Raw genomic sequence first — 288,358 nt, 5'->3', positions numbered from 1 at the left:
GTGTTTTTTTTTCCTCATCGTTTACAGAAAGTGATTTTAATTACACGTGGCGAATGCGGTAGCGTCCTTCTGATGTAGACGCCAAATAAGCTGGGGACTTTACGAGACTCGTCTTTAAAACGTATCCAGTGTGAACATCCTTGGTCAGTAATTAAATACTCATGCAGCAACACGATCATCATGTCCCATGTGTGGCTGATGATCCCATGGCTCTTCTCTTCTCGAGAATAAGTCCATCTTATTCTCGCTCATCCTCACCCCCTGATGTACGTATGTTGAACTTATTTCGCACCCTACGAAGCCAACCGTACTAATCGGAGGCGTTGCCTTCCACTGGAGTTGCCGTAGCTTTTGTTTGATCGCGGTGTGGTGGTACGGCATTCTGTTTTACATGACCACATCATAGATGTATTTATTTCATTGTTCATGCAATCTTCAATCGTTGCATGGCGACACATTTGGCACATTTCACACATATAGCATTGGCGTACTGCCAACAGAACTAGCCAGGAAGAATAATTTTGAAGGACTCCGCACTCGTTTGTTCTTTCGGTAAAGTCACGTAGAAAAAGATTATGGATTCCTGCAGTCACGAAAGCTTCAAATCAAGATTGGAAGGAATACATAGGCACAGCCTTTGACCAAGTTACCCACAATGCGCCCGGCAGATCTCGGAAGCTAAGCAGGGCGGTGCTTGTTAAGCGCTTCAATGTGCGGCCATAAGATACGCTATTAGCTGCGAAGCTATGGTGTGCAGTGCGGAAACTTCTCTACTATCCATCTATACTGCATCTGTACTATCCATCTATACTGCATTTCTACTATACACCTATACTGCATCTGTACTATACACCTATACTGCATCTGTACTATCCATCTATACTGCATCTGTACTATCCATCTATACTGCATTTGTACTATACACCTATACTGCATCTGTACTATACACCTATACTGCATCTGTACTATACACCTATACTGCATCTGTACTATACACCTATACTGCATATGTACTATACACCTATACTGCATCTGTACTATACATCTATACTGCATCTGTACTATTCACCTATACTGCATCTGTACTATACACCTGTACTATACATCTATACTGCATATGTACTATACATCTATACTGTATCTGTACTATCCATCTATACTGCATCTGTACTATACACCTATACTGCATCTGCACTATCCACCTATACTGCATCTGTACTATACACCTATACTGCATCTGTACTATACACCTGTACTGCATCTGGACTATACACCTATACTGCATCTGGACTATACACCTATACTGCATCTGTACTATACACCTATACTGCATCTGTACTATACACCTATACTGCATCTGTACTATCCATCTATACTGCATCTGTACTATACACCTATACTGCATCTGTACTATGCACCTATACTGCATCTGCACTATACATCTATACTGCATCTGTACTATACACCTATACTGCATATGTACTATACACCAATACTGCATCTGTACTATCCATCTATACTGCATTTGTACTATACACCTATACTGCATCTGTACTATACACCTATACTGCATCTGTACTATACACCTATACTGCATCTGTACTATCCATCTATACTGCATCTGTACTATCCATCTATACTGCATCTGTACTATCCATCTATACTGCATCTGTACTATCCATCTATACTGCATCTGTACTATACACCCATACTGCATCTGTACTATACATCTATACTGCATCTGTACTATCCATCTATACTGCATCTGTACTATACATCTATACTGCATCTGTACTATACATATATACTGCATCTGTACTATACACCTATACTGCATCTGTACTATACACCTATACTGCATCTGTACTATCCATCTATACTGCATCTGTACTATCCATCTATACTGTATCTGTACTATACATCTATACTGCATCTGTACTATACACCTATACTGCATCTGTACTATACACCTATACTGCATCTGTACTATCCATCTATGCTGCATCTGTACTATCCATCTATACTGCATCTGTGCTATACACCTATACTGCATCTGTACTATACACCTATACTGCATCTGTACTATACACCTATACTGCATCTGTACTATACACCTATACTGCATCTGTACTATACATCTATACTGCATCTGTACTATCCATCTATACTGCATCTGTACTATATACCTATACTGCATCTGTACTATCCATCTATACTGCATCTGTACTATACATCTATACTGCATCTGTACTATACATCTATACTGCATCTGTACGATACATCTATACTGCATCTGTACTATCCATCTATACTGCATCTGTACTATCCATCTATACTGCATCTGTACTATCCATCTATACTGCATCTGTACTATACATCTATGCTGCATCTGTACTATACACCTATACTGCATCTGTACTATACATCTATACTGCATCTGTACTATCCATCTATACTGCATCTGTACTATACATCTATACTGCATCTGTACTATACATATATACTGCATCTGTATTATCCATCTATACTGCATCTGTACTATACACATATACTGCATCTGTACTATACACCTATACTGCATCTGTACTATCCATCTATACTGCATCTGTACTATACATCTATACTGCATCTGTACTATACATCTATACTGCATCTGTACTATCCATCTATACTGCATCTGTACTATACATCTATACTGCATCTGTACTTTCCATCTATACTGCATCTGTACTATACAGCTATACTGCATCTGTACTATCCATCTATACTGCATCTGTACTATACATATATACTGCATCTGTATTATCCATCTATACTGCATCTGTACTATACACATATACTGCATCTGTACTATACACCTATACTGCATCTGTACTATCCATCTATACTGCATCTGTACTATACATCTATACTGCATCTGTACTATACATCTATACTGCATCTGTACTATCCATCTATACTGCATCTGTACTATACATCTATACTGCATCTGTACTTTCCATCTATACTGCATCTGTACTATACAGCTATACTGCATCTGTACTATCCATCTATACTGCATCTGTACTATACACCTATACTGCATCTGTACTATACACCTATACTGCATCTGTACTATACACCTATACTGCATCTGTACTATACACCTATACTGCATCTGTACTATCCATCTATGCTGCATCTGTACTATCCATCTATACTGCATCTGTGCTATACACCTATACTGCATCTGTACTATACACCTATACTGCATCTGTACTATACACCTATACTGCATCTGTACTATACACCTATACTGCATCTGTACTATACATCTATACTGCATCTGTACTATCCATCTATACTGCATCTGTACTATATACCTATACTGCATCTGTACTATCCATCTATACTGCATCTGTACTATACATCTATACTGCATCTGTACTATACATCTATACTGCTTCTGTACGATACATCTATACTGCATCTGTACTATCCATCTATACTGCATCTGTACTATCCATCTATACTGCATCTGTACTATCCATCTATACTGCATCTGTACTATACATCTATGCTGCATCTGTACTATACACCTATACTGCATCTGTACTATACATCTATACTGCATCTGTACTATCCATCTATACTGCATCTGTACTATACATCTATACTGCATCTGTACTATACATATATACTGCATCTGTATTATCCATCTATACTGCATCTGTACTATACACATATACTGCATCTGTACTATACACCTATACTGCATCTGTACTATCCATCTATACTGCATCTGTACTATACATCTATACTGCATCTGTACTATACATCTATACTGCATCTGTACTATCCATCTATACTGCATCTGTACTATACATCTATACTGCATCTGTACTTTCCATCTATACTGCATCTGTACTATACAGCTATACTGCATCTGTACTATCCATCTATACTGCATCTGTACTATACACCTATACTGCATCTGTACTATACACCTATACTGCATCTGTACTATACACCTATACTGCATCTGTACTATCCATCTATACTGCATTTGTACTATACACCTATACTGCATCTGTACTATACACCTATACTGCATCTGTACTATACACCTATACTGCATCTGTACTATCCATCTATACTGCATCTGTACTATACATCTATACTGCATCTGTACTATACACCTATACTGCATCTGTACTATACATCTATACTGCATCTGTACTATCCATCTATACTGCATCTGTACTATACATCTATACTGCATCTGTACTATACATATATACTGCATCTGTACTATACACCTATACTGCATCTGTACTATACACCTATACTGCATCTGTACTATCCATCTATACTGCATCTGTACTATCCATCTATACTGTATCTGTACTATACATCTATACTGCATCTGTACTATACACCTATACTGTATCTGTACTATACACCTATACTGCATCTGTACTATCCATCTATGCTGCATCTGTACTATCCATCTATACTGCATCTGTGCTATACACCTATACTGCATCTGTACTATACACCTATACTGCATCTGTACTATACACCTATACTGCATCTGTACTATACACCTATACTGCATCTGTACTATACATCTATACTGCATCTGTACTATCCATCTATACTGCATCTGTACTATATACCTATACTGCATCTGTACTATCCATCTATACTGCATCTGTACTATACATCTATACTGCATCTGTACTATACATCTATACTGCATCTGTACGATACATCTATACTGCATCTGTACTATCCATCTATACTGCATCTGTACTATCCATCTATACTGCATCTGTACTATCCATCTATACTGCATCTGTACTATACATCTATGCTGCATCTGTACTATACACCTATACTGCATCTGTACTATACATCTATACTGCATCTGTACTATCCATCTATACTGCATCTGTACTATACATCTATACTGCATCTGTACTATACATATATACTGCATCTGTATTATCCATCTATACTGCATCTGTACTATACACATATACTGCATCTGTACTATACACCTATACTGCATCTGTACTATCCATCTATACTGCATCTGTACTATACATCTATACTGCATCTGTACTATACATCTATACTGCATCTGTACTATCCATCTATACTGCATCTGTACTATACATCTATACTGCATCTGTACTTTCCATCTATACTGCATCTGTACTATACAGCTATACTGCATCTGTACTATCCATCTATACTGCATCTGTACTATACACCTATACTGCATCTGTACTATACACCTATACTGCATCTGTACTATACACCTATACTGCATCTGTACTATCCATCTATACTGCATTTGTACTATACACCTATACTGCATCTGTACTATACACCTATACTGCATCTGTACTATACACCTATACTGCATCTGTACTATCCATCTATACTGCATCTGTACTATACATCTATACTGCATCTGTACTATACACCTATACTGCATCTGTACTATACATCTATACTGCATCTGTACTATACACCTATACTGCATCTGGACTATCCATCTATACTGCATCTGTACTATACACATATACTGCATCTGTACTATACACCTATACTGCATCTGTACTATCCATCTATACTGCATCTGTACTATACATCTATACTGCATCTGTACTTTCCATCTATACTGCATCTGTACTATACAGCTATACTGCATCTGTACTATACACCTATACTGCATCTGTACTATACACCTATACTGCATCTGTACTATACACCTATACTGCATCTGTACTATACACCTATACTGCATCTGTACTATACAGCTATACTGCATCTGTACTATACACCTATACTGCATCTGTACTATACACCTATACTGCATCTGTACTATACACCTATACTGCATCTGTACAATACACCTATACTGCATCTGTACTATAAACCTATACTGCATCTGTACTATACACCTATACTGCATCTGTACTATACATCTATACTGCATCTGTACTATACACCTATACTGCATCTGTACTATACATCTATACTGCATCTGTACTATATACCTATACTGCATCTGTACTATACACCTATACTGCATCTGTACTATACACCTATACTGCATCTGTACTATACACCTATACTGCATCTGTACTATACAGCTATACTGCATCTGTACTATACACCTATACTGCATCTGTACTATACACCTATACTGCATCTGTACTATACACCTATACTGCATCTGTACAATACACCTATACTGCATCTGTACTATAAACCTATACTGCATCTGTACTATACACCTATACTGCATCTGTACTATACATCTATACTGCATCTGTACTATACACCTATACTGCATCTGTACTATACATCTATACTGCATCTGTACTATACACCTATACTGCATCTGTACTATACACCTATACTGCATCTGTACTATACACCTATACTGCATCTGTACTATACACCTATACTGCATCTGTACTATACACCTATACTGCATCTGTACTATACATCTATACTGCATCTGTACTTTCCATCTATACTGCATCTGTACTATACAGCTATACTGCATCTGTACTATACAGCTATACTGCATCTGTACTATACACCTATACTGCATCTGTACTATACACCTATACTGCATCTGTACTATACACCTATACTGCATCTGTACTATACACCTATACTGCATCTGTACTATACACCTATACTGCATCTGTACTATACATCTATACTGCATCTGTACTATACACCTATACTGCATCTGTACTATACATCTATACTGCATCTGTACTATACACCTATACTGCATCTGTACTATACACCTATACTGCATCTGTACTATACACCTATACTGCATCTGTACTATACACCTATACTGCATCTGTACTATACACCTATACTGCATCTGTACTATACATCTATACTGCATCTGTACTTTCCATCTATACTGCATCTGTACTATACAGCTATACTGCATCTGTACTATACAGCTATACTGCATCTGTACTATACACCTATACTGCATCTGTACTATACACCTATACTGCATCTGTACTATACACCTATACTGCATCTGTACTATACACCTATACTGCATCTGTACTATACACCTATACTGCATCTGTACTTTCCATCTATACTGCATCTGTACTATACACCTATACTGCATCTGTACTTTCCATCTATACTGCATCTGTACTATACACCTATACTGCATCTGTACTATACACCTATACTGCATCTGTACTATACACCTATACTGCATCTGTACTATACATCTATACTGCATCTGTACTTTCCATCTATACTGCATCTGTACTATACAGCTATACTGCATCTGTACTATACAGCTATACTGCATCTGTACTATACACCTATACTGCATCTGTACTATACACCTATACTGCATCTGTACTATACACCTATACTGCATCTGTACTATACACCTATACTGCATCTGTACTATACACCTATACTGCATCTGTACTTTCCATCTATACTGCATCTGTACTATACACCTATACTGCATCTGTACTTTCCATCTATACTGCATCTGTACTATACACCTATACTGCATCTGTACTATACACCTATACTGCATCTGTACTATACACCTATACTTGATTGCCCCAATGCCTGTGCCTCCTCCCCAAACCTTTACCAGCCTGTGTTGACTACCACGGTAAGCGCTCACTATCTGCACCCATGACTTGTGATTGACTTTCGAAGTCCTCCTCGTCACGCTTGTTGCAAAATATAACACGGACACACGAAGTGGCTTGCCGATGTCAAAATCAGAATAATGTATTCGGCAGGAGGAATCCGATCGGCTAGGAAGCTCTTTTTTTTTCAAAGATGTCCAGTCGGGAGCGGGTAAGAACGTTGCATCAACAAACACTACAAACAACATTATAATGGTGCAAAGCACAAGAAAGGCAAAAAAAATCACCCAAACATAAAACGACACAATCCCCATCATGTCGGGCATTAGGGGGAAGCAGCTGTGAATATCCCCCCCCCACCCCATCGAGCTTGCTATGCACGGCGTGCACATGCGGCCTTGGCGTGTGCCGACTTTTAAATGTGTCCGTTATGTAACTCTTTTAAGAGGGCTTGTTGGAGGTGGTGGTGGGGGGTCAATAATGGAAGGTCTGAGCAGCATCGGTGGCTAGAATGAAGACAATTCCAGACAGTGGGAGAAGGAGGAGGAGCAGCAGCAGAGCTCTTAACAACCCCCCCCCCCCCAAAACCCTCAGTCAACTGTTCAACTCAGCCTCTCCAGGTCGGGGGGGGGGGGGTGCCGCGGGGTAACAGCTAGCAGGCTGGATCTGAGATCTAAGAGGTTCGCAGTGCACGTTTTTTTTTAAATCTGTCCCACCCAGCATTGTTAATGGGCACAGCCAGAGTTGTTAGTCTGTGATCGGCAGTGCGCGTGCGGTGACGTATAGAGTTTGGGTCCTTCCCGTCTTTTTGGTTATTTAGGTTAAGTCACGTAGGTAAAAATAATCAATACAAAAAATATATATTATTTATTTTATTTCCCTAAAGAAGCAAAGAGTATGGATCATTGCAGTCACGAAAACTTCAAATCTAGAATACTCCCCGTCTCTTTCAGGACGTCTCGAACGGCGAGCGTGGAGAGAGGAGGCCAAACACCCGTCTGGAGCTGCTCTCTCATGGACTCTAGTTGGAGATCCTTCTGCCAGCAGTGGCGTGAACAAGCAATTGCAGGGCTGCGCTTTTGCCACTTCCCTATTATTATTTTTATAGAGGACATTTCACCGTGGCAATGAAACATCGTGAATGTCACGTGGAGTCAGGAGTCACGTGCCTGGCGAACACGTGCTTGCGTACTCGCCACTGCCCGACTGGCACCGACTTTCAATCGGGGTTCAAAAACGGTGGTGGATTACGTAACGGGGACCAATTACGAGTTGGCTCACGCCGGGCCAAAGCGGTTCGAAGAGTGGGAATGATAGCCATGGCGTGTCTCCATTGCTTGTCTTGATCCGCGTACGAGCCGGGAGGTGCTGGCAACGCACGCCAGTGATTCGGCACTGTGGAGGCAGCGAGGGTTGGAGGATCGCACGCTGATGGAGTGGGAAACTCCGTTCGCGTGGGTGTCGAGGAGGCACCTTACCCTGGGCTTGCCAAGGAGTATAGCAGATATGCGGCATCTACCTCTACCGTGTGGTTTATGTCGTAAAAATAGAATACATTCGTCAATAACGCCTCCGATTAGCACGGTTGGCTACTACACACGGTGCGAAATAAGTTCAACATACAACATACACACATACATAAAGCATATATAAAACAAGAGTATATAATGGGTGACGTTGCTGGGTAATGGCTCCTTCTTCACAGCGCATAGAGAGGCTAGATAGATAGAGCATACCCTGGGAAGTAGGGCCACGACCCGAAACGTCACCGAATAATACACGTTTCACTTTTTTAAAGACCACAGTATTTTTTTGACGCACGTGATGAGTTTTTGTTTGTTACCACTGCCTAACGCAGTTTGGCCGAATAATCGCGTTTATTTCATAATTCCACTTGAGTACACCTGCTATTTGGTAGGGCCCAGGATGACTTTGAAACCCATGAAAACCGTGGATGCAGACGCAAAGGCATTGGCCGCTATAGGCAAACCTGTCAACCAATGTGGAGTTGTAGGTGTGATTGACAACGTGGCACGTGGTGTTATTGTTGCAAGCCAGTACCAGCTCACGGGAGTGTTCTTTCCGAGTCAGCTTGGGCATCACAGAAGCCCCAGTAGTGGGCTCCACGCGGAGGAGACCGGACTGTGAAAGAGCGACATTACCACGAGGCTCGCTTCATATCGCAAATATGGTGGAGATATTTAAATTAAATAAAAACCCCCAGACATCCCAGAATGTCATACATTATGCACGGTGATGCTGAATGTTTTATGACAATTTTTTATACGGCATTTCATTTTTTTTATATGCTTTACGTAACTTGCTGAGCCAATAACGATGTCCTCGTCTAAATTGAAGCCACTGACTTGTCCGAGTTCGTTCTATCAATTATCTGACATTTTGCTCCAAAATGTAACTCCTGGTAACTTCTTCCGTATTTATACATGGACATACGCTATATATTCCTATTGGGCAGCTATTGAAGGTGGACCGGACTCAAAACGATTATATAAAGAGGTTATATAAAGAGGTGAACAAGATTAGGTAGGTTTGTTTGAGTAGTGTTTGGAAAGCCGGACCTGAGAATGAAAATAACATTCGTGTGTGCCGAAAGAATAAAGTTTACAGTCAGTGCGTAACTACCCGCTACGAACACGTGGTACGGTAACACAGATCATTCACGATACAATATATGGGAATAAAACTGCAAATGTGTGCAAAGACGCGTGGAGAGTCGCGTGCTTAGAATTGGACTGAGACAGGCAGAGTGAAGTGACGTGCGGTGAGGTCAATGGCTGGGGAGGCACTGGCTCGTGTCAGAGCCAGAATCACACACTGAGGGGGCGTGGCCTCACGGAGGGGGCGTGGCCTCACTGAGGGGGCGTGTCCTCAGTGAAGGGGGCGTGTTAGACACGTCCCCCTCAGTGAGGCAGACGTGATAGCTGCCTCCCCTGGTGCTTTTTCATTGCAGTTTCATGACGAGACCAGCGAGCCTAAATATCTTTATACACATACGTGAAATAAGTTACCTGGAGTATGGAAGGCGAGGACATGAAATGAAGGGGTCTACAAACATGACATTGGTGACATACTGAGATAGTAACAGGCACGCGCTTATTGCCCGCGCTCCATCCAGTTACTGAGGGGTTGCGCAATCAGAGGGGAGGCTGAGTGCGTCGCTGCCTCACCTCTCGTCTCTTCCTGTATTTGCAGCGGAGCTCCGCAAATTTGGCGATTTTGACGATAAAAATGATTGAGATCGTACAGAAATGGCATTTATAACACAGATCAGTGGAAAAAATCTTCATATTTATGTTATTCCTTTTTTTTACTTTTCGTAACAGCTATTTTCATTGGAGTATGACAGGTGAGGCTCTGCCTCCCCGGCCTCCCCTGCCCGCACGTCCCTGGCAGAGAGGAACAAATAACTGAGTAGCCATTTTCTTTCTACCAAGTAATGTCTGATGAGCTATGTTGCTCTTTTTCAGAAGCGACCTGGCCACAAATGATAACTCAACGAAGTGACGTACCACGTGGACATGTATTGACAGCCAAAAAAAATCTAAACGCCGTGACGTTCATTCCAAAATGTGGAGGGAAAACTGGAGGACACGGAAAATTCCACGCGAACACGGAGAGAGAGAGAGGGAGGGAGAGACGCGCAAACTCCAAATATACAACAGACATCGCCAGGGTCCGGGATCGAACCCACGAACTCTTGCACCACCAAAACAAAAGCAGTGGAGCGGTGGAGCTTGCAGTGGTTCACAGACTGCGCTAATACACCTGGAAACTTGAGCTCGAGTCCAGGCTACGGCTAACCATCAGTGGCGAGTCATATCGGAATATCGGCCCCTGGGTACAATACTGCAACAACAACAACAAAAACCTCCCACAATTAAAAGTTGAACTTTGCAACAACACTCAGGAAACGGTGAAACACCAACAACAACAGCAAAAGCTGTCGAGCACCTGGTGACGGTGGAGACGAGAACCCCGTACCAAGTGTGCTCAGCAGCTCGGGCGAGTTTGCAAAACACGCCCGTGATGTTGTTGGTGTTGAGTTGTTGTTGGTGTTGTGTGGTGTTGTCTTGTTGGCGGTGTTGTGTTGTAGGAGGTGTTGGTGTTGTTGGTTGTGTTGTTGTGGGGAGCGATAGTGTAGCGGCTAGCGCTATGCTGCGCTATGAACTTGGCGACCCGGGTTCGATTCCCGCTCACGAACAACACCAAGTGACGATTATCTGAACCGGTCCTGGGCCTCCCCTAGCTCGACTCAGCCTCAAATGAGTACCTGGTGCGATGTGTAAACATCACCACCGGGGAGACAAATGCGGCCGGGCGTGGTGTTGGCCACCCACCCCCCACATCGTGTGCCGTGCCGGCTTTCATAGATTGCTCGCTCACAGCACTTGCCCCCCCCCCCCCCACAACAACAACAGTCTGTCGCAGACTATCCCTGGGGGATCTTCGTCTGCTTGTTCGAGGGGCGGGACGCGGCGACAACGCCGAGTGGACAGTTGTGCGGAGGTGCCGTCACATCCCGATGACAAAAGGGGAGGTGCCGCTCCCTTCTCAGCACGTGCCGAGCCGCTCGCGCGGCACGTGCATCGCACGTGGGGGCGGCCGGGGGCATCGCGCGTGTGGGTCGACTCAGCCTCGTGCAGTGTGAGACAAAGGCGGCCGGGCGGGGTTCTGGCCACCCACCTCTTCACGGGGCGGTTTTGGCCACCCACCTCTTCACGTGGCGGTTTTGGCCACCCACCTCTTCACGTGGCGGTTTTGGCCACCCACCTCTTCACGTGGCGGTTTTGGCCACCCACCTCTTCACGTGGCGGTTTTGGCCATCCACCTCTTCACGTGGCGGTTTTGGCCATCCACCTCTTCACGTGGCGGTTTTGGCCATCCACCTCTTCACGTGGCGGTTTTGGCCACCCACCTCTTCACGTGGCGGTTTTGGCCACACACCTCTTCACGTGGCGGTTCTGGCCACCCACCTCTTCACGTGGTGGTTCTGGCCACCCACCTCTTCATGTGGTGGTTCTGACCACCCACCTCTTAATGTGGTGGTTCTGGCCACCCACCTCTTCATGTGGTGGTTCTGGCCACCCACCTCTTCATTTGGTGGTTCTGGCCACCCACCTCTTCGTGTGGCGGTTCTGGCCACCCACCTCTTCACGTGGCGGTTCTGGCCACCCACCTCTTCACGTGGCGGTTCTGGCCACCCACCTCTTCATGTGGTGGTTCTGGCTACCCACCTCTTCACGTGGTGGTTCTGGCTACCCACCTCTTCATGTGGTGGTTCTGGCTACCCACCTCTTCATGTGGTGGTTCTGGCTACCCACCTCTTCATGTGGTGGTTCTGGCCACCCACCTCTTCACGTGGCGGTTCTGGCTACCCACCTCTTCACGTGGCGGTCCTGCCCACCCACCCCTCTTCATGTGGCGTTCTGGCCTTAGTAGGCGCGCGCTAACAGCACTTGCCCTCGACCGTTTGTTCAGGCTACACGGGAGAATATCCACTTACCTGTCAACCCACACGGTTTACCCCGTTTTCTTGCACAGGGAAATTGAGTTGTCAGGTCCATACGGCGTACATCCGTTTCAATGCGGGCACATTTTTGTTTGGTCTTATTTGTTTGTGTTTCTCCCTTGTGATGGGACTTTGTAGGATGAACGTTGAGATTTATAAGGGCACGGGGTGACCAATAAGGTCTGAATTGGTCTGCAATAAGGTAGCGCACCGATAAGGAGTTAACAGGTATGAAGATCGCTCCGGAGACAGCATAACGCGCTGGGAGGCACGGCTTTTATTCAACAACAATAATTATGATGATGGCATTTGAGTAGTACTCTTGTTTTGTTTGAAAGTTGTTATTCTTTTAATTGCGATGCGTTAACACAAGCATGCGTAATGGGTGATACATCGCGAATGCATTTAACACGTTCACAATCGCGTCTGTTATTTCGCAGGCATTGTAAGGAAATTGTACAATCATTTCAAACGCACAGACTAGGCTAACGAAAACTGACGCCACAATTATCGTGGATTTCTATCAAGGCCGTAATTATAATATATATTGGGTGGGATGAACATTGGGGGTGATAAATCCCCCCCAATATTCAAATCTGCTTAAAATGTCCCCCCCCCATATATTGCTATAAAATAGATTTCTGTTTATATGATTGTGGTTATGGTTGTACTTTATTAATCCCTAATCTCTGCCATTACATACAATGAAACAAGAAAAGGTCATAAATAAATAAAAACAGAGCCATGTAATACAATACACTATTAGACATTGTAAAATAAAAATAAAAAGTCCATCCCATGTGTTAGGGATTTTTTTTTTATATTTTAGGCAGGAAATTCGTTTTCATATTTAGATTTTCTTCTGGGGGGGGGGGGACCCCATACCCTCTGGAAGATTTGGTCCCCCCCAATGTTGACACCATGGCTACGGCCTTGATTTCTATATTGTGCGATATATCTCGCATCGCCCTATCGCGGCAAACACAATCCCCCACCCCCCCACTACTCCTGGTGAGAAAGGGCAAAACATGAACGCGGCCGACGGAGTCCCCGCTCCACGAAGCACGTGGCGGAGGGCCACCGAGCCCCTCCGAGAGAGCCGTGACCGCGGACTGCCGTGCGGATGCAAGTGTGCATATTTAACGGGTTTAATCCCGCGAATTAACATATTTAAAGGGTCGCGGGATGAGTCACTAAGTGTCGGCTTTTTGTGTTCTTGGTGGGAATGTGCAACGCACAGGACGTCCAGCGAGGGTAGCGTATCCATCATTAAAGAATTATCACTGGACAGCGGTTTAATCCTAAACTTTAAAACTACACACAGAGACCAAGGCTGTAGGGTCAAAGACCAAGGCGGTAGGGTCAAGTGCGCTTAGCGAGCACCTGTCAAGGCCGGCACAGCACACGAGGAGGTGGGTGGCCCACACCACGCCTGGCCGTCTTTGTCTCCCGAGTGGCGATTTTCACAAACCGCATTAGGTACTCATCTGAGGCTGAGTCGACCTCGAGGAGACCTTAGACCGGTTCAAATGATCGACATTGGTATTGGCAGTGAGAGGGAATGGAACTCGGGTGGCCGGATTCGTAGCGCAGCATGCAAATCACGACGTTACCGCTCCTCACACAAACCAAAAATACAAATAAAGACAAATATGAGAATAGGGTTTCCCCTTTTTTCTGGCAACAAAACAGGTGTTAAGATGTTAAAACACCAAACTGAAACCTTTTACAAGGAATCATGTCTGCATTAACCACAATGCTTGTGGTCAGAATGCAAACAAAAAAACATACTTTGATAATATATGTCGCATTGTCTTTGAAACTGATTGGTCCACACCAGAGACAGCTTTCTTTAGTCTCAAAACGGTGTGAGACCAGAGGGCGTGCAGCGTACAGCTGTCTCTGGTGTGGATATGAGTTTGATGATGTATTTTGTGACATATGTTGAACTTTTTTCGCATCGTACGTAGCCAACCGCGCTCATCGGAGGTGCGGGGGAAGGACAACAAACTTAAAACACACAAAAAAATCTGATTTAAAGAAATTGGTTTTCCAAAACTGCAGTAAACTTCACAGTGATGATAGACAGACCTCGTGCTGACTGAGAAATACGTGCGGGTCTGGCCTCCAGAGCATACAAAAAGTGACGATCCCTGAGCCGCGTGTTTGTTAACATCTGGGCTGTGATTGTGTCTCACGCCTCCGTCGTCGCCTGCTAGAGCTGCAGATCACCCAAGCGTCACGGTTAGGCTGAGCGGGCGGGGAGACCAAAACACATTCTCCTGCGGAGGGAGCTGGTAGGAACGTTGGGTTGCTCGGTCAATGGCCAGGGTCAAGGGCGGCACCACGTGGTGTATTCCGCAAATATGCCCGACTGTGAGGGCGGGCACAAGCCGGCGTGAGTAGGTTAAACGTTGAGTTTTATAAGGGCACCACGGGGTGACCAGCTCCTCCCCACCCAGGCCCACCCCTCCCATTTTTAGATGCACGACGGACGGACGGACACAATAATCCCCTGTGGGTTGGTGTAACCAGGAGGTTCCTACCTGTATAACACCTCTCACGTGTATCACGAACAACGTTGACCAACATTTTTCAAACAGGCAGTTCAAAACCGCCGGTTCATTGTAACTCTTTGATAACTATAACCTTTTGCCCGTCCTAGAACGGAAGCTGTAATATTTACGTAAAGAAACGTCCGCGTAGAGTTATTTTTTTGAGTCACTTTCAATAAAGAAAAGTCAAATTTAAAGCGAATTTGCGTAAACATTTTTCTTGCTTAAGATAGTAATGAGGGGGGGGGGGCTCTTTTGCGGTGACGTCACGTATGGATGTAAAACTGCTGCGTATATTTATTTTTTACCGTCACTTTCTGTAAAGAAACGTCATATTTGAAGCGACAGTGCGAGAAAAAAAATCTTTTTCCACTCGACCTTCCTCCGCGTGAGTGTAAAAATCCACCCGCTCGTGGTCATTTAATTATTAATGACGTGGGGTTGGGGGGGGGAGATGCGGCACGTGGAGTGATGTCATGCGCGTTACACACATTTCTGGGCTATTACAGTAGTAGTATTACAGTAGTAATACCCCGAGTCATTCATTTCATGTTCCGTCACACCACCTGAGTCCGATCATCGACGCCGCCGCCCCCCCCCCCCCATTCGTGGGCACAGGCCCGCGCGGGCATGGTCCCGCAAATTCTTCCAGCTGCGCACGGCTCCTCGGATGATTCGAAGCGCCGTTAATTCCTCTTCATCGACTCCCCTCGTACGTTGATTCATTTTAAATCCTTAATCGGCATCTGTTGGGGGAAAAATCTTGGGTTCCGTGTTACCCGCGCGAGACCCGTGTCAACGAAAGGTGGGCGCCGAAGGAAAAAACGACGACTTATTATTTGTGTAGTGGTTGATTTCACTCGGACAACTTTTGTCCTTCTTCCAACACCACTTTATTTACAGTTCTCCACGTGTCCTCAATGCTCCACAGTTCCCTTGTTGCCACGGCTCGCTCGCCGTGCTTCACTCGACTCGCTCGCCGCCTTTGTCTCTCCAATCTCCGCTTCTCCGTCAGCTCCGATGTCTCTGTGCTTCCCCCACTGCTAACTGCTTCGTCTCTGCTCCCCGCTCTTCACTATCACCATGCTCTCTCTACTGCTAACTGCTTCGTCTCTGTTCTCTGCTCTCCGCTATCACTGTGCTCTCTCTACTGCTAACCGCTTCGTCTCTGCTCCCCGCTATCACTGTGCTCTCTCTACTGCTAACTGCTTCGTCTCTGTTCTCTGCTCTCCGCTATCACTGTGCTCTCTCTACTGCTAACCGCTTCGTCTCTGCTCCCCGCTATCACTGTGCTCTCTCCACTGCTAACTGCTTCGTCTCTGCTCTCCGCTATCACTGTGCTCTCTCCACTGCTAACTGCTTCGTCTCTGCTCTCCACTATCACCGTGCTCTCTCCACTGCTAACTGCTTCGTCTCTGCTCTCCGCTATCACTATGCTCTCTCTACTGCTAACTGCTTCGTCTCTGTCTTCCACTCTCCGCTATCACTGTGCTCTCTCCACTGCTGGCTGCTTCGTCTCTGCTCTCCACTATCACCGTGCTCTCTCTACTGCTAACTGCTTCGTCTCTGCTCTCCGCTATCACTGTGCTCTCTCCACTGCTAACTGCTTCGTCTCTGCTCTCCACTATCACCGTGCTCTCTCCACTGCTAACTGCTTCGTCTCTGCTCTCCGCTATCACTATGCTCTCTCTACTGCTAACTGCTTCGTCTCTGTCTTCCACTCTCCGCTATCACTATGCTCTCTCCACTGCTAACTGCTTCGTCTCTGCTCTCCGCCATCACTGTGCTCTCTCCACTGCTAACTGCTTCGTCTCTGCTCTCCGCTATCACTGTGCTCTCTCTACTGCTAACTGCTTCGTCTCTGCTCTCCACTATCACTGTGCTCTCTCCACTGCTAACTGCTTCGTCTCTGCTCCCCGCTCTCCACTATCACTGTGCTCTCTCCACTGCTGGCTGCTTCGTCTCTGCTCTCCACTATCACCGTGCTCTCTCCACTGCTAACTGCTTCGTCTCTGCTCTCCGCTATCACCGTGCTCTCTCCACTGCTAACTGCTTCGTCTCTGTCTCCCGCTCTTCACTATCACTGTGCTCTCTCCACTGCTAACTGCTTCGTCTCTGTTCTCCGCTCTTCGCCATCACTGTGCTCTCTCCACTGCTAACTGCTTCGTCTCTGCTCTCCACTATCACCATGCTCTCTCCACTGCTAACTGCTTCGTCTCTGCTCTCCGCTATCACTGTGCTCTCTCCACTGCTAACTGCTTCGTCTCTGCTCTCCGCTATCACTGTGCTCTCTCCACTGCTAACTGCTTCGTCTCTGCTCCCCGCTCTCCGCTATCACTGTGCTCTCTCCACTGCTAACTGCTTCGTCTCTGTTCTCCGCTCTTCGCCATCACTGTGCTCTCTCCACTGCTAGCTGCTTCGTCTCTGCTCTCCGCTCTCCGCTATCACCGTGCTCTCTCCACTGCTAACTGCTTCGTCTCTGCTCTTCGCTATCACTATGCTCTCTCCACTGCTAACTGCTTCGTCTCTGCTCTCCGCTCTCCGCGATCACTATGCTCTCTCCACTGCTAGCTGCTTCTCTCTTCAGCTGCTCCACGTCTTGCCTCGTCCAGCCCCCGACTCCAATTCCCCGTTTCTCCTCGCGTCTCCCCAATTTATCCCCGCTCTCATTACACCCCAATTAATTAACCCGCGTCCCAAGGACGCTCCGCGTGCCCGTGCGCCTGTCACCTCGCCAGACTTCAAGACGCCACCTCAGCCCTGATAACAACACCAGCCAATCACACTCCAGCCCTGATAACAACACCAGCCAATCACAGCCGTCCTCGGCTCCCCCAGCTTAATTGGCCCAATCGTTACCCCATCGTCCCAATATGACCCCCGACTGTCCTGCTCCCGCGCAAACTCACCAATTACCCCCATGCACCTATTTATTCCACTACATCTGCACCCATTACACCAAAGTCGTCTCCGAGCGCAGAGATACGACGGAGGGAACGGGAGGGAATGCCTACCACTGTGTGCTAGCAACGCTTAGGATGGGGATGGTTTAGTTTTATTTGTAGCTTGATTTGAAGCTTTCGTGACTGCAGGAACCCATACTTTTTGGTTCTTTCGGTAAAGTCACGTGGGTGTAAAATAAAATAAATCACGACGTTTCGGGCGCAACACAAGCATCCGTCATCAGGTGGGAAAGCCGTGGTCCTGTTGCTGAGGCAGACTGTTTTAAAAAGTTTTGAAATGGGTGTAGCTCAAGGATTATAAAGAAATTAGCATGTGACTGTAAGATAGGAGAGCGGCCTCCTAAACGAGGCTACGGAAGTGGCTATGTTAAAGTTTTATTTGTATGTTCTACATTGGGGGAGTTTGTTTGGCTTTCCTGTACTTTGCACGATCATGTTGTTGTTTCGTTTGTTGTTGTAACGTTCTAACCCCGTGCCCCTTACTGGACTTGTGAAGAAGAGCTTCATAGCTCATTGGATTCCACCAGAACAAATAAATGTCCACATTTTCTAATTATTGGCTCGGCTTACGGTGACTACACAGGTGACCTGTAACCCGACCATGTCCCGTCCAGTGCCCGCTGAGATGAATTGGCTTCCGGCTGCCGAACGAAGACGTTATGAGGTCGCGCTCACTACACACAAAGCGCTTGCCACGAATGAACCACAATACCTCGCTGACCTCGCCAAGGTGCACGAACCATCATCACTCGAACTCGGGTCATCATCGCAGGAGCAGCGGCTTTTGGCTGGCCATCGAACAAATGCAGTCACCGCATCGCGCGCTTTCAGATGCGCTTCTGCGGACGTCTGGAAAGCTCTTGCTTCCGATATTAGGAAGCCACTGGCGCTATGCACTTTTGAATCTAGATAAATACTAATTTATTTACAAGTGCTTCTTGTGTCTAGTTTGTTGTCCTTTCCCCGCACCTCCGATTATCGCGGTTGGCTACATACATCCAGTACTGTGGAGGCAGCGAGGATTGGTGAATCACTGCTCCAATGCTGCAAAACTCCCTCCCCGTGGGCGTCGAGGTGCCATAGCCTGGCTAGCCAGGAGAACGCGGTACAGCAAATGTGGACTTCGGCTATTCCACGTGCTTAGGATAGTGTTCTCTGGTCTCCACACACGTGTAAGCACTCAATAATTGGCTGATGACACCTTCATATATAGAGGACAGCAGAGCTTGGCCCAGAGGCAGGGTGGAATCTAACGCCGGCATATCACGTGGGGCTGCCTTCCCGCCTGTCTGCGCTTCCTCGCGCCTCTCAGTTGAATAACGCTATAAGGTACAATTATAATTATGAGCGTTTCACATTAGGGGCCGTCCATAAATGACGTCACGCACCTAGGGGGGGGGGGGGGGGTCAGGCATTTGTAACGATGTGTGACGAGGGGAGAGGGGGTTTGAGAAATGTGACGTCACATCAAAATGCGCAACTTTAAATATAGACACACGTTCTATTTAATGAAATTGACTTTTTAATAAATGTTTTCTCCTACAACATAAGAGTGCAGCGTCACATTAAATACGCACTACAATGATAATAGTTTAAAGCGATTTGAAGCTTGTTTTTTTTTTTGGGGGGGGGGCAGAGGTTTGCGACGTCATATTTGAGAGGGGTCTGACTTTTTGTGACGCCGTGTGACGATGGGGGGGGGGGGTCAAATATCGTCCAAAATCACGTGACGTCATTTATGAACGGCCCCTTACCAATGTCCCCAACATTTAATTGTGATTAAATGCTCCCCACTAGAATGAGATGTTGGAGCTCACTCACTAAACCAGAGTTCTTTAGTTAGATGTTGGTCCGTAGCCTTCTTGTCTATTGTGTACCGTATCTGCTCATCTCACTGATCTGCATCTCCTTGTGTCTCAGTGAGCCGTAGCTCGGCAGGTCGCTCCAAGAGGCTTCGTGGACACATCTGGGCTGTGGTGGGCCACAATGTCGTTTTGGTACTCTACGATGTTTTTTTGTAAACCTATCTTGCGCCCTGGAAAGTTAAAGTGCTTTTTGTTTAACCAGGTGACACAACTCAATGGTCGAGGGGAATCTGATTTGCAAGTGTGACCTTCGCCATGGTAGCTAAATGTTAACTATCTCGCCTAATATACAGGAGGTCGTGGGTTCGATCACGACCCTGACGCATGCTGTATATTTGGAGTTTGCATGTTCTATCTCCCCGTGGTCACGTGGATTTTCCTTGCACATTTAGAAACATACGTTTAGAGTATTTGGTCGCCGATATACATTTCCACACGATGATAATCCACTCCGTTGAGTTCTAATTTGTGGCCAAGTCGCTTCTGAAAAAATAGCTACACCGCTCAGTGGGCCTTACCTGGTAATGTAAAAAAAAACTCTTTGGTTCTTTCGGTAAAGTCACGTAGAAAGAAAACAAATTAAATAGAATACGGGTAGAATAAAGGTAGAAGTTCTACCTGTTGGCGGTTGCTTGTGTTGCAATCAAAACGTCGTAAATCTATTATTTAATTTATTTTCTTTCTACGTGACTTTACCGACAGAACCAAAGAGTAATTCCTGCAGTCACGAAAGCTTCAAATCAAGTTTTAATATAAAACAAGTTTAGTTCAGTTCATGAGTCTACTAGTAGGGGGCAAGTGACTGCTGATTGTAAGCTATCAACACACTGCAGTAATAACCAGGGTGGTTGCTGGATTCGATCCGCGTCAAGCTCTGAAAGCTCTATTGCTAGGCCATGCGTGGTCACTATTCCAGCGACGGGGAGGGCTCACGTGTTGACATATGGAGGGGAGTGTTTTACAATTGTAATGACATAGTGACACCTGCTGCCCGGGAAAGGGAAGCACGGGTACGGGCAATGGTTAAAGTAACAACCAATCAGAGAGGGAGAGGTATCTGGGGCAAAGGTAACAGGTGGGGCTAGCCGAGATACTCCAGAAACCTGATCGAAGGTTCCACGAGAAGGCGTGGCCGGAGGTGGGGCCTAGCCACGCCTAGGGGGATATAAGGGGGTCCGTGTGTGGATTCCTGGGTCCTGGCTGCGTTGCTTCTCGCTGAAATCTCTCTCCGTTGTCCGGCCACGTGGAAGATCCCCTGCGGGGTTTCCATCGCCGTCATCATCACGCCACCAGCCAGCGGTGCAGCCGAGTGAGGGCGGTGGGACCACGCCGAGTGATCGGCTGTGTGTAGCCAGTAGAGACGGTCTTCGCTCATTTACCAGCTTCACATTCCCTATTGCCGTACAAAAACTGGAGGAAGGGCCTTTGCTATTGATGCCCCCAGAGTTTGGAATGCTATTGACAATAAACTGCAACTTGAATCGCTACCAATGAGATCTTCTCTCAAAACTGCTCTAGAGGATATTCATAGCTCTTTCGGTAAAGTCACGTTGAAGGGAAACAATAAAATTATAAAATATATGCTCTAGAGGAGTTGTACACCCCTAGCTGCCACTGCTATTCATTGGCGTAAAATAAAATGTTTCGCTCCGGATGACGCTGCAAAGTATTATCTGTATTTTAATGTATCGTGCTGATCTTAAAGGTGCATTGAAAAATTTAATACTCTGACCGATGCTTCTGTTGTTGTGGAGTAACTCATGCAGCCAGCTATGGCTCTAGGGTTTGGTGTTACATGTTATTCATGTAGTTTATTGTAAAAATTCGGTCACAGTCCTTGTGATCACTGTTATGTTGCAATTATGGCTTTATTTTTTGATTTGGAAAACGTTTTTTGGTTTGGACATGTTTGTTTTGTTGTAGTACGGAGTTAGACTGATGGCCTTAATCTAAGTTTTTGTGGTTGTTGTTGACTTGCATCCCACTGGGATTTTTTGCACACAGCGTTGGTCAGTTTAACACGTAGGCTTTCGCGACCAATATTATTCATAATAAAGGTTTTTGGGTTAGATGTACGGTGCTTTTTTAAGGAATATTTTTGCTGTTATTTTTACAATGGATTTTCTGTTTGCACAGTCACGTAGTCACTTTAAGATGTTTTTCTTGTTCGTGTTGTTTTTTTGTTTGTTGTGGTTGCACCCGATTCAAGAGCCGGATGGCTCACAGGGCTATACCAAAATAAACTGAACTGAACTGATAAACTGAACTGATATCTAAGTGTTGAGTGAGAAGAATAAGGTTGGCCTGCGTTGTGCCCAGTGTGACAAATAAAAGTACCCTCTACATGACGTGTCGTGGAAGTCGCTCATTACACAATGATGCAGCAGGCTCCCTTCTTCCACTCGCTGTGATATTGCATATTTGAGCCACGTGTGTTGGTGCCAGTCCTTCCATCTGTGGCAGCTGTGTTCCACTGTGGGGGTGGGCAACGTTCCGTTACAACTCTGAAGCACGCGCAGTGCTTATACATGGCAGATTGACTAACAATTTATACCAGCGCCACTTGCAGCTGCTGGCAAGCTTACACAAAGGGAATTTTCCCCTCTCTGTCTCTAAACATTCAGCTTGAGTTAACACCGCAGTCTCCCAATGCAGTCATGGTGAGTTTCCGAAAAAAAATTTGGGGGGGGGGGTGAGATTGCGTAAATGTGTCGTGAAACCCGCCACCACCCGACACAGGTACGGTTTGTCCTGTAAACAAAACGTGCCAATTAGTTACTGCTTCAGCACATCGGTGTGTTGGACAGTAAACCCACGTTTACATTTCGAGTACGACGTTTCGTTGGTGATTGCAACCAGCCTCATCAGGCGATTTGCCAGAATTGTGAAGGGGTCTTCCTGTTTCCGGTCTTAAATAGAAGGGTGTTGTCATCACCTGTGAGCCTATCAGGTGGGAAGATCAGAAGTGGGTTCATGTGATCATACAATGCAGTGTTCTGCTTCAACGCAAGGTCAGCAAGAGTCACTGTGGAGACCCTGGTGGCCTTTCGCGTGCCCCCTGGCGTGCAGCTCCCGACAATTATAATACACAAATAGTGCACAAATAGTGAAGACTATTATCGTGTTGCTGTCAGAATGGTGTGGCGGCCCTCAGATAACAGGTCCCTGCAGGGTGGGCTGGTAGGAACATTGGCAAAGTAACGTCACGGTGCCTTCGAACTTCGCCTCGCAAATGGTATTTCGGCTGTGGGCTGTGTGTGAATTTGCCACATCCCCAAAAGCGAAGTTCGCAAATGAGATAATGTGACTTCCAAATGTTGGGTGCAATAAGACATATCAAGTCTCTGCGCTGTCTATTGCTGATTTTACACCCAACAGCACGAGATTTCACTTCGTTAAAGTATTGAAAGGGGACGGACGGACGGACACATTAATCTATTGCAGGCTGGTACACTCAGTTTACAACTTCGTTCCTACCAGTATAACGTTAACTTGAACGGAGTTGGAGCTGCGATGCTGGTTTATGGTGCCCTCTAGTGGCAACATTAACACGGGACTGAGGGGCCTTTCTGGCTATCAGGAGTGTTCGGCATACTGCAGATCTCTTCTATAACAACACGCTTGTTTGTCTGTAACGCACACCGGGACATACAGGAAAAGAAAATAGTGTGGCCGGGTGATGAAGGGGGTTATGACGTCACACCACGCTGGCGAGGTGGCGGGGCTGATGACCTCAGAGACACTGGGATGTTGGGGAGCAGAATACCGACGTCACGAAAGATTGCGATGCAGATGTGAGAAGGGGCATGAGACGAAGGGGAGTGATGACGTCACACTACTGGTCAGATGACTGGGTGATGACGTCACGCTGGACTGGGGGCGCATTGGTGAAAGGGGGTGACATCACCAGACACCGGGGTGGTGGTGAGGGGTTGTCACGCGACATCGGGTAAAGTGGACAGGGAGTGACGTCTAGAGACGCAGGAGCGGTGAGCGCGGGCGGTTTATGACGTCACGCGACATTGGTGGTGTCGGAGTGATGATAAAACGTACATTTTCGCCATTCTTTTACTACAAAAGTTCCTAGTATAGTGATCACATGAGACTCCGTTATTCTATATACAGTATTTGTAATTACAACCTAATACATTTCATGAACACTTAATGGGCAAGCTAATGGTTCATTCCGTGTTGGGTGCAACATCTCGAGATGACTTACATTGACAGTCATGTCGGCACACTGGTACGCACATCACTCGACAAACCACTTGGGACGTTGAATCATTGCATGTCGACTTATGACTATTAACACAGCTGGCTGTCAAGTTACACATTTGCCAGTTCACCGTTAAAATGTTGGCCATTGTTTGAAAAACAGCCTCGTTGCCATTCAGTACAATGTCGAGGCTGCTATCCCAGATTTAATTCCACTCACTTGTTGCACGAAACAAGTTATCTTCAACATAAAAATGGCTTTGAAAAATAACTTTCTATCCACAAACATCAAATTGCAAAACAATGGTCAAGAAGAGTATAAAAAGCATGACACACACGTGTGGTAACATGCCCTCGTGTGAATATGCATCATGAAAAAGACCAACATTATTCTATTTCTTTGGATGAAATTACATAAGTTTTAAATGTGCATCGGGTGCCGCAGTGGCAGGATGTTATCTGCCACGCCTGGTAAACTGGAGGCCGTAGTTTAAATCCCGACCCTAATGCCTCTTTATTTGGAGTTTGCATGCTCTCCCCGTGCATTTTTCTTCACGTCCTCCATTTTTTACCTCCGCATTTAAAAAAACATAATTAGAATATCTGGCTGCTATACATTTCCACATAAGCCACACTTCTCGTTGGGGTATCATTTGTGGCCAGGCCACTTCAGAACGAGTTTTACGGCTCAGTGGGCCTTTCCTGGTAAAAAAACAAAACAAAATGTGGGTCCTGGAAAATTAAGATGACGACACCTGAGCTGTAACCAAACAGTGCAGAGCTTCTACAAGAACTACAGGGCAAGACCTATGATGGGACAACACCATGACACGTGGAGGTACTGGGTTGCCCGAGTACTAAGTGTGTGTTACAGAACCATTCGCACAATGACCACCAAGTCAGCAGTAAACTGTGTCCATGGGTTTATTGATGAAACTGCACAAACGCGCATGCGCACACATGGCAGTGTGACGCTTTATGATCGGGGCCGCTCCTTTTTCTCCTTGTAGAGTGCGAGCAGCGACACGTTGGCCACCTTCACCACCTTGAAGCGAACGCCGGGGATGTCTCCCACGGCGTGGCCCTTTCGGCCGAACCCGGCCACCAGGACCTCGTCGTTTTCCTGCGCGAGGGCGAACGGTTCCGGGGATGGAGGGGGGAAAAGAGTTTAGCTTTTTGGTTGTATCTTCCGAAATAAAATGCTCTACATCTAGGATAAAGACCTGAAAAGAGGGACCCTTAATCAGAATACAAATCTGTTGCAGCAGTTTTGGCCATAAGCATAAGTTACAAAAAGCTCCCTTCACGGAGTTATCTATGCATTTAATATATTTCAAAATTAATAATTTTTACCTCGCATTTGAGCGAATTTAATTCATATCAGTGTTATTATTATTTTTCAAGTAAAGAATGCATGATTGTTAACATGCAGTAAACTGTTTCATCGACCGAGCCTGGTCACCTCAATGAAGTTGAGGCAGCCATCGTTGGGGACAAAAGCGGTGATCTTCTTCCCGTTCTTGATGAGCTGTACACGCACACACTTGCGGATGGCGGAATTCGGCTGCTTGGCCTCAACGCCGCTGTCAAAGGAAAGATATAAGAAAGCAGAAAATCATTTTCAAAGTACAATTCAAGTCAAAGAAAGCCAATCATTATTAAGGTAACAAGTGCAAGTATATGACCATTGTATTCACAATGACATGACACAAGTTTAACATCTCCCTCTCAAAATTAAAACAGGACATAAAAATTCCCATTAACCTAACCGCACCCTCAAAGAATAGCATGGTTGGCTCCGTATGGTGTGAAAGAAGTCCAACATACATAACAGCAGGCTACAAATATATTTTTTGGCAGAAAGGCTTCACCAAATCCCAAGACGTTCACGAGGAACCTGCATTGGAATGTTGGCCAATTCCATTCGGAAGGTTCGCAAGTGGCAGAAAACCAGTGCCGCGTGAGAATTAATTCGTCTCCTACCATCTCCTGGCCACTATTCCCGTTATTGCCCGTGCTCCCCCCCCTCCCCACACCCGCCACTACAACCCAACACCGTGCTAATCGAAGGGGGGGATTTGGCTACGTTACGGTTGCGAAAGAAGTTCAACATCCACACTGACATAAGCACAACACACGAAACGCACGCTTGACATCCACTCAACCTCGCTCGCTCCTCGACTCCCCCCCCCCACTCCCCCCCAATCACGTACATCTTTTCGAGGACGATCCCCTTGGCGTGAGAGGCTCCGCCAAACGGGTTGGCCTTGAGCGCCGTGCCCAGGTGAGCCTTCTTGTAGCTCTTGTCGGACCAGCGCTGCTCACGGCGCAGGTTCCTCAGCTTCCTGGCTGTACGCAGGCCTCGGCACTTACCTGGCCACAACGAACAAAACGCACACATGGTCACATTAAGCTCGAGGCATTGGGTGGAAGTGGCAAGTGCTATTTACGATTCACCTACAGTGTGTCCTCAAAACACCATGACAATTTAAGGGGGTGGGGCTTCCCCGGCATATCCATTTTCTAGAAACAAAACCCCTCTTATTTCAAGTCCAAATATGGTCCATTTACAATTTAATTTATATTGCTTGTATATTATACGAATATTATAAAACAATATACAAATATAAACAAGCAATTAAAGTACCGAAAATCACAAGCCAATTCTCGCTTTCTTCACATAGCCACCTTCTATTACCAGTAGCACTACCGACTTGCCAACTGGTGGCACGAATTCCACGTTGATATGGCAAGACCCAACCTCCATAGCTGTTTTACCACCACCGTTAGTTGTCTTTCCTCCGCACCTCCGATTAGCACGGTTGGCTACGTACGGTGTGAAAGAAGTTCAACATACACACGAGTAAATTATGGTGGTGGTGATGCGATCGTCTGGAACGTTCTTCCCCTTCCGATATTGGAGAAGCCAGTGGGAGCTATGCCCTTTTAAGTCTAGATTGACAAACTAATATCTTTCGAACTGCTTTGCTTAAATTTTGATTTAAAGCTTCCGTGACTGCAGTAATTCATATTCTTAGCTCTTTCGGTAAAGTCACATCAGGTTTTCACACCTCATGACGACCGTTTGTGTTATGGTGGAAACGTCGTGAGAATTTTTATTGTTTTATATATATTTTATTATTTTATTGTTTCCCTTCAACGTGACTTTACCGAAAGAGCTAAGAATATGCTTTGTGTTTAGTTTGTCGTCCTTCCTCCGCACCTCCGATTAGCACGGTTGGCTACGCACGGTGCGAAAAAAGCTCAACATGCAGTACATATAAACGTTAGGCCTCTCCCCAAGCCGCTATCTCGCACGATTCTGCGATGTATCAACCTGGCATCTGCACACGAGCTGATTTTATTTGCTCCACCTCGCCAAGACGTTCTCAGAAGCGTTCCATTATTTTTTCATTGCAATCGATAGAATGTGTTAATATAATAAAAGGCTGCTCCATACCTAACAATGGCCGTTTTCATTTTGGATGTCCTCCAGAACGTGTTCCATTTCTTGGCTGCCATATCCTCACATTACCTCCAAATAGTCCCGTGTTAAAAATGCTAAATTCACAGCACGCGTGTACTATACTTAAGCACCGGCCCTACCACGTGCATGAGCGCATCGCCACATGGTTAGCAAAGGAAACGAATACCCCTTAAACATATATACCCACAGTATCAATATATTGGGTCACGACATTGTCGGTAATATGATCAAAGTGCACAGCTCTTTGTCAACCAAGTGCTGGATGAAAGCCCCCCCCCCCCATTGAGGTGGGTTGCTATAAGACCATACCTCACCACTGGTTTAACACGTCGGCTTTCGCGACCAATATCCATAATATAGGTTTTTTTTGTGTTAGATCGCGTTAATGTGTCCCTAAACCCGCCACCACCCGACAGCCAATTCGTGTCTACAATCTGAGTACTCGGATTGTAAATGTTGTAGATTCATATTCTCGATTCTTTCGGTAAAGTCTCGTAAATATAAAACAAAAAAAACCCACGTTTCGATCGCAACACAAGCGATGAAGACCGCTTGTGTTGCGATCGAAACGTCATGGGTTTTTTAATGCTTTTTTTCTATTTACGTGACTAAGAAAATGAATTCCTGCAGTCACGAATGTTGTAGATTTGCTCTCCAACACACCGGTGTGCGGTTGTAGTAACGACTTGGCATGGTCTGTTTACGTGACGACCCTTACTAATTGGCTATGTCGGGTGGTGGCGGGTTTAACGACACATTTATATATTTACACGATCTAACCCCCCCCCAAAAAACACAAGACTCATGGATTCTTCACCACTCTGGTCAGAACGGGCCTAGTGAAGGCGGCGCCGAAAAGACGTTTGGGAGCATAGCACAGTACACACAACACACGTTGTGGTGGTGGTACTACCCCTCTGCAGACGACATAACTACTACGACGACGACGCGAACTAGAATCGCGATAGCTCGCGGTACGGCGAGGCGGCCTCTCTAGCGCGCCTGCTGAGAGGGTGGAAGCCATGTTGAGCGAGAACCACCCCCCACACCACGCGGCCTGGCTAACACACGCAACGCCAACGCGGGATCCCTTTCACCGCCTACTTCGCTAAACAAAAAAAAACATCTCGCGCGGTCGCCAAGACTCTCTCGGGCGTCTCGGCGAAGCGTTCTGAGCGCGGCGATCCCGCGCGAAGGTCGCGTTCGAGGCGCTTTCCCAGCGCCGCCTCTACTCACCCATGGCGGCTCCACGTTCTTCACGGGGCGGAAGAGAGAGATCCCAGCAGCCCTTGCGCTAACCTCAACCCCGAGGACCCCCCCCACAACCACCCTGACTACCCCCCCCCCCACAACATTAGGTGACTAAAGAAACTCCTGAGCGTGCACACAATTAAACTCAGTTTAACACGTAGGCTTTCGCGACCAATATTATTCATAATAAAGGTTTTTGGGTTAGATCGCGTTTATTTATAAATGTGTCGTAACCCTCCACCACCCGACACGGCCAATCAGCAAAAAAAGTGTCACGTTGACAAAAGACAAATAATTCACTACTTCAGCCCACCGGTGTGTTGAAGAGTGAATCGACAACATTTACAGTTTGAGTACGACGTTTCGCTGGTAAATACATCCAGCATCATCGGGCAATTCGCCAGAATGGTAAAGCCCTCGCTTGCTCCCGGTTTTTTTTATATATTTATAATATATATATTTATATACATTTATATAAACCGGGAGCAAGCGAGGGCTTTACCATTCTGGCGAATTGCCCGATGATGCTGGATGTATTTACCAGCGAAACGTCGTACTCAAACTGTAAATGTGGATTCACTCTTCAACACACCGGTGGGCTAAAGTAGTGAATTATTTGTCTTTTGTCAACGTGACACTTTTTTTGCTGATTGGCCGTGTCGGGTGGTGGAGGGTTACGACACATTTATAAATAAACGCGATCTAACCCAAAAACCTTTATTATGAACAATTAAACTACTACGTTTTATTTTAGCAGGTAAGGCCCACTGAGCTATACGTAGTTTTTTTAATTTCAGAAGCGACCTGGCCATCACGAATGGAAATTTATAGCGGTTAAATAATCGAGTGAAAAAATAAACAACCCGTACGATATCTTGACGTAAAAATTAACAGTTATTAAGTTCCTATTTTTGTTTCATGTATTCAGGAGGAATTGATTGAATTAGATTTTGATTAGTTAAATTAACTTAATTGAAAACTCACCTGGGTCCTTAGGTTAAATTGACCAGGCACTTTATAGGAGCGCGGTGGATGCCTATAACCTCGTGAGCGGCACGTGACCGACGGCAGGGAAGTAGCCATCGGAGCAGATTCGATTCACTGTCATTCCTACTTGCGCGGTTCGATTCACGACCTTAATCTTTATTGTCGTATGCACTTTCAAATCCATTCCATCCCATTCGTTGTGAATACGTATCCTAAACGCTTATATATGAATGAGCCCCCCCCTCCCCCCCAAAGTAATCGATTGTTTTGCGCGGTTAACTTTACACGAATCGCGTGCGTAATAATCTAATAACGCACGATTCCGCATAATCGATTCTGGCCTCACTGAACCATGGCGTCGTCTGCGACTGCAGCATCGGCGTCCGTGCGGAGACGGAACGTCGCCCTGAGTCTCTGCCTCCTCGCGCTGTGCCAGCAGCGCTGCCTGTGTGTAGACCAAGTGCCCGTGCTGCTGTGGTCGACGGAGAGGCGAGTGATGTTTGTTTGTTTAAGTGTGTTGTTGCTGCTGTTGCTGCTCTGTGCGAGGTATTATCGGGTGTCGTCAGCGCACTGAGCGCTACGGACCCGGCCGTGCCTCGGTTCCGATACCGCTGGGGGCCAGCCGACATCGCCGAGGGAAACTCTTGACCCGAACCGGTGCTGGGGGGCCCTCACGCGAGCACCTGATGGGGCGTGTATATTAAACATCGCCGCTGGGGAGACAAAGGCGGTCGGACGCGGTGGTGGCCAGCTACACATCCCCGTGGGCCATCGTGCCGTGCCTCCATTCCGGCGCTCGCCAACAGAACTTGCCTCATCAAGGTTCTGTTTCGGCTTACAGGGTGGGGAGAGGGGGAGTGATCTTTGTGTACAGTGCTAATCAATATAGTTGCTAATGTTAAAAGTTCCACCGTCAGTCCACTGCTTGATTATCGTCTCCCTCACGGCACCCTAGGTGGTTAACCACTGATTGAGTGTTTTTTTTTAATGTCATTGTCGTTTATGTCATTAACCACTCACTGGGAGTGTGTTAGGTTGTTATCATTGAAGTTAAACTGTTTTCTTTACAATACTTCATTTAGTGTGACTGCCGCCCGTTGCTATAGCTGCCCCATGAGCCATTCGCCCGGTTTGTACTTAAGAACTTAAGCAAGATAAGGTAATTAAAGCTTTCGTGACTGCATAAAATTAATCATTGTTTTTTTTTCGGTAAAGTCACTTATGTAGAAATACAATTAAATTATATTAATGTAATTTTATACAATAAATATGCAATACAATTATATTAATATTATTATATTATATTCATATAATTTTATTGTATTTCTACATACGTGACTTAAGCATGTGGTGGGCACCAGAGGGCAATGTAAAACACAAATATATATTGTATTGTACGTCTATGCTCCCCGCATTTAACCCAGACTGGCTAGTGTGGCTCAGTACGGTCGATCATTTTCTTCCGCACGTCAATACGTTAAGGGACCGTCCATAAATGACGTCACGCACCTAGGTGGGAGTGGGGGGTCAGACATCTGTGACGAGGGGTGGGTTGAGAAATGACGTCACATCAAAATGCGCAACTTTAAATCAATATAGACAACACGTTCTACTTAATTAAATAGACTTTTTAATAAATGTTTTCTCCCACAACATCAGAGTGCAGCGCCACATTAAATACGCACTACAATGGCAATAGTTTAAAGCGATTTGAAGCATGTTTTATATATATATTTTGGGGGGGTGGAGGGCAGAGCTTTGTGACGTCATATTTGAGAGGGGTCTGACGTTTTGTGACGAGGGGGGAGGGGGTGTGGTCAAAAATCGTCCAAAATCGCGTGACGTCATTTATGGACGTCCCCAAAGGAGCTGCAGTACATTCCGTTGTGGAGGTCTGATTTTGACGAGAGGGCTTCGGGAGAGAGTTCGTGTAGTTGTGCTATTACTCCTTTGAGTGAGGGCCTCAGGCGACCGTGGTTGACTATACGGTTCTTAGCTTGTGTTGCTTGGCCCGGTCGCACCACTTGTGCGCTTGCGTCTTTTTGAGATGGGCGCACCAGCGGCCTGTTGATGCTCTAACGCGGGCCGATGGTCAACTTGCATCCCACTGGGATTGTTGCACATCAGCGTTGGTGTGCGGTGCTATTTCAGGAATATTTTGATTTTTTTTTTCCCTGGATTTTCTGTTTGCACAGTCAACACAAAGTCACTTTAAGATGTTTTTCTTGTTCGTGTTTTTGTTTTTTTTATTTGTTTGTTGCGGTTGCACCCGATTCAAGAGCCGAATGGCTCACAGGGCTATACCAAAATAAATGAAACAATGGAACTGTGAACACCACCGGTGTCTACGCGGTAGGGATGTCAAAGCCAGGAAGGGTAGCAACGTGCGACGCTTGGGGTCTTCAATGAGGAGCATGGCCAGTTAATCGCCACGATTCAAGTGACGTCGGGAGGCCTTCATCCAGCAGTGGATTGGCAGAGGGGCTGTCCAAGTACAACGTGCACAGATTGTGGATCAACTCGGCCTGCTTGGGTCGATCCATGGCCGAGTCTACTCGCCCTTGACAGAACTCAGCGGGTATTTAACACGGGAAATAACACTGTTGCACTTCCTTGTATGGAATTAGAAATTATTAACGCAAAATCTTGACTTTTAAGCTTTCGTGACTGCAGGAATTCATGTTCTTTGGGTCTTTCGGTAAAGTCACGTACAGTGAAACCTTGGATTGCGAGCATAATTCGTTCCGGAAACGTGCTCGTAATCCAAAGCACTCGTATATCAAATGAATAATGGAAACTCAGATGATTCGTTCCACAACCCAAAAATACTGTATTCATATAAAAATGATTAATACAAAATACCTTTTTATATTTGTATTATTTAAATTTAATATAAAGTCATCTAATTTATTAATTGCATTTAATCGTGGCTGGTGTTAGGGAAACGAGGGAGAGGAGAGGAGGAGGGTTATTGTGTAGGACGACTTTCACTTGCAGTACAGTCACTAAAGAAGTCACTACACTTGGACACAAAATAAAAAAAATGCTTTACGCACACACACGTGGTCACAACACTATACTGTAGTAAACAGTATACGCTCGCACGGATGTTGACTATGCGAGTGAGACCGAGCATGGGAGATGATTACCCACAATCCCGCAGCGAGAGAGAGAAGAACCATTGGCTCAGTTGTGATCACGTGACGCTCGGCAGACAAAGCGTATACTGTACGTACTGCTCGTATTGCAAGACATCGCTCGTTTATCAAATTATTATTTTAAAATTTTTGCTCGTCTTGCAAAACACTCGCAGACCAAGTTACTCGCAATCCAAGGTTTCACTGTAGATAGGTTCAAAGAAAATAACTAAAAACCACGACCTTTCGATCGCAACACAAGCGGTCGTCATCAGGAAAAGGGGGTTAGCCTCTAAAGGCAAACTGCTTATAAAGGTACATCATGGGACCTCCTTTGCCAGTACCAAAATGTGAGAATAGGTTTTCCCTTTTTTCTGGCAACAAAACAGGTGTTAAGATGTTCAAACACCAAACTTAAACCTTTTACAAGGAATCATGTGTGCTCACCCCGAGCTTTCATTACTCTGAGAGTGGCATTGTCTTTGTGCTGTACGCCTTTTGGCGTCCTCTGGTCTAACACCGTTTGAGACGAGGCTCAAAAGAAAGCTGTCTCTGGTGTGGACCAATCAGTTTCAAAGACAATGCATATATTATCAGTGTGTTTTTTTGCATTCTGACCACAAGTATTGTGGTTAATGCAGACATGATTCCTTGTAAAAGGTTTCAGTTTGGTGTTTTAACATCTTAACACCTGTTTTGTTATTCTTGGTTCTTTCGGTAAAGTCACGTAGAAGGGAAACAATAAAATAATAAAAATATAAAACAATAAAATTCTCACGACGTTTCGACTGCAACACAAGCAATCATCATCAGGTGTGAAAACCACATCAAGAAAATTTGAAAAAAGTGGCGGTTATTTTTAACGTTAGTACCACGGAGAGCGATTTGACAGTTTGTTCAGATGGACGAGTCCATCTATGTTCGGAAAATAGGAGGGGGGAGGCGAAAATAATGGTCTGAAAGCCACCTTAAGCGTGAACAATCAATTAAGACCCGAAATGGTTTATAAAATCCTTCCAATGATTGCTAAGCCAGAATCCATCGGTTGACATTGTCTCTGTGTTTGTATATGTGGATAGCCTCATGAACGAATCTCTCATGGTAGCCAGGTGGCTTGCAAAGAACCTCTGTCTTGGAGAAGTCAATGTCATGTGAGCCTACTGAATTATAACAGTGATCTGCCACGGCCGAGGTGTTGGTCCTAGCGTGTTTCAGGTCTGCTTTGTGTTCACGGATGCGGTCCGAGACATGTCGTTTGGTTTCTCCAATGTAGCTACTACCACAGAGGCAACTTAGTTTGTAGACGCCGGGGTACTGTTTTGTTGCCAGAAAAAAAGGGGAAAACCTATTCTCATGTTTATAAAGGTTTTAAAATGGGCGTAGCCCAAGTGTCATCAACATGGGCGGGGCAGCTAATGTTAATGTAAGTGATGATACTCGTAGAGGGCAGCGACGGCGCTGGTGGTGGGTTTCCACCAATTAAAAGGCTGCCAAGTAATCATTGCACCTCGCTTTATACACTCGCACTGTAAACGGGGGAGGTTGCTGCTCGAGGTAATGGTGCTCGTAGAGGGCCACTACGGCACTGGTAGTGGGCTTCGATGGCTAGCCAAAAGCCGCTGCCGCCGCTGCTGCTGCATGGGTGACCGGAGTTCGCGTGTCGGTTTAAGCTCCATGACGAGGACATCAAGGTATTGTAGTTCATTTGTGGAAAGCACTTTGTGTAGTGAGCACGACCTCATTACTTATTCGTTTGGCAGCTGGAAGCCAATTCATCTCAGCGGGCACTGGACGGAACATGGTCAGATTACAGGCCACCTGTGTAGCTACCGCCGCCGGGCCAATAATCAGAATCAGCATATGTATTTATTCTGGAGGAATCCGATGAGATATTAAGCTCTTTTTCACAGATGTCCAGGAAGGGGCAGGTAAGAACGTTACAACAACAACAAACAAAAACATGATTGTGCAAAGTACAGGAAAGCAAACAAACCCCCCAAAAAACATACAAATAAAACTAAACCATCCCCATCCTAAGCATTGATAGCATACAGTGGCATGCATTCTTCCCGTTTCGTCCATCATATTTCTGCGCTTGGAGACGACTGCAAAGTAATGGGTGCGTAGTGACTGGGAATGTCACTGTGGTGCCGGGCCTGCGAGGCCATGGCAGGATGTATACTGTTGTGTGAACACCCCGGATATGGGGTGGAGTAGCAGCCCTCGTGGGGGCTTGGGTGAGCGCTGGTTAAGCACGGTGGCACCACGCTCAGCGTGCGGTGCTGGCTCCCGTTGAGAGAGCGAGACAGTTTCAGCCAGCTCGGGTTACGTTGGGGGCATGATACTCTGGCTGACCTGGGGACATGTGACCGGATGATACTGGAGGGCGGCCACCGGTGGAGGGGGCCAATGGGTGGTCACATGGTCCGAGAAGAGCTCTCGAAAGCCTTCGGGCAAGGGTGAGATAGATCGAGAAGGTGGGCGGAGCGAGAGGCAGAGCCAGCCTCAGCCCGGCCCAATATAAGGGGGGCCCTGTGAGGGGCTCGGGGTTCTTACTGTTGGAGAGGAAGGAGATCCACGTCAAGCTTGAAGAAGCCTCCAGCCACGCGGTCCAGGACCCAGCTTGTGGTCAGCACCGGGATAGTGGAACTGTGTCCAGCTCCGCCGTAGCGTGGTTAGTTGGATGGTCACCACCCAAGAGTATGTTGTGTTAATAGCCCTGGAGTATGTTGTGCTAAGAGTTTAATAAAACGTGTTGCTCCCAAGACAACGTCTGCGACCGACTCGGTTGGACTCACTATAGGTGCATCATAAATTATAAGTCGTCGTTTTTCCTACGGGCCCACCTTTTGTTGACACAGTCTCGCATGGGTAACACGAAACCCAAATGTATTTTAAATTCATCGGGGGTGCGGTATCGTGGACACCTTGTTGCTTTGTTATTTTAATGAACTCTTCCTGTCTGTTTGCGGCCTGCTCCTGTTTCAGTTCGCTGTGGAGCTCTGAGCCACCACCACACGTGGGTCACATCGTGTCAGAGTCACAGCTGGAGCAGCAGTTCCTCAAACCAGTGCCTCGGAGTCAGCTCCTGCTGCTCTTCATTCAGGACAAGGTGATCCGTGGGTCATGAGTTGGAGTGGCCATAACCAGAGGCCTCAAACTCCTCCGCCCCCCCCCCCCCCCCCCGAGCTCTCTGGCATTTGCAGAGGAGTTTACAGATACTTAAAACTAACGATAATTTTTTTCTTTTTACCAGTTATGGCCCACTGAGCTATATACACAATTGATAGTTCAACGAAGTGGCTTATCACGTGGGAATTTATAGCAGATAAATATTCAAAACGCACGTTAATTCTAATTGGGGGAGGGAAAAACCGGAGGTCCCGGAGAAAAATCCATGCGACCATGGGGATGAAGACACGAAAACTCCAAATATACAGGCATCGGGGTCGGGATCGAACCCACAACCTGGATACACCAGGCGAGGTAGTTAACGTCTTGCCACTGTGTCGCCTGGATCATTGCACGTATACTGCCTGCGACCTACCGTGTCCATCACTTTACCTGTAAAGCTTGACCACAAACTAAATTATGTTTCATGTTGGTTTTTCTTCAGCTGAGCGTTGACGACTTCACAAGATTTGGTGCGTTTGCTAAAAGGAATGAAAATGCCTTCTCAAGTGTACAGGTACAAAAATAGGCTACTTTTACTTTTAAGCTAAATTGGAAACGGAGCTTTAGGTATGAGCATAGCATTTCCATACTACCAAAGAGTACATTTATTGCACGTCTCCTTGATGATGGTGTTGTTGAAATAAAATATGAACAAATACCATGATTGTGTGACTTTTATGCGACCAATATTTACACATCCCGTTAACAAATTTAATACACTGCTTATATTTCTATTCGGATTTCATTAATTACAGTAATTGTAATCGGACCTATGATGAAATAACCAGCAGTACTCCCGATCTCATCACGTTTTAGAATCTACGTGCGGTTGAGTCTGTTTAGTGTGTGTCCACCCCGTACAACACCGGTTGTTTTAGGCTGTAGGACCATGTTATGAGCAATAGCGGGCAGTGAAACTAAATCTATAATGTTACCGTGCGTTTAGTGCTTCCATGTTCATGCTCCCCACCTTCATCAAACCCCTCTTTGACCAATGTGGTGACGCATGGTCAGAATAAGAACACATTCCTGCGGAGGGAGCTGGTCGGAACGTTGGGTTGCTCGGTCAATGGCCAGGGTCAACGGCGGCACCACGTGGTGTATTCCGCAAATATGCCCGACTGTGAGGGCGGGCACAAGCCGGCGTGAGTAGGTTAAACGTTGAGTTTTATAAGGGCACCACGGGGTGACCAGCCCCACCCAGCCCCACCCCTCCCACCCCCCACCCAGCCCCACCCTCCCCACCCAGCCCCTCCCCACCCTCCCCACCCAGCCCCTCCCCACCCTCCCCACCTTGCCTTTCCCCACGCTCCCCTCCCCACCCAGCCCCTCCCACCCCATCCAGCCCCTCCCCACCCTCCCCTCTCCACCCAGCCCCACCCCTCCCATTTTTGGATGCACGACGGACGGACGGACACAATAATCCCCTGTGGGCTGGTGGTGTAACCAGGAGGTTCCTACCAGTAATATTTATTCATACTGGAGGAATCCAATGAGCTAAAAAAAAAACTCCTTTTCACAAGATGTCCAGTGGTCAAACAGCCCTTGCAACCCACACGATGTGGGGCAGGCCCTCGCCAAACAGCGGACTAACGTGAGGGATTGTTAGTTCCCTGGCAAATGTAATGAGCAGCATGCACACTTGTTACCCTCGCCTCATGCGAGACGCCGCGCTCTTCTCCCCGGGCAGACGGCACTCAAATCGTCGCCATCCTCGCTCGTGCTGCCCGCCGTCGACTGGCGGGCCGCCAGCGAGCTGGCCTCGAAGCTGAGCCAGCGCACGGACGGTGCCGTCACGGAGGTCAAGGACTTCCCTGTGCCGCCGGCGTCCCTGACTCGAGACAGTCCGGGGCTCACCGTCGTGCGTCTCCCAGCTACAGCAAGGTGATCGCCCCGGACGATTCTACGTGTGTGTGTGTGTGTGCGTGTGGTGTCTGTGTGTGTGCGTTCGTGCGGGGAGCACATAGCCTGGCACAAGAGTTGTGGTGATGTCACCGCCACTTTAGTGGTGAATGGCAGTTGTTGCTGTTGTGTTGGAGAGCAGGGGTTGGCTACATGTGGTGTGAAAAAAGTTCAACATTTCTACTGCGCTACGGACCTGGCGACCTGAGTTCAATTCCTGCTCATGCTTAAGACCACTCACAAATACCCAAACTAGTGTTGGGGCTTCCTGATGTCGACTCAGACTTAAATGAGTACCGGGACCAGTGTGTAAACATCAGCATTGGGTAGACAAAGGTGGCTGGGCATGGTGCTCGCCATCTACCCCTTCATGTACTATGCTGGCCTTGATAAGTGCTCGTAAACAGCACTTGTCCCAACAGTCTGTTTAAGGCTATACGGGGGATCTTAAGTTTTTTTTGCGCCAAGAATACTGGAAGCAGTCATGATTTTTGTCTTGTTGAAGTGTAAATATTAGATTGCAATGCAATACAATTGCAATTTTCATATTGTCCAAATGCAATCACACCTTGGATGCGTCATAAAATAAAGGTAATAAGGGTTAAATTGATCTTGAACAATATTGATGTAAAACATCAGCTGGAAAAAGTTTGTTATAATCGCGATGGTTGTAGAAATACAGAAAACCTAAACTTTATAACTACTCAAATTAAAACCACCCAACGATCTGTCAAGACTCAACCCACCAGGTCAATAGAAGTTAAATAAATTAATATACAACATCAGGATTTTTTTAAAATAGAGTTAATAAAGTGTAAATGTAATTATAATGTTGTAATGTTTCAATAGTATACTTAAACATAAAACGGATATATGTTTGTAGGGGTACACGACAAACTAAACGCTTGGGACCCCCTGGGATAGGAGATTGTAATCGAGAATCACGCTCGCAGAAACAGATAACACAACAGATTGTCTGCAACTGAAAATTACACTTCCAGAAGACGATAGACAAGATTATTTAAATTGAGAATCACTCTCCCAGAAACAGATAGCATAGAACATTGTTTGGAGCTGGCAATCACATTTGTAGAAGGGAATGGGCGTAAGCTGAGAAAAACACAATTGGAGGTTGGCCATCTGCCAGCCCATGTCGGTGTATAGTATAACCAAGCCATTGCTAAGTCCAATTAATATTCTTGGTTCTTTCAGTAAAGTCACGTAGAAGGGAAACAATAAAATAATAAAAATATAAAACAATAAAATTCTCACGATGTTTCGACTCCAACACAAGCAATCATCATCAGGTGTGAAAACCACAGCAAGAAAATTTCAAAAAAGTGGCGTTTTTTTTAGGTTATTTTCATCTCCCCCCTCCTCTTTTCCGAACATAGATGGACTCGTCCATCTGAACAAACTGTCAAATCGTTCTCCGTGGTGCTAACATTAAAAAAACGCCACTTTTTTCAAAATTTCTTGCTGTGGTTTTCACACCTGATGATGATTGCTTGTGGTGCAGTCGAAACGTCGTGAGAATTGTATTGTTTTATATATTTTTTATTTTATTGTTTCCCTTCTACGTGACATTACCGAAAGAACCAAGAATATGAATCCCTGCAGTCACGAAAGCTTTAAATTAAAAAAAAGTCCAATTAAGTGAATGAGTCTCGTGAGCTTGTGCAACACGTCGCATGTATTTTTGTGTTCACAGCGCAAGTGAGGAGGCACGTGGAAGGGCATTGGCGAAAAATGGCAAGTGCTGCGTCCAACTTCCTCTCATTATAAAACACAGTCGCGTAATTAGAGGTGTAAAGATGTATGAATAGACGCGTGAATGAGTCTTAATGTTGACATCAATATTTGTGAAGTTCATCATTATTGAAAAAAATAATACGTACTTATAAATCACTTGCCTCTAACCAAATCACCCAAAATGCGCCCAGTCTTATTGGAATCTCAGAAGCTAAGTGGGTTTTGAGCCTGGATAGTGCTTCGATGGGCAACCACCAGGCACACACCGGTTGTTACAGACTGCTGCGGGGCTACGTTGTGGGCAACAGACGGCAGTGCAGCAACATTCATTGTATTGTATTGTCATGCTCCCACATCTTTGCTCGCCACCTTCAACCTGCAATTACCAGCATGGTGAAGTGTGGTCAAACAACTCCCAAGATCTTCGCAGCATCGGAGGAGGCCCTTGCTTATCCATCACTTGACAATGGGCTGTACATGCACAATGTACGTCTCTAAATGAAAGACTCATCACAGATGTTAATTACTTGCAATACAGTACTCCTCTGCTTGACAGCGGTAAGCGTTTGTCAAGATAAGTCAATTTCAGTTAATTTTATTTAACCCGTTTAAATTGATGAGTCTTCTTCGTGAGCCTTTTGAGCGGACTTTTCACCCACATGCTTTGTTTGCCGTAAGCGTAGATTCAAGTTAATCACCTTCTAGTATTGAAAACCCATCAAGTTAAATATGTCACTGTGCAGCCCTATATCATCCCACTGCTGGATGACGGCTTTTCCATGCTGTGCAGGTCTTGGGGGGTAATTTTACCATGCCTTACCACGCTGCTTAGTATGGGTTGGTGACAGTATGGATCATTAAAACGTGAGTACAGAAGTACAGTACAACGGATAATGTTGCTACGCTGCCTTCTGTTTCCCAATGTGCAGCTCTGCAGCTTCTGTAAGACCTGTTAAGTATGGTGGTTGCCTATCCAACCACTATCCAAGCTAAAGCCTGCTTATTTTTTTGTGGCCTGGCAAGATCTGGCACATTCCGGGTTATTTAGTGATGTATTAAACACATGGCTTGAAGATACCTGTGGGTCTAAACTACCGTCACGCAGTATGCGTGTTGCGATTGTGATGTAATACAGAGAGCTCATGGGTTAATTGGAATGAAGGCAGATAGAAATTAATGTTGCCTATTACACAACATACCCATTACCACGGTGCAATTTTTGTATGCGGTAAGCAACGGTGATTGCGGATGAAGATTTAAATGCATTAATGCACCAGGGCCCTTTATAGCCACTGTAAATGTTTAGACAAATTTACAGCTGCGTTACAAAAGTCTTTTCAGAGATTCTTGGCTTTGCCATGCAGCAATGATAGATCATTCATCAGCGGGGCAGAAATGACAGATTTGTGCACCAGTCAGCATTTTTAGAGCAATATTGTCTGCCTCGCCCCTTCCTCTTGTGTACGTGTCGCTTGGACACTCATTAAATAAGGAATAGTGTGGCAGTGTTGTGGCAAAATCGACCGCAACGTCGATAGTCCTCATGAGAGGCAAGTCTACATCTTGTAAATGAGCTTAAAGCAGGTTGATGGAGCCACAGTGTGAAACGGATTCAGAGTACACGTGGAACTCTATCACTTCCCACATCCGCAATACCAAATGCACTCTGACTTTCAAGAAACATCTAAAGGCCTCTATCTGTCTGGGTCAGGCCTTCGAGCATCCCTGATCTTGGCTCTGAGTTTATTGACTTGTCTGCAAAATCTGGCACGTTATAAATTTAATTCTATTAAGACAATTTACGGCGCTTTATATACTGCTGGACGAAGGTCTCCCCTCCCGCATCGTTCATGGGAGTTGCTTCACCGCGCTGGTTAATCTGGATCCGGTGATGGGCATATCTAGGATCGGTTCAGATGTCAATCGCCACGGATGTTAGCCTTGGATAGGAATCAAGCTCAGGTCACCGGGTTCATAGCGCAGTGCCCAAACCGCTCCGCCACCCCCCCCCCCCCCCCCAACATCTAAGCACGAATATGGTTATTTTGTGTTATGTATTTAAAAAAAGTTTGCGTAAAGGTGTGCTTGAACACAAAAATTGGACATTTTAATAGATATTTTATCTGTGGTTAAGATGCTCATTAACGTAAAACGTGTTTGCGAAAACTTTAAATGTGTTCTATTACACAGCGTCATTTGGTATTTATAAGGCTTCATGTTAATAAACACGGAATGTTACGCACATTCTAAGCCTTAATGTGATGTTCGCAAGTGGGCGTAATAGCCATGATATTATAGCTTGACCGTGTGTGTGTGCGCAGCGCGCACGGTCAAAGTCCCAGGCCGTTTATAAACAGCTGACCAAGTCATTGAGTGCCGAATGACGGGTGTGGGTTGTCATTTGCACAGATGACATCATTGGCCAGGTGATGAAACTGCTTGAGAAAGGGGGCCAGTCCTTCACAGCCATGTACACGGCAAGCCGGCCGTCCAAGGTTTGTTCCCGCATCACATCTTCGTGTTAGAGACAAACGGCCCACGGAAGCGGCTGTCATGGAGCTACTTCTGAAATACCTTCAAGTGACCTCTATTCATCCTCAGCCGTGGTCGATCCACTGCTGGATGTAGGCTTCCCCGTGGCGTCACCACTCCTCTAATAGCGTTGACATACTGATTGGGCAAGTGCTGTTTGCGAGCACCTATTAAGGCATGCACGGCACACGAGGGGGTGGGTGGCCAACGCCACACCCCTTGTCTCCCCAGTACTGATGTTTTTATGCACCGCACCAGGTACTCATTTAAGGCCGACTCTACCTAGAGGAGGCCCAGAACCAGTTCAGATAGTTGCCACTGGTGATGGCCATGAGTGGGAATCGAACTCGGGTCACCGGGTTCGTAGTGCAGTGTGCTAACCGCTAGCGAATTTGTTGTCGTCCCCCCCCCCCCGCACCTCCGATTAGCACAGTTGGCTACGTATGGTGTGAAAGAAATTTAACATACATATGAGGGGGGGGGGCGGGGGAAAAATGGAAAGGGAATGTAATAAAACACCACAAAGGAAATAAAATACACGCGACATGCGAGCTTGTTGAACTTACGTCCCTCTGAACAATTATCCACTCCCTCCAGTTCCCAGAAGAGGGGGGCACAACCCCCCGACGACACCCGTCCCCTCCACCCGACCTCCCGACTCCCGACGCACCTCGCATTCGGCTCCGTAAAAACTGTCTTCGAACGCCCGCGTAGTGTAGAGTGTAGTGTGGTAGCGTATAGTGTGCTGTGTTTAATTATTTAATGTTATTCATTTATCTCGATCAGGTGCCAACGGGCAACGACTGGGGACGGGATGAGCTCGCGGCCGACTGGCATGTCAACCGCCAGCTCCTGCAGGCGGCGACCAAGGCCCCGCCGGCGCCCGCCGGCTCCCATGCGCCGCTCGTGGTGCAAAACGGCTCGCAGCCGTGCATCTTATTCTGGGCCCGCCGCCTCCTCGTCGGCTTTGGCGGCTCTGCCGCCGCCACGTACGACCTCACGAATGCCACCTTCGTCTCGGGGCTGGTGAACAGCAACGCGTCGGCGTGCCACGCGGACAACTCGACGTAAGAGCGCACGCTCCCAAGGCTCCGAGCTAAAACATTACCTCGGTGGTTTATGTTACCAGGAGAGGGCCCACTGCGAGACGCGCAGTTCTTTTTCAGAAGCGACCTGCCCGCAAGCGGTAGCTCAACGAGGTGGCTTATTGTTTGCGCGGAGATGTATTGTAGCAGCCGAATACTCTGATCGTGCGGTGTTGATTTATAAATGCGGAGAGGAAAAACCTGAAGGACCCGAAAGAAAACTCCACGTGACCACGGGGGGGGGGGGGGTCGAGAGGTATGCAAACTCCAAATATACAGGCGTCAGGGTCTGGATCAAGCCCATGACCTCACTGAGCTACATAAACCCACTGAGCCTATTTAGCTTTTTTTCATACGCAACCTGCCCACAAACGATAGCTCATCGAAGTGGCTTGTTGTTTGAAAATGTATAATAGCAGCCTAATACTTTTTAACGCGTGGTGTTAATTCTAAATGTGGAGGGAAAAACCGGAGGTCCTGGAGACACGCAAACTCCAAATATACAGGCGTCAGGGTCGGGATCGAACCCACAACCTCCCGGATACCAGGCGAGGTAGTTAACATCTCGCCACCGTGGCGCCTGAGGGAAAGTGTATCCCAGTTCAAGCAGCCCGGGGATAATCGCCTGAGTGGTTTCCTGGTAAAACGAGTGTGGGTCAATGCCCGTCGTAGCTTAAAATGTTAAGGCCCAGAAAATCGTACTTCAGATGCAGAACTAGGGGGCACAACACTCACTGGGTTCAAGTATCTTGGTGGGTAAGAATATCTTAAATAAACATGCTATTCATTATATGCTCAAGACAAAGTAATGCTAAACATTAACATGGAAAATGCAAGCGTTGTTGAATTTGCTCAATTAACTAAAACTGAGTTTTTGCTCTTTTATTGTGTTATGTTTACAATTTGTAAGTACTTTGGAAATTTCAACAGATTTACAATAACCATGCAGTCATAACACTACATTGCAATTAAAAGGGGCTTTTTTAGGTATTGCATGATGCCTGCCACGAAATAATGCTGAGCCACTATTAAAGTCCTATCGATGCCTCTTACGAATTTTTATTGTCAGTTTCTGTGTCCCATGCATTTACATCGTTTGTGGAAACAGTGTCTGATCATTAATGATCACTGTTATTAGAAATGGCGCTGAGCTGTGTCGTGTCTGTTTTGTCTCAGGCTGGTCCTATCTTACTCAAACTTGAGAATCTCCAATCTGCCGGTCACCAACTTGAACATTGAGTATGTATCATTGCCACCTTGCGAGCACCAGAGTGAAAACAACTCAACTCTTTTTTGAACATGTTCAAAAAGTCACGCGCGTGCATACATTTTTATCGCTTTGCAACATTTATATGCGTTCTGAAATATTTAGTTGGTGATATTAGATAATAGCGTTACATTCTGCGCAGGTTTATACTATAGTTGCGTTCATATTGGATCATCTTTCAGAGCATTATTGTGATCCCGTAGTACAGACGGTATCACAGAGCTAATGCATGAACACTTTCAAGCTGAGTTGGAAAGCATTGAAAAGTACAAGTTAATGTAACCACAAAGTTAGGAAAAAGTATTTGGTTTATATGGCATTTTTTGTGACTCAATTATAAAGTCAAAGTTTTCGAAGCCAGCCTAAAGGGAGAGCCGTTACGGTTTTGGCAAATGTCTGCCATACTGAAGGTAATAAAGCAATTTAAAACACGACAGTTAAGTTTTTATTACATTTATACTGCAGTTTAATTATATTTATGCAGCAGTTCTCACACAGCACTATCAACTCCAGCTGCCCAAGTTCGGTTTCTGGCCACAGCTAACATCAGTGGCATGCGGTATAAGAACTGGTCATGCCCCACCCCTATTACTCATAAACCCACACTTACCAGTGCGTGAAGTATGGTCGAAAAACCCAAATCACAGACACAGCATTTAGAGGCCATGGTGGATAGACAGCGGCTGTAATTTCATATCTTACACATGTTTGTTATGCTGTTATATTCCATTTGTACATTACCACGTAAGACGTTTAACGCTTAATAGCTTACAATTGAATATTTACAAATGAAGACCCCAAAAATTACAGAGCACATCAGCAAAGCATACGTTGTCAAAGGAAACATTTGATTAAATTCAATACAACAGAGAAGTACAGTGACTGTATAAATTAAAAAAATTGCTAGTGCCTATCAGTACACGCCTCCCACCAAGGGCAGCTTAATTAGCACGTAAACAGCGTCCTGTTTGGAGGTTTTAACCGCGTTTCAACCGTCTCCCTGTTGCAGAATAACGCTTTCCCAGCGCCATTACCCGGTGTCCAACCGGAACTGGATGACGGTGGAGCAGCTGATCGTGGAGGCTGTGAACGAGACGGCGGGCGGCACCATGTCGTGGAACGCGACGGAGCAATACGCTGTGCGTTGGGCGTCCAACCCCTCCGAGTTCTCCTACAGCTGTGGCGCCGTTGACTCGGAGCCCCGGCACAGTGGCATGGTGCTCATGGGCAGCTTCGGCCCGGATGCCTCGCCCGCGGAACGCCAGAGGCAGATCCACTTCTCCATCGAGGGATTCCAGGTACCCAGGCCCGGGGGGGTCGGGGGCGGGGGTGAACGCATCCCAAAAATCGGTTTGTTTGTTTGTACGTGTGTCGAACTTCTCTCGCACCTTACGTAGCCAACCGTGCTAAATTGGAGGTGCGGGGGAAGGACAACCAAACTAAACACAAAAAGCAGTTCGAAAGAAATGAGTTTGTCAATCTAGATGATTTAAAAGTGCATAGCTCCAAGTCGCTCCTAATATCGGAAGGAAGAGCATTTCATACGGCCGCATCATCATCATCACCACCATCGTACACGTATGTATGTTGAACTTCCCACCGTACGTAGCCAACCGTCCTAATCGGAGGTGTGTTGGAAGGACAACAAACTAATGACAAAAAGCAGTTCTAAAGAAATGAACTGCTTATTGATATCTGGTGAGAGACGCTTCAGGTTAACCCCTTTGCAAAGTAATTGAATCGGAGGAGAGAACTCATGCGTACGCATGGATTATGAAATGCATTCCAACTTTGGGGGTATTTAATTAGCGGTATGAAAGCCAGTGTGTCGCTGTCAAAGGAAAAGGCGCCAGGTTTTAGATAAACCTTTGATGAATTTGGCCACTTGCTATATGTTATCACAATTCGAGTAATTGTTGAGCATTGGGGGTGCTATGCGTTCCTGCCAATGTTATCGATCAAATTCTGACCAATAAATCTGGAGGCTTAAGATGTGAGATTATGCATGGATGAAGTTAACATTGGAATTCGATGTTTTGCTCAAAATTATTTTTCGCTCCGTAAGGCTGTGAACTCGGGAACATGTACGCTATCAGTGTCTGGAACGTTTTGATGTTTACGCTGGAAAAAGTTTTTGTTTTTACCAAGGTCCTCCACGGGTCATTCTTGTAAAACAGCTTTAGGCTGAATATTTCTTACCCACGTCGCCAAATACGACCGAATCGCGAAACGCTACAGAAACCCCGACCTCACAATGCAGCTGCGTGCATGCCGAGCATTATAATACTATAAAACTATTTTTAATTTTACAAGGTAAGACTCACTGAGCCTATAGAGCTCTTTTTTGGAAGCAACTTGGCCACAAATGATAGCTCAGCGAAGTGGCTTATTATCACGTGGACATTCATTTGTAGCAGCAGCCAAAATACTCTTAAGCGCATGATGATTCTAAATGTGGAGGGGAAAAATCGGAGGACCCCGGAGAAAAATCCACGCAACCACGGGGAGAGAGAGAGAGAGAGACGCGCAAACTCCACGTGTACAGCAGGCGTTGCCAGGGTCGGGATCGAACCCACGACCTCTTGTATGACAGGGGAGGCAGATAAATTCTCGCCAGCGCAGCGTTCACCGCGCGACATTCTGAGGTTGGTATCCTCATGGTGCGCGTGTACCCCACACCCCACACCCACCCCCACGCCTACCCCTCCACCCCTCACAGATCCAGGGCTCCGCGGCGATGCGTAACGGCACAGCGTTCGCCTACGCCAGCGACTGCACCTCCTTCTTCACGCCCGCCATCTGGATGGGCCTCGTGTCGGGCTTCGTGCTGCTGCTCGTCCTCACCTATGCCCTGCACATGCTCTCCTCCATCAAGACCATGGACCGCTTCGACGACCCCAAGGCGCCCGGCCTCTCCATCCCGCAGACGGATTAACCGCTCGCTTGCGCGTGAGAGAGCGTCAACCCCCAGACCGCTTGCCGTTATTACGACCCACCCACCCCCCTCCCCCACTCCCTCCCCCCTGTAAAATGCGGCTGCTAATTACACTCCCAAAGTTGCCGAAATTTGATTCGTGTTCAGTTGATTGTTGTATGGATTCAATTTGTAACAGGGATGTATATATGTGTATACAGGGCGATCCGTTTATAGATACTCGGCTGATTAGTGAAATGATCCTCGTAATTATTTTCAGCACGTGATGGGATATCGTGAAAGCGATGTCTGCGTACCTTACAGGGAGGGGAGTTAAGATTCAATGCGTGTATTGGTGAAAGATGCGCAGACGCCTTGAATTAAATCGAACGTTTTCCCTTGTCTCATTATTTTGGTGGGGTATCTATACATGGATCACATTGTATAATAAAGTGTTGATTGTAGGGGGGGGGAAGTCAAGTCTTTGAAAGAGTCTGTTTTGTTTGTCAGTCGGAAAAGACTGACCTTTGCGCAAAGGTTTCTGCATTTATTAACTCGGTCATGCTCAATTAACATGGTGCCATCAATTTTGCTGTGAGCATAATCAGTGTAATCCAGGTTGCGAGTAACACACGGGTGAATATTGCCTGGGTGTCGTCGTACTCTTGGGTGACCTGGCTCGAGTGTACGAGTCAAGCGTCTACTTTTGTCCGCTGTAGCAGCAGCAGCGTGGAATCTGTCTCTTTGTGGGCCTGGTGTCGTTTGGAATGGAAAACCGGACCAGATTCTGAGGCCAGTGACCTGGATGCTGATTGGGACTCGCTGCTGTTGCCGCCACCGCCGCCCGCCCGCATGCTTGCGAGGACAACCGGAGGTGGTCAATTTGTAGTCCTTTTGACCTCAATGCACTTCAGGTTTCATTGTCAGCCCATCAACGTGTGTGTGTGTGTGCGCAATGATGAATTGACTGACTACATTTTATGAATGGGAAATACTGGTAGGTAGATTTGAGCTGAGCAGTGAGGAGAGGATGTATGTAAACTATTTAGAAGATGAGTTAACGCGGCATGCACGTTATGTCGCGTAGGTGGTCCGCGTTAATTGAGAAGGGCACAGCACGTGGCTCGGCACAGCACGTGGCTCGGCACAGCACGTCGCTCGGCACAGCACGTCGCTCGGCACACCCGTCCAAACATTTGTGGTTGGAGGCAGCTGTGTCCCTCGTCCCCCACAATGTCTCACCTAAAGAAACCTCGGCCACGGGTTTGCTGCTAGTACTTAAAAGTTAAAGTAGCAGTTTGGCTATAAGAAAAGTTGTCCACAAAATAACCAACATTTCATGTTTTAAACTTATCGGAAAGCTGCATGAAGAACATTTAAAGCATATTACAATTGCCTTGATGATGGGTGATGCTTTTGTGAGAACCAGCGCGCAGCATTGACATGGTACATTGTGTTATAGGGCAAAGTGTTGAATTGTCACTCGTTTTAATTTAAATGAACTCATTATTTGCTGTGTTGGCACACGCAAATGCAGGAAAAACACCCCATGACGTTTGGTGGTACGAGCAGAGTGCAAGACAGAGTCGACACTTTAATTGGTCGTGCGAATGGCTGGTGAACCGAATTGGAGAGATGTACAATATTGTGTTGATTAAATTAATTTTTGCGTGCTTATGGACCAATCACTGTCTGCAATTTACCTGGCAAATTTCCTCCCCAAAATGGCCAACCCGTCACTTCAAAAGTTGGAGTAAAAAAAAAACGTGACCCACTCACGTCATCGTAAAGATACATTTACAGCAACATCAGTGTACAACGCGTTGAAGGAATAATGCGGATGTTGAATATGCCATCTTAAATTACGGGCCAAGTCCACTGCACTCAAACATCAGTTGTAAACAACATTCTGAAACATCGCCCTCTGTTGGAATGGTTTTTAACTGCAGTTCTATTGAACTGTAGTATTCAACTTGGCCAGCTATAATTACAAAATCAATTGCATTGCCCAGGTGACACCACTGGCACTTACACATACTAAACTACATTGCTTACAAGGCGTATGTGCCAGCAGCTTAGGAAATATTTTGTTTACAATTGAATGCCTCTTCCGCTGTTGTATTGGGTAAAATGTGTGCCTTTTGAACTGTCAGAATGTGCCTGCAAAGACGCAACTTGCACGTATGTTCCTTAGCGAGATTTATTAAAATTTGCCACATGCCGTTGTTTACTCCTTGGCAATGAATTGCCTTTTTTTCCTAATCAAGAGTTTAAATAAATCCAACTGTAAAGGCAAATATGCCGATAAATTTCAGTTTTTTTTTACGCTGGCAAGTAAATATGTTTAAGCCATTGTTGGCCCACTTATATAGATGGGTGTGAAACGCATAGTTATTTTTGGAAAGGTGCCTTGATATATTAATCGAAAACCCTAACAAGCAATAGAGAAAACACCTCATTTGTGATTGGTGGTGTGCCAAATTCATCGTAGGTCCCATTTGAAAGCTGCAAAGACAATTTAAAAAATCATACCCTGATATTTAATAATTATAATAAAACAGAGAATCGGCCTTGCCTTGTGAATTTATTTTCTCATCTTGTGCTTATGTCGCACGATAATAATGCGATATTGTTAATTTTGTTGTGTTTAATTGTCAGTTTTTTGCTACGGGTTCCTGATCTATGCAGATGCTGTGCTTTTACGGTCACTGTAGAATGTGCTGTAGTTTATAGGCAAACAATTCTTCCCCAGTGGCTTTGGGGGAAATACGTTTGTGCATTTGTGTGACATTGCAATACTGCACTGTGTGTACACGGTTTAAACTGATTAACACCAAAGGTGCGCTTTCACTGGGCAGAGCACTCTGTCTTGGCGCTTCCAGGCGGAAGTCAGCTCTTGTGTACCTATGTTGAACTTCTTTCGCACCGTATGTAGCCAACCACGCTGATGGACGGTCCCTGGGCGTTTGGCGGGCATTTCAGTTTGCTTGTTTCAAGAGTACGGTGATTATCTACAAATCAGATCTTGAAACAATCTTGACACCGTCCACCTCATGCTGTGCGTGGCAGCTCCGTGAGCGCCCTGTGGCGAGTTGTGGGCTAAAGGGTCGCTCAATAGAAAAAGCGCTCCGAAGCATTCCAGCCCATTAAGCGCAACACCCCTTTCCCAGTATTTGCATAGCGTAGTGGCACATAACGCATTACCTAATTGAATACAACGTCGCCAACAGCCAGTGCACTATTTGTGCGTGGCAGAACGGTCAGTTTCTATACTTGTTCTCATACCTGACGTTAAAATATCCGCCTATACGTCAAGCCCCATCGAGTCCAAGATGTGACATACCGTTCGCTATATGTAATGAAATCCTGAGTATCCTCCACATACACATTGCTATGAGTGATATTGCTGTATTCGACTATGTGAAATTCAACTTTAATTTCTAACATTTCACTGTTCAATCCAAACCCCAACAGCAGATTTAAACATACATATTTATTGGCTTGCAAATATAACGTTTAGGCAGTTATCATTTGCGGATTTTAAAACAAAATAATATTTTTTTATGCCTAAGAATAACGTTTGCAGATATGATTTCTTAATTTCGCATCACTGTACTACTGATTATGTCACTGTAACATGTTGATAAATGTCCAAGAATATGTCTTCCTGTTTTACGTGTTTCCTGGTAATTATGTTGTCAATGCCATTTCTGTATTGCTGAATTGCCTCTTGTTTAATCCAGGATGAGTCGGATATAATAAAAATACAGGTTACATGTGACTTAAGACCATTTATTCCTTCCTGATCGTTGTTGCCTTCAAATGCATTTAGAATGGTGTAACCTCATTACAACAACAGTGCCCTGTTGTAAAAATGGCACGTGTTTTCATGGATTAATATTGACACAAAAGGTGATTTGTATACAATCTGATCCTGTCAAATGGCAGAAGCTAAGCGGCATTGAGCCATTGAGCCAGGTTAGCATATGTTAGGCTTCGAGGTGGCCAGGAGATGAGTGGCGACTTGCCTCCCTTACTTATAGGTGGAGGGTTTTCTCCGGGTTCCAAAAAATATATACAGGAGGAATCGGATGAGCTAAAAAGCACTTATTCACGATGTCCAGTAAGATTGCACTGTTATCCCACGCATCATGGCGGAACCTAATGAATACTTGGCCAAACATCCCAATGTAGCTAGGCAGACTCGCATCAGTGAAGCGATGAAATACTTGTTCGGGATGGAATGATTTGGAGGCGGGCTTAACACCACCGCATTCGACTGTTACAACTGCCGCACCGGAGTTGAGATTTGAGCCGGAGACATGATAGTCGATAGTGAAAACTAGTAACACCGTCGGCACCATATTGTAGTAGGCCCCCCGCCTTTGCTGTGAGATTGGCGGGTCAGATGCCTGCTGATCGCAAGGCCATGTAAGCCACACGCCGGAAGTGCGGTTCTTCACTTTATTAGGTCACAAAGCTCTCGAGAGAGCTTGAAAAAATTGCCGACACTGACTATATTGCAAGTCAGCGTGGCGGGGTATTGGGAAAAGTTTTCAATTAGCAATAATCGCGCCTCGGATAAACCTCATTGGCTACGATACTGCCACTGCGCAAAGCTGGTTTGTTACATCCCCGACCGCTCCCTCTTAAGCGACGCGGCTGTGCCTTAACGCCATGGGTCCAGTCGAATGCGAAACGAAACATCTGTAAAATAAACTATTATACATGCTGAAATACTACACGTACGATTTAATTGTGTATATTTCAATGTTTGTATGTGAACCATAATCCATTTACTCTGCGAATTTGATGAGAAACTGTGCTTACAATTTGTGTACATCCATCCCGCATGTGGTTGCTGGACAGGATGTGACGGTCTGCCTTGGTGACGTAATTGGAATGCCCCACGTGACTCCAAAGGCGTGTCTGCTTGAAAAAAGAGATGGTTCCCTACAACATTATTGGCGAAAACGTTGAGTTTGTTTTGTATAACACCGCAGCGTGTAGTTAAGGAGTTGTAACGTATCCGTCTGTGGCTCGTCGAACCTCGATATTGAAGTTTACACCTTAGCACACGTAATACGCCAGAAGAAGTACTAAAGCTACAACGCTGCTTGTCATTTGCTAACGCCGCTTGCCGTCTCAAATCTGCTTTGTGCTTTGGACTACGCGACGCTGGCCAGATGTTAAATACGTTAGGTCAGAGGCGGGGAACCTGTTTTTTCTGCGGGCCATACAAAATGATCAACTTGAAAAAATTAGCCTGTTAAATTTGGTCAAACATTTAATGAACTCACCCCTAATGTGATGGGCTGGAACTGCTTCTCTTTGGCGAGGCGTCTCTGATGTTAGCTGGTTATTGATGATGTTACAACTGCCGCACCGGAGTTGACATTTGAGCCGGAGAGATTATGATAGCAAGTCGATGGTGAAAACTAGTAACACCGTCGGCACCATATTGTAGTAGCCACCCGCCTTTGCTGTGAGATCGGCGGATCAGATTGCCTGTTGATCGCAAGGCCATGTAGGCCACACGCTGGAAGTGCGGTTCTTCCCTTTGTTATGTTACAAAGCTCTCGAGAGAGCTTGAAAAAATTGCCGACACTGACTATATTGCAAGTCAGCGTGGCGGGGTATTGGGAAAAGTTTTCAATTAGCAATAATCGCGCCTCGGATAAACCTCATTGGCTACGATACTGCCACTGCGCAAAGCTGGTTTGTTACAGCCCCGACCGCTCCCTCTTAAGTGACGCGGAACTCCATCAACGCCATGGGCTCAGTCGAATGCCAAATTAAACACGTTAAAAACACACACGATTTCAATTACGACTTTAACACAGGAACTATTTCGGTGCATATACGTCCGTTCGGAAATTAAAACGATAGCTGTATAATGATATTTGCAAGTAACTTGCAATTATATATCGGAGGAACATTGGTCGCAATGGCATCTGGGAAGCATGTATTCGCTCCGCCACCTACCGCATTGCATTGGGTACAGCAACATTTGTGACACTTGCACAGCAACGATGTTACCCTACAGCCGAGACTTCACTGCTGGCGCGTGTGCTATAGGTTACGTGTGAGAATAAAAAAAAAGTTATATATCTTTGGGTCATGAGCAACATACAGCTGCGGTGAAACTTATTGGTTTTAAGTGGTGTTGGGACGATAACGGTCTACTTAATTTTTTTTGCTGTTAACAAACGACATTCTTCAACACTGTGACGGCTTTATTACCCGCAGACCTTTCTAAACAAACAGAAAAGCGAACACCCCTTGCAAGTCTCGTTGTAAACGTGCCGATCGAGTCACCAAAGCAGGCCCCAACCATTAACCTACCGCCTGGCCAGCGGAAACTCTTGGGAAAGAGGTACGAGACATAAGCGCATTAAATTAGTCGGGTAATTGACGACGGTTTTTCATTCAATGTCAAAATATATTAACTCAAATTCTTTAGTGTATTATGTAAGCAAGTAAAATGTAGTTTTTATAGATGTTTATTTTTGCATTCGCGACTGAACCCATAGCGTTGAGGCAACGGCGCGTCGCTTAAGAGGGAGCGGTCGGGGCTGTAACAAACCAGCTTTGCGCAGTGGCAGTATCGTAGCCAATGAGGTTTATCCGAGGCGCGATTATTGCTAATTGAAAACTTTTCCCAATACCCCGCCACGCTGACTTGCAATATAGTCAGTGTCGGCAATTTTTTCAAGCTCTCTCGAGAGCTTTGTAACATAACAAAGTGAAGGCTTTTAAAGTTGTGGACTCACAGCGCAGTGGTTTAACGTGGTGACCAATGGGTAAACTTTTTACGATCGTATTCTCGGTGGGGCTAATCATTGAATTGCTTGACTTAAAGCTTTCATGAGTGTAAAAATTCATATTATTTGGGTCTTTCGGTAAAGTCACGTAGATAGGTTAAAAGTAAATTTAAAAAAAAACTGCGACGTTTCGATCGCAACGCAATGAGCGGTCGTAGTTTTTTGTGACTTCACCGAAAGACCCAAAGAACTTTGAATTGCTTTGAGAGTTTGGTGGACTGTAACCTAAGTAGTTTGTTTATTGAAACGTTGCTGGATTTAAAAAAAAAATATGTAAGAAAATACTTTTTCATCATTTTAAGACTGGCAAAATGGTCCCATTAATTAATGTGCTCAACCCGAGTAATTAACTACAGTATTTTGAAACTTGCATTGTCTTTGTTACTGCCTTTGGCGTTGTCTGGTCAAACACTGGTGGTGAGACAATGCCACGAAGCTGTCTCTGATGTCGGCCAATCAGTTCGAGCACAGTGCGTAACATCACGCCGTGTTTGCGTGTTTCGCCACAAGTGCGTGTGGTGACCTATTTGGTGTTAGAACATATCAAGACGTGTGTTATTGCCAGAAAGGGTTAAAGTCTACTGTTATACGTTTCTTCATTATTTTGACACTGGCGAACAAGAACGTCCCACGGATAGAAATCGAGGGGACGACCCGAAATGGACGCGCCCCGTAATTGGTCGAGCAAAGGTCACGTGGGAGTTGTCACTTTTTCGAGTTGCCATGACGAGGGGGAACCTGGCCCACGTGACCTTCACCGGGCCTCCTCATTGGGCTGAGCCAGTGGGGTTGCCACGGTAACGCGCAAGGCGATGGTGGATGCGTTTAATGGCTAAAGTCCGTCCTAATTACGGGTAAATCGCACGCTTAAACCACGTTCGCTTTCTGCACGCATTTGTCTACGTCTCACCTTTGGGGTATTTAGCCTGCAACTCTCAACGTGGCGCGGTATAATTGCTTTAAATCCCCGCAGGCCTTGCCTAGGATGTTAGGCCTGCGTCGATGCTGGTCGCCGCGGTGTGTAAATCGATCAATTGTCGCGAATGGAGCGTCACGTTTCAGTGCAATAATCCGTCGCAGTACCGCATTCATCTTCTATACGCCGCGGCGAATGTAGCGACCGCTCGTGGCTCCGGTTGGGGTGAGGGTAGAGGAGGGGGAGTTGAACCTTTAACAAGCAACGTGCGAATGGCGAAGCGTGGGGTTCTTACACGCGCGCGCGTCGATTCACTTGTCGTTTCAGCGTAGGAATCAACATTTAAGAGACGCGTCCTATTGTCTCATCCACCGCGCTACGGTATCACGCAGGCTCTCCGGGCAATGGTTGATCGCCGAGAGTTGTTGCTTTGAGCTTCGCCTCGCCATGACTGCCATCGCCAGGAGCGACCCACTCAGAGTGCCTCACACCTACGACGCTCATTGTCAAGGTGACTCCTCGGTCGTTCGCAATTCAACGTTTCACCCCCCCCCCCCTCCTCCCGAAACCCATCGCTGAGTGCGGCCCATTGTGGTGCACGTGAGTGGGGGGGGCGTTTGTTCCACTTTGTATTTGATGCCATCTCTGTTTGCTGCTGATTGAACCGCACTTGGCAAATGCACCTCGTTTGTTTGATTGTCGGACGGTACTTTTAATAACCATCATAATAATGCCATTTTGCTCAGAGCAGGCTCACCGAGTCTGATTTTGTGCGGGGGGGGGGGGGGGTTCAGGAGGGTCCTGTATTTGGATATTTGCCCAGTTCCATGAGTGAAGTGTGTGGCATTGTGGGAAGAAACTGGAGTAACCCCAGGAGATTTACCCTCCCATACACGTTTTAGAGTAACGGAGCTTAGCCGCTTTCTTTCTGAGATGTGATGAGGTCACTGTGATTTTGTCACGATTAGCAAGGTGCCCAAGGCAGTGCGTGCGTAAAGTTGCGTGCTTAAGCGTCCGCGTTTGGTTGTTTGCGAAGCTGAATTGAGTAGAAGACGGTTAGATCAGTCCATGAACGTGGTGGGTGACAGGCCGATCTAATGTTGTTGCTGCTGCACCCCTCCATCAATGAGTAAATGAATGATGGCTATCGACTACTTCTAACTCCCCGTGTTCTGCACTTATTTAGTGGAGGTGTGCATTCAGGAGCCGTGCTCTGTCAAGTATCTGGACGAAAATGAAGTGTCCCAACGTATTCTTGCACTTTGCTTCAACCTTGACCTCCTCATCCGCACCGAGGTCTGCTATGTTTATTCACCCTGTACACTTGGTAAACATTTGTCAGTAATTGAATGCGACCCTTTGGGGGGTACGTGTGCCCAAGAATAACAAGTGTGCCATTGGTTGATGTCCGTTCATAGCTGCAACAACAGCAGTCGTCATTGGAAACCAGCCCTATAGAGTCAGATGCTTTTCAAGCGGAGGGTGAGTCCCCATCTTTTTTTTATGCAATAACATTCTGGCAATTCGATGAATTGTTATGGTTTTGAATAATTATTTCTTGAAAATAAACTTGGTTCCTTTTCTTCTTGAACATTTTGCTGTCTAATGTTATTTCTCGTATTTGTGGTCCCTTTGGCAGTCTCATATATTATTCTTAGTTTTTTCGGTAAAGTCACGTTGAAGAGAAACAACAAAATGAGTTATGGTCGAAACGTCGTGAGAATTTTTTATTGTTTTATATATATTTTGTTATTTTGTTGTTTCTCTTCAACGTGACTTTACCGAAAAAACTAAGAATATGAATTACTGCAGTCACGAAAGCTTTAAATCAAAATTTAGTCTCATATATTGTTAGCCAAAATGTAGCATTAGCGAATACTTTTCATACATTCTTCCACGTGATTTGATACATGTACCATAACGTGAGGTTTCATAATCAACCATTCTTAATTCGAAGACGTCACATAATTGTATAGTGTTAACAAATTGTGCCATTCCGTTAGGTCATTAGGTATGTTACATTGAAACACTTATTTTACGTGTTGTCTAGCTGCGGATGTTTTAGAAAAAATTACAAGGACACTACAGCATCTGCCTCCACCGGTTCCTGAGCTTGAGGTAATCTTTTCATGGCTGTTAAATCAGTATAAGTATAATTCCAGGAGATGGAGCTGTTTACATTGCCATTTCTTGGGTTTACAATGTACCCCTTTCGTAAAATAAGTGGCATTTATTTAAATCGAAATTGTTCAATCAATAGTATGAATAATAATTTGTGTTTGTGGTTGAGATCAAGGGAGATTTAACTTGGAGATTCAGATTCACATTACCTTCTTCCACCTGTCCAATTTATCTTAAATTTTCCAAACTTTTTTTTACCACATAGGATACGCATACAATCAAAACTGTATTATTCTCATGACTGTCTAAAGTTTAGCGCGACTAAGCTGTGTGCGTGTCTGGTGGCATCTGTGTGTTAGCATAACACAACACAGGATGGGGGAGCAATTAATGCCCACCGAGTGTCTTCCGTTCAGTTTGTTATTCATAACTACAGGTCATATTTTTTTTTTTTTAAAAAGTCGTTATCAATTTCCCTTTTCTTTACATTGCAGCGTTATTGCCCTTGCCTTTTCCATTTTTATGCCTTGTGTTTGAGAAGAGTGACATTTTGGCACTTGCTACTTCAGGACTATCTGGACAGCCGTGGCCTCTCGCTCTTCTTCCCTCGAGTGGAGGTTTACATCATCCACGGCCGGCCTGTAGATATGCTGGAGCAGCCTCCACTTGACGGTGCGAACTGCAACATTTCGAACGTTGGCTTGAATCGGTCATGCCCGCTCTGAAGTTTAGTTACAGTCAATTCTCAGATTTATCTGGGATAATTTTAACTATTTTTTTTTTTTACGATTTTTATTTTACCAGGCAAGGTCCACTGAGCTATTAATATAGCTGTTTTTCAGAAGCGACCTGCCCAAAAAGGATAGCTCAACGAATTGGCTTTATGTGCAAATGTATGGCAGCCAGATATTCTAAACGCATATTGATTCTAAATGCGGAGGGAAAAACCGGAGGACCTGGAGAAAAATCCATGCGATCACAGGCAGAGAGACATACAAATTCCAGATATACAGACATCAGGGTCAGGATCGAACCCACGGCCTCCTGTATACCAGGTGAGGTAGATAACATTATAATGGGTGGGTTGACCCAGAAACATAAGTAATTTAAGCTATACACATATCTTAATTGTTTACGTACATAGAAGGGAGGGAAAAGACATTGTGGTGTCTGATTTTATTGTGATGGGTTTACTTGAAGCGTTTGTGCTCACGTGGAAACTGAGTCACAGGCCCTCGAAGAGTGAGAAGCATTGAATTAATAAGCGCAAGGATGAAGTTATATACTTTTCTGCAAGCACAGTTAATTCGCAACTTGTGTAATGTGCCCATGGATAACCTCGACTTAACCGCACTTGGTGAACCATTTAGTAGGGAACACAGCATTTTTGGTCAGCTGTCAGTTTTGCGGCATATCTCTTGGCATCATGTGCAATGCTTGCAAAAAAAATTTCCAGTGTGTAGTCTTCCATATTCTTTGATGTGCTGCTCGAGAAGCTTGATGATTGATCCTACTTGTTAAACTGTGCTTAAGGTTGAAAATTAATGATCTTGCACTGTACTGCATTTTGAGCAATTTATATGTGAGGATTTTGTAGTCTTTTTTTGACAAATATTGACTTAAAGTTTTCGTGACTGCAGGAATTCATGTTTTTTGGGTCTTTCGGTAAAGTCACGTAGATAGAAAAAATAGCAACAAAATAATAAAAATGGAAAAATAAAGTGAATGAAACACAAAAAAAAAATCTTTTTCTTAGCTCTTTCGGTAAAGTCACGCTGAAGGGAAACAATAAAATAATAAAATATATATTAAACAATAAAAATTCTCGCGACGTTTCGACCATAACACAAACGGTCGTCATCAGGTGTTTGTGTTATGGTCGAAACGTCGTGAGAATTTTTATTGTTATATATATATTTTATTATTTTATTGTTTCCCTTCAACGTGACTTTACCGAAAGAGCTAAGGATATGAATTACTGCAGTCACGGAAGCTTTAAATCAAAATGTTTTCTTGTTTTCCATTCACTTTATTTTTATTTTCTATTGTTTTGTTGTTGCTATTTTTTCTACCTACGTGACTTTACCAAAAGACCCAAATAACTTTATTTACAAATGTTATAGAAAATGTTATATAGGCATTGCGTTATGATGTGTCTTGTTGCGTGCAATCATTGGTGAGATCGGGTTAAGACCTTTTGATTTGCTGCACTTGAGAATCCAGTGTCATTATGAGTGGTTGCCTGGATTCGAACCCAGATTCGAATTTCAGTGGTGCTGCCTCAATGCTCTGACCACTGAGCCACCCAACAGACTCAATGCACTTTGTGTTATAGTCTACATTATAGTACCTCTTCAGTTTCATGAAGCTTCAAAATCTCCACGAATAACTGATGGTGTTATGTTAAAAATATTTTTCAGATTACTTCGAAAACGTGTGCAGACTAAATCAGATTCTGGTTCTTAGTCAGCAGTTGCAAGGCGATGTATATCAACTCAATAGGCATAAATATATCGCACATCGCATCGCTGTTCTCTATGTAAGTATGAAAAGCAACTTCCTACATTTTACAGGGTTGTGGTTTAATGAGGTTGAAATGGTCTCGTTTTTAAAAGAAATATAAATATATTCGTCTGTGTACACAAAAAAGACATGAAATAATTGAATAAAACCAATTGACAATACATGTATAAGATTGTGTGCGTAATAATTGATTATTTATATTTGTAAATGTTGTATGCGATTGGTTCACGAGAGATTTTTCATGCACCAGAATAGCAAACAAAAATGAGTTTTGAATCAATCATTTTAAAGTGGGACAATTCATCAAATCTCTGGGGGGAGAAGGGGGTGCATGCATACATGCCTTCTGCTCAGCAAAATACATTCCTTAATTTATCTTGGAGTAGCTATTCGGATCAGTAGGGAAATACGTTGTAAGGTAGCACTCATTACACACAAAGTGCTTGCCACAAATGAACCACAATACATTGCTGATCTCGTAAAGGAGCATACACCATCACTTGAACTCCGGTCATCCTCGCAGCAGCGGGTTTTGGCGAACCATTGACCAAAGACGGTTACCGCATCGCGCGCTTTCAGATCCCCTTCTGCGGCCGTCTGGAACGCTCTTCCGATATTAGGAAGCCAATGGAGCTGTGCGCTTTTAAATTTGGATTGAAAATTTATTTCTTTAGAACTGCATTTTGTGTTTAGTTTGTTCTTCACACCTCCGATGAGCATGGTTGGCTACGTATGGTGCGACAGAATTGAAACATACATGCATGCTGTTTCAAATACCAGCATTCAGGTCAGGCATTTTACATCAACTCCACACACGTGCATGTGCTACCGATACGCATGGCTGCATTTTAATGCTCACATAAATAATTTTATTTAAAAACAAAGTACGGAATGATCAATAAATGTGGCCGTGCTTTTCAGCGAGCTATGCACCAGATGGGAGATGTCGCCCTACTGGCTGCCTACAGAAGAGACGTGGAAGCTCGCTTCCCCAGAATTAAAGCCTGCCTCAGTGTGGAGGAGCCAGGGAAAGGTCCACCACCGACGCTCCCAGACCACCATGCCAAATGGTACGTCGCGCTGTTAAGGTGAAACGGTTGAACTTTTCTGCGCACGAGTGAGTGTTGGATCGGGGATCAGAATCTTGATTTAGACTCTGGGAGGAATGCGAAGAGCTATGAAGCTACTTTTCACATGTCCAGTATGGGCGAGTCATCAGGTTACAACAACAAACGATACAAAAAGCTTTCGGAGTGCACAGTAGAGAAAATGATAAGCAATTCACTAAATCTAAATGAATAATAGACACATTAATTACATAAACAAAGTAGCACATTTACATAAAAGATAATAAACAAATAAATTATTCACACAAGTCCGATTTATCAAGACTGGGCAAGGCAGCAAAAACAACAATAAAACGGTCCCAGGCCACACCAAGATAACGCCACGCAGCAGGATTCCCTCAATTAAATGGCACACGAATGACCGTGCACACCAGGTGCTCTGTGCTCGAGAACCTCCATGTGTGGCGGAGGCCGAGGGCCCGGGTCAAGCTCAGGGCCACACAGCTGCGTCAGATTCCACCGATGCTGTCGAGACTCGGGGATAGCAAGCGGGGGCTCGCTTGGGAGCCTTGCCAGAGAGATCCCTAGGGGTTGGCACCAGAGGGCAGGCGTTACTGCACGCTTGTCTCGGCATATGCTTCCACACTTGACTTTCCTGAATGTAACTTTGTTGCGCTCTCAAAATGTTTAACATTCCATCGATCATAAACTCTGCTGTTTGTTGCTGCTGTTTTGTAACCCAGTTGCTCATGAATGGCCCATTCAGTACATGCTAGGAGGCCCTGCTCTCTCATTGTGCCTGTGTGGCCCAGCCCAAAGGATTTTCACCGAGCTTGGGAGGGATCTAGGAAAGGAAGTGCACGTGTTTAACGCCTTCATCTACCTGCTGATAGTGGATAAGACATTTCTAGTGAGAAATCACAACCGGCCAATCACCCCATTCGACAATTTTGCCGACTCTTAAGGTATGCTTATACTGTATAAAAAAAAGTGTACGGTACTTCTATTTTGGTGAGGGGATTTTTTTTATTGTCTTATCCTTGCACTACTCGTTTCCTGAGTTGTTGCGCTGGAGACCCGGGGGGGGGAGATCAATGCTTGATGTTCGGTCGCTGTGTTGGTGGCATTCGTCCTGATTTATCACTCAGCCGAGTGGGCTACGTGAAGGTTGCCATCTTCCACAGCGTTGCTTCTTAAGTTATAATAGGGAATGGCTTATTTTAAGACATCATTGTTGTATTTTTTTATTCACAATTTTTCAAAGTACAAAGAGGCATTGTCCTTTTGATTTCAAGCTTTCGTGACTGCAGTGATTCATATTCCTGGTTCTTTCGGGAAAGTCACGTTGAAGGGAAACAATAAAATAATAAGAATATATATAAAACAATAAAATTCTCACGACGTTTCGTCTGCTTGTGTTGCAGTGTTGCAGTCGAAACGTCGTGAGAATTTTATTGTTTTATATATATATTTTGAGATTACTTTATTGTTTCCCTCCAACGTGACTTTACCGAAAGAACCAAGAATATAGGCATTGTCCTGTTTGTATTGCAGGCTGTTGCAGCTGACAAGTGGGCTGGTCAAGAGTCTCCTGTCCCTGCCCTATGAGCTCTCTGAGGGGCTCTCTCCAGCAATGGCTATGCTCTCGCACGCCTCCTGATGGGTCAACACTGGTACTGTGGCCGCTGCAGTTGTGGCCGCCCGTTGTGTGACGCGAGACACCAGGTCTTACGCTTGTGAGAGATATAAGCAACACACATGATAATGCCACTGCCCTCCGATGAAACATTCACACTGCAAGTAGACAAATATGCGTGAGATGAACTCAACAAGCCGCAACATGTATTTGGGAAATGGCTGTGAATTGATTAATTTGCTTGTCTCTTCACATGGGGAAAAAGCCTCTCCACTCATACTTGCAAACATAATGTCTGATGAAACATTCACACTGCAACTAGACAAATATGCATGAGATGAACTCAACAAGCCGCAACATGTATTTGGGAAATGGCTGTGAATTGATTAATTGCTTGTCTCTTCACATGGGGAAAAAGCCTCTCCACTCATACTTGCAAACATAATGTCTGATGAAACATTCACACTGCAACTAGACAAATATGCATGAGATGAACTCAACAAGCCGCAACTTGTATTTGGGAAATGGCTGTGAATTGATAAATTGCTTGTCTCTTCACATGGGGAAAAAGCCTCTCCACTCATACTTGCAAACATAATGTCTGATGAAACATTCACACTGCAACTAGACAAATATGCATGAGATGAACTCAACAAGCCACAACTTGTATTTGGGAAATGGCTGTGAATTGATTAATTGCTTGTCTCTTCACATGGGGAAAAAGCATCTCCACTCATACTTGCAAACATAATGTTTGCATTGACATTCATAATTTGTCATTGTGGTCCTTTCGCCACTTAGGGGGATTTATTAAAAACCAATGTGCGTGAAAGTGCTACCTCTAGGCCATTAATACAGATTAGTGAGAGGAGGTATGTATGGGCGTAGCCAGCAACTCCATGCAGTAGTGCAGTCACTGCACGTCGATATGTTATTGTATCCCAAGTATAACATTTCCGAATTATAATACAGTACAATTAAAGCAAGTTTTAGATTGTGAGTTTAACTAGTTTTGCTCACGTGCCTTGACCGGTGTGTTGTGTGTGAAGCACTGGGTCTTTCTGCTCGAGTTTAGTTTTTTGTACAGCGAGTAGAGTGCAGATCTGACAGATTGAGAGAGTGGGGATTTGCCACTTAAAGAGGGTGCAGGTTACACCTCTTAAATGGGAACTGCACTGCATTAGTGTTGACAAAACCTCGACTAAAAAAAACGAGGGGCAATTCTGCATCACTTTACGATAGTTAAAGATATGCTTTGAATGAATAAAAAAGCATATTTTACAAATTCTGTCAACGTGGTAATAATGGTTTGTCATTTAATATAGTTTAGTATACACGAATACACGATTTTGTCGTCAAAATTGGTGTATTTTTGTTCTTATAAAGGCCTAGACGCACTGTATTTTAAACGAAATCTAAGGAATGCAATCCTGTCAACCAGTGCTCATTTGCACCAGAATTTCAGGTAGATGGGATCCACCATCAGACCCCAGTACGTGCGTGTGCACAGTATCCGCAGTGTAAAATTGTTTCACTAGAGGGCAGTGTGGTGTTACATTGTTGTTGCTCTCACACTTGTATGTGGCCATTGGTTTTCAAGCGGTGAATGCATGCGCTCTGGGTGCTGGAAATTTCGCCCCACATTTGAGGAAATATAAATTTTAGATAATGCAGTGTTGAGGTGCAAGCTCCATGCACTGTCAGGCTTAAAGAGACCCCCCCCCCCTTTTGTCCTTTGAGGGATGTGTGTAAGACAAAACTCTGTTCATGGAAAATAATGTTCCGTGCAATTTTGTGAATATAACATTCTCCGACACTGATTTGTTAGCACTGATTGGGCTTTATGTCTTACATTGATTTCATGGTATGACGCTTGTCATTTCCTTACAGGAGTGTTGGGCGATATTTTTTTGTGGGCCACTTGATGAAATTAGCGTGTGCTGGCGATGTCTCGTACAGGCATGACATCGTACAGTGTCGTGATTGACGGACATCCGTAATGCGTGACTTCTAATCTGTGTCTTATCTCCAGGACTCGGCTCACTCTCATTTATCTCGCTTTCGTCTCATCTTCATTTCTTGTCTACAACTCTATTGTCTCTTATCTCTCGTTTATCTCCTTCACCTAACTAATCTGTATTTCATCTCACTCGCTAATCTACATGACATTGCCACGTGGTGGCATGTTTCTCGCCCCGCTTCTTGCAGAGGTTCACGGCTCGGTTCCAGTGGCCGCCCTGAAAATAACTGTGGGTGTAATTACCGTAATACATCGCTTTAATCCGTCAGCTTCGCAGTGGACGTTAGAGAGATCTCCCGACGTCATGCGCAAGAGGAGGTCATTATGTGCCACATTCGGGGTTCTGATTTGGCAATTACCTGCAGATCGTTCAATTGGGATTGTACGTAACAATCGTTGCACTCTTCTGGAACACTGTCCCAGGTTACTCTTGTAAATGAGACTATCCTGGTTACTCTCTTCGAGTCCTCACCTGGTGAACAAAATTATCTTGAAATGTCACTTTGTCTTGGTGAGCGAAATCTCTCGCTGGGCCAGCCCACAGGCCATCATTTCGAGAATCCTACCTTATACAACATTCACAAGTATTTTATCATCATATCAAAATGTCTTAAACTGCACTTGTAAATATGCAAACTGTATACTCTAATGTACGTATATTCCTAAACGTTGATAATCTTAATGTAAACATTGTTGTAAACATTCATGTGCATATTTAATAAAATGTTTTTTTTGTATTATTGCCCGTCTGTTAGTGGCGCACAATCACGCTCATAAAGTTAAATTTTAAACTAAAATTACCCTAAAGTTGTGTTGCTGTTAGGGACTTACCCAATAGTAGACTGGCCATTTGATGATCAGTTTGCCCAAAACGTGCAGACAGCCCAGAGTACCAAGGATAACATGTATTTGCAAATGTGAAAATGCATTTTGCCCTGACAGCAGGCCCGTTGGCTTCAATCCTGTTAATTAAACATTTCTGTGAACCAACCCACTTTGGAAAGTGTTTCAGAATCCATGCATATGCATGATATTTCTTCCTTGTATTAGTTGAAAGGTAATATTGATTGAGCAGCCTTCAAACAACGTTCGAAAAATGCGTGGCAGCTCCTGCGTAATTTCTAATTTTATGCTATCAATGTTGTGGCGCAAGTGCAGGTCTCATCCCAAGGCAATGCATTGACTGTGAAAAAATTATACAATCACTTAAAACCACTTAATTATTACACCTCGAGCAGTCAGAATCTGCCTATAGGTTTACAGTGTCTCCCCCAATGTTCTTCAAAGCGATTATATGAATGCTCCAGATCATTACAACATTTTTTTCTTAATTAATGCTCCTTTGACCTGACCAACGTAATCATTGAGTTAAAATAAAAGTATTCACGCCATCAAATGTCTGAAAAACAACATGCAACATGCACCAAAATATGAAAATGTGTAAAAAATGTTATTGAAAATATAAATGTGACCTTTGCATGTGGAGCTACTGGGAATATATTAGATTTTTAATAACGTTTGACGACTCACAAATCGCAGTCCTCATGCCCCCTTATCACCAACCACGCACGAGCCAACAATCTTTTCGTTTGCTCCCTCCCACCACTGCCAATCTCACTGCTCGCACTCACCAATCTCATCACTTAATCTCGCCACTCGCTCGCCTATCTTAATTACCCTCTCAGCACTCACAAATCTCACCCCATGCATCTTCTCACCACTCGCAAATCTTGTCAATACCCTGTCATCACTCGATAATTTCGTCACACCCTCTCCCCGCTCACTAATCTCATCACTTACTCTCACCCTCTCACCACTCATTCGCCAACCTAATAACTCACCACTTACAAATATCACCATGCACCAATCTTGTTCATACCCTGCCACAGTTCACGACTTTAATCGCACCTTCTCTGCACTCATCAATCTGGTCGCACACTCTCAACTCGCCCATCTGCACCACTCATCTCTGCGCACTTGCCAAGCTCACAACTTGCGTGGAGGCAGGAAATAGTGGAGTGGCTCCTTCACAACCTCAGCTCCGGTTCGGGGCTCGGGAGTGTACCGAGTGACACCAGCTGAGCGAGAGTGACCCCAACTCCGCTCCAGTTGTCAAAACTCCACTTGCACCTCCAGGGCATCGAAGTCAGAGCTGGAATCTGTCTGCCCATCCCAAATGTGAACCAATTCTATACAAACAACGTATACGAATAGAAAAAAAAACGTCGATTCTGACACGCAAAATGTGATGTATTTATCGTGAACGAGAAGAATCTGTGTTGTTGATGAAGAATCGACGCGTATACATGTAGTATTAATGTAATGCGGTACGGTAAAAAACTGAAGAGACTGGATTATCCATCAAGAAATAAAATAGAGAACATCATGTCTTCTTTAAATGTGGAGTGGTGTTTTGACAACACTGAGCAACTATACTTTTCAAAGTCATATTACACGTATCAAATTCACATCGCAACGGAAAAGAATATTGTTCCAGACAAACGTGGAGTTAAATCGAATGTGACAACCCGTAACCTCGTTTAGCAGTCCATTACATTTTTATTATTGTCATTGTATTACACATTTATATATTACACATACTTTTAATATCGTTGAATGATCGGTGTGAAATCTTTCCACTAACAGCCAAAAGCTGGGTATTGGATCTCAGCGCCTGGAAGCGTTAACGATAATATTTGCAGTGGCACTGAACACTCGTCCTGTGCAAGCACAGAAGGCACCCCTTGGTCATTTGCCGACTTGAGTTTTTGGCCAGACGGTGAATGAGCCTTCGTTTACATTTAACGCTCCCGAGTAATATGTGCTGCACATACACCAAAAAGTAATAATGCGATGCTTTACCACGAGGCTTTCTTACGTTTTAAAAAAAAAAATTCTGCTCCTACTTTAACCGCTCACTTTCTTGCCCTAAACACGAGCGAGCCTATTTTCATCATCGTGTTATAGCTTTGCCTCTGAGCAAGTCACTTTGTAAGCGCCCCATCTTGTCAGACCTCGGAAGCGAATCAGGATTTTTGAGCTTGTGCTTGGATGGGCGACCACCACGCGTGACAGGCGCGATGGGCTGTCACGCGGTGGGTCGAAGAGGACTGTGGAGCAAAATACGTTGTTGCAATGCACATCTATGTTCCCACATATGCACCGGCCCCCCTTTACCAACCTGCACTGACCAGCATGGTGAAGTATGGTCAAACAGCCCTCCAGACCAGCAAGGTGTGGGGGGGCGGGGTCAAAGGGCTGAATTGTTCACTGTTTAAACCTTTAAGCAAGTGTGTCCTCCATGCACTTTGAAGAGTGCCTCGTGCGCAATATTTTACGATTTTAACGACACCTTTATATTTACGCGATCTAACCCAACAAAAACCTATTATGGATAACACTTCCCTGCTTCACATACAGTCTCTGTTCTTTATATTTCTCCATAAAATCCCCGCGAAAGACGTGGTTAAAAAAAATGGAGCTTTGAAGAATTCTGTCATCAGTGTCAGGATGATTTTATTGTCGAAGTCAAATTGCGTAGTGAATGGGAGTAATGGCCCAGCTACTCGTAGTACAATATTTATTTTCCTGAATTTGCCACAACGGCGTATGGCAGTTAATACCCGATGAACAATTGTGACAACTTTACGAATCTAAGTAACGTTCACAAATGGGTGGAAATTGCCCTGGCGTGTTATACGCAGCCGGTGCTAAGTGGTAGCGTTTTGCGAAGGCTCTCGGTCTGAGCCCAGAGGCCGCCCCGATTAATCCTGCCACCGTATTTACCGTGAATATACTCCGCGCCGTCTGCTCCACGGTGGATGTTAACAATCATGTGGCGTTATTTGAAAAGGAGTAGGCAGTCTGTTTGCTGAGTCATCGTCTAAATCAGTGGTTCTTAACCTTTACAGCAGCCTTGCGCCCGTTTGGTTCGCAATCTTAAAAAAAAAACATGTATAATGTTAATAAAGACATAGGTTTGCTGAAACAAAGTAGTTGTACTAACGTGCCCGTGCTTAATTTGTCTGTCGATGATTTACCTTCGAAATAAATCTGCCATTTCTCGCACCCCCAGAAAGGGCATCACGCACCCCCAGGGTTGTGTGATGCACTACAGGTTAAGAAGAACCACTGATCTAAATTTACCAAATTAAACAGCAATATATATATGCAATTATTTGGGTAAAAACACGAAGCAATTTCGTCCCCGAGTCAACATTGTACTCATCTGTGAAACATATCATCTTCGTGATAGCCCCGTGCGTTAAGAATGGCACGAATACCAAATGTTAATCACAATAAACGTCTCTTCTTGTACCTGGCCACCTTGCAAATTCCAGAGGCTTGAAATACAATTGCATTCGAAACTTTATAATTGCAGATTTGATTGCATTTGACTTTTTTTGCAAACAGTCTGCGCTATCCGCTATAGAAACCTTCTCACAACAGAGCCATTCATTGACTACATTTAGAAGCATCAAAGAGGCAAATTGTATTTCACGCAGAACATCGACCATTGACATCCCTGCACAAAGGGAACCAATTTTTTCCCCGGTAGCGATAATCATCGGTGGCTTCTCTTAGTCGAGACTGTCAGTCCGTGTTCTCATCACCCCGTGCAGGATATATGATGGACTTTGACGGGATAATTGCATCTTCGTAGAGGAGCCGTGACTGTTATTCACTCGGCCGTGAGTGGCACTGACTGAGAGCAATAAAACACATTTTTTTTACGGTAACTTAATAGAAATGTAGTTACTCGTAGCCAGAATCTGTTGTGGCAACATTGAGTTTACTTTGCCCAGGTGTTTTTTTTTTCCCCGGTTGTGCGGCGCAGCTTCTCCGATGTGTTGACACGGGTGTCGTACTGCGCTTCGTTCGGCACGGTGTGTGTGTGTGTGTCACGTGTGGCAGCAGCAGCAGCGCGTGTTGAGAGCTTCTTCAGGAACTGAAATTAAAAATCGACACTCGAGAAACTCCCTCCCAGAACGTGTAGCAGCAAAAACGTCGGAAATTGTGCCAACCGAACCCGGTCCAACCGGAAAACACACCGGAAGGCGATTGAGATTCATTCAGCAGTGGACGGAACATGACCCGTGATAATTAAAATACAAGTGACCTCGGATAGTGTCTGTAGCACGAAACTACACGTGTACCAATATGTGGAAAGATATGTCTCCCGGCCATATGAATGTGGAATTTCCACCAACGGTTTCAGGGCTGCCAAGAGAGATCAGCGCTGCCCCGTTGCTCACCTCGGCAAGGCAGGCTCTTCGACTTATTCAAATTGGCTGTTTGGAACAAAAACAAACGCGAATCGAAAGAATACATTGAACGACACTTGGAGGAAGTGACAATGCCTGCAGATGTTTGGTTAATGCACGGCAATGCAAGGGCCCTTGCGACTGAGTGCTGGTCACCTGATCCAGAAACAACTCTGCTGAGAATCCAGTGTCGACAAACTCACCACAGATTGCGGGAGGCGGGGGGGTAGCGGTTAGCGCTACGCTGCGCTACAAACCCGGAGACCCCCTCGTGTGCCGCTCCGGCCTTCATAGCTGCTCACAAACAGCACTTGACCCAACAGTCTGTGAAAGCTATACAGGGGATCTTTGTCTTTTGGGTGCACTTACATGGGACACTACACAAAGCCATCTTCACCAACATCTAATTATTATTGTTTAACGCATTCCATTATTAGTTGTAGCAATGAAAATCGGCCCATGCGGAGATCGATGCTCGAGGTGAATTGTTTCATCGCAGCCTTCATTCAGCAGTGGATTGACCAGAGCTGCTGCTGCTGATGACGATGATTATTACTCATTGGAATTGTTACAAAGTCATACATATAGTGCGTAAATAACTAAAGCATCTCGAGGCAATCTTATTAAGCAAATAGCACGTTCAGGGCAATATTAAACAATACAAAATATCAATAAACAAAAGGGGTTTGGGCAGATTTAGCAGCGGCGCGATTCTGGGACACAAATCAAAATCGGCCACGGGCAAACCCCACAGAGACGATGATGACATTAAATATATTGGCTGGATGAAGAGCCACGTATAAGTCTCTATCCGGATTAGTTTAGCAGGAAAAATGGCTTCGGTTGTGCGGTGGATTGCTTCAATGCCTCCGTTGATTTTTGTTCGAGTTCAGAGCAGTTCACTGCCATGCGTGCGGTGGTCCGCACGAATGCACTGTGGTATTATGTATGTATGCTGAACCTCTCTCGCGCCGTACGAACCGTGCTAAGAAATTAACTTTCAACGTAGATGATGCAAAAGTGCACGTAGCTCCAGTGGCTTCCTAATAGCGGAAGGGGAGAGCGTTCCAGACGGCCGCAGAAGCGCATCTGCAAGCGGTGACCGCGTCTTTGTTCGATGGGCAGCCACAAGCCGCTGCTGCGAGGATGACCGGAGGTCGCGTGATGGTCGATGCTCCTTGACGTGATCATCGCGGTGTGCAACAACGGAGGCAACAACGCGTCTAAGCGATGCAGCCAGGGGGAGAGTAACGGTGGGGAGGGGAGTGATGCGTTGGACGGAGACGAAAGGGCAAAGGCTTGGGGTGAAGCTCGGGAGCTATTGATAGCTAACTACTCAACAAAGGCGGAAGAGGAGACAATGGAAGAAGGCCTTGGGTCTGGTTGTGGACAGGAGAAAAGATTCAGCGTTGGGGATAACCAGGAAGTGAGGCGGGGGGGGGACCATTCCATGCATCATGGGCAGCAGAGGAGGTAGTTCAGACTCGGTAAATACACATTTATACTTACCCGATCTAACCCAAAAACCTTCATAATGAACTAGCGGTAAGTACCCGGCGTTCCACATCGACTTACACACAGACATCGACCCACACACATAGAAACACATCGACTGACACGCACACACACACATATGGACCCACACAGACAGACAGAATAATGAATAGGTAAATACATAACGCCTTTCTTAGTTTTTCATGATATTCTACGCACATCCCAACACGGACAGTTAACTTTGAACTGATGCGGCTGTCCCTGTGCATGCCTTTAACTTCACTCGCCCAGAACATGCCCCCCGATCTCATCAGATCGCGGAAGCTAAGCAGAGTTGAGCCTGGATAGAGCTTGGATGGGAGACTGCCGTGCATGGAACAGAAATACGAGGCTGCGGTGTAACTACATCGTGGGGAGCAGCGGAAAGTTCGGTGACATGTGTTGTTGTGCTGTACTTATATGCTCCGGCGTCTTGATATGCTATTTATCTTTAGCGTGGAGAAGTATGGTCCAATACATTCATGTAGCCGACATGGAGTGGGGAGGCTCTCATCCAGCAGTGGATTGACATCCCTGCATATATATATACATATTGTTCTTGGTCCTGAATTGTAATCGAGAAAACCCCATCGTGACATAAGATAAGTGCCGCTGCTGCCGCTGGAAATTCATGGACTCGGTTGCCTCGGTTAAAGAGGCTGGATGAGGGTCCCGGTGATGATGAACATCAGGTGCAGATCCAAGCGACTGAGAAAAAACGAAGAGGCATGGCTAGTTCCGGAGGCGCGTGCGGCTCTTTAAGGGACTGCTTCGTGACGTTCATTAAGGACCGTAGTCATCGCATGCATTGAGGCTTTTGAAATATTGAGGGGTTGTTTTTGTTGTTGTTGTTGTTGTTTTACCGAATTCGGAAGTCAATTGGCTCTGCTTGTTATTTTTGTTGCCGACCCCTGCGCTAGACAGACACGGAGCAATACAGACACGGCAGACAGCAGATGTATATAAAACATATATAAAGTAATTTAAGACCCTGTGGTTTCTTTGAGGGCCTCGGTTCTGGCCACCACGTGTGTGTGTGTTACCGAGAAGCTTTTGGCCGCAACCGTAGATTAAAGTGGGAAATCGATGACCCCAGGATGGAAGGGGATCCGTCCCCGCATCGCGCGCACGCGGATGAAGGATTTTCACGGTGTGTGTGCGTTAAGGATTAAAAACTCATTACGCGCATAACCACGGCTTAGGCACGTGGAGTCTGCGGTAGGGGGAGAGTCGGGGGGGTGGGAGACGGAGGCACGGGTGAACATTTAAGGAAAGCAGAGAAGAAATTTGATGGTCCGATTAAGGTCAGACATTTTTAGAAATTTAAAACGGCGCGTGGAGGCTTCCGAGAGATATGTTACTCGTTAGGGAGCGCTGTGTGTGTATGTGTGTGTGTATGAGTGTGTATGTGTATATGCGTGCGTGTGTGTGTGTATGCGCGCGTGCGCTTAGATGAGTGGACGAGGGCCTCTCGGTCCGTGTGTCATAGATTTTTTTTTCCATTTGTGCTCGAAAAGTCGCACTCAGTAGCATCACGTAATGTCGAGTGGAGGAAAACGAGACGTGACTGCTATCGGGATATAAAAAATGAATGGTATTTCGCCTATAAAATGTAAACTGTTAGCAGCGTTGGCGTCCTGTGATTGTTGCCACACTCGGCTTGCAATCCAGAGCTTGCTGGTTCGAATTTCTGTATGCATGTTGAACTTCTTGTGCGCCGTACGCAGACGACCGCGCTAAATCCTCCGCCCACCCAGCAGTGTTAAATGGGTGGGTGCACCGCAGTCGATGGGCAGATCGCATGAGTGGGTACTCCCACCTCTTACAAGACGTCTGGCCTGGCTGGAAACGTGGGCCAATTGTTCGTACGTATGTATGTTGAACTTCTTTTGCACCGTACGTTGCCAACCGTGCCAATGGGTTTGTCCAAAATACCGTCTAGATAGAGGGGGTCTCTTCGAGCTCCCCCTAATGGGGGACCATCCCATCAGCAGTGGCATTGAGCAGGGAATTGCAGGGGCTGCGCCTTTACCTTGTAGGTGACAAGATCATTACAGGCCTCCCGCCCCCCTTCCAACCTAACACACCCTCCCCCACCCACCCACCCGCGCCCCTCCGGCGGCGTGCTTTGTAAACACCTCGCAGCATTCATTAACAGAAGGCAGTGGCAATCCGATCCCTCAAACCCCCCTTTGTAATCTACGACCTCGGCGATAAAACGGCGTGACCCTTCAGGGCCCCAGACAACCACCCCCCTTCTGTCGTCGTTTCAGGTGACGGAGACGACGATGGGGGTGGAGAGGGGGGGGCTTCGAATCCCGCAAGACGATGGCATGAGCCCATCTCTTTTCTAACACAATACCCAGATGGCAACGTTCGATCTTAAGCCTCCGCTTTAAAAAAAAAACCTAAAAATCTACAACACACAGGAATCTCGTTTCGTCCGCTTGACCTCGAATGTAGCAAGGCAGCGTCAGCTCGGACGTGAGTCGAACGGCGGCCGCAATTTGCTCCAAATTTTTGTGTCGTCAGTCAGGGGGTGGATCCCGGGCCCGCCGAAGCGACGGGCATCAAATGTCACGTGACATTGGGCCCGCGGTGGAGAGAGCGTCCAGTTTACCGGCCCCGTCGAAATGCGGCTCACGGAGTCGCCCCCATTCTGCTAGTGATGTCGGAACAAAAGCGAAAGGGCGGACACGCGTGAAGCAGTAGGTCACGTGGGTTCGTAACAAAGGTCCGTAATTATAATATATATTGGGGGAGGGGGGGGGACACACGCAATATATCGCTATAAAATAAATTTATGTTCATATGATTGTGGTTATGGTTGTACTTTATTAATGCCTAATCTCTGCCATTACATACAATGAAACGAGAAAAGGTAGAAACAGAGCAATGTAATACAATACACTATTAGACATTATAGTGAAAAATAAAAAATAAAGTCCATCCCATGTGTTGGTGAATTTTTTTGTTATATTTTAGGCAGGAAATGGCAAGAAATTCGTTTTCAAATTTAGATTATTTTCTGGGGGGGGGACCCCCACACCCCCTGGAACAATTGCCCCCCCTCCCCCCAATGTTGACTCCATGTCTACGGCCTTGGTTCGTAGCGTGTCTGTTTGGTGGACCTTCTGAAGCGTGTGTGTATGTACGTATGTATGCTGAACTTCTTTTGCACCGTACGTCGCCAACCGTGCTAATTGGAGCCTGACATCAGCTCTGCGCGCACGGGATTTGTTTGCACCGCGTATGCCCGAGCGACGGAGCTTGCATGCGATGCGACGACTTCTGTACAACACACCCTTCATCGAACGCCAGCAGCAGCAGCGGCGGCAGCAGCATGCGGGCAACCTCGCACAGTCGAGGGAGAACGTGAGCTGCTCCTTTCTCAGATCCTGAAGTGGCTCCTAGCGTGTGGGGAGCGAAACGTCGGACCTCGTGCCGAACGGCACGCGGTCATCATCATCATCAGCATGATCACGACCCATGGGCAGATAGCCCGTAGGTGTGTCCAATGTACACTTCGTCGTTTGTTTTACACATTCCTCTCCGTCTTGTGCCAAAAGGCTTCAAGTAGTGGCCACATCTTTCTGGCACCAATCTCTCAACGTCGTCCTCAAGCCGTCCTCCGTCAGGCCTTCCTCTCTTCCCGGTCCCTTCCATGTTTGTGTTTTCCAAACAACACTTTGAACATTTTGCTGCCGTGGTCCGCCCTGAAGCACGTGGCCAAACGGCGACGACACGCGGCACAACCCGAAAACGCATCACGAGGGCCCGCTTTTGTTTTTGCCTTGAATTCATCCGCCACACATCTTGCGAGGTTCCTGTGAAGTCAGCGACAGCAGCACCCGCTGGGGGCCACGCGGGCCCCCCACGTGCCCCCCACGGGACCCAGCGGGCTGCATTTCTCTCGTGCCCGCTGCTGGATTGATGGGTCCCACGTTACTGAGACGAGGCCAACATCTCGACCGGGCTAATAGACCAAACTCAACTAGAAAACGATGTTTTATTTGAGCAGGTAATGTCGGCTGAGCTGTATGGCTCTCTTTCAGAAGCGACCTGGCTATCACAAATGATTGCCCAGCGAGGTGGCTTATCACGTGGAAATTTAGAGCAGCCAAAATACTCGAGACGCGTGTTTCATGAGGTCAAACGCGCATTCAATCAGTTGGTCAAACATCCCGATGCATGGCAAATCAGAAACAAGGTTCTTGAGATTCATTCGGCGAGTCTTTCCTGGGTAAACGAAATACAAATAAGGATAACCCACCATCCTACGCAGTTAGAGGTTTGTTCTCCACACTCCTATAACGCTGGTAGCGAGGAGTTGAAAGAGATCCTAAATGACAAGGGTCTTACATTGAATTACAGCAGCTATAAAGGGAGCTTGGGGAAGGAGAGAGCCACGCACACACACACACGTGCGCCCATGCTGTATGTGAATACAACTAAGACAAAGATCCCCCGTATAGCCTTAGCATACTGTTGGGGCAAGTGCTGTTAGCGAGCACCTATGAAGGCCGGCACGGGACACGAGGGGGTGGGTGGTCAAGACCACGCCCGGCCGCTTTTGTCTCCCCAGTGGCGATGTTTACACACCGCACCAGGTACTCATTTGAGTCTGAGGCGACCTAGAGAACGCCCAGGACCGGTTCAGAAAATTCGTCACTGGTGTTGACCGTGAGCTGGAATCGAACTCGGGGGATCGGGTTCGTAGCTCAGCGCGCTAACCGCTACACTACGGCTCCCCACACACAACACACGTGTACCCATGTTGTATGTGAACACACACAACACAACACACGTGCACCCATGTTGCATGTGAACACACACACACATCACACGTGTACCCATGTTGTATGTGAACACACACACAACACACGTGTACCCATGTTGTATGTGAACACACACACACAACACACGTGCACCTATGTTGTATGTGAACACACACACACATCACACGTGCACCCATGTTGTATGTGAACACACACACATCACACGTGCACTCATGTTGTATGTGAACACACACACACAACACACGTGTACCCATGTTGTATGTGAACACACACACATCACACGTGCGCCCATGTTGTATGTGAACACACACACATCACACGTGCACTCATGTTGTATGTGAACACACACACAACACACGTGTACCCATGTTGTATGTGAACACACACACATCACACGTGCACCCATGTTGTATGTGAACACACACACACATCACACGTGTACCCATGTTGTATGTGAACACACACACACAACACACGTGCACCCATGTTGTATGTGAACACACACACAACACACGTGCACCCATGCTGTATGTGAACACACACAACACACGTGTACCCATGTTGTATGTGAACACACACACACAACACACGTGTACCCATGTTGTATGTGAACACACACACACAACACACACGTGTACCCATGCTGTATGTGAACACACACAACACAACACACGTGTACCCATGTTGTATGTGAACACACACAACACAACACACATGCACCCATGTTGTATGTGAACACACACATCACACGTGTACCCATGTTGTATGTGAACACACACACACACAACACACGTGCACCCATGCTGTATGTGAACACATACACAATACACACACGTGCACCCATGTTGTATGTGAACACACACAACACACGTGTACCCATGTTGTATGTGAACACACACACAACACACGTGCACCCATGCTGTATGTGAACACACACACAACACACGTGTACCCATGCTGTATGTGAACACACACAACACAACACACGTGTACCCATGTTGTATGTGAACACACACAACACAACACACATGCACCCATGTTGTATGTGAACACACACATCACACGTGTACCCATGTTGTATGTGAACACACACACACAACACACGTGCACCCATGCTGTATGTGAACACATACACAATACACACACGTGCACCCATGTTGTATGTGAACACACACAACACACGTGTACCCATGTTGTATGTGAACACACACACAACACACGTGCACCCATGCTGTATGTGAACACACACACAACACACGTGTACCCATGCTGTATGTGAACACACACACACAACACACGTGTACCCATGTTGTATGTGAACACACACACAACACACGTGCACTCATGTTGCATGTGAACACACACACAACACACGTGCACCCATGTTGTATATGAACACACACACAACACACGTGCACCCATGTTGTATATGAACACACACACACAACACACGTGCACCCATGTTGTATGTGAACACACACACACAACACACGTGCACCCATGTTGTATGTGAACACACACACACAACACACGTGCACCCATGTTGTATGTGAACACACACACACAACACACGTGTACCCATGTTGTATGTGAACACACACACACATCACACGTGTACCCATGTTGTATGTGAACACACACACACACAACACACGTGTACCCATGTTGTATGTGAACACACACACAACACACGTGTATCCATGTTGTATGTGAACACACACACACAACACACGTGCACCCATGTTGTATGTGAACACACACACACAACACACGTGTATCCATGTTGTATGTGAACACACACACACAACACACGTGTACCCATGTTGTATGTGAACACACACACACATCACACGTGTACCCATGTTGTATGTGAACACACACACACAACACACGTGTACCCATGTTGTATGTGAACACACACACACAACACACGTGCACCCATGTTGTATGTGAACACAGACACATCACACGTGTACCCATGTTGTATGTGAACACACACACACAACACACGTGTACCCATGTTGTATGTGAACACACACACACACATCACACGTGTACCCATGTTGTATGTGAACACACACACACCACACGTGCACCCATGTTGTATGTGAACACACACAACACACGTGTACCCATGTTGTATGTGAACACACACACGTGCACCCATGTTGTATGTGAACACACACACACACAACACACGTGCACCCATGTTGTATGTGAACACACACACACAACACACGTGTACCCATGTTGTATGTGAACACACACACACAACACACGTGTACCCATGTTGTATGTGAACACACACACATCACACGTGCACCCATGTTGTATGTGAACACACACACACAACACACGTGCACCCATGTTGCATGTGAACACACAACACACAACACACGTGCACTCATGTTGTATGTGAACACACACACAACACACACACGTGCACCCATGTTGTATGTGAACACACACACAACACACACACGTGCACCCATGTTGTATGTGAACACACACACACAACACACGTGCACCCATGTTGTATGTGAACACAGACACATCACACGTGTACCCATGTTGTATGTGAACACACACACACACAACACACGTGTACCCATGTTGTATGTGAACACACACACACAACACACGTGTACCCATGTTGTATGTGAACACACACACACACATCACACGTGTACCCATGTTGTATGTGAACACACACACACAACACACGTGTACCCATGTTGTATGTGAACACACACAACACACGTGTACCCATGTTGTATGTGAACACACACACGTGCACCCATGTTGTATGTGAACACACACACACAACACACGTGCACCCATGTTGTATGTGAACACACACACAACACACGTGTACCCATGTTGTATGTGAACACACACACACAACACACGTGTACCCATGTTGTATGTGAACACACACACATCACACGTGCACCCATGTTGTATGTGAACACACACACACAACACACGTGCACCCATGTTGCATGTGAACACACAACACACAACACACGTGCACTCATGTTGTATGTGAACACACACACAACACACACACGTGCACCCATGTTGTATGTGAACACACACAACACAACACACGTGCACTCATGTTGCATGTGAACACACACACACAACACACGTGTACCCATGTTGTATGTGAACACACACACACAACACACGTGTACCCATGTTGTATGTGAACACACACACAACACACGTGTACCCATGTTGTATGTGAACACACACACAACACACGTGTCTCTCGACTACGGCTGCGGTTCGCTCACGTGTGTGTGTGGGGGGGGGGGGGGTGACTCGTGCACTGTGAATGCGAGCCAGTGTTTAACCAGTGCGAGCAGGCGGTGGTGGCGACTGGTTTCCAACAGGTTTAATTGAGGTGGATGCAGCCTGCACAGAGCGCTGTACGTCTGCACGATGGCTCGATCCCACGTGTATAATTACCCCGAGCCGTGTCGCTCGAGTTATTAACGATCGCTGGAGAGTGGCAATGCAACGGGGGGGGGGGAGGGGGTTGAAAATAAAACCCAAACGAAACCTCCGTCCCAGCGATTTCCCAGCCTGATTGTACGAACGATTAAAATATTTCACTTTTTCACGATGAAACGTTTGCAACATTATTCCCCAAAAAATATGTTAATAACACAAAATAGGTTGATTGATTTGGGAGCAACTGCAAACCTCTTTTTTTACATTTGAAATTGACATTTCACGCACATTTGGCTGCACAATAAAGACATTTTTCGTAAAGAAAATGCAATTTTTTTTGTAACTGTGAGTTTCAAAACTCAGCACTGGATAATGCTTCATTCAACACAATGGGTCTCACGGAGCGCCAAGGGAGTTTCTCTCCATCAGGAGTGGCAATGAAAAAAATAGCTAATTTGCTCAATGCCACGGTTAAAGGGTACCAGGTAATAATATATCCAGAAAAGCCTCAACCAATCCTCAAGGCTTTTTTTGCCAGGAGGCTTCTGCTTGCGGCATTTGGTCAATACCTTACTCATGAGGCATCTTTGCACGTGGACATCGATACCACAGCGCCGAATTTACAAAGGCAACGCGCCCCCCTTATAGCCTTAACAACCCTTTGGGGCAAGTGCTTTTCGCGAGACTCAAAGACTCACATTCTAGTCCGGGCTACAGGAGTTCAAGTGCTGCTAAGTTATTGGTCAAGAACCCTCCATCTAAACGACGGGGTTCTGTCCAACGCACGCAGAAATATTGTATGGAAACAAATAATCTGTTTTTTTTTTTGTGGAGAGATATGGGTAAAAGCCGATAGAGTGTGAGCAGATACCCACCCTTTACCCCGCACTGCAAGGTAATGGTGACATTTGTCCCGTATTACCGCCACCACGAGTGCATGGGCGACAGCAGGAATTGCTACCTCCAATATCAGCACAACGTTCATAGTACACTTGTACTAACTGTATAGGACGAGGAAGAGTTAACTCTTTGACAACCTCACTCATTCCAAACGATCAATACACAATTCACAATTATTGGCCACGTAAGGCAATTGAAACCGCTAAAGTTAGATCATCTCAGGTGGTACCGGGACGAGTCGAATACCCCGGCTCTGGGCTCATGGACTACACATGGTGAGATGTTGAACCCGGTGGCTCAGTGCGGTGTTTGTACCGCGGCCACAATGACCTCGGCGTTTGGTGCAGCGAGGCGGCTATCGTTCTTAGCAAACGCGTCCGCAGACGCCTGGCATAATGGTGCCACTGCAAATGGACAATGAGGTGGATTGGGGTCCCGTGAGGACACGGGGCAGGCAGGGTTAAAGGTCGAAGGGCAGAGAGCAGGGAGCAGTGGGCAGAGGTGAAGGAATGGAGCAGAGCCAGGCGTAGTCTGTATCGTCTGGAATTTTTGGAAAAGATGTTGAACTTTACTTTTATTATTGTTGTGACTAAAAAAGACTGCCACGGACTATAAATGAGTGTCTAGCGCAAACCAGACTCGTACATTTCACAAATCACTGAAACAATCAAACATTGTATCTATAACAACAATAACAAATTAATAAAGAAAACTCACTTATTTAAGACACACCTACACAAAGATTCCCCGTGTAGCCTTCACAGAATGTTGGGGCAAGTGTAGCGCAGTGCGCTAACCGCTACACTGCCGCTCCCCACACGCACACCTACACACGCACACCCACCGGATAAATCAAATCTGTAAATGATGAGAAATCCCGTCACAACGGAAAAATCTAAGCAGGCGGGAAAACCACAAGTCAATCGGTGTCATCATTTGCCCATATTTAATGTGATGCTGTTCTTCAGAAACGACTGATTGTCTATTGCATAAAGTCGTTAAGGCTGAGTGATTTTTGTACATGTTTCTGTGAGTTGTTTGAAACCTACCGGATTCAGAGACGCGCCACCTTGTCCAACATTTTGCATTCATATGCAGTGGGAGGCGTGGGGGGGGGGGAATGCGTCTTATAACGGCAGAGAATAAGATAATCAGTTTGATTCAAATTCTTCCACCTGAACAGAAACACATGCAACGAAAGAACTTCAGCCGTTTGTGAAACAAAAGCGAAGGGCCGCCCCCCATGGGCCACGCGAAAATGTTAAATCCCTCCGGGGACCATAAAGGATTTCTTTGATACACATATAGGATTTAATTTAATTTCATCAGCGGTGTTTTTTTAAGTGGAATGTCCCGGAGGAGTGAGTCTCCTCCCATCGTAAAAGAAACAGACGACTTCACAAGAAAATAAAACACTGCGGGGAAAAAGGCTACACCGTTGTTTCCACCGAACATTGTCGAGGTTTTGGAATTGCAAATATGCTTCCGTTCAACAAAACAAAAAAACCTACAAAAGAAAAATATCATTCGTAGGTCAGTAATCAATCATCATTATCAACCATCAATCATTATCCAGTTCAAATGCCGTTCAGGGAATCCCACTTTTCGGTTTAGGCGCGACCGGCAGGGCACGTGTTTGTGTAGCTGATTTTGTTCTGAGCGGAGCCCAAATATCAAATTACATTTGCCCTGCGAGTTAACCGCATGTCAAACCACAGGCTAGAGATAACTTATCACGCGTACTGACATCTCTGCGTGCCTGACCAGGGCGCAGGGCTCCCGTCTTGCTCTGCCCCGGTGGTAACCGTACGTGGCACGAGGTGGTCTGCCACAGCACCACCAACACCACGGCACATCGCACGGCATGCGATCGGCCAGTTCAAAAATGTTCATGAAATAACAACAATTAAAGTTGACAATCGTTATTGCCGGGCTCGCGGCTATTGCTGTTGCCAATCAGAATTGGTTGTTGGGATTTTTTTTTTCAGAGCAAAAAAATGTCGTGACCTTTACTGCCAGGGTGCGCAGATTTTTATTTATTTATTTTGATCACGGAAAGGTCACGAAATAAGGTGGGAGCATTGCCACGCCTACAAATCAGCTTAATTTCTTTAAAGAAAAAAAACCACATATTTAGAAAAACTGTTTCATAACCGTTTTGTACGTAAATATATTCAAATTAGTACAAACATAAAGAACAAGCAGATAGGTTCTGATACTTTTTTTGCCTTCCTCCCCGCCCACCCCACAGCCTCACACCACACGTGGAAAATACTACAAGCCTGTATTTGAAGCACATTGTTGAACGAAACGAACTAAAGTAAATGCCTCGTCGAATGTGTTTCGCCAGCCGTTCCCAAGATTTCACGGACCCCGTTCGAACTCTCTCTTTGTGTGACCATTGTGGCCTCGCTGCCAAAATCGCAGCCTTGCCTTCCTCTGTCACCGTGAAGAGAAGCTAAGGCCACCCCCTTCCCCGTGTTTCCACTCAATCGTCCATGGGCACCAGACCAGGTACTTCTCTTTGGCGGTTCCAATGTCTTGATGTGGTGGCCAATAACGTGCGTACTGTAAGCATGTACGTTACGTAGCCAAGGGGTGTAAGATGGCAGTGAATTACGTGATGAGTGAGTTCTCAAGTAATTCACTCTGATTGGCCGTATAAATATATGGGCGCTACTAAAGTGTTCGACCAATTTCTGCTCTGGCCCATGGATTATAGGCAGGTCTGGCTTTGTGCCCTCTAAAATGCCAGGCCTTCCGTCGAGAAACGTTGTACCGTGTGCGGTTGTCTCAAATCACTCAGCGCGTACGGGGGTTCTGTTCGAGTGCTGCGTTATGGTGGCAAATTAAGACGATTGGACATTGCTACTGCACACTGCTACTCGTCGAGCGGTGGGGGCAGGGGGGGTAGCTGTGGGGTAGAAGGTGGAGGCCCTGGGAATTGAAACTCAGCACCGTATGAGCCCGCTGTGACTCTCCCTCTACACAAGAAAGCATCTGTGGCCTTGTTCAGCGGTTCGGGACTTTAAAGTCGTTGCTAGGCGGCAGCAATGGCATCCAAAAAAACAAAGCGTTCGTTTAGGAGCAGAAAAAAATGTCCCGCTCGTGTTTAATCAGCTGCTGCTGCTGCAGCAAGCCGAGAAAATTTATCAGCCTTCGGGGGCCCTAAACACCCGTTTTGGGCCCTGCGCTTCACTCTTTTACGGGATGCGAGTGAGATGGCAGAAGATTTATATACAAGAGACAGAGGTCTGATTAGATGAGTGAAGGGACATTCATGCGAGATAGAGGCAAGGGAGACTATAACCTTGATTTGAAGCTTTCGTGACTGCAGGAATCCAAAACTCTTTGGTGCTTTCGGTAAAGTCACGTAGGTAGAAAAAAATAATAAAAGATCACGACGCTGTGTTGCGATCGAAACGTCGTGATCTTTCATTATTGTTTTCTACCTACGTGACTTTACCGAAAGAACCAACGAGCAAGGGAGAATGTTTATTTTATTTTAATTGTCCTGTTATGTTTATTGTAATCTTCGGTCGCGTGCACGTTTTTCAATTCGAGCCGAAATTCGGTGCATCTTCATTACGATTCATGAATCTGGGGGGGGGGGGGGTGCTCTTGAGCCCTCTTTCGGTCCTAATCTCATCTTGGCTCGTGTTCTGCTGCCACCACTGCCGCCACATCCGCCGCGAGATGTAAAGGAACCAGGCGACCCGCAGTTGAAACGATTTCGCGCGGACGCAGAGGACGGCAGAGAGGGTTTGGGGCGACGTTAATCCCAGCTCTCTCTCAGCGGCTCCCCTTTCCCAGCAGCCGCTGTTGCATTCACACACGTGTCGGGTAGTCCCCCCCCCACAACCCCCCACGAGCAACCCGATAGGCGGCTGGGGATTTTTTTTTCTCTCTCAAGCAGATGTCTTCCCGTTGCCGCCGCGAACAGACGGATCGAGGCTTCCACAACCCGCTCTGGGGCGTGTAGGATCGACCGCGAACCACGGCCTAACGCGGCTCAGCTCGGGGCATGTGTTACCAGAGTTGTTTTGATTGTTTTTACTACAAGCCATCTTACACGCCTTCCCATAACTCCCGCGGGCAAAGGTGGGACACCTTTACGTGACGGTTCGGGGGAGGGTCCCAGGGTCTTTCCCCGGAGAGGCCACGCTAACGCCACCCCGCTGCGGCTTCACGTCTTCGGGGGTCAAGCGAAGCAGCGGCCGCCCCCGGCTGATGTTCGCCATCGGCGGCTACCGGGGATGAACCAAGTTGAGGTGGCCGCGGTGGCTCAGAGGTCAGAGCGCTCACCCCGGTTTCAAATCTGGGCTTGAAGCTGCCCAACCGTAGTTAAACCGGGTTTTCAAGACCAGTTAGTTGATGGTTCCTAATGACTGCACAAACAAGGCATCACAGTATATGTGTGTGTGTATATATACGTGGTTTTTTCTCTCTCTCTGAATGTGGCTAAATTGCAGCGCTGAGAATTAAAAGAATAATGGGTTGACTGTCGCGCAACAAACAATCTCATAGCAGAGTGCGTTTGTGTGGGTGTGTACACGTGTGTGTGGGTGTGTACACGTGTGTGTGGGTGTGTACACGTGTGTACACGTGTGTGTGGGTGTGTACACGTGTGTGTGGGTGTGTACACGTGTGTGTGGGTGTTTACACGTGTGTACACGTGTGTGTGGGTGTGTACACGTGTGTGTGGGTGTGTACACGTGTGTGTGGGTGTGTGGGTGTGTACACGTGTGTGTGGGTGTGTACACGTGTGTGTGGGTGTGTACACGTGTGTGTGGGTGTGTACACGTGTGTACACGTGTGTGGGTGTGTACACGTGTGTGTGGGTGTGTACACGTGTGTGTGGGTGTGTACACGTGTGTCCTACTTGTGGGGAGCGGTAGTGTAGCGGTTAGCACGCGACGCTACGAACCTGGCGACCCGGGTTCGATTCCCGCTCACGGCCAACACCAGTGACGATTATCTGAACCGGTCCTGGGCCTCCCCTAGGTCGACTCAGCCTCAAATTAGTACCTGGTGCGGTGTGTAAACATCGCCACTAGGGAGACAAAGGCGGCCGGGGCGTGGTGTTGGCCACCCACCCCCTCGTGTGCCGTGCCGTGCTCGCGAACAGCACTTGCCCCTACAGTCTGCTGAAGGCTTTAGGGGGTCTCACTCATGAATCCATGCATCATTGCTCGCCTACTCACGCACACTCTCCTATGTAAGGAGCAATGTTAATTAAAGGACACCGATACATCAATTAATCCCTTAACAGCGCGAGAGGGCACGGAGCCGTGAAAGCTTTCGGGTTGTTAACAGCCGGGGTGTCAAGCCAACGTTCAGCCTGCTGTCTGAACAGTCGTTAAGATCCCATCCCACGTCTGTCTTCGGTAACAGGAGAGAACGGTAATTGTTGAGTTCCAGATGAAATTCCACTTCAGCTCAGTGAGATCTCAGCTCCCCGTACTTGGCCAATTCATGAATATGTTGTCTTCTCTGTCGGGGCTGGATGTGCCTGTAAATGATATGCATGCGCCTCCGTGGGTATTTCCAGTGCCGTTTATGTTTTGATTCCATTAATGAGCTCCAGGCGGCGTTACACCCATTGCCCCCAACCCCCGCTTTGTTACAATTCGATTCCTCCTCGTGGGTTTAGCTACTGGAAAATCCTGCAGTGTTAGCCCCTGCCCCATCGCTTCTCGGAAACGTGGCAAGATTGAGCCCTGTCAGGACTTGGATGGGTGACCTCCAGAACGTGGCCTGTAGATGGCAGCACAACAATGGATCATTGAATTGCATCTGTGCGACGTTTTTTTTAGTGTTATCCTCTCTTTAGCATGCGATGCGATTGGACGCTCGCGCGGCGCAACGGTCAGCACACCGGACTTGCAATCCAGAGGTCACCGGTTCAACCTCTCTGGCGCGGTAGTTGAATTAACGGTGCAAGTCTTTTTTTTTTAAACCTCCCGGACTCTTTATCCCACCAGCAGCCTACGTGGGTAACAGCACAGCCAGTCGATTGCGAGGCCGCACGTGGTGGGGAAAAGTGTGGGTCCTTCGGCCTCTTCCATCTGGGCCAGAGTGGAAAAGTAGGCCAAAATTACCCTTTAGAGGGATATATTTAGCTGCCTCTAGAGCAGTGGTTCTCAAACTCGTTTGTCTACTTACCCCGTTGTTGAATTTTGTTTCAACCGAGTGAACCCCCCTCCCCCCCCCGGCTGACCCAACATGGTTCTGAGAAATAAATGTATGAATAAATGTTTTTCAATATTTGAACCAATTGTCCATTTTTGTGGTGTAGCATCCGAACTAGCCAAGTAACGTCAAGCGACTAACACTAAAATCAACGGACGCTCTGCAGCGTCACGTGATGTGTTCGCGCTCGCTGGTTACCTTTGTAAACCAACATTGTTTACGATCAATGAGTTTAGAAAGATCTTTTACAACGTTATCGGTTACCACACGGGTTTAAATATTATCATCGTTATTGCATATTGGCATATTCGCACGCGATTATTCACAAACGACTCTCTCTCGCGTACGAAATCATTTCAAACATTTTATAAATCACCTCGCATAACCTCCCCCCACCCCCCTCCCCCCCCCCCCCGGGACATTGCCCCCCACGTGTATCCCCCCGGGGGTCCGCGTACCCCCGGTTGAGAACCACTGCCCTAGAGACTGTGTGGGTATACTTTATATTTACTTTATAACACTGGCATTGTGTGCGTATTGCGGTCGGCGCGGCGGTAAAAAAGGTCTTTCACATCGTCCTACAGGCCACTGTACGGATTCACATCTTATCGTAGTTATTTTATATTGGCAGATTCATGCAGGACGTGATTATTCACCAACGTCTCTCTCGTGCACGATGTAATTCCACACGTTTATAAATCACCTAGCGTAACCCTCCCTGGGACATTGCCCACCACGTGTACCCGCGCCTACCCACGGCTGAGAACCACGGCGGGACACCGCTCCTCGTCGGGTGAGCGAACAAACGCGTCTTTGCAGATTTCACCTTCAAAAGTATTCTATAAATCATTTTCTACAGAACGTGTATAAATATTTAAATAAATGTTCTTGCAAGAGGCTGCAAGAGTTCAACGAACAAGAGAGAGAGAGAGCGAGAAAAAGACACAAGCAGTGATAATAATTTCAAGATGAGCGCGGGAGATTTACAATTCTCGGTGCGAACTTTATTTTCCACGAGCCCCATATATTTACACACGGTTGAAGAGTGAAGGGGAGAGAGATAATAAATAATTGGGCACATCTGCTGCAAAGCGTATCCTGCAGTGGGACATCATTCAACCCGCCGCAAGCCACAGCATTCGTTGTACAGCAGCAGTACCCCCCCCCCCCCCCGCCGCCTTTGCCTTACGCAAAGCGACAGAGATGATCCCGTACGAGCGCTAATCCAGCAGGAGATGTCGTGTCTTTATTTTTTTAAGCCGTATGATGAGACACGCGGTGAAGTGTTTGGTGATACACCGTTGGCAGTGGTGCACAAGTTGTAAAAAGTAAACTCAACACATTCGTCAATAACGCTGCCTTAGACGATGATGGCAATGACCATTCGGCTAGAACGGCCGTAACACCAAAGACAATGACCCCCCCCATTTCCCCGTGTAGCCTTCACAGACTGTTGGGGCAAGTGCTGTCAGCGAGCGGCACCTATGAAGGCCGGCACGGTGGCGCACGAGGGGGTCGGTGGGCAGCACCACGCCCGGTCGCCTTTGTCTCCCCGCAGTGGTGATGTTTACACACCGCACCAGGTATTCATTTGAGGCCGAGTCGACCTAGGGGAAGCCCAGGACCAATTCAGGCGTTCGTCACTGGTGCTGGCCGTGAGCGGGAGTCGAACTCGGGTGGCCGGGTTCGTAGCGCTGCACGCTAACCGCGACCCTACCGGTCCATTACACCGTGGTAGCATCCACTTGCATCAACATGCTTGAGAAAGCCAATGGCCTTATGAGAATGTAACACCGTTATATATGTATTCATCTTTTAAGGCCACAGTGTTATTGACGAATGCGTTGCGTTTTTTTTAGATGCTGTATACACTGCAAGTCAGCAATGTTGTAACGCACGGCCACAAACATCGGGAGCCCGAGTTTGACACCCAGCTACGCCGAGTGACGAGTCACTTGGCGATGATGATACAAGGTGCCCCCTCGTACCAACTCACATTCAGCAGCCTGGTGAAGTGTGGTCAAACAACCTTCCATGACCGACAGCCGCGCGGGGCAGGCCTTCAGCCAGCAGTGGATTGACAAAGCGCTGTCAATTATTCGGTCTTGTACAGCTGCGGTGGGGGGGATTTGATGGACCTTGCCTGTTAACTGGGTAACTTCTACGTCCTGTGGAAATCTTTTGCACAAGGACGGGCCTCTGTGAAGCGTTACAAGCGGGGACGCCTGACATGAGATAATCTAATAATAATAAAGCGCGCGGATGGATTTCTTCAAATTTCGAATTAGAGTCAAAATCTTGCAGGGGAACCAAGAATTCATTCACGAACGTTGAACAGACACCCGGCGATTCAATAAAGACGTTACACAACGAGGGCTATTCATTCATTCACACTTTCCAGACCGGCCCCGGGTTTAATCCAGGTCTCCTCCTCATGCATGGCTGCCTTTAGAATCAACACCACATCTTGTTCTCCCGAGTCGGACCCCCCCCCCCCCCCAAACTGGGCAAGGTTTTGTTCTCAAGCCAAGCTCAAGGAGAAGTATCGGCGGAACCCCTCTGCCAAAGTCTACAGTGGCGTTAAGCGGCTGTGTGTGTGTGTGTGAGAGGGAGATGAAAAGTAAAAACCTGGGGGTCGAGTGGTGGTGCAGCAGAATCGTGCTTTTCGTTATGAACCTAATGACCTGAGTTGGGTTCCTCCTGGCCATGAGTAACGTTAAGTTGACCAGCGTGGTGAAGTATGGTCAAACAACCCATGACAGAAACGTGTCCAGAGGCCTAAGCCATGCATTGATAAATGCCCGCAAAATTGTATTAATGAGGAAAATGGTCAGTACACTGGACTTGAAATCCAGACCGCGCCAGTTCAGCATCCTGGCACGGAGAGTTTATTAAATTCTCCCCCCCCCCCACTTCTATCCAGTCCACCCAGCAGTATACATTGGATGCACCGCAGTATGTTGATTGGCAAGTCGTGTGCGGCAGGGTAAAGTGTGGGTAATTCCAACTCCAAGACGTCTGGCCAGCGTGCAAGAGTCCGTCAAGTTCCCTCTCTTAGAGGGGGCTGTCTAGAGCTCCCTTTAACGAAGGCCACCAGCAGGAGCGTGAGCGAGCAGTTTGCAGGGCTGCGCCTTGACCTTTTTATATAAGTTAAGGGGTATCTTGTGATCATCTTAAGCCACAGTGTGTTCAATGCAGACAATAAGTCGCCATATTTCGTACCATTTGTGACATTTTCCAGCGTGACGCTTCGATGTCTTGCGTTTGAATGAGAACCGAACGATTAATCAGTCAAGAAATAATAATGTAATACGGGTTTAAAATAGATCCGCAACAGTACCAATTTTAAATAATAATAATAATAAGAAAATTAATAGCAACAACTCCCATTTAAGAAATGTCTAATCTACTGGTAGCATTTAAATAAAGTTTTAAGCATATACAAATGAGAATTAAATGCATAATGCGTACAATTTGTATTTTTTTCAGTTTCAAAGTTCGCAGAAATTTGTAAATATGTATGTACGTGCAATTATCTGTAATTATTTCACAATAAACTAGACGAACCTTAACAACTACGCCAGACATTCTTCTACAAAACACGAATGCTTATCTTTCAAAGTGATTTTTGTTTAGTTTTTATGACTTTCATATTCTAATAATATTATAATTGCTCTTAATTACATCCGGCTGTTTCTATTATTTTAACCGGAAAGCAATGTCTCTAGACTCTATAGCTATCGTTACTTTTCAATTACTAGCAGACTAATGCTCGCTCTGCAGGCCTGGAGTGCTTAGCCACTTGGTGCCACCATAGGGACAGCTGCCACTGGGGATGCCCGTTTGGATGTTTTGAGATGCGACGTGAGTCGCTTGTTGCCAGTAAAGCACTCTCTCTCTCTCTCTGAGACTTCTCAGCTCTATCAAAACGAATCGTTCTTATCCATGCGAGTTTCAAATAACATAGTAAAACAATAATATTATACCGTATGTTTTCCCCCGGAATTCTGTTTTGATAAAGTAAAAAAAAAACTCCCCCATTAGAGTACGGGTAAAATATGAAACATAAATTCAATACTCTTTGGTTCTTTCGGTAAAGTCACGTAGGTAAAAAAAAGGTAATCAAATCACGACGTTTCGGAAGCAACACAAGCCTCCATCATCAGGTAGGATAGTCACAGCAAGAAGTAATTTGCTGTTGTGACTATCCCACCTGATGACGCAGGCTTGTGTTGCTTCCGAAACGTCGTGATTTGATTAAATTTATTTTATTTTTTACCTACGTGACTTTACCGAAAGAACCAAAAAGAAATTGATCATTGCAGTCACGAAAACTTCAAATCTAGAATAAATTCAATAATCCAAGAGGTTTGGTGGATCGCACAAATATTGCAAAAATCCCTTCCTGACAGCATCGAGGTGCCATACCCTGGCTCTCCAGGGGCAGGAGGTACAGCAAAGTGCAGACGAAAATCATCTGTGTGGAATAGTGTTCTCAATTCACTCTTAGCAGTGGGGTTTTCTTCAGGTGCCTCCCGGCTTCTTTCCCACATGCATTCATTGGCCGAACACACATCTTAATATATATAAGACTGCAGACCTTGGGCAATTGTTGGCACTGGCTCACGATCTGACTACTGCCTTGGAGCCTGTCGATGCTTCCTCGGCGATTGCGAGATGCGATGTGCACAAATGACGGTGCTATATGTATAAAACGAAACATTGTTGTGATTGTGAACCAAATCCAAAACACTGATGGGGGTGAAACGTTTCTTTCGGAGAAGGTTTTGGTGGTTGGGCATCACTGCTCATGGGCACTGAGTAAATCGCGAACAGGCAGAGAAGCGTCGGAGAAAACGAGGGGGCGCATGGAGCCTCACGCTCGATTAATATTGCCATGGCTTTTGCAGTTTAATCACGCGGCGCCTTATCTGCACCGCAAATGACCCATAACACCGCTTACAAGACACCCCTTCACCGCCCGACAACCCCTGTACACCGACTCTCAACGGGTTGTGTGTGAGCCGCTACGGCAATGCACCTCAGGGCCTCGCGAGTGAACCTTTGCGAGTTCACGCAACTTATCGCGTCGCCCGTCGCGCGCGTAACGCGAGGCCACTCACGAGGGAGGACTAAATCGCTTATCCACTTACAATTGGGTGGAGGATTTCAATCCTCAGACGTTGGCTGAACGTGACTCATTAGTTTCTCTCTGGGATTTGCTTTTGACCAACACCCTCCTCACCACCTCCCCCACCCTTGCGCAACTTTGTGGTGGGTCAACAGCAGTCGCCCCCGTGGAGAAAATTTGCCCCAGCCATGGGAACGTGGAATTTCCACTGCGAGCTCGAGGCTGCCGTGGGAGCTAAGCGCGAGCCCACGGCTCTTTCTCGTGCTGGCTCTGTAAGGGGCGGCTGTCGCCAAAACTCACGCTGCCGTCGTTAACACTCGACCCAAGGCCTCCTTCCACTGTCTCCTCTTCCGCCGTTGTTGAGTAGTTAGCTATCAATAGCTCCCGAGTTTCACCCCAAGCCTTTGCCCTTCCGTCTCCGTCCAACGCATCACTCCCCCCCCCCGCCCCCCCCCCCCCACCGTTACTCTTCCCCTGGCTGCATAACTTATTAAAGCAGCTACTTAATACAAAAAAAATGTAGCAGTTCACAATAAAAACTGTTTTCACTCTTCCGCCCGCGTCCCTCCCTCCACCAGTGCCCGATGCCACGCCGCTTACGACGCCGCTTACTGCACTGCTCAAGGTGATGCGATTGGCACAGCTTACCTCACCGACTTATCCCGTCACCAAATCGCCTCTAAGTGCCCGATCTCATCCGATCGGGCAGGCCAAACAGGATTTTAGCTTGGAGAGTGATTATTCATCATCACAAAAGCATGCAAAGATAGCCCGTGGGTGTCCACTGCACGTTTTCTCATTAGTTTCCACTTTCTTCTCTGCCTTGTGCCAATATGTCCCAGTAGTGGCCACGTCCTTCTGGCACCAATCGCTCATGTCGTCATCGTGAAGCCATTCTCTGTGTGAGGTCTTCCTCTCTTTCCGGTTCCTTACATTTTTCTGAACAACAACACTTTAAATGTCCCTACTGTTGTCCATCCTACATGTGTCATTATTTATGATTAATGGATTCCTGTGAACCCAATATTACAATGCTCATATATTCTATGGTGATGTAGGGAACCAATATATCCGATTATCCACATCATTACCCACGATTTTTTCTCCCGTTATCCGTGGGGGGGGGGGGGGATTTTTTCTTACAAATTGCGGATAACAGGAAGAATGGGATTGCCGATATTTAGGTTTCTCGGACTTCATAGCTTCGGCGGATAATCGGGAGTCACGGGTAATAGGGTCGTGGATTGTAGGAGCTCTTAAGAATATCTACTCAGGAGTGCAGATTTATTACAGCACAACCGTACGCATCGTTTTCTGACAAGTTAAAGGTGAAGCGATAACTTTTTGAATGCTACCAATACGTTACAATGCAATGAAAATGAGTTAATGGAAGGTAAATGTCGAACTCGTGAGGCTGTGTATACATATAAGACTATACTCTTTGGTTCTATTCGGTCGCGACCTGGGCTTGGCTGTCTTCACTCCAACGCTGTCCTCTGGAGAGTACGGTCCCTTCACCTGATGAAGGCCACTTGTGTTGTGGCCGAAACGTCGTCGATTTTTGTTGTTTTATTTTTTACCTACGTGACTTTACCGAATAGAACCAAAGAGTATGGATCCTTGCAGTCACGAAAGCTTCACATCTAGAACATATAATACGATTTTTTCTATAAATGTATTAGCCTATAGCGTGCGTGCAGTGTAACACACTAAGCTGTAGTACAGGCACATGGACAGCAAGCATGACATCTGTATCATCAGAAGTCGACGTTTTACCATTCACCTTTTGCAAAGGCGTCCAATTATAAGCAAAGTAGATTACAAACAAACATAACTGCTCACTTATCGTACTACCTTCATATTCCAGTTGATAGAACATTAACGCAAGGTTGAGGCACATGAAATGTCTTTGGCCAAATCTGATTCTTACGCAAAAAATGCTTGTGCGTATTTGGCATTTTTTAACATTACCATTATTCGGTTATTAACTTAAAACGAATAATGAATCATTAGGAGTGTATCACTGTTGCTCACTTTTGTGAGTCTCCTTTAAAAAGATAGCGTATAGAGTATATATATATCACGGAATTACACTTTAACTTTTGTGCATATAACGCACGTAAAAAAATATGTTGTCATGCTTAGAAATATTTTTTTGTTTGGACACAAAAATAAAATGTGCGATTCGCGAGCGTTATAAATTGTGAAGGGCCATTTCCGACCTTGTCTGAATTATCTATCAGCTTTGGTAACAAGCATCCTGTTGCTTACATTTAGTTTCGAAAGCACATATTGAGAGCTTCTTCTTTGGTTCTTTCGGTAAAGTCACGTAGAATGAGAATAAAATAATAAAATAAGACAATCAAATTCTCACGACGTTTCGGCCACAACACAAGTAGCCCTCTTCAGGTGAAAGAACAGAACTGTCGGGACGACAGAGCTTGAATGAACGCTGTTAAGATTCGTAGCGTCTTTTAAGCTCGGTGAGAGGCGTGGAGAGCCTTGACATAGGAGTTTACCTATCAAAGCAGGAGAATTTAGCATTGAAATAGCTGAGGGATTAGCTTGTGACAGAAATAGCTGTGTTAAAGTCAAAGTTTACATATCCACAGAGGCATTTAGTATATGGACGCTAAAGGCCTCCAACTGCCAACTACCATAAAGTAAACCGATGTGAAAAAACTAAATCTATATTCCATCAATATAATAAATGTACTTAATATATTCTTCAATAAGCTGAGCTATTAATCAAAGCAACTGGGTATTCACTACACTATATAGTAAATACCATATAGTAAACCATTAAAAAAACAAACTAATAAATCAATAAATTCTATATACTCTCCAATCATCTGAGCCACCAACAATAAGTCGTTATATATCAATGCCATATGGTGAAAAATGGTGGGTTTTTCCCTTCCCCTGAACACCAGCACCACGGACAGCGACGTTCAGGTGGACGAGTCAATCCATGATCGGAACGGGGGAGGGGGGAAATAGGGAACAACTACAATGCACTGTTATACTCCATGTTATAAACCATAACATTAACCGTGGTGTGAGAGGTATTCAGAGACAATGCCAGCGAAAGAGCTGCGGTCTGACAGTCACCGTAAAATACAATGAATTAAGAACTGAAATGGTTTAAAACATCTTTCCAATGGTTACTAAGCCAGAATCCATCTTCTCGGTTGAAATTGTCTCTGCGCTTGTATATGTGGATGGCCTCATGAACGAATCTCTCATGGTAGCCAGTTGGCTTGCAAATAACCTCCGTCTTGGAGAAGTCAATGTCATGTGAATCCACTGAATTATAACAGTGATCTCCCACGGCAGAAGAATTCGTCCTACCGTGTTTCAAGTCTGCTTTATGTTCGCGAATGCGATCCGAGATATGTCGTTTGGTTTCCCCAATGTAGTTGCTACCACAGAGGCACTTTAGTTTGTAAATGCCCGGGTACTGTATGTCTGGAACAGCATCTTTTACAGATGGAACCAGATCACGGATTTTATGTACTGTGTTGAATCGGACCTGGATCTTGTGTTTATTCAGGATTTTGGAGATCTTTTTAGTGACCCCTGCAATGTAGGGTAAGGTGATGGTTTTGAGTGGTTCCTCAAGAGGATCCTTCTTCATGACTGGACGAATTCTTCTGCCATGGCAGATCACTGTTATAATTCAGTGGGTTCACATGACATTGACTTCTCCAAGACGTAGGATCTTTGCAAGCCAACTGGCTACCATGAGAGATTCGTTCATGAGGCCATCCACATATACAAGCACAGTTTCAACCGAGAAGATGGATTCTGGCTTAGTAACCATTGGATAGATGTTTTAAACCATTTCAGTTCTTAATTCATTGTATTTTACGGTGACCGTCAGACCGCATCTCTTTCGCTGGCATTGTCTCTGAATACCTCTCACACCACGGTTAATGTTATGGTTTATAACATGGAGTATAACAGCGCATTGTAGTTGTTCCCCTCTCCCCCCTCCCCCGTTCCGATCATGGATTGACTCGTCCACCTGAACGTCGCTGTCCGTGGTGCTGGCGTTCAGGGGAAGGGAAAAAAACACCATTTTTCACCATATGGCATTGATATATAACGGCTTCTTGTTGGTGGCTCAGATGATTGGAGAGTATATAGAGTTTATTGATAACATTGAGGGAGCTTATAGTTTGGTTTTTTATTGGTTTACTATATGGTATTCATTATATAGTGTGGTGTATACCTAGTTGCCTTGATTAATAGCTCAGCTTATTGAAGAATATATTAAGTACATTTATTATATTGATGGAATATAGATTTATTTTTTTTCACATCGGTTTACTTTATGGTAGTTGGCAGTTGGAGGCCTTTAGCGTCCATATACTAAATGCCTCTGTGGATATGTAAACTTTGACTTTAACACCGCTATTTCTGTCACAAGCTAATCCCTCAGCTATTTCAATGCTAAATTCTCCTGCTTTGATAGGTAAACTCCTTTGTCAAGGCTCTCCACGCCTCTCACCGAGCTTAAAAGACGCTACGAATCTTAACAGCGTTCATTCAAGCTCTGTCGTCCCGACAGTTCTGTTCTTTCACCTGAAGAGGGCTACTTGTGTTGTGGCCGAAACGTCGTGAGAACGTTATCGTCTTATTTTATTATGTTATTCTCATTCTACGTGACTTTACCGAAAGAACCAAAGAAGATGAATCCTTGCAGTCACGAAAGCTTTAAATCGAAATATTGAGAGCTGACACGTGAAAGCTGGGTTTAATAAAAAAACACATTCCTTTTCAAATATATTGCCCAAAAGTGGTCACTTTAATTGCTCTCTTATGTTATTTATTCTCCATTTAAATTCACAAAAGCATGCTGTATAGAGGTCTACGAGGGAGAAAACACTACTACGTAAAAACAGACTAATTACTAATACCATCACATTATATGTTATACAATAGAGTCAGTAAAAGCCTCTAATCCCCCGCAAGAACATCTGCAAATTTAAAATTACGTCCCCCCCCCCAACCCCCTTATTTTCAGCATCAAAGGAATTCAGCCGCATTCATCAGTGACGTATTTTCTCTTCAAATAATTTATTCTGGAGTGCTAACCGACCCAGGCCTCCATCACCACCACCACCGCCGCCGCCGCCGCCACACCTAACGCTGTCCGGTAGCCCCGCTTACCGCGGCAGACCTGTGCCTGTCACGGCGATTCCTGCTCTTTATCTCTCTCTGCTTCGTCTTGCCGGCGATGTCTCCATCGAAGGCGGCGCCGGTCAACCCGGTCGGCTCTCCTCCTCCTCCTCCTCCTCCGCCTCCGCCGCCCACCGCCACCCCGAGGGGCCTCCCCTTGGCCGACCGCTTGCGCCACAGCTGTTCGCAGTAGCCGTCGGGGCCCAGCGGGGACGGCGCCCCCAGGAGCCTCATCACGTCCTTGTACCGCGCGCGCAACGGCGGCTTGCGCGGCGGCGGTCCGTCGCGCTGACCTTTGACCCGACCGCCGAGCTCGTCGGGGGACTCGGCGAGGTCGCCGGGGAGGACGCGCAGGGCGACGCGCGTCACCGTCTGCGAGAAGGACTTCTCGCGAGCGCGGCAGTAGTACTTGCCGGCGTCACGGCGCTGCAGGCGGCGGATGAGCAGGCCGTGCTCCGTCCTGGCGACTCGGTCGTCGGCCTTGACCTGCACGGCGGCGCCGTGACGACGAGAGGAGAGGGAGGAGGGAGGCCGATCGCTGGGTGACCGTGAACGGCCCCGTCGTGGACGATACACGCGACGATAATCATTCCGCGGACAAATAAGCCTCCTATGAGCATAGGTTGTACCCCTTTCTGGCAATGAAACAGGTGCTAAGATGTTAAAACGACAAACTGAAACCTTTTTGCAAGGAACCGCGTCTGCATTAAGCCTCAAATAAGCCTCCTTTCATTACCTGTTCCGCCCCCCCCCCCCACCCTCCCATATGAAATATAAATATATTTTAATATAGATCACATCGGCCATGCGACCTGCTGATGAGACAGTGAAATGTCGAAACTGGTCCAGCATTTACCTACATTTTCTACTTGGCATGACAGATATGAGAAGAAAGGAGTATTGTCTGCTGGTTTATTTTGTTAATGATACTCCCCACGATGACACCAATGGTTATTTTCGTACACAGGTGCGCTTATAATTTTACACTTGCCAACATGCGTTTGTCCGCCGACGTGTTTGGTTACCGATGGTAAACTGCATAAATGATGTCACGCGATTTTGGACAATTTTTTACCCCACCCCCCATCGTCACACGGCGTCACAAAAAGTCAGACCCCCCCCCCCTCAAATATGACGTCACAAAGCTCTGCCCCCCCCCCCCCAAAAAAAAAATAAAACCTGCTTCAAATCGCTTTAAACTATTGTCATTGCAGTGCGTATTTAATGTGGCGCTGCACTCTGATGTTGTGGGAGAAAACATTGATTAAAGAGTGAATTTAATGAAATATAACGGGTTGTCTATATTTATTTAAAGTTGCGCATTTTGATCTGACGTCACATTTCTCAAACCCCCTCCCCCCTCGTCATACATCGTCACAAACGTCTGACCCCCCCCCCCCACCCCCCTAGGTGCGTGACGTCATTTATGGACGGCCCCTTAGGCCGCCACGAGATAACGGGGATCCTGGGTAGCGGCTCCACTGAGTGAGGCACGGCTGGTCAACCGTCTGATCCACGTCACCAGAGGTTCCGTAGGCTTAGTCCCTCATAGCTGAGATGATGTTTCCCGTCGTGTCGGATCTTCTTTACGGGAGTTATTGTGCCCCTTTGATACAGACGGATGGACCGAGATGCTGAAACACTTTAAACTTTAAACTGTGCAAGTGTGTGTCCCGCCGCTGCTCGATCTGCCCAACTCACCCTTTGTTGTTCTTTGGTTTGATTATTTATGTTGCCTGCGTGTGTATATATATACACACAGTGTACTGTGTGTACGAACTCTTTGAGTTCATACAGCGAATTTGTACAGCCTCGAATACTATAACAGGATGCTGGCGCGACGGTTAGCACACTGGAACTGAAATCCAGAGGTCACCGGTTCGATCTTCCAGCGCGGCAATCATTTTGATGTTTCTTAAATGCCCCCCATCCAGCAGCACAAGCGAATGCCTCACAGTTAGTCGGTAGGTCCCGGGGCCAGTAAGGAAGAGTAGGCCAAAATTACCCTCTATAGGAGCTGTCAAGAGGTCCCTCTAGTTTCGGTCTATTCTGCCAGCAGTGGCGTGAACAATCATTGCAGGGCTGCACCTTTAAAACAAAGAACATTCTATTTTTATATTCTTAGTTTTTTCGGTAAAGTCACGTTGAAGGGAAACAACAAAATAATAAAATATATATAAAACAATAAAAAATTCTCACGACGTTTCGACCATAACTCAAACGGTCAAAATTATATTTTTATTTAAAGCTTTCGTGACTGCAGGGATTCATATTCTTGGTTCTTTCGGTAAAGTCACGTAGAAGGGAAACAATAAAATAAAAATATTAAAAAACAATAAAATTCTCACGACGTTTCGAATGCAGCACAAGCAATCATCATTAGGTGTGAAAACCACAGCAAGAAATTTTGAAAAAAGTGGCGTTTTTTTTAAACGTTAGCACCACGGAGAGAGCGAACGTTAAAAAAACGCCACTTTTTTCAAATTTTCTTGCTGTGGTTTTCACACCTGATGATGATTGCTTGTGTTGCAGTCGAAACGTCGTGATAATTTTATTGTTTTATATTTTCATTATTTTATTGTTTCCCTTCTACGTGACTTTACCGAAAGAACCAATAATATAAAGAACATTCTAATCATTATTATTATTTCTGGCCATGCAGGATGTGTTCGTAAGGAACATCTGCCAAACTGTGCTGTAAGCATTACGTGTTCCCCAGGGGCACAGGTCCCTCGGGAGTGCGGTTTTCTTGGAACGTAGCGTTTGGAAGACACTTTTCAAGCAAGACGCTGATCTTGCCACTTTTATTACTATTAGAGTTATTGCTGCGTGCGCATTTAACCATTGTTAGAGATAGTCCAAGTGTGTGAATTGTCAGGTCGGGTTACAGGTTCAGCACTTCTTCTCTCAAGAGCTCAACTCGTGGAAGGTGCACAGGCCCAGTCGGTAGCGCGTGGCGAAAGCCGGAGATTCTCAAGACTACGCAGCCCAACTCGGAAATCCACACATGGATTACAAGCGGCTACAGAAAAGTTAAAGATGGTTACGTGAACATTGGATTGCAATTATGTCACGTCCAACTAAACAATGTTTATGTCACCAGGTAAGGCCCACTCAGCTATATAGCTCTTTTTCAGAAGCGACCTGGGCACAAATTATAGCGCAACGAAGTAGCTTATCATTGTGTGGAAAAGTGTAGCAGCCAAATATTGTAAACGCACGTCAATTGTAAACGTGGAGGGGAAAACTGAAGGACCTGGAGAAAATCCATGGGGAGAGAGAGCATGCAAACTCTAAATATACAACAGGCGTCAGAGTCAGGATCCAACCCACGACCTCCTGCATGCCAGGCGAGGTAGTTAACATCTAACCCACCGTGGCACCCCCATATTCTTTAAAAGGAATAATATATTATTAAAATAAATTATTCCTTTTGAAGCCACAGGGTTATTGATGAGCGTGCTGGGTCCTTGCTGTTGTGGTTCGTGCTTTGTCGATGACCTCACCTCTTCCCACACCTCTTCACGCGGGTGCTGGACGAGCCACGTGGTGGACGCTTGCCGGGATTTTGGCCGGCACTCCAGGAACGTGGCGTTGCTCTCTACCCCAAACACCACTTTTTCCTCCACGTGTTCTCCCTCTGTGGATGAAGCGGAGGATTAAAAAAAAGTTTATTTAAAGTCTCCCTTTGTCTCTGTATCATCTGGCTGGCGATGTGGTTTGAGCTGTGATTAGAGGGCTTAACTCACTATTGGATAACATAAAATAAACTTCACACACACAGAGAGACTGCTGTGTGTTATTGTGCACAAAATAATACATGGTGACGGTATTAATTATAATCATCATAATGCCATTTACTTTGAATGTAAATGAAAGGTCTGGAGTTCACGTAACGATCAAGAATCAACCCAGCCCATCAGCCTACATATCCACACCGCCAACGTCAACACACACACACACGAGTGCCCCACTTTGTGCGACACCAACAACAACTGCACCCCCCCCCCCCCCCTGTGGAGCACCTGCCCGCTGCCATAGGAACGTGGAATTACCACCGCTCCTGCCTCTGATCGCGCCAATGGAGATTCGCGCGTCACTAGCCCAGCGCTCGCTCTGAGCCAGGGCACGCATTCGGTTGTTTAACACGAATGCCCTCAGCTCAGGCATAGCAGCTGGGATAGATTTGTTCCATCGCGAGATCCTGTGAGACAGCAATGGCTTGGAGAAGCCTTCATCCAGCAGTGGATTGATCTTAGCTGCTGCTGATGATGAGGAAGTCCCAGTCGGTAGTCACTCGATCGACTCTGGATGGATATCGTACTGGGTCGACCCCAGAATGGGACTTGAAACACCTACGCTGTTGATCATGAATCAACCCCACTCGAATCGCGGTGCTTTTTGCCCAGATTTCTCCCAGTCAATTGGTATTTACACCTGAGACCCATTATTATTTTGGGGGGGGGGGGCACTAAACCAAATACATAAATAAATAGGCCCCCAACTATAAAATGTTATAGGCTGCAGTTTTGTTAAAATTCCAGTCTGATTGTGCAGGAATTCGCACAGATTTTTTGGTTTTACGCCACGCTTTTAACATTCGGTGGGATTCGTTTGGAATTTAGGAGGAGGATCGTCCCCCGCGATTGTGCTGCGCTCCTGTCCAAGCGGTTGCTAACTGTGAATCCTGGCAATGTGATTGCTCCGTAACTGCTTAACAAAAGCGTTCCACGGCTTCCCCCGAGGAATAGGCGCGAGTCCCGCGCACGCGCATACCATCGGCGTTTTTTCACCATTACTCATTTTCATACAAAAGCTGCAAGACCGTGCGTGGAAAACACTCCACTGTAAAGGAAACATTTCCAGTATAAAAAATTTCGGGGAAAAAAAGAGGTATTTAAAGTATGCGCAGACCCACCAACGTACTTCCCTATTTATCGTAATAGTAATTTCAAACAAAAACCCAACGCATTCATCAATATCAATGTGACCTTAAAGTAAATAGAGCATATATAATAGGTGACGCTTTGGGCTATGGCCTTTCTTCATAGCACATTGATGTTGCTATTCTTTAAGAGTTTTTGGCTGCTGCACATTCCACATGAAGACACTTCGTTGAGCTATCATTTGTGATGGCTAGGTCGCTTCTGAAAAAGAGCCACATAGCAGCTCAGTGGAGCCTTACCTGGCAAATAAATGTAAACAAAAGTTGATGAATGTGTTGCGTTGTTAATTGTGATCGTGCACCACTGCCAACGCAGCACGCCCAATGAATGTGTTTAATATTTAAATAATAGTGCCGTAACAATGCACTTGCTGTGGGGGAGTGGTGACGCAGTGATTAGCGCACTTTAAGGAGCTTCATTTGGTGCCAGTGCAAGGTGACCTCATGTCCTCGTCACTCCAAATGAGCTGGGAATTCTGTTTACAGCCCTGGGCCAGTGGTGAAAATTCTACATTCCTATAATGGGCGGCGCGGCGAATAATATACCCACAGGGCAACCACTGTTAACTTCCTCACAAAGTGGTACTCGTTTTATCCATCCTGGAGAGATGATGGGTTAAGTCAACCCCACAACCCGGATTTGAACTCACAGCCTTCTAGTTGCGAGCGACTCGCTCTACCCGGTCCGTTCATGAATTCTATTCATGTGGGGGTAGAGTGGTGGTGCAGTGGTTATCAAACCCAGCGACTTGAGTTTGAATTCCTAGCCATGGTGCTGTCTAAACTATTTTTTCTATTTAAACTATGTTTTATTTTACCAGGTAAGGCCGACTGAGCTTTTTCAGAAACGACCTGGCCACAAATGATAGCCCATCGAAGAGGGTGGAAATTTATAGCAGCTAAATACTGTTAACGGCCTGATGTTGATTCTAAATGTGGAGGGAAAACCCGGAGGACCCGGAGAAAAATCCACGCGACCACGGGGAGAGAGATGCGCAAAACTTGAAATATACAGCAGGCGTCAGGGTCACGATCAAACCCACAACCTCCTGTATACCAGGCGAGGTAGTTAACATCTCCTAGCCACCGACCCCTGCCCTCACCAACCGCAACCCACACCGATCAGGGCGGTGAAGCATGGTTAAAACAATCCCATTGATCCCAGCATGGGGAGGCCTTCATCCAGCAATGGGAATGACAAAAGGCTGACAGAATATTATTTGCATTACTCTCTGTCAACAATTCAGACCAAAAACTCTTTGAATTTGTCCGAGTTATAAATATACTGCAATTGTAATGTTTAAATAATAAATGAAAGTAAATTCCGACAAAATCTAAGTTTGCAAAAATATCCTGTAGGATCTATGTAATGTAATTTACGATTATCTACAGCGTAGTAGTTGTTTTAACAAGAAAGAGTAAAATGTGTGTTTTTTTTATTTCGCTGGAAATGGAAGCTTTATGTACACTTCACAAGTTGTGTATTTCTTTCTGCGAGAAGAATAGTTCTCTCTAAAGTCAACATCGTCGATTGGGGGGGGGAGGTCGATGTAGGCGGGTAACACCCCCACTTCACTCGCAGCATTTGATATAAACAGCGCCGCAAGTATAAACGTAAGTATAAACAGTGCCTCAAGTATAAAATAGCTATTATTGAAGGCTGCGGTGGCCACACAACGAGTCGCAGTGTTTGCCCTTTCCGGGGGGGGGGGGGGGGCATTTCGTTCATATTTCGTTGCCTTTCGGTGTATTAACGGGCGACACCACGTGGTCAGCCTGCAGAGAGTGAGACGGAGGGAGAGAGTCTTGGCAGCCGTTCAGCAAGAAATCAACGCGCGCCTCGCTCCGACGCCGCCGCATTCACGGGGACACATTTACTGGGGGCCAAAGACGAAAAACGAAAGAAACAAAAAAAAGGCACCTCCACCCGGTGATAAATAATTCACGGGAAAAAATGAAGGCGCAGCCCCTGCAATAGCTGGCTCGCGCGACCCACTGGCGGAACGGGCCTCCGTTCGAGTGAGCTCCAGAGAGCCTCGTCTCAGAGGACACTCGGCTAATTGTGGTGAACCAATTGATGCTGCTGGGTGCATAGAGGCAGCGGGATTGGTGGAAGGGGGTGGTGATTTATAAAAGCTGCTCCAATAGTTCAACCAGGGAGCCGCTCCAAGAGATTGTCGAGTGGGTGCCACAGTGGCTATGAGATGTTAACTACCTCGCCTGGTATACAGGAGGTCGTGGGATCGATCGCGATCCTGACGCCTGCATACTTGGAGTTTGCGTGTCTCTCTCCCCCGTGGTTGTGTGGATTTTTCCCCGGCTCCTCTCGGTTTTCCCCTCCACATTTAGAAAGATGCGTTTAGAGTATTTTGGCTGTTGTTAATTTCCACGTGACAAGCCACTTCGTTGAGCCATCATTTGTGGCCAGGTCGCTTCTGTAAAAGAGCTGCATAGCTCAGTGGACCTTACCTGGTGAAATTAAAAATATATATTTTAGTTTACTCTAAAAATATTTTGCAGCCAATCAAACCATTAAACATTCCCAAACCTGGACAAAATAATCAAGATAGACCTAGAATCATGCTATGAGACAATTGATCAAATATTACACGGAGTAAAGCACTCCATGATCGTTTAATCGAACTATCTAATTGTATATCCATAGAGTGCCTCCACTCAAGGCGCTCCACATAGTTTAAAAAATATGGTGACATAATCGAATTATTGAGGTGGCAGGGGTGTACGAGGTTTGAGGAATAAGTGACCGTGACAGAATGTGATGTATCCAGTTTATAAAATATGTGCGCGTAATAATAGTTTATTATTAATACAAAGATTCTTTGTTTATGGTGGAAAATACAAAATTGCCGTGTTTTCCACATTGGAGATATTATGTTTCTAGGAGAACTCGAAAAAAAGTCGTCAGACTTGGCGACTCTGAGTTTGCAGCGCTGCAGAGAAACCCTGGGTGGTGGTGAATGTGTGTGTGGTGAAGTGTGTGGTGAATACTCCGGCAAAACAACCCCCTACCCCCTTGCGGTGCCGGATGGGCAACTCTGTCGTGGACAGTGCTGTGGGGGGAGGGCCAATTCCGATTGGCTCCTCCCCTCATGGCATCTTTGTCCACCACAGTGGCTAAACGGGGGTTCTGGACGGGTGCGAGGGGCTGGTAACCCCTCCACCTTCAATTAATCACCACTAAACTACGACTGAAATATGTAACTAATAAGCTTGTGCCGGAGGCCCCGTGGGGGCAGGCGTCTATGACGTCTCCTGGCCAAACCCCAATTGGCGGAGCCAGGAAATTGAATCTCTACCCTCGGGGCTCCTCCAGAAACAATGAAAAGCCACTACGGATGGCCACGTGGAATGTTCGAATGCTCACTGCGGAGGAGAGGCTGCCACTCCTCTGCCGGGAGCTGGACCGGTACCGCCTGGATTTCTGTGGCATTCAGGAGGTCCGGTGGACTGGTTCTGGCTCCTGCCACCATGAGGGGTGGACAGTCCTCTACTCAGGGTAGCAGACTGCCAAACAACAGGGTGTGGCTCTTCTTTTAAACAAAAGAATGAAGGGGGCGTGGGAGAGTGGCGGTGAGGTGTGGGAAGCTGTAAGCCCCAGGCTACTCTGGGCTCGCCTTCCCATCAACCGGAGGCGAGGAGTGGTGGTCGTGGTTTCTTATGCCCCCACTGAAGACGAACATCCGTGGAGGGATGCAGGCAAAGCCGATGAGTCAGATGCCTTCTTTGACCTCCTGTCACAGGTGCTGGCTAATGTGGCCCCTCAGGATAGAGTCATCATGTTGGGTGACTTCAATGCCCGAGTTGGTCATAATGCTGGCACCTGGTGTGGAGTGATTGGAGGGCATGGGCCAGATTAGCTCAATAACAACGGTAGGAGGCTGCTAGATTTTTGTGCAGCCCATGGGCTTGTAATTACCAACATGCTGTTCCGGCATAAGCGCATCCACACAACATCATGGATGCATGCCGGGTCCAAGCAAGAACATCTGCTGGACTACATAGTGATGGACCAGCGGATGCGAGCCCATGTCCTTGACACCAGGACCTACCGTGGAGCTGATCTGCCCTCTGACCATCGACTAGTCATCTGTAAGATGCGCCTGCCATTCTTCCACTCCGGTGGTGGGTGTACACCCAGGACCCCAATCCACTCTAAAGTGACCTGGTCTCAGTTAGCTGATGAAAGTTGCAAGCGAGAATTTCATCATCGCTTGCGGCTGGGGTTGGCATTGCCCCCTACTCCTCCTGATGTCGAGGGTAAATGGGCGAGGTTTAGGACTGTGACTCATGCAGCTGCAATAGCTGCTTTGGGTACACGGTCCAGACCTCCCCAGAGACCCTGGCTGACAGAGGAGGTGTTCAGGATGGTTGAGAAAAAGCGACAGGCCCAATGTCATCGGCTACAGAATCCCACGTCAGAGAATGAGGGTTACCGCAGCCTTCGCTCGGAGGGCCAGAGAGCCGTGAGGCGCTGCAAGGATGGGTGGTGATTGCGGGTTGCTGAGGAGATGGAGTCTGCCACAGTGACCCGCGATCACAAATCTCTATTGAACGCCATCAAAAAAGTAACCTGCAGCACCACACCTATTACCATCATTAGGGGAAAAACGGTGATCCAATCTCTGACCCCCAGGAACAGGTTTGCAGATTTGCTGAGCATTTCTGTGAGGTCCTGGGGGAGGGAAAATCCCTCTGCCAGGAAAACATCGTGGCACAAAGTGAGGATGACCCTGATGAGGCTGCGGTACCTCAAATATTGGAAGAAGTCACCCCTGTGAGTGGCTGGCTGAAGTGCCATCTGTTGAGGAAGTACTGATGGCGATCCGGAGTCTGAGACCAGGAAAGGCAGCGAGCAGAGATGATCTCCCAAGCGAAATGCTGAGGGAGGGTGGCGTTTGTGGACAGACTGCCCAATATGACATCATAACAACAGTCTGGACCACTGGACGGGTTCCGCAGGATTGGAAGGATGCCCTGGTGGTCCCCCTCTTTAAGAAGGGGGACCGCACAGACTGTAACAACTATAGGGGCATCTCACTCCTCAGTGTGCCAGGGAAAGGTCCTGGCAAGGATTATTCAACATCACCTTGCCAGGCACGCTGAGGAGAGGCTTGCGGAGCCCCAATACGGTTTCAGGAAAGGGCGGTCCTGCACAGATGCCATATTTTATGTCCGTCTGCTACAGCAGAGGTGCAGGGAATTCCAGCAAGACCTACATCTCTGCTTTATTGACCTGGTCAAGGCCTATGGTACCAATCAGTAGGCCTGGGCTCTGGGTTATTCTTCATGCTTTTGGAGTACCTGACCCTCTGCTCACGATAATTAAGGACCTTCATGATGGTGAGCGGGCCCGGGTAAAACTACTTGGCCGGGAATCAGAGCCATTCCCTGTACACCTTGGGGTGCGACAGGGATGTCCTCTGGCTCCCACATTATTTAACATCTATTTTGACCACATAGTTCGTGAAACCTTCAATAGCTGTACGGGGGAATCTCCATATGGTACAGATATAATTGGAGGCTGATCGATGCCCGGGTGGGGTCAAGGGATGGCTCCCTATTGCTCAACCACGTTATGTATGCCGATGATTTGGTAATAGCTGCTCATTCAGAGGAGGAGTTGGAGACGCTGCTGCTGAGACTAGAGCGTGCCACTAAGAGATGGGGCCTTACCATCAGCCCCACCAAAACTAAGCACCTGCCTGGGTATTTTGTACCATTGGACACTTCACCCCCACAACTCCAAATCGGTGATGGGACAGTTGTGGAGAGAGTGGAGAGTTTCCCATACCTGGGCAGTGTGCTTATGACCGGCTCCAGTTTAACAGCAGAGGCCTCACTCCGAATCAGTCGAGCGGCAATATATTTTCATCGGTTGCGTAACGCTGTGTGGAAGCTACCCGGTCTGTCGCTCCGCACTAAGCTTCAGGTCTTCTAGGCCACGGTCATTCCCTCCCTTCTCTACGCTTGCGAAACGTGGACCCCCCCTAATGGAACATCTTCGCCGGTTAGAAACATTTAGGCTAGCCTGCCTACGATCCATCCTGGGTTTAACCAGGCTGGATTGTGTGAGGACCTCACAAATCTTTGAAAGATTTGGGCAAGGTCCCATCGGTGAGCTCCTCCGGCAGGCAAGGCTGCGTTGGCTGGGTCATGTAGCCCGCATGCCTAGCCACCGCATGCCGAAACAGCTTTTGTTCGGCCGGATCGAGGGGGCTAAATGGGCGCGGCACGGGCTAGAGAAGAGATGGAGTGATGTGGTACAGGAGGACGTGGAGCTGAGTGGACTTGCCGATGACTGGTACCAGCGGGGTCAAGATCGGCCTCTGTGGAGGAGGCTCGTGAAGGACGCTACTGGGCAGTTGGAGGTAGTCGCCCTCCAACAACAACGGAGGGCGGAGGTGCGATGCTCACAACAACGAGCGGAGCGCCGGGTGGCTAAAGCACAGCAGGCTGGCACAGTAGCGGGCACAGGTGGTGCATCAGCCAGTCATCTCAGTCATCTTAGTCAGTCGACCCATGGCACGGTCTGCCCCGTGACCTCCTGCCCGCGGGCGTTCGACACTTCACGTGGCCTCAAGGTGCACATGGCCTGGCACAAGCGTCGTGGTGACGTCACCGCCACTTAGTGGTGAATGGCGGTTGTTGTTGTTGTTGGTGAATACGCTTTGTTTTTTTCGGTAAAGTCACGTAGGTAAAATAAAATAAAACAACTAAATTAAATCACGACGTTTCGGAGGCAACACAAGCTTCCGTCTTCAGGTGGAATAGTCACAGCAGAATATCTGTGTCAAGTGGACAATTCTAAACAAACACAAGATCCAGGTCCGGTTCAATACAGTACACAAAATCCGTGATCTGATCCCATCCGTAAAGGATGTCATTCCTGACTTACAGTACCCCGGTGTTTACAAATTGAGTTGTACCTGCGGTGACTGCTATATCGGGGAGACGAAATGACATATTTCTGACCGAATCCGCGAGCACAAATCAGATTTGAAACACGGCAGAACGAATTCTTCGGCCGTGGCTGATCATTGTTTCAACATAGCGGGTTCTCATGACATTGTTTTCTCCGATACCAAAGTTCTCTGCAAACCTCCCGATTATTACCAAAGATTTGTCCATGAAGCCATCCAGATATACAAACACAGACACAACTTCAACCGAGAGGATGGTTTCAAATTAAGCAACCATTGGAAAGATGTTATAAATCAAGTCAAACGTTAGCTGCCTTGTAACTGTACAGCCATTTCCATTTCTCAGTGGGTTGTATGCCAAACTTTATCTGCCTTATAATTGTACAGCCATTTCCATTGCTTCCTAACAAAAAATGGGGCTGTACTCGCTTTTGTGCAGCGCGCCATCGCTCCCCCCAAACACCCCCTGCAGCATAACAAAAGGAGGTTTTACCCGCTTTTCGCGCAGTGCACCACCCCTCCCCCCGAACCCCCTGCAGTTTAACACAAGGCGGCTTAACTCAGCCCTCCCCCCCACCCACGTCCCTTCTTGGCTCCTCCCCCCCGTTAACCTGTATATATAATCCCGGCTGTCTCAGAGCTGTGCACTTGACACAGATATTCTGCTGTGACTGTTCCACCTGAAGACGGAAGCTTGTGTTGCCTCCGAAACGTCGTGATTTAATTTAGTTGTTTTCTTTTATTTTATTTTACCTACGTGACTAGAATGTGTGGTGAATGTGTGTGTGGTGCAGTGTGTGGTGAATGTGTGTGTGTGTGGTGCAGTGTGTGGTGAATGTGTGTGTGGTGAATGTGTGTGTGGTGAATGTGTGTGTGGTGATTGTGTGTGTGCAGTGTGTGGTGAATGTGTGTGTGGTGCAGTGTGTGGTGAATGTGTGTGTGGTGCATGTGTGTGTGGTGCAGTGTGTGGTGAATGTGTGTGTGGTGCAGTGTGTGGTGAATGTGTGTGTGGTGCAGTGTGTAGTGAATGTGTGTGTGGTGAATGTGTGTGTGTTGCAGTGTGTGGTGAATGTGTGTAGTGCAGTGTGTGGTGAATGTGTGTGTGTAGTGCAGTGTGTAGTGAATGTGTGTGTGGTGAATGTGTGTGTGGTGAATGTGTGTGTGTGGTGCAGTGTGTGGTGAATGTGTGTAGTGCAGCGTGTGATGAATGTGTGTGTGTAGTGCAGTGTGTGGTGAATGTGTGTGTGTAGTGCAGTGTGTGGTGAATGTGTGTGTAGTGAATGTGTGTGTGGTGAATGTGTGTGTGTGGTGCAGCGTGTGGTGAATGTGTGTGTGTGTAGTGCAGTGTGTGGTGAATGTGTGTGTGGTGAATGTGTGTGTGGTGAATGTGTGTGTGTAGTGCAGTGTGTGGTGAATGTGTGTGTGGTGAATGTGTGTGTGGTGAATGTGTGTGTGGTGAATGTGTGTGTTGTGAATGTGTGTGTGGTGAATGTGTGTGTGGTGAATGTGTGTGTGGTGAATGTGTGTGTGTAGTGAAGTGTGTGGTGAATGTGTGTGTGTGGTGAATGTGTGTGTGTGGTGAATGTGTGTGTGGTGCAGCGTGTGGTGAATGTGTGTGTGGTGCAGTGTGTGGTGAATGTGTGTGTGGTGAATGTGTGTGTGGTGAATGTGTGTGTGTGGCAGTGTGAGTAGGACGCACCGTTGAGATCCCAGCAGTGTGTGGCAGGGTTACCGTGACGCACGTCCTGCCTGCGCGCCCGCCTGCCCATTCACACGCACGCACGTGGTCAGTCACGAGATCATCAGTTACAGGAGTATGAACAACGCACGTGTGTGTGTGTCTTTGTGTGTCGTGGGAGACAAAAACCCGAGTTCCATTCCCGCTCACGGCCAACACCCAGTGACGATTGTCTGAACCAGTCCTGGGCCTCCCCTAGGTCGGCTCAGCCTCAAATGAGTACCTAGTGCGGTGTGTAAACATCGCCACTAGGAAGAAAGACAATGGTGAGCCTGCACATGGTGCTGACCACCCACTCCCTCGTGTGCCGTACCGGCCTTCATAGGTGCTCACTAACAGCACTTGTCCCAAATATCTGTGAAGGCTATATGGGGGACCTTTGTCTTTGGTGGTGGTGGTGGTGGTGGGTAGCAAAAGGCACTAAGATCCTAGTGAAGTGGGCTCAATTCCCAGCTGTACATGACAATATTGGCATTGGTATACAGTGAGGGGAAAAAAAGTATTTGATCCCCTGCTGATTTTGTACGTTTGCCAACTGACAAAGAAATGATCAGTCTATAATTTTAATGGTAGGTTTATTTGAACAGTGAGAGACAGAATAACAACAAAATCCAGAAAACGCATGTCAAAAATGTTATGAATAGATTTGCATTTTAATGAGGGAAATAAGTATTTGACCCCTCTGCAAAACATGACTTAGTACTTGGTGGCAAAACCCTTGTTGGCAATCACAGAGGTCAGACGTTTCTTGTAGTTGGCCACCAGGTTGGCACACATCTCAGGAGAGATTTTGTCCCACTCCTCTTTGCAGATCTTCTCCAAGTCATTAAGGTTTCGAGGCTGACGTTTGGCAACTCGAACCTTCAGCTCCCTCCACAAATTTTCTATGGGATTAAGGTCAGAGACTGGCTAGGCCACTCCAGGACCTTAATGTGCTTCTTCTTGAGCCACTCCTTTGTTGCCTTGGCTGTGTGTTTTGGGTCATTGTAATGCTGGGATACCCATCCACGACCCATTTTCAATGCCCTGGCTGAGGGAAGGAGGTTCTCACCCAAGATTTGACGGTACATGGCCCCGTCCATCGTCCCTTTGATGCGGTGAAGTTGTCCTGTCCCCTAAGCAGAAAAACACCCCCAAAGCATAATGTTTCCACGTCCATGTTTGACGGTGGGGATGGTGTTCTTGGGGTCATAGGCAGCATTCCTCCACCAAACACGGCGAATTGAGTTGATGCCAAAGAGCTCCATTTTGGTCTCATCTGACCACAACACTTTCACCCAGTTGTACTCTGAATCATTCAGATGTTCATTGGTAAACTTCAGACGGGCATGTATATGTGCTTTCTTGAGCAGGGGGACCTTGCGGGCGCTGCAGGATTTCAGTCCTTCACGGCGTAGTGTGTTACCAATTGTTTTCTTGGTGACTATGGTCCCAGCTGCCTTGAGATCATTGACAAGATCCTCCCGTGTAGATCTGGGCTGATTCCTCACCGTTCTCATGATCATTGCAACTCCACGAGGTGAGATCTTGCATGGAGCCCCAGGATGAGGGAGATTGACAGTTCTTTTGTGTTTCTTCCATTTGCGAATAATTGCACCAATTGTTGTCACCTTCTCACCAAGCTGCTTGGCAATGGTCTTGTAGCCCATTCCAGCCTTGTGTAGGTCTACAATCTTGTCCCTGACATCCTTGGAGAGCTCTTTGGTCTTGGCCATGGTGGAGAGTTTGGAATCTGATTGATTGATTGCTTCTGTGGACAGGTGTATTTTATATAGGTAACAAGCTGAGATTAGGAGCACTCACTCCTTTTAAGAGTGTGCTCCTAATCTCAGCTCGTTCCCTTTATAAAAGACACCTGGGAGCCAGAAATCTTTCTGATTGAGAGATGGTCAAATACTTATTTCCCTCATTAAAATGCAAATCAATTTATAACATTTTTGACATGCGTTTTTTCTGGATTTTGTTGTTGTTATTCTGTCTCTCACTGTTCAAGTAAACCTACCATTAAAATTATAGACTGATCATTTCTTTGGCAGTGGGCAAACGTTCAAAATCAGCAGGGGATCAAATACTTTTTTCCCTCACTGTATGGGTCTTCCCGCAAGTTCTCGCAGCCTGAAATAAGAAGCTGGTGTGGTGTGTCCAGTTTGGCACTGCAGATATGGAAAACACTATTTCTGTACTTGAAGAGAAAAACACACAAAAACAATATTAATACATGGGAGCACTGGAAAAAACGTGTCCGTTGAAGTTGCGTTTAATGACATGTGCTCTGCTAGAATCTGCTCAAAGCATCATAGTCATGTGCTGGTGCCTGTTAAGCTGGTGAATTTCAGGGCTCTGGACTTGGTGAAGGCTGTTTTAGTCTAGGTTTATTTTGTTTCCCTTTGTAAAGTGCAAAACGGCTTTATCTAGACTGTGATCGTGTTTGGTCTGATCAACTCTGGCCTGTCCTGAGAAAATCTGATCCAGTTTAGTCTGGTCCTATCTCGTCGGTACTGTTCTGGTCTGGGCTCATGTGGTCTCAGCTGATTTTGCCTCATTGTTGATACAATGTAGGCTGTTTTGGGCTGAGCTAGTCCGATCTAGCCTGCTCTGGTTTGATCTGCTTTTCTCTGGTTTTATCCAGCCTGCTCTGGTTTGATCTGCTTTTCTCTGGTCTGATCCTCCGGTTAGTCCTGCGCCACCCGTGGCTGGACTTACCGCTTAGCGGTGGGGAAGTATCGCGTGCAGGCGGTGCCGTCCCACGCGCAGTAAGGGTCGCGTGCCAGGCAGCACTCGGAGCAAGCGCGCCCGTAGCTGGAGCAGCGATGCAGGGACAGCTGCGCCACGCCGGTGCGGGAAGCCACGTACAGCTGCTGCTGCGCTCGGGACACCACAGAACGCTCGGTTAACCGCTCGACGCATCGTACACGCAGTAGCGGTGGCGGTTCGTGGTTCCAGGTTAAAGAGGGCGACAAAGTCCACCTCGTGGTGCTTCCGGTCTTGTGTGATGATGCGTGCAGGTGGATTCGCTAAGCAACTGGATTGAGATGGCAGCGGCTTCGTCATCAGCGTTTTCTCACACAGAGACCCATAGACTCACATAGCGACCCACATACTCACACAGAGACCCATAGACTCGCATAGAGACCCACATACTCACACAGAGACCCATAGACTCGCATAGAGACCCACATACTCACACAGAGACCCACATACTCGCATAGCGACCCATGTACTCGCACAGAGACCCACAGACTCTCATAGAGATCCATAGACTCGCATAGAGACTCACAGACTCGCATAGAGACCCATAGACTCGCGTAGACACGTATATGGACCCACTGAGAAACAAGAATGTGATGGCAGTGGATTTGTCATGGGCGTTTTCTCACGTAGTGACCCATAGACTCGCACAGGGTTCCCACAGACTAACACCACAGTAGCGCCCTTGCCCGCTAGCCGCATGAGATTGTTACAGAAGAGCCCACCGGTCGCCCCGGTTAATACCGCGGGTACATTGACCATGCGATAACCGTGCTATAACCGTGCAATAATCATACAATAACCATACAATAACCATACATTGACCATGCAATACGCGGTGCCGCCGCCTGCATCACAGCAGGCGCTTGAGATCCCGCGACGTAATTCGGCCGCGTGTGTCAGCGTCATTGGGCCACAGGTGAAAATGATTTGCAGATCACCTTGATTGGTGAACACAACGCACGGTAACCAACATTGCCCCCCTCCGTCCGTGAAACACGGCGCCTCCGTTATAGCCTTGCGCTCCACGAATGGTGAGAATGGGAAATGTGCTCATGATTTGATTTGATCGACTTTTCCAACCCTTACATTCACCAAGCTTTGAGATCCACTTTTAACGGGTGCCTTATACATCTAAATTTGTATTTATTTAGTAGAGCGCTGAATGTTCAATGTAATGGCCAAATCCTTGCTGCATCTCGTGACCGTCACGGCTATTGCGAATAAAAATAAGTTGATTACCGTGTTCCGGTTAAGGGATACAGAATAAATATTTTATTCTGTGCTAAAATGTTAGCTTTTAGGGCTGAAAGCGAAATTAAAAATAAATATGGGACTTGCTTTTCCTTACTGCCTCTTAGGCATGAATGTGTCCGTTTTGAAAACGTAGCCAAATGTTGAATTTTCGCAGCATGAGATGTCTCAAGTGATGACAGATATTATTTGAGACAATGCGATGCTCTTTCGTCAGGGCTTCTTGTGAAAGCCACCGAATAACAACTATTCACATCCTGTTAACATTATCTTCATTTTAACATTACTGGAGACATCTACAGCCCCAGTCGTGCTTCGGAAAATAACTCGGTTACAATACTCAATACTCTGCAATGTCTCACGAAAAAAATTACAAATATACATTAAGGCGTTTATCATAATTGTCGCCTATAATTTTTTTTTTTAATGAGCTGCCCCCTTGCTTCTTAACGGCAGATACATCCAAGCAGTGCAGCCAAAAAAAAGAAACAGTTTTTCGTCAAGAGTAAAGGCACGCAACAAATGTAGGTGGTTTAGCTAATCAAGAAGCCAACTAACCATTACGAATACAGCAACACCGGCGTTACGTGCCTGCTACATGCCACGGGCGAGAGCTCAGCCGCGGTGGATTTTCTCTGCTTTCAGACGACAAAACGAGCCCTGGCTTCCATTAAACAAATAATTGACACGCGGGGATTTGGTACGAGACCAGGGTGACTGTTTGCTACTGTCTAGTGACATGAGACTAAGGTGACTGTTTGCTACTGCCTAGTCACGTGAGACCAGGGTGACTGTTTGCTACTGTCTAGTCACGTGAGACCAGGGTGACTGTTTGCTACTGTCTAGTGACATGAGACCAGGGTGACTGTTGGCTACTGTCTGGTGACAGGAGACCAGGGTGACTGTTTGCTACTGTCTAGTCACGTGAGACCAGGGTGACTGTTTGCTACTGTCTAGTGACATGAGACCAGGGTGACTGTTCGCTACTGTCTAGTCACGTGAGACCAGGGTGACTGTTCGCTACTGTCTAGTCACGTGAGACCAGGGTGACTGTTTGCTACTGTCTAGTCACATGAGACCAGGGTGACTGTTTGCTACTGTCTAGTCACGTGAGACCAGGGTGACTGTTCGCTACTGTCTAGTCACGTGAGACCAGGGTGACTGTTTGCTACTGTCTAGTCACGTGAGACCAGGGTGACTGTTTGCTACTGCCTAGTCACGTGAGACCAGGGTGACTGTTTGCTACTGTCTAGTCACGTGAGACCAGGGTGACTGTTTGCTACTGTCTAGTGACATGAGACCAGGGTGACTGTTGGCTACTGTCTGGTGACAGGAGACCAGGGTGACTGTTTGCTACTGTCTAGTCACGTGAGACCAGGGTGACTGTTTGCTACTGTCTAGTGACATGAGACCAGGGTGACTGTTCGCTACTGTCTAGTCACGTGAGACCAGGGTGACTGTTCGCTACTGTCTAGTCACGTGAGACCAGGGTGACTGTTTGCTACTGTCTAGTGACATGAGACCAGGGTGACTGTTGGCTACTGTCTGGTGACAGGAGACCAGGGTGACTGTTTGCTACTGTCTAGTCACGTGAGACCAGGGTGACTGTTTGCTACTGTCTAGTGACATGAGACCAGGGTGACTGTTCGCTACTGTCTAGTCACGTGAGACCAGGGTGACTGTTCGCTACTGTCTAGTCACGTGAGACCAGGGTGACTGTTTGCTACTGTCTAGTCACATGAGACCAGGGTGACTGTTTGCTACTGTCTAGTCACGTGAGACCAGGGTGACTGTTCGCTACTGTCTAGTCACGTGAGACCAGGGTGACTGTTTGCTACTGTCTAGTCACGTGAGACCAGGGTGACTGTTTGCTACTGCCTAGTCACGTGAGACCAGGGTGACTGTTTGCTACTGTCTAGTCACGTGAGACCAGGGTGACTGTTTGCTACTGTCTAGTGACATGAGACCAGGGTGACTGTTGGCTACTGTCTGGTGACAGGAGACCAGGGTGACTGTTTGCTACTGTCTAGTCACGTGAGACCAGGGTGACTGTTTGCTACTGTCTAGTGACATGAGACCAGGGTGACTGTTCGCTACTGTCTAGTCACGTGAGACCAGGGTGACTGTTCGCTACTGTCTAGTCACGTGAGACCAGGGTGACTGTTTGCTACTGTCTAGTCACATGAGACCAGGGTGACTGTTTGCTACTGTCTAGTCACGTGAGACCAGGGTGACTGTTCGCTACTGTCTAGTCACGTGACACCAGGGTGACTGTTTGCTACTGTCTAGTCACGTGAGACCAGGGAGACTGTTCGCTACTGTCTAGTGACATGAGACCAGGGTGACTGTTTGCTACTGTCTAGTCACATGAGACCAGGGTGACTGTTTGCTACTGTCTAGTCACGTGACACCAGGGTGACTGTTCGCCACTGTCTAGTCACGTGACACCAGGGTGACTGTTCGCCACTGTCTAGTCACGTGACACCAGGGTGACTGTTTGCTACTGTCTAGTCACGTGAGACCAGGGTGACTGTTCGCTACTGTCTAGTCACGTGACACCAGGGTGACTGTTCGCCACTGTCTAGTCACGTGACACCAGGGTGACTGTTCGCCACTGTCTAGTCACGTGAGACCAGGGTGACTGTTCGCCACTGTCTAGTCACGTGAGACCAGGGTGACTGTTCGCCACTGTCTAGTCACGTGACACCAGGGTGACTGTTCGCCACTGTCTAGTCACGTGACACCAGGGTGACTGTTCGCCACTGTCTAGTCACGTGACACCAGGGTGACTGTTCGCCACTGTCTAGTGATGCTGTGGTGGTGGCGCTTGTGGAACTCACCCGCTTCGGCGATATTTTCAGAGACAAGATCGGAGTTGGCTCCTGCAATATGTATGCACAACAAGAGGGGTTATGGAATAACAACAAAAACAAAAAAGCCACACATCGTTATACTGTACTAAAGCTGTGTTCGTGACTGTTTTGCCCTAATTATTTGTTTTCATGTCTTGTCGGCATGCTGTCACGGGCGGTGGCTACTTCTTCCAAGTGTTGAGTCTCCGCAAACCCTTGCAGGATCAGCTACCTCCCCCCTCTCCCGATGATGTTGTTTGGGCTGAGAGGTTCTCGGTCCCAGAAGACCTGACCCTGGGGGGTTGGAAACCAGATCCCCATTCAAAGGCTGATTTTAGATTTGTGGCCTGCAGAGGCACTTTCTATCTCCTCATCAGCACGTGACCACCACTCATCAAACGCTTGGGTGTTACCAGAGAGGCCAGGATGGTACCGATCCAGCTCCTGACAGTGGAATGGCAGCCTATCCTCTCCAGCGATCATTTTCATATCCTACGTGGACAACTCTACGGCGATCGCCTCGTGTGTCCGCGTTGAGGTCGAGGGAGGGTCGGTCAGTCTTCTTCCTTTACCAAAACGGCCTTGGTCAGAGGAGGATGGCTCCCCCATGTGACCTCCAGCACTTGATTGTTTTAGTTTACGTTCTCGTGATTTTCTGCTTTGTGACTTTAAAGTGAAGGGGTTATCAGTCCTACGACCGGACCAGAAGGCCCCATCTGCCACTGCGAGGAATGTGAGCGTGCCACAAGGGTAATCAGCCGGTAAACGTCAGAATCCACCCCCCCCCCCCCACAATATTCCCATAATGCAACGTGCTAGCAACATTTAATAATTTTTCTTTTAATAAATCGCGTCTTTAATAATAAATTTTGATTATTGAAGAGTTTTATCTAATGAAATAACTACAAATAGGAAACCATTCACGTGCCAATGATTTTATTTTAGCAAGAAACATATATATGTTTAAATCTAACTATTATCAGGCGCCATAGTGTAAAGTGACGTCTCCAACTCTTCCTACCTAATCTGTCTCAGCGGTCTCTGTGAAGAAAGGGTATTAGCCAAAACGTCCCCTATTACAGGCATACTTCGGTTTAGGCCCGGGATGCATTCCTGGAAACCCAAATGTAAATGGAAAGTACTGAAATCGAAGCGAAGAGAAGGGATTGCGGATTGTAATGTGGTATCGGACCTACACAGAGCAGCATGCTCCGTAACCCATCGCGCATCTACACTGTACAACCATCGGCGTGAAAAGTAAGTGTACCTTGTCTATTCTACGATTATTATTTGTTGTTTTTCGTATAAAAAGAGTGTGCAGTGTTATGAACGAAGTCGCCATAAATGCGGTAAGTGGGTCCAAAAAATATTAATATAGTACAGGAACTCCTCAAGCAACTGGACATATGGACAGGTTTGTTCGCATCTCTGAAAGTTCGTAAGTCGAATGTTCGTAAGTAAAAGAGTCCCTGCACTGAATGTTCGACATATCACTTAAGGAATGTGGGTCTTAATGCTAACGTTCGTAACACTCGAGTACGTTATGACGAGTTATACTTTTTTTTCCCCTTTTTTGGTGGCCAGGATGTTACTGATGAACATCTTGAGTTGGTTTGTTGCTTTTGTTTCCCCCCCCCCAATGGCACTGCTCACAGCACACCACTGAGGCACCGTCCGGTAACGCGACAAGGTGGGAGTCTTTGGGTGTGCCTGACTCTTACAACAAATGAAGATGCACAGGATGATCTGTAATTATTTTCAATTTTTATTTTTCATTTTTTTATTATTTGTATTTTTTGTTTTCTATCCACGTGACTTCACCGAAAGAACCAGGAATAATCTTTGGTTCTTTCGGTAAAGTCACGTAGGTATAAAATAAAATAAACCGCGACGTTTCGGGCGCAACACAAGCGTCCATCATCAGGTGCGAAAGCCAAGAATTTGAACCGAGAATATAAATTCCTGCGGTCACGAAAGTTTGAATTCAAAATTTATAATGGCCCCGTTTGAATGCTGTAAGCAAATCTGGCTGGCTTTTGTTGGGCAGAGTGTATTAAACGATTGAGATACAGATTTAAGGGATAGAATGTATGTATTAAGATTGTCGAGGGCATTGAAAGATTATTGGGAAAATAAGAATAGGTTTTACCCTACATCATTAGACCTCCTTTGTCAGTACCAAAATGTAATGATAATAAGTGTTTCCCCCTTTTTCTGGCAACAAAACTGAAACCTTTTTACAAGGATTCATGTCTGCATTAACTACAATACCTGCAGTCAAAATGCAAACAAAAAAACATACTATGATAATATATGCATTGTCCTTGAAACTGATTGGTCCACACCAAGGGACGGCTTTATGTGCATTTTGACTGCAGGTATTGTGGTTAATGCAGACATGAATCCTTGTAAAAAGGTTTCAGTTTTGTTGCATGAAAAAAGGGGAAAACCCCTATTATTATTAGGTTTTACCCTTTCTGGCAATACTACAGGTGTTAAGATATTCAAACACCAAGTAGAAACCTTTTTGCAAGGAATGAAGTCTGCATTAACTACACGTACATGTGGTGGTAATGCAAACAAACACGCTCTGATAATTATATATGCATTGTCTTTGAAACTGATTTGCCCATAGAAATATAATTTCGGTACCTTATTTTAGTGGAGTATCTATAAACGGATCACCCTCCAGACTCACACGTATGAGTTCACACCGTCACGCAGGCTACACACCTTGAAGACTCGCAGCTCTTCCAGAATGACCTCCTCCGCCTCCCAGCTGCTCTTACTGATGCTGATCGCCTTGAGCACCGTGCCAGCATCTTAATCCAGGAAAGACGATGACAAAGATCCCCGTATAACTTTAACAGACCGTAGGGGCAAGTGCTGTTAGCGAGCACCGATTAATGCCGGCATGGCGCACGAGGGGGTGGGTGACCAGCAGCATGCCCGGCCACCTTTGTCTCTCCAGTGGCGATGTTTACACACCACACCAGATACTCATTTGAGGCTGAGTCGACCTAGAGGAGGCCCATGACCAGTACAGATAATCATCAATGGTGTTGGCCGTGAGCGTGAATTGAACCCGGGTGGCCAGGTTCGTAGCGCAGCGCGCTAACCGCTACACGACCGCTCCCATACACAGAGACACGTGCACACACAGGAAATATATTAACACATTTAAAATACGCACTTTATTTTCCATTCTTCTGCCCTATGGCAATATGAAGTTAGAAACTTTATACGTGTAGATATGGTCCGTGAATGGGCAGTGCAGGGGGCAGTGCTGGATCCATAGTCTGGCTATGCTTACTACAGTGACATGTGTTGTATAAATACGAACATACGCGCTCAAAGCTACAATGTGCAAATGCAAGAGCTGAGAGACCCTTCCTTAACAGCCGCCTCTCTCATTCACCCCACCCCCTTTGACCTTCCCTCTCTGTTCTAATAATCGCCACCCTCGCCCGCCCTACTTCCCCGTGTTGTATACAACCGGACACGCTGTCGCCCTCAATCGCTGCGCATCGCAGCTCGATGACTCAGCGTCTCCGTGGGGGTCACGGCGGTTCGGGACGTCGCGCCGCTGCTCAGTCTACCCGACTCGCCACCGTGGGCGCCGCGGTGGCTAGGAGATGTTAGCTACCTCGCCTCGTATACAGGAGGTCGTGAGTTCGATCACGACCCTGACGCCTACTGCTGTATATTTGGAGTTTGCGTGTCTCTCTCTCATCATCATCACGGTGGCTAGGAGATGTTAACTACCTCGCCCCGTATACAGGAGGTCGTGGGTTCGATCCCGACCCTGACGCCTGCTGTTGTATATTTGGAGTTTGCGTGTCTCTCTCTCTGTCATCATCACGGTGGCTATGAGATGTTAACTACCTCGCCTGGTATACAGGAGGTCATGGGTTCGATCCCGACCCTGATGCTTGTTGTTGTATATTTGGAGTTTGCGTGTCTCTCTCTCATCATCATCACGGTGGCTTTGAGATGTTAACTACCTCGCCTGGTATACAGGAGGTCATGAGTTCGATCACGACCCTGACGCCTGCTGCTGTATATTTGGAGTTTGCGTGTCTCTCTCTCTCTGTCATCATCACGGTGGCTAGGAGATGTTAACTACCTCGCCTCGTATACAGGAGGTCATGGGTTCGATCCCGACCCTGACGATGCCTGGATATTTGGAGTTTGCGGGTCTCTCTTTACCAGTGGACGTGTGGATTTTTCTCCGGGTCCTCCGGGTTTTCCCCCCTCCATGAATTGACATGTGGTTACAGTGTTTGGCTGCTATAAATTCCCACGTGATAAGCCACTTCCTAGAGCTATCACTTGTGGCCAGGTCTCTGTGAGGCTTTGTGGCCAAAGCCTCAGAGAGTCTTAAGACTTTTTTCAAGAGGGTCCTGCCAAGTCTCCGCAGTAAGGGCGACGTTGCAATGTATAATGTTGCAGACATTTCAAAACACTACCATTTAAATACACAAACCATTGATTATACTGTACTGTCCTGATTATTAGTTTCTGTTTATGTCAAATTGTAAATTGCTTTAACTGACAAAATACCTCACCTAATGCCAGTCATAAAATAATAACTCTTTCTATATTTTTGAAATAATGTAAATGTCACTGTGACGAGAGAGGTGACCTTCATCCAGAGCAAGTGGATGCACCATGGCTGCTGCTGATGATGTTGAACTCATGAGAAATTCGTCATCATCATCATCATCACGATCCATGGGCAGATAACCCGTAGGTGTCCACTGCACATTTCGTCATTTGTTTAAACATTCCTCTCCGTCTCGTGCCAATATGCTCAAGTTCATGTCGTGGCCACGTCTTTCTGGCACCAGCCTCTTACGTCCGTCGTCAAGCCATTCTCTGTTCGGCCTTTGTCCGACACGACAAAAATTCGTATCCAACAAAAATGAACGCGGCCGACTCCGGCATTGCGCCCGAGCCAACTGCGACTTAAACGCCGACGTGACCTCACTTGACCGCGCTGGAATCGGTGCCAAGTTCTGGCGCGCTGTCTGCATTGGCAGCCAGAAACCACCGTCCCCTGCCGCGCGGCACGGAGGCAAAATCAACACGCGTCTCAGCGTGGTGGGGGGGCGGTGGGGCTGGGAGGTGGGGGGGGGGCAGCAGAGGAGACACCGGGGCCGCAGACGGCACGGAGGGGCCCAGCGGAGAGAGCAACTCATTCATAGCTCCTCAACAGAACCAGTGTGGGCCCGAAGGAGGGAGGAAGGGGGGGGGGGGGGGGGTCTGCCCAGTGCAATGTGAACGCAGCGATCAAGATCGCGGATGCTTGGCCCGCCAACCCATTCATGAGATCGCGAGGCTGCGTTTGAGGGACATGCTCCCAATTTTTCAGATCAATCCAACGTGAGGCTGAGATAGGAAATTTCGGACGACCCGAATTGCTTTTGTGCACGGGAGCAAAACCCACGACCAGCTGTGTACCAGGCGAGGCAGTCAACATCTCCGGGCCACCGACACCGGCTGTCGCGGCGACTTCTCCCCCGCGTACCCGTGCCGAGGAAGAAGACGCTGTAGGGGCCGTCGTCGGCCTCCACGCGGTCCACGGCGATGGCGGTGACGCGGGCGGCCCCGGCGAGCGTGAAGGCCGGGCGGCCGCGCGAGGGCCGCACCGTGTCGTGCAGGAGGGGGTGGGAGCGGGCGAACGCCAGCATCTCGTCGGGGAATTCGCGCGTCGAGCGCAGCTGTGGCTCGTACGTGCGGCTCGGGCACTGGTGGAGTAGGGGCGGCGCGGGCGGAAGAGTGAAAACAGTTTTTATTGTGAACTGCTACATTTTTTTTTAAATATTAAGTACCGGCTTTAATTTGTGTGTGCGGATGCGGCCATGGTGTAAGTGGCCAGCAGTGCACATTGGACTTAAAGCTATTAACTGTTTTTGTTTTACCAGGTGAGGTCCGCTGAGCTATACAGCTCTATTGCAGAAGGGACCTGGCCGCAAATGATAGCTCAACGAAGTGGCCTATCATCACGTGGAAATTGACAGCAGAAGCCAAATACTCTAAACGTGTGATGTTGATTAATTATATTATCAATGTGGAGGGAAAAACCGGAGGACCCGGGGAAAAATCCACGCAAACACGGGGAGAGAGAGATGCAAACTCCATGTTTACAGCATGCGTCAGGGTCGGGATCGAACCCAAGGCCTCCTGTATACCAGGCGAGGTAGCCAACATCTCGCTGCCACGGTGACTTGCAACGCAGAGGTCGCCGATTCGGTTTGACCCGATCTTCCGGCGCGGCAGCGGCAGTAGAAACGACGGTGCAAGTTTCACCCCCAGCTGCCCCCGTGTTCACCCAGCAGCATATTTAGGATAGTCGCATCTAGTCGATCGCCATGTCAAGTGTGGTGGGGGAAAGGTGCGGGTGCTCCAGGCCCCTTCTAAAGTTTTCTGGGCACGCGGGGAGCGAAACGTCAGACGTGGTGCTGAGCAACAACACGCTGTGCAACCTGAACATGCAGCGGAGAGTGACTATCGTGACGAGATATAAACAAAAACCTGGGCACTTTGTGTTGCCATTGTGCACTCCAAACCAAACCCATGCTCGCTGACAAATATTTCATCCACACACCAACACGCAGATTACGTTAAGCACGATTACATTACCTCGTGGCAGCTTTTGGCTGACCATCGAACAAAGACGGTCACTGCATCGCGCGCTTTCAGACGCGCTTCTGCGGCCGTCTGGAACGCTCTTCCGTCCAATATTAGGAAGCCACTGGAGCTATCCACTTTTAAATGTAGATTTAAAACTAATTTCTTTCGAACGGCTTTTTGTGCTTAGTTTGATGTCCTTCCCCCACACCTCCGATTAGCACAATTGGCTACGTACGGTGCGAAAGAAGTAAAAACAAACATACACACATGAACTTGCTAAATCGGTCGTGATACATGCTTGCGGTGCTCACCATGCCAGGCCTCGGGTAAGGAATCTTGCCCTGGTATTTAAGCCACTGGTGGTCTGCGCCCTCCCGATGAGAGAAGGGCCCGTTGAATACGGCGCGTATGTCAGGCATGGTGTATTCGCACACCGCTGATCCGCGGAAGACAGAGCTGTATGTAAACCACACACACACACAAACACACAGACAATCTCTTTCATCCTGAAACGACGAATCATGCCGGCATCAGAAAGGCTGGATTTTGTTGTTCAAATGTTCTGGATCATGCTCGGCTCACGATAAAGTTAAATGGCCGGGTTACCTGAGTGGTGGGCGGAGCTACGCCAATGGTGGGCGGAGTTACCTGAGTAGTGGGCAGGGCTACAGGAATAGTGGGCAGGGCCACCTGATTAGTGGGCAGGGTTGGCATAGGAGTGGGGAGAATTGGCATTGGAGTGGGCAGGGCCAATGAGTAGTAGGTGGGGCCATTGTCACGTGTGGCTCAGTGGGTGTAGCTATGTAAAAGTGATTTGAAGCTTTCGTGACTGCAGGAATTACTCTTTGGTTCTTTCGGTAAAGTAACGTAGAAAGAAAATTAATTAAATAATAAATCACGACGTTTCGATTGCAACACAAGCAACCGTCATCAGGTAGAAGTAAATTTGAGAGAGAGACAAAACACAGACACGGAGACACACAGACAGACACACAAGCAGAGTGTCTATGTTTTATGTCTCTCTCTGGTTGTGTGTCTGTCTGTGTGTCTCCGTGTCTCCGTGTCTGTGTGTCTGTTTGTGGGGAGCGGTAGTGTAGCGGTTAGCGCGCTGCGCTATGAACCTGACGGCCCGGGTTCGATTCCCGCTCACGGCCAACACCAGTGACGATTATCTGTACTGGTCCCGGGCCTCCCCTAGGTCGACTCAGCCTCAAATGAGTACCTGGTGCGGTGTGTAAACATTGCCAGTAGGGAGACAAAGGCGGTCGGGCGTGGTGATGGCCACCCACCCCCTCGTGTACCGTTACCGGCCTTCATAGGTGCTCGCTAACAGCACTTGCCCCTACAGTCTGTTAAAGCTATACGGGGGATCTTTGTGTCTGTTTGTGTGTCTCTGTGTCTGTGTTTTGTCTCTCTCTCAAATTTAGTTCTACCTGATGACGATTGCTTGTGTTGCAATCAAAACGTTGTATTTTCTTTCCGCGTAACTTTACCGAAAGAACCAAAGAGCTTATAAAAGTGGGTGGAGATGACAAAGGGGAGAGCTACCAATTTATTATTTTTATTCTATTTTACCAGGTAAGGCCCACTGAGCAAGACAGCTCTTTTTCAGCAGCGACTTATGCAACGATGGATGTATCCTTTTTTTACCATGGTGTCATATTTGTGAAGGTGCAGACAGGTTATTGGGAATACCATGAGTGGATATCTAGCATTTTGCATCAAGTACACTTTGGAATTCCCTCCCGTCGTCTCTCTTTTCGGAATTTCTTCTTATTGCGTATGGCATGGGGGGGGGGGGGAGCGAAAGTTTGTGTAGATGCTGTCATAGTTGAATGTTAAGGTCCTTCAAGCAATCCAAGGTGGCAGTAGACGCTGTACGGATTGCAGCGATACTGCAAGGGTGTGTGGCGTGGATGTCGCAATTTCTTATAACCCTGCTCAATAATAATAATAATAAAACGCGTTACATTCTTTATCTTTTACCATTTTTATCGTGCTCTTTGTTGCTGCCGTTGAATGTTTTTAGGCTTTGTGTGTTCAGCAATGTGTGTATAACGTAAAACTATATATATAATTAACACCGTCTCCGACTCGGCGAGTCAAACTGTGGGTCGCCGGGTTCATGGCGCAGTGCACTACCCACAATGCCAACAACTCCTTCCGAATCCCTAAATCGCAGGATTACGTTTACAGATGAAGAATTGACCAAATCCCCCATTTCACAGGGTCCCGTTTCCCGTCAGCATTTACCTGGACGTGGTAAAGACTCCGTACAGAATGGGGGATTTCTCATCCTTCGTTTGAAGCAGAAAGACGTCTTCTGCAACAACAACAACACGAAACCGATGAGCAAAAGAAACGGAACAAAGCGTTACAAAAAGAAAAACCTCGCGTCGTTGCTCTCCCCGTTTAGCCGGCGCAGAGCCCGTGACGTCGACGGTCTCGATAGTCGTCAAGTTGTGAGTTTGACAAACGGTCGGTCGTCGACTCGGCCCTTCACACCGTTAGGGATCAGCAGCTATGGAAATATCGTGGCATAGGAACGGGGAATTTCCACCACCGTCTCATTGCCGTAGACGTGAGACGAGCGCGGTCCCACGCGAAACCGAATTTCGGCTTCACTTTTTTTTTTGGGGGGAACGAGAAACGATGCCGTTGACATTCGAGGCCCGTAATGGCAAACGCCCGACTTTGATTATCGCACACGGGGATTACAAATAGGAACGTCGCAGGGCACGCGAGGGCAGCGTTCACCCTGGGTGGTGACAATCCTCTTTGGGGGGCGTGCGTGCTGAACAAATTTAGTTTTTGGGGGGGGCGGTGGGGTGGTGAGGGCTCAAGTAAATGTTTAAATAATTGTCTGTGTCCGCCGTGAACCGGTGATGTTAGCAGCGAGAGTAAAAATGTGTCAAGAGAGAGAGAAAAACACACAACGGAAATGTTTCGCTCTAAAATAAACGTAAAGAGATCATCTGAATAATACAGAGTCGGGAGCAGTGAAACAAGGATGAACTTGTGAAAGCAAAACAAAAAATGGCATTAGATTTCAGACAACATTTTAAATGGTTAATGACAAGAAGTAAGCGGGATCGAGCGCGGGTCAGAACGCTGAGCAGCCACCCGCGATTAAATCGTGTTCTCAAGTGCACTGCGTTCATGGTCTTAACAAAAAAAATCGAGAAGGTTCCTCCCATTCGATGTGTTCCCCTCTGGCTCCCACTCCCTTCTCTAACGTCTCGGCCCATTTCACGCACGGGCACCTTGAGACCTCTCCGTTTCCTGAAAGGTGCCGAATAATGTGCCGATTATTTAATTATTGTTACATGATGTGAGAGGGAGCGCAAGGTTGCCAGTAGTAGCGGGAGCTGTAAGCGACACAAATACACAGACAAAGATCCCCCTTATAACCTCAACAGACCGTTGGGGCAAGTGCTGCAAAACGATAGGCGCGCACGCGCTCACTGCTGGACTCACGCAGCTCGTCGAAGTGCGTGTCGATGCCATTCAGCCCCGGCACGGAGCACACGATCCGGGCCTTGAGGAACGTGGTCCACTTGTTGACGAGGCTTCGCTGCCCACCCACGTCGTTCTGCACGGAAGGGTAGAAGCACTTTGTTAAGGCACGGGAGCGTCGGCACCGTGTTAACACGTGGCACGGGAGCGTCGGCACCGTGTTAACACGTGGCACGGGAGCGTAGGCACCGTGCTAACACGTGGCACGGGAGCGTAGGCACCGTGTTAACACGTGGCACGGGAGCGTCGGCACCGTGTTAACACGTGGCACGGGAGCGTAGGCTACAAAGTTATTTTTGCACAGACGTCCAGCAGAGCACGGGGCGGAGGGGGCGGGGGGGTCAGTGACAAACGCTCGCGAGAGCCCTCGAGTGACGGGCACGGGGGCTTCACCTTGCACACGCGAGCCACACGCGTGTAGATCGCCTTGTCCTTGCCCCCCGTCTCCACGGCGACCTCGCGGAAGAAGAAGTACACCTTGTCGTCGTCGGGGCTGCTGGTCTCGGGGATGGCGAACGCTCCCACGAACTTGGGTTCTAACCGGCGCGGAACATCCCGAGCCACGGCTTGAGAGAGCGACTGCACAAGGCGCGGCAAGCCCTGCGGTCGACGCGCCCGCATCCTGCACGTATGGTGGACTTTTCCTTCGCGCCGTGCGTAGCCAACCGCGGCATTCCGGTGAGCCTCTCTACGAGGGTGTTTTTGGCCTACTCTTCCACGCTGGCCGGACGTCGCACGACCCGCCGATCGGCCGATCGTTGGTGTCCCGATGTACACTGGTGGTTCGGGCACAGGCGTTGTTTTAGCTGCCGCGCCTGGAGATCGAACAGGCGACCTCGCGGTTGCAAGTACAGCAGTGCTGACCCCAGGGGGTCGGCAACCAAAACAACAACAACAACAACAACAAGAGCTATTTTTGTTTTACAATTCGGTAAAACAAAAACCCTCAATATTTCAGGAGCCACAATGTTTTTTTTTTCCACACGTGAACGCGAGACGGTGGCCCTTAATAAAATAACGTCACGAGGCAGTCATTAAAGAGTCGCAGGTTGCCGGCCCCCTGTCCTGACCCATACACAGAGGCAGCAGCCAAATGATCGGCACTTAAGAGACACAATTGTCTCACGTCAGGCTTGGATGCAGATTGTCATTCTGGTGAGGGGGGGCGGGATGGGAAGGAGGCGAGGGGGGTGAACCTCCTCCATTCCGCCCCCAGAAACCCTGAAAATTGGTATTTTATGGATATTCACCGTAGCAAATATGACGATCATTTTGTTGTTGTTGTTGTTTTTGTAAATCTCGGGCCCTGTTTAGAAATTTGAAATGTCGGCACCACCCCACAGGAAGGGATATTTCAATCCATCACTGGCATATACATCCGCACCTGCGATGAGCACGGTTGGTTTACATACGGCGCAAAAGAAGTCCAACATACGTACGTACATGCATGCATAGCCCTTTCTCAATCCACTGCTAGATGAGAGCCTCCCCAACCTGTACGGATCGTGGGAGTCTTTTGACCATCATCACGATTGTTGTAGACGTATTATTATTATTATTGATCTACACCATGTTCCACACAGTTTGAAATCTTCATTTGAAGCTTTCGTGACTGCAGGAATCCATACTCTTTGGTTCTTTCGGTAAAGTCACGTGGTAGGTATACTTTACCGAAGGAACCAAAGAGTACAGTTTGAAATGCCCAGCGTGGCGACAAATAACCGGGCGAGTGGGCCAAGCACTGACTGGAGGGTCACAGCTCTTGCATCCGGAGAAATGACGGCTTACCCACCACACAGGCCCTCCTTGACAATGATGCACTCCTCACAACAATGACAATCGCTGCGAAAACAAAGTTGACCTCAGCGAGGCTCGCACGAAGGTCAACCATCGGGTCATGTTTTTTGTTGCAAACATCCCCTGGGAAATAGTTTTACATTTTTTTTAGCCCGGGGTTGCATCATCTAACCCAAACATACATTAAAAATAATACAACAACTAAACCCCCTTCCCTGTCTATGATTGCAGGGGGAAAGTGTCAGCAGTAGGGGGTGGGGGTAGGGAGGGATGGGGGGGTGGGGGGATCGGGAGGGGGGGGGTGACGGAGAGGACATAGCGGAGCAGCCAAACCCATGGAGCCGTGCGGCTCTCAAAGCGTGGCTTTAAAAAATAATCTAACCGTGCCGGTCCATACCAAGAACGAGCCCGGCACGGCTTGGGTCTGAGTTCAAATGGCCATGAGAACGCCGCGCAAAAGTCTCCATCGTGACAGGCAACACCAGAGGAGCGGTTCTCGATCGCACGGAGCAGGGATAGGGGACGGGGGTTGAGTGTTTCCTCTCGCGCTCCTGACCGTTGAGCCAAAGTTTCTCATGCTGCTCCGTGCGGATGGCCGAGCGGGCCGGCCACTGGCTGAGAAATCTGGCAAAGGCGACGTCCTTCCCCATGAAGTCCCACGCGGCCGCAGAAAAGAGCTTCTCGCCTGCGGAGAAGCACGCACGCACGCACGCACGGATCTCGTGGTCTGCCGTGTTGGGTTGTAAAGGCCGCACGCATGGGGGCATTAAACGCTGAGTCAATGGGCATGCTGGCACAGGGGATTCATATTACAGCAGGGGTCTCATCCACTTAACAGTTTGTAAAGGCTACATGGGGAGCTTTGTACGTGCACTTATACATACAGATGGTTGACGGGAGCAGGCAGTTCGGATATTACTCTCTGCCGATGTTAGCCGAGGACTGGGTGGGTGGTTGACCACACTTCGCCATGTTGGTCAGTACAGATTGGTGAAGGCGAGGTCAAAATCTGGTTCCGATATCCCTCACCAGGCTCGGGAATCGAACTCAGGTCGGCGGCTTCACATCGCAGTGCGATAACCGCTGTGCCGCTACCCCAACGCACGAGTGAACGGCTCAAATCGCGCGCATTTGTGAGCGGTCCCCACCGGCCATGATGGACGCTGAGGGCTGGAGGGGGTCAAAGGGACACTTCCCCAGGCCAGGCTCCAGGCTGTGCGGCTCCAGTCGGAATACGGGATCCTGGGAGGAGGGGGGGGGGAGGAGGGGTTTGTGTTGGGAGGTCGATGGGTGGCTCAGGCAGATGCTACTGTTCAGTATGGCACGGTGTGCTCATTGTCATCATCAACATGATCGTTATCTTCAGATTAATCATTTTCGTTGTCATTTGTCGTTGTCGTCATCATTATCATCATCATCATCAAATCCATTAGCAACATCATTATCTTTCGATTTAAAGCTTTCGTGACTGCAGGGATTCATCTTCTTGGTTCTTTCTATTTTATTTCCATTCTACGTGACTTTACCGAAAGAACCAAGAACATCATTATCACCATCACTCCCGGTTGCATTAACATCATCATCACTACCATTCGTGTCATCATCATCATCAACATCACTCCCACAAGTCTCATCATTATCATGATCACTGTCACGAGTGTCATCTTTATCATCATCATCACTGCCACTAGTCTCATCATTGTCATGATCACTGTCACAAGTGTGATGTTTATCATTATCACTCCCACGAGTGTCATCATTATCATCATCATTACCACCATTATCATTGTATTCGACATCATCATCGTCTTCATCATATTTATCAACAATCGTTAAACATTCCCAATGCACAGCCCCTCGGAGCACGTTTGGAGATGTCCGCGCCGTGAGCCGGTGATGTGAGCTGTGAGAGTAAAAATGTGTCAAAATAACAAAAAACACAACGGAAATGTTTAGCTCTAAAATAAACGTCAAGAGAACATCTGAATAATAAATAATCCGGAGCAGTGAAAAAACAAGGATGAAATGGTGAAAACAAAACAAAAAATGGCATTAGATTTCAGGCAACATTTTAAATAGTTGATGACAAGAAGTGACCGGGGTCGAGCAGGGGTCAGAATGCTGAGCCGTTACCTCTGAGAAATCTGGGCAGCCACCCGCGATTAAATCGTGTTCTCAAGTGGACTGCGTTCATCGTCTCAACCTGTCAACTATTTAATTGCTCCAAACTAATATAATTACATTTCTATTTGTTTCACCGATTGCTCGGCTCAGGAGAGGAGTGGCCCGCGTGTGGATACTCTCCCCTCTATGTCTCTTTTCAGGCTGCACCGCGTTTCATTTGGCACGATGTCCGACGTTCTGCTCCACATCCTGGGAGCTTTTACATGATTAGACCTCCTTTGTCAGTACCAAAATATAATAAGAGGGTTTTTCACCTTTTTTCTGGCAACAAAACTGAAACCTTTTAAACAAGGATTCATGTCTGCATTAACCACAATACTTGCAGTCAAAATGCAAACAAAAAAAACATACTATGATAATATATGCATTGCGCTTTAAACTGATTGGTCCACACCAAGGGACGGCTTTCTTTTGAGCCTGGTACTGGCAAAAGAGGTCTAATGATGTAGAAACCCTATTATTATATTTTGGTACTGGCAAAGGAGGTCTAATGATGTAGATGCTCACCCTGAGCCCTCATTGCTTTGATAGTGCATTATCTTTGAGCTGTACGCCTTTTGGCGTCCTCTGATCTAGCACCAATTGAGACGAGGCTCAAAAGAAAGCCGTCTCTGGTTGTGGACCAATCAGTATCAAGGACAATGCATATATTATCAGAGTGTGTTTTTTGTTTGCATTTTGACTAAAAGTATTGTGGTTAATGCAGACATGAATCCTTGTAAAAAGGTTTCAGTTTTGTTGCCAGAAAAAAAGGGGAAAACCCTATTATCCTGGGAGCTTCTTCAGCAATCTAATAATTCGTGTTGTTTTTCTACCACCCCAGGCACGTGGGGACGAAACGTCGAACAATAGCACGGTACAATCCTAAGACAGAGCGTGGAGCTGTGAATATATACATATGTTGAACTGCTTTCGCTCCGCTCTTAGCCAACCGTGTTAACCGGCGTGTGCGGGGTAGGACAACAAAACAAACACACGCAAAGCGGTCCTAAAGAATTGAGTTTTCATTTTCAAAATAAAAGTCCCCTCTCCGCGTTGCGCTGCCCGATTTCTGTACCTCCACCTTCTGCCCGAGGTTAACGTAGGCGCAGATGGGATTGTAGGCCCCGGTGCCACACATGTACAGGTGCGTGCGGTTGTACGGCTGCAGGACTCGTACGAAGTTTGCGCACTCCGTCTGAAATGAGAGCAATTTTACACGCGCGATGTTGCGTGCGTTACCCGTATGTGAGCGGCAAAGCGGGTAGGAGCGTGATGGATCGCTATCCTAAATGCGCCCTATCTTGTCGGCTGTCAGAATTCTAAGCAAAGTTGAGCCAAGTTGTCGCTTGGGTTGGGTGACCACCGCCCCGGTTTTTGCAGGGTTTGGTAAGCCACGAGGTGTGGTCACAATATGTTGGGAGCCGAATGCCACCCACCCCCCCCCTCGTAAGTTTGTGAATTCTCTGTGGCTAATCCGGCTTCCTACCACATGCCCAACACGTGTGAATGGAATTTGGCCAAAGATCCGAATTCAGCACGCGCCTGCACAAAAAACAACAGTTCTGAGACTCTGGATGGATTTTCTGGGAAAATAATTGGCATTAAATTTAATTACTTGGATATACTAGGTTATTTCTGTAGAACAAACATAAAACAAAAACATTTAATATTTGTAAGATTGTACATCGGCATGTATATTTATTTGATTCATTAGCTAATAAAATAACAGCATGTTCACTCGAATAAAAACAACTCAAACCTTTGCACAGCTTATCGGACTTTAATCTCCCAATGTTACCCCGGTAATTTATTTGCAGGAGGTTGAAATTCCTTCTGAGCTTTCATTTTAGATTTTAAGTTTTCCCGGTGAAGCAACTCACCAAGGGGTTCTTGCCAGCGTGGCGACACATCTCAGACTTGTCTCTTGAAGGTGGCCAATAAATCTGTAAGCAAAGAAACACATTTTATTTTGCACGCCATCTTCCTGCAACGTGAAGCAAGGCGATCTAAAGTTTATCATCGATTTTTGGCACTGCGCAATTATCCGGCTGCTTCCAACGTTACCCGGTGGTCTTGAGCAGATCCGGCAAAAACCGCTCCAAAGGCTGAAACCAGTCCGGCGATCGGCACAACGTGCGTGACAAAAAAACACGTAGCTATGCTTGATTTAGTAGTGTATACGCTACATTATACACTGCATACAACTTAAACAATGAAAATACTGCAAGCATATGCATCACCCTATGCATAGTCTTCGAGATTGGAGTGGTAAGTACGGTAAACACAGTAACTTTTTTTTTTAAAGTAGGATTTGAAATTTTGCCTATTTGTATGCTTATTTCTGCCAATTTCATATCGTAAACAAATTGAAAACGCTAAACTAAATATATCGCATATTCTTGGTTCTTTCGGTAAAGTCACGTAGAAGGGAAATAATAAAATAAACCAATAAAATTTTCATAATTTTATTTTTATTATTTCCCTTCTACGTGACTTTACCGAAAGAACCAAGAATATGAATCCCTGCAGTCACGAAAGCTTCAAATCGAAATTTAAATATATTACACCTAAAAACACAATGTCATGCAAGAATGTGAAAAAATAAGCAATTTTAAATAATGATGATGAGTGATAATCGATGACCTACTGTTGATAATAGATGATCTACTCTATGTTGATAATCGATGATCGACTGTATGTTGAAAATCGATGATATACTGCAGTGACCATTGTGTTTACACGGAGCGGGTGTACATTTGCCAATGTGAATTTGTTCATCATTATTAAACTGGTCCACAGAAACCTGTTGAATGTTGAAGTCGGGCCTTCGACTGCGATATTTCACTTCGTCGTAAAAAAAAATACAAATTGCTGACTAAATTAACAGGGTCCGGTGTTGATATGACCCGAATGTTTCATGAACGATCGCCAGCGTTCGTTTAGCCAGCATCTAATTTTGTAAGAATGTAGTAATCAAAAGGGGGGAGGGGTGGGGTTGGCAATAATGCAGAGCAATTTTCAAAGGCGCACGCAATAGCACAGGTTTAAGCTTAAACAAATCAACTTCAGTGCTACGTACATCAAACTCAAAATTCTATTTGGAATGCACGCAGTTTCATGGTTTTGCGATTGTATCATGGCCTGCAGTGAACGCGTGATACAATGAAAAACGGGACGCTCAATTATGTACGTATTGACTTTGCAAACAAAAATAACTGAGCTCATTTTTACGGAGGGGCTGTGCCACGTCAAATTGTGCAAACAAAGAAGAATTTCTGGGGCGATTTCATAAAAAACAAACCAAGAACTCCCACCCCCCCTCTCTCTCTCTCGCAAAAAAAAACACAAAGATCCCCCGTACAGCCTTCACAGACTGTTGGGGCAAGCGCTGTTCGCGAATAGCACCAATGAAGGCAGGCACTGTGACACACGAGTGGTTAGGTGGCCAACACCACGCCCCGGCCGCCTTTGTCCCCCCAGTGGCGACATTTACACACCGCACTTATTTGAGGCTGAGCCGAACTAGGGGAACGCCCAGGACCGGTTCAGATAATCGTCACCGGTGTTAGTGGCCGTGAGCGGGAATCGAACTCGGGGCGCCGGGTTCGTAGCGCAGCGTAGCGTTAGCCGCGCTACCCTCTAGCACACACGAGACACGCGCACACGAGACACGGCACGAGACACGCACACACGAGACATGCACACACGAGACACACACACGAGACACGCGCACGAGACACGCACACACGAGACACGCGCACACGAGACACACACACAAGACACGCGCACACGAGACACGCACACACGAGACACGCGCACACGAGACACGCACACACGAGACACGCACACACGAGACACGCACACACGAGACACGCACACACGAGACACGCGCACACGAGACACACACACACGAGACACGCGCACACGAGACACGCGCACACGAGACACACACACAAGACACGCACACACGAGACACGCACACACGAGACACACACACACAAGACACGCGCACACGAGACATGCACACACGAGACGCGCGCACACGAGACACGCACACACGAGACACGCGCACACGAGACACGCACACACGAGACACACACACACACACGAGACACATGCACTTTTAGCGGTTATAAAAAAAAATATCTTGCTGGGCGCTGCCAAGTTTGCACACCGGGATATAGTTTCACACCGGGATATTTCAAACCGGAATGTTTCACACCGGAATATTTCACACCGGGATATTTCACACCGGAATATTTCACACCGGGATATTTCACACCGGAATATTTCACACTGAGATATTTCACACCGGAATGTTTCACATCGGAATATTTCACACCGGGATATTTCACACCGGGATATTTCACACTGGAATATTTCACACCGGAATATTTCACACCGGGATATTTCACACCGGAATATTTCACACCGGGATATTTCACACCGGGATAATTCACACCGGAATATTTCACACCGGAATATTTCACACCGGAATATTTCACACCGGGATATTTCACACGGGAATATTTTACACCGGAATATTTCACACCGGGATATTTCACACGGGAATATTTTACACCGGGATATTTCACACCGGAATATTTCACACCGGGATATTTCACACCGGGATATTTCACACCGGGATATTTCACACCGGAATATTTCACACCGGAATATTTCACACCGGGATATTTCACACCGGGATATTTCACACCGGGATATTTCACACGGGAATATTTCACACCGCTGGAGAGAGAAGTTAGCTTCGTGATGTCGGGGAGGGGGGGGGGGCTGACCGACGGTGAAATTTGACGGCGTAAAGATGGCCCACTACAAAGTTCACCGGGGTCTCGTAATCGCAGCCACGGCGAGGCCTGCGCTTTAACAATTAGCCGCGACGATTTGCTCCCAGGCTCGATTTCTCGTTATAGTTCGTGGGAGGAGAAACACACACACACAAAAAAACCCAAACATGTTTTGGTAATGTGGCGTCCGAAGCCATTAGTGCATACCAGTAGTGTCCGTACGTACGTGTGTGTGTGTGTGTGTTAGAGTGTTTAAGACTCGTGCGAATGCGTGTGTGAAGTGAATGTTCTCAAATAAACACACGTGCGCACGCATCTACGTGAGCGCGGGTCCGATTCAATTCCGTGTGCCCGGTTAAGCCGTTTGTGTGTGTGTGTGTGTCCAGAGCAAGGGTCATTGTTGTGGTTGTCTTAATGAGGCCGTGCTTCCTTGATTGGGCTGTGTAGACGGGGCCGCATTGACGCAGGGTCTTCACGGGCTGCGGATCGGAGGCTACGTTCGGCTTTGTAACTATCGAAGCGCAAGTCTGCGTCGCGACAACACGTCCTGAGAGTGTCACTTGTGGCAATTAAAAAGCCGTGAAGTCGCGACTCGAGCTACTACCTCCAGTCGCGTGCCGAGATTACAACAGTCGCGCCCGCTTTAATCGTTCGATCGGGGATTGTGCAGTTTCCCGTGACGCATTTGCACGGATCAGAACTCCTGACGCACAGCACGAGATTAACAGCGACGCAAGCGTTTGGCTTCGGGCACCGGTGGCGGTGGTGGTGGTAAAAGACGTTTTTAAGTGAAGGAAATTAAAATCCCCCAAATACAAAAGAGGGAGCCAAACCCCTCCCCCCCGCTCCTCCCAATCTCATAACAGCCCTGGGCACCCCCCCCATTATCGAACTGAACCGGGCCCTGTTGTCTAGACTCGAGACGCCGCTCGCCTACCAGCCCACGGCGCGCAATGACTCCGCCTGCACGTGTGGAGGTGTGGAGGTTTACTCCGGGATCTCTGGTTCCCCTCCCCACCCCCCACGTGCAAATTTACCGCAGACAACCAAAACACATCCCCAAGCAAGAGCAGCCCGGGCCTACCCCCTCCCCCCCTCCCACGAGTCTTGAGTGTTCGTCGTCCGAGGCTTTTTCCTCTGGGCAAACAAACTAATCACATCAACTCATTCTCGTTACGTCGTGAGAACATTCGAATAGCCACTGTGGCACAGAGGTGTACACATCCACCCCCCACCACCACCACCACCACCTCACTCTTGTAACGCGCCGCGGAAGGTATCCGCAGACCGCGCAGAACTTGCAGGGCATGCTCTTCCCACACGCTCGGTTAACATGGGAAGTGTCGGATGGATCCCGCGCCAATGTGTACGAACCTCGCACCCCCCCCCCCTCCTCTGCCGCGATGCGCGTTGTGACGGGCCTAGTGAGTTGTTTCATTTAAAATTTAAAAAAACTTCAATTGTTGCCACTGTGGCAATTGCAATGGCCCAGCTGGGATGGGCACGTTGGTCAGATTGTTCTTCTCGTAATCACCTCGGCCCATCATCAATGCCCATCATCATCGCCCGGGGTGATGATGATGATGGGCATTGGGATCCTAGGATGGAATGCGAATTATAAATTTGAATGATTATATTATGAAATAGGTGCCACTTTGCGTATTTCAAATGTGGGGACTGTCTCCCCATCATACGAATGTGTATTGGACTGCCCCTTATCAATTTACTCCTGGATTCAGTTTGACCCGCGACTCTTGGCCCGAGGGGTTTGTTTGCCCATACTTTACCGCGCCAGTCGGTGATTGGTTAATGAAAGGTAGATCGATTGCTGGTTCACGTATGGCTCATCGATGAATGTTAGCCGTGGCCAGGAATCACAACTAACCACTGTGCCACCCCCTCCCCGCCACCACCCCCGTCACAGGAATGTGGAATTCCCTCCGCTGTCTGAGGGTTACGGGCAGAGGCACCACAGTTTCATTGCAAACCGCCACGATCATAAAGACAGTGAGCTGCCATCACCGCCACTCAGTCAAAGCCACATTAAGTTTCATGTGGGCCCAGGGCTGTTATAGTTTAGGGGGCCCCAATTTTGTTGATCGATTCCTGTCCCTTGACTGTTTCACCACCACCAATAGCCCGATGCCAAACACTCCGTTGTTGTTCACCCCTTGGTTATTTCACACGAGCACGGTTGGCTGCATACGGTGTGAAAGAAGTTCAAACACACGTACATGAAGTGCGATATGCTAATTAAATTCCAGTTAAAAGGAATTTAACCGGTCGTGACAGACGTAGTCATGCTATGGCTTCAATTATCAAATTACACTATAGGATGTGCCACAGCTGCTCATTATAATCATAATAATCCATGGGCAGATAGCCCCGTAGATGTCCACTGCATATTTCATTTGTCTCCAACATTGTTTCCACATCTTTCTGGCACCAATCTCTTCTGTCGTCGTGGTCACGCCATTCTCTGTTGCGTCTTTCTGGTTCCTTAACATTTTTCCGAACAACACATATGTCATTTTCGTGTTGTTGTCCATCCTCGACATATGTGTCCAAACAGTGCCTCATCACTGCAACATTTGGCCAAGCCATTATAAAGCAGTATATGATAAAATATTTAAATTGAGGGAGACCTTGAAGCCACGACCTTACTGGACATCTGTCAAAAAGAGCTTCAGAGCCCCATCGGATTCCTCCTCTGGCAGTCTAGATAAAGATTCTGATTCTGAGCCGTGCACGCAACGGTGGCATTTCAACAATCATCATCATCGTCGTCATCATCGCCGCCGTCGCCGCCGTCATCATCATCATCATCATCGTCCGTCCGGGGTGGTTGGCACCTTCTTAGGCGCGCGGTTGAGGTTGTCCAGCTGGAGCATGTAGAGGTGGTCGCGCGCGCCCACAAACAGTCGCCCCCGATCCTCGTCCACAACCATCTCCAGGAACTCGGAGCTTTCCATCGCCAGGGCCAGCACCAGCGAGCTGTTGGTCGCCTGTAGCTCTGCGTCGTTGGCGTGGTGGGGGAGGGGGGCGATGGAGTGGGGGAGGAGGGCGAGGGGGAGAGATTGGGCCATAAATATCGTCCAGCATTGATGGCACGTAAATATCAAAGAGAAGCGTGGAGAAATAAAGATCACCACCACACCTATCCCAACCGCTTTCCACCCTCCCCCAGGTCCCGCAGACATGCGACCTTCAAGGTCTACCGTGACAGCCTCCCACCATCTGGTCCCACTTCCTGCATGCGTGTCCTGCCCAACAAATGCATCTTCTTCTTTTTGTCGCTCTCAAAATAATGCCGATTTACAAGCGTGGACAGATGCGTGCTTTGATTTACATTCCCGAAACAGAAATAAGTGTTTGTAACCTTGGTCCAAAAATAAAAGAAGTGTGTCACTCTGCGTCCGTGTGCCGCCACCGACCGGTTGATTAATTAATCGTAACGATTAGCAACGCCTGTTTGGGCCCACGGAGCGTAACGCAGGAGATGGAGCAATGGAGCAATGGCATGGGCTCACTCGCGGTATGCCTGGTGGATCGCTACATTGCAAAACTGAAGGGGGCATGGATGGTCGGCTTGGGGAATCATTTGTCCAGCAGTGGATTGACTGATGCTGATGATGATGGGGGACATCCTGGGTTTGAATATGGGCAACCAACCGTGATGATACTGGTATCTCAATTTGTCGAGGGGTGATGGTCTTCAGCCCAGTCGTCTTTGACTATGAGTAGTTATAACATTGGCAGAAAGGGTAAAACTTTTTCTTAATTTTGATACCGGCAAAAAGAATGTCCCGTGATATAAACGCATTACTTTACGGGTTTTTTTTTTACTTGAGCAAACTCAAGCTCTGCGGGCTATTTTCTCTCTCCATTTCATTGCCATATGGGGAGATGCGACTCCCAGTATGGATAATGGATAATTGAAGGGACTTTATAATTGGTGTGTGTCATGTCAACATAAAAAAGCAATTATCTTACATGGGATGGGTGCGGTGTTTTCCGTGGCATTTCTGAATGGAAATGTCTTGTTGCATGAATGTTTCATGATATGCCACGGGTGGTACAACTGGAATATAATTTTTGATGCAAGACACACAAATAAAATCACTCTGATCAGTGTCAAGAGATTCACATGATCGTTAATTCCGGGTGAAATTCCAAGATATTTCCTTGAACCACTCTTTTAAACATTCTCAGCCCTTCTTAAAATGTACGTTCGCTCGCTTTTAAGTGGAAGCCATTGCGGGGTTTGTTTCCTATAAAAGAGGGAACTAAAACAAAAATGCTGTCTGACATACCAGCCGTGACTGACGGGACATGATCAAGAATAGGAAGAGCGATTAATCCAAGGATAAAAACAACAAAGATAGGAACGAAATAAGACGGAGGGTTGATCTACGCCCGACCGCTGCCTTCGAATCTGCCCTCAGAACGTGAGGGCCCTGAGATTAACGGTGAGGGGAAGCACGCGGCCTTGCAGACGTTGATAAAGAACAGATCTCCGTGGGTGTGTGCGGGGTTGCCATGTGCAATGCTGCTCTCTTGAGATCAAAGGACGAGGAGGGAGGAGGAGGAGGAGGAAGAGGAGGGAAAGACGGGGAAGGAAACCTCTACATCAAGGGGGTTCGTCCCCTGCAGGAGCCTGGGAGTCGCAGACGTGTCGAGCGGAGAATAGGAGACGGAGAATGGGAGACGGAGAATGGGAGACAGAGAATGGGAGACAGAGAATAGGAAATGGAGAATGGGAGAAAAATAATATGAAACAGAGCATAGGAGACAGAGAATAGGAAACAGAATGGGAGACAGAGAATACGAAATGAAGAATGGGAAACAGAGAATAGGAGACAGAGAATAGGAGACAGAAAATAGGAAACGGAGAATGGGAGACATAGAATAGGAAATAGAGAATAGGAGACAGAATAACATTAATTATAAAGGGGCCCTAAATAAATAAAACATAAATATTTAAACACACGAAATTTCTACTTGCACAGTAAAGTAATTGTATTTTTTTATTTGCTATACAGCCAGATAATACAGCAAATCGCTAACCTCGAACACCCAGTCGTTCGTAAATGTTAAAGGTGCTATAGTAATAGAGCAAGTGCAGAATCACTGAACCGGAATTGATAGCTTGAAAGCGTTTAGCGCGGGGCCCTTGAAAGTGCGGGGCCCGTAGCTACTACTACTACATGTGTAGCTACTACTACTACATGTGTAGCTACTACTACTACATGTGTAGCTACTACTACTACATGTGTAGTTACTTTTGCTCCTGCGATAATCCGGCAATGCCCAACCACCCCACCGCCTCCTTCGCCGTGCCAGCGAGAAGAAGCCTGCGGCTGTGCGAACGGACGATGAAATTAATCACGCGGCTAGGGTGAGCTCTAAAGAGCCCCCTCCCCCCCAGTTGAAGGTATTTTTTTGGCCTACTCTTCCACCCTGGCCGGACGTCTTGTAAGAAGTGGGAATACTCGTGGGAGTACCCAAACTTGACCCCACCACACGCGACCTGCCGGATCGACTGCGGTGCACCAATTTGTTATCCTGCTGGGTGGACTGAGGCACGGGGATTTAAACTAAAGCTAAACATTGTTTAATTTAATTTTAACAGGTAAGGCCCACTGAGCTACAGAGCTTTTTTTTTGCAGAAGCGATCTGGTCACAAATGATAGCTCAATAAAGTGGCCTATCACGTGGAAATTCATAGCAGTCAAATACTCTAAAACGCGCCTTTCTAAACGCGGAGGGAAAAACCGGAGGACCCGCTGAAAAATCCACGCGACCACGGGGAGAAACACGCAAACTCCAAATATACAGCAGGCGTCAGGCTCGGGATGGAACCCCCGATCTCTGATATACCAGGCGAGGTATTTAACATCTCGTCACAATGGCGCCATGATTGAGGAAAGCTGCATCAACGTTTCAACTGCCACACCAGGAGATCATAGCGGTGGCGGCGGCGGCGAGGGTTCTCAGTTTATTTGACAAAATAAAATCCCAAGAACCCCATGGACCTTATTCTTGGTTCTTTCGGTAAAGTCACCACGTAGAAGGGAAACAATAAAATAATAAAAATATAAAACAATAAAATTCTCACGACGTTTCGACTGCAACACAAGCAATCATCATCAGGTGTGAAAACCACAACAAGAAAATTTGAAAATAGTGGCGTTTTTTTTTTAAACCGTTAGCACCACGGAGAGCGATTTGACAGTTTGTTCAGATGGACGAGTCCATCTATGTTCGAAAAAAGAGGAGGGGGGACCTTCAACGAAATATTGTTTGAGGAGGGGGAAAACCCTATACCGGTTTAGACCTCATTGTTTTTTTCGGTAAAGTCACGTATGTATAAATACCACAAAATTATATTAAAACAAATCAATCACGACGTTTCGACCGCAGCACAAGCGATCTTCATCAGGTGTCAAAAACAAATAGCGAGGGAGCATATAGGGTGACATCAACGCAACACATAGAGAGCGTTAAACTGCACGGAGGTAAATACAACAAGAAGATGAGAGACGATAATTCAACAAACCTAAGAAAAAATTACGTGATGCAAAACCAGTTGGCCAACGACACAGCTAGACACTTGCCTGGCGGACCAGGAATTTCAGAACAGTGCTGAATTTCGTGTTCATCCTCTGGGTTGAACATACCAGCATAGACAGAGTGAACAAATACGAGGTACAAGATAGCAGAAATACATATACAGGGACACCAAGAGGTAAAAAGAAGAAAGACGGACAGAGAAGCAAGAAAAAGGGGGCCTGAGGGATGAACAGACAGAGGCTTAAAATAAGCAGTAGAGGTGGGGGGAGGGGACGGTTTAGACCTCTTTGAGTGCCATCGGCAGGGTGTGTGAACCGCTTAGCAAATGCTGCCATGGGACCGTGATGTTCTAGGGAAGAGCCATCAGTGAGGGGGCCATTCAGAGCAGTCCAGAAAAAATCCAGTACAAAATCTGTCTACACTGCCTTGCCAGACTGTGGGTTTATACATTATCCAATTAAACACACAAACAAAAAACAGGAACATGATTACGCAGACAAAATAAACAACTCGATCCTGCTTGTTTTGATTCTGTTCGGGACAATTGGCCAAGGCGGCCACGTCACCATGTTGCACTCTGTGATTGCTGTTGTTCTTGTCATTGATGTTGCAATGTGATATCTGAGCCCCCCCCCCCCCCCCTATGTCAGCTTGGTCTGAAATGAGATACGTGGTGCGTCGTGTAAGCGTCAGCGCCGGGGAGACAAAGGTGGGCGAGCGAGCGTGGTGTGCAGTTAGGTGCTCATGAACAGCACTTGCCCCCTATAACGGTGCTCTTTGTCTCTGTAATGAAGAGTGGCCCAGAAACTCCATTCACTCGATCCCTTGCCTCCTCAGGGAGGTAACACAAGCTTTTTAAATCGTTACCTTAATTTAATCAGAATTTTTCGTGGGGCTCTTTTTTTGCTTGCTGTTGAGTGTGACATTGAACGGCAAAAATCGCATTACGCAACTTTTTATTTCGTTATTTTTTTGAAGGTGGTAATTCTATTGAGGATGACGGTGATAATGATTCATAACAACAAGACCCTTTATTTACCCAGCAACGCATGGCCGAGTCTCAAGACGTGTCCTTAGGAGGATTCTACGTTGGGATTGTATATTATTTTTTTACAACTTCATTGCGGTGTTAGGATTCAGGTGACAGGAAGCAAAATTAGTGGAGAAAAATCCACCGTGTATGTTGAACTTCTTTCGCACCGTACGTAGCCAACAGTGCTAATCGGAGGGTGGCCACGCAAAACTCCACACAGATGCATTCAATAATGCGTTGTTATTCTGTCATCCCATTGGTCAGTTTACAGCATAAGCCTACAACAGCTGACGTTTGCAGGTAGTCCAATCAAAGTATTAACTCGGCTCAACCCTGGCTCGACAATATTGATCATCATAGATTCTCAAATAATTTCATCTTGTAAGCACATAGATGATGATTTCGTATTGCCACTAGAGAGCAATTCATTAGAGATTCAGTTCTAGTATGAATATTGACGTATATCTACAAGTGGATAGACACAAAGGTGAAATAATAAATAAACAGGCCTCTATTTAGTCAGAAAAGCTTCACTTAGCCCCAATAATGGTTTTCAAGAGAGTCACGCTGTTGAGCATTTGGCAATTTCCTCTTTAAAGGAGTGCTGCTTGAACATTGCTGCATGAGTGAATCCATATTATATGGGGCAGTGTACAGCATCATTCAGTGAGTGGACAGTACCTCACCTGCCCATCACGTGGAACTTTAGAGCAGGCAAATACTCGAAAACACTTTATAAATACGAACTATACAGCAGCCAAATACACACTGCACAGGGTACTCATTTAAGGCTGAGTCAACCTAGGGGAGGCCCAGGAATGGTACAAATAATCGCCACTGTTACTGGTGATTTGAACTCGGGTCGCCAGGTTCGTAGCGCAGTGCGCAAACAACTCCGCTACGACTCCCGAAGACAAAGATCCCCTGGATAGCCTTAACAGACTGTAGGGGCAAGTGCTGTTAGCGCGTAGCACCTCTGAAGGTCGACACAGCACACGAGGAAGTGGGTAGCCAGCACCACGCCCGGCCGCCTTTGTCTCCAAAGTGACGATGTTTCACGCACCGCACCAGGTACTAAGTTGAGGCTGAGTCGACCTGGTGAGAGGCCCAGGAACGGTTCAAATAATTGTCACCAGAGTTGGCCGTGAGCGGGAAGCGAACTCAGGTCGCTAACACACACATACGTACACGCGTTAAAATAACATTTAGTTACGTTCCGTTTTAAGTCCTGTACTTAATGATCCCTGGATGTGTGACTGAACCCTCCTACAAGTCAAGCATCACTCCCATGCGTGAAGATCTCTGGGTGCCTCACCACTCCCAGCTTCGACAAAGTTAGTGCTCCAGAGTAGTCAGCGAATTCTACGATAAGTCATTCCGTGGCAGAGTTGAGTAACGCAAAACAAGAGCGCATCAACAGGGTGGCGAGACTGGGTTCCATTCCTGACTCAGGCAGCTTTTCTCTGCGGAGTTTTGTACATTCTGCCCCTGTTCTGCATGGATTCCCGCTGGGTTTTCTGGTTTCCTCCCACAGCTAAAGAGCATACAACGTTATTGTACACTACACACTACTATGCTATACACTACTACACTACACTATACACTACACTATACACTACTACGCTATACACTACTACACTATACACTACTACGCTATACACTACTACACTACACTATACACTACACTATACACTACTACGCTATACACTACTACACTATACACTACTACACTACACTATACACTACTACGCTATACACTACTACACTACACTGTACACTACTACACTACACTATACACTACTGCACGACTCTATACACTACTACACTACACGATACACTACTACACTATACACTACTACACTACACTACACACTACTCTATACACGACTACACTATACACTACTACACTATACACTACTACACTATACACTAGTACACTACACTATACACTACTACACTATACATTAATACACTGCACTATACACTACTACACTACACTACTACACTATACACTACTACACTACACTATACACTACTACACGATACACTACTACACTATACACTATTATACACGATACACTACTACACTGTACACTACACTATGCACTACTATGCGATACACTACTACACTATACACACACACACTACTAGACACAGACTCCAGCTCTTCCTGGCTGATTCCCAGGCGTTCTCGTGCCAGCCGAGCCACATCGTCCCGAGCGACATCGCCCCACTGCCAGCGTGTCCTTGGCAGGCCCCAGAGTCTTCGCCCAGCAAGTGCGTAAATGAAATGCCATTGATTTTTTAAGTCGAAGTGTTGAGAAAAACACGTGACGGGTTCATGTCGAGGAGTGAACTGCAGTCGATTCACTTTCAAGCAAATCTGAAACTGAGATCGCGTTGATCGTCGAATGGTGATGGTCAATATCGTATCGTCAGAAAATAACATCGCGATAATCCTACCCGAGCCTATTAAATCAAGATGTTGAGGAGGTGAGTATATCAATGTCACTCCTATAAGCAACTGCAACCTTTGGTTGCCCGTCTTGCAGGCCTTTGGCCACAAAACATTAGGGAGGCCCTTGGTGGTCCCTCTGTAAAGTACAGGCCGGGCTCAGGCTTGCTTAGCGTCCAAAACTTGAGAAGATCAGGTGCGTGTAGGTCGACTGTTAGGGTCAGTTGAACTCTGTGCGTCGCATACATTAATTAAGCAATTAAGTAATCGATTCGTTGATTTCTTAATTAATGGATTAAGTAACTCGTGTGTGAGCGCGAATTTCTCTCTCGCCGTGTTACTCGATTTGGGGCCACGCCTACGGCAGAATGTTAGCTCTGGATATAAAAAGGGAAATTGAATAGCAACGATAAAGTTGTCATTGGTTTACCCTCGCGTGCAATTTGCGTAGGTTTCAGGCTTCAAGGGCGGAACGCGCGGTGTTGTAAACACCAGATAAAAACCTTGAGCTTCACGACCCACAGCGGCGCGTCCGAATCAAAAGGTTGCATTTGTTGGATTTTGACAACAAATTAAAAACAAATAAGATTCAGCGGCTCTGCGTTTGTGCCATAACGTACACGGAGGTGCGTCACGTGCTCAACGATTAAATGATGGCCTTTGTTGCGGACTTAATTTCACATGCATTTGCGTGGAACTTCATTGAATTCGCAACTTCGTAGGTGAGAGGGCTTTTGGCTTTACGCTTCAAGGAGCGCCTTACCTGTGAAGCTACGCAGGACCCGTTCCGCGTTTGCTACCGCTAAGTTAAAACAAAGAAGCCCTTTCTTTTGCGTGCCAATGAATTCCGTGCGGCCCTCCACCCACCCACCCAGCCACACACCTCCCACCCCCCACACCACACACACACTGTTTGAATTAGTCAACGAAAAACACGCATCCCCATCGCGCGTGCCGCTTCCATCACGGTTGTCTGACCCCCCCCAACCCCCAGTGTCGCGCGTCCGAAAAACACAACAGCAACAACAACAAACAGCAAAAACGAAAAGCGTGCAAAACGAGCGTGGAGATTGACGCGAGCGTGACTTTTACAAAGAGATGCAGGAAGAGGAACTCACGGATAAGGGAACGCGCCCCTCAAACACTGTGAAGAAGAGCCAAAGTGGGCTTGGGTCGGAGAGAGAACGGTCTGTGGAGGAGATGGAGCGACAACGACGATAGATCGTCTCGCGAGCAGCAGCTGGATGTGAAGGCCTCCATCTCTCGCGATCCCTGCTGCTGCTGCTACTGATCCCAAGCCGATCTTTCGTTCTCGTCGTCCACCCATCTCCTCGTGAGCAGCAGCAGCAGCAGCACGGGGTGGATTGTTTCGCCACAGGATCGCGAGAGATTGCGGCAGCTTTGGGGGGAGGCCTTCTCATCCAGCAGTGGACTGACCAAGGATGATGACGATGATGATGATGACGATGACCTCACACGGACGCAAATCTCTCGACACTGCATGCACACGTGGCTTGCTGCTGATCGTCGATGCCTGGCCCAACTAACTTCAACAACAACAACTTAACACTCGGCCCATTCGTCAAGGACACTATGGCCTTTAATATAATTAATGATAACCGACGTTTCGGGTAATGGCCCTTCTTTACAGCACGTAAATGAAGAAGGTGCCAATGCCTGAAACGTCACCTATAATGTATGCATTTGGTGCGGTCAATTGCCTCGTTGTTGTAGTTAATTGTATTTCTGCACCACTGCCGATGCAGCAGTAGCAAGCAGCATAATTAGTTTTAATTTCAACTAACCAAAACGTAACGCAACTGCTGAAAAATGAAAAAACCTCAAAACATCTGTGGTGGGGGGTGGGATGGCGGTGGGTGGGGGGCTGCAACTTCTCCTATTTTTACAATGAAAACCGCAAAATGCCTGACAAATGTTGTTGATGTGATCGCTCGCATTTCAACGGTGGCTATTGCTGCTGTGGCTGCTGCTGCTGCTGCTGCTGAGTTAAATTTGCGGGTTGTGTTTCCCCCCTTCCGTGCTCCATGAATCCCACGGAGCGCGTCGCGCTGTGAGACCGAGATGTGCGTGTGGACGCGCGTGCGCGCTCGCAAAATAATATTCACTCACTTGGACAATCTTGCCTGCCGCTAATATTACTCGCCGTCAGATTAGTAACATAAGCTGTGGTCGAAAATGTGTCTTTTTTTTTGCTGCTAATTTACGAACAAGAGAAATATTGTCCCAATGTACTTTACTCGGGGAAGTAAAATATTTACGTTGCAATTATTTATTTTCCTCCCCCTGCAGCGAATTGACACAACTCATAAGTTTACGTACTTATTATATTCGTGAACACACTTTTATATATATACGTGAATATACTTACATGTACGCAAACTGTCATACGGACAATTACTGGCACCGGATTTTTCCCGCTCTGCCTGTGGCTTCAATTTACGTGAATTACACTCGGTAATATAAAATAGCAATTCTGATAATTACCTGCAACGCTTCATAATGCATTAACGCGTAATGGGGTTGGTTGTCCTCCCCCCCCCTGCTGACAAGATACATACAATGGCCCACAATGTGCACGACTGGCCACATTCACACTCGCTGTTCAGCATGAGCGCCACGAACCGCAGAGAGGAGCGATGCTGTGAGGGCAGCTCATACGAAAAAGGTAAACAGCCCCACAACTTTCCCCCGGCCATTCATCATTGCTCGATTATTCGTGCAGTCATTCACGCTTCCTCGCACTTCATTACTCAGAGTAAATTGCCGGTGTTCCGAGACTTATTTTTTTGTAATTTAATGGCGGTGGCGTGCCTTTTTGTGAATAAAAGCTGTTTGTTAGAAATGTCCCCAAAGAAGGAAGTTATTTATTAATTTACTTTCGCGGGTTTTTTTTATATTTCAACAGGATTTGAGTTTCATTCCCATGAAAATTACCCAGCTGTTTTATCTCATAGCTTGGCTTATTTAGCCTTCAAGTTACAGGTAATCACAGTATTGATACATCGATGTGTGGCAGTTGTATATATTATATATGAAACCATGGCAAATGTACACAACACATTTGTTATTCTTAAAGCATATTCCATGTGGATGGTGAGTGGATGGTGCAGCAGGAATGATGTCAGTGTGCAGAGCCTTGAGCCAGTCCCACTGAGATTCTGGGTTTCATATCTGAGCAGCCACCCACTGGCCAGACCGGGCTCTTCAAGTCAAACGAGGTTGATGGCCTTGGTCTAGAAAACAACAGTGGTGTTCCACTTCATTCAGCCAACCACCACAGGACAGTGGAACCGTCCTTTAGAGAGCAGGGAACATGCACTGCCCGAGTGTGGAATGAGACAAACCGATTCAAATGACAGCCAGCAGCGCTGACGATCTGTAGTTTGAAACTTCAGGGGATAATTTCTCAACCTGTTGGGATCCTCCGCTGATGGGAGAAGTTCTAAAAGTGCATTTCTTTGCCTCGTAACACGACTCCGTTAAAATATATATCTGGTGATATACGGGCAGTCCTTGACTTACGGACAGGTTTCGTTCCTGAGACCTGTTGGACTTTCATATCTCAGGAACTGCCGGTACATGGGGGGAGAGGGGGGGCAGTGGTTATCTCAATGTGCCATGAACCCGGCAATCTGAGTTCGATTCTCGGACACAGCGAACGGCCAACATTGGTGAGGGCATCGCACCCGGACCGACCCGGGGCATCCCCTAACCCCAACCTTCGCTGACCCAGCGTGCAGCGTGGTTACGTACTGACAAGTGTCTCCCCTGGCCGGCACACGCCACGGGAAAGCGCTTTGGAGGGAAGGGTCGGTGGATCACGCAGATTTGTGAAACTCTCAAAACTTTCCGGGATGTGAGGTGTACAGGTGATGGCAGTAGAGAAAATGTGTTTTTTTTTTGCGTGTCAAATCCATCTCTGCGGATCTTTGAGCGTTATTGCTTTGTATATAGGGGGGAGGGTTTTTTTCCGGCTACTCCAGTTCCCGCCTGCACGAAGAGACGCACTCGTGACAGCACGAGTTGGTAAATCACAAGCATCGGAAATTTGTCTAAAACCCTGCAAGGTGGCAGCAGCAGGACCCTCTGGAAAAATCGATTTGAGAACCAGTGCAACCCATTTCAGGATACATAAAAGGGAATTATTCGCATTGCACTTCTACAAGGACGGAGCAGTCTGAACGGTGGCCGAGAGTTTTCTCATCGTTCCGTTCGCTGCTTGCTGAGTGTACAACGACTCGTGGTTCGGCTATAATGTGGCCTGTCCGCTTGCGTGTCTTCGCAGAAATCCGTCCAGCGCGGAAACAACGGCAGTGCTTCTCGTAACCCCGCGACAGCTGGAAGCACTGTGCCTGGGGTTTACGTAACAAGTGCAAAGTGAAGTCTCCCACCGCCTTTCCCTCTGCGAGTTCATCTTAATGATTGGCTGCGGGAGACATGTAATCTGCAGTCGTGCGCGCGGGCGCGTGGGTTATTTTTTTGTTAAATCAAAATCATCGCGTGCCGTTTCTTGTCTCAGCACGCCGGGGCGGAGCCCCCTCCGGCTTCTGTTTTCTGTCGTGCTCTGTTACTCCGCCGCTATGGATGGGGGCGGCGGTGGCCACTTGAAACCCCCAATGTCGCTGCGCTGAATGAGGAGCAGCGCTTCAACAAACACATCAACACGCACGCTCGTTCCTGTGACCCGCGCATTGTGCAAGCGAGTTGTACGTTATTCCACGGGCATTGTGTAATCGCGCACGCACGCACACACGGACAGAGATCCCCTCCCCCCGTATAGCCTTAACAGACCGTTGAGGCAAGAGCTGTTAGCGAGCACCTACGAAGGCCGGCACGGCACACGAGCGGTTGGGTGGCCAGCACCACGCCCGGCAGCCTTTGCTTCCCCAGTGGCGATGTTTACACACCGCACCAGCTTCTCGTTCGAGGCTGAGTCGACCTAGGGGAGGCGCAGGACCGGTTCAGATATTCGTCACACGGTGTTGGCCGTGAGTTGGGAATCGAACTCGGGTCACCGGATCTCCACCGCCGCGACCACACGTGCACGCACGCGCCCCTTTCGTGACCAATGTCCCCCATCGTGTCAAGGGGCCGTCCAGGTATTTGCAAGCGCCAAGACTCCACGAGAGTCGAGCCTGAGACCCCGGAGTTGAAGGCGCTGGGACCACGACCACCGCTGCCACCGCTGCGGAGGCCTCACCACTAAGGCGGCATTCCCTGGGCCACTCGGCCCAGCCGAAAACACCGCACGGGAGGGAGATAAAGGAACGCAGACGGGACAGGGAGGGGACCGCAGATCGTGACTGAAGGAAGCCCTCCGTGCAGCCTTCGCGGAAAGAAAGGCCGCGTGAACAAATACAGAAAGCCACGAACGGGGGACCGAGCGTGGCGTCTCGCGTGTTGGGGCAAGACGAGCAAATAAATAAAAGAATGGCCCCGCTCGGCACGAAAAGTTGAATGATGTCCAGGGTGACGAGGTTAAACCGACTGCCGTCCCGCCTCCGCCCGCCGCACAGCTGTTAACGCAATACGGGGCCCGGGGGCTCGGCAGGCTGGCGTACCTTTGTAGGAGAGTTTGATTCGAGGGATGGGCGGCTTGAGGGAGCTTCCTCCGCCCAGCAGCAGCAGCAGGAGCAGCAGGAGGACGGGGAGCAGCAACGAGGCGTGAAGCGTCGGGCAGGACCTGGGCCCACAGCTCCGGCGAGGGGTGGCCATTGTGCGAGAGGCTTCACCTCCTTCGGCTGAGGGGACAAAACGTGCAACATCGTCGGCCGATTAGTTTTATTTTTTTTATTGTTTACCCGGCAGCTCTGCGATGCGTTTTAAAGTTGTGCCGGTGATGTTTCAGACTCCCCAGCTTGAGGTGCGAAACGTCGGACCTCACGCGGCACAAGCCGAAAGCGCTCGGGAGAGCTTCTTCAGCGCATCGTGTTCCTAACTTTTGCTCTGACTGTGCTACGTCTATCATGTCATAAAACAACAACAAAAATCCATTCGGATGTCTTGCAGGACGGTGCGAAATCAGTTCAACGTACATACATACATACAGAAGAGTGCGACCAGAAGTGGACATCACAGAACTACCACTGATATCCCTTCAAGCTACCGCCGGTCCGCACAGTAGAGGGCAACGCTTTTCTACCCGCTCAGGGGGGCGTCCGTCGCATGCGCAGTCAAACCCGACAATTTAAACGCTCGGAGCTGGATTTTAGCCAAAATTGAGTGCAGGAAGCAAATGTAGCGTGACGGGGTGTTCACGTGCGGTCACCGGTGACGGGACTGAGAGAATCCGGTTCGATCGCAGGCAGGCTGAAACCTGGATTCAGACCCAGGTTCTCAGAAGCGCCGGTCCGGTGCTTCTGACCCCGGAGTCACACGGTGGACCTCAATTTCTGTTCGCTTGTTATCGAATTATTATTCTTTTAAGACAACCATGGGCATTTGTAATCAGCAATACAATTCTCACATATCTTGCATGCCACGTGGCATTGGTAACCTCCAGCGAGTACCAAAGCAAAACTTTGTCCCACGCATCCTCGATAACATTTCGTAATCTAACTTTACTCGGGAGTGACTGCGTGTGTGACTTCGCCATCAGTTGCTGCTTAAGTCGCCCTCCTTCCACTAGGCCTCATCACCCACAGAGGGAAAACCTCGACACGAGGTCTCCCTTGGCCTGAAGAAGCCTTACGTACATCTGGAGCTATGCACTTTCAAATCATGTAGATTGAAAACCTAATTTCTTTAGAACCGACCTTCTTTGGTTCTTTCGGTAAAGTCACGTAGAATGAGAGCTTGTGTTGTGGCCGAAACGTCGTGAGAATTTTATTGTGTTATTTTATTTTATCAATGTATTATTTTATTCTCATTCTACGTGACTTTACCGAAAGAACCAAAGAAGATGAATCCTTGCAGTCACGAAAGCTTTAAATCGAAATTCTTTAGAACTGCTTTTTGTTTGTTGTCCTTCCCCCGCAAACGCGGTTGGCTACGTACGGTGCGAAAGAAGTTCAACATACATACACATGTATCAGGCGAATCTGATGGCAGACGAGGCTTCACGGACCGTGCTGTTGCTCTTACTGCTGCTGTACAGTCTCCTGCTGCCGCCGTGTCAGCTGCTGCTGCTGCATATTAGTTGCTGCTACACAAGCCTCCTGAGTCTGCATTAAAGTTGTTGGTAGCCAATCACAGTCTGCGTATATTAAATCTGCGCTCACCGGTAAGATTTGCCATCATCCTGTTACTCCTAATGCTACGTAGATTGGGTCGGGGAGGTGAGCCGAATTACGCCACGATTGGCGAAGATGACGCACGTGCAGACACACACCAGAATGAAATGAAAATAAACTATTAAAACAAAATTTGTTATCAGGTAAGGCACGCTGAGCTAGGTAGCTCTTTTTTTCCGAAGCGGCCTGGCTATCAACAAACGATAGCTCAACGAAGTGGCTCATCACGTGGGAATGTATAGCAGCCAAAATACTCGAAGCACGTGATGTTGATTCTAAATGTGGAGGGAAAAAACGGAGGACCCGGAGAGAAATCCACGCGAACTCCAAATATACACAGCAGGATTTAGGGTCGGGTTGGAAACCACGACCTCTTGCAGTTGACATCTCTGCACCGTAGCGCCTTAGATTATAATCCAACGTTGAACTTTTTTTCGCACCGTACGTAGCCAACCGTGCTAATCGGAAGTCAGCGCAACTGAAATAAACTTGGACACACTTCTCGGTGTTTGTTGTTTGTTTGATACCTCAAACACACCTCAAACACAGCACAATATTGGCTCCCGTGATAACAACAGAACAGCTGAGCGACTGCACACAAGGCGGAGGGAAGAAGGGGGGGGATGTTTATATACAGCACGTATGTTTGTTTTGCTTCGTTGCTGAAACATTCAGGGCGGCCCCCAAAAAAATAAGTTGACAGATTGCAGAGAGGGGCTGCTGGCCGGCTGTTTTTTTTTCTTGTTGGGGAAAATGAGCAGAATCAGGGGTGTTGGGGAGAGTGGTATTGTGGTAATGAGTGTGGATCGGTGAAGTAGTTAGTTGGGGGGGGGCGAATGTGGTTCTGGGCTGGTCATGGTTCAGACGAGAGAGTTTACCAGGGGTTAGCGCTACACTGCGCCACGATTCCCGCTCACGGCTAACGCCAATGACGATTATCTGAACCGGTCTTGGGCCTCCCCGAGGTCGACTCGGTCTCAGATGAGTCCCTGGTGAGATGTGTAAACGTCGCCACTCGGGAGACAAAGGCGGCCGGGCGTGGTGCTGGCCACCCATCCCCCTCGTGTGCCGTGCCGGCCTTTATAGGTGCTCGCTAACAGCACTTGCCCAAGCCTGTTCGGGGGATCTTTGTCTTAATTGTGGTAATGAGTATGGGGCGCCGAGGTGGTGGGGGTGAATGTGGTCCTGGGTGGGTACTTTGGCAGCAGTGGTCGCACTTAGGGCGAGAGGTCCACCAACTGTTTCCAGGAAGAAAAAAAGCCATTTTAACCGAGCTCCAAAAAAAAAATGTTTTGCGAGCCCAGCATGGGGTCACAGTGCTTTGAAACGTAACAGTTGCAGTCTTAAAAATATGGTTTTCCCCCTTTTTTCTGGCAACAAAACTGAAACCTTTTTACAAGGATTCATGTCTGCATTAACTACAATACCTGCAGTCAAAATGCAAGCAAAAAACATACTCCTTCTTGCTTCTTTCAGTAAAGTCACGTAGAAGGGAAGCAATAAAATTCTCACGATGTTTCGACTTCAACACAAGCAATCATCATCAGGTGTGAAAACCACAGCAAGATGAGCACCAATTGGGTCGAGGCTCAAAAGAAAGCCGTCCCTTGGTGTGGACCAATCAGTTTCAAGGACAATGCATCCTATATTATCATTGTATGTTTTTTGTTTGCATTTTGACTACAGGTATTGTGGTTAATGCAGACATGAATCCTTGTAAAAAGGTTTCAGTTTTGTTGCCAGAAAAAAGGGGAAAACCCCTACTATTACATTTTGGTACTGGCAAAGGAGGTCTAATGACGTTGCAGTCTTGACACATCTACAAAATAGGGTGAGCAAGTCAACGTGAGACGGCACGGTGTCTCCCCCCGCTCCGGTGACCAATCTGATGAAGGTATCTTCTGGAAGTGAGGAAGAAGAAGAAGCTCCCACCCAGCATGCGGAGCGAAACGTCGGACATTGCGCACAAACAAGGCACGCGGTACGGCCCACAGAGTCATCAGTGAGCTACGTAGCACGAAGGTAAAGATCCCCCTCTAGCTTTAAACTTTTTGTGGGAGTGCTGTTAGCGAGCACCTATGAAGGCCGGCACGGCACACGAGGGGGTGAGTGGCCAGAACCACGCCCGGCCGCCTTTGTCTCCTCAGTGGCGATGTTTACTACACACAGAACCAGGTACTCATTTGGGGCTGAGTCGACCTAAGGGAAGCCCAGGACCGGTTCAGATAATCGTCACCGGTGTTGGCGGCCGTGAGCGGGGAATCGAACTCGGTTCGCCAGGTTCGTAGTGCAGCGCACTAACCACAGTACCACCGCTCCCCACACAACTGTGAACACACACACGCAGTTGGGAGCTTGAATCTCTTCATCGGCCAGTGCATTTCAAGAGCCTTTGCAGAGAGATAATTTTTCTCGAAACAGCCTTTGTCTCCATTTTTAAGAGAAGAAGAGTATATCTTATTCATATTAAGAGTATATCTGTACGTGCAATTTCTTCACATCTGGCGAGCGCCGACGTGTTTCATTATAAGGAGTTTATTATCTTGGCGTTTTTCCCTGCACACCTGCCATAAGACCGTAGCCCAGCCTCTGAAATATTTGTATTATTATTATCGGGTTTTCAACTGCGAGGGGCAATGCAGCCAAACGCAGCAGTTCATTTTTTTTTCATTATTCCCAAGCTTTTTGGGTGTTTCACATCCAGCCATCCGCATCGACGATAATCACCGTAATGAGCACGGTAGCTCATGACCACGCCTTCTCAATCTCTATCCATCCGCCACGGAGCCCGTGTCTGATGTCGGCGTCGGGCGCCCACGATGGGCCAACGGTTATGCCGGTTCGCGGAATGGCCCCATCGGTTTAAAATTCACGCCGCCACCAACAATGAATGTCCACACCGAAAAATGTCAACTCATCGAAGACTCCTTTGTGTCTCTCTGCATACAAACTCGCACCCACCGATTGCACGTGTGCGAGTCGACACTGCCGAAAAAAAAACTGTGATTCTTTTTTGTTGTTGTTGTTGTTGCCAGGGCTCAGGGTCAACGCTTGAAACTTCGCGCAGCTTCTCCGCCCTGGTGGTGGGCTGCCGGCGCGCTTTGCTCGGCACGGCGTCCGACGTTTCGCTCCACGTGCCGGCAGCTTCTTCGGCTCCTGGACGGCGAAACGTCGGACATCACGCTGAGCTAAAGAGCACACCTGCGACAACACCCACGCAAGTCGTTGCGGCCGCACGTTCGCTCGTTCCAACAAGGGGAGCGGCTGAGTAAGAAAATATAACTATAAACTATTTTTTTATATTTTACCTGGTCAGGCTCACTGAGCGACGTAGAGTTTTTTTGGTTTTTTTCCAGAAGTGACTTGGCCACAAATCATAGGTCAACGAAAGTGGGCTTATCGTGTGGAAATGTATTTCAGCCAAATACTCTAAATGCATATTGATTCTAAATGTGGTGGGAAAAAACCGGAGGACCCGCAGAAAAATCCACGCAGTCACCGAGACAGAGACACCACAAACTCCAAATATACAGCAGCAGCAGGCGTCAGGTTCGAGATCGAACCCACGACCTCCTGTATACCAGGCGAGGTCGTTAACATCTCATAGCCACCGTGATGATGAGAGAGAGAGAGACGCAAACCCAAAATATACAGCAGCAGGCGTCAGGGTCGGGATCGAACCCACGACCTCCTGTATACCAGGCGAGGTAGTTAACATCTCCTAGCCACCGTGATGATGATGAGAGAGAGAGACACGCAAACCCCAAATATACAGCAGCAGGCGTCAGGTTCGAGATCGAACCCACGACCTCCTGTATACCAGGCGAAGTCGTTAACATCTCATAGCCACTGTGGCACAACTATGAAAAACGGAGCTCATAGTTGCCACAGCTTTGAGTGCTACTTTCCCATCAAACACTTAAACATTCACGTGCCAAATCTGCACAAGCACACTCTCATTATAATTCCTTTCTGAAACTGCTCACGTGTTAATAATCAGACGCCAAACTACGACTCCTCATCCTCAAATTGGTGTAGTTGTAAGTAGGGCACAGACACACATTTAATATAATGACGAGCTTCATGATGCCCACGAGAGTGACACAGTAATGCCTGCAATATAAAATAATTGCTCTGCATACCCCCCAGTTACCAGCTCGCGAAGTAGGGCCATTGCCCCAAAAGATCGGTCCACTCTAGAGGAAAAGGTGAGGTGGAGGCGCAGCCCTGCAACCGCTCGCTCACGCCAACTGCTGGCGGAAGGGCCTCTACTCGAGGGAGCTCCGGAGAGCCTCTCTCGAGGGTTACTTTGGCCTACTCCTCCACGCCACGACCTGCCTACTCCTCCACGCCGCGACCTGCCCACTCCTCCACGCCACGACCTGTCTACTCCTCCACGCCACGACCTGCCTGCTCCTCCACGCCACGACCTGCCTACTCCTCCACGTCACGACCTGTCTACTCCTCCACGCCACGACCTGCCTGCTCCTCCACGCCACGACCTGCCTGCTCCTTCACGCCACGACCTGCCTGCTCCTCCACACTGCGACCTGTCTACTCCTCCACGCCACGACCTGCCTGCTCCTCCACGCCACGACCTGCCTGCTCCTCCACGTCACGACCTGCCTACTCCTCCACGCCACGACCTGCCTACTCCTTCACGCCACGACCTGTCTGCTCCTCCACACCACGACCTGTCTGCTCCTCCACGCCACGACCTGCCTGCTCCTCCACACTGCGACCTGTCTACTCCTCCACGCTACGACCTGTCTACTCCTCCACACTGCGACCTGTCTACTCCTCCACGCCACGACCTGCCTGCTCCTCCACGCCACGACCTGCCTGCTCCTCCACGTCACGACCTGCCTACTCCTCCACGCCACGACCTGCCTACTCCTTCACGCCACGACCTGTCTGCTCCTCCACACCACGACCTGTCTGCTCCTCCACGCCACGACCTGTCTGCTCCTCCACGCCACGACCTGCCTGCTCCTTCACGTCACGACCTGTCTACTCCTTCACGCCACGACCTGCCTGCTCCTCCACACCACGACCTGTCTGCTCCTCCACACCACGACCTGTCTGCTCCTCCATGCCACGACCTGCCTACTCCTCCACGCCACGACCTGCCTGCTCCTCCACGCCACGACCTGCCTGCTCCTCCACGTCACGACCTGTCTGCTCCTTCACGCCACGACCTGCCTGCTCCTCCACGTCACGACCTGCCTACTCCTCCACGCCACGACCTGCCTACTCCTTCACGCCACGACCTGCCTGCTCCTCCACGCCACGACCTGCCTGCTCCTCCACGCCACGACCTGTCTGCTCCTCCACGCCACGACCTGCCTGCTCCTCCACACCACGACCTGTCTGCTCCTCCACACCACGACCTGTCTGCTCCTCCACGCCACGACCTGCCTGCTCCTCCACGCCACGACCTGCCTGCTCCTCCACGCCACGACCTGCCTGCTCCTCCACACTGCGACCTGTCTACTCCTCCACGCTACGACCTGTCTACTCCTCCACACTGCGACCTGTCTACTCCTCCACGCCACGACCTGCCTGCTCCTCCACGCCACGACCTGCCTGCTCCTCCACGTCACGACCTGCCTACTCCTTCACGCCACGACCTGCCTGCTCCTCCACGCCACGACCTGCCTACTCCTTCACGCCACGACCTGTCTGCTCCTCCACACCACGACCTGTCTGCTCCTCCACGCCACGACCTGCCTGCTCCTTCACGTCACGACCTGTCTACTCCTCCACGCCACGACCTGCCTGCTCCTCCACACCACGACCTGTCTGCTCCTCCACACCACGACCTGCCTACTCCTCCACGCCACGACCTGCCTGCTCCTCCACGCCACGACCTGCCTGCTCCTCCATGCCACGACCTGCCTGCTCCTCCACGCCACGACCTGCCCACTCCTCCACGCCACGACCTGCCTACTCCTTCACGCCACGACCTGCCTACTCCTCCACGCCACGACCTGCCTGCTCCTCCACGCCACGACCTGCCTGCTCCTCCACGCCACGACCTGTCTACTCCTCCACGCCACGACCTGCCGGTCGATGGACTGTTTCCGCTTTGATCCGTTTGGGCCTCTCCCAAGACATCTGGGCCAACGTGGAAGAGCAGGCCAAAGTAACCCTCTAGAGCGGTGGTTCTTCACCTTTACTGCAGCCTGCACCCCTTTGGTTCTCGATCATATTAAAAAAAAAATGTTAACAGATACATGGGTTTGATGAAACAATGCAGTTGTACTCACCTGCCCGTGCTTTATTTGTGTTTTCGATTATTTACCTTCTAAATAAAACCTGACCATGTCTCGCACCCCCAGAAAGGGCATCTCACACCCCCAGCGGGTGTGTGTACTCCAGATTAAGACCCTCTACTTTCGATAAATATCCTCGTGGGTCTCTTGTGTGGAGGAGGAAAGCTAAGCACCTGGAGAAAACCTTCTCCGGGCAAGGAGATAATGATCCGCTGTGCTACACACAGGTCCGCTGTGATGGACATCCTCTTTAGTTGTGGTTGCATTAAGATGCAATATGGATCCAAACTGCATTGTATCGTACAAGCAATGTATTTCAAGGGCGCAGGTGACGCGGTGGTAACACTCGTGCCCCGCAGCAAGAAATAGCTGGGTTCGATTCCTGACTCGAGTGTCTTTCTGCGTGGAGTTTGTCATGGTTCTACCTCCGTTCTGCAATGGGGTTCCTCCAGGCTCTCCGGTTCCCTCTCATGCACTGAAACAACAACAACAACCGCCTTTCGCCACTAAGTGGTGGTGACGTCACCACGACGCTTGTGCCAGGCTATGTGCACCCTGAGGCCACGTGAAGTGTCGAACGCCCGCTGGCAGGAGGTCACGGGGCAGACCCAAGTGCCACGGGTCGACTGACTGAGATGACTGGCTGATGCACCACCTGTGCCCCCTACTGTGCCAACCTGCTGTGCTTTAGCCACCCGGCGCTCCGCTCGTTGTTGTGAGCGTCGCTCCTCCGCCCTCTGTTGTTGTTGGAGGGCGACTACCTACAACTGCCCAGTAGCATCCTTCACGAGCCTCCTCCACAGAGGCCGATCTTGACACCGCTGGTACCAGTCATCGGCAAGTCCACTCAGCTCCAGGTCCTCCTGTACCACATCAATCCATCTCTTCTCTAGCCCGTGCCGCGCCCACTTAGCCCCCTCAATCCGGCCGAACAAAAGCTGTTTCGGCATGCGTTGGCTGGGCATGCGGGCTACATGACCCAGCCATCGCAGCCTTGCCCGCCGGAGGAGCTCACCGATGGGACCTTTCCCAGATCTTTCAAGGATTTGTGAGCTCCTCACACAATCCAGTCTGGTTAAACCCAGGATGGATCGTAGGCAGGCCAGCCTAAATGTTTCTAACCGGCGAAGATGTTCCATTAGGGGGGTCCACGTTTCGCAAGCGTAGAGAAGGGAGGGAATGACCGTGGCCGAGAAGACCTGAAGCTTAGTGCGGAGCGACAGACCAGGTAGCTTCCACACAGCGTTACGCAACCGATGAAAAGATATTGCCGCTCGACTGATTCGGAGTGAGACCTCTGCTGTTAAACTGGAGCCAGTCATAAGCACACTGCCCAGGTATGGGAAACTCTCCTCTCTCTCCACAACTGCCCCATCACCGATTGGGAGATGTGGGGGCACTAAACACACACACACACATGCTGGAAAATTATCTCCAAGTTACTCAATTGGGATTACTCGCGGCAGCAACATCGCTTCGTTATGTGAGGAGCTTAGCAGGGCCCTCCTGAAATATAATCCTGATACATCGTGAGACTTTCCTCGTTAGACGGGCCCAATATATACACACAAATATATTGTACAATCTTGGCTGCCTAATTGCCTCTTGGAAACGAGTTTCCATCCTAATAGCTGCACCTGAAATGATCGCTTGGAAAACAGAGGTTGCTTTTGCATCGTAATGCCAATTTCACCAGAGCACACGTCCAATAACCACGGAGTTGGGCTCTATTAGGGATATACAGCGACACCAAGTCCTCCCCATAACACAATATGATGACGGTAATGATAACAATAATTACTTACAGAGCCTTTCAGCGGTCAATCCAGAGTTGGACAAAGGCCTCCCCATGGCATGCCAAGTCAGCGGGTTTCTTTGGCCATGCTTCGCCATGTCGGTCAATGCAGTTGTGTTGAGGGGTCGGGGTATCCACAGGGACCACGAGGGATATTGCTCACGACTGACCTTAGTCAGGGTGAGGAATCAAACCCAGACCGTCGGGTTCTCATCCTTGCAGCACGCTAACTACCACTGCACTACTGCTCCCTCCTCCATTGCAAAAATTGAAGGAAATTGATTTTTTTGTCAGGGCCCAATTACGTTTAGCAGGCCACACGCAATAGCAAACGACAAGGCCAGTGAATGTTCAAATACTTCCCTTTATATTCGGGGCAAAGCTACCTCAGCCTGGGGCTTCCATCTCAAGGGACTGAAACAGTTTCTAATGCAGCACTAATTAGTTGAATTAGTTTGGCTCGACTATATGAAACAATATATATCGTTTGGTTTCAGGCAGCTGCGATGTTGATTGAGTGAACGCGAATCGGACATGTGACTATTTGGCCAAATGTACACAAGCAGAAATCCCGCTTGCTAATTTCGGCACAAATTTGTATTCCCTGCCGGGGAAACGCGGGGATTACCGTCGTCAGGCCGCGAGAGAACTATTACCAAGTCCCCTTTATGCCCTCGACTCTTTTTTTTCCTCCGGGACATCGCTTACGTCGTAATAGAATTTATTAACGAAAAAAGTCCGACGTTTTTTTTCTCGGCGCCTTTCCGAGACAAATACTCGAACACGATTCGATTTCGCTCAGAATCCGACCGCTCTTATTTTGTTGAAATATCGCGACCGTTTATTGTGGCGGGGGCAAAGTTATTCGCAATTCGACACTTCTCAAAATGTTTACGCAGAATATGACAAAAACGCTGCATGATATGCACACACACAGAGTGTTCACACACACAGAGTGTTCACACACACACAGAGTGTTCACACACACAGAGTGTTCACACACAGAGTGTTCGCACACACACACACAGAGTGTTCACACACAGAGAGAGAGTTCACACACACACAGTGTTCACACACAGAGTGTTCGCACACACACACAGAGTGTTCGCACACACAAACACACAGAGTGTTCACACACAGAGTGTTCACACACACACAGTGTTCACACACACACTCAGTGTTCACACACACAGTGTTCGCACACACACACACACACAGAGTGTTCACACACACAGAGTGTTCACACACAGAGTGTTCGCACACACACACACAGAGTGTTCGCACACACACACACACAGAGTGTTCACACACACAGTGTTCACACACACAGAGTGTTCACACACACACACAGAGTGTTCACCCACACACACAGAGTGTTCACACACACACAGAGTGTTCACACACACACACAGTGTTCACACACAGTGTTCACACACACACAGAGTGTTCACACACACACAGAGTGTTCACACACACACAGTGTTCACACACAGTGTTCACACACACACAGTGTTCACACACACACAGTGTTCACACACAGTGTTCACACACACACACACACAGTGTTCACACACACACACAGAGTGTTCACACACACACACAGTGTTCACACACAGAGTGTTCACACACACACAGTGTTCACACACACACAGTGTTCACACACAGTGTTCACACACACAGAGTGTTCACACACACACAGAGTGTTCACACACAGAGTGTTCACACACACACACAGTGTTCACACACACAGAGTGTTCACACACACACAGTGTTCACACACACACAGTGTTCACACACAGAGTGTTCACACACACACAGAGTGTTCACACACACACAGAGTGTTCACACACACAGAGTGTTCACACACACACAGTGTTCACACACACACAGAGAGTGTTCGCACTCTACAACGCACGCGCCAGACTCTTTTACCATTTTCGTTTTCATACCTTATTTGAAATATGTTCTTTAATCATAATCCTCACTTTAGTTCCATATTTGAAAGATAATTTAGTTAAATACTCGACATTATGTGATTCGTTGCTATTGCTTTTCTTAATTATCTATTTATTTTTGTTTAAAAGTTTCTGGCGATCTGTTACGTTTGCTATGTTTTACAAAGGAACCGATGCTTTTGTTGATGAAACCCGATTCAAGAGCTTCTTAGGTCACAGGGTACTTCAAAATAAACTGAAAGTAAACTGAAGACGAGTGGTGCCAGTCGAGGTTTTGAGGGAATTGGGAAACTGTAACTTGGATGGACCAAAAATCACACCTGGGATTCGTCTTTTTAAATCCTCTGATTAATAATTTAAAACATAAAATGCAAACACAACTCGCAACCACGTGTCACTCACACTGGCTTATAACAGAAAGAAAAAAACCATGAGATTGACGTTTCACGCAATGGCCCTTCTTCAGAGCGGCTAGAGAGAGAGATCGACTGACTTACAGTGCAAGAGTGCATGGGGTTGCCTTGGTTTTGAAATTCACGATGCCACTCTCCCTGAAATACGTTAACGTATGTTGCTTTATATAGTGTCAGTGGCTTGTAGGATTGTATTTATACAAAATTAATGATGAAAAAAAGAATTTCACGATATTGATTATCGCAATATCAGTTTCACTTAAATTTGGCATTACATTTGGCATTAACTAACATTCTGGATATGTGCCTTGCTGTACTTCCAACTACACACAAAGATTGCTTAAAAATTAGTCAGCTGCAGTTCACGCTCATCATAAGCCTTGCCAGTGTGTTTCAAGCCATCGCAACTTTCCAACCTAAAACGCCAGTTTAAAGCGCGCTTGCTGTCAGAAATGCATGGCGTCACATATATAACAATATATGATCACTTTATCCAGAAATAGTTTTAAAAAGCACTGATTCAATGAGTGATAGGTATGTATTTACCAATATAACTTTAATTTGGTCCAATATAACTATTGTTATTGCATTCAAATTTTCTACAGGAAATACAAAAACAAATATGAGACAAAATAGCAACAGTAATCCCGATAGGACAATATCATACTCAACTGACGGTTATCGTGGTTCTTATAGCGTACAACGTATCGTATCGCCCTGTAGTGGAAACTCTACCGTGTCTAGTAAATGATAAGCAAGAGCCCTATTGTGTCTTTTCTATTATACCATCATCCGCTGCTGAATGAAGGCCTCCCCACGATTTTTCGATGTAATAATCCACCCGGCACCTGCCACTCCCTCATTATCCTTTGGCCATCGGCCGTGATCGAGTCCAGCATTGCTTTGCGTCCTGCGCCCCCCACCCCCCAAGTCAAATTCCCAAATCCACGCCTCCGTGCCTCCCTGCGTCTCTCAGCGTTAATCCGCGTCCGCATCTCTCCGCGGTGTTCATGTTTCTCTTGGAGATGAATTTGGGCTTGGGGCTTGCGGGGGAGCGGTTTCTCCCCGATCAAGTCTTGACTGTAAGCGTGAAAAATAAAACCAAGATGTAAAACGTGGTTTTTAAACTAAATAACAAAAAAAGACTTCGCCGTTTAAAAAAAAAATGTAACAATTGGTACAATTGTAAAGGGCACAGAATTGCAGGAACTCCGGTTCATTTCACGCATAATCGAATGCTAATGGTCTGCAGTCAGGTAGGATTTCCACGAAGAAACCGCTCATTTAACAATGAACATGGCCCAGTAATTTGGATTCGTTTTTTTTTTGTAATGGCCATTGTGCAGTTTTACATTCACATTTAACAACAACAAAAAGCGCCTTCACGGTCGTCAATATCACTGTGGCCGTTAAAGAAAAAAGTCTATTGAATGTGACTTTTGGCACAATTACCCTTTCTTAATTTGCACACAGAGGCGCCAGAGACATGGAGTAACTTAGGGTTTGAGACTATCTAACACTACAGGGCTTGTGATGAAAATTAATTTCTCAAATATTTCCTGATGACCATTTTTTTTAAACAGCCACGTGACTAGTCCCACTATTAGTAGCTATTGAGTAACAGACCTTCAATAGTCAACAAGTATGACTATATATACCAATTTATAATGAAAGTCAAATCATATTCACATTTGCTCATTTAAACTCGAGCTTGAATCACTGGAGTTGTGTTTGTCTTACTGTCTCAGACAGTTCACAATCAAGGTTTGTGGGTTAGATCGTGTAAGTATGGGGCCGTCCATAAATGACGTCACGCGATTTTGGACGATTTTTGACACCCCCCCCCCCATCGTCACACGGCGTCACAAAAAGTCAGACCCCTCCTCAAATATGACGTCACAAAGCTCTGCCCCCCCCCAAAAATAGAACATGCTTCAAATCGCTTTAAAACTATTGTCATTGTAGTGCGTATTTAATGTGGCGCTGCACTCTGATGTTGTAGGAGAAAACATTAAAAAGTATATTTAATTAAGTAGAACGTGTTGTCTATATTTATTTAAAGTTGCGCATTTTGATGTGACGTCACACATGTCTGACCCCCCCTATGTGCGTGACGTCACTTATGGACGGCCCCTATAAATGTGTCGTAACCCTCCACCACCCGGCATAGCCAGTAAGGTTTGCCACGTAAACAACGCGCCAGTTAGTTACTAGTATAGTGTATAGTGTAGTGTATAGCGTAGTATACTACTTCAGCCCACCGGTGTGTTGGACAGTAAATCACAACATTTAATCGGTGCGTTGTTTACGTGACAAACCTTACTTCCTGTGTCGGGTGGTGGAGGGTTACGACACAACATTTATAAATAACACGATCTAACCCAAAAACCTTTATTATGAATAATATTGGTCGCGAAAGCCTATCACGTGTTAAACTGTATAAGATGTCTACTCAATGTATACTAATATAAAACTTGTGGTGCATTAACTCTAAACTTTGATCAACTTCTTTTGCTAAATGTCCCAGTTTTCCCAGTGCAGTGCGATCCCTGCTATTAAAAAAAATGCCATTGATTGAAACGTCAGCCTTCAACATTTTTTTGCTATTATAAAGCATGTTAATAACAAATGTAGCGCATTTAGATATATATGTATACAATGCAAATGTTTTGTTTTACAGACGGCCGTAATAATTGAATTCGTATCATAAAATGATCCTGAGGTAAAAATTCATTTGGGGAAAAGAAATAAAAATCACATAAATAATTACATTACTCTTTGGTTATTTCGGTAAAATAAAACAATTATATTCCACAGCCCTTTGTCAATCTCCTTCTGTGTGAAGGCCTCTCTGTGCTGTCGGTCATGGGGGGGGGGGGGTTATTGGCCATACTTCACCAGGCTGGTCAATGTAGATTTGTGAAGAAAGGGGTCCAGTCAAGCAGGCATCACTTCACCACCTATGTTAATAGCCGTGGTCAGGAATCCAACTCAGGTCACCAGACTCGCAATGTAAGTTGCACAACACCACTCGATCAGCGTCAGATGAAGTGGATGTCAGCGCACATTTCAGAGAAAAAAAAAATTTAATCGTGAAAAAAAAAACACGTACTTAAAAAATAGTAACAGATGCGGCCGAGCCTGTGTGTACCTTTAATATCCTGTTCTCAAACTTTTTTGACCCAGCCCTGTGTAAACACAGCGCCCTGTATGCATTACAATGAAAACAAGCAAGCTCCCGTCGTTACGTCTCGCGCAGGAGAGGGCTCGCGGACAGCAGCAGCAGAGGTAATAATAACGCGACGTGGACGGCACGAGGTGGGTGCTGGTGAAAGTTGTTTCTGGGGCCACACGGCACGGGGTCTCCCCCCCCACCACCTACCCCTACTGGGACTTGCCAGTGAAGGAGTCCCACAAAGGAGCCTTGGCACGGAGCCCAGATGGTGCCGGGCTCGTCAGCAGCATCAGTTAGCCCAATTCTCCTCTCTCTCTCTCTCACACACACACACGCGTTCGCTCCCCACCCCAACTCTCTCTCTCTCGATCTCTCACGCTAACGTTGCACGTGCAAGCCCTCTCTCACTTTGCAAAGCTGCACTGGCTGTCCTTAAATTCCTCACACCTGTACCACCTTTTACGAATGTTTGTTGTGCGTGCGGCTGTATGTGCGAGCGGTTAGCGCGCTACACTACGAACCTGTCGACCCGGGTTCGATTCCCGCTCACGGCCAACACCCGTGACGATTATTTGAAGTGGTCCTGGGACCTCCCCTAGGTCGACTCAGCCTCAAATGAGTACCTGGTGCGGTGTGGTCGGGTTTGGTTGTTGGCCACCCAAAACCTCGTGTGCCATGCCCCTCTTCCTAGAAGTTGTCCATAACATAGTTTCATTTCTTTCGGCTAGATCACGTAAATATAAATGTGTCGTTAAACCCGCCACCACTTGACACGGGCAATGAGTAAGGTTTGTTACGTGAGCAAAACGACACATTTATATTCACGCAATCTAACCCACATCACCCTCTAGTATGGATAATGTTGGTCGCGACAGCCTACGTGTTCAACTTCCTTGATGTTACTCGCTAACAACACAGTACGTGATATAATAATAATAAATCACTGCCATGTGTCAATAACAGCTGTGTTGTTCCGTTGGTCATTGCAACTTGTTAAAGAACCGGTTCATATATCACTCACCAGTTCATGTTCACCGTGACCGGGGATAGACCTAGGCTTGCTGGGTTCATCGCACAGTGCGCTAACCACTGTGCCACCACTCCACCCCAATGTGTACATGTGCAATTGCATGCACGTGCATATGTGCATATGTCTAGAATTTACTATGCATATACGTGATTATTATGCATGTGATTTTTTAACGCATGTATGGTTATATTCGTGTTTGATGAACATGTTTTCGCATATCTATTCTTACGTGGTGTGCAAGTTTCCCCTTGCAGCTAGTGTATGATGTGCACGCACACACGTATTGCTTGTATATGCGTGCGTGGGCATGAGCAAACCCGTGAGCATATTGCCTTGCACGTAGTCACTTTTTTTCCCAGCGTCAGCGTACGTGTGTATTATTATTAATAATTTACGATGACGGGATTGTGCTGACCCATTGGGCCCTGAGAACAGCTACCAAATCACGCAACAACTTAAGCCGTGACTCACAGCTGTCTGCTCGTGTTCCTGCAGGGAGAGAGAGAGCAAACTGTGAGCGCTGATGGGAGACAGCGTCTCGGGCCTGCTGTGGATTCATCAGTCGGGTACGATGAAACACCTCATTGAGTTTAAGAGGTTTCAATTGTGTTGTTTATTTAACCCATTATGCACTTTACAATAACGTTATATATTTATGTATGCACTCCAAACTAGCATTCGCGTGCACATCAGAATACCGTTGAGTAGGGGTGGAATGATTTACCCCCCTCCCCGCCGCCCCCACACATCCCATCGACTCTGTGGGGCTTCGTGTGCAGGCGGTGCAACTGCGCCAAGGCTCACGAGTCGGTAGGGGCCCAGTGGCTGGCGCTCTGAAGAGGCATTGGAAGGAGGGGCCCCATTTTAGAATCAGAATATACATTTTATACTGGAGGAATCCGATGAGCTATGAAGCTCTTTTTTGTCACAGATCTCATTCCTTGCACCCAGGGTCCCCAGGTCCCATAAACTTGGGAAATAGTTGCGATTGAGAAATGCGATGAAAGAGTCAATGACTAAATACATGTTGTTGTTATTGTTGTTGTTTTTTTTTTACATTGCGGTGAATTGTAGCGCCTCAAGTGGCTGCAGTGGTGATATGAACCCATTACGTACCACATGTATGATTTGAAAATAAATAACAACCATTCTTACAAACACAAGTCCATGCATGTGTCATTAATGTCATTGATATCAATCGATGACTTGATGCATTGTCAAACCTCAAGGATCAAATGATGTAACAGGTTAAATTTTGATTTAAAGCTTTCGTGACTGCAGTGATTCATATTCTTGGTTCTTTCGGTAAAGTCGCGTTGAAGGGAAAGCAATATGACTTTACCGAAAGAACCAAGAATATGTAAAAGCTTTTTAAACACGACCAATATAATCCGTTATCTAGGTTTTTTTTCGGTTAGATCGCATAAATATAAATTCGTCGTTAAACCCACCACCACCCGCCACAGCCAATTAGTAATGTCCGTCACGTAAACAGGACATTCCAATCCGTTACGAGTACAGCACGCCGGTGTGTTGGACAGTAAACCAACCTGATATACAATCCGAGTACCGTGACGTTTCACCGGTAATGACAACAACCAGCATCATCAGGCAGAGCTGGTGGAGAAATCCTCCTCCTGTTTCGCTCTTAAATACACGTGGGGTAAATGTGATGACGTCACTGGGAGGCAAAGAGTCTCTCCTCAATTGGGTCAGCGTTCGTTTATGCTTTCAGCACTGAGCCAGCGGTGCTAATTCCACATTACTATGGTGGAGGCCAGTCAGACTACGATTATAAAACATGAAGCGAATGTGGGTGTTTAGAATGTTGTTTAAGTCACTTGTACACAAAAGTTGTTCTTCAGATAACGAATGCAAAAATATAGAGAACATAAACACCACGAAAAGATGAATAATAAATCAAATGTTACCTAATATGAAAACTAAACAGCTAATGAAAGATAATTAATCGTGTCCAGCGTGTTATATTTGATTTACAAGCTTTATGTCTTAAATCTAAATATATAATTATGCTAATTTGTGAATACTCACACGTGCTTCTGTTAAACACAAGATGTAAAATAACGTATACATCAACAGATTAACATCGATGCTTAAGAATTTTGCGTGGAAGAATAGACATTTTAAAAAAGCATATATAGTGAGGGAAAAAAAATATTTGACCCCCTGCTGATTTGTACGTTTGCCCACTGACAAAGAAATGATCAGTCTATAATTTTAATGGTAGGTTTATTTGAACAGTGAGAGACAGAATAACAACAAGAAAATCCAGAAAAACGCATGTCAAAAATGCTATAAATTGATTTGCAATTTAATGAGGGAAATAAATATTTGACTCCCTCTCAATCAGAAAGATTTCTGGCTCCCAGGTGTCTTTTATACAGGTAACGAGCTGAGATTAGGAGCACACTCTTAAAGGGAGTGCTGCTAATCTCAGCTTGTTACCTGTATAAAAAGCACCTGTCCACAGAAGCAATCAATCAATCAGATTCCAAACTCTCCACCATGGCCAAGACCAAAGAGCTCTCCAAGGATGTCAGGGACAAGATTGTAGACCTACACAAGGCTGGAATGGGCTACAAGACCATTGCCAAGCAGCTTGGTGAGAAGGTGACAACAGTTGGTGTGATTATTCGCAAATGGAAGAAACACAAAAGAACTGTCAATCTCCCTCGGCCTGGGGCTCCATGCAAGATCTCACCTCGTGGAGTTGCAATGATCATGAGAACGGTGAGGAATCAGCTCAGAACTACACGGGAGGATCTTGTCAATGATCTCAAGGCAGCTGGGACCATAGTCACCAAGAAAACAATTGGTAACACTACGCCGTGAAGGACTGAAATCCTGCAGCGCCCGCAAGGTCCCCCTGCTCAAGAACGCACATATACATGCCCGTCTGAAGTTTGCCAATGAACATCTGAATGATTCAGAGGACAACTGGGTGAAAGCGTTGTGGTCAGATGAGACCAAAATGGAGCTCTTTGGCATCAACTCAACTCGCCGTGTTTGTAGGAGGAATGATGCCTATGACCCCAAGAACACCATCCCCACCGTCAAACATGGAGGTGGAAACATTATGCTTTGGGGGTGTTTTTCTGCTAAGGGGACAGGACAACTTCACCGCATCAAAGGGACGATGGACGGGGCCATGCATCGTCAAATCTTGGGTGAGAACCTCCTTTCCTCAGCCAGGGCATTGAAAATGGGTCGTGGATGGGTATTCCAGCATGACAATGACCCAAAACACACGGCCAAGGCAACAAAGGAGTGGCTCAAGAAGAAGCACATCAAGGTCCTGGAGTGGCCTAGCCAGTCTCCAGACCTTAATCCCATAAAAAAAATCTGTGGAGGGATCTGAAGGTTCGAGTTGCCAAACGTCAGCCTCGAAACCTTAATGACTTGGAGAAGATCTGCAAAGAGGAGTGGGACAAAATCCCTCCTGAGATGTGTGCAAACCTGGTGGCCAACTACAAGAAACGTCTGACTTCTGTGATTACCAACAAGGGTTTTTCCACCAAGTACTAAGGTCATGTTTTGCAGAGGGGTCAAATACTTATTTCCCTCATTAAAATACAAATCAATTTATAACATTTTTGACATGCGTTCTTCTGGATTTTGTTGTTATTATTCTGTCTCTCACTGTTCAAATAAACCTACCATTAAAATTATAGACCGATCATTTCTTTGTCAGTGGGCAAACGTACATAATCAGCAGGGGATCAAATACTTTTTTCCCTCACTGTACATGTACATCTCGTATGTCATAGGCTCATGTGACCACTAAATCCAATTGCGGAGCCCCACAGTCATGAAGAATCTGAACAAACCAACCCATTCTTGAAACGGAATTGCGACCCCAAATAGCGTAAATTCGTCCCAAATCGCCTACACGCGTTTCTGTATCCACGCACAGCTGATACATTTAACACGATACGTACAAAGCACATTTTACGTATGCACTTTAGCAAACGGTTGGTACAATGCGCGTACGTATTTTAAACGCAGCAAGTGGCACATTGTACGGTAACAGGTTGACATAATCAGAACCGTGACAAGCTGGCTTTTACAAATGCCAGCGCCGTGAAAGATGAAGCGCATTGTTATACTCGTGCTTAAGAGAGGGAGGGAAGATTGTTTTTCGAGGTAGGAAGTTAAGAAATAAAAATACATATAATAAGATGAATAAAAAGCAATTAATAAGTCTTTAACGAGCCTGGCTTACACTGCCGGCTAAGCACGTGCTGCTTCCCGTAAGTCGGGCCCCTTCAAGCCTTGAGCCTGCCTCTCGCGTCACGGCCAACATTTCAATTATCAAAGTTCGATGCCAGCCAGGCCCTCGTTCTTGCACCCTGCTGTGCTGCGACACCACGACCAGCTGTCGGGACGGACTGGCTGCAGACCAAGGAGGCTTATAGCACGCAGGGCCTCCCGTCTCTCCCCCACCACCGCCCTCTGTCGCTCTTCCCACTATTGCCGTGCCATCAGGGCCGTCGTTTCTTGACTCACTCATGTCGACACCCAGGATGAACGAACGATGAGCTGGAAAGGGAAAGCTGAGGTTTTTTTTGTTAGTGTTATTTTGATTGCGATGCAGTTTTATTGCCGTGCAGACTTGCAGAACGTCAGCCACGGTTGTTGCTGAAGGGACACCGCAATCTCGATCCTGACGCCTGCTGCTCTATATTTGGAGTTTGCACGTCTCTCTCCCCGTGGTCACGTGGATTTTTCTCTTGGTCCTTCGGTTTTTCTCTCCAAATTTAGAATCAACAACACGCGCTCAGAGTATTTTAACTTGTAAACATTTATTCAGTTTTATATTATGTTTTTTTTTAAATGCTAGCTGCCAAAATACATCTCTAAATGGGCCAGCGTTTCATAAAAAAGACTTGCCTGGATTATCTACCCAGTGTCAGCTTCGTTAAACCCCAACCACCCCCCCCCCCACCACCACAGCAGCAAAGCCACGTATCGCATGGTGCGTTATTATTACTCTTTCAACGTTTTCGACCAACACCTCGAGCACACGGTCAAAGAAGTACGCAGTAAAAAAAAACAGACTACCTCGTGGCCGCCGAGGGAGCAACGAACCCCAGGCCTTCGGAAATATCTCGGGGGCCACTCCAATGCAAAAAAATATGCCCGTGTCGCTTGCCGAGAAGGCACTTGAATGATAAGGGTAACGTTACAAAGCGAGGGTAACTTTACAGATGAAACAGAGCAAGGGTAACGTCACAGAGCGAGAGTGGGGTACGGGTGTAAAGTGAAGGTATGGAAGGCGAGGGGTGTTTTAGTGTCAATGGGGCTTAGAGTTTGAGACATTTTATGGAAACATTTATCCTGCGTACTGCTTTACATCGCAAAGTTATATTTGTTTTATGTGCGCAACGTTTCACCAACGCAGCAGGCAGTGAAGTCAGCTCGCGTGCGAATCCGGTCGTGGGAGATGGCGATGATGGGTGGGTGGGGGGGCGGCCTTCATCCAGCAGTGGATTTGTGATGGCTTCTAACGATGACGTTGATGTTGGGGAGCGGTGGTGCAGTGGTTAGCACACTGCACTACGAATGTGGCAGCCCAAGTTTAATTCCTGGGCATTGCCACCGTTCAGGGGTGAATTCTATCTCCGAACCCAGTACCCAGGTGCTCTCCACTTCACTAACCCACACTGACCAGCGTGGTGAAGTATGGCTAAACATGCCCGTGATTGCCATGGCTTTCATCCACCAGTGGCTTGGAAAATAACTGAACATTAAATTTTGTTATACATTGATATACATATACAGTATCATGTATATTGTTTCATTATTGTTGACCCAGCTACATCTTTTGTGTTAGAATAAGTAATATTAAAAAATATATATTTTTTAAAACACGCTTTTATGAAATGTACTCGTAATGGAAGAACTCCACGACTCCAGGCAGTGGCCCCCGAAGCTTGCCATAACGTCAGGGACAGTGGTGATTTACAGCCAACGTCAGTTGAGCGTGGACAATTAGACCCAAGCCGAAACATAACATACAAAAAATATTGTTTAAAAATATATATTTTTATGATAGAATATAGTATTGTCTTCAGTATGACATGAGTATACCAAGTTTGCAGTCGATGCCACATTGGGAAGTGGGTTAAAATTGGGTTACAACATTTAAGGATACAACAACGACAACAACAGAGTTAAATGAAAGCGTGTAAAAACGTATTGTTTGATATATACTGCAGTGGGAAAAGTAGCTCCACAATAGTGGCTGAATCCACACGCTATGGATTGAAAATGAAAAGGCTTCAAGAAATAACAACACAATGATGGCGATTATGATCACTACTACCTCGTTGGGATAAATTACTGTACCGTTTTTTGTTATATGTAGGCAATACTTTTGTTTGATATTTCAATTTAGGCCGTGTAAATTGATAAAAATTGGTTATTTATGTTATCAATTGCCAGAAATGTGTTTTTTTTCACCTCCTTGTCTCTAAAATGTAAGTGCACTGAAGCAAACACTCGTCTTAAAAATTAATGTGGCAGGTACGGCGCTTCGATCTACCTACTTTAACATTTCGCTCGTGTTTAATTAAGAGGAAAATAAAAGGCAGAATCTAATTTCACGCTCAACTGAGCGCGCACTTGGAAAGGCAATCGAGATACAAAGTAGGAACTTTGTGATGTCGAGCCGACTTTCAGAGAGGGAGGCACCTTTTCAAAATAATCGTCTGGGCAAGGTGCCTTACAATTTCCGTTGGAATGCCACATGTAAGGGCTCCTGTACAGCCAACGCGGCGCGGCTCCAACATTGGACTTTAAAGAGCCTATTGGCTGAAAGAGACTTTCACACAGAGGCGCCCAATTTTGACTTTAAAACCCAGAGAGGCGCCAGCACTGGCTAACGCGTTTCCGCGGCAGAGACTCTCACAACAGGCAGCCTGGGGCTTGACGACCACGGTTACCCCTGTGGTAAAGACTTTGGCGAGTACATTTTTGTTGAAGTGGACTAAAATATAATCCCCCCACCCAAAGCGTGCGCTCGCAAGAATTTTCGCCGGGCTTATGTCCCACCTTTCACCACGTGTGCAGTGTTCAAAATATATATTTAAAGTTTGGGCAAACAACAACAACAAAAATGTTGCTATCTGAAATAAAACCACGACTCTTCCCCGCGACGTTTTCAAACAAAGTCGCGTTGTTAAGCAATCGCTTAACAACGCGACTTAACCACAATACCTGCAGTCAAAATGCAAACAAAAAACATACTATGATAATATATGCATTGTCCTTGAAACTGATTGGTCCACACCAAGGGACGGCTTTCTTTTGAGCCTCGACCCAATTGGTGCTCGACCACATGACGCCAGAAGGCGTACAGCTCAAAGACACTATCAAGGACAATGCATATATTATCATAGTATGTTTTTTTGTTTGCATTTTGACTGCAGGTATTGTGGTTAATGCAGACATGAATCCTTGTAAAAAGGTTTTAGTTTTGTTGCCAGAAAAAAGGGGAAAAACCCTATTATTACATTTTGGTACTGGCAAAGGAGGTCTAATGATGTAGATGCTCACCCCGAGCCCCCATTAGTTTGATAGTGGCATTGTCTTTGAGCTGTACGCCTTCTGGCGTCATGTGGTCGAGCACCAATTGGGTCGAGGCTAAAAAGAAAGCCGTCCCTTGGTGCGGACCAATCAGTTTCAAGGACAATGCATATATTATCATAGTATGTTTTTTGTTTACATTTTGACTGCAGGTATTGTGGTTAATGCAGACATGAATCCTTGTAAAAAGGTTTCAGTTTTGTTGCCAGAAAAAAGGGGAAAAACCCCTATTATTAGTGTTTGTATGCCTTTTACTTTCCCAACAAATTAACTGTGGAAATAATGGTCTACTCAGGGAAGCCTCACTGAGTCTCAATGCTCATATTCAGGAGGATCCTGACTCAGGAGGTTTGGCCAGTCTTTCTCAGTGGTAGCGCCACGGTGGCGAGATGCCAACTACCTCGCCTGGTATACAGGAGATCGTGGGTTTGATCCCGACCCTGACACCTGTATTTTTGGAATTCGCATGTATCCATCTATTTGGCTGCTACGGATTGCCACGTGATTTGAACTATCATTTGTGGCCAGGTCGCTTCTGGAAAAGAGCTGCGTAGCTCAGTGGACCTCACCTGGTAAAAAAAGAGTGAAAGTTAGTTATAGTTAAAGTGGAAGGAAACAAGAGTGCCCGGAAATACCGCGTGCATCTGTCAGAAATGTTGTGGGAAGGGGGGTTAAACGCTCAAATCTCCACACAGATAGCTTCAAGTCACAGAAAGGCCAATTGCGTTTCGTCCATGTTTGGTGCCGGTTCCTGGCAATCCCTGGTGTCCCTACAGCACCTGGTGTGCCTACAGGACCTGGTGTGCCTACAGCACCTGGTGTACCTACAGGGCCTGGTGTGCCTACAGGGCCTGGTGTGCCTACAGGGCCTGGTGTGCCTACAGGGCCTGGTGTGCCTACAGCACCTGGTGTGCCTACAGGGCCTGGTGTACCTACAGGGCCTGGTGTACCTACAGGGCCTGGTGTGCCTACAAGGCCTGGTGTACCTACAGGGCCTGGTGTCCCTACAGAACCTGGTGTCCCTACAGCACCTGGTGTACCTACAAGGCCTGGTGTGCCTACAGCACCTGGTGTGCCTACAGCACCTGATGTGCCTACAGGGCCTGGTGTACCTACAGGGCCTGGTGTACCTACAGCACCTGGTGTGCCTACAGCACTTGGTGTGCCTACATGGCCTGGTGTACCTACAGGGCCTGGTGTACCTACAGCACCTGGTGTGCCTACAGCACTTGGTGTGCCTACATGGCCTGGTGTGCCTACAGGGCCTGGTGTGCCTACAGCACCTGGTGTGCCTACAGGGCCTGGTGTACCTACAGGGCCTGGTGTACCTACAGGGCCTGGTGTGCCTACAAGGCCTGGTGTACCTACAGGGCCTGGTGTCCCTACAGCACCTGGTGTCCCTACAGAACCTGGTGTACCTACAAGGCCTGGTGTGCCTACAGCACCTGGTGTGCCTACAGCACCTGATGTGCCTACAGGGCCTGGTGTGCCTACAGGGCCTGGTGTGCCTACAGCACCTGGTGTGCCTACAGCATCTGGTGTGCCTACAGCACCTGGTGTGCCTACAGCACCTGGTGTACCTACAGCACCTGGTGTACCTACAGCACCTGGTATGCCTACAAGGCCTGGTGTGCCTACAGGGCCTGGTGTGCCTACATGGCCTGGTGTGCCTACAGAACCTGGTATGCCTACAAGGCCTGGTGTGCCTACAGGGCCTGGTGTGCCTACAGGGCCTGGTGTGCCTACAGGGCCTGGTGTACCTACAGCAGCTGGTGTACCTACATGGCCTGGTGTACCTACAGGGCCTGGTGTACCTACAGCACCTGGTGTGCCTACAGCACCTGGTGTACCTACATGGCCTGGTGTACCTACAGGGCCTGGTGTGCCTACAGGGCCTGGTGTACCTACAGGGCCTGGTATGCACCTGGCGGTCAAGACACTAACCAGGCTCAGGCCTTGCTTTGCTTACGACATCCGATGGGGTCGGGCACACTCAAGAGTAGTTTAGTAATAGACAACTAATAATTATGAACGTTTATATTTGTTGACGCGATGCTTTGTGTTTGATATATCAGTTTGCACAATAAGGTTAACTTTTTAACAACAAGGGTGAGAGTTAATAATAGTCACAGCTGTTGGAATGACGCACGATGATTTGACCGTTTCAGATTTCGTCAAGGAAACTCCCGTGAGAGGTTTGCGTATACAATTAAAGAAACTCCTGTGAAAGGTTTCGTATGCAATTAAAGAAACTCTCGTTCGGGTATAGAAATGGATTTTATGGAACCAGAATGTTCCCCTGCTTCTAAGAAGATGATTTGGCTCCTCGTCTAACTATCCATCTCCTTCAATTATTCCCAAAGCTACACGTTACATTCACTTCCTTTCCCACTTCATTAGTCTGGAGCTCTCCGAGCTTTAATACGTCTTTAAACAGAAATCATTGCGAGCACCCTTCTTTAATATATCTCCCTGGGAAGTTTTTGCAATATCTCCAAACTTATAATAAATCAGTAATAAGTATTGAATCCAAGCCAACTGAAATGCCAGGATATTGAATTTGAGGTCTCGGCTATAAAATAAATCAAATGTACCAGTTTAATAATCTTTGATAAAAGTCCATTAAAAGTTATAGTTTTTTTTAAATCTACTTCATCATTTAGTCGTACACCCAGGAGAAAAATAAATTGATTTACCACTTAAAAGTGTTTCCATATGCATAAATCTTATAGCAAAGCACAGTTAAAACAACAAACTTTTGTGCACCGACCCTCGAAAATTAAAATTGAATACAGTCCCGCCGTGAAAACCCGACACATTATTTCTGTCACTGGGTGTGGTGGCTATTCCACACATTCCTGGGGCCTCGTCAGGTGGCACTGTCGGGCCGACAACGAGACACCCCCCCCTCCCCCCCCACAACATTTTGGGGGCAAAAAAGTCAAGGCATTTTTGAGTCGGCATTCTTTCTTCCCCCAGCACCCCCCCCCCCCCCCCTCATTGAACAAGGCGACGTCAATGCCGACCAGGCTGACGACGGAGCCCCACGTTCACAGTAGCTCCATGGCAGCAGGGATCACTGGCGACGCGTGGGCCAGGATCTGGGGCCCACGCTTGCTTTGTTGACTCACTTCCAACCCAACTCGTTTTTCCATTGTGGTCACTTTGCTCTCTTGCCCTTTCCTCTATCGCTACTGTCTCCCGTGCCCCGCCCGCCCGCCCGCCCGCCCGCCCCCTTCTCTTGCTTGGCTCTCCTCGAGCCCTTCCTTCCACCTCCTCCATCCTGGCCAAGGGACTGCAGCAGAATCTCATTCGTCCTTTATGTATGTGTGTTTTTAACTTCTTTCGCACCGTACGTAGACAACCGTACTAATCGGAGGTGTGGGGGAAGGACAAAAAAAACTAAACAAAAGTAGTTGTAAAGAAATTCGTTTTCAATCTAGTTGATTTGAAAGTGCATAGCTCGAAAGGCTTCCGAATATCGAAAGGAAGAGCGTTCCAGACAGCCACGGAAGCGCATTTGAAAGCGCGTGATGCGATGACCGACTTTGTTCGATGGCCAGCCACAAGGATGACCGGAGTTCGCGTGATCGTTTATTCACGATAAAGTTTTTTTGGGTTAGATCGCGTAAGTACAAATGTGTCGAAACCCTCCACCACCCGACAAAGCCAATTAGTAAGGGATTTGTCACGTAAACAAAATGCCAAATAGTTACTACTTAAGCCCACCGGCGTGTTGGAGAGTAAATACACAATATTTACAATTTGAGTACGACGTTTCGCTGGTAATTACATCTAGCATCATCGGGCGATTTGCCAGAATAGTGATTGTTAATGGTCCCTGTGCTAATGCACTTCGCAGTCCTTGGTATGATTGTGTTGCAGAGAAGTCTACTTAATATATATAAACATGAATACCAATACTATTATTACTACGCTTGTTTTTCCCCCAGGATAGCCTCACTGAGTCTCTTTCAGGGGGGTCCTGCTCAGTTTTCGCAGGGGGCTGGGAGGGCAGTGTGATGATGGCTGCGATCCACTCTTGCGAATGTTCGGCACGGGATATTTAAAGTTAATTCTCCCGGAGTAATGTGTCGCACTTATTTCGCATCGTATGTAGCCAACCGTGCTGGCTGGGGCGGCCACTGGAACCAAAACGTGATGGAGATAATGATACTACCAATAATAATACACAGTAGCCGCACAAACAGCTGGCTCAGTACCAAGTCAATAGCCAGTATTTGCGTAGATTTAGCACCGTAGCAGCGCAGTAGATCCCTTATCTGTAACAATGTAGGGTGGGCGGCAAACGCCACAGGAGATTACTCGACTGAGATTGCACGTAACATCCATGGCCAGCATACTGGCAGACGATGCCCATTCGCGGTTCAGGTGGCGAGTCGCCTCGTGCTGCACTGGCACGGCTGTTACTTGGGGGTGCTCCTTTCAAATGCGTCGTGAGACGTGACGATGAGACGGCCCGGTGATTAGGAGGATGGGGGCACTCTATTAAAAAAAACAAATCATGACGGTTATCCAATCTGTAATGTAACTTGCAACCACCAGGAAACTGTTCACTAGCGCAGTGAGCTTCACTAATTTTCAGAAGGGGGAGAGGGAGCACGGGCACTTTCCCCGATACGACATCAACAGTGTGTGAGGTCCGCCACACATTTGAAACCATTGGAGGTTTGACAGCAGCACGATGATGATGATGGGGATGTTGTCACGTGTTGTGTATTGCCGGGGGCCGCACTTCAGGTCACCAGGGGCCGTCAGTGGCCCTGCGCTCGCACAATTAATCAAGCAAGACAAAGATCCCCCGTATAGCCTTAACCGACTGTTGGGGCAAGCGCTGCTAGCGAGCACCTGTGAAGGCCGGCACGGCACACCAGGGGGTGGGTGGCCTTTGTCTCCTAAAGAGCGATGTTTACACACCGCACCAGGTACTCATTTGAGGCTGAGTCGACCTAGGAGATGCGCATGACCGGTTCAAATGATCGTCACTGGTGTTGCCGCGAGCGTGGAATTGAGCTCGTTTCGCCGTGTTGGTAGCGCAGCGCGACCGCTCCTCCAATGAACAACAAAACTGAACGCGTGCGTCAGCTCCCCCCGCACCTTGGAAGCGCGCATCAACCGAGACGCCAGAGAGACAGAGTTGGTTCGATCGGGTTGAAGACCGCCCTTAACGCCACCATGGGGCACGATGATAATTACCGTACACATTTTTCAACAAATGTCTTCCGATGACCAATTTTTTTTCTTCTCAAAAAATAGGCCTACGAATAGCTAACTGACAGCGGCTATTGAGTGACGGACAAATCCCTTTCGTATGCCCCCCCCCCCCCCAAAAAAAAAACTAAAACTCAAAAAACATTTATATCAATAATACAATTTTGATTTAGAAAATTACGTGGTAAGATACTGCCCCCCCCCCCCACACACACACCGCCTCCTCTCACCGCGGCCTTCCCCCGGCTCTGGACGCGAACAGCGGCCTCGAAGTCTTCTCGAGGAGTCGTGCCGCCGGGAAAAAAATCACGGAACCTGCATCATCCATCGGCCGTCCCTCGCTTGGAGCGAATATTGTTTGATAAGCCACGGGGCCGGCAGCGGATAGCACGATCGCGTCGATGAACTCAAGGGCGGTGGATCGTTCCACACCCCCCCGAGCCCCCCCCCCCCCCCCCCCAGTGTGAAATAACCAGGGCGGCCAGCTGAACGCGACCGACCAGCGCAACAAAATCAAATAAACTCAAAACTCCACACACGCCGAATCGCCGCCGGTGCGGGCGCGTGAGCGAGCGGGCACCGCCCCGCACCGCACGCGGAGCGGTTAAAGCAACGAGCGTCGACTCTCTCAGGGCTGTGGAGTGGCGGAGGGGAGAGCAAAGTGCAGGTTCCCTCGTGGCGGTGGCGGAGCGGTGGTGTAGGGGTTGGCACTACGCTGCGCTAAGAAACCCGCCGACACGAGTTTGATTTGCTGCTCGCGGCACAACACCAGCGACGATTATTTGAACCGGTTATGGACATCCCCTAGGTCGACTCAGCCTCAAATGGGTAGCCTGGGTGCGAATGCGTAAATATCGCCGCTAGGGAGACAAAGGCGGCCGGGCTTGGTGTTGGACACACACCCACGCGTGTGCCGTGTCGGCCTTCATAGGTGCTCGCTAACAGCACTTGCCCCAACAGTCTGTTATATCTATCCGGGGGATCTTTGCTATTGTGTGGATGTTTGTTCGTGCGGGGAGTGTGGTGATTAGCTCCCTGTGCTACGGGGGGGGGGAGCGGGCGATAAAATAGGTACCGCTTTGTAGGGAAGTAAACAGCAGTTGCCCTACGAGGAGATTCACCCCCGCCATAGGATCGTGGAACTTCCACCACTCACTCAAAAAGAGAGAGATGACCGCCGCTTCAATTCTCACTTGACCAGGAAATCGATCCGCTTGCTGTTCTGATACTACCCGACTCAGCAGCCACCACAATCGATCTTGCCATAAATCTTCCTCTTGCCTCTGATAATAAGCTATAAAGTATAAACTTTGTATTTTACCAGGTGACGCCGCACTGAGCTCTGTAGCTCTTGTTCAGACGCGACCTGGCTTTCACAAATGATAGCGCAACGAAGTGGCTTCATCATCATCATCACGTGCACATTTATACTGGTAGGAACGAAGTTGTAAACTGAGTGTAGCAGCCTGCAATAGATTAATGTGTCCGTCCGTCCGTCCCCTTTCAATACTTTAACGAAGTGAAATCTCGTGCTGTTGGGTGTAAAATCAGCAATAGACAGCGCAGAGACTTGTCCTACCAGCCCACCCTGCAGGGACCTGTTATTGTAGCCAAATACTCTCAGCGCGTGATGTTGATTCTAAACGTGGAGGGGAAAACCGGAGGACCCGGAGAAAAATCCACGCGACCACGGGGAGAGAGAGACACGCAAACTCCAAATATACAGCAGACATCGTCAGGATCGGGATCGAACCCACGACCTCCTATGTACCAAGCAGGATTCTGTGGAACCCACGGGTCTCCGTGTAGCATAACGCGTTTGTAATAATGGTCTCTTTGTACAAACGTGCAGCTTTAAACACTTATAAAACATTTTTGACACCCCCCCCCACCCCTCACAAACAAAACACCTGTACACACACTGCGTGCTGTTTAATACGAGGTGGCGGGAGAAGGGCAGGATGGCGATATTAACGAGAAAATTAAATAAGGCATCTGGTTAGCTGTATCAAACACAGGTCCATTGTGACCTCGTGCTCATTAGATTGTGTGTGTAGTGTGTGTGTGTGAGATTGTGTGTGTAGTGTGTGTGTGCGTGAGATTGTGTGTGTAGTGTGTGCGTGAGATTGTGTGTGTGTAGTGTGTGTGTGTGAGAGATTGTGTGTGTAGTGTGTGCGTGAGATTGTGTGTGTGTAGTGTGTGTAGTGTGTGTGTGAGATTGTGTGTGTAGTGTGTGTGTGTGATTGTGTGTGCTGTGTGTGTAGTGTGTGTGTGAGATTGTGTGTGTAGTGTGTGTGCGTGAGATTGTGTGTGTAGTGTGTGTGTGAGATCGTGTGTGTAGTGTGTGTGTGTGATTGTGTGTGTTGTGTGTGTAGTGTGTACGTGAGATTGTGTGTGTGTGTAGTCTGTGTGTGCGTGAGATTGTCTGTGTGCAGTGTGTGTGTGCGTGAGATTGTGTGTGTGTAGTGTGTGTGTGCGTGAGATTGTGTGTGTAGTGTGTGTGTTTGAGATTGTGTGTGTAGTGTGTGTGTGCGTGAGATTGTGTGTTGTGTGTGTGTGCGAGATTGTGTATGTAGTGTGTGTGTGTGAGATTGTGTGTGTGTAGTGTGTGTGTGCGTGAGATTGTGTGTTATGTGTCTGTGCGAGATTGTGTGTGTAGTGTGTGTGTGTGAGATTGCGTGTGTGTAGTGTGTGTGTGCGTGAGATTGTGTGTGTGTGTAGTGTGTGTGTGTGAGATTGTGTGTGTAGTGTGTGTGTGAGATTGTGTGTGTAGTGTGTGTGCGTGAGATTGTGTGTGTAGTGTGTGTGCGTGAGATTGTGTGTGTGTGTAGTGTGTGTGCGTGAGATTGTGTGTGTAGTGTGTGTGTGAGATTGTGTGTGTAGTGTGTGTGTGAGATTGTGTGTGTAGTGTGTGTGCGTGAGATTGTGTGTGTAGTGCGGAGCGGCTGTGTAACGGTTAGCACGCTGCGCTATGAACCCAATGACCCGAGTTCGATTCCCGCTCACGGCCAACACCAGTGACGATTATCTGAGCCGGTTTTGGGCCTCCCCTCGGTAGACTCAGCCTCAAATAAGTACCTGGTGTGGTGTGTAAACTTCACCACTGGGGAGACAAAGGCGGCCGGACGTGGTGCTGGCCACCCACCCCCTCGTGTACCGATCCGGCCTTCATAGGTGCTCGCTAACAGCACTTGCTCCAACAGTCTGTTAAGGCTATACGGGGGATCTTTGTGTGCAGTGTGCTTGCGTGCGCGTTTGAAAGTTGATGTGCCTGTACTGTAAGTCTGCCTCTACCGTTTGCTGCTGCAAGCAATTTGAATCAATTGTTTAAAGGTGAAAAAATTAAGACGAACAAAAATAAAATAATACTCCTCAAATCAGTGGTAAAGGTCTTGATTCCCTTTGAGATGTTAACTTGCCTGTAAATTGGGCTCAAGAATTGACTTTTTGTGGTAGACGTTTTTACCTGGTTGTTGCTTGGCTGTATTGATACAATTACGTACAGCAATGTAATGTGCCAGAGGATATCAGCATACGAGCGAATGTGCCGACCATGCTTTGGGTTTAATCCGTGCGTATTCCCTTACCAATGAAGTCCGGACCAAAACGGTGGACACTGACAGAGAACATTTTAAGAAAAGTTTAAAAGTACGCAAGGACGCATGGGAAGGCGCGTACTCGGAATTACGCTGAGATGCAATCGAAGGACGGCAAAACGTCGTTTTCAAAGTATTTACACTAATTATAATAACAGGCCGCGGTGTAACATCCAACATTAAAACATTATAAAATGATCTCCAATGAAATGACCAAATTACAGCCCATCATCCTTCATGGCTCAATATCACTCGAATAGAAATACTGGCACCTGTCATGGGAACGCGGAATTTCCACCACTGACTCAGAGTCGCCTACCGCCCGTTTGCTCACTGAGCAACGAGAGAGCGGTGCGAATGGGCGCCCCTCGGGCACAAGCGGAGGCAGCCGGCAATGACGGCTGCACCTTGCTGATGATTGCCAACAAGGTTGGATCTGGTCTACGGTTGCATTGATGTCCTTCTGCTGTCTACACTTAAAAATATATATATATCTAAACTCACAACCTCGGCAGCTCTCTTCAGCTGGTGGGTCATCACCAGGCCAGGAGCAGAATTTGTTCCATGTAATCGGTGGTTTTGTTTTGCTATGCAACAAATGATGAGATCCCCGTTCAATCTTGCTTGATGAAGATGCCTGCACGCATGCACTGTGAGTACTGTGCGTTGAGAGCCTGTACGCATATGTTTTCATGATCGTTGAATTACTTATTCATGTTGAGGAAAATGCCGAAATTAACTTTTGTCCATTCCCTTGTTGAAACGTGACAGTACGAAAGAGGAATAGCATTCGTCTCCATAGACCTGTGGGTACATGTGCAAAGGAAGTAGAGCAATGCTTCTTTGCTGCTTCCAGCTTAAATACATATTGCTAACAATAATAATACATCAATGCTGACCGTATTATTGTTTTCAAGATGACTGCATCGTTCCCACAATGAGCACAGTTGCCTACGTAGGGTGCGAAAGAAGTTGAACATTACATACACACGTACAGATGTGACTCCTTGCTCGACGATAAACCACGACTTTGGGGGGGGCGGGGACAGCCCCGTGTCACTCAGACCAGGACAGAAACCCAAACAAACAAACAAAACGCTCGTCATGAGAACTCCGTGGATCATTGCACCAAATGACCACGCTCAAATGAGTTGTGACGAGCTACGGAGGTAAGTAGCCAGCTGAGACAAAGGGTGCATTTGCACCGTGACATTTTACGAGCCACTACGCAAACAATGGGGTTGGTTGCCCGTGTGGGCCCAGTGGTTACTGCACTGCACTATGGACTCCCCGCGTGAGTCGAGCTCGAGACGAAACGCCGAGAGGGGCGGTGGTTGGGGAGGTGGGCGCCTCGCCTCGTGGCTCGGCGGACAAACGCCAACCCCGGGGGGCCTCGGCGGGGAGAAACGCCGAGGTCCCTGTCACGGCAAGGGGGCGGAAGGATAGAGAGGTGAAGCTGGCTCGCGGGAGGGGGCATCGCCAAATCGTCCACCCTGTACCCCAACCGGCACCTTGAATATTCCGTCCGTCCGTCCGTCGAGGATCAACGGATGGGGTTGAACTCAGCGAGCCACGCCGAGGAGTTCATAGCAGGGGAACCGCTCAGAGTGTCGGGGGCAAAAAGTGTGGCTTAGCGATCGGCCCCGTCCCACGAACTCACTAGCGAGTCAGCCAGACTCAACTATTTAAGATTAAGCTGCAATTGAAATTCAAGCTGCAATTTAGATTTAAAGCTGCAATTCGAGACGCCTTCAAAGTGTGGTCGGTTGACCGCAGCCAGACATCCTTTGATGTGTTCATTACAAATTCCACTTATTTAATTATTGTCTATTGTTGAGTTTTTTTGTCTTCCCCTTTGGACGGAACAGCAGGCTGTGAATGTCATTGAGTTAGGAAATACAGTTCGGTGCAAAAGGTTAAATATTGTAACCTGTGTCCTATTTCGCTAAACTCCTTGGTACAACATCTGTTCTGTATGAACGTTTGCGGGTTGCAGCGGAGTCAATTGGGATGTATTCATCGCCGCTCCTAACTGGATTATTTGAGCGATTTCCTTTGTGAGCGGCGCGTAACGCATCCGGATTCCACAACGCACTCGATATGCTGCAAGAAAAATTAAGCGTGATCATCATCATCATCGTTATTGTTATTATATTCAGGTGAGTGGGGGGTTGTAGGGGTGCGCGCACTGCACTATGAACCCTGCTACCTGAACTCTGTGGTGAGTCCACCCCCCCTCCCGTCACCTCCACTTTACCCCCTCCTTTCACCAACCTGCATTGACCTGCGTGGTGAAGTATGGTCAAACAACATCCATGACTGGAACAATGGGAGGGGGGGGGGGTCTATAAAGTCGGGAATGAATAAAAATTTGAAATATGTATTATTACTATGTAAAGTAATATTACAATGTTTGCTAGTATTGCGTACACATGAATACATTCTATATATAACATACTAAAAATATGTGAATTTTATTAACGTACTATATTCTTCCGTAAAATAATGTTATGTTTCAAAGTACTTCAATGAAACATGAAATTTTGTGTTTGTTATAATTACACAAATGGGAGAACAAGCAACGGTAACATTATAATAAACATCTAAAGGGTTCAGCTACAGTTCAGCGAGCGCAGAAAGCAACGGATACTTTTAAAACAACGGCAATACTTTTCGATGGCTTTTCAATGAGTATTTTTTTTTTCCCAGCACTATAGTTGCGTGTGCAAAACTCATTTAAATAGAGCAACTGCAGATTAGGGCTGGCTGAGAAGAATACTGAGAGTGTCGAGACTATGCACAGCAAGAGGATTTTAGAACGTCTGAGACAAGAAGTGAAAGAGCGAGGATCTGAGAGAGATGGCAGCGGTGGTTGAGACACGCGCGGTGGTTCAGACGACACGTGCGGTGGTTCAGACGACACGTGCGGTGGTTCAGACTACATGTGCAGTGGTTCAGACGACACGTGTGGTGGTTCAGACTACACGTGCGGTGGTTCAGACGACACGTGCGGTGGTTCAGACGACACGTGCGGTGGTTCAGACGACACGTGTGGTGGTTCAGACTACACATGCAGTGGTTCAGACTACACGTGCGGTGGTTCAGACTACACGTGTGGTGGTTCAGACTACACATGCAGTGGTTCAGACAACACGTGTGGTGGTTCAGACTACACATGCAGTGGTTCAGACAACACGTGTGGTGGTTCAGACGACACGTGCGGTGGTTCAGACTACACGTGCGGTGGTTCAGACTACATGTGCGGTGGTTCAGACAACACGTGTGGTGGTTCAGACTACACGTGTGGTGGTTTAGACTACACGTGTGGTGGTTCAGACTACACGTGCGGTGGTTCAGACTACACGTGCGGTGGTTCAGACTACACGTGTGGTTGTTTAGACAACACGTGTGGTGGTTTAGACTACACGTGTGGTGGTTCAGACGACACGTGTGGTGGTTCAGACTACACGTGCGGTGGTTCAGACAACACGTGCGGTGGTTCAGACTACACGTGCGGTGGTTCAGACAACACGTGCGGTGGTTCAGACTACACGTGTGGTGGTTTAGACAACACGTGTGGTGGTTCAGACAACACGTGTGGTGGTTCAGACTACACGTGCGGTGGTTCAGACTACACGTGCGGTGGTTCAGACGACACGTGCGGTGGTTCAGACTACACGTGCGGTGGTTCAGACAACATGTGTGGTGGTTCAGACGACACGTGTGGTGGTTCAGACAACACGTGTGGTGGTTCAGACGACACGTGCGGTGGTTCAGACTACACGGGTAGTGGTTCAGACTACACGTGTGGTGGTTCAGACGACACGTGTGGTGGTTCAGACGACACGTGCGGTGGTTGAGACACACACGGTGGTTCAGACGCGCGTCTTAAATGGATCAGGAGGGATATCTAATCTGGCGTCACACGCACACGGAGCAAGAACCAAGAGGAAGGACAACGATGTGCTGGATTGGCGTAGGGAATGCTCCTCTCTATGTACTGTGCAGTAGGTCCATTGGCCGAAACGTCATCTACTGCTGCGTATGCTTTTTCTTCTTTGACGAATGTGTTGAGGGTTTTTTTTGCGTATTTAAGTTAGAACAACGTCGGATCAAATTCCAGCAAGGATTGACTCAGTGCCATCATCCCTCGAGGGTTGATTTAAAAAAATGAGTACTACCTGCTGAGAGAAAAAAGCTACACCGCTTGTTGGAATTCAACAATGATAGTCCTGTTCTCAGCCGTCATCGCCATCATCAACAGCAGCAGCTGTGGTCAATCTACTTGCTGGGATTGAGGCCTCCCTAAGCCCTCACCATCTCCCATGGTTTCCACGATTCAACGATCCGTGGAGCTCCTGTCGACGAGCTCACGACACCGCTCCATCTCTGCGGCAGGCATCCTCAAAGGCCGCGTTCGCTCCGCTGGCTCCCGCTCCGTCGCTCCTCCTTTGCCAAGCGTCCCAGCGCAAGCCCCGGCGAGTGTTCTCTTCACAGAACGAGACGAGACGTCTCAAGCGAGGTTGCACTTTCTCGAATCTGCGCGTTCCTCTTCGCGCGTCTCGGTGCCATTCCCAAGCATCCAACCACCCGCGCTTCTTTTGCGAACTTTCCAGCCTTTATTTTCTCTCTACGTGGCTTTACCCAAAGACCTAAAGAACAAGAATTCCCGCAGCCACGAAAGCTTGGAGTCAAGATTTTTCCAGTCCTTTGTTCCATTTTGTATTCCCGACACATATGTCGTAGCAGGGAAAATTAGCTCGCTAAAAATGCGCTTCGTACGTATGTATTTACGTTACCGTAAGTTGAACTTCTTTCGCACCGTACGTAGCCAACCGTGCTCGTCGGAGGTGCGGCCCATTGGGATGTTTTCTTTTCAATGATTTCGTTCATTTTTCATCAGCACGATCCATGGGCAGAATGCCCCCTAGGTGTCCACTGCAAATGTCTTCATTTGTTTCCACTTGCCTCTCTGTCTTGGGCCAATGTGCTCAAGTGTTGCGCAACATCTTTCTGGCACCAACCTCTTACGTGGTCGTCAAGCCATTCTCTATGACGTCTTCCTCTATTTCCACTCTTCATTTCCCTATTGTTGTCTGTCCTGGACGCGTGTACAAAAAAGTGCCAGTCTCCTTCTCAACACAGCCTGCATCATCATCATCATCTCTTCTTCTATTCGCAATCTTATTCTTACCTTTTCATTGGGATGTGAAATGTTTGCCCCTGGCCAAGGCCCACCAGCATTCAACACGAAAAATAAAACCACGTCGAGTAAAAATGTATGTTTTTTTGACAGCGATCGACGACTGAGTCATTCGTTGCTTGAAGGGCTGGCCGTGTCGCAGGATGATCTGAGCAGCGCGCTGTCTCCCCACCGCACGGAACAGCGCACCTCCGATGAGCACGGCTGGCTACGTATGGTGCGGAAGAAGTTCAACATATATACAAAGAAAAGGACAAACATCCCCTCCACCCCCCCCTGTAGCCTTAACCAAGTGGTGGGGCAAATGCTGTTAGCGAGTAGCACCTGCAAGGATTCATCTTCTTTGATTCTTTCGGTAAAGTCACGTAGAATGTGTTCGCTCCAGCGCTGTCCTCGAGACAGTCTCGTCCCTTCACCCGATGAAGGCCACTTGTGTTGTGGCCGAAACGTCGTGAGAATTTTATTGTGTTATTTTACTTTATTAATTTATTATGTTATTCTCATTCTACGTGGTGACTTTACCGAAAGAACCAAAGAAGAGTAGCACCTATGAAGGCCGGAATAGTACTCGAGGGGGTGGCCAGCACCACGCCCGACCGCCTTTGCCTCCCCAGTGGCGATGTTTACTACACACCGCACCAGGCACTCATTTTAGGCGGAGTCGATCTAGGGGAGGCCCAGGACCGGCTCAGATAATGGTCAACGGGTGTTGGCCGTGAGCGGGAATCGACCTCGGGTCGCCGGGTTCGTAGCGCAGCTCGCTAACCGCTACGCCACCGTTGTTACAGCCATGGTTGTTGTTGCTGTTGTTGTTCTACATGCATATTGATACTTATGAAATACCTCTTGCTTGAGACCGCTTTACGTGGGATTCAGATTCGCGAGAGTCTCACCGCGTGAGTTTGGGCAACAGCTTTAACCGCGGATTGAACTTTGTTAGCCAGGGTCAGGTGTAGGCACAGCAGGATTTAGAGCCTCAAAGACCTGCAGCATTTGTTTAACTCCGGCCCATATGCAGACCTTGAGAAATAGTTGAAGGGCTGCGATAACATATTTCTCGTTTGAAGCTCCGCCATCGAAGCCAAAGGCCCGCGCACAAGCAATGTCTTTCGGCAATCAATTCTGTCCACGTGTTTCTGTCGTTCGTAAGATTATGTACAAGTCGTGGGGCGTATTGACCAAGATGGTATGGTAATGTTTAAGTACGCAAAAAAGTTATCGTGAATTGTGCATATTGTAAAACTGCAGCCTTGTGTAATGTATGGTTTTTATGCACCGTGAGGTTTATTGCACTATGTAACACGATTTTTGTTCATGGGTACTAAGTGTTATTTTCTAATTGCTTATGCCTCAAAAATATATAAAATAGCTGTTGTTATTCCCCACGAACTTTTATTTTGTGACTAGGACTTTACGTGAAGGAATCACGCACATGCGCACGTTCTCTCCTTGAAAATAGGCAGATTCCAAAATATCACTTCCTGGTCACGAAAGCAAAGTCTGTGGGGAATAATAGCCATTTCCTGTACTTTTGAGGCATAAGCAATTAGAACATAATAATCTCGATTTTAAGCTTTCGTGACTGCAAGAATCCACACGCTTTGCTCCTTTCGGTAAAGTCACGTAGATTGCAAAATAATAGATCACGACGTTTCGATCGCAACACAAGCAACCGTCATCAGGTGAAAACAAACAGCTGACGTCAGCAGTTCTCCTGCTGTGTTTAGAAAATAACACTTACTACCCAGGAGCACTTTTTTTTTTTCCGTGACACAGTGTTACCCATGCGCGGTGCGCGCTACTGCTTCTTCTGCTTCTTCTTTTCTTCTTCTTCCGTGTGACCGGTGTGGATTCAGAGCAAACGTCTCCAATCTCACACGCAGGCCGGACCACCGCGTCGCTAGCAGCAGGTCAGTGTGTCACCGCTGCGGTGTCTCTTCCTCCTCCTCCTCCTTCGTGCCCTGTGTGGCACGGGCTTTGCGTCGCGACCCGTTGAGCGGTCGCTTCTGCATGACCGCTTAGTCGCTGATCGCGTGGGAATACATTGCCTGCGAGGTGAGCGCGCTGGACTTGCAATCAAGAGCTCGATCATTTGTCACTCCTGTCCACCCGGCAGTATCAATGGGTACACGCAGCGCCGGATGATCCCAGTAGCAAAAGTAGCTCCATAATGCTTCGGGCCCCGCACTTTCCAAGGGCACCGCGCTAAACGCTTTCAAGCTATTAATTCCGGTTCAGTGATTCGGCACTTGCTCTATTACTATAGTACGATACTGCCTTCAACTTTTATGAACGACTGGGTGTTTAAGGTTAGCGATTTGTCGTATTTTCTGTCTGTATAGCAAATAAAAAAATATACAATTACTTTACTGTGCAAGTAAAAAAAAATAGTGTTTTAAAATGTATGTTTTTTTATTTTATTTAGGCCCTCTTATAACAAATGCTGCAGGCCCAGCACTAGCTTAATCCTGCACTGGGTACACGGCAATTAGTCAAATCGGCAGTGTCGCGTGTGGTGGAGTAAAGTGTGGGTACTCCCCCCTTTTCCAAGACGTCTGGCCCAGCGCGACGGACTGGACCAAAGAATTACTCTCTAGGAGTCTAGAGGGGCCCTCTAAGAGCTCCCTTGTGGAGTAACTCATGCAGCCAGATATGGCTCAAGGATTTGGTGTTACATGTTATTTATGTAGTTTATTGTAAAAATTCGGTCACAGTCCCTGTGATCACTGTTATGTTGCAATTATGGCTTTATTTTTTGGTGATTTCGAAAAGTTTTTTTGCTTTGGACATGTTTGTTTTGTTGTAGTATGGAGTTAGACTGATGGCCTTAATCTAAGTTTGTCTTGTGGTTGTTGTTGTTGTTTGAATTGCATCCCATTGGGATTTTTTGCACACAGCATTGGCGTACGGTGCTTTTTTCAGGAATATTTTTGCTGTTTTTTTTCATGGATTTTCTGTTTACACAGTCACACAGTCACTTTAAGATGTTTTTCTTGTTCGTGTTTTTGTATTGTTTTGTTTGTTGTGGTTGCACCCGATTCAAGAGCCGAATGGCTCACAGGGCTATACCAAAATAAATAAACTGAAAAAAAAAACCCTTCCACAAGCAGCGGCGTAAGCAGGCAGTTTCAGTGGCTGCCGCTTTAACTCGCGCTGCAGAAACGTATACGCTAGCTCCGCTTATTTGTTCTGTTCACAATTTATGTGCCGCGTTATTATATCGTGGTTGGTTGTTGCGCTGATGCGCATTTGATATCGTTGCCTGCAGCTGCGTAGGATTTTAATTCGCAGTGACATCAGCGGAGGAGAATCACAGGCGAGCAGTCGGCTCAGGATGGGCTTATAAATCTGCAAGCCGTCCGTGTGAACATCAGCTAATCTGACCTTTGTTTAATCGGGTGAATGCCCACTGAGACACAACGTCTCTTTTTTGAGAGACGAACATGAGTGCTGTATATTCAAGAAAACAACCGGATACTTTGAGCGCGACGGTGGCTAGGAGATGTTAACTACCTCGCCTGGTATACAGGAGTTCGTGAGTTCGATCCCGACGCTGACGCCTGCTGTATATTTGGAGTTTGCGTGTCTCTCTCCCCGTGGTAGCGTGGATTTTTCTCCGAGTCCTCCGGTTTTCCCCTCCACATTTAGAATGAACATGCATTTCCAGAAGATAAACCACTTCTTTGAGCTATCATTTTTTGACCAGGTCGCTTCAGAAAAAGAGCGATATAGCTCATTGGGGTCTTACCTGGCAAAATAAAAAAAAAACATGTTTTAGTTTATAGCAACTGAGCTGGGAAATATATTCAAATCCCATGTATGTCTGCATGTCGACCTTTCAGATGCACTCCTGCGGGTCGTCTTGAACGCTCAATTAATTGACTACAGCGCAAACCGTGTTAAACGTGGGACATCGCTTTCCAACACCTTAGCAGTCGGAGGATACGCGCGACATCAAGAGCAGGCCACTGCGCGTCAAAAGGTCGCGTAAGTGAACACACGTGTGTTCAATGCCAACGGAGGCCAGGATCAAATATTGCACTTGGTTCGGGTGGTTAATGGTCAGGGCAGATACACTATTCGGAGTCGAACGTGATATAAATAGTCAAGATGGCACAGCTCCACTCATCATTGTCTGCATTTAAAACACTCAAACATTTTAGTTTTTTTTAAATTTTGAAATGGTGCAAAATTCCCAAGCAGCGCTCTCGTACATATATATAAAAACATATTCTTGGCTTATACAAAGAGACGTATTTATTTAGGTCACGACATGCCACAACCTCGACGCAAGCAAGCGGCGCTTTGTTGTTGTTGTTGTTTACTGCTGCTGCTGCTGTCACGGTGATTCAGAAGCACGGCGCTTGCCGAGTGGTGGCGACGTTCAAGTCCTCGGCACGGATTTGACTTGACGGCGGCGGTGGAGTGGCTCGCAACACCGCGCCCGCCCGCCCTCCCTCCCTACCTCACACTCACTCTCTTGGCTCGAGAGCGCGCGCGCGCATTCCTAGCCGTCTCCGCTCTCACTCCGTCTCATTGGCTTATTAAATCTGCCGCGTCGATTCCTCCTCCACTTGCGCTGCCGAGCCCTCAAGGGTCCCTCGGTGAATCGTGAGGCCCTCGAGCAGCTGAGGAGGGCGCGGTGAGAAAGACGCCCCCCGCCCTGCGCCCTGCGCACCCCCCCCCATCCCACCTGGACCACCCCGAACAAACAAACTCAGAGACAGGGACTCACGCATCGACACGAACACATGCGGAGAGCTGGGCAGGTGGACATAGGTAAGTAGGCGCACACAAGTGGGCTCAAATAGATGGGGCGGGCAATACACATATGCACAAGCAGACGGGCGAGTCGATAGACACGCTCCAGCGCAAATAAACGGGCTGACGGAGAGACGCACAGACAGCAACTGACGCGTGGATATTTATGCAGCGCCGATGGGTAGACGCATGGGGCAGTCTTTTCGCACGCGGAAAATCACACACGCGCACTCACAATCTCGCTCGCGTACACACACACACAAAAAACAAAACAAAGATCCCCGCATAGCCTCAACAAACTGTTGGGGCAAGTGCACTTATGAAGGCCGCCACTGCACACCTTTGTCGCCCCAGTGGTGAAATTTACACACCACACCAGGTACTCATTTAAGGCCGAGTCGACCTAGGGGAGGACCATGACCGGTTCAGGTAATCGTCACTGGTGGTGCTGGCCGTGAGCGGGAATCGAACTCCGGTCGCCGCGTTCGTAGCGCGCACTCGCGCACACAAAGACAAAGATTCCCCGTATAGCCTGAACAGACTGTGGGGGCAAGTGCTGTTAGCGAGCACCTATGAAAACCGGAACGGTACACGAGGGTGTGGGTGGCCAGTACCACGCCCGACCACATTTGTCTCCCCAGTGGCGATGTCTACACACCCCACCAGGTACTCAGTAATAAAGAACATCAGGACCCTGGCTAATACGCGCCCGCTGCCTACAGGAACCGGCCCCGACAGGCGCCAACGCGCGGTGATTTACGGAATAACGGCCGCACATAATTCCCGGTGCCAGCGCACAGCCCATGGCACTACAATAGCTGGGCCGTACATCACGGCCGCGACGTCGGTGCTGCGCGCGTGCGTCGTTGGGAGGCCGCCTGTGGTGGGGCTGGCGATCGCTGGTGGCCACCCCATCCATCAGAGGGCCCACGAATAGCCACGGGGAGCAAGCCCCCGAAATCCTCCGACCGCTAAGGTGCTGGCAAAGCGACGGTCCGCGTCTAAGGCGGTTTGCGCTGCGAGTCGATTAACTGAGCGTTCCAGACGAGACGCAGAAGTGCGCCTGGAAGTTCAACGTACAGACATGCGTGGGATTTGTAAAATGACTCCTGCAAGAATTGCCCAGATCAGTTGCTATAATCTACAACACTTATTTTTTATATATATAAACTATTTTTTTTGTTTGACCAGTTAAGGCCCACTGATATATGTAGCTCATTTTTTTCAGAAGCGACCTGGTCACAAATGGTTAGCTCAACCAAACGGCTTATCACGTGGAAATATATCGTGGCCAAATACTCTAAGTATGTATGTATATGTATTGTGTATGTTTAGCTTCTTTCACACCGTACATAGCCAGCCGCGCTCATCGATGAATAAGTGTGCTCCTTTGTGGCGGAGGGCATGCCAATTTGAATGGTTTGTGCGTGGTGGGAGTATGCATGCCATTAAAATCGTGTATCCATGCCCAGTAACCATGTATATACAGTATCTGTGTGTAAGCAAAGGCTGCACTGTGGGGAGCGGTAGTGTAGCGGTTAGCGTGCTGCGCTACGAGCCCGGCTACACGGGTTCGGGTCCCGTTCGCGATCGAAAAGATCCCGGGCCTTCCCTAGGTCGACTCAGGCTCGAATGAGTCGCTGGTGCGGTGTGGAGTAAACATCGCCACTAGGGAGGCAAAGGAGTGGAGTAAACATCGCCACTAGCGAGGCCAAGGTGTGGAGTAAACATCGCCACTACGGAGGCAAAGATGTGTAGTGAACATCGCCACTAGCGAGGCAAAGGTGTGGAGTAAACATCGCCACTAGGGAGGCAAAGATGTGTAGTGAACATCGCCACTAGCGAGGCAAAGGCGTGGAGTAAACATCGCCACTAGGGAGGCAAAGGTGTGGAGTAAACATCGCCACTAGGGAGGCAAAGATGTGTAGTGAACATCGCCACTAGCGAGGCAAAGGTGTGGAGTAAACATCGCCACTAGCGAGGCAAAGGTGTGTAGTGAACATCGCCACTAGCGAGGCAAAGATGTGGAGTGAACATCGCCACTAGCGAGGCAAAGGTGTGGAGTAAACATCGCCACTAGCGAGGCAAAGGTGTGTAGTGAACATCGCCACTAGCGAGGCAAAGATGTGGAGTGAACATCGCCACTAGCGAGGCAAAGGTTTGGAGTAAACATCGCCACTAACGAGGCAAAGGTGTGGAGTAAACATCGCCACTAGGGAGGCAAAGATGTGTAGTGAACATCGCCACTAGCGAGGCAAAGATGTGGAGTAAACATCGCCACTAGCGAGGCAAAGGTGTGGAGTAAACATCGCCACTAGCGAGGCAAAGGCGTGGAGTAAACATCGCCACTAGGGAGGCAAAGGTGTGGAGTGAACATCGCCACTAGCGAGGCAAAGGCGTGGAGTAAACATCGCCACTAGCGAGGCAAAGGCGTGGAGTGAACATCGCCACTAGCGAGGCAAAGGTGTGTAGTGAACATCGCCACTAGCGAGGCAAAGGCGTGGAGTAAACATCGCCACTAGGTAAGGCAAAGATGTGGAGTAAACATCGCCACTAGCGAGGCAAAGGTGTGTAGTGAACATCGCCACTAGCGAGGCAAAGGTGTGGAGTAAACATCGCCACTAGCGAGGCAAAGGCGTGGAGTAAACATCGCCACTAGGGAGGCAAAGATGTGTAGTGAACATCGCCACTAGGGAGGCAAAGGTGTGGAGTAAACATCGCCACTAGGGAGGCAAAGATGTGGAGTAAACATCGCCACTAGCGAGGCAAAGGTGTGTAGTGAACATCGCCACTAGCGAGGCAAAGATGTGGAGTGAACATCGCCACTAGCGAGGCAAAGGTGTGGAGTAAACATCGCCACTAACGAGGCAAAGGTGTGGAGTAAACATCGCCACTAGGGAGGCAAAGATGTGTAGTGAACATCGCCACTAGCGAGGCAAAGATGTGGAGTAAACATCGCCACTAGCGAGGCAAAGGTGTGGAGTAAACATCGCCACTAGCGAGGCAAAGGCGTGGAGTAAACATCGCCACTAGCGAGGCAAAGGTGTGGAGTAAACATCGCCACTAGGGAGGCAAAGGTGTGGAGTGAACATCGCCACTAGCGAGGCAAAGGCGTGGAGTAAACATCGCCACTAGCGAGGCAAAGGCGTGGAGTGAACATCGCCACTAGCGAGGCAAAGGTGTGTAGTGAACATCGCCACTAGCGAGGCAAAGGCGTGGAGTAAACATCGCCACTAGGTAAGGCAAAGATGTGGAGTAAACATCGCCACTAGCGAGGCAAAGGTGTGTAGTGAACATCGCCACTAGCGAGGCAAAGGTGTGGAGTAAACATCGCCACTAGCGAGGCAAAGGCGTGGAGTAAACATCGCCACTAGGGAGGCAAAGATGTGTAGTGAACATCGCCACTAGGGAGGCAAAGGTGTGGAGTAAACATCGCCACTAGGGAGGCAAAGATGTGGAGTAAACATCGCCACTAGCGAGGCAAAGGTGTGTAGTGAACATCGCCACTAGCGAGGCAAAGATGTGGAGTGAACATCGCCACTAGCGAGGCAAAGGTGTGGAGTAAACATCGCCACTAACGAGGCAAAGGTGTGGAGTAAACATCGCCACTAGGGAGGCAAAGATGTGTAGTGAACATCGCCACTAGCGAGGCAAAGATGTGGAGTAAACATCGCCACTAGCGAGGCAAAGGTGTGGAGTAAACATCGCCACTAGCGAGGCAAAGATGTGGAGTAAACATCGCCACTAGCGAGGCAAAGGTGTGGAGTAAACATCGCCACTAGCGAGGCAAAGGCGTGGAGTAAACATCGCCACTAGCGAGGCAAAGGTGTGGAGTAAACATCGCCACTAGGGAGGCAAAGGTGTGGAGTGAACATCGCCACTAGCGAGGCAAAGGCGTGGAGTAAACATCGCCACTAGCGAGGCAAAGGCGTGGAGTGAACATCGCCACTAGCGAGGCAAAGGTGTGTAGTGAACATCGCCACTAGCGAGGCAAAGGCGTGGAGTAAACATCGCCACTAGGTAAGGCAAAGATGTGGAGTAAACATCGCCACTAGCGAGGCAAAGGTGTGTAGTGAACATCGCCACTAGCGAGGCAAAGGTGTGGAGTAAACATCGCCACTAGCGAGGCAAAGGCGTGGAGTAAACATCGCCACTAGGGAGGCAAAGATGTGTAGTGAACATCGCCACTAGCGAGGCAAAGATGTGGAGTAAACATCGCCACTAGCGAGGCAAAGGCGTGGAGTAAACATCGCCACTAGGGAGGCAAAGGTGTGGAGTAAACATCGCCACTAGGGAGGCAAAGGTGTGGAGTAAACATCGCCACTAGCGAGGCAAAGGGTGGAGTAAACATCGCCACTAGCGAGGCAAAGGTGTGGAGTCAACATCGCCACTAGCGAGGCAAAGGAGTGGAGTAAACATCGCCACTAGGTGAGGCAAAGGCGTGGAGTAAACATCGCCACTAGCGAGGCAAAGGTGTGGAGTCAACATCGCCACTAGCGAGGCAAAGGAGTGGAGTAAACATCGCCACTAGAGAGGCAAAGGGGGCCGGCGCGTTTGTTTGCGTGCCGTGCTGGCCTTCGCAGGCGTCTCGGCTAACAGCACTTGCCTCAACAGTCTGTTAAAGGCTATACGGGGGATCTTTGTCTCTTTGCAGGGTTGTACTGGGGGGCGGTAATGGGTAGGAGTGGGTGGGGGGGGTGCAGGACTCAGGGGCACTCACGTGGCCTCCAGCAACCTCTTGGCAGCCCTCTGCGTGTAAGTCACAACTGTTTTACAATAGCATAAATAAAGTGATATTCACGGTTCCCACTGAAACTCATTTTCTAGATTGAAAACTCGTGTCTTTATAACTGCTTTTTGTGTATTAGTTTGTTGTCCTTCCCCCCCCCCCGCCCCCCGCTACGTACAGTGCGAAAGAAGTCCAACGTGCATACGTGCGTACACACCCCACTTGGCAGTCCATTGAATTGTGGAGATTCAGGGTGTGCGATTCTGTGCGATAAATTGTTGTTCTGTTTCACGTCTAACATCGTCAAACGTCGCCGTTCTGACTTTTCCCACCCGTGCCGTGATGCCGATGGCGCAATCAGACCCGTGCGCACGTCAGAAGGCCTTGATGATGTTCATTCCATGATTAAGTAATAGTCGTTGAAACCACATTTTTTTTTTACTGATACCCCATGTATATTTTTGGGACAATTTAGATTGTCATTTTGGGAAACGGCCCTCATGATACATATTTTTTGTGTTATTTATGATGTATTTACGATACGGCTTTTCCAATTCTTCGCTTGTTGGTAAATCTTTGGAGATAAAGACAATTGCAACCATTGGAGGAGGTCTTTGAAATGCCAGGGGTCTCTCAAATCTTGTTTTATTATCTTCCAATGGGCAAACACTTACCAGCAAATGACCTGCACACCCTTCGTAGGAAAAAAGGGAAGACAATCACCGCCCCCCCCTAATCTAAAGCACACATCGCAGGCAGAAACCAGATGATTTTTGGTCAATTGATGGAAATCTGCACGTAAATCCAGGCACCGCCGCATTCAATGGCACATGAGCGGACAACCTTTGAACTTTCACTGCCACTTTCACGCTGTCGGCGCTGGCTGCAGATGTCGCAATAAAAATGTCGCTCTGTAATTGATGTGTTTTTCTCTCTCTCTCTCTATCTTCTGTTCCCTCCTCGTGCCTTCTCCCCCACTAAGCAGAGGTTCCAGATGCTTTGTCATTCCATACGCAAAACTGAAAGCAAATCGCATTAAGAAGTCCATTTAAGGTCTCGGAGGAATACAAAAAAATCCACTCCGAATCGCCAAGAGGCATTTGTTGATGTCTTGCGGGCGCGATAGTGTTACGGCGTCAAGATTTGCCAAGTGGATGTCCCGTCACCGAGGAGGTTCACAGCTAGCGGGTGCGAGAATCGTAGAAGCGTGCGCACTCCGGTGGCGTCAATGCTGACCCCTCGTGAACATTCCTGACGTCGATCGCAATGAACGGGCTTTCAAACAAAGTTTTCAATTCGCTGTAACATTAATCACTCAGACAAAAAGTAAACACTCCCGACCACCCAAATGAAACATCACGCGCGTATCAATTCGTCGATGTTCATCGATTATCACGTGCGTGCAGTAGGTGCATAGAATTTTGCGTGAATGAACAAAATCAGAGTTCGTGCAAATTATTTGCAACATGTACACATCCGTGTCACATTGAGGGTAATCAGGTGAATAAGAATCGACACAACTACTGTGGGTAGGAGAAGAAATTCAAACGAGACGGCCAAACAGAGATAACAGCTAAATAATATTGTTGTATCAAATTATAATGCCGAATAATGACAATGTATAGATCCACTGAGACTGTGCATTGGAGGCGCGGAATGAATAGTGAATGATAACAATGCATATTTTCTGCTCACAAAAAAACAACATGAACTGGTTGAAAAAAAAAGTATTTTGCTAATTATTCGCATCAATGATTTAGTTGTCACGGCATGAACAACAACAGCAACAACAACAAATCATTTCCGTATGCCTTATTACTTCACGTAATAAAAACGGATTCAAGTCCCAAATGGTCTTGCAATGCAATGCTCACACAAGACACTGGTTCAGCATGGCATGTGCTTCTCATTACGGCGACGTAGTGGCTAATGATTTTTCCAGAGTAAATCGTCCCAGGCTTAATAAAATTGCGCTCTTGTGATGTCAACCCACCGTTAAAACTGAGCCCGACCACGCAAGCGCCGTCCGTGTAAATCAGCGCAAGCGATGTGTCCGTAATCGGACGTCTCCCCGCGTCTCGCCACAGCGAGGCAAAGCGGCGGATGGTGGTGAAACCAAACGACGCGAGTTCTCTCGAAGCATTCTCGATGCATGGTTTAGCAGTAGTAGTAAAGGCAGGCAAAAAGAAGGGCATTCTTTTAAATCTAGGCCTTAGCTCGGCGCAATTTAACTTTGCTCGCGGAATTGCTGTTGTGCTTCGACTTGATTTGCTGCGCTTAAAATATACGTGTGCTTTTTTAATGGACATATATTCTGTGAACATAAAATGGTTTGATGTGAGCCAGATAGCGATTGTAAAAAAGAGGCGATGGTGTGTCACGTGTGTCATGGCTTTATTTCACCTCCCGGTTAAATAAAGGAGAGCCGACTCACTGGCGGTCAGTAGCACTGGATATTGCAATGATCTCTGAACAAATCCACTGCAGTCCTTTACCAAATAAACAGTCTTCCAAAGTAAATGGTCTCCATTATCTTCCTGCATATGGCAATGCGGCTAATTATCAACGTCGAGGTCTGCTACGTGCGACCGGGAGACAGTTCGTGTCGTTTTGCTATTCCTCCTCCTTAGAAGGAGCTTAAGAGACTCTATTTAAGTAAAACGTACAGCCAAGAGTTTGCATTTCCCTAGGTGGGCAAACATTTTTTTAGTTTCGTATGGTTTGGTACGTGTTTTAAACAACCGTAAATATTGTAACATGAAGCAACCTGTTTTTAGTTAACTGCATTACGTTTATATACATACACTGTAAAATAAAAAGTAATGATATAGCAGTAGCAACACTATAAATGGACCATCAGGTTTATAGCTTTTTTTGCGATAGTATAAACAAGTTGTGTGCCAAAGCTATGCTCGCTAATTGGTGGTTGTAAATTTCAATCGATTATCCTCCCAAAAATATAGTCGGTAATTGACCTTTTAAAATGAAACGGAAGAAAATATGAATTCGAAAACTGCCCACTGCTCTCTACACGTGAATATACAAACAAATATTGGACAATGGCCCCAATTTGGTCTATCAACCCATGAATTACTCAATTGGGATCAACCACACAGCAGCAACAATCACCATGACGTAACATTATACACCTAACCGAATGGACACACATCCCAATACAGAACCTTCATGAAGAAGCAACGTGCAAGCCGGCAAGGCTGCCATTCGTAACTAAATAAATGTCTGTATTTTGAACTTTTTTCGCACCGTATGTAGCCAACCCTGCTAGTTGGAGGTGTGGGGGCAGAACATCGAACTAAACACAACAAGCAGTTGTAAACAAATCAACATGATCATCAAATGCATTTCTCGTGAATGGATTTGGGCACGTGCAGAGTACAAGGGCTCCCTTGCTGTGTAAGTGGCTTCAGTCATGGTGGAGTGGTCTCGCCAACACAATCGGTGGCCGCGCTGCAACGGCTGCGATTATTTTCAAGAGGCATGGTCCAGCCAGAGGAGTGCTCCACACACAACAAGCGACGTGTCGGCAGGAGAGTGACTCGCCTCTTTTGTTCACGTCGGCGTGGAGTATTAACAGAACCGCTCACCCACGGGACAACGGGTAAGGAAGCGATCGAGTGAACGAGTCAATGAGCGAGCGAAGTAGCAAACCGGTAAGTGAGCAAACGAACTAGTTGTCGAGTAAGCGAGCGAATTAACGAATGAATGAGTGAGCGAGTGAGCGAGCGAGCGAGTGAGAAATGGAACAAGGGAGCGAGTAAGTGAACAAGTGGATGAGCAAGCGAACGAGTGCGTGCAAGGAAATGAGCGATTGAACGAGAGAGAGCAAGGCGAGCGGGCAATCGAAGGGAGCGGTGAGCGAGTGAACGAGTTCTGGCGACCTGGCCACATGCAGACCCTGCCGCCCTCTACGCCTGCATCCATTGCCGCTCATCTGGGAGTCGTGAGAGCGGAGACATTCCCTCCACGCGCGTGCAACCGACGTTGATGCAACACGGGGGCACCCTGCAAGCGCCTGCCATCAGCATCAACACTCGGCATTAATATTCTTTGGGTATTTCGGTAAAGTCGCGTAGATAGGTCCAAAGAAAATAACAAAAAAAATTACCAAAAAATAACAACAACAAAAACTACGACGTTTCGATCGCAACAAAAGCGTTCGTCATCAGGAAGAAAACAGAAGCATTAATATGGGCATTAATACGGGCAGAGAGCTGGTGTTGAGCTCTTCTTAAGCCCAGTGCTGAACAACCCCATGCAGCTCCAATCAATCACCCGCACTAGCAAGCTTTGCACTACATATTAATTTTTTTTAAAAAAAGCAAGCTCCTAATTGTGTTTTCATGTAATCGCTGATCGCCGGCGCTCAGCAGCATTATTCACCCGCCGCAGACGAACTGAGTGCCCGCCCCGCCACCCCCACCACTGCCGCCCCCTACTTCGGGGGGAGGGATCGCGCGTCGCGCGCGGTCCCACGACGCGCGCGCCACGCGCGGCAACAGTCACGACGGACGGGCGACTCCGGAACAACGAGGCCCTTTCTTCTCGCCGAACCGGCCGCGGCGCCGGTCATCGTGAGCTCAGCGCACCACGTCACCGCGAGCTTCAATTAGCAGCCGCGTCGGAGTCAGCCTGGGTCAACTTCAGCGGTTGAGCGGGCAAGCGTTGCCACTTGGACTTAAGTGGTTTTTGTGAGCCCGTAAGGATGGCTGTCAGTTGTATTTTTTTTAGAGAGGGGGTGGGGGAGGGAGGGGGTTTCAACAATAGCACGGGAGCAATAGAACAGGGGTAGTAACATTGTCCAAAAATGCTGACGCACGCGCACAGAATCTGAGTTTTCTCCCGCTGTGATCTAGGAGATATGTATTGGGATGGATCGACGACAAGAGGGAGAAGGATAGGGGAAGAGGAGGAGAGAAAGGAAAGGATGAGATGGCGGGAATAAATCACGTACCGCGGATATAGTCAGATAAGGACTAAATCAACGGAAGGGGAGTAGGTACCCTGCTAAGTCAGCCACTCGGTGTTCAACGGTGGCTGTGGTGATGTTGCGGGTTGTCACGGCGTTGTGTCACTTAAACCCTTTTCCCAATTCAATCTACGTCATATGTTTTTTTTCTTCCTATTTTGCTCTGATTACGTAATGCTCGAATGACGTATTGCTGGTACGTCATCTGAACGGAACCGAATGAAAAAATAAAGTAAAATAACTTTTATCGGTACTGGGGTTCCCACATGGCCATGCGGGAGAGTGTGTGGCACGGTTTAGCGCCAGCCATCATGCAGTGCGGTTGTGTTGCTGCGATGAGTACAATGTTTTTAAAAACAATGGCGCTACCCCACCGCGCGCGACTTCCCGATCGGCTGTGCTACACCGATGCGTACTTCTGAGTAGACATCGTGGGTTGGGTAGACTAGGGTGGGTGGGTTAGGTGGGTGGGATGGGGGGGAGGGGATTTAAGAAACTTGCCCCATGGTTTCAACTACTGCCAGGAATTGGCGACCTCTGGATAGCATAGTCCAGTGTGCCAAGCATTACACCATGGCTGCACCAAGATGTTTTAGCACAATTAAATAATGTGTTTTTCACATAAAATACATTATTTAATTGTGCATTATCATTATTTGTTATAATTTATAATAAATAACTCGTAATAATTCTTAAGACATATTTATAACAAATAATAATACAATTGTGTTTTTATTTGAATGGGGCATTTTAATCAAATGGCTTTTTCATCATTATTTACAGATTTCACAATACAAAATTATCATTGCGTGTTGTTTTGCTTTTCTTATTATTCGCAATTTTTTTTTTTTGCCGCAAGGCACATTCACCAACCCCAATGGCGAGTTTGCCTGATAAACGTGTCAGCGGTAACGTGTACGGTGCTGGGGCACGCCACACCGGCGGTCGAACAAATCACGATCTCCCCCTCCTCCCCCTCCTCCTCCTCCCCATCGATCTCATTCTTCCGCGACCTTTGTTGCGTGAGACCAGCAATCACTTACCAGGGTCACAACCTCCGAACCGTCGCCGGTAGACACGCGCGGTGCATTCCGACGCCGTTATTTTGGCAAATTATCAAAACCTCCCTGCCTGCAGACATTCCGGCTATATCAAGTTGCGGGGTCTTTTTGTGTTCGGGAGATACCTTGGCAAAATGTTCAATTTGATTTTGTTCCTTTTTTTGGGGGGGGTCCAATGAAATATTACAACATATATTTGAACTCAATTTCACGTCACTCCCCCCCCCCCCCCCCACTGATATCATCCGTGATGAAAACTGACTTAAAGTTTGTTTCGCGGTATATCATCTGCCAATTGTTACTCGTAATGGGTTGTTGGAATATTTAATTAGCAAAATGTAGTTTGTCATCCGTTACAGTTTAAAGACAAGAAAAAAATTACAATAACCTCGCCGAATTCACCAAATATTATTATTAAAGTAGGATATGCCGCTATGATTGATGGGGTATTGTTGACTTATAACAACCCCCAAAAATGCCCAAGTCTGCCTCTCGTTGTAAGTGTATGTTATTATACACAGCGTATGGTACACTGCATGTATATGCAGTTGACCGCTCATATCCACCACACTTGTTTATGTAGAATGTAACAGACGATTTAAGCAGTACCGCCTCAACCCACTAAGCACACAGCCCACACACAGCCACCGATGAGATCGCAGGACTGATTAGCGTCATCTCGAATCTTGACTCTTTTTTTCTACTGCTATAATCACGTTTGCGTGTGTCTTGTTGCTGGCACAGCGATGTTATTTTTATTCTCGTTCGTAACAAATCTCAACACATTGGTTCATAGCGCTGCCTTAAAAAAAGGTGAAGTGACGTTTGAACTGATTTATATATATTAAAATACCGGATTAGCAATGTCCAACTTATCCACCAGAGCTCACCGGCCGCTCCATTCATGGGCTTTGAAGAAGGACCGTTGCCTGAAACGTCAAGTCTATTATATTTTTCCTTCTAAGGCCACAGTGGTATTGACGTACGTGTTGCATATTTTAGATATTTGTTCTTGTGCACCGCTGCCAATGTAGCATCACCAAATAAATGTTTTAACTCAGAACGTGTCGTGTAACGCTTGTGTCTACCGTTGTCGCTGTTATGGCTATGAATACAAAGATGCATATTTAATGCTTGCCAGTGAAAGTTGAAAGTGTTTACGCATTGATTCTGTCTGCCCGTCTGTCCATCCTTAAAGGAGGGGGCAACTGTGACTCTCATGAACATTATGCATTTTCAATTAAATCAAAGTTGAAAGTTGTGTTGCTATCAGGGGCTAACGCTATAAAAAAAACTGTCACATGGATAATTAGGCTTTCCAAAAATATTGAGACTCAATCCAGAGCAAAAAGTCTCCTGTATCTGCAAATATCCAGATGAGCTGTACCCTGACGGCTGCGCGCTGCTAAAATCCTTACAAAGACTGTTCAAATATTACTTGCGTTAAGATTGGGAATCTCACCGCTTGATCTAAGAAACAGAAACAGTGTTCACGTGCTCAACAACGCTGCAGCGTGTGCCAGAGGGACACGTGTTAACAGTTTGTCTAACACGTAGCAGTCGGCTTTCGCGACCAACATCCAAAATAACTTTTTGTTGGGTTAGATCCGTGAATGTAAATGCGCCCGTGAAACCCGCCACTGTCCGGCACAGCCAACTAGTAAGGTTTGTCACGTGAACAAAACGTGCCAATTCGTTACCAGCACAGCACGCCGTAGTCTTGGAGAGCAAAACCACAGTATTTACATTTCGAGCACGGACGTTTCGCCGGTAATTACAACAACAACAACCAGCCTCATGTTGACAATTTGTTTGTGACTTGAGGGCGGTGGGCAGATTGGATAAACAAAACTTGAACGTCAATAAATACTAATAACGGCGGGAATTATAGCAGGAGGGAAACATTGCAACATACCTCAACCCATTTCGCAATGGCCAAATAAATGGCACACGGACAAACCCGCTGAAAAACTGCACACAGAGACAAATATTCACCGTATACCCTCAACGGACCTCAGAGGCAATTGCTGTTAGTGAGCAGCGCCTACGAAGCCCGGCGCGACAGACGAAGGGGTGGGTGGCCAGCACCACGCCGACACAAAACAAATACAAAGATTCCCCGTATAGCCTTAACAGACTGTAGGGGCAAGTGCTGTTAGCGAGCACCTATGAAGGCTGGAACGGTACACGAGGGGGTGGGTGGCCAGCGCCACGCCCGACCGCCTTTGTCTCCTTAGTGGCGATGTTTACACACCGCACCAGGTACTCAATTTGAGTCGACCTAGGGGAGGCCCGGGACCGGTTCAGATAATCGTCACTGATGTTGGCCCTGAGCTGGAATCCAACCCGGGCCGCCAGGTTTGTAGCGTAGCGCGCTAACCGCTACACTCCACACACACACACAAGGGGTGTAGGGGCATTTAGAAGGAAGCAAACACACGGGTGGGCGAGGGTGGCGGTGTTGGCGGTTGCCGGTGGTGCCGAGACTCACGACGTGTTTGTGATTATGGGGGGTGGGGGTCTCGCGAGACACGGGGGTCTGCGAGTGCGGGACAATGGCCAGGCAAGAATCCTCCCCGGACGGGTCCGGGATCCGGGCTCAGACGCATCGCCCCTCTCACCTCCATCCGCGGGGCAAAAGCCAACACCGCAGATGCGCGCCTCCCATTGTGGGAACTCTTTCACGTAAATAAATAAATAAACATTGACTAACGTGGGGGGTGGAGGGGGGGGTGTCCTTTTTTTGTTTTTTTTTTGCGAACGCGGAAATAATTTTATAAAGTGAGGCATGTAAAAAGTTTGTGAAAAAAATACATTACCGTGTGTTTGCCTGAAGTATTAACAGACTTTTCTTTTTCCATCATGGTTTTTTTTTACGGTCATTCATTAGCGACGGCGTCAAATGCAGTTTGGGGGAAATTCTCTCACTTTCCCACTCTTGAGCCGCAGCACGCCAAGAGAAAGGGGTCGCATTCTTCGATGAAATATCGGCCATGGTGGTAATCGTTTAATCTCACTCTGTGCACTTCCCCGTCGGTGGACAGGAAAAAACAAATCATATCGCCCACGTTGTACTTTCATAGCTAAGTAAGTGCCTCGTGATGATTACGACGGGGATGGATCGTGCGAAAATGCATTTGGCAGCGAGCGGCCGACTTGGATTTCGTGGCGTCTCTTGCGTGGAGTTCTGCCCGTCCGTGTTCACTCTGGGGTGAAAGTGAAAGCTGCTCATGGCACGGGTGGAAGATAGTCCTTCACGAGAGGGAGCTCAAAAGGGCCCCGTTAGATGGTGGCTGGGCCACTCTGCCTCGCTGGCCAGACATCTTCGAAGGGGATTTGTTTTTTTTGCTTGATTTTGTTGGATAGCTCCGAGATTACTTTACTGGTGTTCAAGAGCAATAGCTCGTTTTAAAGGTCTCGTTCTCATTAAACAGGTGCGTACTGAGCGAGCTTTTGACCGCTCCTTTGATTTGTGTTCAAAAAGTATTTTTAAAAAACATGCCACGAGCTGTCTGGGTCACTCAGAGGTTAAATCACTGAGCCATCACCGCTGAGATTCTGAGTTCAGGTCTGGGCAGCCGCCCGTGATTATTCCGGGTTCTCTAGTGTGGACATCGGTGGAAAAGAGCTTTATGGCCCATCGGATTCCTCCAGTATAAATACATATTCTTCATTCTTTCGGTAAAGTCACGTAGATAGAAAAAAAAATCAAAATTAAAAGCAAAAAACCCACGACGTTTCGATCGCAACACAAGCGGTCTTCTTTAGGTGGAGAGAAAAGAGGGGGCAAGCTTCCAATTGCAGCTGCTTATAAGGGCCATAAATACATATTTCTATTCTGAATGGATGGTTCTCGGCCCGGTCACCAACGATTGCGCACAACTGATGGTTTTTCGACTTAGCTTTACAACAAATTCCAGCTCTCAGAATGAAAATATTGGTTTGACTGCCAGCGGAGAGTGTGGGCAAAGCCTGAGAAAAACTAGATTCGAAGCTTTCGTGACTGCAAGAATTACTCTTTGGTTCTTTCGGTAAAGTCACGGAGAAAATCAAATCAAATAATAATAGAATTCGACGTTTCGGTTGCAACACAAGCAGCCATCATCAGGTAAGAATGAATAATAAAACACAGACACGGATACAACACATGCAGAGTGTCTTTGTGCGTGCGTCTCTCTCTCTCTGCATGTGTGTCTGTCTATGTTGTTTCCGTGTCTGTGTTTTATCATTCATTCTTACCTGATGATGGCTGCTTGTGTTGCAACCCAAACGTCGTATTCTATTATTATTTGATCTTATTTTCTACGTGACTTTACCGAAAGAACCACAGAGTAAAGCCTGAGAGAGGCAAGTGGCAGGTTTGTTCTCGAGAGATCCCTGTGAAACACCTCTACCAGCGCTGTTACCTTGTTTTCTGCGATATTTTACCAATGGACTCTTCGTCCTCGTCACGTGATTGCCGATAGACTACAGGTAGTCCCCGGCTTACGATGGAGATGCGTTACGACGACCCCATCGTAAGTCGAAAATATCGTAAGATCGAAATTTCGTAAGTCGGGGACTACCTGTAATTGCTATAATAATTGGTGAAAAAAAGATAAACGATACGTACAAAAATACAAGGTAAGCGACACTCCTTTGTAATGTAATGTGGCTTCATCCCTGAAAGCCTCAACTTTCGGTGGATAGAATAATCGATTTCTTTCGTACGGCTGCCGATGTAGATGCAGAGCAACGACTACAATTTCACATGCAGGTGGTCAAGCCCAGATAACAACCTGGGCAGGAGCCTCGGAGTGTATCGCTGCGAATTCTCCCTCGGTTTCGTGGAGCCAAGCGTCGTTGCACGTTTGCACTGTCTATTCTGAATGACCACAATCGCACACCACAACTGGAGATTTTTTTTTTTTACATTTTCCATTTGTGCATCAGGCATGCGCGTACGATGCCCTGGTGCAGTGGATGCGGTTCAGTGTGGACCACGAGCCTCGTGGAAGACCAAACCCCAGGGATCTTCGGCGCTGGGTCTTTCGCGCAGAATAAAGACTTGCGGTAGGCGGAGCCTCGGCGTGAATGATTTTCCCCGCAGGGTGGGGAAAAAAAAGGCAAAAGCTCGAGACGCAAACGTAGCGCCGATCCCTACGGCGTAGTGACCGAACTGCCCGACGGAGTAACTTTATCTCACGGGTGAGCGTGCAGCCATTTACTTTGATTCACTCGGGCGGTGGATGGGGGGCGGGTGATAGCCGACCCCCTAGTTTTTCTTTGGCTCCACGCTTTGTTAACGTCAACCCAAATGTAGTGACTGCACCATCAACTGTTGAAACCCAAGTAGCTCTACCTTTCAAAAGCATCATGAATCCCATTGCACCCTGACTCGATTAAGCAAATAACACGTTACGATAATATGATAACAAAAACAACAATAAAAGTGTCATTCATTAACCCGGCAAAGTTGAATCACACGACACCGAAACTCATGACGCCTCAAGACACTTGTTCAAGTTGGGTGCTGCACAGAGATATTTGGCATTGATTCCTCATTGAGATCTTTTCATAGCGGGTACTATCAGTAGGGCATTCGCACGGTGGTTTTGGCGCCGTGCTACGAAACCAGCTACCTGAGTTCATATCCTAGCTGCGGTTAACATGTTTGCCATGGTGCCTGGGCTCTCTCCTAAATTTTACCTCCCCGTGCATGAGCTCCTCCAGCCCCGTGGCCCATTGTGCAGTTGCACCACCTGCACACTCGATAGCTAAAACCATTCATCCAAATCCGGGCTACGGCATGCTGCGATGTGCGATTCATTCCGCCGTAGTTGGGAGGTGTTCAGCCTTCGTGTGGCTGTCCGAGGCCGAGCCGTTTCTAACAATTGCCAAGAATGCCCGAGTATTGCGTCTTAAATGCCTCTGCTCCGGTGTGGGTGACAGCGAGTGGGATAATAAAAAAAAGTGTGGGCATAGGGCCAGAGAAAATCACCGTGACCATAAGAGAGGCGATGGTGGGGGGGGGGGGAACATTCCATTTGTTACGGCGGCTTTGCTCGCCGCTCCTAAGCGCTCTTCCAGGCGTCGCTCGCGTCTCCGAGAGTGTGAGCTGTGCCGGAGGTGGGCAGGGAGATGCCGTGGGTGAAGCTCTGCCCCTGCTGGCGCCACCTTTCACGAGCCGCGCGGGGCCTTTTTTTGTTTTAAAACGAAACCGTTGAGAATCCAGCCGTGGATTGACAAATGTATTTGAGCTATCATTTGTGGCCAGATCGATTCTGAAAAAAGAGCTACATTGCTCAGTGGACCTTACGTGCTAAAATAAAAAAATAGTTATTTTAATAGTTGTACATGTGGAGTTCAAACCCAGTTTTTTTTGTTTGAACCTGGGAAGTTAATGTTCGTGGGGAGGATTAACTACAACGTTGCATTCATAGCAACTCAAAGCATAGCCACCCAGGTGGCTCGGCAGTAGAGCAAGTGGCTAGCAATTGGAAAGTTGCGAGTTCCGATCCTGGTTGGGGATTGACTCAGCCCAGCATCATTCCTCACAGGGTCCATGAAATCAAGCCCACCACAGATTTTGAGGGCCCTCAAAATCCGTGGCCCCCAAGCCACCCCCACCCCCCCCACCCACCCACGGCGTTAATACGGCGCTGCCCACACCGGCGAGTGTGGGCAGAGAACGGGTGCGTTCGGAACGGCGTATTCACGAGTCGACAAGGACACACAGCCGCGGGTTGCATCACCGCTTGCACTGACGGCCGTTCCGTTTGAAGACGCCGGGTTTTCCCTCGATTGCGCCGCTCCTCTCTCCGTTGCGGTTTTTGTTGGTTGTCGAGGAGGACGCGTGACGAGCGTAACGGAGCGTGGAGCAGCGGTGAGGTGGGGGATGGGGCTCCCTGGATCGCGTGACTTCGCACGCCACGTGGTGCCGGGCGAACGCCGGCTCCTCTCGGTGGCACCGACCCAGTCGCGCTCGACACGGTTCGATCGCGTTTTGGGTTTTAGCACGATAATGGATGACCGTATCTGCCCAGGCATCTGCTCGTCTTCGGTGAAAACACTCGCAGAAGGCCGCAACTTGCTGATGGCACTGGCAGATTATGAAGCTGATGATTTGTATGTATGTTTGTTTGTATGTACGATGACGAACTTCTTTCGCACCGTGCGTAGCCAACTGTGCTAATTGGAGGTGCGGGAGGAGGACAGCATAGAAATGTACAATATTTCGTCCAGTTCTTCACATCACATCAAACATTGTACCGCGAAATATAATGGCACGCTACATCCACCTTGTGCTTATTATATCCTCATAATTTGTGTAAACCTGTTCCTCTGGATTATAGGAGCACAGTATACGGTGGTACAATACTATAGGAGGATTATGGGTAGGCGTACTTTGTACGCAGTTGGTTTGCTGCCTTACGCCAATGACGCCTACGCCAATGACCTCTACGCCAATGACCCCTACGCCAATGACCCCTACGCCAATGACCCCTACGCCAAGCCACCCGAGTCAGCGATCTCGCGAGAAATGAAGCGACTCATCTGGAGTGAGCCTGATCTTGTGAAGCTAAGCAGGGCTGAGCCCTAGACAGTGCTTGGATGGGCAAACATCTTACTTGGGACAATTGCTCTTGGCTGCTGCGGGGCTGTGTGAAGCGGATATGGCTAACATCAGTGGTGAGTGATGTGAACAAGTTATCCCCCCACCCCCCATTCACCAACCCACGTTGACCATCGTGGTGAATTATGAAAAAAATAACCCTCACGACCCACTCGCTAAGGGAAGTCCCGCATCCAGCCCAGGATTGACAAAAAAAAGGCCTGGTACACGTACCATCACATTATTATTATTATTGTTATTATTTCTGCTGAAACATTTTTTGTTTGCACAATCTAAGAAGAGAATCAAGCTACAGCTGGCACTTACACAGTCGCTATCTTCTCGGGGTTGGGGGGTGGAGGTTAGAAGCGCTACCCGTAACGAGCGTGGGTCTGTCTCGGGTTACAGAGCACAGAAACCTCCTCCGTCAGGTGGGTAGCAGCAGCAGCAGCAACAACAACAACAACAACACAAACCGAAAAGCCACTTGGAAGGAGGTCACCGTCGTGTGAGGACTTTAGAAACGACGGCGACTCCGGCTGAGCGGCAGTCAGGGGGGGTGGGAGGACCCTATCGGTTGCACGGGAGACTGAGCGGAGAATGTCAATCCCGTTTCGCCCGAGATCCCCTGACCGCCTACCGGAGTGGAATGGATTTTAATCGGTCCATCTGATGGCCAGACGTGAACCCGAGAGGCGCAAGCCGGCGGTGAGTGTCATCGGAGTGAGATCGCCCAAAGGCAACGACGAGCAAGCTGCTCGCAGCGCTGCCAGAAGGGCCTCCACTCAAGCGGCAGCTCTGGAGAGCCCGCATAGGAGGTGTTTTGGCCTACTCTTTCATGCTGGCCGAATGCCTCGGAAAAGGTGGGAGTAAACCGAAAACGAATTTCTCTGGAGCCGCTCTTTCTTTCCGATGCTGCGTCAGTAGCCGATGGTCGCGTACATTTAATGCAACTTTGGTGCGGTAGAACTGCTGTTATCCGCGAATATTAAATCAAGATCTTTGGCGACACTTGATTGGCAAGCGGTAGACGAGAACAAATAACGACTACAAAACTCAACACATCTGTTAATAACACCCCGGTGTTAAAAGGAAATATATACAACAGGCAACGTTTCGGGCAATGGCCCTTCGTCATTGCACATAGATCCGATTTTGTTTGACGCAATAACGTTTCTACGATTTAAAACTAAACTCAACAATTTTTTATTTTACCAGGTGAAGTCCACTGAGCTACGTAGCTCTTTTTCAGAAGCGACCCGGCCACAAATGGTAGCTCAGCGAAGTGGCTCATCACGTGGAAATGTATAGCAGCCAATTACTCTTAATTCGCATGATTCTAAATGCGGAGGGTAAACCGGAGGACCCGGAGAAAAATCCACGCGACCACGAGGAGAGAGAGACACACACGCAAACTCCAAATATACGGCAAGCGTCAGGTATGGGATCGAACCCACGACCTCCTCGTATACCAGTCGAGGCGGTGAACCACCAGAAACCATTCGCTTGGAGTCCGTCCGTCCGTCCAAGCGCCCATCTGTCGTGGACACGAGAGGTTGTGTGACCGCTGTCCGTCCCAGCGTCAGTCCCAGCGGCTGTAACCCGACACGTCTCCTCTCATTAAGATTTGTGTGTGTGTGTTTTTTTGCGTGCGCGCGTGTTTTTTTATTTTCTTGCCGTGTCATTTTTTTAACGAACCTCTTCGTTTAACTGTCGGCGGCGGTGGCGGCATGAAAAGAGAGCCGGAGGAATTTATAACGCAGCGTCGTAGTCGACGAGGTAAAGGTGCAGCCCTGTAATTGTCACGCTCACGTCACTGCTCTAGAGACTCCCCTGCCCCAAACCCCCCTCTACTAAAACTGATTTCGCAGCGTACGTAGCCAACCGTGCTAATCGAGAGAGTACTGTGACCTCATCTTCCATGGCGGCCCGGCATCTCGGAAGAGGTGGGAGTACAAAGGATTCACAGGCTGTTGGAGCAAGTGCTCTAAGAGAGTAGCACTTACAACAACCACAAGAGCAGCCGCCATTTGCCAGGAAGTGGCGGTGACGTTCATCACGGTGTCTGTGCCAGGCTAGGTGCACTTTGAGGCCACGTGAAGTGTTGAAGGCTCGCTGACAGGAGGTCACGGGACAGACCCAGGTGCCATGGTTTGGCTGACTGAGGTGACTGGCAGATGCACCAGCTGTGCCCACTACTGTGTCAACTTTCTGCACTATAGCCGCCTGGGGCTCCGCTCGTTGTTGTGAGCGTCTTCCTCCGCCCTCCGTTGTTGTTGGAGGACGACTGCCTCCAACGGCCCAGTAGCGGCGTCCTTCACGAGCTTCCTCCATAGTGGACGATCTTGACACCGCTGGTACTGGTATTTGGCAAGTCTACTGAGCTCCACATCGTTTTGTACCGCATCAGCTCCATCTCTTTTCCAGCCCGTGTCGTGCCTATTTATCCCCCTCTATTCAGCCAAACAGAAGCTGCCTGGGCATGCGGTTGCTGGGCATGCGGTCTACATGACCCAGCCAACGCTGCCTCGCCCACCGGAGGTGCTCACTGATGGGGCTGTGTCCAGATCTACCTACACTGCACCTGTCATACCCGACCTGCCGATCGACTAACTGTGGTGTGGACAGAGGCGGAGGGGAATTGAAGACACGTACACCGCGGTTTCAGCTGTCACATCGAGAGGTCCATTGCACCAGAGCAGCATCCCGTAGTTATTATATACACACAATTACAATAAATAATTGCACGTGTTTTTACAACCCTTTATTATCAATCCACCGCTGGATGAAGGCCAGGTTGCACCGAGGTGTTGTATGATCATACTTCTCCACGCCAGTCAGTGAGTGTGCTGGTGAAGTAGGTGGAACCCAGGTCGGGTGCAGACATTCACTCGCCACGCATGTCGCATGCGGTTGGGGTTCATGGCACACTGCGCTAACCATTGCGCCACCATCCCCTGCCACCCCGCATGTGCTCCGCTAGGGGGAACTCCAGACAGCTCCTCTACAAGGTGCTTTGTCCGCTCTTCATCAACGTCATGCCACAGGCACTGGCATTTATATTCATTAAAAAAAATGCTATTTTGGAATATGTCCAATTAACAAATTGACAAACATTTTAAACTAATACTTCGTTGAAATTGTTGCCTTGGGGCATACCACAAACGGCAACAGCAAGTATCCTAGGCCCGCTGGGGGGACATTACCCGTCCATCGGTCATTTTAATTAATCACAGCTACGAGCACAACCCCGAAGCCGCGGACCCATCATAAATCCAGCCACGCCATCGCCACGACTCGCCCTGGTCATTGCTCCGATGCTCTTCAGGGGCTGAGTCTGGTTAGTGTTGAATGGGCGCAGTGGTGCTGCTGGGCCCGTTTGGGGGGCCCGAAGCAGAAATGTGTGTTTGGACGCCCGACCGTTTAATGTATAAACTCCGAGTGAGACGATATATATGCAAAATATGCACAAGAGACAACTGCCGATCGAGCGAAATGAGAGAAATCTAGACAAAAATCAGAGCTGTATTTAGCCGGGAGGAAAGATAGAGAGATGGCAGACACGATAGAGAGGAGAGATATTAATTGGCGTGTTTGTGTTAATTGGCTCGGTACATTCACGAGGATCTCAATAGTGAGCTGACATTTTATTCGCTATTATAAATGTGGCTTGAAGCTTTCGTGACTGCAGGAATTCATACTCTTTGGGTCTTTCGGTAAAGTCACGTAGATCGTAAAGTCACAAAAAGTATTATAAATGTTTTCTATATTTATGAATCCAGGGACCCTCCCCCCCCCCCCCCCCCCCCCCGAGCGGATTGGGTTCCTGAGCTTTTGTTTGGTTTGTTTGGGGCCAAGCGCCTCCACTGAATGGGTGACCGCTGCTGAAAGGCGCTCAGGGGGCAAGGGAGTGCCCCCCCCAGCCCCCCCCCACCCCCCTCTCTCTCTCCCGGGTCGAGTTCAACCGATTTATCGACTTCCACCGAAGAGGGCCCCCGTGATGTGCGAGGCGCTACCTTTGACACGATACTTTAAATCTCAGTCGCCGTCAGGAACTCCGAGATTTACGTTCGTCTGATAAGAACACAGGGCACTGACCTCAGCGTCCCCCCCACCCCGCCCATTCAAACGTCACCGCGGTTCAACTTCCCCCGCCTCTCCCCCCCAATGCACAGCTCACAGTCAGCGCTCGATTGGCGCCACGGTGGCGAGATGTGAACTACTTCGCCTGGTACGCAGGACGTCGTGGGTTCAATCCGGACGCTGACACCTGCATATTTGGAGCGTGCATTCTCTCCCCGTGGTCGCGTCGATTTTTCTCCGGGTCCTCCGGTTTTGCTTCCACCATTTAGAATCATGCGAATTGAGTCATTGGCTGCTATACATGTCCACGTGATAAGCCACTTCGTTGAACTGTCGTTTGTGACCAGGTCGCTTCTGAAAAAGAGCTACGTAGCTCAGTGGGCCTTACCTGGGAAAAGAAGAATTGTTTAAATTAAAAAAAATTGGAGAGAGATTCCCTCCCCCCTTGTGATGTTTCTCTGTGAATGGTCGCGCATGCAGCTTAATGGATCTGGTCTGGCGCAGCGATGAGTGAATTTGAATGGATAGAATAACGTCGCGAATTATTTTCAGCTCTCGCGATAAAATTAGCAGCGGTGCGTTAACCGCAGGTATCTTGGACACAAGAGACACTAAATACGAGTGAAATGAAAAAAGCAGGACATCACGGAAGTATGTTACGCAGTATGAACAAAAGCATGATAAGTGAATTGCATGTTTAAGGAACATTGATGGCGCTTCGAGATGTCACTGCATAAAGGTAACAAAATAAGAAGTGGTGTGTGTATGCATGTTGAATTTCCTTCACAACCGGACGTAGCCATCCGTGCTAATCGAAGATGCGGTTGTGTAGGTTGGGAAACGCCCATTATCGTCATCAGCATTTGTTTTATATATTTTTATTTTTTATCAGCGATTTTGAATGAGTGTTTCTTGGGGAACGGTGTGTTTTACCACTAGCACTATTCATGACTAACCTTGCACAGGTTCGCCCACGTGGCTATCATGACCCCTTCAAGAGACGTGTCCTGCCCAAGCCCACTCACTTTATTTATTATTATTTTTACCGCCAACATATTTACTTTAGACTGGAGGAATCCGATGAGCTATGAAGCTCTTTTTTTCACAGATGTTGGTATTTATGTTGAACTTATTTCATGGTCTACGTAGCCAACCGTGCTAATCGGAGGTGCGGGGGGAACAACAACAACAACAACAGATGTCCAGTAGGGGCGGTAAGCGAGTCACAAAATAAACTTTGTCGCTACTGATGCCTGCCGTGGCTGGGAATACATCTAAGGGTCGCCAAGGTTCATGGCGCAGTTGCGCTAACCACAGCACCACCACTCCCACCCAAGGGCATCGTAATTATTTTTTTTTAATCGAAGAAATGTGGTTTGTAATATGGTGGCCGCTTGCAATGAGACGTTTAAACGATCAATCACTGCCGTTAATTGCTGCTGCCCACATTAAAGTGTCTCTCGGTGTACGGTTGTTTAAGCAGCCGGGAGTAATGAGTTTGTTACCACCCAAGGATTTTGACGTTCTCAGTTTGGCATTGCCTAGGGCCCCGCCAATCCAAACGGAAGCAGTTTAACACGTGGAAGACTTTCGCGGCCAATATCATCCATAATACAAGGGGGTTTTGGGTTAGATCGCGTAAGTATAAAAATGTGTCGTTAAACCAGCCAGATTTGGCCGTCGCCTGATGCAGCCAGTTGTAATTCCTGGCGAAACTTCGTACTCAGATTGTAAATGTTGTGGATTTGCTCCCCAACACACCGGTGTGCTGTACTAGTAACAAATTGGCACGTTCTGTTTACGTGACCAACCTTACTAATTGTCTGTGTCGGGTGGTGGCGGGATTAACGACACATTTATATATTTGCGTGATCTAACCCAAAAAAACTTGCATTACAAACGAAAGCATTCATCATCGGAACATTTCGAGACACACGGGGAGCGAGTATGCTGAACTTCTTTCGCACCGTACGTAGCCAACCGTGCCAATCGGAGGTGCCAATGGTTCGTAGTGCAGTCGACAGAGAAATACGTACAGGGGGGAGAGTGGTCTACAAATCATCACAAATTGCACCGCATGACCACGCGCGCGACCTTCACAAACCGGTTCAAATTCGACATTTCACTTTGCGCACCTTAAAACCGGCAAAAAAAGTGGAAAACATGTTTACATCAAGGTTTGAGTTGAGAGTGCACGGGGCACAATTGAGACTGACGGTTTGCTGAAAGCGTTTTAGAGTCCCGCGCGTTGAATCCCGAGGTGGTTTGAAGTCAAGTACCATATGTCGTCTGCATGATCATCTGGCCGATGTTTGCAGTGCAGTCGACAGAGAAATGCATACAGATGCACTTCAAGATAGACACGCTGCGAGAGAGACAACCTCAAACAATCGTATGCCGAGAGGGACTGCTTTTTTAAAAAAAATACATATGATAAATCAACAACCAACGCAGAGTAATTGTGGACACAGAGACCTCGGGGATTCCGCCCCAGAGGTTAAAGGTCAGCGCACCGAACGTGAAATCCAGAAGTCACCGGTTCTGTTCCAAAGGCGCGACTTCCTTAAAACTCCTAACCCCCCCCCCCACCCCCCGTGTGAGTACTCCCACCTCGTCGCGACGACGTCTGGCCAAACGTGGACAAGAGTCGGACAAGATCACTTCTCCAGGGGTTCTCTCGAACTCCGTCTAGCGGGGGTGAGGTTGGGGGGGGGTGCACCTTTCCGCCAGCATAGGGATGGGTGGCCAAGCGAGATCAGAGAGGAATGCTCTCTCCAAAACTTACCGAAATCAACAACAGCCTCTGGATGCGGCAGGGACGCCGAACATGCCAAGAACTCACGGTGGTGTCATTGTCGATTTCAAAAAGCACATTTCCACTGTTAATGTTTTCTTTACCATTTTACAATGTGTGCACTTCCAATGGAGTGCATCTGCTCTCTGCCTATCACACACACATCTATTGCTGCTGTTCTCTATAACAGTAAAACTAAAAACGGAACTCATATTCTTTGGTTCTTTCGGTAAAGTCACGTAGATTGAAAAATAATATTAAAAAAAAACACTCACGTCGTCTTTTCCTCTTTCTCTGCCTGATGACGACCGCTTGTGTTGCGATCGAAACGTCGTGAGATTTATTTATTTTATTTTCTATCTACGTAACTTTACCGAAAGAACCAAAGAATATGAATTCCTGCAGTCACGAAAGTTTTAAGTCAAAATAAAAAAAACGGAAATATATTTTTTTATTTTATGAGGTAAGGCCCACTGAGCTATCCGGCTCTATTTCAGAAGCGACCTGGCCACAAAGGACAGATCTGCGAAGTGGCTATTCGGGTGGAAATTTATCGCAGCCAAATACTCTACACGAGTGTTGTTGTTGTTTCTAAATGTGGAGGGGAAAAACCGATAGACCCGGAACAAAATCCATTAGACCACAGAGAGAGAGACATGCAAACTCCAAATATAGAGCAGCAGGTGTCAGGGTCGGGATCAAACCCACGACCTCCTGTATACCAGGCGAGGTAGTTAACATCTCCTAGCCACCGTGATGATGAGATAGAGAGAGAGACACGCAAACTCCAAATATACAGCAGCAGCAGGCGTCAGGGTCGGGATCGAACTTACGACCTCCTGAATACCAGGCAAGGTAGTAAACATCTCCTAGCCACCGTGATGATGAGATAGAGAGAGAGACACGAAAACTCCAAATATACAGCAGCAGGCGTCAGGGTCGGGATCGAACTGACGACCTCCTGAATACCAGGCGAGGTAGTTAACATCTCTTAGCCACCGTGATGATGAGATAGAGAGAGAGACACGCAAACTCCAAATATACAGCAGCAGGCGTCAGGGTCGGGATCGAACTCACGACCTCCTGTACACCAGACGAGGCGGTTCACATTTCGCCACCGTGGTGTCCATAACGGGCAGCATTGGTGTACCTAAGCTTAGGAAAGTTCACAAGTTCACTTCCCGAGTAAAGCCCATTGAGCTCGACAGTTCTTTTTTTATTACCAAGGGCGACTGGGCCAGCGAAGACGAGCGGCAGCAAAGGGCTACGCGCAAGAGTGAATCCCACGTCCGCCCGATTGGAACTCCTTTAGCACCGTGCGTGGCCAACCGCGCCCGATGGAGCAGTGTCTGTTACACCCATCGGCCTGTTACAGAGCACAGAGGCAATGGTCGAGCGAGACACTTTGAGACAGCCACGCGAATAGGGCCCTCGCATATTTATTATTTTGATCTTTGGTTCACAACCGAAAGGGCAGTGTCGGTGTAGAATTACATCACGTTCAACCCCGGTTCTGCGACCGCCCGCGCGTACTGCGACGGCGGATCACCGAAGCATTCCTTTCATACGAGGTCCGATGAAAAAGTGCACATACCGTGTAATTGTACCATAATTAGACAACCCCCCCCCGCCCCTCCCCAGCTAAGCCCAAATACAACATCCCATATCTGGAATTGTTACAATTCCTGGTTTTAAGTGGAAAGAATCAGGGGCTCAGGAGAAACGCAGCAGTTATAAACAGGAGGGCGGAGGAAATGTCAAAACTTTGCGTTGCAAAGCCGATGGACTCTAAGCCCAGACGTGCTATCCAAATGTTATGTCCAATTTTCCCCCCATAAATGAGGACTTTCCATTCCACTAAGCCTCAATGTGACAGTTGCTACTAAACTGTATACATGAAATCATCTTACGGTTTATATACATACGCACAGACAAAAATATATACTGGAGTAATCGACAATTATGATGTCTGCATGAGAACTTTGGAGGAGAAAAAACCCTCCTGTCATACGTTGGTATGAGAATTATCATTATTTTAAGATATATGAAAAGAGAGACAGTTCAGCAAAGTGTCAGCGCGCCTGCGTTTCTTTTTCATCTCGAGTGAGCACACGCAGTATAACAAAACAGAAGCATAGCGCGCGGTGTGATACTTCTCTCTCGAGCAACCTCAGGGTGATACAATGATCCAAACTCCCAACAAGCCATCGACGAAGACCGCGATGTCACAGAGCCGCCAACACACACCACGATGCCATCCACAACCGCGGTCCAACGGAGGCGTCCTTACCACGTGTCTCAACTCCTCACACCTTCTCTTCAGAGGAGCGCCGCGCCGCCACTGCTTCAAGGCACCATCGGGGTACTTTTGCTTCTGTGGGTTTTAGTTCTTTATTCTTATTATTATATCCACCCCCCCCCCTCTCTCAACCCCGCAGCACCCTCCCTCCCCCACCCCCCGTTTCCCTACCGCTACACAACTCTCATCACCACTGTGGAATTGACGCTCGAGTCGTCCTATCGCGGCTCGCCGCAGCCTCGGTTATCGATGGATCCGCGGGTGGGTGGAGGTGCTCGCTGGCGTTGGCGGCTCACGCACGCGCACACACGCACACACGCACGCGCACACACGCGCACGCAATCCCCTTGTGCTGGCTGGCCGGTTCGGCGCTCGCGACTTTTTAAAGAGTGGAGCCAGAAAGAGCGTGGACGTCAGTGACGGCGTGGATTGCAAAGGGTGTGTTCGGGGCTTCTGGCGGTGCTCGTGTGGGTGGGTGGGGTGGGGGTTGCGTGGCGTGGCTGGGTGGGTGGCTGGCTGGCTGGCCGGGTGGGTGGGTGGGTGAGCGAGTTCAGCGTGTGCGTGACTCGTCATGTTTACGAACCTTGGTGAGCGGTTGGCTACGTACGGTGCGAAATACGTCCTACGCACGTGTGCCAAATAAGTTCTACGTACGTGTGCGCGCGCGTGTGCGTGATAGCATCTTGAGCAGTGGCCAGTGATCGATGCCACTGCTCAATGAACACAGCGACCTGAGTTTGTGACCCCTAGCAGACTGTTGGGGAAAAGTGCTGTTAGCGAGCACCTATTAAAGCGGAGGTAGGTTGTGTGGCTTGCACCATGCATACCTGCCATTGTCGCCCCAGTAATGTTGTTTAACGCATTGCAACTGGGTATACTCGCTTTAGGTTGAGTCAACCTAGGGGAGGACCAATACATATTCTGATTCCAATTATCACTGACATTAGTCACGGCTAGAAATGTAACTCAGATCACTGGATTCAAAGTGCAATGTGCACACCACTGCATCACCACTACCCACGCATACATACTTAAACCTACACGTATACTGGTATAGATCTCTGCTGGTATAGATAACATAGTTAAAATGATGATTTAAAGCTTTCGTGACTGCAGGGATTCATATTCTTGGTTCTTTCGGTAAAGTCACGTAGAAGGGAAACAATGTGACTTTACCGAAAGAGCCAAGAATATTGTTAAAATGTTTAACGTGTTACAATAGTGGAATGGATAAAGGATGAGGTTATGGATTTTAGGGTTGGATATATTTAAACCGTACAGTCATAATGCTACATGCATCAATAAATAACAGGAGTCTGTTTAATGCTTCCAACAAAACCATGAATGCTTTATAAGCCCCCAATGCGTGGCCAAGTATTAGAGACATATAAAGTAGTGTACCTACAAAGAAGTACACGAAGGCCGCACTGCACAACTTGAGGTGCATTGAAATTCCATAAACAATTCGCACGCATGCACAGCGCTCGGCGGCACGTTTTTGTAACATCATTATTGGAAGCGTGTACACGGTGAGTTAATACCTGAAGAAAATATTGTTTGCAAAACAAGGCGACCTTCGGGACAGGTATTTTGCCCACACAGTTGCCATTTTTTCTCTTCTTCTCCAAAGTCCATATCATAATACCTCTGGCTGGGGCTACGACAAATCCGGAGACAGAGCGATGGCACGCGTGAAATTCCGCGCAATCAAAACATTTGCCAAATCGCTGGCGGTTATATTCAAGGAAAATATATCAAATGAAATGCCACGGGCTCGATAAAAAAAAGAACGTGAAAAAACATTTTAGATAAGAAGTAAAACTCCCCCACCCACCCACCCACGCTCCCACACACATTGCAGCACATAACCAATAGATTATAAACACTTTTCTGACACTCAGCGTAGGTTTTTTTTTTTGGGGGGGGGGGGGGTTTAGAACTTTTATTTTAACGACGATAAAAAATGTATTAAAAAAAGTTTTGCTCACTGAATTGCTGTCTTGGAAAGCTCAGACTGCGGATGCGATGACCCCCCCCCTCAACCTCCGCTTCCGTTGCCATTAAAGACTTCAGGAGAACTCTGCAAGCAAAACCAGCTCCGCGAATTTTCATCGGAGAAAATAACCGCCCCTTTGTTTGCCTGAGACATTTATTAATCATTTATCACCGGTTCTCTTCAACGATTAACCGAATTTATTCGAAGAAGCGCATTAAGTTTTGATTATTAAACCACGGACACGCATTTGTTTGCGAAGGCATGACATTTTTTTATTATTATTATAGATTGTAACAAAAAAATAAGCATCTTAAAGTGGTTATGGTTACTGGAGTAGAAACTCGCTTAAAATGAAACCGGGCCTCTTTGGAGTGGTCTAGTTGGCTCAGATTCTAGACGCATAACTAAAAAAAAAATCGCAATTGCAAAAATTGTTTTAAAAAGGCAATGAAAAGAAATAATAAATACTCTGCAATGCATATATATGCCCACTGCGCAAGTTAACGAGTTGCTTCAGTAGATATGCAACGTATGCAGCAACATACGCACACGCCACGTGTATCCACAAGCGCAGACGCACAGTAAGTTCGGTAACGTCGCGAGCGTTTGTGAAGAGACTCACATTCTGTGCGAAGGCATTCGCCACGGGAAGCGGACATGCAGTGAGCGCAACCTTCTTCTATACGACAGGAAACACAACTATAAACTTTTTTTTTAATTTTATTTTACCAGGTAAAGGCCCCCTGAGCTGTGTAGCTTTTTTTTCAGCGGTGACCCGGCCACAATTGATAGCTCCGTGTAGTGGCTTATCACCGTGTTGAAATGTAGAGCAGTGCAATGCTCTAGACGCATGTTTCTAAATGTGGATATAAAAACCGGAGGACTCAGAGAAAAATTCACACGAGCACGGGGAGAACATGCAAACCCCAAATATGCAGCAGGCGTCAGGTTCGAAATTGAACCCACGACCTCCTGTATACCAGGCGAAGTAGTTAACATCTCCTAGCCACCGTGGCGTCTCCAGACCAGACTACACAACCATTCTCAATCTTGATTACGGTGGGGTTGGCACGAGAATGACTGCACGCAAGCTATCTCTCTGAACACCCCAGATCAAAATAAAGTGCCCTGACATCCTGAGCCAGGCAGAATTCAAGCTTGGGTACGATATATATGTGCGTGCGTATACAGAGTGGCCCAAAAGTCAAGACACATGAGGTTATTATGTTTATTTTAACAAATCACGTATGACTTGCTTTTATTTGAACAAATGTTCAAACTTACTCCCATTAACGTTAATGCACGCATGCATTTTCTTTTGAAGTGATTTTAGGACTTTTTTCATGAAAGATTACAGCTGTGTAATCTTTGAACGTTAATACATAATGTTTGTTATCTCGATTAATGAAGGGCTCTGGTCGAGTTTTGGAACACGGCGGATTTAAGGTGACCCCGCAAGAAGAAGAGAATGGTATTTTATTAACGACAATAGATCAAATATTAACTTCAAGAATGAACAATTAAAATGTTTTAAAGCCGGTGGTAAAATAAATTAAAGAATCCTATGTGTCCTGACTTTTGGGCCACCTTGTACATGAGGCAAAAAAAACGGACCCACGTGCTTTGGAATGTTTAATGAAAGCCCCTGTGCTGGATTACGAGAAGGTTCCACATCTAGTACCCATGTCACATTCATCAAATTCTCAATTAAAACCGATTCCTGAGCTGGCTAGGTGGCTCAGCACTGAGCTGCCCACCACCGAGAATCTGGGTTCAAATCCAGGTTGCTGCCTCTGAATAAACCGAGTTTTCAAGCGCATCTTAGAAAATCTGCGCACTCTTTCTGCTGTTGCTCCATAACATTTATCAATGCCTCAGCGAGTATCGAAGATGCCCACTAAGAAGCAAAGGCAAAAAGCTCGCTGGCGAACATTCCATTTGTGCAGCAACAGGCGCATTACAACAATGGCTCAGAAGTTAGCAGCACTGAGCTAGTACTGCTGCCATTCTGGGCCCGAATCCAGGCGGCCGCCTATGGATAAAGCAGGTTCTGACGTGTAGTTAGTCCACCACGTGACCACACGCAACAATAAACCCCCATCACATTAGATGTGGTTCTGCACTTAAGGTGGTTACATTATATCTCTGGGAATGAAAACGTTGGTCTGATTGTCATGCGACGAGCAATAGTCTCATACGCAGAGCGGGTGGGCAAGTGCTGCCCTCTGCTGTTATGTGGACCAGAGGTCACTTGAAAGGCTCTCAGATGTAGCTCTGTGATGTCCGCTTCCGTGGGCCGTTCGCTAATGCGAAGGGGTGGCACCACTCTGCGAGAGATCCGAATGGAACCTTCGGCTCATGATAGCACATCGAGATGAAATTGTGGAAACCTTTTTGTTATCTATTTTTATGCCCACGATACAAACACAGTAATTGTTATTTGATGTATCCATGAAAGACTCACCGCGTGTAGAAGTTGACTACGCTCTATACAAATAAAATGCGAATTGTAACTTTAAAAAAAAATGTAATGGACCAGACGTAACAAACAACATGATTAAATATGAGATGGGCATGACAAAGGAGACAAAATTACCCCATCCTAAAGTAAACTCGGAACTCCGAATGGTGGTAACTCATTACATTTCACGGGGAGCTACTTTTTTAAAAAAAAATTGCTAGTATCTAAAACCGAAGACACCAAGATTAGAAATGTCCTCAAGAACCAACTTATACCACTATCACACGCCCGAGAAACTGCCATTATTGCCTATTGTGCAGGGAGAATTCGTCGATATGGGAAAGCCCCAGGACTGAGCAATGCCGAGGGGTTGCTGTTTCATTGAAATGAAGTTCTGTATTGAGGTACCCTGACGCGCTTCTGTGTCGAGGAGAGGCTTTGAGCGAGCAACGCCATCGCACCTCCGATCTCGTTTTCAGTTTTGACATCAGATTCCATCAAAATGTTTAAACCGTGAGCAGGCCCATGAAAAAAAAAAGAATCAGAGAAGGAAGCAACACACCTCAGAATCATAATCGTTCAGAATTACAAAAAAATCCGTATTCATCCTGGAGAAATCCGATGAGCTATGAAGCTTTTTTTTACAGATGTCCAGGAATCGGATTGAACATTAGGGAGGAACGATGTTGAGGAAGAGAGGTGAAGGGTGTCCCTTCTTCATGGTCTCACTGACGCCAGAGACAGTGGTCCAATGAAAAGCGACAAAATTAACCCCCAAAAAACCCGAGTGTCCAACACAACAAAGGCTCCTTTGCACCACCCTCCTTTTTTCCACACGTTTTGATGAGCACCCCTTCGACCCAACCCATTTCCTCGCGCATGCTTAACGGATGTCCCTTCACCACCTTTGATGGCACGGCGACGGCTGGGGGGGGGTGGGTAGGGGCGGCGGGCGGGAGGGCGGGGGGGCAAAGGTCACGCTGACAGCTCCCACGACCCTCGTGACCCCCCCGCCCCGCCGTGGTGTCAGCCACACGCTGGACCTTCCCATCGCGTCTCTCGCAACGCGGTCAGCAGCCGCTACTGCTCGTCGCCGGCCCGGCGCCGGACGCAGAGCGACGACCGAAGCGAGCCAGAAGCAATCCGAGCCGCGGGATGTTGCCGGGGCTGCTGCGAGGGAAGGAATCGATCAATCGCTGTCGTTTTTATTTGGCCAGGTGAGAGGCTCTTGAGATTATTTGGAGCCTAGGGTTTGGGTAATGATACCAGCGCACAGTGAATCTTGACCATCTGTTGTAATTAACAAGAGTAGGTGGAACACTTTGGTTAATTCCCTAAATACATGGCTGCTTTTTGGAGAAAAGCCAATGATTGCTTCCATGTGCACCTGTTCAGAGACGATCGAAATGACCGCTATACCACCTGCCTACTGCTGTGGTTAGGTATTTTAAGACTATAATATATAACACTATTTTATCAACATAATGACTATTACATTTTTAGCCTGAAGCATGAAAGATATATAAGCGTTGTTTTCATTTTCAATTCGATTTGTAAAATGTCCACACATCTTTTTTAAAACATTATTTTACGAGTCACAATTTGATGATGATGCCAGTGAATTAATAAAATCTGTACAGTCGTAGTGGTAGTCGTTGTTGTGGTGATTGTAGTTCACATTTCAGTTTCTGATGTGCGCTCCTGGTAACTCAAGTGAGAACAGTTCCGTGTTTATGAACCTACTCACTAGAGTGGGGTATCAATGTCCCTACTTCTTCCGTCGCTTATGTACAAACACCCCGAATGAACGTGTTGTTAGTGTTGTTGTTTTTACCAGGAAAAAAAAGTTCAGTACTCATTAAATATGAAATGCATCATCTTCCTTGAACCCTGAGGTTTTCAATATTGCTAGGCAGGAAATTCACGGGTGCTTTTCCGAGGCACCCGAGTTCAAGTTGCTATTCACAGCCTTGACAATTTACAGCTCACTGGTGACGCAGATGTCGACAGAGGCAGCCACTATATTTGTCAACGCAAACTATTTGTCAATGCGTATCATTCGTCCCTTCTGTGGTGTCTAACCGGCCACATGGCTGCAGCTGTAATGACGCACAGTAACAACAACAACAACAAATGTCAAGGTAATTAATTGCTCAAATAGGGAGATGAGGCGGTCCCCATCTCCCCTGGTGGACAATTGCACATTCCTATGGCCGGGGGGTCAAGTTTATCGATAGGAGAACTGCCATTGACTTGCCCACACTGTTGACTTCGCCAGTAAAAGGTGCACTCGCTTTATCCATCCCCGGGGGGATGATGTGCCGAGGAGAATGTGAGCTCGCAACCTTCCACATGCGTGCCGCTTGCTCTTCCACTGAGCCACCTGGCCAATATTTAACGCAAGAGCTGGAAAATATTACTTGAGATTTATGCCATATTAAAACTCGGCAAGGTTACGATTTCCTTATTATATAACAAGGATAAATAAATAAATAAACACGCACACTTTCATATGTGCCGTGTTGTTATTTAAGTTGACAGAGACATTCTGAAATTGCAAGCCTAAATTACATTTGAAAACCCAAAACTTCGTGTCAAAAGCAATTTGATTATTTTTTACAGTGTCATCATTTAGACTCGCGCTGGATTTACATACCATGATTTCTGTGCAGTTTAATTTCAAAACCAAGCTGGTCCCCAACATGCAGCAAAGTTAAGCACGTTAAACCGTCGCTTGACAATGCCAAGTCTTTGACGAGATCCTCTGCTAAGTGGACAAAAGAACGTTAGAAAATAACTCGTGGTCAGAGACAGCGGTCGGTAAGCAGTAAAAGTAGCGATGGAAATTCCGACCGCCGGCTCAAGTTTCCATGGACACAAAATTCTTAAACCTCTTTTGTGAAACTAGAACTTAAGGTGAAAAAAAGGAAAATTAAAACCTGACACCATAAAATGAGAGGCATGGGGGGGGGGGGGGGTGAGAGGGAGGAGGGAGGTAACGCGTGCTTTTTTTTTGCAGACGGACATCTCACGCTGTGCATATCGCTCTTGTCTCAAACGTTTCAGAAATATTATACAGATGGCTGTTTTGCATGACGGAGCCCGTGATGACGACGAAGATTACGATTTATAATAATAATAACAGCGCTGATGATTTCATTGACTTGTGACACGCTCCGCGGGTGATGTCATCCGGCCATCAACAATGAGCGCGCTGTGTTAAGCCCACGGAACGCACGATCGAAATTGACTTTTTTTCTAATCGATGACGGCCGCGCGATTATTTCTGATGGATCTTTTAAGGGTGTCACTTGCCTCGACGATAATTACGGTGACAGCCGCAACATCTGCAAATGATTCAATTTCTCCCCCCTGCCCCCCGCCCGCTCCCTCCCCCATCATTCGCGACGTGTTTCACGCGGCGCTACTGAAGTCACAACATCAGCAGCAGCAGCGGCGTGGACAACGCGGAGCGAGCTCCCCTTCCAACTCGACGTGGGTTTGCGAACCAGCGTGCCACGGTTACCTCGCTCGCTCGCTCGCTCAACCGGTCCCGCGGAAGGAATGCGATGGAAATAAAGACGCGAGCCAAGTTGAATTTTTTCACAGTGGCCAGGCGTCCGCCGCTTGCTTGATCATCGAGATTCGTAATTAACCGCGACGCGACCTGGCTTTGACCGGCCCAGGTATTCCTGTGAACGAGCGAACGAACGCCTTCTCACCAATATATCCAATGCGCCGTTTGTGCGTTTTGAATGTGAATGTCTTTGTTTTTTTTCCCGCATGTTGCGTGATCCGAGTTCAATTTGCGCTCGCGGCCAACACCAAGTGACTATTATTTGAACCGGTCCCGGACCACCCCTAGGTCGACTCAGCCTCAAATTAATACCTGGTGCGGTGTGTAATACCGGGCGCGGTGCTGGACACCCACCCCCTCGTGTGCCGGGACCGGCCTTCATAGGTGCTCGCTAACAGCACTTGCCCCAAGAGTCTGTTACAAGCTATTCGGGGGATCTTTGTCTTTGGTGTGGGGGGGGGGGGCGGGGGACGGTGGTGAGGCGGTTATCGTATATCACGCCGCGAACCTGGCAGCCTGGGCTCGATTCCCAGGCATGGCGAGCATCGGCGGCGAATGGAATTTTCGCGTGTCCTGGACCTCACCCCCACCCCCCCAGGTCGACTGATTCATTATCTGGTGCGGGGGGTCTGTGTGTGTGTGACCGTTAACGCTGGGGAGACAAAGACGACCGGGCGTGGTCGTAGCCGCAGGGCCTCCTCGTGTGCCGTTCCGGTTTCAGCAATAGGTGCTCGCTAACATATTGACGGCGGTGTTTTTTTTTAGTCGTTACAATAAGTAGGACATCTGGGGTCTATCTGAAAACAATACAATTACGCATATTGTACTACAGCATATACTCATTTCAACTCACACGTAACACAGCCTCCCACTTTTCAGTTTAACTAACTTTTCCCCAAAAAACCCCGCAGTTTAAATGTACGAGCCACAGACACGTGTCTCGACCCTTTAGGTCTATCAGCATGGCGTAGCTAAGTTCTTAATGTCATCGCGAATACATTGATCATATTGTCAGGACAAGTGTTGTTTTATTTAAAAAAAAACCGTCTCTTTTCCCAATGTGTCACGACAACAGAGCATCCATTCAGACCTCTGACAGGCCAGGACATCACCCCATGTCAGTGTTCTTCATTGCAAGGCCCACGGACCACTGGCGGCCCCTGGCACGGCCTTCAGTTGCGGCCCCCCATCATCATCATCATGCTGCTGTCAAACCCCAAACAATGGATTCAAATGTGTGACGACCCTCACACACCGATGATGTCTCATCGGCGAAAGTTGCCACCCCCCCTCCCACCCCTCTGAAAATGTAGTGAAGAACATTGCCCCATGTGTTCGAGAACAGCCCGCAGAAGCTGATATCACAGAACTACTTTCAAAATCATCTCGTCAAGGTTGTCGCGTGTGGCAGTCAAAGTTTTACAAGATGTAAAAAAAAACAAAGGAGCAGTTAAGTGGTCAGGGGTTTTGACTGGAATATAATACCGGGGTTGAAAACTAATTTCGGGCTAATTTGTGGATATTTTATTTACAATTGATTTATTTTGATTCAAAAAGTGAGGGTAGTTTGACCATGAGCTTAAACATAGATTGAGATACTCGTAGAGATATTTACAGGAAATGTTCTGAATTAAGTGAAACTGTGAAACTTATTTTATGCCAGGGTGACATTGCCTCCAATTGTAAAACAGAAATAGGGACGTTACCAGTTTAACCAGGATGGGAACCAGGTTATTTATCATGACGGTGATGTGGGCATGGGGTTTCATCTAACAAGGACGCATGGTCATGAGCATGTCCCCCCCCCCAATGGATAAGTGAATGTTTTGTGAGCATCAGTTTTTATTGTTATTGGTTTATGGTGAGCATGCTTTTTCCAATCGGGAGAAAACGGTAGGCATAGCTGCGCCTTAATTATGTTTAATTAAAGGCATTCCCTCGGTCTGTATATACGCAGGCCAGGTAGCGCGGGCAAAAACACAGCCGTGAGCAAGTGCAGGGGTCAAGACGAGATCACAGGCATGACTTGAGAGAACCAGGTGGTTGACCCTTGAGGTGGCTAGCCCTTGAGGTGGCTGGCCCTTGACGTGGCTGGCTCTTCAGGGTGGCTGGCCCGTCAGGGTGGCAGGACCTTCGGGTGTGAGAGCTACGAGCTTCTCAAGACCAAGCGTAAACAACGCCAGTGCGGGGACCGCTTGGGTGCCGGGCGCGAACACCACGGGCATTGGGAAGGGGTGGGCATGGTGTGGGCATGGTGTGGGCATGGTGTGGGCATGGTGTTGGACAGCCTAACGGCAGCAGGTAGGAGGGCGTGAGCGCGGCTGCCACCCGTTCTCTGTTGACTGATCATCAACTTGGTAGCGGTGGATTGTGGCACGAGACGCGTGAAGGGGGGCTGCTGGTGCAGCTCGTCCTTGATAGGGTTGGGGGGGGTGGTGGCAGCAGGGCGAGGCCTCGGCTTCTCTTTGAATGGGGGGGGGGGGAGCGGGGGGGGTGCAAGGGTCTCTGTGAGTCAGAGACCCTTGCTCCTCTTGATGGGCGCGTGCCTTGTGGGAGCGGTGGTGCAGCAATTTGCTGCACTGCGCACTGAACACATCGACCCGAGTTCGATTTCTGCCCGCGGGCGATATCAGTGGCGACTATCTGAACAAGTCCTGGTCCTCCCCTAGGTTGACTCTGCCTTAAATCAATACCTGCTGTAGTGTGTAAAACAGCAGCACCTGGGAGACAAAGGTGGTTAAGTGTGGTGTTGGCCACCCAACCCCTATGTGCCGCGCCAACATTCATAAGTGCTTGCTAACATCACTCGGCCCAAGAGTTTGTTTAAAGGCTGTATGGATGCGGGAACTTTATCTCTGTATGCAGAGACACAATCGTCGGCAGCAGTTGTGGCTTTAATTTGAACATCCAAAATCAACGCTTCCTATCCTCGGTCTGTGTCCGTGACGGACAAATATTACCCACGTTGCATTTACGAGCTGTTGGGGGCAAGGTGCTGTTGGCTAGCACCTCGAGAAAGCTGGCGTACGGCATAGAAGGGGGTGATGTGGCCGCCACTCCTGACTGACCACCTTTGTCTCACCAGTGCTGGCAGTATACACGCCGCACCAGGTACTCAATTTAAGGAGCTGCACTAACTGTGCTCTCGCTCGCCTCATACTTTCGCACCTCCGATTAACGCGGTTGGCTGCTTACGGTGCGAAAGAAGCTCAACATATCATTAGACTTCCTTTGCTAGTACCAAAATGTAATAATAGGGTTTTTCCCCTTTTTTCTGGCAACAAAACTGAAACCTTTTTACAAGGATTCATGTCTGCATTAACCACAATACCTGCAGTCAAAATGCAAACAAACAAAAAACATACTATGATAATAATATTACATTTTGGTACTCGCATTGGAGGTCTAATGATGTAGATGCTCACCCCGAGCGCTCATTACTTTGATAGTGCATTGTCTTTGAGCTGTGTGACGCCTTTTGGCGTCATCTGGTCGAGCACCAATTGGGTCGAGGCTCAAAAGAAAGCCGTCCCTTGGTGTGGACCAATCAGTTTCAAGGACAATGCATATATTATCATAGTATGTTGTTTGTTTGCATTTTGGCTGCAGGTATTGTAGTTAATGCAGACATGAATCCTTGTAAAAAGGTTTCAGTTTTGTTGCCAGAAAAAAGGGGAAAACCCCTACTATTAAGCTCAACATACATACATACATATTGACTCAAAGCTTTCGTGACTGCAGGAATTCAATACATACATACAAAATGAATTGAATACACGCATACAAAATAAACCAATGTTGGCCATGACCGGGAAACCCGGTCCAGGATTCAAAAATTCATCAAGTGCAACGCGCTGACTCCCACTTCACGATTTTCTGCACTGGCACACAACACGCACACGCGCGCACACACACACAGAGTGCCCCTGTGTGTCCGTGACCCTTGGCGTGCTTTTGTTCCTCGCCCCTCTTGCCCTCTCTTCCCTCCACTGCCGAGCGGTGCCCGTAGAAGGCCGTCAATCCACGGCTTTTCCTCGCGTGCAGCTTCAGGCATCTGCGGGGATCTGCGCTTTGACGCGGCTCCGCTGCCTCGACAGGCAAAATCCACGGAAGCCGCTCCGAATTTTTTATTTTTTTTGTTTTGTTTTGGTTTCTCGCGTTTTTGTTAAAAGAGAAAAATGCATTGAGATGCTGTGGCATTTAAACATTTACTGCATGCACAATCCTTACCCACGTATTCCTGCGGTTGTCATTTGTGTTATTTCACTTTTTCCAAGAATTAATTGTCTGCTCTTGTGATTGTAGATGGTGTTCTTGTCTTTCGTGCCACAATTTTGCAAATACAGTAACGCCATTCCAATGTTTTTCTTGTAGTAAATCTTGCTTACGCATGGTAAACACGATGGAAGTAAGCTGCATTATGTAATTACGGCAACACTCTTGTTGCCAGTTCTTACCCTACCGCAGTTTCCATCTGGGACAAGGCTGAGACACAACCATTTCCTCGAGATGTCCAAAATAGATTTCATTATTTTCTTGGTAGACGACCGCACATCAACAAGACTCACCTCGGCCACTGCAACGGGCCCTCGCGGTGACGAAAGTGACCAAGCGCCCAAACAATAACAACAAGTGGTGGTGGTGGCTAAAGTGACCAAGCGTGCTAACAACAAGTGGTGGTGGTGCCCGCGTTGAAAGTGTCTACCACACCCCCTCTAGAAACCGATTGGTTCCGCTGAGATGCTTTCCGTGAAAGACAAATATTATTTGCAGTCCATTTCATAGTGGGTTGGTAGGCTCTTGTCTGACCATGGGCTGCATGGAATTACGTTTCAAGCTGAATCCCACTTTTCTTTATTTGGGGGTGCAGTGGTGTGCATTGGACCCAAGTTTGATTTCCGACCACTACTAACATCCCTGGCGTATACATGAAACATGATTGGTGATAGCGTGTACCTGAGTGTTACTTCATTTATGATCTGTGTGGGTGTATCTCAAGGGGAGCGGTGGCACAGTGGTTAGCGCACCTTGCCGCAAATATGGCCACGCGCGTTCGATTCCCGCTCGTGACCTATAAACAGTGGCAACTATTTGAACCGGTCCTGAGCCTCCCCTAGGTCGAGTCGGTCGTAAAGGTGAGTACCTTGTGCGGTGTGTAAACATCAGCACTGGGGAGACAAAGGCGGCCGTGTGCAGCGTTGGCCACCCACTTCCTCTTGTGCTGTGCAGGCGTTCATAGACACAGCTCGCTAACAACACTTGCTACAAATAGCCTGTTAAAGGCTACGCGGGGAATCTTTGTCAGTATTACATCTCATGGCCTCTATGGAATGCAAAGCTTTTGCGGATTTCCACGGTGCGTGATAATGCGTTCGAGCCATACGGGTTTGAACCCGCAGCTCGTTTTTTGAGCGGAGCTCCCGTTTGGGTTACGTTTGAGTGATGCCTCCTGGTAGTCACGAATCCCCTGAGGAATGCATGCTCTTATTGACCTTCATGATGCCACCTCCAGAGAAGGGGCTGAAAAACAAGATGTGAAAAATATTCACATTTTTTGTTTGGGCGGGGGGGGGGGCTATCCCAGCTAAATAGCGGTGTCTAGTGCTCTTTCTCTTTGCTATGGTCGCTGATATAGTATCAGTGTGGCTCATTTACTTTCGTACTGATTAAAGGTTTTAAAGGAAACATGACCCCCAACAAAACAAATGGCTCTTATCTTATAGATACGGACCCCGAGTTTGTGTATCCGGGGCCGTCCATTCGTGAGTGTCGGCAATAGACTTTAAAATCATGGTCAGGTGTTTGTCCGTGGTGGTCTAATGATGTTCCTGCGTTGATTCGTTAAATAGCATGCGAGTATCACAGGAGTGCTGTGTGTACCTTTTATTTGTCGCTCTGAAGACCGGGGAGATCGATGATCGATGTTCAGTAGCCGCGTTTGATGACATTCGTCGTGATTTCTCACTCAACAGAGTTGGGCCGCGTGAAGGCTGCTGCCAACGTTAATTACCAGCAGCGCTGGAATGAAGTGCCCTGCCCGATAACTTATATATATGTTAAAGAGACTTGAAATGTTGGTTCCTGAAATTTTCAGCGTAGAAGTTGAGATTGGATTCACTCATAGGGCAGGTACAGCCTAAAGTCCCCGCACGTTGCTTCAAGTCTCATGCCAAGCGCTTTAGAAATATAATCCCTATCGGTGAACCTAGTAATTTGCGAAATGGTCGTGAGTGATGCTAAAGCGAACATAAAATGGGCAAAGACCGACTGTCATTTACTAGGAAACGACACACGGGCAATATTCTTAGAATTCAGCACTTGTTAGAACAAATATCCCGTGGACATAAAGACCAAAAAAAAATTGACTCCCAATTATGATGGAATGTCTTTCATGCTTGCCAAGCTACCATTTACGTCCAGTTTATTGCATGGCTCAATACCACTGGCAAAAAAGACAATCTGAATCATTTACTGAGGGGTCTTTTTTTTGTTTTTTGGGTTTGGTTTTATTGCCACGTGTTTCAAGTCGGCTCGAGACACAATCGTCGCCGTTGTTCCGGCAAGCCCCAGATGGACTGCGGTGTTTATGAACCATGTCGAGGCGACCAGGTACGGAGACGGAGGGCACACACAGAGGAAGAAAGGTGGGGGGAGGGGAGGATAATAAAACTCCAGTAAACGTTAACAAGCTCATTAGTGCCAGCAACAGCTCCCTGCAACGAGCTCAAAGTCCACGATGTACATAATCGTCGTCGTCGACTGTGTAAATCTACCGCGGCGCGTGACGTGTGTGACTTAGAACCTCCAATTAAACGCGGTTGGGGGCTACGTACGGCGCGAAAGAAGTTCCACATGCATACGTATAACGGCGAGGTAAGGCGCGAGCGATCGATGGGTGCAATGGTGCGGCAAAACCGCGCTGTAAACCCGGCGACCTCGGTTTGATTCCAGGCCGTGGCTAACGTTGGTGGCGAGCGATATCTCTCTCGCAGTCCCGGGGTGTCTCTCCTCGGCCAGCTGACGCTGACCAACGTGGTGGTGGTGACAGTGGTGTCAAGCGAACCCCGTAACCGGCATGCTGTGAGGTGATCCATAGTTCCATTTATTAGTTCCATTTATTTGGTATAGCCCTGTGAGCCATTCTGCTCTTGAATCGGGTGCAACCGCAACAAACAAAAATCAAAAACATGAACAAGAAAACATTTTAAAGTGATTATGTAACTGTGCAAACAGAAAATCCAGGAAAAAAAAAACATCAAAGTATTCCTGAAATAGCACCGTACACCAACGCTGTGTGCAAAAATCCCAGTGGGATGCAAGTCAAACAACAACAACAACCACAAGACAACTAAGATTTAGGCCATCAGTCTAATTCCGTACTACAATAAACAAAAACATGGCCAAACCAAAAAAAGTTTTCGAAATCAGCAAAATAAAAGCCATAAATGCAATGTAACATTTATCATAGGGACTGTGACCGAATTTTTAACAATGAACTACATAAATAAATTATAACACCAAACCCTAGAGCCATATTTAGGCCAGTGGCAGCTAGGGGTGTACAACTCCTCTAGAGCAGCAGAAGATTCTGATTTGGAGGCTGTTATTTCGTTACTTGGGTTTCGTGCAAAGAACATTTCCATATGTTGCTGTTTAGACTGTGACCAGTAGCCTCCACCCACCCCCCTCCTCCCATACAAACTTGAGAGGCAATTCGGGAGCTGTGTTTTTATAGACACTCCGTGTACCTTGTCAGTGGGTGGCAGTGGTGGCACCTAGGTATTCAGTCTCAAGCTAAAGCTCGAGGTCAGGAAAAATAGGGGTGTATTTAATATCAGCTCACATTGGAACCCTAATGTAGCAAGTCAGTTCACATAACATTAACATAAAATGCACAATATGATTACTTTGACCACATTTATTCTCGTCTGCTGAGACTTTTATACATTTAAAGTCTTGCCCAATACACACACTTTACCCCACTCCCAAAAATCTAATTTTGATTTGCCGTATTGAATTTCTTTAATCACCACGGTCTTTATGCAAAAGAGGCATTCTTACGGAAATCGTTGGCAGAAATTTGCACTCGCAACGTGGCGCCTCAATGGAATAGACTTTTTGACTTTTAAACAACTTTAATTGCCGCCTGCAGCAGCAGCACTGGAGGCGATTCCGATATGAAATACACAAAGTCACCAGCAACACAAATAATCGCGATAAATCCACGCGCTGTGGCGCTAAATGCACCGCGCACAACACGAAAGAAAAGTCACGTGGTGGTGGTGGTGGTCATCGCGCACGCCACGGTGACGAGCGAGCGCTTCAGAAGGTGAACACGTGGGGTGGTGCCGTCCACGCTGGTAACAGAGAGGGGCTTGTCCGGCTCCCCAGCGTTCGAAGAAGACGCGCTGCACATCACCGACACGTGTGTGGTACGTGGCGTGCTCCAAAATAGAGGGCGACGGCGATTCTGCTCGCCAATGGTGAAGACGTGGCCGATGAACAAATCAATTGGCCGACAGAGGTCACCCAACGTCGGCCCGTCGTGTGACCTCGGTGTGTGATCGAATTGGAAGTTGCCATCCAAGTTTCCCACGCAGGGGAGCAGCGATCCGCACTTGGGTAAGACGATGGTGCGGCAAATCTTGCCGGCGGCAATTGCTGTCAGAGATCGCCATGACCGTTAACCGAAGCGCTCGCGTGAGGTGAGGTGGCTGGGTGACTGACGCAGCATTGAGCTTGCACCGCCGAGTTCCTCGGGCTTGAGTTCAAGCAGCCTCCTGAGATGAAACAAAAAGTTGGTTCTCAGCTGCAGTGAATCGACGGTCTCATCTCATTCACCAAAGGTGAAGCTCCAGCTCTGGGTAATTAAAATAGTGCAGCCAAAATGACCCCCATATTCCGAGCAGGTTATACGTATGTTGAACGTCTTTCGCACCCTACGAATCCAACCGTGCTAATCGGCGGTGTGGGGGCGTGGGGAGTGGGGCAATACGAAAAGTGGGGGACTGTGTCGCCATCTACCGTGTGGAGCATTGGTCGCTTGAAGGGATCTACGAGGTAGCTCTGTGATGGCTGCTTCCGCGGGCTGTTCTCTCGGCGTGTTCCACTGCTCCGCGAGGGCTGTGAATGAATGCTTCAATTCATGGCTTGACTGCGAAAGCGCAACCCGGGATAAAATCGTGGGGGGGCGGGGGTGGGGAAGTGACCAAATTAATGTTTATAAACTAGAAAAATCGAGAACGCCCTCGAGAATGATGGCATTTCACGGAGGCACCGGTTTGCAGAAGTAACCGTACAAAAGAGACCTTTGTGTTGATGGTCTTTCACCGGCTTCTAAGAAAGCTAATGTACTATACAAGTAACATGCATATGGATTCGACCGACGGGATTTACCCCCGAGGTTAAATTACCCCAACAACACGAATCCGTTTTTAATGAGTAGACAAATTGCTCCGTAATTTCATCGTGTGCGCGGTGTGTTTTTTAAAAAAATTATTTGCCTGGACAAAGCCGGCGTCTAAGTCCAGTGAAGGTGGTGCACCCCTTATTAATGAGGTCAGAGCGATTACAACTTCAAAAGTTACATGGGTCTGAGAGAAATTAAAAAAAAGTGTTACCCGCCCCCTTCCTAAGCTGTTTATCTTCAGCTTACGCATATTAGAGTGGCGATTGAATCGTTAGAGTAATTGTACACTTCCTTTCATTCGCTCGGACGGTCATTGGCGCGTTCGCTTCATCTTTGCAGCGCCAAATCCTCCTTGCATAATGCCGACCAGCAGGAATAACAAAGCAGGGGGATTCTTATATTTCGGACATTCGAGTGTTTGTTTAACCCTGCAGGACACTCTCTGTGTTTTCCATGGCACGACAAACGGCCAGTGGCTAATGTGCTCGTAATTCCCCTTTAAAAGAAACATTTATTGGGCAGACGTTCAGGCTAGAAGCTTTACTTTTGGCTCTGGTTTGAACATTTTGCAAAAAAAAAATCTTCTTGGCTCCAATTTCAAATCCGGGCATCGAGAGTCTTGAGACGACGAGGCTTTTCTGTGCTACAAAACTGCTGCCTCGCTTGCGAATGGACATCTCAGGCTTGTCAGCCTCGCTTCACTCTACCATGCACATTTTATACGTAATCATCCCATCATCTGCATGCCCAATTATGGCTCTACGCGAAGTTTTGACCGAAACAAGATCCTTTTGTAGTTCAGTACGGGAGCACTTTACCCCTGGCAGGCAAGCAAAGGAACATGCCGTGATGACACGGTAGTTATTCTTGTCGTCATTTAGCAATTCTGGGTAGTTGGATAAGTTTTAGCCCATACACCGCTGCACAATGAACCTTCTTCTGATTAACAAAGCAGATGGGCAGACAACGCATCTCCTTCAGATATCTTCATCGCCACGTAAAATCATTCAATTATTTATTGCGCAACTCATCGGCCACAATGGCCTTCTGGGAGTGTATACTTTCAGCAGCGTTGGTTCAAGACGAGCAAAAACTCTGGACCAGTTTTGACATTCAGTGTCTCATCAGCAGAGGCATGCTTGCAGGCATCAATGCTGGTGAACTGCCTGTCTTACAGGCAAGGACCATCTCTTATGGTCGTTGTCACAGGGTCCTTGTTGTGTCACGTGGTGTGCTACAAATCATTGTGTTGTATCACGTGATGTGCTAACGCCACATCGTGTTGTGTCACGTGGTGTGCTAACGCATCATCGTGTTGTGTCACGTGGTGTGCTAACGCATCATCGTGTTGTATCACGTGATGTGCTAACGCATCATCGTGTTGTATCACGTGGTGTGCTAAGGCATCATCGTGTTGTATCACGTGGTGTGCTAACGCATCATCGTGTTGTATCACGTGGTGTGCTAACGCATCATCGTGTTGTATCACGTGGTGTGCTAACGCATCATCGTGTTGTATCACGTGGTGTGCTAACGCATCATCGTGTTGTATCACGTGGTGTGCTAACGCATCATCGTGTTGTATCACGTGATGTGCTAACGCATCATCGTGTTGTATCACGTGGTGTGCTAACGCATCATCGTGTTGTGTCACGTGGTGTGCTAAGGCATCATCGTGTTGTATCACGTGATGTGTTGTACGTCTGGTGAGACGACCTGCTCAGGTGCTGCAGGTGCTGAATGCTAAACGCTTGGCAGTAGAGGAAGCTGCCATGCCTCTGCCATGGCTCGATCGTCTCTCTTGTTACTGCTGTGTAGCATTGTGTCTTGGAATATGATCAGATCGCCCAGAATATAGTTGACCATCTTCCAGGTTCAATCTAGATTTGAAGCTTTCGTAACTGCAGGAATCCATACTCTTCGGTTCTTTCGGTAAAGTCACGTAGGTGTAAACATAATAGATCACGTGACGTTTCGATCGCAACACAAGCAATCGTCATCAGGTGGGACAACCACAGCAAGATAAAAAGTCATCAGGTGGGACAACCACAGCAAGAAAAAAGTGTTTTCACAAGTCCATTTGGTGGTGTCACCACTATCAATGCGTGAATGAATAGAGTCTGCCAGTAGGGGGGGCAATGTTGCGATGCAGGTTTTCCATAATAAAGGTTTTTGGATTAGATCGCGTTATTTATAAATGTGTCGTAACCCTCCACCACCCGACACGGCCGATCAGCAAAAACGTGTCACGTTGACAAAGACAAATAGTTCACTACTTTAGCCCACCAGTGTGTTGAAGAGTGAATCCATAACATTTACAGTTTGAGTACGACGTTTCGCTGGTAATTACATTCAGCATCATCGGGCAATTCCCCAGAATGGTAAAGCCCTCACTTGCTCCTGGTCTTAAATAGAGCAGCAGGGTGACGTCATCATTTAACTCATTCAGGTGCAGTGATTTGAGGCGGAGGGGGGGTATTGCAATTATATAATCGATTGGTAACCAGTCAATGGTTATGATTAGTAATGAGTTGTAGATTAGTAATTTGTTGTAATGTGTGTTATTGTGATTATATGCTACGTTAGTAATCCGTTAATTAGTTTGTGTTTCCCCTATAAGGAATTGTAATATGTATTATTTATTAATACGCTTCCAAGCTGCACTAAGCCTGTAGCTGTCAGAGCGATTAAAGTTATTTCTATTTCTCTCAATTTCAATGGATTCTCTAATTATTCTTTGCCAGTAATTGTTAGTTTTACACAACACTTCAACGTTATCAAAATCAATTGAGTGTCCTTGTTGACAAGCATGTTCTGCCACTGCCGACAGTTGTGTTTGGTGAGAAGGTGACAACAGTTGGTGCGATTATTCGCAAATGGAAGAAACACAAAAGAACTGTCAATCTCTCTCGGCCTGGGGCTCCATGCAAGATCTCACCTCGTGGAGTTGCAATGATCATGAGAACGGTGAGGAATCAGCCCAGAACTACACGGGAGGATCTTGTCAATGATCTCAAGGCAGCTGGGACCATAGTCTCCAAGAAAACAATTGGTAACACACTACGCCGTGAAGGACTGAAATCCTGCAGCGCCCGCAAGGTCCCCCTGCTTAAGAAAGCACATATACATGCCCGTCTGAAGTTTGCCAATGAACATCTGAATGATTCAGAGGACAACTGGGTGAAAGTGTTGTGGTCAGATGAGACCAAAATGGAGCTCCTTGGCATCAACTCAACTCGCCGTGTTTGGAGGAGGAATGCTGCCTATGACCCCAAGAACACCATCCCCACCGTCAAACATGGAGGTGGAAACATTATGCTTTGGGGGTGTTTTTCTGCTAAGGAGACAGGACAACTTCACTGAATCAAAGGGACGATGGACGGGGCCATGTACCGATAAATCTTGGGTGAGAACCTCCTTCCCTCAGCCAGGGCATTGAAAATGGGTCGTGGATGAGTATTCCAGCATGACAATGACCCAAAACACACGGCCAAGGAAACAAAGGAGTGGCTCAAGAAGAAGCACATTAAGGTCCTGGAGTGGCCTAGCCAGTCTCCAGACCTTAATCCCATAGAAAATCTGTGGAGGGAGCTGAAGGTTCGAGTTGCCAAACGTCAGCCTCGAAACCTTAATGACTTGGAGAAGATCTGCAAAGAGGAGTGGGACAAAATCCCTCCTGAGATGTGTGCAAACCTGGTGGCCAACTACAAGAAACGCCTGACCTCTGTGATTGCCAACAAGGGTTTTGCCACCAAGTACTAAGTCATGTTTTGCAGAGGGGTCAAATACTTATTTCCGTCATTACAATGCAAATCAATTTATAAAATTTTTAACATGCGTTTTTTTGGATTTTGTTGTTGTTATTATTCCGTCTCTCACTGTTCAAATAAACCTAATATTAAAATTATAGACTGATCATTTTTTTGTCAGTGGGCAAACGTACAAAATCAGCAGGGGATCAAATACTTTTTTCCCTCTGTACATGGTTAATGGGCATGTATACACGATTTTAATGGCATGCATACTCCCACCACGCACAAACCATTCAAATTGGCATGCCCTTCGCCACAAGGGAGCACACTTATTCATCGATGAGCGCAGTTGGCTATGTACGGTGTGAAAGAAGTTAAACATACACAATACATATACATACATACTTAGAGTATTTGGCCACGATATATTTCCACGTTATAAGCCGTTTGGTTGAGCTAACTGTTCAAATAAACCTTCCATTAAAATTATAGACTGATCATTTCTTTGTCAGTGGGCAAACGTACAAAATCAGCAGGGGATCAAATACTTTGTTTCCCTTACTGTAATAGAGAGGGCGGGGGGGGGGGAGGTTAGATCACGTGAATATCACTGTGTCGTTAAACTCACCACCACCCGACACAGCCAATTAGTAAGGTTTGTCACGTAAACAAAACATGCCAATTCGTTCGTATTTCAGCACACCGGTGTGTCGGAAAGTAAACCCACAACATTAACGATTCGATTACGACGTTTGGTCGATAACTAAAACCAGCCCCAACAGGCGACAGCCAGAGTTGTGGCGAAATCCTCCTCCTGTTTCGGTCTTGAGAGAACATGACCTCCTCCTACTCGTCGTCGTCTTTTGAGTGTCACGGGATCTGTATCGTCCACTGAGAAGCAGACGGGTGCATATGTATGGCTGATACACTTGCAATATTAACCAGGGTGGCCACTGGGTTTGACCCCACGAGCTTCTGGAAAAGTAGTCCCACTCAACCGATCTGCTGCCACACACACACATACACAGCTTCTATATAATATATTCGAATGAAATGTGGGGTGAAAATACAAAAAAACACCCTTAGTGATACACTGCCAATTGTGTTGTTGTTGGACTTCGCGTAAATAATTTATTTCACACGGAGGAAACGCACGCACGCACACGAAGGCGAATCCGTCCAGACTTCCCACAAATAAAAAAAAAACGGTCCGCTTGAAAATAAAATTGAGATTAAGTTGTGTTTTGTCATCCAGAGCAACGTGTTGCCCAAGCTGCTCTTGGCTTGCAAAAGCATCCTCGGAAACATCGGGTTCACACTCGCGCGCAAGATCCTGCAGATGTCTGGGTGACACTTGTGGAAATACCGCCATGCTTGTTTAGTTCGTTGCAAAAGGACGGGAAGCTAAAACAAAAGTTTAGTTTTTTTTTCCGAAACGGATAAGTAGTTGTGAAACTAGAGATAAAGGTGTAGCCCTGCAATTGCTTGCTGCAGGGATAGCCCCACTATAACGGGGCCACCACGGTGGCGAGACGCTAACTCGCTCGCCTGGTATGGAGGAGGTGGTCAGGGTTCGATTCCGACCCTGACGCCTGCTTTATATATTATGAATCTATATTTGGAGTTTGCGTGTCTCTCTCTCTCTCTCTCCCCGTGGTCGCGTGGATTGTTCTTTGGCTACGATAAATTTCCACGTGATAAGCCACTTCGTTGAGCTATCATTTGTAATTGCCAGGTCGCTTCTGAAAAAGAGCTATATAGCTCAGTGGGCCTTACCTGCTAAAATAAAAAAATAAATTGTTTCGTTTATTTAAAATATATATTTGTGCCTTCTCTTACACACTGGCTACATGTCTTCTAAGAGATGGGCATACCTCACACTTTACCCCGCCAAACGCGACTTGCCGACTGACAAACTGAAGCTTAACCACTTGTACTGCTGGGTGGAAGCGGGCAGGGGGGGAAAAAAAACCTCGCCAGGAGAAGGAATCTAACTGATGACCTCCTGTATTGCAAGTCCAGCGTTCTAATCGCTGCATCACGGCAGCATCCCACTGTGTGTATGTGTGTGTAGGAGTAATTCTGTCACGTGACCCTGTGCTATGGTCATTGACAAGCCCAAGGGGGGTTGTGTGATTCCCCCAAACAGAGCGGTTGGTTCGTGCTGTAGTTTACGAAGCCAAAACAAAGTTGAAACCAAGGTTTTTTTTTGTTTCCCTAGCATTATTTTTTACATTTTTTTATTGTTTAGTTAAGGCGAAATGTGGCAATTTTCATGTCATTTATATTTCCCTTCCCACATGATTTACAATCACATCCCCGGCACCTATCAAAGGCAGTCTCCCAGTTACATTTGTAGAGCATTTACAAACTGTTCAAAAAGTGCCATGAGTGAGGTCCTAATAAAGGCCAGAATGCGAGTGTGTGGTGTGGCAATGATGCATCGATGAATTGACTTTTAATGTATATTGTATATCTCACAAATTTACGCATCGAATACCATCTGTAAATAACTGATGTTTTTGTCCATTTGTTTACTTTATATGTATTTATTGGAATTATACGGAGGCAGAAAGAGGAGCATATGGTTGAGAGAACATATGCAAATAAGACTATTTGATTAGAATAAGAGTGCTTGGGCAGGGTTCTTCGTGAGTGTGAGTGCATGTTAAACGTCTTTCACGCCGTACGTAGCCAACCGTGCAAATCGGAAGTCCGGGGAAATGACAACAAACTAACACGTAAAGAGCGGTTCTAAATACATGATTTTTCCATCTAGGTGATTTCAAAGTGCATAAGCTCCAGTTGCTTCCTACTATCGGAAGGACGAGCGTTCCAGACGGCCACAGAAGCGCATCTGGAAGCGCCGCGCGATGCAGTGAGCGTCTAACGGGATGATGATGATGATGGCCGATGGTCGAGATTAGTGATGCAGTCGCAGCTAAAGGAGCGAACGCGCCTGAGAAGACATCCACTGTGGAAATGGAACAATGAGACCAGCTTGTTGCGAGATGGATGGTTACTTGCGAGGGACCGCCGCAAGACGTCGCAACAGATTGGCGAGGCTCTCATCACGGCAGTGGCTAGATCGTGGCAGATGATGATGATGATGATGGTGGTGCTTCGTATGTCATGGGTTTATGTGACCTCTTCAACCATTAGTGACCCTTAGTTTGTGACCAAGCTGGGCAGGGGGTGGGATTATTTACGCCTCCTAATAAACACACCAGCCGCGTATGTCATCCCTGTGGGAATGTTTAACATGCTGCACCAGGTATTAGGCTGAGTAAGTCTAACAGGACCAGGTTCGTGTATCAATTGTCAATGGAAATGGAGCATTGACTGCTGAGTTCCGATCTCAACAAAAAAAAAAAACACTAAACTTTGTTTTTTTATTTTACCAGGTAAGGCCCACTAAGCTATATAGTTATTTTTCAGAAGTGACCTGGCCACAAATGACAGCTCAACGAAATGGCTTATAATCGCGTGGAAATTTATGGCAGCCCAAATTCTCTAAATGCGTGATTCTAAATGTGGAGGGAAAAACCGGAGGACCCGGAGAAAAATCCACATGACCACGGTGAGAGAGACATGCAAACTCCAAATATACAGGCTTAAGGGTCGGGATCGAACCCACGACCTCCTGTATACAAGGCGAGGTAGTTAACGTATCTACACCGTGGCGTCCTCTATTGAAGCCAAAACCAGAATCGGACAGAGCCGCGGCTCTCAACCCGATCAGTGGTGGCGCAGACTGTGGCATGGATACAGTGCAGGACAAGTCTCTAATGAAGCGATCCGCAGCCTCTTGGAGGCTCATGGTGTGTCACCACACTACCTCCTACACTGGGTGAAGATCGAGCCACACTGCGGAGTCCATCAGAGGGACATCCCGACGCGTGCAGTAGTTTCCTTGCGCCGGCCTGCGCCGCGACTGACTGCAACGCCGTTTCGAGACTTTCGAATGATGCCCGCGGCAGCTGCCGCCGTCGGTCGGTTCAACCCGCGTTGGCTTTCGGCCAACGCTGCCTTCCAGCAAATAACTGGCACAGAGAGGTTGCCTCCTTCCAAACGTTAAAGGCCCGCCGTGGGTGCAGTCATAAACCAGCTGTGGATCGACTATCGGCCGAACGACGCTAATTAGTGCGCTCAGTTGGAAATGGAGGGAAAAGGCCAAGAGAAAAATGGCAATAGAGGTGGAAAAACAATGTTAATGGGGGCCTCGGAAAAATGACTGGCCTGCAATAGTCACGGAGACAAACTGCGTGGCACCAGAGAAATGCGTGGAGGGAGACCGTCACACAGCAGTGTGTTTACAAACGGCTGTCCGTGAACGTTATACCCAGAATGAGTTGCACTGCGTGGGATTTTTCGCTTTTTCCTACCGTGTCAATTTTGGGGCTGCAGACGCACGATTAACCAGCCAAGGCCCCCTTCCTCCCCCCACCACCCTGATGATGCAGGCGGTGGGGCGCTTGCCTGGCTGTGAATCTGTGCGCTTGAGCCTGTGTGTAAGGAGCAGTGGTGCAGCGGTTAGCGCGCTGCGCTACGAACCCGGCTACCCGAGTTGGATTCCCGCTCCACGGCCAACATTATCTGAACCGGTCCTGGGCCTCCCCGAGGTCGACTCGGCCTCAAATGAGTACCTAGTGCGGTGTGTAGACTTCGCCGCCACGGGAGACAATTGCGGCCAGACGTGGTGCTGGCCACCCAACCCCTCGTGTGCCGTGGCGGCCTTCATAGGTGCCACTCCGCTCACAGCACTTGTCCCAACAGTCTGTTACAGGCTACACGGGGGATCTTTGGTTTTGCATTTCTTTGAGCCTCTCAAAGCCTGGCTCCTTCCCCAGGGACACGCCGGAGCCTCTTGCCAAGTCCCATCGTGCCGCGTCGGTCATCTGCCACGGATTCTCTGCGCGACTCAAGCTGAAGTTGCGATAAGTCCGCTTCCACGACGTGTTAAGCCGTTTCCCCAACGCCGTCCCAAGCACAACAAACATTGTTTTTTATAATTATAATAATAGTAGTGGTGGTATTAGTAATACAAGTGGATATGCGTAACCAAAAGTGTAACGGAATGTTTTAAGTGATGCATCCGTGGCGATCGACTTTATTTTTTTGCGGGTGGAGAAAAATTTCGAAAAATAACGAAACAAAAACATTCACTCGCGAAAATAATTTTGAATAGTTTCTGCCGTTCGTCAGGATTTGATTTGTAACCATGCGCACAGCGTGACGACAACATCGAGTGACCCGTCTCACCGACTGCAGTTGTCATTTGCGGAGCCAGTGGGGGGGGGGGCACGTGCCCCCCCAATGATCCGATAGAAATCCCTCATTTCGATCGGATCATTGGGGTTTATTAGTAATAAATCGGAATTTTGCGACCCCCACTGCCATTGTGTAGCATATTATTACATGCCAGGGACTCAATGAGATGATAGGACAATAGTCTGAGTCCATAATTAGCGATAAGTAACGGCGAAGCAGTTATAAGTGACTCACAGAATTGTGCGCAGTTGCGTCTACAGAGTCCACGACTTCCCTGAAGGCATCGACACCTTCAGCGAGCGCGATGCCGATCACACAACGCGGTTCCAATTCGACACCTCGATCGATGGCTGTGCCATCGCCGCACACGCGTCGAATAAACAAGCAAGGGACAAGTCCTTACTTATTACTAACAACTCCTCTATCATTTGTCATTGCTGGAGGGGTTGCCCCCCACTACCTGAAAATCCTGGCTTCGCCATTGTCCAGGAGCGGCAGATTCTACAGTGGCCAAGGTCACTGAATGCCCCCCAGCCCGCCCGCCCGCCCCACATCACAGCCTCTGTCCACCCGGCAGCACGAATGGTCCCACAGTTGATCGGTAGGTCACCTGTGGTGGGAAGGGTTCGTTGCAGCTACTTTCCCACCTCCTTCCAAGATACTTGGCACAGTGTGGAAGAGTAGGCCAAACGCCTGCTTGAGATCACCTCTAGTGGGAGCCCTTCCACCAGCAGTGGCGTGAGCGGGATATTCAATTGCTGCAGTTTTACACTGCACGAATATCCACCATGCAGCCTTGGGAGAGAAGTGCTGTTTGCAAGCGCCTATTATTATTATGACTGACGCTGGTAGTGTACACACGATAGCGACGTCACCAGCACCGTGCCAGCCACAATGCGTCTCCCCAGTGCATGCAATGTGTGATGTTTCATATTGACACTATGCTGAGTATTCATTTCAGGCCAAGCTGACCTGGGATAAGCCCAGGATGGGTTCAGATGTTAAATGCCACCGGTGTTGTGGAAGTTTCAACGTAACATCCCCGCTTGTGTTTGTTTTTTTTTTTGGGGGGGGGGGGAAACGGATGACTCGCGACTTGCGATCAGATCCTCCACTATTCACATTGTCTCTAATCACGAGGGATTTAATATCACGGGGCACTCGCTCAGCCCCCCGGGCATAGTTTCCTAAGACGTGGACATTCTTGCAGAAAGAAGAGAACATGACGAATGTGCGTCCATACCGCAGGATTCCTGTATACATGTATGACTGTAACTGCGAAATGCAATAACCCATTTTAAACGTGTCCCTACAAATTTACTTTATGCAGCACATATGTGCAGACTGCAGAAATAAAATGCGGGCTGCATTACGATATTCCATGAAATGTATGAGCCATATATCGTGTGTGTTGCATGTGTGTGTATCTGAATATATATATACGATATATATACACACACAACACCAATGACAATTATCTGAACCGGTCCTGGGCTTCCCCTAGATCGACTCAGCCTCAAAACGAGTACCTGCTGTGGTGTGTCAACATCGCCACTTGGGTTACAAAGGCGGTCGGGCGTGGTGCTGGCCACCTACCCCCTCGTGTATCGTTCTGGCGTTGGTAGGTGCTTATTAACAGCACTTGCCCGAGCAGTGTGTTCAAGGCAATACGGGGGATCTTTGTCTATGTGTATATATATATGATGGGGAGCGGTAGCGGTGAGCACATTGGCAAAATGACCCCATAGTTATAACTGCTTAACCTTAGCTGTTAATGCTTTGTTTGCGTTGTCCTTGTACTGTTCACCGTTTGGCAGCCTTTGGTCGAGCAATGAGACAAATCCATAAGAGACTCTCTGGCGTAGGCCAATCAGTTCCAAGGATGGTGCAAACTTGATCAGACAATATTTGTTTTCATTTTTTACCAGAAGTATGTGTGGTTAGTGCAGGCTAGATGCCTTGCAATAGGTGTGTATTTCGTGTGTGAACACCTGTATTTATGCCAGAAAGGCAAAAGCATGTTTTAGTCTGAAGGCGATATGGGGGATCTTTGCCTTTTATATATAATTAATATATTATATACATATATAAACAAACAGGCATCTTCATCATCACACTGCATGTTTTTCTTATCCATGCCATGAACCTTGTTGACCAATGTGTGCAGCAGCAGGCAAAGACTTGACTCTCCTCCAGAATGTTCCCCCAAGGTTGAAATATTCTTCTTCTTCCATGCGTTTGTTCCACTCATGTGGGGTCCACTGTTCTTGCCAACCTTCTCCGCTCCTCGTACCACCATGTCCGATCGGAACACCCCCCCTCCCTCCCCACCTCTTTTTCTGCCTTCCTCTTGATCTCTTTCCTTCCACTTGCACCTTCTGACCGACATCATTTCCTGTCGTCTCTCAACATGACCGAACAAGGATGAAATATGCATTATGCCAAAGCACAAATATTTAGGAATAATATCAGTTCCCATTCCAAATATTTGAATCCCCCATCTTTTTTTTACAATTAACTCAAAACAAATATATTCACTGTTGGGAAGCAATATTTGTTGCCCTGAGGTCACAAATGACTCACCAAATATCTATTAAGGGAAACAAATATTCAGGGTAATCAATATTCCCTTACAATGTTGTTGACTGGTAGTCTCGTCGGCAGTCAGCCCTGTTGAGAAAATGCTCCAGGGTCACGTGATGATATTTACATTGTAAAAGTCTCGTCTGTTTATTTAGGAATTCACTGCCTATAAATCTAAGACTTCCAGCCAGCCAGCGTGGAAGACGAGGCCAACACAGTCTCCAGAGGCCCTCTCTTAAAGCTTCCTCGAGTGGATGGCCTTCTGCCAGCAGCGGCACGAACGGGGTATTTCAGAGCCGCCCCTCTATCCACTATTTTAATCTACAACACAAAATCATTTTTGTAACAACAACAAATGAGCTTTTGCGTTGGGCAGATCCTCCGCGTTCGCCTTATTTCTAACATCATGTAAACCAGCGGAATTCTGTTTCTCAGGCTGCGCCCTCTGATGAGACACTGGAGGTCAAAGCCAGTCCAGAGTTTTGTCAGTTTGAACAAATGCTGATGGGAAATACTGGTCCGGAAAGCCCCGTAGACTGATGAAGAAAAACGCTATTTATTCCAGCCTTTGTTTTGGCGAGACACTCGCCTGTTTATTCAGTGATTCATCACCCACAATCGAACATGACATCACACAATGAGTTTTATGTACATCTCAGTTTCAGATTTTGTGGTGTGTCTCTGTGTGTGTGTGGCGAGCGGTAGTGTAGTGGTTAGCGCGCTGCCCTACGAACCCGGCGATCCGAGTTCGATTCCTGCTCACGGCCAACACCAGTGACGATAATTATCTGAACCGGTCCTAGGCTTCCCCCTAGGTCGACTCAGCCTCAAATGAGTACCTTGTGCGGTGTGTAAACATCGCCACTAGGGAGACAAAGGCGGTCGGATGTGGTGCTGGCCACCCACCCCCTCGTGTACCGTTCCAGCCTTCATTAGTGCTCGCTAACAGCACTTGCCCCTACAGTCTGTTTAAGCTATATGGGGGATCTTTGTCTTTGTACCAGCGGTGGTGTAGCGGTTAGCGCCCTGTGCTACGAACCCTGTTGTGTCATGGGGTCGCAGTTGTGGGTTGATTGAGGTGGGATACAATGCAGTTTGATGAACTATTAATTAGAATAGGTTTTACCCTTGCTGCTAATAAAACAGGAGGTGTTAAGATGTTAAAACACCAAACTGTAACCTTTTGCAAGGAATGATGTCTGCAAAACCACATATCCTTGTGACAACCATGACACGAGGATATGTGCTTAAATTGAGAGTAGGCTTTCAAGAAAACTGTCTCTGGTGTGGACCAATCGATTTCAAAGACAATGCATATGCTGTCAGAGCATGTTTTTCTTTGGTTGCATGTTCACCACAAGTATGTGTTATTAATGCAGACATGATTTGTGTTTTAACATCTTAAAACCTGTTCTATTGCCAGCAAGGGTAAAACCTATTCTTATATTTTGATACTGGCAAGGGAGGTCCCACGATGATTAACTATTTACTTACTCTCTTTATTTTACCAGGTAAGGCTACTCGACCACGGGGAGTTAGAACATTCAAACTCTATATATATACAGGTGTCAGGGTCGGGATCGAACGCACGCGAACAACATTAAAGGAAGGGAACCCAGGACGAGGTCAGCTGTCACTTTCCACTGATGTTCGCCATGGCCCGGAGTCGAACTCATGTGGTCAGGTTCATAGTGCACTGTTGCACCACCACTGAGCCCACCGTTTATAAGTATGCGAGAGCAAAGCAACATTATTTTTCAAAGCAGACCTGGACTTTGGAAGGCAAGGAGGATACATGAAAGGGTCCAGGATTAGAGGAGCGAGACGACGACTGTGCAATAATAAGAGAGAACATCACAAACACATCCTTGCGAGAGACAACCTTTTCATTCTCTCTATAGGGAGTTATGAGAAGCCGCATCATATCCTATAATGTATAAAGTATTCCACACAATCCCGCAGAATTTCCCACTTCAAAGAACGCAAGCATAACGTATATAAATGCAGCCGCTCTTAAGGCTTTTTGAAGTTTTTGCTCGCGCCTTTTGAAGTTTCTCCATGTGCTTCCTTGTCGGAGAAGGTTTTTTTTTCACTTCCTTCACATTGCCGTTGTGTCTATGTGGGCCACGCATCCCTCGGCCAAAACGCGTACACTTGATGCAGCCAGCGTCAACATCAGTCGGTTGGGTGGTGGTGGTGCTGGCCATATTACCACTCGACTGCGTCCCGTGCTAACCTTAATAGGTGCTCGCTAACTGCTCTTATTACCGAGAGTGACTAAGACTGTGGCCCTGCGGAGGATCTCCTGTCTCTGGCATGCATGCACGCTGTCTGCGTTCAAGATTTAACGTTGCTCCAACATTCAGTTAAAGTAATTTGATAATAATAATAACAATAATAATAAAATAATAATCAGCATTTTGGAATTCTGTTGACAACACGGTTTAATGTTTGCCAACAATTTTTGCACTTCGGATGCAATTTTGAGTAGGCATCCGTCCACATTACAACCCGTGCTAAACTGGAACCCATGGTAAACTGAACTCCAAATTAAAAAAAAAAAATCCCCAAACATGGGGGTTGACTAGATTTATTATAGGAACTATTTTAGATGTGTTTTCTGGTTAGCTCGCATGAAGGTAACCAACGCTTCAAACTTTCCTCTCAATAATTGGTGTTCTAAGCTAGCGACGTCTGCTAGCGCCAGATATTGCCCACAACCCAATACACGCGAAAGCACTCGACCTTGACAGAGCTTGGAATATGAGCAGGGCTGAGTGTGCTTAGTGCTTTGGGTGCAGAGTTTGCTCCTGGACAAACCAGGTGTATGTATGCTTTGGCCTTCAGGGTGGCAAAGCAGGTGACGGCTCAGCAATTTATTAATTAATCGGGTTGCTTGTCCACACAATGTTTTTTTTTTTTTTCTCTAGCGTGAAGCGAAACAATCATAACCGATTCGGTCAAAAATCTACGAACGGTATATAAATCAGCTGAAGTCTCCCGTAAATCACGTGACTTTTGTGTGGCCACTCCCACTCTGAGCCCCTTCCCCCCATCCCCGCCCACTGTGGAAACAGACGCCACTCTCCCGTGCAGCAGCAGCAGCAGCGTCTCGGTCTTCGTGTAGCCTCTTTCTCTCTTTCTCTCTCTCCCTCTCCTCATCTCTCCTCACCCTTTATGAAATTGTTCTGTTCCTTTTCTATCCTTGATCATTTTAATTGTCCATTATCTCTCTGCTCTGTTCCCTCTCCTGTTGATTTGGTTTTTTTTCCCCATCTAATTGATCATTGACTCTCCTCCCCCTTTCCGTGCCGTGCCCACGAGTTCAACGCATTTATTCATTCCAACGAAGAAGCCTCTTGTGGAAAGCCGTATTACTCGGCGAGGCTTTCGTAGATACAAATAAGGGCATTATGATGATCATGTTTTATTATATTCTTTGTGTAAATGCAGTCCATCCAATCTGATTGCCAGCACTTCCTGCAATGCTTTTAAAGAGGCAAGGACCCTTCCGTGGTAACAGCTTCAAGCTGTCTCATCGCTGCCCGTGACCCACGTAATGAAGAACACCGCTCCACTGAAATATTCTCCCTTTCCCTCCCTCAAGGCGGGTGGCAATCAGACCTCCAGTTTCAATGATTTCCACCCATAAACACAAATATAATTTGCTGCTGATTGCGAACCACAAATTGCTGCTAAGGGGAGGGGAGTGGGGGGCGGGGCCCGGCTCGCAGCGAGTCGACATTTTGAGGCTGATTAAAGGATGGCCACTCTGTGAGAGGGCGGAATGTGAGCCATCAAAACATCCTTGCTGAAATTGTACTCCCGAAACTAAAACACGGCAGTGGCGGCTAATCGGGGGGCCCTGTGCACAGGCTATGTTTGGAGACCCCCCCCCCGACTTTTACCTGTGAGATAACAGATAATAGAGATGCAGCGGTGGGGAAAGAACGATTGCAGACACGAAGGAGAAGAGAGCTTCATTTGATCATCTTTGAATGACAAGGAGCTGTTTAGTTGAAATGATGGTTTGATATTCTTTGGTTCTTTTGGTGAAGGCACTTAGATAGAAGAAATAATAATAAAAAAGATCAAATGAATAAAAATACCACGACGTTTCGATCGCAACACAAGCGGTCGTCATCAGGAAAACAACACACGTGGTCGTCACCCCTTTTCCTGATGATGATGACCGCTTGTGTTGCGATCGAAACGTCGTGGTATTATTATTCACTTTATCTTTATTATTATTTTTTTCTATCTACGTGACTTTACCGAAAGAACCAAATAATATGGATTCCTGCAGTCGCGAAAGTTTTAAGTAAAAATTTTATGGTTTGAGATGATAGTTCATTCACACCCCCCCCCCCCCCGTGCCCTTGAGTTACTTGGGTCCCGACACAGCCGCTTGGTTGGCTGACGCCTAGCCCCAGGGGCCGGCAACGAAAAGACCAAGAAGAGAGACGGGCTTTTTCTCGGTTGTTTCAAATTCGGTAGGAAAGTCACGTTTCGAGAGAAAACCGACGCAATGCACGCGGGCGAGTGACGAGACGGCGGCTCCTTAATCAAATGACGTTGCGAAGCGGTCCCGATACACACACAGAGCCGCGCAACGTGACCACCGCAGCTGTACGCTGCCGACCGACCCGGTCGCCTCGAGCCAGCGCCCTCCCCCGTAGCGCGTGCGTGTCGCAGACAGAGCCGCGCGCGCAATAAACAACGAAAAAAAAAACCCCCACGGCGTAATCCGTCAAGGGTGTTGTGGCGCTCCTCGTGCTCGGCCGACTCCTCGCCTGCTCTCGAGGCGTAAAGACGACGACGCTGTGCGACACCTCGTCGACCGCTCGTCTTCCGGCCATGACGAACGTCGGTGGCGAATGATCGCCGTGCCGCTGGTTTGCGCGTGCAAGCCGTACGCGCAGGGCGTGGTGAAGTATGGCTAAAACAACCCCAATGACCGGCACTGCAATGGGGAGGGTGGCCTTAATCTGCAAGTGAACTGATGACGGCGAGAATTATCGTTGTTGTGGTACATTCCACAATGCATTTATACGACACGCACATGCAGAATAAAACATTTCAGCTGGCGTGTATAAAGGTCCTCGTGATCCCAATACATGATCACCACGTGATCACCACACCTGTTCATGCATCCTTTTTTCATTTCATATAACGAGAGTCCGGCAAAGAACGCATAAGAGGCGAACCCCATTCTCCCGAGGTCTGCTCATGACCAGCGGCTGGATGAAGGTCCTCTTCTCTCCCGCAAGCCTTTGCCACCTCTCACGACTGCCAAGGTCCCACTCTCGTGGTGTCCCCCACCATCAAGACCCTGCGTGGTCGCGTGGATTTTTATCCGGGTCCACCAGTATTTTTCCCCTCCACATTTAAAAAAAACATGCGATTAGAGCATTTGGCTGCTTATTCTTGGTTCTTTCGGTAAAGTCACGTATAGAAGGGAAACAATAAAGAACCAAGAATATGAATCCCTGCAGTCACGAAAGCTTTAGATATAAATATTTGGCTGCTATAAATGTCCACGTGGTGAGCTACTTCGTTGAGCTATCATTTGTGGCCAGGTCCCTTCTGAAAATGAGCTGTATAGCTCAGTGGGCCTTACCTGGTAAAATAAAAAAAAAAAGTTGTATAGTTGATCTGGTGTTATGCAGCCCCCTCGCTTTGGTGTCTATCCTTGCCCTGTGTCTCTACATTCTCTATCCCCGGGTTAATAAAGTTTGTGTTACAAAGTACACCTGTTCAAGCGGGGCATTCCACAGGTATAATAATAATACGTCTGCGTTTTCAGGCTCTTGAATAACAGCATAATCGTGGAAGCGATATCTCGGAGTTATTCCCAAATGGAATTGAAATTCAAATGAATGAAAATGTATTAAATGTAACTCTGCAGTACACGTGGCCTTTTGATATTTTAGATTCCACTTACCTGCAACACGTGCAATTTTGGAAGAATCCCACGTTGTTATACCATGATTGGTATTGCCCTTGCATGAATATCAACTATCTAATTTTAATAACGGAAATGTAATAAACATCACGTAACTTATACAAATATATAAAATATATTTTTGTTTCAGTACCTGCTGACATCCACTGCTTGATGAAGGCATCCCCGTGGCGTTTCACCGCGCTGGTCGGTGCAGGTTGGCGAAGGCGGTGAGGGCCAGAACCGGTTCACTGACCGCCGCTCTTTCTGAGAATCAAACTTGGGACGCTACTTTCATCGGCGCAGTGCGTTGAACGCCGCACCACTGCTCCATCGCCAACCCCTTCCGTATAGCAACCAGGGCTGTCGAGAACCTACACCGGTAAACGCTTTCACGCACCGGTAACCGATTCCAATGGAACGCTAGCAACGAATGGCACCGATGGCCACGCGCACATTGCATTAACTACGCTGCGGCCCGAGTCACGAGTCGTGCATTTGCCCCAATTCCTCCGTGACCAGGTTAAAGGTGCAAGCCCTGCAATTGCACACGCCGCCGACGCTGCCGCCTGCTGCTGATGGTAGAAGTGGCCTCCACTCGAGAGAGGGGATTATTTCGGTGTTCTCTTTCATGCCGACCAGATGTCTCGGCTAGAGGTGGGGGGCACCCTCCACACTTTGCCCCCGTCAAGCGAGACCTGACGGTCCACTGTGGTGCGACCGTTTTCACCGCTGGGTGGATGGATGGAGGCGCGGGGTGATTTTAAGAAACTTGCAGAATTGTTTCAACGACCGCACCAGGAAACGGAATCGAACCGCGATGTGCGTCCGTGTGTTGAACTTCTTTCGCACCGTACGTAGCCAACCGTGCTAATCGGAGGTGCGCTTAACCACTACACCACGGCGGATCCCTTTGTTACACCCCCATTAAACAGGTAATCGTGTGAAGTTTATTGCTGGACAATGGTTTATGCGCGGCAAACTGGAACGACGTTTATTGTTCCTGTATTGTGCTGTTACCGGTAATAATGCAAACAAAACCGTCTTAACAGCCTTCAAGTAAAGTCGTGTATTTCCTGCCGTGTAACTGGAAGCAACGTTTTTCTGCTGCGTATTGCCTCCAACATCGCACTTCTCAGCAGGTTAATTATTTGGTTCACCGATGATGGGGATTTTTTATAAATAAATTGTTTTGCACAAGATGTAAAGCAATGCACAACTTTATTTTGACCATTCCTGCGCCTAAAACCAATCCACTTACACGCCGCAATGTTTTGGAGTGACTCCAATATTTGAAAATTTATGTTGTGGATTTTATCTTTTTTTAAATATATATACAGTTAAAAGCCGAGCCCACAACGATATTTGTGCCAGTTTTCACATATCTATTCCTCCCCCGGAGCATAACCAGAATGTGCATCACCCACTCGCTCAATCATCTGCGTACGAATGCATTTCACGGAGTGGAGTGGTGGCACAGTGGTTGGCGCACCGCACGAAGAAGCCGGGCTACCCAGTGTTAAATCCCTGGCAAGGGCTGTGATAGGCGGTGTAAGCGACATCTCAACTGCTCCTGGGGCGCGCTCCCTGCAGAGAAACCCGCACTGAACGACACGCTGAAGCATGGTCACGTAACCTACTTGACCGACATGCCGTGGGAGGCCTTCGTCCACCAGGTGGATCAACCATCATTTCACACACGCGCGCGTCGTACGCGCAATGCTGTTGGCGCATTCACAATGAGGCTAGGTAAGTGCGGAGGTATACGGTAACTTTAAACTGCTGGCGAACGAAGAACGGCGGGCCTCAGAGGCAGGAATTAAAACCCCTATCACCGGGATGGAGCGCAGAGCGCCTGCGATTAACGTACAGCCCCTCAACGCAAATTTCTCCCCATCTTGCCAAGACAAACAAAGTGCACCGACTTGAATCCTGAACGCACAAATACTAGCAATGCTCTCGCAGTGACTCATAGCTGCTCACGGCAGTCCGATGCAGGTTTTTCAGTATAAATTACGTCTCCCCCACCCCCCCCCCCCCAGCCAATTTAATCCCCATTTGTGCTATCGCTGTCGCGTCGCGAGACAGAGAATCCATTCTGGTCTCGCGCAGAACCGGGCAACGGGGCCCGCAGAAGCGAGCATCGCAAACCACCTCCTGGGACCCCCCCCCGCCCCCCCCGCCCCCCCACCCTTCAAAATTGAGCTCTCATAGACCCCGTAAGCAAGAGACGACACTGTTCCCGCTCGCTCTGCATTTGAGAATAATACTTCTCGCAGGACAGTCTGACCGATTGATTTAGCGGGAATTTAGCCGAATTAAGTGCAGAACCAATGTTCATTTGATGGGGAGGGGGGAGGGAGAGTTGTTGGCGCTGTTATTGATGGTCGAGCTGAGACCATCGACTCACTGCACTTGAGAATTATATTTAATTCCGGCTGGTTGTCTGAATTTAAAACCAGGATCTTGGCGGTGCCAGTTCAGCGTTTTGACCTTTTATGGACCACCCGCTCGGCTTCCCCAGCTCACGGTGCGAAATAAGTTATGTGTGTCTATGTCGTGTGTCTCTCTCTGTGTGTCTCTGTGTTGTCTCTCTCTGCTTGTGTGTCTGTCTGTGTGTCTCCGTGTCTGTGTTTTGTCTCTCTCTCAAATTTAAAAGTTAACTAGGTTTGTTTTCTACCTGATGACGATTGCCTGTGTTGCAATCGAAACGTCGTATTCTATTATTTTATTTATTTTATTTCTACGTGACTCTACCGAAATAACCAAAGAGTAAGTTCAAATACGTACACCGGGTTAAAAAAAAAAAACACTTGATGATGAATTCTCGTCTGCCCGTGCGCTAATAAAATATCACCTCCTCTTGAAATATATATTTTTTAAATCGTGTTGGCAGTCATAATTGGACGGGTGGCTCGGAGGTCAGAGCGTTGAGCAGCGACTGACGACATCCTTCCTCGGTTCAAATCCGGGTTACGATCGCCTTTGATTATCCCCGGGTTACGGTGTGAGCGTTGTTAGTCTCAGATTGGCTACCAGTGACTGCATAGCAGAGCAACATATTCAATTTGGTTTTGCATTTTATTTGGCTCCAAAAGTCCCTCCTGATAATAATAATATCCTAATGCAATGGGTTTTATTGTTGCGTGACAAACAATCTCAGAGCTTGGAGAAAAGTGTCCCATCCCAATTTGGCATCTTGAAAAAAACCTTCTGGGACCATTCTTTGACACAGTTGGAGCACTGCTCTTTAATATTTCCCAATTGATTATTTGTTTAACGGCATTAAGCCGTGAGCACAATACAGCATAATTTGTTAAAACGAAATTTTGATTGTGGGTCCAGTAATTCTGTGATTTTGGGTGGCATTGTGTATAGAGGGAAACTTGCAATAATAGAGTTGTGAGTTAAAATCCTGGTCAGAAGCCACAAGGCCCCATCATCCCTCCTTTTGTACCACATTAGATAGGGAGTTAAACGTGTCAGAGCCGTATAGAGATTGAGAGACTGGTTTCTGACATGGTAATGTGGAATTGCCACCACTGTCAATGGAGATCAGAGCTGTCCAGGGTGATACGTTGCCTTGACTTGAAAGTGTGCGTGTTTTTTTTTATTGCCCAGGCTTCGTAACGATCGACGGACATTGCCTTGTGACTCGCATCCATTCCTCAACAACATCCAGAGCTTTCAGAAAAAAAAAAACAATATCGAACAAACTTAAACGTAAACCAGAAGAGAAATCGTCATCTACAAGAGCCATAGTCATGATTTACCTCCTCCAACCATCCTCAGTCTCTTTGTAGTAACAGTAAAAAATAAAAAGTAATGCCCGTGTAAACTCTAACCTTCGATCACCGTAAGAATTCCTCAGTCATTTAGTACTGTACATGAGTACTCAATCTGATTGCTGGGTGCTCAATACAATTCAAGTGTAACCCATGCGGTGTCGATCTTAAGAGATGTCATTGTGCCTGGACGAATCTCTTAATGCCGATCCGTATGCTCGCGATTCTCGATCCGCCGCGTTTGTTGGGCTCGATTCGCATCGCGTTCGCCGCGGAATTTTCGGGCGCCTTGTCTCGCCGTGCGGTTTTTTTCTCCGACGTTTAAAAAAACAAAAATGCCATTACTTTAACAATCCCCCACGTTTCTGACCCATTTTGTCATCGAGGGCAATGCACATTGTCTCAAACATTCGTCTATGAGCGCGTTCGTACACGTGTGCAATTGTACAAGTATGGGCACGACATGGAAATTGTAAACCTTCGTATCGATTGGCTGTTAAGAAAGGACTGGCTTTGTCGCGAAAAGGGAGGATGTCTGGTGGTTAAGAATCTTTGTCACTGCCCATCTTATAAGGCGATGACTGCTCCATCTTTGACCAGTGTGACCGGTTTAGATTCTATTTTGGCACAGGTAAAACCAATTTTGGCAATTTACGCGAATTTTCCATGGAAACCTAGTTACACCGTAATGGCGATAACGCTGATGGCCGGGCAGCCAATTCCTGGAACGGCCAGATCCTCCCAAGACTCACGAGGAAGCCGGGAACGCACCCAAGAGGACCCCCGCTGTGGAGTAATATGATCAGCCTGTACCGCAGTAGCTCAAATGGATTGTTTCGTGGTGAGACTGAGGTATGACGATGGCTCTGTGAAGCCTTCGTTCAGCAGTGGAAAGATCGTGGCGGCTGCTGGTGGTGGCCGTTGTCTATCATCCGTTTCTGCGTGAAGCCCCGCTGATGCTACATTCACTTCAATGTCAAATAAATAGAGAGTTATCGAGTCAATGCACACAACCCGGACAACGAATCCACTCTTGCGGGGTGGTGAATAATTCACACTCCTGATCGATGCACTCGGCCAACGGTGAAAAACGCGATCATGGTGAAAGCAAACTCCAATCATTAAGAATCCGCTTGACACGTAGGCTTTCGCGACCAATATCATCCAGGGGTCAGATTGTTTTTTGGGTCAGATTGCAAATGTTGTGGCTTGGCTCTCCAACACACCGGCGTGCTGTACTAGTGACGAATTGGCCACGTTCTGTTTACGTGACATACCCTTACTAGTTGGCTGTATCGGGTGGGGGCGGATTTTAAACGACACATTTATATACTTACGCGATCAAACCCAAAAACCTCGACTATGGATAGGTAAGAGTCAGCAGGACCATTTCTTGTTGCGCACTCTTACGCGTGCAGTCCATCACGAATGCGCATCGGATCCCGAGCATGAGCTGGCAGGGTGTTCCAGCGCCTTTGTGCCGGAGACCCCTAAATCCGCGCTGTTCCGGGCCGTGCGCGGGGTTTACACGCGACGGGTACAGAAGCAGCAGCAGCAGCAGCAGATCGCCGCGAGACGCGGATCGTCTAGTCGGACTCGATTTGGGTCTGTCGAAGCTGGTACGCACCGATCGGCGAGACGGGATGGCGCAGATTAACGGGGACTCTTGAAGAAGAGTTGGCACAATGTTCCACAAAAGCGAACAAACGGAAGGGGCCCGGGGCTTTCTGAGCGGATGTGCCGCGGTGTGGACGCCCCCCCTCTACACCCCCTCGACCCCCCCCTACACCCCCCCCCTCTACACCCCCTCGACCCCCCCCCCTACACCCCCCCCCCCCGCGGGTCGTTTCGTGTTTTGCATGGTGGAGAATCCGGTGCGATTTTTTTTGGTTCTTTCAAAACCGCGCTCTTGTATTCTTACCTTCATCGGTAGCCATTAAGGCTGGCCCCATTAGTGGGGATCAGACGTGAGACTCGGGACGATGTTTCTAGCCAGGAGTGGAGCAATTTCTCGCTCTTGTTCCCCCGGGAATGAGACTTCGTTGGTGTTGGTTCACGAAAAAGCGGCTTGCAAATTGTTCCCAGACTCAGGTCGGCTGTTTTTTTTTGTGGCCACTTCTTACTCCTTCTTGAAATGCACAGACCAAAAACAAATCGGCCCACACGTTTAGCGGAGATCTCTGCCGTTGTGACTGAAAAGTGAACGGCGAATTTGCGATACAGCTCTGACACATGCGCGCGCACTCAAAGTACAAATAACAAAAGGTTCAACTCGTTCGTCAACGACGCCGTCAAAAACAAGATGGGAGGGGGGGGTATACATACGTAATGGGCTATGTGTTAAAAGACAATGGCTCTTCTTTATAGCAGCGAGATAGAGGTCAGGATGAGTGATGACTTTGTCTGTGTTTACAAGACGGGGTTTGTCATTTCTGGATCCCCCCACCCACCCCCGCCAGAGTTTAAGAATGTGACTTTGAACTTCCTGTCACTGCTTTGAGACTCTTTTTTTCAGAACTTGTGTCTGCAGTGGCACAAACAGCATTGTATTTTGTATACGGGCCTCTATGTACTGCGAAGTATGGCTCGAAAGTTAGATGGACGCGCACGCAGCGGCATACTTGGATGAATATAATTCGGTTCCATTATGGTCCTACTCACGGCTGCCTGGGTGCCGTCAAGAAAATTACCCAGGATGTGCCCGATCTCGGAAGCTAGGCAGGTTTGAGACCGGTTTGGTACTTGATTGTGGGAGACTGCCTGGAATACTGAGTTACCGCATCGTGCGTTTGGGCGGCGAGGTGGCTAGAGAAGATGGCAGTCTGGACGTGGATTGAAACCATCTGTGCAGAAATGCTGAGTTACTCCCTCCTTCGACACGAGGCGCAACTCTCAACTGAACACCCCAGTGCAAGACTCCTCCTGAAGAAGTCTTGAATGTCACTTGGGGCTTTCCCACTGCTGGCTGTAGGGCCTCCACCTAAAGGGAGCCATCTAGGGTGCCCCCTCTAGAGGGTATTCGGCCTACTCTTCCACGCTCGCCAGACGTCTTGACAGCAATGGGGGTGCCCACACTTTACCCCACCGCGCGCGCGAACTTGCCGATCGACGTCTTCGTTCGTACGGTTACTGATGCAGATGCAGAACAACGACTACGATTTCACATTGAGGTGGTCAACACAGACAACCGCGTCAGGTGTGGCGGAGTAGTGTATCGCCGTGACGTCTCCTTCGTACGCGTGGATCGGGGAATTGCGTCGTTACACGTTGTACGGTCCGTTCTGGATGACCCACAGTCGCAGACCACTCATGGAGAGTTTTACATTTTCCATTTGTGCACCGTCAGGTATCCGCATCTGCTGCCATGGTTTTGTGCAGTGGATGCGGTTTAGGGTGGGCCGCGATCTTCGTGAACGATCAGACCCCCAGGCATCGTCTGATCGACTAACTGTGCTTTCACCCATTTATACTTGTGGATGGGCAGAGGCGGGTAGGGGGAGGGATTTAATGAACTTCTCCGTTTGGTTCAACTGCCGCACCAAAGCGGGCGACACCTGAATTGCAGATTCCAGGGTCATAACCACAACACCACGGAGAAAGAAACAGGGCGGAGGGGGTCATTGTGAAGGCTGGATACGTGGACGATATCACTGGCGAGTTGGAATGATATTGAGATAGTCGGATAGAGATATATATATATTTTTAGGGGGGTGGGGTGGGTGGGAGATGACTGATTCCCAGACCCCGCGTGATGCTTTTGCGCGCAAAGTGCAAGCACCACACTTGTTGCTGGCGAACTTCCCCTGGCTAATTATAATTATTATTTCGGGTTCTATAGGGAATTGGGGTGAGAGGGAGGGGGGGGGGGAGGGACAGGCAAATGCCTTCTGCGTGCTGCGGAGTGCGGGTTTAGAACCCTGTGGATCCATTAGGAAGAGTAGATTACGCTGTGTAGCGGCTAATTGGATAAAATGGCCCTTCGCGGAGTGTGTGTGTAACGAAAGCGACCCAACCACGCGCTCGTGCTCCCTCTCTCTCTCCCGGCCGAAAGTGCTCGTCTATCTCAGTGGTAGAGCTAAAGTGACACCATCGATTTATCGATTCAAAATCGATTCTCGCTCATGATGCATGTAATCTTATTGTTTTCAATTTGCATGTGGTTTGTAATTGAAAAAAAAAACCTCAACACGTTCGTGATTAACACCAGTCTAAGGAAGAAACATTTATAAAGTAATAGCCAACGTTTTGGACAATTACCCTTAATAGCCTGTTATGCAGGAGGTCATGGGTTCGATCCCGACCCTGACGCCTGTATATTTGGAGCTTTCGTGTCTCTCTCCCCGTGGTTTGCTTGGTTTTTTTGGGGGGGGGTCCTCCGGTTTTTCCCTGCACATTTAGAAACGTGCGTTTAGAATATTTGCGTGCTATACATGTCCCCATGAGCCACGTCGTTGAGCTATGATTTGTGGTAGCCATGCCGCTTCTGAAAAAGAAGCTATATAGCTCAGGTGACCTTACCTGGTAACATAAAACATTTGTTTAGTTTTTGCGCATATATAAAATTTGACCAAAATGTCGCCTATGATATATATATTTTTTCTTAGAGGACCACGGTGTTACTGACAAATAACAGTTTTTTTGTTAATTGTGAATGTTCGCCAATGCAGCAGCAGCAGCAGCAGCAGCAGCAACTTTTTGTACGTTGTTTTACCTCCCCTTTTGGAGAGCGTTCAAGTTTGAGAAATCTCTTCCAGATGCAACTCAAGCAGCAACTTTGCTGCCTCGGATCACTCGGGGTTGGTGGGGAGGGAGAGGGGGGGGGGGGTGCGACTTGGGCCACGTGGAGGACTGCGGCTGGCCCCGTATCGTCGTCCTCCTCCGTCGCAACGAAGGTGACCTCGAGCCAACAATGGCGTCAACCCCCACCCCCCCCCCAACGTCAGCGCGTGCGACAGTCCATCGCGTCGAAGGTCCATCGCGTTGACGCGGGGTCTACTCCCTTTGCCATCAACAGTGGCCGGCAGATTCGCCGTTGATTCCGATTTTCCATCCCAAAATCGCGATTCGATGTACAATTCCTAACGGGACGTATCCAGAGTCCTATGGCGTCGGTGGGTATTTTGTTCGGGTACAAGCAAAGCCTGTGCCCGCTGTCACGTGCGTGTGTATCTCGAACTTACTTCGCACCGCACGAGCCAAGCGCTCTAATCGGAGGTGCGACATTGCGTCTCATCAGCACAGTCGGGCTTCGTTTGAATCAATGCTCGTGGAATGTCAGATGCTTGTAGGCAAGGACCTTCTCAAGATGTGTCTAGCTCAAAGCAGAAATACATAACACCGAATAAATTGTCCTGCTGAATTAGTGCGCTCCCATAAGGCCATGGGTCGTGTAGGAATACTTTTCTTTTTTTTTACGTGGAGAGAACAGATATAGGAAGGACATTATGATCTGCTTATCTATGTTGCTATTATAGGGTTAATCGATGTACAAAACGCATCACTTTCATGCCGAGTATTTCTACAGGGAATTACCAAAATGTGCCCTCTAGTGGCGATAAATTTAATCGGCAAAAAATATTTTGGATGATACGGAGTGTTCGAGCATCCCATTGGGATGAATCGCCAGTGAAACAAATAGAGATTCCGTGGCCGCTCAGGAATTGACAATAGAAACCCAACTGATTGCGGTGTCAATTTTTTTTATCTCCGTTAACATGAATGGAATTATCATAGCAATTCTGAAGATCGCCACTCGCTGGTACGTCAGCAGTCCAGAATCATATTCTCGTGAACGGGGATTTTTTATTTGGGAATTTCCCACGGAAGAATCGTGGTTACTGCTGATATAATGCATCGTGGAATTTCAGGATTCGAGTGCGATTCCTGCAGAAGTTGCCAGGCATTGACCTCTAACCCCATAATAACAATAATTAAAATTGTCACTGCAGCCCAGATGTTTCACCGACAGCTGCGCTTCACTCCGCCTGTCTCTACAACATATCATACTTCCTTCATTAAAAGGGAAGTGTGTTGGACCAGATGGAGTAACTGTGGACATCCTCAAAGACGGTGGAGGGACCAGCTGTCGGATCAAAATAGCGGAACACTTTAATTCGTGTTGACATAGAAATGAAATGCCTCAATCGTGGAACGATGCCCGCTATAATTTCCGATGTATAATTCTGACTTAAAATCTGGGATTTTAAATGCGTGTGGTTTCAGGGGTTGGAGCGCTGAGCCGATACAGCTGAGATCTTTGGTCCAAATCCGGGCTTCAGCCACCCCGTGATTAAACAGGGTTCTCAAATGTAGCGCGATGATGGGTCTCAGCCCAGTTTACAATCACGGCACACACACACACACACAAAAGCCCCCATCATATTAAATTAGATTTTCACTTAATATGGCTTATTCCAGCTTTGAGACTTAAAAAAAATATTAGATTTGGTTTTAACTTAATTTGGCTTTTTGGAGCCTTGATGCTTAAAATGTCGGTTTGATTGACACGTTACAATAATTATTTTGCATGGCATACAGAGGTGTGCGCCCCTTCTGTGGACAAAGAGGCTTATTGAAGCGATTGTTAGACGTAGTTCTGTGGTGTCACCTTCTGGAATGACTTTGGAATGCACTTCTCAATGGCAGGAGTTCTGAAAATCGTTGTGCTCATCGAATGACACCGACGGCAAAGGCACAACCCAAGTATGAAATAGCAACAACAACATACGACTCGCAAGTATGTGGAACTACACTGAACTACACTGCTGTAATGCAAATGGAATTATCAATAAGTATGAATCACTCTCTTAGGCACCTAATAGGTGTCTCCTTGCATAGATAAAGAGCCCTATTGCTGTGACCTCAATCAATCGTAGTTTTGTGGTTTAGTATCCTAAGACTATTCTATAACGAAGGGAAATCCACCACAAGCTGCAGAATTGCAAATGTAAATGTTTCTGCCTCGATGGTTATAATTATGACGGCACTATGGGTATAAGACTTTGTGATGGGGGGGGGGGAATTCGTGAAACTGAGAGTTCTCATGGCCATATGAAGTTCATTCCAAACATTTTAGAGCTTAATTTCAAAAAGGTCCTCGAACCAAATCTCTTCTGCCGGTGCTTGGGCAATGGGAGGTGACCCCGGCGCGTGGCTGTGGACAATGCCCTGCTTGTGTTGGAGAAGCCAGCGGCGGGGAAAGTCGTCGGGAAGGCTGTGCTGCACCACCCCCACCGGTCCTCTCGAAGAGATGGGACTCGCACCATTGTGCACCTGCCACGTAATGGGTAATCTGATGCTGGGTGCGTGCCAAAGTAAACCCCACGTTAGACACGTATTCGTGGGAGCAGATCTATGCACAGAGAGAGAGAGAGCAAAACTAAACAGAAATATACTGCAACACATTCACCACCTTCATTATTAACACTGCTTTATAACAGAACATATATACACACATAGATGTTTGAATAACTCGTTTTGAGAGGAGAGGGGGAGGATGCGCTGATTGACTGGCTCGTGGTTGAAGAATGGGCCCATTTCCCAAGAATGTCGCTTGCTGCAACACTACATGCGTGCATGTATAGACGTCAATTTAAGCACTACCCAGTCCCAAAAATCCTGCTTCGCTTGAGATCTGACAAGGTTGGCCACATTCTGTGTGATTGGTCCATAGGCTGTGGCAAAACTCTAAAATAATGAGAATATTCAACCCATTGTCAATCCACTGCTGCATGAAGGCCTCTCCGTGCAAACCACTGCTGATGGATGAAGGCCTCCATGGACGAGGGCCTCGTGGTGATAGTGAATTGACTAAATGTGACCGCGTGTCAGGACGCTGTTCGCATAGAGGGAACGGCGGCCATCCAGAGGGTTTGCAGAGGCTGCTTTTCCCCCAGTTTTTAAAAGCGGTGAATGACAGATGGAAGTCGAGAGACCAGAGCAAGAATTGAGAGGTAATTATGGTAGACGTGTGTGTGTGTAATGTATTGTATTTAATGTTTAACTTGTTTTGCACCGTACATAGCCAATCGTTGTAATCGGAGGTGCAGGGGGTTGCATTTTATGGAGGCGCAATCTCTTCTTAAAACAGGGCGAGGGCCTAATGATACGGTTGCTTGGAGCCCACTGCCAACACGATCTCTTGTGCCGAATAAATAGATGGCGACATAGGCTGTGCCGCAGGTGACAGACACTCGGCCAGGCTTGGTGGCACGTACGTAGCTGTGAACCAGAGCTTGGGAAGATAGGGATGGCGGGTCACACAGATTTGTGAAACTCCAAAATGCGCTGGGCTGCGATGTGGCCGTAGATGACAGTACAACAAGTGGGTTAGTGAACTGTCTGTGCAGATGTGTGTGTGTGTGTGTTTACCGCCTTTGAGTGCCCTCGGGTTTCTCCGGTTTAATCCCACAAACGAAACACTCCTCGAAAATGGAATTGGCCAAACATCTCAAACGGCAGGGATGCAATTTGTGACCGCACTGGACTTGCAATCGAGAGGTCAACGGTTCAATCACTAAGCACGGAAGTTGAACAGTCCTTTTTTATCCGTGGGTGTTAGCTGACCAGAATTGACAAAGAATCCGTTTTTTCGAAAGCACGTCGTTCTTCATAATATCTGCATCTTTGTGTTAAAAGAATGGTGCAAGTTTTTTTTTAAATCCCCCCCCCCATCCTCCACCTCTACCCACCCAGCAATATAAATGGGTACGCTACAGTTCGTCGATCGCCTGGTCACGTGTGGTCTGGCCAGTGTGGAAGAGTAGGCCAAGTGCCCACAGAGAAGCCTCTCTGGTGATCCCTCCTCCAGTGCTGGGGGCCCTTCCCCCAGCAGTGTTGTAAGTAAACACGTTCAGAGCTGCATCCAGACCTTTTCCTATTACTGGACATATGTGAAAAAGAGCTTTAAAGCTCATCGGATTCCTCCAATATGAATACAGATTCAGATTTCACCCAACGCAGGATCCGCCTCTTGCAAGGCATTCATGGATAAAGGAATTTTTACTTCATGTATCCTGGCAGCATTTTCCTGCGCCATTAGGACACGGATCTGTTTTCTCCAAACAAGGTTACTCGTGTGTGCGCGTGTGCCATGTTGTTAATTGAGAGCATTTGATAGAGATCAGAATCGCGGAATTGGCCACAGCCTCGCCGGTTCGTTGACAGTCTCCCACTGGTGCGTCAACGGAGCCCTTTTACTCGCGCTCGCTGCGACGAGTTGCCCTCGTCAAAGTCATTTCTCTGCCGAGAAATAAGTTAACAGTTGCCAGCTCAAGACGCTGTACACCACGCCCCGGCATCAGATAGCCAAGGGCAAAATTGTGTTCCCATTATTATTTGAGCATTTAGTTTCGTGCTCAGAGAAGCCCGCCCGAAAGAAAGTGTTTGTGTTTTAATGATTTGATTATAAATGTGGGCGCTCGAATAAGTTTGGATTTTGTTTATACTTAAAAATCATTCCACACGTTAAATTTATATTTAATGTTTTATCTATACGTATTACGTATGTATGTTGGACTTCTTTCGCCACCTTACGTAGCCAACCGTACTGAACGGAGGTGCGGGGGAAGGACCACAAACTAAACACAAAAATCAGTTGTAAAGAAATGAGTTTTCAATCTAGATCTGAAAGTGCATAGCTCCAGTAGCTTGCTAATATCGGAAGGAAGAGCGTTCCAGACGGCCGCAGAAGTGCATCTGAAAGCGCCGCGCGATGCGGTGACCGTCTTTGTTCGATGGGCGAGCCAAAAATAATGGCGACGAAATGAAAATGAACGTTACAAATTAATTTCAATTAATAAATTTCAACAAGTTAATGTTCATGTAGGGACGTAATCAATCTGTACACGCATGCAGAATGCGCGGAGAACGAAACTCCAAAATCCAGTTGGTTGGTCAATGCGTCGTTACTCCGCCACCACTTGGCGTAGAGAGACCTCTGGAGGTGTCATCCAGACCTCCACAGTGCTCTCTGTAACAACAATCCCCCACGCCCTCAAAGCCATCGGTGTATTGCAAAAATAAAGAACTTTGTCTTTACGCATCTATAACACGAAGGTGCAGCCCCGCAAGCGATTGTCCTTCCCACTGCCGGCAGAAGGTCCTCCGCTCGAGGGCGCTCCGGAGAGGCCCTTCTAGAGGAGGAGGCTATTTTGGCCTACTCTTCCATGCTGGTCTGACACCTTGGAAGAGGTGGGCGTTCCTACACTTCACTCCGAACACGGACGACCTGGCGATCGACCACCGTGTGGGTGTTGCCCGTTTACCCTGCGGATGGACAGAGGTGCAGACCGGAGTCAAGAAACGTTTCCCATCGTTTGTGACCGCTACGCCCGAAAAAATGAACCTTGGTCCATTGCGCTAACCATTACATCACGGCAGTATCACTTTCTGTATGCGCATGTGAGTCTATATATATACACAGCATGTGTACAGAGAAAAATACGTAACAGATCATTGAATTAGTTCATTTGCAGCCAAAAGAACGGTCCGTATGCCAAAGTTTGAGGTGTTGTTTCCGAAATTGGGAATCGGAAAAACATAACCCGAGCAAGATTTCTCGGTGGTTTATAAACGTTTGACGGGTTGACGTCTCCAAACGCGGCGGCCAACGTTAGTCCCCCCCCCCCCCACTTCTAGCCCCCCACTAACCCCCCTCCCCACCACCCACTCGCCACTCTCGTCCCTCCGCCTGAAGTTCATCATCACGCTTCCCCTGACTCTGTCTCAAGCGTCTACCTGTCCAACATCCATCTCCGGCTGCCGAAAAACAGAGTGCAGTTTCGCCGCGACGCCGGGCTCCTGCTTATCCTCACCGTTTCTATTCATAGAAAGTAACCTCTCTCTTTTTTTGTGTGCGGCGGTGGGGAGCCAAGCGGAAAAAAAATACTGCGGGAGGTATAGGAGGTTATCGATGTTTTAACCGGAACGCCAGTTGCAGCCGCGCGCGTATCTTTTTTTGATTCCTAATTGTTTTGGAGTTCTCGTTAAAATAAATGCGGCGTATGCTGTGATTATTTTGGGTCGGTTAGTTTATTTCGGGTAAGGTCCCATTGAGCTGCTTTGGTTGTCACCCCCCCCCCCCCAGAAAGGGGCTGACGTGACGGTAGCGAGAGCACTGGGAAGGGACCCCGGAGAACAAAACGCAGGGATAGTTTATAAACATGACGAATACGTAATTATGATGATGATAATAAACAAACCATAACTGTGTACGGTGGAAATGTAGTCTGCGGTCCAATATAACATCACATATGGAACCTCGTTGGGTGGAACTCGCATGTGGAATTTTTGAAAAATGACATTTCGAGCGTCACGGATTGCAATTGAGCAAGGCCGTCATTATAATAAATATTGGGGGGGGGGGGGGATGTCCCCCCCCCCCAATATTCAAATCTGCTCAAAATGTCCCCCCCAATATATTGCTTTAAAATAGATTTATGTTTATATGATTGTGGTTATGCTTGTACTTTATTAATCCCTAATCTCTGCCATTACATACAATGCAACAAGAAAAAGTAAAAAGTAAAAAAGACAGAGCAATTTAATACATTACACTATTAGACATTCTTCTAAAAATAATCCATCCTATGTGTTAGTTAATTTTTTTTTATATTTTAGGCAGGAAATTATTTATCAAATTGACAATTTTTTTCTGGGGGGGTGGGGGGGACCCCCAGACCCTCTGGAAGACTCCATGGCTACGGCCTTGCAATTGAGCTTCCCGTTTTGAATAGGAAGTGCAATTTGGTAGCCTGAATTAATTGTTAGCAGGTTGAGAAATACCTCCATAGACGAGCATGGATGGTTCTACTTCACAAACGTCTAACATTGGGCATTGCTTCTGATTGAAATGTCATCCAAACCGTGTTGTAGTTTTGAAGTTGGTGCTGAGTAAAGTTTTAGTTTTTTTTAATGGTGAACAAAAGCAATACAGGTGCACTTTCATCTCTGTGTTCAAATACGGCCTGTTCGTCAATCCACTGCTGGATGAGGGGCCCTCCCCGTGCTGTGCAGAAAATACGTGTTTTAACCATACTTCACCGCTTTGGTCAGTGTGGCTTGGTGAAGGGTTTTTTTTGCTAATGCCCACAACGCCTACTACACCCATCTTATGCCGAATGGAGGTCACCCATTCAAGCGCTGTCCAGTATCAAAGCTGCTTAGCTTGGAAGCTCCGATGGAATCCGGCGCATTCTGGGTGATTATGTCACAGGCGAATCGAATTGTTCCAACCAATGCTTTATCGTTGGTGAGTAATTGCGTTGAATTAGGCGCAGACAATGACAATCAATGAGGCCCTGCCGTACGTATGTACGTATGTTGATCTTCTTTTGGCACCGTACGTAGCCAACCGTGCTAATCGGTGGTGCGGAGGATGCACAACAAACACACACACACACACACAAAGACAACCAGAGGGGCCTATACTGTGGCCAGGGACTTAAACAGAAGTGAGTTCGTCACCGGCTGCGACATCGGAGTCGCTTGGACACTCCCACCGGCGCGCCGGGCCTTCGTGGCCAAGGCCGGACGCGTGGCGCGTTCCTTTGTCGGCCGCTTGGCTGGTGCCGGATTGTCTCACGTGGGCCGCACGTCAAGCCGCACACCGCAGCAGAGCGAGGCTGTGCGGACAGCGGCGCTGACGTTAATGCGCTAGAATCGCGGTGTACAGTATATATATACATATATTCAAATGGGACCCATTGGGTTTTTTTTTTATAATACGATAATAATGTGTAATGTTGTTTGGTGATGCTGCCGTTGGCAGCGGTGCACAAGCAGCAACACAAACTCTCGGCGTATTTGTCAAGAACTTTGCCCTTTAAAGGGGGTGAAATATATCATTGAGAAATGTTTCGGGCAATGACCGAAACATTTCACTCGTGTGTTATAAAGAAGGGGCATTGACTGAAACGTTGCCTTTTATATAGTTTTTCTTTCTAAGCTCAATGTTCACTGAAGTTCGTATTTTTTCTATATAGATAATTTAGATAATTCATGGGGAAGGGAGGTCTGGACCGTTGTACTCAACACGCTGCTGCCGCCGCGACCCTCACCAGGACAAGCGGAATGAGAAACGATCGAACGAACGAATCCACGAATTGATGGACTATTGTCAATACCCTGTTGAATGATGGCCTGCACTCACTAACAGGCATGGGGATTGTTTGACCATACTTCACCATGCTTGTCAGTCCTCGTTGGTGGCCCGAGACCCGTTCAGATATCACCACTGAATGTAGCTGTGGACAAATATCAAACTTCATTATTGGTTTATAGCGATGTGTGTGTGTGTGAATCACTGTGCCAATGCTGAAATTGCTCCTCACTAAAATAGTTCAGCGTCCAGGACTGTTGTGCTCTGTTATATGAAACAACTCAATGCAGGAAGCCTTGATTTTTACTGGCATACTTCACCATTCTGGTCAGCATGGGTTGGTGAAGTGTCGGGTTCTGGGGTTGAGGGGGCTCCTTGGTTGGGAATCGAACTTGGTAACTGGCTTCATAGTGCAGTGTTGCTAACCACTGCGCCCACTGTTCAACGTTGCTCTCACATATTACGCAATTATTATTTTGTGAAGGACGATAGAACGTGTTGACCTTTCGTTGTGTGACCACGTCAAAAAGACTCGACGCTTCCCATTGATGAATTGGCTCCGTCCTGTCAGATTCCCCTGCTCTGAGACTCGGCCACTGTTTACAACATCTCTCTGCCCATCACTTACATCCACTGTGTGTCCTCTAAACGACCGCTTGCTCTGCTTTTGAAGAAGGCTAGTTGGCCAAAACGTGGCGTTTCCTTTCTTCTCTGTGACGGCAAAATAATACTCTCGCTTGCAGTTTGACCGAACCTCTGAGTTAATGCGCGCATGTGTTGGTGTACTCGTGCAGATGTGGGGAGCGGTGGCGCAGCGGTTAGCACTGCACTGCACTACGATCCCGGCGACCCGCCTTCGATTCTCACTCACGGCCAACACCAGTGACAATTATCTGAACCGGTCCTGGGCCTCCCCTTGGTCGACTCGGCCTAAAATGAGTATCTGGTGCGGTGTGTAAACATCGCCACTGGAGAGAGAGAGGCGGTCGGTCGTGGTGCTGATACCGTACGGGCCTTCATAGGTGATCTCTAACAGCACTTGCCCAAAAAGTCTGTTGAAGGTTATATGGGAGGGGGGGCTTTGTCTATTGTTTGTGTGTGCAGGTGTGATGTATGATTGTTGCTCTCCGTGTCGATGTTGAGCCTCGCTGAAGTCGACTCGACTTTAAATGTGGACCTGATGCGATACGGTGCGTAAACATGAGCACTGGGGAGACAAAGGTGGCCGGGCATGATGCGAGCACCGCACAGGCCCTAAATCGGTGCTTGCTAACAGCACTTGCTCCGACAGTGTTAATGGCTACATGGGGCACCTTTAGCTTTGTCCGTGCGCGTAGAAACGTCGGTGGATATTTGTGTGTGTGGGATTCGTCTGCAGTCCAGGGACAAAGGAAACTGCAGACCCTAATGAGCCTCATTCCTCCTGGTCGCACTTTGAAGGGAGACTTCGTCTGTTGCCGACCCCAGCCAAAGGCAATGAATAAATGTAACGTGAAGACCTAATAGTCCTCGCCTGCTTTCCATTACCGAGCTCCAGGAACAATGTTTCGATTTTTTTAACGGTGGGAAACGAGCGAACGGTCATGCCTTCGCGTGGAACTAATTAATTAGCGAGGCGCATTGGGACGTCTTAATGAGATAATTGCTCGCGGAGCACTTTCATTGCGGCCGATTTGGGTTTTAATTGGGTGATAGCCGCGCGCTACAAGAGAGCGCCGGCGCTGAGCCTGGCCGTGATAATAACAAAGCCCGCGTTAAGGAGCCGATAACGTGGCACCACTGCTGCCCAGGGCTCGCGGAAGAGGGCCTCTCCACGGCCTGAGCCTAGCCACATTTGAGACATTCGCGGCTAAACGAAGCGTGGCACCATGACGCGTCCAGAGCACGCAACGTTGTCCACAGCGGCCTCACGCGGCCCTTGAGAAGCCCTCCGTTGTGCGCGTGGGGAAATCGGTTGCGAAAAAAAAAACGCCGTTCGCGTTTGCGGGGAACGTTGACATCTCCAGCTCATTTCATAATTTCATTTCATTTATTTGGTATAGCCCTGTGAGCCATTCGGCTCTTGAATCGGGTGCAACCGCAACAAACAAAAAAACAAAAACATGAACAAGAAAACATCTTAAAGTGACTATGTGACTGTGCAAACAGAAAATCCAGGGAAAAAACATCAAAATATTCCTGAAATAGGACCGTACACCAACGCTGTGTGAAAAAATACCAGTGGGATGCAAGTCAAACAACAACAACAACAGAACTTAGATTAAGGCCATCAGTCTAACTCCGTACTACAATAAACAAAAACATGGCCAAACCAAAAAACTTTTAGAAATCACCAAAATAAAGCCATAAATGCAATGTAACAGTTTATTGACCGAATTTTTTTACAATAAACTACATAAATAACATGTAACACCAAACCCTAGAGCCACAGCTGGCTGCATGAGTCACTCCACAAACAACAGGAGCATTAGTCGGAGTATCACATTTTCAATGCACCTTTAAGAGCAGCACACTAAATCAAAATACAGATAATACTTTGCAGCGGTCATCCGGAGCAAAACATTATATTTTATTTTAGGCCACTGAATAGCAGTGGCAGCTAGGGGTGTACAACTCCTCTAGAGCAGATTTGAGTGAAGATCTCATAGGTAGTGATTCAAGTTGCAGTTTATTGGCAATAGCATTCCAGACCCTGGGGGCATCAATAGCAAAGGCCCTTCCTCCGGTTTTTGTACGGAAATAGGGAATGTGAAGCTGGTAGATGAGCGAAGACCTGAGGTCAAATTTGTTCTTTGAAACAGAGAGGAGATCCAGCAGGTAGTCTGCGGATTTTTTTGTAAGTACATCGTGAATAAATTAGATCTGGTGTACAAGCCGTCGAACATTAAGAGATGTTAAGTTTGACCCAATGTAGAGATCACAGTGGTGAGTCCTATATGGGCAGTTCAATTCAAATCTTAAGGCCGAGTGAGAGATGGAATCAAGCTTCTTCAGTACAGTACTTGGGGCTGATTTATACACGATGTCACAGTAATCGAGTAGAGGCAGTATGGTAGCTTTTATCAATTCCAAACGGAACATTGGGGGGAAGCAGTGCTTGTGTCGATACAGAAAACCAATTTATATTTTTGTCTTTTTACCAATATAATCAATGTGATCTTCAAAATTCAGTTTTGAATCCAGGATGACCCCAAGATACTTATACATCTTGACTTGCTCTATTTGATAAGCTCGGTGAAAGTTAGCTGAATGCGAGGCGTAAGCGGTGCTCGCGCGCAAGGGCGTCACGTTTGAAAGCGTAACTATGGCTAATGTTCTCGTGATGCTCTTGTTAACGGCTAAATGATTTTTATATTTATTGGGTGGGAGGGGAGGGAGGTAAATATTGGGGATGCCTGGTGATCACTCTGGACTCGTAATCCGAAGCTCACCGGTTCGATCTCCCTGTGCGCCAGTTGATACAATGGACCCGTTTCTTGAATCTGCTCGTCTCTATCCAGTCGGCAGTATGCATTGGTGGACCGCAGCTGGATCGGTAGGTCGTGTGTGGTGGGGTAAAATGTGGGTATTCCCACCTCTTCCAGCGTGGCAGAGAAGGCCAACAATGTCACTTCAGAGTGGCTCTAGAGCTCGGGAGGCCCTTCTGCCAGCGGTGTTGTGAGCAAGCAATTGCAGGGTTGCACCGTTACCTCTCTCACATGCGGATTCAGTGGTGGCCTACTGCTTCGCACAGCACACTAGAAAGCCAGCCACCTGAATTTGGTTCGTGGCCACGGCTAACATCAGTGGCGACTGGTGCCTGAACCGGTACTGACGCCCCCCCCCCCCCCCACCACCCCACCCGACCTTTAGCAACCCGCTCTGACCAGTGTGGTGAAGTATGGTCAAATAACCCCCCGTGACTTAAACGGCGCGAGGAGGCCCTAATCCAACAGTGGATTGATCACGGCTGGCGATTACGAAGAGGCTGACGCAGCTAAGGAGCAGTAGTTTGGAATTCCTAAGGTAGCTAAACTTTGGCAGTACCCTTTTTATTATTATTTAACTCACTCTGTTGTTATATCCTCAAATCGTGTAACTCAATTTTAACCCACTTCCCAATGTGACATTGACTGAAAACTTGGTATACTTATGTCATACTGATGACAATACTATATTCTCTCATTAAAAAAACTTTTTTTTGCATTATTTTTTATATGTTATGTTTCGGCTTGGGTGTAATTGTCCACGGTGAACTCACGTTGGCTGTAATTGCCCACGGTCCCTAACGTTGTGGCAAGCTTCGGGGCCACTTGCTGGAGTCGTGGAGTTCTTACATTACTAAAGTACCTTCATGTTTACGATGTGACGATCGATCTCCTGCTGGATGGCTGCTAAAAAATAGTACGAGCGCCCCACGCTTTTATTTTTAGTCAGTTACAACAACAGTATATTCAACATATATAATGCAAAGTACTTGAACAGAAAAAAACATTTCTGTTAACTTTTTAGTACTTTTAATAAAAGCGTGTTTTAAAAAAAAAGTTTTTAAAATATATTTTATTATTCATGTAACTTAATACCTGTTAATTACTTCATAATCCACTCGCGTCTCATGGTTAAATCACATGATTCGCTGGTTTTGGCCATAACGAAATTGGAATTGCTACAGAGGTGCCAACTTAGGCGGTATGAAGAAGTTAGACATTATACTTTACATGCGTGAACAAAAGAGCTTTATAGCTAATCGGATTCCTCCCAATATAAATACACATTTTGATTCTGATCTGGGCTTACGGACTACGAGGATCATTTGCTCCGTTTTGACCAAGTTGGTCGACCAAACTATTTATAAAACCCCACGTCCCGAGCGCGCTGGCTGGCGTGTATGAATAACTCTGCCAGAATACACTCGCGCCGGACAGGGATTGCTTCCCCTGGGTCACAGTAATGCAAAAGTCTGCTTGGCGTGCACCCTTTGCGCTCAGTGAGTGACACCTTGTCAAGACTCGGCTCTGCCGACTAAGCCGGGGGCAACTGTAGGGGCGGGGGGGTTATGGGGTGTGTGGGGGGGGCATTCCACACTGATGATGACTGTGACTTTTGTTTTTGCTCATATTCACATTGGGCCCAACTTCGCAGCCTTTTCATGAAACAACAAAAATGTTTTAAGTTAATTAGTCGTTTCCTGTCGTTCATTTCCATTAGCTGGGAGCAAAGCTGGACATTGGCATTCCGGCTCCTGAACAGATTGCCACACGCAATAACAGAACAGCTGTTAAAATTACCGTCATCAGCAAGCTCTGAGATTGTTAACATTTTCTATATTCGCGTTTAACCATTTGCACCCGTGATCCGATATTTGCAAGACTGTGAAATATCTCCGTGAATAGCTGCTGGCGAAGTGCCTCCGTGTCTATATTTTGTTGATGACGACGATCGTGAGCGCATCTCCTCGTTGCAGTCGAAGCCTCTCCCTTGTTGAATAAAAAATATGACGCGGCCCAGCTTCTTATCGTGAGTTGTTCGTATTACCAGCTGTCCATGGTGCTTTCAAGGATTTGTATTATTATTATCGTAGCTGCTGGTAATACGGCACACAATGCCATTCGTGGCCATTGACGCGAGACGCTGCGGCAATATGAATAAATAACCTTGGTGCTGAATAACACACGCGTGTGTGTGTACAGAAAGAAATGCCTTGTCGATTTAATTTGTTTTATCTACGGTCAGTCCTCCGCCAAGCTAAACACGGCCAAAGGCGCATAATCATGCTCACGTGCGCCCCATTGCAATGATACATCAAAACCAGTTTTTCTCAATTTTGGGGGGGGGTCAGGGTTTTTTCTCTCTCTATTTCTGGTGGACTGTCTAATGCGGAACATCCGGCTCGTCATCTGTGTTCAATTATCCCTTGATTGGACGTCGGCAATCTGATGGCGTCGAGCCTGGGGAGGAGCCCAAGTCAAATTGGACGGTCACCCAGCAGTGACCTCGAGGCTCCGTCCGGCGAGAAGCATCCCCTACGGTGCTCATGTGCCAGAGCGTTCGCTGAGCGGCGTCGACTGTGGCAGCTGTCCGCGCCGATCGGCCCTTTGCGCGGTTGCAGCGTGCAGCGTCGAGAGTGGCCGGACGGAGCTTCCGTCACGCTCGTGAGGTGTGCTCTAGACCAGGGGTCCTCAACTCCCGGGCCATGGAACCGGGCCGCACAGCAGCAGGAGGTGAGCGCGGTGAGTCCGCACGTGGGCCGCCCCCCATTGTTTTATTATTCACCACTTCCGTCCGCGCCTCTTTCCCGCACTGCGTAGCACTTGTCTCAGTCACGTGGTGTTGGTAAGCCCACGAGTTCTAACCCCTAGTAGCCACAATGAGTAAGTCCACAAGCTCTAACCCCTAGTAGCCACAATGAGTAAGCCCACAAGCTGACCCCTAGTAGCCACAATGAGTAAGCCCACAAGATCTAACCCCTAGTAGCCACAAAGAGTAAGCCCACAAGCTAACCCCTAGTAGTCACATTGAGTAAGCCCACAAGCTAACCTCTAGTAGCCACAATGAGTAAGCCCACAAGCTCTAACCCCTAGTAGCCACAACGAGTAAGCCCACAAGCTCTAACCCCTAGTAGCCACAATGAGTAAGCCCACAAGCTCTAACCCCTAGTAGCCACAATGAGTAAGCCCACAAGCTAACCCCTAGTAGCCACATTGAGTAAGCCCACAAGCTCTAACCCCTAGTAACCACAATGAGTAAGCCCACAAGTTAACCCCTAGTAGCCACAATGAGTAAGCCCACAAGCTCTAACCCCTAGTAGCCACAAGGAGTAAGCCCACAAGCTAACCCCTAGTAGCCACAATGAGTAACAAACAAACGTTGCTGGAGAGCTTCTTTGAAAAGGGGGAAAGACCCAATGATGAACTCCCCCCCCCCGGGTCCGTGATAAAAATTGTCTTCCACAAAACTGGTCCCTGGTGCCACAAAGGTCCAAGTGGGGGGTGGGGGGTGTGGGGAACCTGCGTCTCCGGAACCGCATGCGGCTCTGCAAGGAACCGCTTCGTGACGTCTTTTCACGTGCAGTGGCGGCTCTTGAAATGTTGCGGGGGTGTTTTCTTTTTTTAAACCGAATTAGAAAAATAATGTTGTCTTCTTGTTGTTGTTTTGGTTGGCAAAGCCCTGCTCTGCGTGGTGTATCCGCAAATTGAGCACAATGTCTCAGAAATGAATGTTTGTGTTTGCTGTTGTCGGTTTGGCACGTTCCCTGCCTGCGATGTCCTGCATCTGACGCTGCTGCTGCTGCTGCTGCTCGCCCAGTCGTGAGCTTGTGGTCGGTTGCGTAGCCTCAGTGGGCCTTGCCAGGCGAAGAAGTCCCGAGTGTGAGTCTGAAGGGAACAGTGGAGAAAGATGCACGCGCTTCTTCTTGGGTTCTTTCGGTAAAGTCACGTAGAATGAGAATAAAATAATAAATTAATAAAATAAAAATAACACAATAAAATTCTCACGGCGTTTCGGCCACAACACAAGTGGCCTTCTTCAGGTGAAAGGAACAGACCTGTCGGGACGACAGAGCTTCAGTGAACGTTGTTAAGGTTCGTAGCGTCTTTTAAGCTGGTTTAGAGAAGTGAGGCAGCTTAAAAGTCGCTACGAATCTTAACAACGTTCACTGTAGCTCTGTCGTCCGGACAGGTCTGTTCCTTTCACCTGAAGAAGGCAACTTGTGCTGTGGCCGAAACGTCGTGAGAATTTTATTGTCTTATTTTATTAATTTATTATTTTATTCTCATTCTACGTGACTTTACCGAAAGAACCAAAGAAGATGAATCGTTGCAGTCACGAACGCTTTAAATCGAAAGATGCACGCGCTTGTTCAGCCCGTTTGTCAATCCACTCCTGGACCAGTTGCTCTTCACGCCATGTGAGTTGTGGGGTTTTTTTTTTTACTGCACAGTTATTCCACATTCCCATGGTGGGGAGCGGGGGGGGGGGGCATTCCGTCCATAATGGAGTTGCTTTTGGGTTATATCGCGTAAATATACATGCGTCGTTAAACCCGCCACCAGCGAGCACAGCCAATTAATTAGGTTTGTCACGTAAACAAAACATGCCACCTCTTTACGAGTACAGCACACCGGTTGTGTGTTGGAGAGTAAACCCACAACATTTACAAACATTCTGTCCATTCGGAAAATCGTTAAGTGGTAATCCAAGTACAATCATCATCATCAGCATAATCAGCCATGGTCAATCCATGGCTGATTATGCAGCAGCCACCTCCCACGATCTCGCGAGTGTCGCGCAGCTGCCGCACGCGAGCGAACCAAATCGACGTCGAACGGCCCCGTCTCTCCCGAGGGGGTCGAGCCATCGCCGCTTGCCGGCGTGCGCGGGGCGGGCCGGGTCACGTGGCGGCCCGGCTTCACCGTGACTCACGGAAGACTGCGCCTGTCGCTACCGAGCAGAGTGGGATATTTCGGACGGGCGATGGCTGTGAACTTCCCACAGTTAAACGGACACACGAGCCCCGGGGGTGGTGGGAGGCGGCGGCTAGGCGGCCGGCCAGGCGGGCGGGCGGGCGGGGATCTCCGAGGCAGTCTCAATCCCACAGATGTGACCTCGGAGACAGAGGTCAAGTCTCACGCGCTGCAGCAACTGGTCGAACGTCGTCGCACGGACCCGTGATCCGGCGGAGTGTTTCATTCGGCGGTTCATTCATCTTGGCCGTTCACCCGTCCATTCGTCGATTCGTTTGCTTACAACAGAGGGGGAAACAGGAGGAGGTTTTCCCCGCAATTCTGGCTCTCGCCTAATGAGGCTGGTTGTTGTCATTGCCGGCAAGACGTCGTACTCGAACTGTAAATGCTGTGGGTTTACTCTCCAACACGCCGGCCTGCTGAACTAATAACTCATTGGCATGTTATGCTTATGTGACAACCCTTCCTAATGGGATGTGTCGGCCGATGGCGGGGTTTCACGTCTCGTTTATATTTACGTGACCTAACCAAAAAAAAGCTCTGTGGATAATATTAGTCGCAAAAACCCACGTGCCAAACGTATTAGAGAGCACAGCTATTCACATTGTCGCAGCGTTCCTTCTGCCCTGCTGTGCCACGGGTAATGATAATTTAATTGAAGTGTAACGTAAATGTACAGGGACTCCTCTACTTACAAACGAGTTAGATTCCAGAGTTCTGTTCGGTGGTAAAATTGTTCGTAAGTCCAACTTTACACCTCCTGTCGATTCCAAACATGTACGGCATTTACACTAAACACAGGGGAATGGCTTTGGTTCCTCATGTTCTGCAGATGTAGATGCCACTGATTCTTCATGTTCTGTAGATGTAGATGCCACTGGTTCTTCATGTTCTGCAGATGTAGATGCCACTGGTTCTTTATGTCCTACAGATGTAGATGCCACTGGTTCCTCATGTTCTGCAGATGTAGATGCCACTGATTTTTCATGTTCTGTAGATGTAGATGCCACTGGTTCTTCATGTTCTGCAGATGTAGATGCCACTGATTCTTCATGTTCTGTAGATGTAGATGCCACTGGTTCTTCATGTTCTGCAGATGTAGATGCCACTGGTTCTTCATGTTCTGCAGATGTAGATGCCACTGGTTCTTAACGTTCAGCAGATGTAGATGCCACTGGTTCTTCACGGTCAGCAGATGTAAATGCCACTGGTTCTTCATGTTCTGCAGATGTAGATGCCACTGGTTCTTCATGTTCTGCAGATGTAGATGCCACTGGTTCTTCATGTTCTGCAGATGTAGATGCCACTGGTTCTTCATGTTCTGCAGATGTAGATGCCACTGGTTCTTCATGTTCTGCAGATGTAGATGCCACTGGTTCTTCACGTTCTGCAGATGTAGATGCCACTGGTTCTTCATGTTCTGCAGATGTAGATGCCACTGGTTCTTCACGTTCTGCAGATGTAGATGCCACTGGTTCTTCATGTTCTGCAGATGTAGATGCCACTGGTTCTTCATGTTCTGCAGATGTAGATGCCACTGGTTCTTCACGGTCAGCAGATGTAGATGCCACTGGTTCTTCATGTTCTGCAGATGTAGATGCCACTGGTTCTTCATGTTCTGTAGATGTAGATGCCACTGGTTCTTCATGTTCTGCAGATGTAGATGCCACTGGTTCTTCATGTTCTGCAGATGTAGATGCCACTGGTTCTTCATGTCCTGCAGATGTAGATGCCACTGGTTCTTCACGTTCTGCAGATGTAGATGCCACTGGTTCTTCATGTTCTGCAGATGTAGATGCCACTGGTTCTTCATGTTCTGCAGATGTAGATGCCACTGGTTCTTCACGTTCTGCAGATGTAGATGCCACTGGTTCTTCATGTTCTGCAGATGTAGATGCCACTGGTTCTTCATGTTCTGCAGATGTAGATGCCACTGGTTCTTCATGTTCTGCAGATGTAGATGCCACTGGTTCTTTATGTCCTACAGATGTAGATGCCACTGGTTCTTCATATTCTGCAGATGTAGATGCCACTGGTTCTTCATGTTCTGCAGATGTAGATGCCACTGGTTCTTCATGTTCTGCAGATGTAGATGCCACTGGTTCTTTATGTCCTGCAGATGTAGATGCCACTGGTTCTTCATGTTCTGCAGATGTAGATGCCACTGGTTCTTCATGTTCTGCAGATGTAGATGCCACTGGTTCTTCACGGTCAGCAGATGTAGATGCCACTGGTTCTTCATGTTCTGCAGATGTAGATGCCACTGGTTCTTCATGTTCTGTAGATGTAGATGCCACTGGTTCTTCATGTTCTGCAGATGTAGATGCCACTGGTTCTTCATGTTCTGCAGATGTAGATGCCACTGGTTCTTCATGTCCTGCAGATGTAGATGCCACTGGTTCTTCACGTTCTGCAGATGTAGATGCCACTGGTTCTTCATGTTCTGCAGATGTAGATGCCACTGGTTCTTCATGTTCTGCAGATGTAGATGCCACTGGTTCTTCACGTTCTGCAGATGTAGATGCCACTGGTTCTTCATGTTCTGCAGATGTAGATGCCACTGGTTCTTCATGTTCTGCAGATGTAGATGCCACTGGTTCTTCATGTTCTGCAGATGTAGATGCCACTGGTTCTTTATGTCCTACAGATGTAGATGCCACTGGTTCTTCATATTCTGCAGATGTAGATGCCACTGGTTCTTCATGTTCTGCAGATGTAGATGCCACTGGTTCTTCATGTTCTGCAGATGTAGATGCCACTGGTTCTTTATGTCCTGCAGATGTAGATGCCACTGGTTCTTCATGTTCTGCAGATGTAGATGCCACTGGTTCTTCATGTTCTGCAGATGTAGATGCCACTGATTCTTCACGTTCTGCAGATGTAGATGCCACTGGTTCTTCATGTTCTGCAGATGTAGATGCCACTGGTTCTTCATGTTCTGCAGATGTAGATGCCACTGGTTCTTCATGTTCTGCAGATGTTGATGCCACTGGTTCTTCATGTTCTGCAGATGTAGATGCCACTGGTTCTTCACGTTCTGCAGATGTAGATGCCACTGGTTCTTCATGTTCTGTAGATGTAGATGCTAATTTCCTTTGGTGCTCGTGTTTCCTCTCTACTCTCTTGAAATGTATTTTTACCAAGAGATGTCTGCACAGTTGCTCTCTTCTTCTCTTCATGAATCAACTTGTAAGAGGCAACAGCTGCTCTTTATAAATCAACTTGTAAGAGGCAACAGCATCGTGAACAGCTGCTCTTGATGAATCAACTTGTAAGATGCAACAGCATCGTGAACAGCTCCTCTTCATAAATCAACGTGTAAGCGGCAACAGCATCGTGAACAGCTGCTCTTTATAAATCAACTTGTAAGAGACAACAGCATCGTGAACAGGTGCTCTCCATAAATCAACTTGTAAGCGGCAACAGCATCGTGAACAGCTGATCTTCATGAATCAACTTGTAAGCGGCAACAGCATCGTGAACAGCTACTCTTACTAAATCAACTTGTAAGCGGCAACAGCATCGTGAACAGCTGATCTTCATGAATCAGCTTGTAAGATGTAACAGCATCGTGAACAGCTGCCGACATCTCAGTAAACCTTGCGGTGTTTGGGTCCTGAGACTCAAAACAGGCCATTACTTGGCACCGAACAACCGCCGCCATCTCTTTCCCGGCGGTTGAACATAGGACTCTCGGTCTGAACAGGCAACTGGATATACGGACAGGTTTGCTCATATCTCTGAAAGTTCGTAAGTCTAATGTTTGTAAGTAGATGAGTCCTTGTGTATATATATACGTGAACAGTATCATGAACATAGTCATGCCATTTAGAGCACCCCTGTCAATCTATTGCCTTTTAAGTTTGCAGGCCTTCCCAAGCCATGGGGATCATGTGACCATCCTTGAACAAGTTGGTGGGTGTTGGTTGGTGAAGGTGGGTAAAATACGCGTGGGAGCAGACCCATAGACGCACATATAGACCTATAGATGCACATAGAGACCCACAGACGCACATAGAGACCCACAGACGCACATAGAGACCCATAGACGCATATAGAGACCCACAGACGCACATAGAGACGCACAGACGCACATAGAGACCCATAGACGCATATAGAGACCCACAGACGCACATAGAGACCCACAGACGCACATAGAGACCCACAGACGCACATAGAGACCCATAGACTCACATAGAGACCCCACTGAGGAACGAGAATTCGCTGGCAGTGGCTTCATCATCAGCAGATTCTCCGGCACGCGGGCGCACGCAGCCCAAGCAGCGTCCCAGGGGAACCGGTCTGGTGGAGCCCAGCACTGGTGCAGCACCATCACCACACTGGTGCAGCACCACCCTGGTGCAGCACCATCACCACACTGGTGCAGCACCATCACCACCCTGGTGCAGCATCATCACCACTCTGGTGCAGCACCATCACCACACTGGTGCAGCACCATCACCACACTGGTGCAGCACCATCACCACTCTGGTGCAGCACCATCACCACCATAGTGCAACACCATCACCACCATAGTGCAACACCATCACCACCATAGTGCAACACCATCACCACCATAGTGCAACACCATCACCACCATAGTGCAGCACCATCACCACACTGGTGCAGCACCATCACCACACTGGTGCAGCACCATCACCACCATAGTGCAACACCATCACCACCATAGTGCAACACCATCACCACCATAGTGCAACACCATCACCACCATAGTGCAACACCATCACCACCATAGTGCAACACCATCACCACCATAGTGCAACACCATCACCACACTGGTGCAGCACCATCACCACTCTGGTGCAGCACCATCACCACCCTGGTGCAGCACCATCACCACCCTGGTGCAGCACCATCACCACACACGGTGC

At 47.4% G+C, this 288,358-nt stretch overlaps 5 protein-coding genes and 3 non-coding genes across 12 annotated transcripts; 3 read left to right on the top strand and 5 right to left on the bottom strand.

Annotated features, from left to right (window-relative positions):
• Nucleotides 1-25,692: 25,692 nt before the first annotated feature.
• Nucleotides 25,693-29,607, bottom strand: RPS23 (ribosomal protein S23). Its single transcript, XM_032971487.2, has 4 exons — nucleotides 29,510-29,607; nucleotides 27,000-27,159; nucleotides 26,249-26,369; nucleotides 25,693-25,909 (listed from the first exon to the last, which is right to left on the bottom strand). The coding sequence occupies exons 1-4, from the start codon at nucleotides 29,511-29,513 to the stop codon at nucleotides 25,763-25,765; spliced, it is 432 nt and encodes a 143-aa protein (XP_032827378.1). The 5' UTR covers nucleotides 29,514-29,607; the 3' UTR covers nucleotides 25,693-25,762.
• Nucleotides 29,608-30,785: 1,178 nt separating this feature from the next.
• On the top strand, nucleotides 30,786-52,055 carry LOC116952397 (V-type proton ATPase subunit S1-like). The gene is made up of 10 exons (XM_032971745.2): nucleotides 30,786-31,000; nucleotides 36,637-36,760; nucleotides 37,265-37,336; nucleotides 38,513-38,706; nucleotides 40,436-40,476; nucleotides 42,886-42,971; nucleotides 43,795-44,075; nucleotides 45,270-45,332; nucleotides 46,370-46,658; nucleotides 48,080-52,055. The coding sequence occupies exons 1-10, from the start codon at nucleotides 30,864-30,866 to the stop codon at nucleotides 48,293-48,295; spliced, it is 1,503 nt and encodes a 500-aa protein (XP_032827636.1). The 5' UTR covers nucleotides 30,786-30,863; the 3' UTR covers nucleotides 48,296-52,055.
• A 699-nt stretch (nucleotides 52,056-52,754) lies between these two features.
• Nucleotides 52,755-52,895, bottom strand: LOC116952426 (U4 spliceosomal RNA). Its single transcript, XR_004404445.1, has one exon. It is a non-coding gene; the product is annotated as a U4 spliceosomal RNA (small nuclear RNA).
• A 955-nt stretch (nucleotides 52,896-53,850) lies between these two features.
• On the bottom strand, nucleotides 53,851-53,991 carry LOC116952425 (U4 spliceosomal RNA). Its single transcript, XR_004404444.1, has one exon. It is a non-coding gene; the product is annotated as a U4 spliceosomal RNA (small nuclear RNA).
• Nucleotides 53,992-54,861: 870 nt separating this feature from the next.
• LOC116952424 (U4 spliceosomal RNA) lies at nucleotides 54,862-55,002 on the top strand. Its single transcript, XR_004404443.1, has one exon. It is a non-coding gene; the product is annotated as a U4 spliceosomal RNA (small nuclear RNA).
• An 816-nt stretch (nucleotides 55,003-55,818) lies between these two features.
• On the top strand, nucleotides 55,819-66,118 carry LOC116952203 (uncharacterized). 2 transcript variants are annotated; one of them, XM_032971331.2, is made up of 9 exons: nucleotides 55,819-55,952; nucleotides 56,342-56,525; nucleotides 57,201-57,310; nucleotides 57,433-57,496; nucleotides 58,065-58,132; nucleotides 58,705-58,807; nucleotides 60,556-60,674; nucleotides 61,580-61,728; nucleotides 63,280-66,118. In XM_032971331.2, the coding sequence occupies exons 2-9, from the start codon at nucleotides 56,462-56,464 to the stop codon at nucleotides 63,383-63,385; spliced, it is 783 nt and encodes a 260-aa protein (XP_032827222.1). In that variant the 5' UTR covers nucleotides 55,819-55,952; nucleotides 56,342-56,461; the 3' UTR covers nucleotides 63,386-66,118. The 2 variants fall into 2 exon arrangements, with proteins under 2 accessions (XP_032827222.1, XP_032827220.1); XM_032971329.2 differs by having other exon boundaries at nucleotides 55,848-55,952; nucleotides 56,407-56,525.
• A 22,392-nt stretch (nucleotides 66,119-88,510) lies between these two features.
• On the bottom strand, nucleotides 88,511-223,282 carry LOC116952398 (semaphorin-3D-like). Of its 4 annotated transcripts, none has more exons than XM_032971746.2 (18): nucleotides 223,140-223,282; nucleotides 152,888-153,067; nucleotides 140,097-140,257; nucleotides 134,317-134,379; nucleotides 133,512-133,631; nucleotides 131,419-131,512; nucleotides 130,827-130,955; nucleotides 128,867-129,009; nucleotides 128,435-128,549; nucleotides 127,211-127,280; nucleotides 125,269-125,413; nucleotides 123,852-124,071; nucleotides 121,055-121,143; nucleotides 118,310-118,351; nucleotides 114,171-114,328; nucleotides 111,429-111,490; nucleotides 101,350-101,483; nucleotides 88,511-98,329 (listed from the first exon to the last, which is right to left on the bottom strand). In XM_032971746.2, the coding sequence occupies exons 2-18, from the start codon at nucleotides 153,039-153,041 to the stop codon at nucleotides 97,808-97,810; spliced, it is 2,421 nt and encodes an 806-aa protein (XP_032827637.2). In that variant the 5' UTR covers nucleotides 153,042-153,067; nucleotides 223,140-223,282; the 3' UTR covers nucleotides 88,511-97,807. The 4 variants fall into 4 exon arrangements, with proteins under 4 accessions (XP_032827637.2, XP_075930278.1, XP_075930277.1 ...); XM_076074163.1 differs by lacking the exon at nucleotides 223,140-223,282 and adding an exon at nucleotides 182,272-182,473; XM_076074162.1 differs by lacking the exon at nucleotides 223,140-223,282 and adding an exon at nucleotides 157,520-157,622.
• On the bottom strand, nucleotides 174,701-180,091 carry LOC116952249 (uncharacterized). Its single transcript, XM_076074120.1, has 2 exons — nucleotides 180,055-180,091; nucleotides 174,701-178,344 (listed from the first exon to the last, which is right to left on the bottom strand). The coding sequence occupies exons 1-2, from the start codon at nucleotides 180,089-180,091 to the stop codon at nucleotides 177,410-177,412; spliced, it is 972 nt and encodes a 323-aa protein (XP_075930235.1). The 3' UTR covers nucleotides 174,701-177,409.
• Nucleotides 223,283-288,358: the final 65,076 nt, after the last annotated feature.

This window comes from Petromyzon marinus, chromosome 46 (assembly GCF_048934315.1).
Source record: "Petromyzon marinus isolate PM22_M1 ecotype Great Lakes invasive population chromosome 46, UKy_Petmar_22M1.pri1.0, whole genome shotgun sequence".
NCBI classification, from domain to species: Eukaryota; Metazoa; Chordata; class Hyperoartia; order Petromyzontiformes; family Petromyzontidae; genus Petromyzon; species Petromyzon marinus.
This window is presented reverse-complemented; position numbering and strand designations above follow the sequence as displayed.

Excerpts from the sequence above, each read along its gene's own strand:
- LOC116952203 (XM_032971329.2), top strand. The coding sequence starts at position 55,918 with ATGCGTTTAATGGCTAAAGTCCGTCCTAATTACGG. Across the intron at positions 56,526-57,200 it reads CTACGACGCTCATTGTCAAG|TGGAGGTGTGCATTCAGGAG; the intron begins GTGACTCCTCGG and ends GCACTTATTTAG. Across the intron at positions 58,133-58,704 it reads CACCGGTTCCTGAGCTTGAG|GACTATCTGGACAGCCGTGG; the intron begins GTAATCTTTTCA and ends TTGCTACTTCAG.
- LOC116952398 (XM_076074161.1), bottom strand. Across the intron at positions 128,550-128,866 it reads GTGTGGCTCGCGTGTGCAAG|AACGACGTGGGTGGGCAGCG; the intron begins GTGAAGCCCCCG and ends CCTTCCGTGCAG. Across the intron at positions 125,414-127,210 it reads GGAGTCTTTACCACGTCCAG|CTCTGTCTTCCGCGGATCAG; the intron begins GTAAATGCTGAC and ends GTTTACATACAG.
- LOC116952397 (XM_032971745.2), top strand. The coding sequence starts at position 30,864 with ATGGCGTCGTCTGCGACTGCAGCATCGGCGTCCGTGCGGAGACGGAAC. Across the intron at positions 37,337-38,512 it reads ATGCCTTCTCAAGTGTACAG|ACGGCACTCAAATCGTCGCC; the intron begins GTACAAAAATAG and ends CTCCCCGGGCAG. Across the intron at positions 46,659-48,079 it reads TCTCCATCGAGGGATTCCAG|ATCCAGGGCTCCGCGGCGAT; the intron begins GTACCCAGGCCC and ends CACCCCTCACAG.
- LOC116952249 (XM_076074120.1), bottom strand. The coding sequence starts at position 180,091 with ATGGAGGAGGTGGAAGGAAGGGCTCGAGGAGAGCCAA. Across the intron at positions 178,345-180,054 it reads AAGGGCTCGAGGAGAGCCAA|ATGCTGTAGGCACACCAGGT; the intron begins GCAAGAGAAGGG and ends TAGGCACACCAG.
- RPS23 (XM_032971487.2), bottom strand. Across the intron at positions 26,370-26,999 it reads GGGATCGTCCTCGAAAAGAT|CGGCGTTGAGGCCAAGCAGC; the intron begins GTACGTGATTGG and ends TTCCTTTGACAG. Across the intron at positions 25,910-26,248 it reads GCTGCCTCAACTTCATTGAG|GAAAACGACGAGGTCCTGGT; the intron begins GTGACCAGGCTC and ends GCCCTCGCGCAG.